The sequence below is a fragment of the Uloborus diversus genome, unplaced genomic scaffold (assembly GCF_026930045.1).
Source record: "Uloborus diversus isolate 005 unplaced genomic scaffold, Udiv.v.3.1 scaffold_12, whole genome shotgun sequence".
NCBI classification, from domain to species: domain Eukaryota; kingdom Metazoa; phylum Arthropoda; class Arachnida; order Araneae; family Uloboridae; genus Uloborus; species Uloborus diversus.
Window position 1 is genome coordinate 524,940 of NW_026557876.1, and position 264,867 is coordinate 789,806.

The 264,867-nt window shown below is 35.0% G+C and overlaps 2 protein-coding genes across 2 annotated transcripts; both read left to right on the forward strand.

The window, feature by feature from the left end:
* The first annotated feature begins 11,317 nt into the window (after positions 1-11,317).
* On the forward strand, positions 11,318-157,004 carry LOC129232409 (serine/threonine-protein phosphatase 6 regulatory ankyrin repeat subunit A-like). The gene is made up of 12 exons (XM_054866554.1): positions 11,318-11,349; positions 14,526-14,570; positions 19,229-19,309; positions 22,292-22,405; positions 87,633-87,677; positions 91,215-91,295; positions 93,080-93,193; positions 105,018-105,097; positions 108,618-109,619; positions 135,931-135,964; positions 148,179-148,258; positions 155,678-157,004. Exons 1-12 carry the CDS (start codon positions 11,341-11,343, stop codon positions 156,708-156,710), a joined length of 2,718 nt encoding a protein of 905 aa, XP_054722529.1. The 5' UTR covers positions 11,318-11,340; the 3' UTR covers positions 156,711-157,004.
* Positions 157,005-170,744: 13,740 nt separating this feature from the next.
* On the forward strand, positions 170,745-200,329 carry LOC129232410 (receptor-interacting serine/threonine-protein kinase 4-like). The gene is made up of 7 exons (XM_054866555.1): positions 170,745-170,758; positions 180,836-180,920; positions 184,556-184,600; positions 186,690-186,758; positions 188,260-188,373; positions 192,551-192,630; positions 198,881-200,329. The coding sequence occupies exons 2-7, from the start codon at positions 180,912-180,914 to the stop codon at positions 199,911-199,913; spliced, it is 1,350 nt and encodes a 449-aa protein (XP_054722530.1). The 5' UTR covers positions 170,745-170,758; positions 180,836-180,911; the 3' UTR covers positions 199,914-200,329.
* Positions 200,330-264,867: the final 64,538 nt, after the last annotated feature.

A 264,867-nucleotide genomic window follows, 5' to 3' on the forward strand; every position in this document is an offset into this window, starting at 1 on the left:
TCCTGATCATTAACGTTTCTAAAGTAAAAATAGGTCACCAAATTTTTATTTTAAAAAATGAAATTTTCAGGAAATATGAACTAACAAAATTCTCACCACCATGTCTTTTTTCAGAAAGAGCTGAACTCATTCAATTATCCCACATTTTCACTTGTTTTTTCCCTTATATAAGAATTTTTATTTATAGAGCTTTACCCATCAAAAATGCAAACAAGAATAATAGAAAAATATCAAAATGTATTTTTCAAACAAAATATTTCTAAACAATATAACGTGCAGCCATACGCGGCTCATACGGGGGAGAAAGGGGCGACTGCCCCGTTACTTTTTTCAACAACAAAGGGCCCTTGCTCCTCCACTTTTAAATTAAAAATTATCGATCGATCAATTAATGCTAGCATTGGTGAATTCACGCGTTGAAATAAAGAATTGCCTTATAAGTACGCGTCAGTGGCGCAGAGCGGAAAGGGGGGGGGGCACCCACCAGTGTTTTGCACGCATGCATTGTTTTGAGTTTTGATCAAAAAAAAAAAAAAAAAAAAAAAAAAAAACAAGAAAGAAATTCTGGCTGCGCTAGTGGTGTGCGTTTTATATTTTTCTCACGGTTATTATTTTCATAAAAATTGCCAACTTCTCCCAATAGAACTTTGAATTGGGAGGAGGAAGTCTACTGTGGCCATCTGTTCGATTTTTGAAAGATCATTTTAGTGAATAATTGCGTTGAAACTGGCCGTCTGTGCATCCAGCATTTGTTTGAATTTAACACCTTGAGTTCAAATTATGTTTTTCGCAATCACGAATTGCGATAGCACCCTACTCGTTGAGTTTCTTTTTTCTACAAATAGAATGAAACGGAAAAAAAAAATTTGCACCCTTCTTCTTATGATTGGTGATTTTCTAGAATAGGGCATACGAGGCATATCCATAAAAAAAGAAATAGTGATTAGGATGCGGGGAAAAAAGATAGAGATTTTATGGCGATATCGACGAGTACACTTATCATAATGATTATTTACAGGGTATATCGTGTGTATTTTTATTTCTTATCAATCATAAATGATGGGAATAAATCATTTGGAAATTTTGTATTTAGATGAAATTTAACTGTTTAAAGTTCATCTAGGTGCTTTTCCCTAAAACGAAAAAACGTAATTTCACACAAAGAATCCTTTTTTTTTAAATGTAAAGTCTGCTTGAGTTAAGCCCCCAAAAAATATGAATAAAATCAAATCGCAGGTGATTTGAATCTCTAGCAACGAAAATTGCGCTCCCTAAATAGATAATAAAAACAACCGGTTTCAAGGTAATCTGAAAAATCAAAGCAACATCAACTTTGGTCAAGTCAGTATAATAAGCAATTTCTGAGTTTTCAAAACAGTTGTGAGTTTTTTTTTTTTTTTTTTGATGTTTTGTTTCAATGGATCTTGAAAATTATATGAAGGGTAAATTTTTCTCCCCAATAAATCTTTGCTGCTCTGGCAGAAATTTGACTCTGCCTTTATAGCCGAGTGAAATCTCAAAGTAAGTAACATCATCGTCAGTTCATTTCATCTCTGTCCCAACATTAAAAGTTTTACATGTTTTTGGAAAGCATAAAGATCCTAAAGTTATATTTGCTCAAATATAGTTAGTGATGTAAATCATATCGATAATGAAATACAATTTTTCGAAATAAACATACGCCTCTGTGTTGAATTTTAGATGTAGATTTTTTGAAACGAAATTGAATCTTTTACATTACATTTAAAATTAAAATAAAATGTAAAAAAAAATGAATAAATAAATAAAATAAAATCTTGAAAGAAAAAAAAGCGTGAAATGAAAGCATGTGTCAAGTTTTTTAGAGATTTTATTCAGAAAGCCCAGGACAAAGCTATGACAATAAATCAGGTGAAAATAAATACTTATAAAAAATAAATGAATAACTGTTGAAACTGATTACTCTGGAGCGTGAGTCCTGAAACTTCGTGCGCCCTCCCGCATCTCGGGTGTTGCGGGGGCGCTATTTACGCCACTGGAGAGTTATAAGTTTTATGCGGGATGAGGAAGGGAAATAAACGACCAAACTGACTAGTGGCCGGGTCCGGACTAGCGACCCTTTATACTGAGAGATGCGACACAGGCGTACTGCGCGCTGATTGGTCACTGGCAAAAACCGTCCAACGATCAAGTTCCCGTCCATAGGATTTGCATTGCGCGCAACACGCGCTCAAAGAAAAAAGGTGGATTCCTTTTAAAATACGGAAAACTATGCAATTTAATTTTTGGTTTTACATTCTTTGATGTGTTGGTTACCTATATCTTGCCTTCACTAAGGAGAAAATTTCCCCAGGAATTTCTGAAAGATTGTTTTGTTTTGCCAGGCTTACGTTCAAGGTTTTGTTTCTTGTATCCTAAGCGATATTTTCGACTTTGATGGCAAACCAAAACATTTAGGATATACTTTAATGTGTTAACTTACTTTCTCTCGAAATTCATAGTGTTTTCTTTCCTGTAATATTAGTTTTAATGCTGGATTTTCCGATTCATGAAAAAAGCATGCTTTGGCGACATTCGGGATTTAAACACGCGCCAATCAGGTTACTGTACTCAATGTTAAAAAGTTTGTATTTACAAACAAACAAAGCTGGATAATTGAAGGATTCTCTTTTACGTGATTTATATAATAAAGTTGTTGCTTTAAAACCATTAGCAAGTGTACGTTTGACCTTTTTTTTTTAATTTTTAAATCTGATAGCGTGAACTTTTGAATCAATTGGCTTCTACATTCTAAAAACATTTTAGTTCTTTTTATTTCCTCCTGTTTTCGCAGGGTTTGCTGCTATATTAGTACATATAAATCCGACGTTTAGTTTAAAATTATCATGATATCTGGTAATTTCGATATTTATTTTTGGAAACACGATGCTTGCAGTATTGTATATGAATATTACTTAGTTCCTCAGTTTAGAAGGCTCTGTAGCATGGTGGATAAGGGACGCGCTTAGAGGTAGGGAGGGCGTCGGTTCGATTCCCGATGGAAGCAAGTCGTTTTCGTCAGCGCATTTTAAACTTTTAGTATTATCACTGCCATAATTAATTTTATCACCAATTAAAATCCTATAATAATTTTTTACTAAATAAAAATTTGTAAAAAAATAAAAAAAAAAGATTTTTTTTTTTAAGTAGATATTTTTTGAAATGACTTGCACAAATAATGCACTCAATTATTCTTTTACAGAATTTAATTTTAATTGAGCGAAGAAACGATTTTCGTTGTAATTCAGTTCTACGGATTTCTTCCTCATACGATATTAAAAGCTAATGTGCTTGAATTCAAAATGCTCCTGTAAAAAAAAAAATAGTTGAAACTTAAGTAGTTGAAACTTAATTCATCACTGAAATTTATTTAAAATATCATATACTAGCAAAAATACCCGGCGTTGCCTGGGTCAGTAATATTTATTAGAAAAAATCGTTACTTGCTTTTGTTTTCTGTTTTAAGTGAAAGAATTTAAAACACATCTTTTTGACGTGATTAAAAATCGAGTTTCTTCCTTACCCATAAAACTAAAATAGCAATAAGTATAAAGAACAAAGTAGTATTGATTTAGAACAGAAAGCACTATATTTAAGCATATACAAATTTAAAAAACATGAAATTAATCTTCTCATGTTTAAAAAGATTAATCTGTTGATACTTTTTTTTTTTTTAACATGGAGTCTAAAACCTTCTCTGTATGGCTAATGAAGTACGAAGTGATTAAAAAAAAGTAGCTGCGCTCGTAATCCCCTTATACTTGCTTTAGTTATTTCGGGAAATTTCAATCATTGTGGCTCTTGGTGCGATTTTACCGAATTTGCGAAAGTCGTTTTGGGGTACCTTCGATGATGCTCCCCCATTCTTTCCTTACTTTGTAAAACGATATGATATTAATTTTCGTTACAGAGATATCGTCGCCAGATGCTGAGATATTTTTGGTCACCATAAAATGGCGCTAAACAGTTTCATCCGAAATATTACCAAAATAAGTAATAAAATTTGATGATTGTTTGAAATGGTGCAAAAAGGAAAATTAATGGAAGTTTTTGTGTTGTTTATGGATTTGCCTAATTTAGTTGCTGGTACAGTAAAAAAAGTCTTTTGAAAATTCTTTGATTGGCGATATTTTGTTTACATGGTGAAAGCTGAGAAACATTATGACGTAGTCTTCGGCTTCAAAAACAGCAACGTTGAAAAAACTGCCAAATGCATCAGCTACGGAAATCTTTCTGCAAAAATTTTGGCGATCTGCTGGTTGTTTGGATAATGAGTAAGTGTTCAATCAGCATAAATAATAAAAAAAACCATTAATTACATTAAAGTTCCGTTTAAATGGAAAATCATCAGCCAAATCATGTATTATTTGCCAATCTTGTGCAAAAATCTTACTTCAAGATTGACTTGAGAAAAGCCTTGAACAATCACGAAAAGCAAAGAAAGTCAACAATACAACAATTGTCGCTATCGACAGGGAGTTGAGATGATACACTAAATACTGTATTGAGTTGAGGAAAGCCTTCGAACATGGATCTAAAAAGCCCATAACTCGTTTTTTATTCTACTTAGAAATTTCGAACAGGTGCCATCTTCAGCAGAAAAATCAGAGCTTTCGATGAACATATAATGTAAATATGTGCAAGTATTTTTTTATCCCAATATTAGAGAATTTATACAAAAATTGTGTTTTATTGCCCCCCTAAGGGGTTTTGCCCCCCATAACAGGACGAAAACTACCCTATGTGTTATTCTGATGGATAAGCTGTATTATTGTAAAGTTTCATCAAAATCCGTTCAGTAGTTTTTGCGTGAAAGAGTAACAAACATCCATCCATACATCCATACAGACAAACTTTCGCATATATAATATTAGTAAGATTGATATTAATGAATTTTTAATATGTTAAATGTGTTTAATACATGTATATAAAGTTCTATGGTTGAGGTAGTAAACATAACCTCGCAACATTGTGAAAGCTACGCAGCGCTGCCGTGTTAGGGTTGCCTCAATATTATTATTAAAATTTTTTATAAACCTTTAACAAGATTTGATTTGCGTAGTGTTTAAAATATATTTCATTCACTAGTCTGTATCAAAGCAAAATGTATGGCAAAAAAAATTCAAAATTCAGTTGTTTTGGATTTAACTACTCTCTTAACTAAATTTATTGAGCAGATTGCTTGTTTATTGTAATTAAATGCCTTAGGTACTGGCTTTTCAAGTACTTTTCAATTTTTTTAAGGAACGAATCATGCAATTTATCGGGAGTCGGGAGTAAGGGGCCCCAACAAAACAAAACGGGAGGGGGGGGGGAGGCTAGGCCATAGCTTGTTTAGCTTATAGGTAAATTCGGTTCCAGCCGAAGATTTATTTCGAAGGACTAAAGAGCAATATTGTGAAATACCACTTGTCCCAAATATATCAATCCTTGAGAAAAAAAAAAAAAAAAAAAAAAAAAAAAAAAAAAAAAAAAAAAAAAAAAAAAAAACACGATATTATACATAAACGGCGCGTGGAATATTCATTCTTGACCGCGTGAAACTGGCTGCTCTGCGCCAAACAAGCGATAACGCGCCAGGCGCGGATGCCCTCGCCAATTCGAGTTGAACGGTTTTTTCGACTCGGAAGTATGCGCAGAAACGCTATTTCAGCCTGTGTCGCATCTCTTAGTATAAAGGGTCGCTAGTCCGGACTCCTAGGCAGAGTTGAAATTGCTCCTCACCCCCTCAAAATAATAAGAGCAAAATTTCCTGGGTTTAAAAAACGCAAAAAAGTCCCCCCCCCCAAAAAAAAAAAAACAGAAAACCTAATTCGGCTATTTTTGTTGACGATTCCGCGAATTTGGAGACAAAATTGTCGCATTAATATTTTTTCTTTTTAAAAATTCTTTGTGTTTAATTTTTTTTTTTTTTTTTTTTTTTTTGTTATGGCTAATTTTCTTTCTCGTTAGATGTTATTGTAAGATATGCACGCACGTTCGTATTTTATCATTTTCTGAAATAGGAACATGATTCGGTAAAATGAGGTTTGGCGAGCGAAGCGAACAAGAGGCGGTGCTTCCTAGTAGTTTCATAACACTTGTTCTCTTTTATCCTTTGAAGTTTAAAACATTCCATTCTTTGACAGCGCAGATGAATTATTGTAAAATGGTTTAAACATGAGTTAGACCTATAAGGGAAAGTATAATTACAGAAAATGGGGGAATAAACATTAATCGAGATTTGTCTAAGCCTGGTTTATTCGAGACAGCATTTTTACTTTCAGAAGAAATTAACTTCCTTTGAGTTGTTTCATTATTCCTTATCTGTTGCTCAAAAAGACATTAAAAAAAAAACAAAAAAAACGAGTACATTCCAAATAATTTTGGAATTTTTTTCAAAATCAGGCATTAGTGCTGTTTTGATTAAAACCTGTGTTTTAAGATCGAATATCTAATCAAGCTATTTTATGCCTATGAAGCTGAATCCAAGCTCTGAACTTCAATAGTTTGTGCGTTCCGGGCCTAATTACCGCATAGGCCAAGTAGGCCTGCTCATCTTCTTACGGGGTCCGAAATTCTTGAAAAAGTAATGCGTAGCATTTAAGAATCATGTATTTTTAAGAAAATAATAAAAAATTAATGATATATTAATTGAAAAAAAAAACTGTTTTGATGCTTTGTTAGTATTTCTCTTAGTTTGTAATTCTGTAAGAGAAAGACTTAAATATGGTTCCTAGTTTTTTTTTTCTTAAAGTAAACTGACTAATTAAGCTCAGAAAATTCTCTCAAAAATCTCTCAAAAAAAAAGAATTATTTGGCAAGTAATCATTTTTTTTAAAAATGTTTGAGTGGGAGTGGGGGGGGGGGGGGGCAATATCCTCTTCGCTACTTAATTGAGTTATAAAAGTTTTAACTTATAAAATGAATAATTAATATAAAAAAAGCAGTGGGCAAACAGTGACTGCACAGGGCCCCGCTAGGGCCAGTTACCGATACTGCGGTAAAGTTAAACAATATTTTGGTTTAACTTAAAGTGATAGTATAGAGACAGAGAGTTTCTCTAAATTATTGTGAGTCTTGGGCCTCACTTTTTGTTAGTCGGACCTAATGTGCGTTTACCATTTTACCATAGCTGTCATCTTTATTTATAATAGCAACATTAACCTGTTATTGAACAATTGCGAATTGTTTTTATCATCACTTGGCCAAAGTTGATGTTGTTCGGATTTTCCAGATTACCATGTTAACTGTTGTTTTTATATTTATTTAGAGAGCGAAATTTTAGTTGTCGTGTTTACAAATCGTCTACGATTTAATTTTATCAATATTTTTTTCGGTGCTTAACTCAACAGACCAAAAATAGAAAAAGGGAAGGGGAAAGGGGTGTAAAATTAGGTTTTTCAAAAAAAAAAAAAAAAAAAACACTATATAGATGAATTTAAAATGCAGAACTTCATATAAACCTAATTATACATTCCCATCATTTAATACTGATAAAGGTACATAACGTTATACGCGGAAAATCAAATCTGCAAAATTATACACATTTCTCCAGGGCCCGACTAAATAAATGTGAGGCCCAAGGCCCACAATGCTTTGGAGACCCCCCTCTCTATTCTGTTACATTAAGTCAATGCAAAATAATGTTTAACGATATTTTAGAGGTATGTTTTCAATAAATAAATCATTAATTTTCATTATTTTCACAAAAATGCATGATTTTTTAATGCTATATAAAAGTTTTTAAAAAATCGGGGCCCCTGAGGAAGCTGGGGCCCCAGGCCCAGGCCTAGTTGGCATGTGCGGTAATCAGGCCCTGCATTTCTCTCATTTAAAACACTTTACATATAATTTTTAAAAATGTCCTTCGATGCTTTTTTTTTTTTTTTTTTGCGCTCGCCGTTGGGTAGGAGAGGGGCATAAAAGTAATACAATGAATCAAATCCACAAAATATTATATAGTTCTTTCATTAAAAATGCTATGGCTAAAAAAAAATTGATACCCTCTCATTTGCACGGGGGGGGGGCGTAACCCCCCGCCCCCCCCAATATAATAACATCATAACGCAACATAATAACATCAAATCCTCAAAAAAAAAAAAAACGCACACACAATTCTGTCATTTAAAATGTTCTGCGCGCATAATTAAAAAAAAAACATCCATATCCTTTTTTTTTTTTTTGCCTTTGAGCGCGCGGCGGCGGGGGGAATTCAAAGCAACAAAATAAAATAAATCCGCAAAACGGTGGGGGGAGAGGGCAGGGGAAAACGTAATTCCATCACAATACGCAAAAAATCAAGTGGTAATTACGAATACGGTGATCGCCGCTTATATGAATCACGTTTCATCTAAACAGTCGGCTAATTCAATAAAGTTGGATTTTATTCTGTTTTTGACGATTTGATTCAATAAAAGGGCTGTGATTTGATTAACCACTGATTCAATTAACTAGCGTATACTGTATCTCAAATTTCATTCATGAGAAGCGAGGAATGAAAAAAAATCCATTGCTTCAAAGCGATTTAATAAATTTACTGGTCATTTTCCGATTATACTCGATTGCAAGCTTTCTTGGCTATGGAGAAATGAGCTGCGGCCAAGTGAAGGAAATAGTTCCTTGCGCTTTGCCAGATAATCGGGGGGAAATTACGCACTTTGCTTTAGAAATCGGATTAGTTAGTTAAACCGACGCAAAAGGGACATTTTTTTGTCATAATTTCTGTGAATCGTTAAATATTTTCAATTTTAAGAGCGGTGCAGCGCGGATCCATACATTCATTTGCAACTGAACGAACCAGCCAATCAGAGCTCACAAACAGTTGGCGATCTCCGGATATTCTGCGTTTGGCGCGATTTTGCTCAAGTGCTCCACTCTCGTTGAAGTATGCCAAAGCGGATTAATTCGCCAAGCAGGCAACAGCCAGTGCGGTGTCTTATCGGAGATCCTCCTTACAAACCTACAGGCGGTCTTTTCACTCAGTGTTTTTCCTCCGCGCTTAATGACGTCACTGACAAGTTAACTTGCAAGCTAGTATAGTAAACTTTGTCATCTGTAAAATAGCACAACTTATTCAATAATGCCTTTAAATAACTTAATACATAATATACGGTCCCCTCATTTTCCTTTTAAACGCTTGATTAGTCACGGGATGAGAAGGAGAATACTTGCGCCGTGCAATGCCACAGCCGCTGTCACAGACTATTCCTGGATGTACTTCCGGTCTTCTGTGGCAATAGCTGTTTTTGTTGTTTAGCGTCACGGGCTTTCCGTGGCAATAGCCAAAGCGCTTTACTCAGGATTTCCCGCTAGGCCGCTAGTTAATTTGAAATTTTGTTCTACTGAGTAATAGAGTCTGACAATTTTCAATTTCCTCGGTACTTGACTCGAAATAGTTCTCCTTCGACTTTACGGAGAAAAGAAAATACTGTGTCAATTACAGCGTACTGCATGAGATATGTTTTTTACGGTTTCCATTCCATGTGAAGCAAAAAGAAAGTTTTGAGGAGAGTTTCATTCTCGCTTTCTGCAACAGAATAGCTATTCATTGAAGCCCACTTGCCTGTCGTCTTAACAAAAGTTTTTTCTGCTTCGCACAAGATGGATATATCATTTGAAAAACATTCCAATATTTTCAACTCAAATCAACAAAATTAAATTTTTTTCGGCTGTTAAAATAATTCGTTAATTCAGGGTTTATTATTCGGCAAATAGGGGTTCTTGCCTTCGTTTTAGTCGGGGAATGAGAAAAATTCGCTAAAACCGGGAATTCGTTAAAAAGGGGTTCGTTAAATCTGCGTCCGACCGTATTCGCTTACTCTGTTACTTATTGCTGGTAAATGTGTGACTTCGAGGTTGTACGATTCATTTTCTGTGCCAGGGATCGGAAGGGGATGGAACTCGACTTTTAAGACATCGAATCATTGAACCCATGAAGCGATTATTTATTCCCCCATTTGCAAGGTGCATTCTTTTTACCCGGGGTCGGCAAAGTTTTGGACACGACGGTTTAACCCCGGTTTTTACCGTCCTGTTCGAAAGTGTCCAAAGCTATATTTTGGAAAAATTGCATTCTGTGAGAAAACATTAAAATCAGAATAAAATGTATGTGAATGTCATGTTTTAAATTGAACATTTATTCAATGAGAACATTCAACTTGTTTATGCAGCTGATTTTAATCTGGTCACACAGACGTTGAATTCTTGATTAAAATTTCAATTGGTATATGCATGAGTTTATTTATTTATTTTTCTGATAATAGTAACTGAACTTCCCTATGTTTATACATGTTTTTAAATGAAAGCATAGTTGGCAAGGTTTTTACCATCTTGTTCAAAACAATAGTGTCCAAAATGGATGAAACTATTTTTTGAGAAACTGGGGTAACAGACCAGGGTCCAGATACAGACATTTTCAATATTACCCGACTTTTCTATAAAATTGTTCATTTCTCATTTTTTAGCAAATGGGATAATGGCACCAGTAAGAGACAAGTGTCCAATAATAACTGACTGTTGTACGTTTGGATTTAAATAATAAGAATTCTCGGCAAAAAAAACTGATGTTGCTGTGGCCGGTGAATAGGGAGGTGTTATGGAGTGAAATTTATGAGCCAGTTGGTGTATTTCCAAGGCAGTGGTGGAAGGTTATGAACATAAATGTTCATTTGAACTTAATAGGGTTTTTGATCTAAAAATAAAGAACTTTTTCAAGAGGAAAAGAAGAACTCTGTCCATGAGTCTTCCTTTCCTCATCCTATCTGGTTTCATCAGAATTGTCGGTGTCTGTTACACAACTCTACCAACGGTTACACGAGGAATTTTTTATGTAATAGTTATTGGCAATTTTTTTAAGTAAAATGTTTTTTAAATGAACATTTGAGAAAAATATTATCAAATACTCATTACTTTAACCTCATTAATATCTATATTTATGCATTATGAGTGTTGCAGTAAATAATCAAGAATTGATAGATTACACCCCTTTAGCTTTAACATAGTTTTGGACAGCTTCAGACACTTTTGACATTAAAAACCACCTGTCCTGAACCAGTTTTGGACAGTCCGAAACCCAACCCTGTTTTGACCTTTCCAGAATCAGGTAGAAAAAGTAATGAAGGCAGGATTGAGGGGGGGGGGGGGAGTTGACGATTGCGTATTTAATTCCTTTCTTTTGATGCTTTTGAAACATACTGAGGAATTAAAATGTTTGAATTGTGTTAAATTAATTTTTTTAATGTCTGTAATGAGGACTATGTTTGAATGTTGTTTTGTATCTTTTGGTTTTAATTGCAGGATTCACTTGAATAGAAAACAGAAGGAAATTAAGAACTTGGCAAGATGAACTCTGTAAGTTCGAGTATTTTTCTTTGACTATTTTTGTTTCAAAGAAAAGCTAAATTCAACACAACCTAATGTTTTGAAATACTGTTTTGCAGGGGTGCCAACATTGGCTATGCCAATGAACTTTGCAGGGGTGTAATTTCATCTTGGGGGAGGGGTATCAATGCTCTCAGCTAGACAGAATAACGTGATAAAGTTTGAAATGAACTCTTCTTAGAATTATTTTCGCTGTGCATCAGCCAAGTGTTACTCAACTTCTGTTCATTGCGCTACACCATTGCGGAAGGAAAATAACATGAATCATCGACTTTCACATTGGGGGATTTCACTCAGGGTTGATCGGGTTGGACCCAATGGGTTTTTTTTTTTTTTTTGAAGAAACCCATTACACAATGGGTCTTTTTTTTTTTTTTTTTTGAAAAAACCCATTATTTAGCCCACTTTTGGGGTTTTTTTTTAAATTTTCTGAGAAGATTTAAAAAAATTATTTCATTCAAATATTTTCACAATTAAACTTCATTTTTATTTGTTCTTCACCACAGACAATGAACATAATAATTGAATTTTTAACTTTAGTAGTATTTCTTAACTCGTAATGGCATTAAAATTTTTTTTAAAGATTTTGAATAAATACATTTTAACTTTTTTCTTTCACTGGTCAATAAATAACTCAAATTATCTTGACTAAGTCCTGTCGCGTCGGATTTTCTCAATATTTGTAGTTTGCACAGAGGAAACTACTCTAGCTAAAAGGCATTCATGTGAATTATTTTCTGCAAACCAACCCGTCACAAATCTCCAATAAACAAGGTATATTTTTTTGAAATTAACAGGTTTCACAAACGGTTGGAAAGAAAACAAAATAGGATGAACAGAATTTTCATTATCTTACGAAAAAGTTTAATATGTCTTACTCTGTATACAGAAATGAAAAAACAGGCAACATAAAATTCAAAGAAATGTCTTGATTAAGCTGGAATCCAGTAAAAAGGGATTTAAACTACTTGAGGTTCTACAGTAGTTTTGCTTAACAAAATGAAATACAATGAAGTAAAATGCAAAAGAAAAAAAAATGTAGCAATTAAAAACAAAAAATAGATTTATCACTCCAGAAGTAACTTTGCCTTAACTGTTGGTAATCATGGAAATTAAAGAATCTGAAACTTCATCATTCTTGGTTTTTGTCGTCATTTATACTTTTCTTCAGAAAATGCCGAATTTTAACTAGTTGTCCAGCTTTCTTTACCCCAAGACAATTTTTGCGCTTTGTCCATATACTTATGCTAGAACATGCTACATGTACACCACATTTTTCCTAAAAAAAAAGACAAAAAAGACCCACGTTTCTTTTTAAAAACTCAGCTTTAGTTGGGTTTTATTTTTAAAAACCTTGGGTCCATCCATAGGCTTTAAAAAAAGAAAAAAAAAAACGGGTTTTTGCTAACCCTGATTTCGTGTGCAGGTTAGCTGACGGGATGGCTTTTCGCAGAGTTCGAATTGAAAATGTAATTTCCATTGCTTTTAAGACATTTTTAAAACTTTAGGAATTGTCTCCAAGAAGAAAAAAAAACTATTTTTCTAACAGATCCAGACACAAATTTGGTTTTGCCTTGCCGACCCTTCATAAAATTCTGTATTGTACAAGCGGCCACTTTTCAATTCTCAAAACTAGACCTTTTACTAAACTTTGCTTGTAAAAACAGTTCTTTCGTCACTTTTGAGCTTAATCGTTGCGGTTGAAAGAAAACTTCCAGCTTTCAAGTCATTCCGAGTGCAAGTCTTTTAGATCGAAGGGATTTCAGATTAGAGTTGTGACAATTAAAATATGCCGTATACGATCCAACAGCATTTTTTTTTTTTTTTTGAAAAATGCCCAAAAATTAGTTGTTTTTTTTTTCACCGAAAGAAAAACGTGCACAAAATTTCCTTATCCCACAAAATGCGAACCAAAAGATAAAAAATTGGGTCAACCCCTGAAAACTTCCTTAGATCGAGAAGCGTCGGGGGAAAATTTCGGTGTCGAAATCTAGGTTCCTTTTGCAGTGGGAAATAAGTTGAGGAGCAATATTGCTCCTCAAATTTATTTGGAATTTAAATAGCATTTTTGTAAAATTGAAGAGCAGTTTTACGACATTTTGTAAATTACATTTTTAACAAGTAAACATTTTTTAACAATGACTTCAGTTGTTATCAGGGTTTGTGATTTTTTAGATTTTTATGAAATAATAGAAAAATTGGGATTTTTTATTTAAATCAGATTTTTTTTTTAAACTGTTCAAATATTTGTAGATATTAATTACTTTACATACATAAACATAATAGATTTCATACAATAGATGAATCCATTCAACTTACTTTTAAAATTAAAGTACGTTCTCTAACTATTCAATACATTTTAAAGATTTACAGATATGTTCTAACGCTTAGATAAGATGTGATTTTGTTCAATGCGTTGCTTAAAGATAAGGTTTCCATTATCGTGTACGTTTTTAGTGTAAAATAATATGTTGAACAATTACTTTTCTGAACTATACTAGTCATGGTGTATAAAATTTTTATTTTGTTCTAAACTGTAATTTTGGAAAGCAATAGAGAGTGAAAATCTGTTACACACACAGAAAGAGGGATCTATGTCGTTTAGCCTGCTGAAATTAATAAATTATAATGCAGTGTCGTTAAATTTAGAGTAGTACATTCTAAAAATGCAAAATTAATCTATAAAAGTAAAATCAAACTGATTTTTCTTAATGATTTTTTTAAAAAATCACTTAATTCAAATCACTTGATTTAAATCAAGCTGATTTAAATCAACGACCCTGGTTATTATCACTTTTCTTTTACAAAATGAAAGAAGTGGTGCAGATGAGTGGTTCTACAAATGCAGGAATATTTAGGATAAATTAAATGTATAGCATTACGAGAATGAAAACGATCTGCTCCCTGTTTAGTAAAAATGATCATCCAAAATCCAGCTCACTGCATCTGTCTCCATCTAGTTTTGTCTTTCTCCTTCCAAAAGTATTCACTTATTTATTCTTTGCATCGCAAAAGTTTCGATGCAATCTACGATATTGCACCGTCTTTCATACGTTTGGAATCGCAAACTGCGATGCGATGCGGCCCATTCGATTCGTTTCTCACTCAAGCCGACCGATGCTAACGGGCTCCATCTTTCTTTTCAGGCTGAAGAAGCTGTCAGTGCTGTGTCAAGACTTGCCCAGGAAAATGTGAGTGAAACTTTTTATCTGCTCGTTTTCCCTTTAGCTGAACATGTGCTCACATATCTGTTCTGCCCGAGTGCTTTGAGAAGGCTTTTGTGCATCATTGCAGGGTCTTAAATTTTTTTTTTTTTTTTGCTGAAAAATATAAAAGATCTTTTTGAAATAAGACATATTCCTCATTATTTACCTTATACTGTATGCATTTTATTTTTTTTATACATGCGATTATGAGAATAATACTAATTTGAATTGCAACCATTATTCTTAGTCAGAAACAGTATTTACGAAAATGTCTGGGGCTGCGTGTCTACTTATACTTGAAATGCAGGAAGTGTACTGGGTTCATCTTCCATTTTTTTTATTGCATTAAGAGACTAGAAAAATATTTAAAAAGGAAAGAAAATGTGGATTGGAATATTTCCCAATCCGGGATGAAAATGGACGCTGGTCGCCTGTATGAGTCGTCAAAGATGTCATTGGACTAACAGAATGTAAACTTTAGTGGCCAGGTGAAGTCTTGCCCCCATTTTCCTTTAGGAAGCCTCATGTAATTTGTAGGAAACTTGCCTTCATTTACAATGCTTAGGTTTTCTTTGTGAAAAGATGGGTGAAAAATTTCCTGCTGCCTTTGTCCTTGCGACCCTACCGAATTCCTCCCGAGCACGGATGAGATTTTGTCGACTCTAAGCAGAAAGACGCCCGTTGTATCCTTCTCTTCTCCGCTCGTGTTTGTTGAAAACCACCAATTGACTTCACTTTTCATCAATTTGCTTTCGTGTGTTTGTCATTTGCTCTTCACTTTTTCACTCTTTGAAACCAGGGCGCGAAAATGAAGGGACCCATCGGGGGTTTTTGTCGAAATCTCGTAGTCGCCCGTCCAAAGGACCAGTTCCTCCTTTTTCTGCGTTTCTGCCCCTGCCGATGGGGTGGACTGGGGCACGACCATGATCTGGACTCTTTCCATTTGTTCAAATGAACATATTCAAAAACATATTCAAAATGTATTTGAATGATTCTTTAAAAATTTAAAAAGAAATCACTAATTTTACTTTTTTTTTTTGCAAAATCATGTTTTTTCTTTTAAGGGTTAACAGTACCTCAAAAATGATCAAACGAGGGGAAACATTTTATTGCTTATTTCAGAACTAAAAACCAGTCCAAACACGGGGGAAAAGTTTCATTGCTTTAGTTCAAATATTTAAAAAGTTATGAGTGGTTTTAGGTCATGCTCACTATGTATTCTTATGCAAAAGAAAAACTTGAAATTGATTTTTCTCGATGATCCTTTTTTTGTGTTTTCATGTCATAAAAACCCCTAAGGCTTTTTTTCTATTCACGATGCAGCTTTAAAGTAATACTTTTTGCAATTAGGACGATATATTTAACAAAACTGTGCATGGGAATAGCATTTTATAAATTACTCAAATGTTTAGAGCATGTTAAACCTTTAAAAACCATTAAAAAAAAAAAAAAAAAAACGATTTTTTACATAATTGTTCACAGAAAATTTTCTAATGAACACAAAAGCAAATGAATGCACAGGTTTTTACAGGGTTCGTACGGGTCATTTAAATCCTGGAAAGTCATGGAAAAAAATTTAGCAAATTTCAGTCCTGGAAAAGTCATGGAAAATTGAAGTTTTCAGTAAAAGTCATGGAAATTCATTTAGAGTCATAGAAAAATGTCCTGGGCAAAGATAAATTAGCAGTTGCTTAAAGAGCATTAGACATTTTGAGTGATTCAACAGTGTTGCACATAAAAACTATTAAAACTGGAAAATTGAACGATCCGGATAAATCTGAATTTCGAAATCTCATTGCATCCATTCTGTAGCAGCCACACTTTTTTTTTTCAATGCGATTTTACTGCTTGGACGTCACCCATTTTGAAGTAATATTATTTTCAACATCTTTTATACTTATATTCTGTAGTAGCGAACTTGCACGTTCTTGATTTTTGACACACGGACTCAAAAAACGCAATTCATTCGCATCCGAGTTCGTTTCCATAACTTGTATGCAATTTATTTTTAAATTTATCTCAATTTGTCGAATGTTTGAAAAAATAAAGACTAGTCAGATGATATGGCTCTCAAAACTGATTCATGTGACCCACTGCTATGTTCAGTGTCAAGAATCAAACACTATATTCCAGAATTTCTGAACCTGTTAATTTTTTTGCATTTGAAATGTGCAAATAAGTAAACAAGTAGATTTGAATCAGGAGATATATTCACTGCTGAATGTGTTTTTTAAATAAATATCTGGTTTGGAAACATGAATTTAGTAAAGAATGTTTCTTTACTTTGAAGAGCCCGAGTACTGTCAAGTTATTCGGATGATTAAATGTACTGTTGACACTAAAAGCCTTTTAAACCAAATTTATTGAAATTTAGTAATAACTCATTCAAGTCCCATTCATTATCATTTTGCCTGTTTATAAAAATAAAAAAAAAATACGTATAAAAAACTACACATTTAAGCATCATTGTATTTGATTCACTGTATTTTTACTTTACTTAAATTTATATGAAGAAGATATATACGAAGTTTAGTTTTTTAGGTGTACACTGATTGTTTTTCAATTATTAAATGCTTGGATGAGATAGTGGCATTAACGTGGAAGTTTTGCTAATGCTCATTTTCAAAAAATGGCAAGTTTGGTATTAAATAGTACTATTCTCTTCATGTAACAAGGTCATGAAAATTTTTATGAAGTCATGAAAAAGTCTTGGAAAAGTCATGGAATTTTTTCATCCAAATAGAATATGAACCCTGTTTTTAGAGATGATGATTGTGATCGTTTAGCAAAAAGTTTTTTTAATATTACTTTAAAAACAAAAAAACCTTAGGAATTTTCAAAAAATGAAATTTTCCTACATTTTTTGAATTTAAAAAAAGTAGGCAATATTTTAAAAATTTGATAGTAAATTATTGATAATGAAACAAGTATGAATGTTATGGTTTCAAAGAAAAATAAAATTTACTTAAATTTTAAAAAAAATGTTTGAAAGGTACTGTGACCCCTCAAAGTGAGTTTATTAGAGGTCGTCGGGAGGGAGAACCGAATCCCTTACCGATTCCGATTTGCGTACAATGTGCCGGTGCATTCGAATGAAATCAATCTCTTAGGCATTTCGTTCCGAATGTGTTTTCCCTGTCTTTTAATTCCATCTTCTTTCTTTCAGGGTTGTTTGGTTTAAACCATGATTTAAACCAATTGTTTTTTTTTAAACCATGCGGTTTTTTAAAAAATTAAAAAAAAAAAAAAAGCCAAAAAAAAAAAATCCATTTTACAGGTTTACATTGATTTCCCCACACATATTGAAAAATGTAAAATTCCATTTATGCTAAGTTCCTAGCTAAGTTGCAGAGATAAATACTAAAATTGCAAAGTTGCTTCCTCAAAATGTATTACAAGCTTTAATCGAAAAAAAATATTAATATATTTTTTATTTCATATATGTGCCATAAAGCAGATTTCAGTCAACTTCCATCATTACGCTCAATTTGCATGGTTAGTTAAGATTTACTGAGGATTGAATCTTTTATTGTAGATTCAATCCATTATATTGCTCACTCCTGTTGCAGGGGTGTGACATTTTTGCCCATTTATTTGCACTTTCCTGGAATTTTAACTTCGACTTGTAAGGTAATCGACAGTCTAACTTAATTGTTTGCACCTAAAAATTAAGATTTGTTCTGCAGAACACAAATAATATTTTTTGAATCAAATTAAAAAAAAAGTTTATATTTCACGTATATAACGTTTTTGGCAAAAAAAATTTCTTGAAATAGAATTTGCTACACATTTATTTGTTCTAAAGAGTTTGCATTTAATATTTTTTAAACTTCAATGCTGGATGCAACATGTATGCCAGTAAATAAGCTGTAATTTAAGCCATGTTACACCAATTTTTGTATTTTTCATTTGGTTCATCTTTGTTTTAGCGATAGTCGATATTTTTTCCGAGTCTTTCCAAAATAAGAACGGAGTCGAATATAGAGCAGCACTTTGTTTTAAAACTTTCTCAGTACAACAGCAATCGATTTTTTGACTGTTCAATCATGTACTGTTGTACATTTTGCTTGACTTTAATATTTGCGACATTGTGTATATAAAAATCAGCATTATGTAAGATTAGAAAGAAAAAATATGAAAATTGTTCTTTCGAAAAGATTATGCTTAAAAATATAACTTTTACCTTTATTCGATAATTATTCATATTATGTTGGTTTTATAAAATTTTTTCTTGGATCTTCATTATATTTTATCTTAACCTGCATCACAACCACTTCTTGAAGTATCATAAAGGGTCTATATATACATGCATACTAATATATTAATCAAGTCAAACATTTCAATCAATATTTCCCCGCAGAAAGCTATTTTAATTATTTAATTTAGTTACAAGATTTTGTTCTTATCTCTTTAATTAATCAAGAAATTAGGTATAATGTGACTATTGAATAACTGTTAATTAAATGAAACCTTAATTACCTTCGAAAATTAATTGTTTTTCTCGCAAATAGTATTTAAACCAAAAAAAAACGGTTTAAATTAAAATAAAACTGTTTTAAACCAAAAAAACCTGGTTTAAACCAAAAAACCCGTTTTTTTTGTGAAAAAAACCGGTTTTTTTTACCAACCCTGCTTTCTTTTAGGCCGAGCTTCGAGAGCAGTTGCGGGAACTCTCCGAAAAGACTGCGCTCGAGATGGAGGAACTGAGAAGGGCTCTCGGCAAGGTAAGGATTCTCCCGATTCCACTCTCTGGCATCGTGGGTATGATGGGGAGGGTCAGGTGTCCTGCACGTGAACAGACTAGACTTCACTGGCGACCACACAACACGTTTGAGGAGTGGCAAAAATGACATTCCTGATCCTTATTGGGGGGGGGGGGGCAAATTGTGCCCAACCCTGAAAAGTCCTCCCTGGTTGATCCCACCTACTGAAACCTGCTGGGTTAATGCGTACAAGGTTCGTACGGGTCATGGAAATCCTGGAAAGTCATGGAAAAAAAAATATTTGAATTTCAGACCTGGAAAAGTCATGAAAAATTGAAATTTCCATTGAAAGTCATGGAATTTTTTTTAAGTCGTTTAAAAATGTCCTGGACAGAGATAAAGTAACAGTAATTAAAAGAGCATTAGAAATCTTGAGTGATTTAACAGTATACAGCACACAAAAGCTATTAAAAGTGGAAAATTGAACGATCCCAAAATCAAATCCGAGTTATTTTGAAAAATCATTGCATCCACTTCTGTCGCAGCCGCTTGCCTGTTTTGTGATGTGATTTTACTGGCTTGGACTTCTCTTATTTTGAATTTACTGTTATTTTCAACGCTTCTTATGTTTTATATTCTCTAGTAGCGAACTTGCACGTTCTTGGTTTTGCCACGCCCACTCAAAAAAAGCAATTCCATTGCATCACAGTTCGATTCCATCACTCGTAAGAACTTTGTGTTTAAATTTATCAGAGTTTATCTTCATTTGTTGAAGTTTTTAAAAAGTAAAGACCTTTACTCAGGCGATAGAATACAGAAAGAGAGGAATTCTAATACTCTAAAACAGTAGTGCCCAACATACAACCCGCAAAACCAATCCATGCGACCCTCTGCAACGTTCAATGTCGGAAATCAAACATGTTCTGGAATTTCTGAATCTGTTCTTTTATATGCATTTGAAAATGTTGCAAATAAGTAAACAAAACAAGTACTTTTGAATCAGAAGATTGATTCTTTACTGAATGGTTTTTTCAAAAGATATCTGATTTAGAAACACAAAGAACTAAACTATGTGGCTTTACTTTAAATAATCAAAATACTGTCAAGTTATGTGGATGATTAAATGCACTGTTGACACTGAAAAGTAACTTTTGAAGCAAATTTATTGAAACTTAGTGATGACTTATTCAACCTTTGTCTCATTCATTATTATTCTGCCTGTTTATAAAAAAAAAATTAGACATTTAAGCATCATACTTTTCGTTTCTCCGCATTTTTACTTTACTTAAATTTAAATGATGAAGACAAATAAGAATAGTTCAGTTTTTTAGTGTACATTCATATTTTTTTCCATTACAAGTAAGTGCTTCAATGAGGCTGTGGCATTCATGTATACTTTTTGCTAAAGCTCATTTCCAAAACTTAGCAAGTTTGAGATTTAATTGTGCTATTCTCTTTGTGAACAAGGTCATGAAAATTTTTATTGAAGTCATGAAAAAGTCTTGGAAAAGTCATAGAATTTTTTCATCCAAACAGAGTATGAACCCTGTGTGTAGCATATATGTTTATTTGAATGGGACTTATATCCAGCAGTTTTCTTATTATCCCGATATTTTAAAGTACTCATAATCCGATTGCAGGAATGAATTTCCATTATGTAAAGAAATTTAAGCTTTGTGAGTAACATTTTTAGTTCAAAATATTGCAACTCATGAAAATGATCACAAACACAAAATAAGGAAACATTTTTTTAATTTAATAAAAGTTTGATTTTTTCTCACAAGTAACTTTTCTTTAAATTGAAAGTCAAAAAATATTTTGTTGTTTGAGAAAAATGGTGACATGACTCAAAAAAGGCAGAAAATAAGATCTTTAATTGATAATACTTTTTAAATAATCTCTTATTTGGAATAGAGGCACACGTCATAGATAGCAAAGTTGCCGGCGGATGGCAACTTTGATTCGAGTCGCACTCCCTCTTATATTTTCCCTTTTACATCAAAACAAATATAAAAATATAATATAATTTCATATAACTTGAACAACGGCGCCCATTGCCGATTTGCATCTGAAAGTGTGAACCAGCACTTGTACAATTGTGCGAATCAGAAAAAAACTTTCTTTAGAAACTCGACATATACTTGTACCCAAAAAACATTTGGGTATCTGACATTGAGTCTAAAACTTAAAATATTTTTCAACTAACTGATTTTTTTCTACATTTTTTTAAATGTAAGGTAAATTTTAAGAAATTCTAGAGCTGAAAAATACAAACAGCCAAAGGTACGTAATTAGCATTAAATAAAAATGTTTGCTCTCCTGCAACATTTAAGCATCCCACATAGTACTCAAAGATATGGATTTATACTAGTTTAAGGTACACTTTTTAAATATACCATCTTTGCGTTATTCATTTCCAAATGTTGATGTGAAAATGTGTTCACTAATAATTTTTGAACCTGATATTTTAATTAAACTTGTAAGCCATTTTTCAAAAGATAAATAGAAAAATACAATTTGTTTTTGAAGAAAATTGTAAATTTTAGACCCCCTGCTGGACATTGAAATAGTTTTTAATTTTTTATAAACACTGCTAATTCCCCGATTTCGAATCAAGGAAGTTTTTCTCCCTTTTCAGTGGGGGGGGGGGGAGCAGATTTAAAATCCATGTCTTGGAGTGGCATAGAGCTAAATTTGGCTCTCGTTTTGAGGCATGAAATTTCCTGAAGATGCTGCTTTTACTGTATAAAATTTTGTGAAGGGGTCGCAAATCGAACCCAATTTGTCTCTGTATCGACCCATAGTGCTGATGTCGTTCATAAATCTTCAAATGTCGCCATTGTTTTAATTCAACCCTGTTCACGAGTTGGATTAAACGTAGCTATTTTATATACTTTCGTAGAATGCAGCTTAAATGTTTAAGTTTAGCAGTGATGGGGGTGCAGCCTAGAATTCTGCTGTGTGTTCCATATTTCGTTCTGATTGTTTGCAAATCTCTTTCAGGCCCAGCGTGACCTTGAAAATTCCAGCACGAGATGCGGGGAATCGGAGGCAAAATTACCATCCCTGGCCACGAATGCAGGCCTCCAAAAAGGGGAGACTGGCAAGGAACTGCAGGTACTGATTGTGATTTGTGAATATCTTTTTGTGGTTCAATGCATTTTGTGATTCATGACAGAAGTCCAGTTTACAAAGGCTTTGTTTGCGAAATGTGAACAGTGATCATGAGGTTCTGGAGGAAGTTTTTTGTCTTTGTGATACCTGCCCTTTATTGGTAAAGAGCTCTTATGCTAACTTGCGCAGTGTCTGCTCCTCTCATTAAGTTTTTTTTTAAAAACTTCACCCCATTTCCTTTCTTCTTCTCTTTCTCCCTTCTCCTCCTCTGTTGGCAGGCCCCCTCGAATTCCTTCCGATTCTCGGATACTGTCGAGACTAATCAACGCCTTCGGGATGGTTCAGTTTTAATACTCTGATTAAGAGCTAAGGGAACCGCTATTTGCAATCCACACGCAGTACAGATTCGAAAGATTCGAAAGGGCTTCTGGTTCTCTTCCGACAACAAACCGTCCATTGTTCTCTTGAGGACACTAACAATCACAGTGCTTCGATTAGTGCTGGCTGGGTGGACAAAAGTCATGTTCGAAAGTTCTGAACTTTGGTATTGGGATGATGCAAATAATAAACCAAAACTTTATACTTAGTTATCTGTTTTTGTCTAGTAATAAGGTTCAAAGGTACGTATCCGTTTGTAATAGAATAAATGAGTTGAGTTCCAGACATCTTTTCATCACACAAAAGTAAAGTGTTCTTAATTTCATATGATTTTATTGTTCAAGATGGATATTATTTATACTTGTAAGTGCTTTTCTTTCCTAATTTAATTAATTTATCTGACAGTTAAACAGTGTTATTTATTTTTTTTTTTAAGATGAACGAAGGATGTTTTGCTTGTTTCAAAACTTTCAAGTGCTGGTAATGACTTGTACCCATTTGTACCCGGGCTAAATTTTCTGTGTATAGTAGCTGCAGCTTTCCCATTATTAATGAGACGTGTTATAGTCAGCACACTCGAGTACAACATATTTTTTTTCACTCAAAGCTTTGGGTGCTTCAATCATTCTTCAAAGAAATCACTACTCGAAAGAAAGTACTCTAGAGAGAAAAAAATGTTGTACTCGAGTGTGCTGACTGTAATACGCCTTATTAATAATGGGAAAAGTGCAGCTATTATGTACAGAAAATTTAGCCCGGGTACAAACGGGTAAAATCATTACCATCACATTAAAGGATTTAATTGAGCAAGAACTCCTTTGTTTATCTTTTAAAAAACTTTAATATTGTTTGATTATCAGATGGAGTCATTGAATTGGAGAAAAAAAGCACTTACCTGTGTAAATAATATCCATCTTGAACAGTTAAATCATGTGAATTTAGGAACACTATAATTTTGTGTGATGAAATGATGAATTCTGAACTTGACTTTTGTCCACCTAGCTCCTATTAATCGAAACACTGTGCAACGCTTCTAAAGCTCAAGTGTTGCCAAATTCCAAGCAATAAAAGTTCTCCATTCCTCCACGGATTCCATTCCACAAGTTTCCATTATCGTGCACGTTTTAGTGTAAAATAATATGTGGAACAATTACTTTTCTGAACTATATTAGTCATGGTGTATGAAATTTTTATTTTGTTCTAAACTGTAATTTTGGAGTAAAAGTAATAGAGAGTGAAAATCTGTTACACACACAGAAAGAGGGATCTATGTAGTTTAGCCTGCTGAAGTTAATAAATTATAATGCAGTGTCGTTAAATTTAGAGCAGTACATTCTAAAAATGCAAAATTAATCTATAAAAGTAAAGTCAAACTGATTTTTATTAATGATTTTGTTACACTTAATTCAAATCAATCGATTTAAATCAATGATTTTAAAAAAAAATCACTTGATTTAAATCAAGCTGATTTAAATCAACGGACCCTGGGTATTATCACTTTTCTTTTACAAAATGAAAGAAGTGGTGCAAATGAGCGATTCTACAATCGTTCGATTCGTTTCTTATTCAAGCTTTCTTTTCAGGCTGAAGAAGCTGTCAGTGCTGTGTCAAGACTTGCCCAGGAAAATGTGAGTGAAACTTTTTATCTGCTCGTTTTCCCTTTAGCTGAACATGTGCTCACATATCTGTTCTGCCCGAGTGCTTTGAGAAGGCTGAGGTGCATCATTGCAGGGTTTTTAAGTTAATTTTTTTTGTCTAAAAAAATGTAAGAGATCTTTTTTTAAAATAAAACATATTCCTAATTATTTACCTTATACTGTATGCATATTTTTTTTTTACACATGCGATTATGTGAATAATTTGAATTGCAAACCATTATTCTTGGTCAGAAACAGTATTTACGAAAATGTTTGGGACTGCGTGTCTACTTATGCTTGAAATACATGCAGTGTACTGGGTTCATCTTCCATTTTCTATTACATCAAGAGACTAGAAAAATATTTGAAAAGAAAAAAAACATCGGTTGGAATATTTCTCAATCCGGGATGAAAATGGACGCTGGTCGCCGGTCTGAGTCATCAAAGATGTCATTGGACTAACAGAATGTAAACTTCAGTGGCCAGGTGAAAACTTGCCCCTATTTTCCTTTAGGAAGCCTCATGTAATTTGTAGGAAACTTGCCTTCATTTACAATGCTTAGGTTTTCTTTGTGAAAAGATGGGTGAAAAATTTCCTGCTGCCTTTGTCCTTGCGACCCTACCGAATTCCTCCCGAGCACGGATGAGATTTTTTCGACTCTAAGCAGAAAGACGCCTGTTGTATCCTTCTCTTCCCCGGTCGTGTGTGTTGAAAACCACCGATCGACTTCACTTTTCATCAATTTGCTCTCATATTTTTTAGGACTCGACCGATGCATCGGCCTGGCCGATGCATCGGCGCCGATGGTTCAACAATTTAGCCATCGGCATCGGCATCGGCGGCCGATGCTAACTTGCAGGAAACATCGGCCCATCGGCCTTAAAAACATCGAAAAGCCGATGGAATTGGCCGATGTTTTTGAAAAAAAAAAAGACCTTTGTTTTACTTTTTAATACAAAGTAAAGGGAGTTGTTGTTTTCAAACAAAATGGTTTACTTAAATTTCAGTATGAATTTATATTTTAGTCACCTCTGAAAGAGTTTTTAATACTGCATTCAGGTACCAAACACGTTAATTATTGCGTTGTTTCTTGCGGCTGGATGCACGTATCTCTCATAAGTCATAACTAAAAAATGGTAAGCTGTAGAAGGCTAAATTTTCGCCTGTGGGAAGTGCGCACGTTCCAGTTGTGACCTTCCCTTTTTGTTTTCGATCGGATGTTCTAAAAAGCTTATTAACTGATTTTTTGTGGCTATTAATTACTTATTTCAATGCAAAACTAATATAGCGTCTGATACTGACGATCATTTGGTGATATACAGGGTGTATCAAAAAGAATCATCTGATTTGGCATGTCTATATTTCGAACAGTAATAAACATATGCAATTACAAATTTTTTTGGATGAAAGGGAAACTGAAAAAGTTTCCATATGTCCTTCCATTTTCAAAGGTGTTCCATATGTCCACCTTTAGATATACGGCATATGTCTAAAGGTATTGAAACTCGTCCCACACTTCAGCGAGCATGTCCTGAGTTACGGATTCCACTGCTGTTGTGATGCGCTTCCTTAGATCATCCATTGTTGTTGGTAGAGGAGGCACATATACAAAGTCCTTGATAAATCCCCACAAGAAAAAATCACATACAGTAAGGTCCGGTGACCTCTTGGAGGCCAGAAATGTAAGGATTTGTTATTTTGTCCAGTGCGGCCGATCCACCGATCACGAATCGTTTCATTTAAAAATTCGCGGACTGCCAGATGCCAGTGTGGCGGTGCCCCATCCTGTTGGTAAATGTAATCATTCGAATCTGTCTCCAGTTGGGGATTCTTTTTCCGGATGATTCTTTTTGGTACACCCTGTATTACCGAATTGGAGACCGTGTAAACAAATTTGAGATGGCGAAACCGGTTTTGTTTCATTTTGATCGATTCCCGTTGAACCGACGGTAATTTTTAATTTTTCGATGTTTGTAATATGAATCACAGTAATGCAGTCTTTTCTGTATCGCTTCGGCGGGCGGAGCTACAAGATTGGGGCCCGTCGAAATATATTTTGGGGCCGTATTTCTCTATCACAGAAGTTGTAAAACATTTATCAAAAGCATTGTTGTAACTCCTGCGGTGCCCCTATGGTTATGGGGCCCTCGCGCAATTGCAACATTTGCTACATTTTAAATCCGCCACTGCAACCTTCAAAACAAACTCGGGTGCAAGTTTTAAAAGGGTTTTTCTGCTCAATGTTTATTATTATTTTGAACTCTATTTTTTGCGACTATTTTTTGTATTTCCGAGAACACTTGCGTGCTCCTCCTCCCACTCCCTCAATTTCTGAAATTAAACTAAAGTTGTACTTCTGAGTTGTTTAAAACTAACACCATTCATAAAATTATAGTTTTTTTTTTTTTTTTTTTTCAATTTTTATCTATTGTTTAGGAAGAGTTTAGAGCATTAATTAGAAATTTATTAAAGACGTTTTGAATTGTGACATAATTCGGAAAACAAAGAGATTTTGAATTTTTCTTCGGAAGTGCTGAAGTAGATTCAGAAACTCTTCCGAGGCATTGGAGATAGCGCTTCTGTACTAAAAAAATTAAGCCGAAGTTGGGGCCGAAGTTTAACATTGTGAGTTACTCCAAAATTAGAGGGTCACCCCCTAATCCGCCCTCGTCGTTTCAAGCATTTCTTAAATATTTAGCGATTATTTATTTTGGTCAAGAAATGTCATTTTGCGTATTTTTTATACTTGTTTCACCTATATTTTGTAATGCGTCACCTTTTTTGCATCATTAATAGCGATCGATTTTTTTTTCTGTTGTAACTATTTTTATGTATTTATATAAAATCAATGAATAAGTTATTTTCGTTTTCATCATATGTTTAATAATATGTTATAGAAAAGTTTCAAGGATTTTCTACTATGCAATTTTTTAAATTTCAGAAAATTATTGTTAAATTGAAAAATTTAATTTGAACGTGTTTGTAGTGCTCCATAAAAGATTAATCAATCAAATTGTTCAATATTACGTGTGCTAACATCAAATCAAGTAGTATGTATATGTATTCAGTTATTAACTAGGGGTAAATATTGAGTTTGTTTATTGTAGCTGCGTTTTAAGAATCTCACTCATTTCGTGGCTATTTCTTTTTTCCGCAAAATTTACGCCACTGTTATACATTTTATGAAAAATGCCAACTTTTCTATTCATAAATTTTAAATAAGTATAAAAGTATTCCTATTATGATTTAATATTGTAATTTATCTGTTACCTTTTTTGTTTAACTTGATGACTAAAAAATGTCTACGTGCAATCTTTCCACTTTAATAGCGTAATTTGTTGACGGTTTCATAGTTTTTTTTTTTTTTTGAATGATTAAACAACATAATTTAATGCTTTTTAACTATGTTTAGTTTACCTAAATCCAAACATTATTAAAATATTACTGAAATCTTAGTTATATGTTCAATTAAAAAAAAAATCAATTAATTATTAAACAGTCTCTTTGTTTTTCCTCCATTTTTTTTTTTTTTTTTTTTTTTTTTTTTTTTGGCTGTTGTTCTTCGTCTTCCATCATACAGCAGTCAAAAAAGGAGAAGCATAACTACACCCTATACAGATTGTACGTAGTACGATCCAAAAGTTCGAGGGATAAGCTGTATAAAACCTTACCCAGAATAGTGCACATTACCGAAGCACATCCACCTACAAAAGGTCATCTTGAGGGACTATGTACTTCTGCCAGTGTTCATATAACTTTAGGAAAAACTCCTGGAAGCCATTTTTCACTACCTTCTGTGATGCAGCTTTATCTTCTCCTGACGGAAGAAAGCGGCGTCCATGCAAATGTTTTTTTTGCTGAAAACAGGTAAAAGTCACACGGAGCTAAGTCCGACGAAACGTGATGTTATTGGTTTGTCATATCAGAGTATTGACCAATCGAACCGTGCATCCTCAACATGAAAGTCGCCTTCTTCCCCACGATGAAGTCAAAGCAGCAGCGAAAGAGCCCTTACAGGAGGTTGCGATAAATGTCTTCCAGGAGTCCTTCTAAAAGCTATACGAACGGTGGCAGAATTGCATAGTCGTTCAAGGTGACTATTTTGTAGATAGATTCACGGTAAATTTTTATACAACTTGTCCTCGAACTTTTAGATTATACTACCTACGTATGAGTTTTCAACTTAGTATTTCATAACGTTTTTGAGTGACGTAAGTTTACGCGCATGAAAACAATACAAGAGAATTTGCGATAATTTTAACTAAGGAGGCTTTCAAAATGGATATTTCGGTCATCAATATGTTCTTAGGTACATATGCATGTACATATGCGCAGAAAAAACTAGTGAAGTTTAAATTGGATGATCGTAAAATAAAAATTAGGTCGAAATCTGATGTTTTTTTGGGGGGGGGGGTGTATTACAATTCTTTATCCGTAAAAAGGAAGTAAAGTGAAATGAATCAATGATCCTTTAAATCCCTGACAATTTTATCAATTTATTTCTGTTAGATTTTTTTTTTTTTTTTTGCCATCGGCCAACAGCATCGGCCATCGGCCATCGGCAATCGGCCATTTGGAGGAAAACAATCGGCCATCGGCCATCGGCCATCTTTGAACAATCGGCCAACAATCGGCATCGGCCCATCGGCCAAAAAATGCCATCGGTCGAGCCCTAATATTTTTGTCATCTGCTCTTCACTTTTTCACTCTTTGAAACCAGGGTGCGAAGATGAAGGGACCCATCGGAGTTTTTGTCGAAATCTCGTAATCGTCTTTCCAAAGGACCAGTTTCTCCTTTTTCTACTTTAGTGCCCCTGCCGATGGGGTGGACTGGGGCACGACCATGATCTGGACTCTTTTCTTTTGTTCATATGAACATATTCTTTGTTAATGAGACCCTAGTGTGACGATGAAGCAACATCTTGCCACCATTCAAGACTCTGATGCCTTCCCGTCTTCATCGGCCTCCGGTTCGGTCATTCCCTGTTCCCGACAGATGAGTTCCGACAAGAACGAGACTGCGGTCTCTGGATGGGATGGCCGTCTCGTATTTTGCACGTAGTTTTTTCTCTCTTAGTGCTGGCTTAAGGGCAGTAGCTTGCTGCCAAACATACTAAAATAGTTCAGTCTAAAATAAGTTTTTAAAGTATGATTATTTTCGTGAAATTAGTTCTAAAATTTGCGGGACAAAAACGCTTCTTTTTTGTATTTTCATTCTTTTTAAATCCAAAAAAAATGTCAAATTTTTACAACCTATTTATTAGATGCTTTCTCACCCAGTGGCGGATCCACAGGGGGGGGGGGCGATTGGGGCGATCGCCCCCCCCCCAACAGACTTCGTGGTTTTTTTTTTTTTTACTATTAGGTTGCATACCAAAATAAATCGTTTTTGTTTGAACACTTTCTGAAGAATAATCTAATTTTTTTTTCAAATTCAAAATTTATACATTAAATTTTTTTCATTTATGCTCAAAATTTAAATGATAAATGTTAAAAATTGAAAGCGTATTTCCTTCTCAGTATTTGTTTTATATCGTTCGAAGGTGTAATCATTCCTGCATATTTATAACTGGTGCCATACATACGTTTTATTTTTGCTCTGGGGGGGGGTGTATTACATATTCCCTTAATTTGCGGTTTTTTAGTTGATTGATATGAAAATACGGTTTTTTTTCTCCTTTATCTATTTGATAAATTTAATTATTTTATATATAAATGTGAGTTGATGAAGTCAGTAGCATTGCTACGGCGGCGCGGATGGGTTTGCCCCAGGTGGCACCCGAAATTGATCTTCAACTTTTTTTGAAAAATTTAAATGCTTCAATTCTAAAAAAAAATCCCCAACATTTCAATTTATATTAAAAATTATTTTGCAGGGCGGGGCTAAGCCGGGTGACACCCCCTAGAGTGTGACACTAAAATGAATATGAGAAATTTCGATGTTTCAATTCTGAATTTTATTTCCAACATGAAAAAAAAAAAAATTTTTTCTATCAAACATATTGGTCTCACTAGAAGGGCATTTGAGGCGGCTGGTACTCATATGGAGTGGGGCGGGGGGGGGGCGGAGACACCCAAAACGCATGTAAGAGTTCCGGAAAAATGTAAATACCAACAGAAATTCGCATATGTTTTATAATCTCTCAAATGCATTGGTATCAATACGAGGGAAACGTTTATTTCGGATGATATCCCCCTCGGGGGGGGGGACACAATTTCGTTTTGTTTATGAATATTGTATGAACTTCGTTTCTTTCACCGAACATTGAATAAGGTTTTTTTTCGCCTTCGGTTGATGGGGAGGGGTGAGGGGTGATAGCCCAGATTACCACCCCGGTTGACATCCAAGTTTGCTACGCCACTGATTAAGTGTAATTTAACAATGCTGTAACAAAATATGGTTTTTTAACAGATCAGTTTTTTTTTTTTTTAATTGTTAAAAGATCTTTTCTGTCTCTTGTATTTCGCATTTCCTAGTAAAATCTTATTCAAACAAAAGTAAACTACACTTAAAACGTTTTATTTTGATCCTAAATTTATTTTAATACTGGTTAAATAGTGGAAAATTATGTTTTGTATAACGAAAATTAACCGCTTTATTTGCTTCTGGTTCTATCATAAAAGCAATTTTTGTTACAAGATTTATTTCGATATATCTTTATTTAAACTTTTGTTTCGCGTTTTTTACTGCCGCTATTTGTAGTTATAGTGAACTTTGGTAGTTGCTTGTTTTCATTTTTTCTGCAATCATTAGACATTATTTTTATTCAAAAATGTATTACCAAGGAGATTCATAGAAATGCCTCATAAATCCATGTCATATCGATCTCTGAAAATCCCACGTTACATTAGAATGGTATTTTTTTTCATTCCATAATAGGATGAGAGAAAATATATAAAAAATGGCGATATAAGGGAATGTATTTCCTTTATTTGTAAGACTCAATTTAAAAGCTCATGAATGATCTTCTCAACGAAATAGCTTTTGTGCGTCCGATACTTTTGAGCGCATGTGAGAACGGATGGGATGGAATCGTAGGCGGCTCGTGGGGGGCAACTGCCCCTCCTTTTCAAAAACAAAGGGGCACTGCCCCTCCGTTTTTCTAACTTCAAAGTTATAGATCGACTGGAAAATGCTGGTGCTGATCGATTCACGTGTTTAAAGAAAGAAGAATTGACTTAATAAGGGTACTTTAAATGTTTGTCACGTTTTTTGATGAAGATTAAATTGGAGCTTTGAATCGAAAGAAGGAAGTCTACTGTTGATATTTGTCTCGAGATTTCAGGTCGTGTCCCTAGGTTTTTTTTTTTTTTTTTTTTTGAGACGATCATTTAACCAACAACAAAAATACCATAGCCCAATTTTATAAAATTTAAAATAAAAAAATAAATAAATAAATAAGGGCGCTGCCCACATCCCCCCTCCCGTGACTTCTCTGACCCCCCCCCCTCCAAATTTTTTGTGGACCAATCGCCCATGGATAAAATCGCCCCCCCCCCCCAAAACAGGCCTCTGGATCCGCCACTGTTCTCACCGCACGAGTGCTACTTTCTTGAGAGTTTCGTGCTACCTTTTTTTTATTGCATTTTTCCTGTGGCAACCCTGCTTTAACTACTTTTGAAATAATAATAAGTTTTGAATTTCTCCCAGCAGTGAGTCTCATGTGCAGTTTGAAATGATTTGAATTAAATGAGAAAAAAAATGTCATACAGTTGCGATTAAAGAATTAGAATTGTTTTGTTGGGTGGGTCGAGGGTCTTTTTTTTTTTTTTTTTTTTTTTTTCATACATTGATGACTGATCTTGAAAAAGCTATTTCCAACCTTTTTATTAACAGCATTCTTTTTTTATTTGTTTATTATTTTTGATTTTTTTGCTTTTTCATAAAGCATTTGTACTCATTTTTCGTTCAACTCATAAATGGATCAATCATTATTGTAAAATTACTTATTGCAGTAAAAAGGGAATTATATGAATATTAAAAATAAATATTATCAAAAGATATTTTTGGTAAGAAAGAGAAATTACTTTTATAACAACAAAATAAAATTCATGATACAATATTATTCTCTACCTAAAAGGTTAGTGAACTTAGGACTGGGTGAAATTACAAAACAAAGTTTTTCTTTTGGAAGATTATTATAACTGAATTTGCATTTATGTAAGCCGAAAGGACCATAAGACCTTTTGGTGAACTTAAAAAAAAAAAAAAAAAAAAAGAAAGCTCTGTAGTAAAAAGCAAGTTGCCCTAGTTCAACTTGCCAAATGTCTTCAGTTGTTAATTCAATAAAAGTGCTCAAGAATTATCACAAGTCAAGGTTTACTCTTAAGGATAGGAGAATAATGCTTTTTTTTTTTTGCAAACGTAAATTGGTAATTTTTCTACCATGCTGTAGCATCAGAAATAGAACTGGTGTTGCTTTGAACTCGTTTTAAGGCATTCACTATAGTTAAGCTTTAACGTTTCTGACATATGTGTCCTTTTAAGCTTAATAGGATTTAACTTTCATCAAAGAATTGATTTTATGTCGGTCCTCCTGCAACTGTTATGACACTCGGCCAGTTCTCGTTATGACTCGGAAGAAAATGACACACTGTGTATGTGTTTTTTTTTTATTTAATTTTTTTTAAATGAAATTTTACGTAACGATGTATCGCACACCTAATACGACACCGCCGCAAGTCAAAAAATGTCGATTTTGAGTTATATACATGTCCTGGTGCATTTTTATTGCCTTGTGCCAAACTTTTAGCCTTATTTTTGAGATGTGTCAGTGTGTTACTATAAGAATTTAAGCTAAGGCTCATCACATTTCAGTTGATTTTTCTTGAAAAGTAGTTTTTGAAAATGGGGCAGTTTTGTAGGTGGTGTGATATGTGCTAGCTGTACAGTTTACGAAATAAAGTATGCAAAAATTTTATTTCAGAGAATGACCACGGAAAAATTAAATTAAAGCTGATAATAATTAAAAAACACTACTGTTTTTTTTTTTTTTTGAATTTTGTCTGCTTGTTATTTCAATTCATTATTGTGCATTGTCCAATGTGTGTGAATGAGTTTCAAAAAAATTAAAATGAAATCACTAATTTTATTTTTTTCGGTAAATCATTCTTTTTTAAAGTGAGTTTTATAGAGGTCGTTGGATGGGAGAAGCAAATTCCTAACTGAATCAAAATTGCGTACAATGTGGCGGTGCATTCGCATAAATTCAATCTTCGGTGTTTCGCTCCGAATGTGTTTTCCCCGTCTTTTAATTCCATCTCCTTTCTCTTAGGCCGAGCTTCGAGAGCAGTTGCGGGAACTCTCCGAGAAGACTGCGCTCGAGATGGAGGAACTGAGAAGGGCTCTCGGCAAGGTAAGGATTCTCCCCATTCCACTCTCTGGCATCGTGGGTATGATGGGGAGGGTCAGGTGTCCTGCACGTGAACAGACTCGAGTTCACTGGCGACCACACAACACGTTTGAGGAGTGGCAAAAATGACATTCCTGATCCTTATTGGGGGGGGGGAGGGGGCAAATTGTGCCCAACCCTGAAAAGTCCTCCCTGGTTGGTCCCACCTACTGAAACCTGCTGGCTTAATGCGTACCGTATTTATTTATTTGAACTGGACTTATATCCAGCAGTTTTCTTATTATCCCCATATTTTAAAGTACTGGTAATCTGATTGCAGAAATGAATTTCCATTATGTAAAGAAATATAAGCATAGTAGCATTTTTAGTTCAAAATGTTGCATCTCATGAAAATGATCACAAACACAAAATATGGAAAGTTTTTAAATTTAATAAACGTTTGGGTTTTTTTCTTGCAAGTAACTTTTCTTTAAATTGAAAGTCAAAAAAATGACATGACTCAAAAAAGAAAGAAAGTAAGATTTGTAATTGAAAATACTTTTTAGCCTACTTTCCCAGTAAAAGTCAGAACAAGAAGAAAAAAGCATGAAAGAAGGCTAATGCATCTTTAAAATATCGTGAAAAACAAAAAAAGTCAAAAATAAATAAAATAAGTAAATAAATATCGAAAAATTAAAAATTGGAAAGTAGGGTATTGAGATCGGAAAAAATGTCTGTCTTTCTGTCCCTCCCTAATAACTTATGAATGAATAGTCCGATTCGAACAAACTTTTTTTGTTCGAAAGGTCTCGGAGAGGACAGCTCATTCCCATATTTCACTTTTTGATTTGAACTATTTTTTGTTCAATTTTGAACAGCTCAAAAAAACTTAACATTAGCGCCTACAGGGAAATTCAAGGCAATTCCGAACTGTGAGGCGAATTTGCTTCAAACAAACTTTGTGAGAAAAAGCTTTTGATGAAAAACTTATATATAAAATATCTTTTTGATTTGAACAATTTTCCGTTCAACTTTGAACACTTCAAATCCCTTAACATTAGCACCTACGGGGAAACTGAAAGTCAATGTAGATTCCTTACTTGAAAGCGAATTTTTTTCAAACAAATTTTGTTGGAAATAGCTCTTGATGCCAGACTCCGACTCCGAGAATTTAGGGGCACCTGACTCCGAATCCGACTCTATTGTTCGACAATTAATCACACTCCGATGCCCCGACTTTGACTCTGACTTCATAGCTTTGGCAAAAATTTATACACGGAGGACAAATGACGGACTCCGATTCTTAAATATTCGACTCTGACTCCGCAGCTATGTTTTTAACTGTGAAATAATTATTGTTGATATGACTTGTTTTTATTTTCAAGCTAAAGTTTTAATTTAGGTTTTCAGTTTTCTGCGGATAAACTCGAAGTCATTTATGTTTCTACATAAAGATATGCGCAGACGATTTTTTTTTTTTTTTTGACAATGAAAAGTATTTCTTTAAGTTTACATTTTATTGTTTTTATTTATTTTGGTAAGTGCATTAATTCATTAAAAAAAATATTTTTGGCAACAGGAGAAAAAGAAACTATTAAAATAAATATGATGTATTTATTTTAATAAGCTTATTAATTTTAATTATTATTTTTTCGTTTTGAAAGCTGTTAAAGAATTTTTTTTATGGAAAAAAAGTGTATTAGCTGCTTTGTTTAAAAAGTGCTGCTATTTTATTCGTTTTTTTTTTTTTTTTTATTCATTTAATTTTTTTAGATGAGTGAGGAATATTTTTTTCCAAGAAATTAGCTAAAAATATTAAAAAAATGTATTTGAAACAATTTTCGATTTTAGCTATTTTTGAGAATATTGATCAGGTACTAGAAAGTAGTATGGGTATACGGGAAAGTAGGCTCGTATAGTTCTAGACGGAACTTCTTGTTAAATAATTGTTCTGTTATTTGGAATAGAGGCACACGTCGTAGATTTCAAAGTTGCCCGTGGATGGCAACTTTGATTCGAGTCGCACTCCCTCTTATATTTTCCCTTTTACGAGGGGTGTTTTTAAAGTAAGTTCCATTTTGAAATAAAAAAAGAATGAGTACAGATAGAGCAAAGAAATTTATTGCACAAAAATCTACCACCCTCACGCTATTTTTCGACATTGCTCCCGTGATTTTCCGAGCATTTGTCATAGCGTGGTACAGGTTTTTGTATACCTATTCGTACAATGTTGCCGCCTGTGTAGTCAACCCTGGGATAACATGTTCTCTGAGTTCATTATTGCTGTTGTGCCACAGACCACCTAAGAAAGACTTCAGATGCCGAAACAAATGAAAAATACTGCGAGATAGGTGGGGGCAGACCAGAGGATGTTCAAAAACGTCCCAGCCAAAGCCCTGTAAGAGTCCTCATGGTCGACTACACGGGCGGCAACTTTGTACGAATAGGTATACAAAAACCTGTACCACGCTATGACAAATGCTCGGAAAATCACGGGAGCAATGTCGAAAAGTAGCGTAAGGGTGGTAGATTTTTGTGCAATAAATTTCTTTACTCTATCTGTACTCGTTCTTTTTTTATTTCAAAACGGAACTTACTTTAAAAACACGCCTCGTACATCAAAACAATTGTGGAAAAATATTTCACATAATTTGAACAACGGCGGCCGTTGCCGATTTGCATCGGAAAGTGTGAACCAGCACTTGTACAATTGTCCGAATCAGAACAAAGCTATCTTTAGGAACTTGAAATGTACTGGTACCCAGAAAACATTTATTTAAATTAAAAACCATTTAGGTATCTGACATTGAGTCTAAAACTTATAATATTCTTTAACTGATTTTTTTCTGCATTTTTTTAAAAATGTAAGGTAAATTTTAAGAAATTCTTGAGCTGAAAAATACAAACAGCCAAAAGTACGTAATTAGAATTAAATAAAAATGTTTGCTCTCCTGCAATATTTAAGCATCCCACATAGTACTCAAAGATATGGATTTATACTAGTTTAAGTTACTTTTTTTTAATGTACCATCTTTGAGGTTATTCATTCCCAAATGTTGATGTGAAAATGTGTTTGCTAATCATTTTTGAACTTGATATTTTAATTAAACTTGTAAGCCAATTTTCAAAAAAAAAAAAAAAAATAGAAAAATACAATTTTTTGAAGAAAATTTTTAAATTTTAGACCCCCTGCTGGACATTGAAATAGTTTTTAATTTTTATAAATACTGCAAACTCTTCGATTTTGAGTCAAGGAAGTTTTTCTCCCTTTTCAGTGGGGGGGGGGATAGATTTAAAATCCATGTCTTGGGGCGGGCATAGAGCTAAATTCAGCTCTGGTTTTGAGGCCTGAAATTTCCTGAAGAGGCCGCTTTTACTGTATAAAATTTTGTGAAGGGGCCGCAAAACGAACTCAATTTGTATCTGTATCGACCCATGGTGTTGATGCCATTTATAAATCTTCAAAGGTTGGTCATTGTTTTAATTCAGCTCATTATGTTTATTCCTGTTCAGAAGTTGGATTAAACGTAGCTATTTTATATACTTTCAAAGAACGCAACTTAAGTGTTTAACTTTCTTTGATTGATAGCAGTGATGGGGGTGCAGCCATGAATTCTGCTGTGTGTTCCATATTTCGTTCCGATTCTTTACAAATCTCTTTCAGGCCCAGCGTGACCTGGAAAATTCCAGCACGAGATGCGGGGAATCGGAGGCAAAATTACCATCCCAGGCCACGAATGCAGGCCTCCAAAAAGGGGAGACTGGCAAGGAACAGCAGGTACTGATTGTTATTTGTGAATATCTTTTTGTCGTCCAATACAACTTGTGATTCATGACAGAAGTCCAGTTTAGAAAGGCTTAGTTTGCGAAATGTGAACAGTGATCATGAGTTTCTGGAGGAAGTTTTTTGTCTTTGTGATACCTGCCCTTTATTGATCAAGAGCTCTTATGCTAACTTGCGCAGTGTCTGCTCCTCTCATTAATATTTTTTTTAAAACTTCACCCCATTTCCTTTCTTCTTCTCTTTCTCCCTTCTCCTCCTCTGTTGGCAGGCCCCCTCGAATTCCTTCCGATTCTCGGATACTGTCGAGACTAATCAACGCGTTTGGGGTGGTTCAGTTTTAATTTTTTGACTCAGAGCTAAGGGAACTACTATTTACAATCCACACGCAGTACAGATTCGAAAGATTCGAAAGGGCTTCTGGTTCTCTTCCAACAACAAACCGTCCATTGTTCTCTTGAGGACGCTAACAACTCACAGTGTTTCGATTAGTGCTAGCTAGGTGGACAAAAGTCATGTTCGAAATTCTAAACTTTGCTATTGGGATGACAATGTTAAAATTTTTTTTTAAAAAATAAAATAATTTTGTGAAAAATGAATTAATTTTGTGAAAAATCAAATAATTTCACAAAAAAATTTTTTTTGTTAAAACGGAATTTTAAAATTGACATATGGCACAAACTGCATCATTTAAATTTCAAGTTGAGTGTTTTCCTCTTCTATGTCGAGAAAATCTTCTGGAGTGTTTTTCTAGTATTTGGCGGGGGGGGGGGGGGCATTGCTCACTCAAGTATCAATATTTATCTACCATTCTACATTATGCTAAATTATACTAGAAATATTTCTGTTCAGTATTTAAAATAATTGTAACAAAAAAAAAAAAAAAAATCAGACAAGGGCATTTAACTTTTTGACCCAAAACACTTAAAAAACACAGAATTTCGTTTAAAACTTATAAATTCCGTGATTTTAACAAAAATAAAAAGAGATTTTATTTGTTTACCTCTTAACAAAGCGTACTAAACATCAAAAATTTGAAAGATTGAATTCCCATAGCAGATGCAAAGAGATCGCAATTCTCAAATTGCAAGCATCAAAAATATAAAAACGGCTTGTAGAAGGAATATTTTTGATAAAATTAATTTAAAATTGCATTTTAGAGTCCTATAATAAACATTTCATTAATTTCTGTAGACACAGCTGAAGCAAAAAGAGAGAAAAAAAAATTTTAACCATCGATTCAGCATTTTAATTTTTGACTCGTAAAATAAAATGGAATTTTGCTTTAAAAACTTGAAATGAGAGTTCTAACGAAAATAAAGAGAATTTTCATTTATTTGCTTCCTAACAAAGCGAAGTTAGCTTGAAAAAAGAACAAAATATGATTCTCAAATCGGATGTTAAAATATTGCATTTTTCAAAATGCAATCTTGAGAATCTTGCATCTAAAGAAAAAAACGGTAATTAAAAGAGTTAATCATCCCCGTTGGCATCGAAAACTCAAACCCATATAATTTTCTCCCCAAATAACAGTTAAACATCGCACTGCACCGTAAAAACGCAAATATTGACAAGCTGGTAAAATCATGAGAATATTTTCTAATCAAGTCATTATAAAGGTTCAACGCCAGACGCTAAGTGGTGATAATTTTGAAGTTGGTAACCCCATCTGAAGTGATCATATTTTTTTCCCCACCCTTACTATCTCTTAGCAGTTCTAAGTTCATTTTGCTGATATATATTATTGTTTATTAAGTCAAGAGCTGGGGGAAAAGTGCTTACCAACGCCTTTTCAGAAAAGTTTACAACAACACCACTGCTAATTAGCTGTGATAAAACATACAAACAAAATAGTATTTAAAACCAAACTTATTTTCAGCTGTTAATTTCTTTCCTAGAAACAAACAACAAGCATTATATTTATTTGGCAGTAGCAATTATTTATCGCTTGCAGGAGCATCGCAAGAGTGCCAAATTTTTTTTTGCAAAATTAGCAGACTGTGTGCAGATTAAACACTGTGCAGCTGTTCTAATGCTCAAGTGTTGCCAAACTCCTACCGCTAAAAGTTCTCCGTTCCTCCACGGAGTTGGAGTTTGGCATGGAGCGATTAATTCTCCGCTGATACTGTCTTTCCACGTCAAGAATTTTCTGCATCATTCAGTCTTGAGCGCAAAGAATGAGCAAACGATAAGGAGCTCTGTGCGTGTCTTGCACCGAAAGTGTCGTTTCTCTGAATTGTGGTGCCGACTTTAAACTCTTTCAATCTGTTTCGTGTTTCTGGTCATTCCCAGCCTTCTGTGTAGAGCTCAATTGTGTTGCACAGTCAGAATTCAAGCTTTAGATTTGCGAATTAAATTACTTGGCCGATCGTTTTTCACTTTAATGGAACTTTAAGTATTGCTACAAGTCCCGTTCTGTTTAAAAATTACATTTAAGTTTAAACATTAGCAACCTTGTGTTTGCAGCGCTTGACAAAACAATTTCGTTTCGATTTATTTGAGGAAACATTTCAAAATCGCGCCATGAGTCACAGTCTGTCAGCGTAAAAAGGACACTTTTCAGATCTTAATAGCGTTATAACTATAAGGGGTGAATTCATAAAATTTAGGATTATTAATCTCAAAGCTCGAAATGGTACACGTAAGGTAAAATACACACTGGTAGATGCTTTGCCTGATTTGCTGTCCATCCTAAGACATGGGCGGATTTATAGGGGGTCAGAGGGGGGCAATGCCCCCCCAGTTTTGGAAGGACTTTATATAGTAACAACACATCTTCCAAAAATTAAAAAAAAAATCATTATTTTTTCGTTTTTGAATAGTTTAGAAGAGAATGGGTGGCTTTATAGGGGGGGGAGGGGACAATCCCCCCAGTTTTGGGAGGAGTTTATAAAGTAACAACTTCTCTTCCAAAATCTTAATAACAAAAAAAAATCATGATTTTTTCTTTTTTGAATAGGAAATTAAAGTTTATTTTTTCTTTTAAACTTAAAACAGCCGTTTCTTACAAAGTTTGAACAATACTGTACAAGTGCATAGTCTACTACTCAAGTGCAAATTATTCATAGGTTCTAAAATCCCAGAAAAGAATTGGCGTAGTATAGCCTACAAGGGCTCTTGAACCAAAAACCCAATCTAACCAACCAAACCTTGAAAATAATTAGACAAGTCTTTGAAACTCCTAAGCAAAATGTGCTTCAATTTTATTTCTTATCAAGTGTATAAATTAAGAATTGTTCAAATTTGTAGTATGTACTCTCTTGATACCTATTCTCTAAATCTGTGCACCATTTCTTTTAAAGTATTAACTTGCATCACAAAGCACTTTTAAAGCGTAAAACTTAAATTATTTGCCTATTTCCAATTAACCTTTATAAGACTTCAAAATGCAGAATTTTATATCCATTTTAGATAATTTCCTCCGGGGGAGTAACCCCCGGGCCCCCTAAAACTGGAGATATTCTATATCCCACTTAAAAGGGAGCACTGTGTTACTCTCTTAATACCAGCCCCCTCTCTTTTAAGGTCAATTTAAAAAGGACAGCATGATTACACACAGTAATGAAAATGACACATAAAGAAGTAAAGAATGGCCTTACGCATCACAGAAAACAGACAAAAACATAGGAGGGGGGGGGGGGCAATTAAAAATGTTGCTCCAAAAAAAAAAAAATCCTGCCCCCCCAGGAACTCAGTCCTAAATCCGCCTATGTCCTAAGAACCCTGTGTTCTCTCTGTTCCAGGGGAGTGGCCAAGGAGCAGATGGGGAGCTGCCATCAACGTCCAAGCGTCAATCCCAAGACGGCGAAGGACAACCTCCCAGGTGAGTTGTCCGTGGACGAAGTGACACTGTGCTGTCGTTCATTCAGAACGGGAAGGGAAGTCTTCCCTATTGTGTCACATTTGGAGATGTAAAAATTATGGTAATTTTAAACTGGTGGGTAAAGCAAAAAAAAATTGGGGGGAAATTTGGGGGAAAATAGAAAAATTGAATTTTTGTCAATTAATATGCCCCATTCTAATGGATTAATTAGTTTAATCATCAGATGGTTTAGAAATTTCGAAGGCTTTCCTCAATCCAACTTGTTATTTAGTGCTTCATCTCCACTCCCTGTCGAAACCAGTCTTGCGTCAATTTCATTTTTGCTTTAAATTTGAATATTTAGGGGTTTTCTTATAAGTCAAATCATAAACTGACATTTTTGCACCCCACGGTGAATATCCAGACTTTTAATATGTTCCCTGTTCAAAATGAATAGTCGCTGAAGTGCTACGTTTTTAAAAGTGAAACACGGAAGCATCATATTTTAAAATACAAAAAAATTGTTTATTAGCCACAGCATCATTATCTATCATCATTATATGCTATCTACCAGAGTTAAGGGTTAATCCACTGGAGTTTGAGTTAAAACTTAAATCTACCAAAATGTCCCCAAACAGGCAATTGCTGCTTTCAAATGTACATGGAAGCAAATTACCACCCCTCATACCATGACGAGCGACTTTCTGGTGAGGTTAAATAATAGAGTTGGGGGATTAATTTATGCTTCGGAGCAACTGTTGACATAGTTTAACGTTATGGAGCACTAGTTTAAGCTTTAAATTCTTTGCACGGGTATCACCGTGAAGGTACAGCTAGTATGTATATATAAGGTGAAAAATTAAGTGCCCGCCGAATCCCCCCGTCCATTTAAAAAAAACCATCGGTTAGCCATGCCACTGGTTAGTTGTGTAACTTCAAATTCTCTGATCCTCAGCAAATATGATTTTGGGCCCCCTGTTAAAAATCGTATTACTGTATATTTGAAGTACAATTTTTCGATTTTGTTGGCCTTCTTTGGGGACCTTCTTTGTAAATGTTGCGAAATTGAAGTTTTAAAAATGCTATTGTAAGCCATTCTTAAATTGCATTTTTGCAACTTCGATTTTTAAGGAAAAGTTCCAAACCCCTTCATCCCTTCCCCTAACTTCATCCAAAGTGGTCCACAAGTGCGTTTAGAGGATTTTATGTAAGATGTTAGGGGAAGTTGTTCAAGGATGAGACTTCCGGAAAACGGTTTTGATATTGAAGTTCCCAAAACGCAATTTTAGATCATCATTGGTAATTCAGAAAGGATTGAGAGTTCGGAGGCTCGCCCCCGGAAATTTTCCGAATTTAAACCAGACCCCGTAGAGTTCCTATTTTTCCTACTTTTTCCTATTTTTTAGAGCACTGTCCTTATTTTCCTACTTTTTCTTTCTTTAGTATAGCACTTCTAATTGTGCATTGATTATTATTTTTACCATGCCGCCCCCATAATTTTCTGCATGTTTCAAATTTGAAAAACAAAAGGAACAAGCGGTTCCTGAACTGACTACATTGGCATTCCTGAACTGACATTGACTGACTACAGTAATTTCTTTAAGGAGCGCCGCGGCGTCTGCGTGTTTAAAAGTTAAATTTTCTCAAGTGACTTTTTTACCATTGCTCCGTTTATGATCGACTTTTCTTTTTATCGCTCCGACTTCAGTTCTACTGTTTTAACGAAACAATAAAGAAGTGGATACCGACACATTCTAATGCAATTATATATTACTTACCCGTTAATTAGAAGCTTTAATTAAAGTAAACGGCCGAGTGTAAAGTGCGGGAAAAGCCGAATTTCCTATTCACCAATTTTTTGTATAGATGATTACAAGGGAAATGGAGCTCTATTTAAACAGAAAGGCAATGTAAAACCTTAAAAGGAACGTAAGGAAGCAAAAATTGAAAAACCTGTACACAGCACATATTTTCTTGATGTTAGTACAAAATAAAAGCGACATATAACAGAAATTCGCAAAAACGGAACACTTCAAAAATAATCGCAGAAACTAACTTTTTTCATACATAAATATGATTATTGTTCATTCTAAATAGGAAACATGATTATAAAATTTATAAAATTTCAGTTTCTTTCTTTGCAAAGAATGTATTTGCAAAAAAAAAAAAACTCGGCAAAACCTAGATGGGCAAAACGTTTCCGATTTTTGGAGAAAAATCGGAAATCAATTTAAATGCAAGATACCGTTTTTATTTATTCACATTTTTTTAAGTTAGGTGGGGGGGGGGATAGAGCCACAAGCAAATATGTACTGTATTTTTTTTTCTTTTTAATATATATTTCTTAATCTGATGTATCATCAATATCCGAGGAGTTGCTCCCCCCTCCCCCCATCACTCAATTTCGTGAACAATTTCCGGATGAATATTTTTGTTGTATGGTGAGAAATGAATTGTTTACCATGCATGATTATCCCGTTTTTTTCCGTGACAAAAATTTTGGAAGAAGGAGGTAAAAAATCATCAAACCAATAAAACAATATTCGTTTTTATTGCGTGATTAAAAATTAAAACTGGCCCGTCATTTTGATTTTTCCACCGGGGATGGCTAGCGAAGTATGTGTTCTGAATGCAAATTTTGTCTGAAAATTATAAAAACCACACAAACTTATAGTTAAGCATTAATTTTCTAAAGCCAGGGAAGGGAGAAATTTTTCTCACTGACCCCCTAAATGACGTTCCTGAAAGAAAAATTTTCTTGTATACTAAAAATATATAACATAATATAAACTCTTTAGTTTACTTATTTTGTTATTTATTTAGTTTAATTATTTTATTATGAATTTTATGTCCCATATTTTTAAGAACAAATTTATTTTAGTTCTGCACTTATAGTCTATTTCCTTTTTTTTGAAACTCAAACATCTGCCCCTGCTTATGCAAAAACGCATGTCAGTTGCTGATTATTTTCAAATAAAACTAATTTAATATTTGCTTTGCTTTTTGTATCATAGTTTATGACAACAGGAACTGAATGTGTTAGTATTTTCAAATGATAAATGGATGCTCTCGGAGGAATCTTTTCGTTTTTGACAAAACAAATCTTTAACAAAAATGATTTTATTGCACCAAAATATGAGTTTTATTATTATTATTATTATTTTTATTTATTATTATTATTATTATTATTTCGATCGCTATATTGCATTTTATTCTTTTCTTCTTGAAATTTTTATTACTGTATTGTTGAAAGGTGTTTCTTTGTTTGGATTTTATTTTCATATTTTTGTATTTAGTACCTTTGTTTCCACTAGTTTATTTTTCATATTGAAAATTGTCAGTTTGTTTCTTTCGTTTTGTTATTTGACTCGGTCTTTCATTAAATCGCTTCAATAATTCAAAAGTACTGTTAGTTTATTTTTGGGACAGTTTTAAATCAAAAATACTGTTAGTTTATTTTACATTAGAAATAAAGTTTACACTAAATCTGTTTATTCTTATCTCCTCACTTTCTTGGTAAAGTCCGTATCTTTCATTTGTTTTGAGGAAAAAAAATGAGAACTTAGTAGGTAATATATTATCAATTGCCCACAAAAAAAAAGTAATCTTAAAACAAAGTAGCTATTCCATTTCTTTTCTTTAAGTTGGGAGGTCAAGAGTTGATTCGATTTTCCCACCTAATGTCAGGGACACTCTTTACTGAATAGGCCAGCTGGGTCGTGACCTAGAACCCCGGCCATTCGGGGGGCCCCCAAATGGCGAAAACTGTTTTAGCAAGTGGCAAAAATTGCCACGTATGGCTATAAGAGGGGCCGGAGAAAGTGTTTGGCCAACGACCTCTGATATCTTACTCGGGGGGGGGGGGGGGGGGCTAGACCAATAGGCTCAGAAGCCCAGAATCAATATAAGCACTTAAAACTGTTTGATTTTTAGAAAAAGTTAATAAAATTGAATGAAAACAAAGCTCAAAAATTTTTTAGACCTCTTCCGATTCGCCCCCTTCCACCCCCCAAAGATAGATCCTACACAAAAACTTCTTTTAACTGGCTTTGGTACGGTCAGGACTGTTTCTTTCCTTTCCTCTTCATTCAGGAAATTTCCCTTCTTTCCGTGGCAGGTGATGGTCTAGTGAGGGCATGTGGTACTCTTTGTACCGAGCCAAGGTTTGGTTTTCGCGCTTGGAAGTTGGACCGTGGGCCCCCTTCTCTCTACTCGGGGCCTATTTACTGAATAGGCCGACTAAACAGTGACCTTGAGCCCCTGCTATTTAGGATCCCGAAATGGCAAAAAATAGTAATATTTTGATACATGAGGGCCCCGAAAATGCGTTTGGCCAAGGACCCCCCGATACCTTAATCGGAGGCCCTAAATCAATAGGTTCTGGGATTCTAGGTGCCTCACTGTGTCCCTAAGGTTCATAAAATTAATGAATTCCATACCTTTTTTTTAACTCTCTTATGTTTAAGCTTTTCAAACCAAGATTGATTCACGGAAAAATTCAATAAAATTGAATGAAAACAAAGCTCAAACATTTTTGGGCCCCTTGCGAATCCGGGGCCCCCGGATTGCGGGGCCTTGCGGTATTTACTCACGCCACTGCCACTCGTACATGTGACGTATTTTCAAACCCCAATAACGTTCCCCCACCTTTTAGTTCTCATAAGCCGTGAAGGATGAATGCAAACTTAAAGGGGGTATCTTTGTATATTAATAGGCAAGCCGTTTTCTTTCGGTACCGATTCCTCTGTTTGTGAACCGATTTCCTTCATTCTTTCTTTGTTCGGTAGCTATTGCCGAGTTTTAGTGTCATCAATAACAAATTTTGAAATCGAACGCTAATTAACTGAGATATTAATAAACAACGCATTTTCGTCCTAAATGGCTCTTTCTACGCGAAGGGATGGTCCAGTATTTTCGAATTTTAATGGTTGGAAAGGTCTTTAAAAATACTCCTAACGAAAAAATTGTCAGGGCGCCCAAGGTCCAACAACCTGAATCCATTAGAAAAAAGTTATAACCGTTTTTTAGTTATCAAAACTCAAAAATTTTAATTTTCTCTTTTCCATTGTTGAAATTCATTGTTGGAAGCGTGAAACATTAAGTTTTAATTCATTTTTTAAACCACTTTTTCTACACGAAAAATGCATTTCAGTGCTTTGAGCTTGGTATGGTTGAAAAGCTCGTGAAAACTACTTCTAAAAACGTTTATCCCCCGTTTACGGCAAAAAAACGAAAACCCGCCAAGATGACTAGAAAATAAACTAGAAGCAATTAAAAGTTAGTGAACATTCATTTTTATTTGATTTTTCACGCGACTTAGCGTGAAGAAATTGCTAGATAATATTATGTGTTGCCATTTCTCGCTTGACCATAAAGAAATGCAATGCTTGCATTTTTTAAAAAAATTATTGAGGCTTTTTGTGTAACTAAGGGCATTAAAAATATTTTCATTTTTATTATGTTTTCGGGATTGAAATATTTAAATAAATCATTTTACGGAGTGAGGGAGGGAGGACTTTCAGTTTCGACGAAATTATCTTCTCAAAATAATACCTGCATTTGCTATCGACAACAACAAATCTCAAGGTGAAACCTTTGATAAAATTGGCTTATTATTACGACGTACAGTGCTTTCTGATGGACAATTCTGTTGCCTTGAGTAGAATTCGTTCATTTGACTGTTGAAAATTTTGTATTTCCAACGGCAACGGCCATGCCTACTTTTACAAAGAATATTGCACATACAGAAGTTTTACATATTAAAGGAGTTTTACGGTTTCATTTCATTCAGGAAGACTTCCATAATCGTGAAATGGGCGAGTTTTATCCATTGGTGTAAAATTTTTGGCACCAAAATGCCAGCTCGAGAAATATTTCTCTTTTTCATACGTAAAAAAAAGAGTAGAGAAATGTCTATTTGCAAGGAACTGACTACGAATAAAGACCCTGTTTAAGGTGGGGTTCATTAAATTTTAACCGTTCGTGACAAGGGGAGGAAATAAATGACAAGAGGGACATACAATGGAGAAAATGTTACATGAAGCCTTTTTTTTTATAAGAAAGTTTATTAAAAACAGTATGACGTGTGGCAAAGTTAACAGGGAGCATGGTGAAGTGTGAAACTTTGTGACAAAGGGGAGAGGGGTCAAAATTTTTTAAAAGTGCATTAGTCAGTTATTTCCTAAACCGTAAACATATCACAAAAGCCATTTTTTTTAAATAAAATTGCACTATTATTATCATGTCCAGTGTTTTTGAATGGACAATTTTTAATGTAGCAAGTATCATTCGTTCAGTTGTCAGTTTGAAATTTTATATTTCTAATGGAAGACGTCAAGGCAACTTACTCAATAGTATTAAACTTTTTAGAAGAAATATTGTTCATGAAGAAGTTTTACGTATAGTCGTGAGTTTTGCAGCATCATTTCATTCGGGGAGATTTTGATAATTGGGAAATGGGCGCTCTTCATTTATTGGCGTCAAATTTTTGGCACCAATTGCAGCGCGAGAAATGTTTTTTCTTTGCATACACAAGCAAAGAGTAGGAATGAAGTCCCGCTTTAAGGTGGGGTTCACGAAATAGTAAAAGTTTGTGACAAGGGAGAGGACAGAAATGACAGGAAGGACATGCAATGGGGAGAATGTGACAACAAGCCTTTTTTTAATGGGAACGTTTATGGAAAACAGCGTGACATGTGACAAAAGGAAGAGGGGTATGGTGAACTGCCAAACTTTGACAAAGATTGCGATAGGGTCGAAAATGTTGAAAAGTGTGACATCAGTTATGCACCGCCCTCAACCATACACAAATCTCAAAGACGACCTTTTTTAAAAATTGTACTGTTATTGCGACGTCCAGTGTTTTCGAATGGACAGTTGCCACGAGTAGAGTTCGTTCATTTGTTACTTGGAAATTTATATTTCTAACGACGAAGAAGCAACTTACTCAGTAATAGTAGACGTTTTATAAGTAATATTGTTCACACAGTTTTTCGTATAAACTGAGTTTCGATGCTTCATTTCATACGGGAATATTTCCAAAATTGTATTATTGACGATTTTTACCCATTGGCGTCCATTTTTTTGTTTCCAATGCGAGCGCAAAATTTTTTTTTCTTTGCATACGTAAACAAAGAGTAAGGAAGAATCTATTTGCATAGGGTTAGCACAAAGCAACATGGTATCCAAAATAAAATGAATCAAGCCAGGAATTGGACGACCACTTCTCAATGGGGCTGTTTTCTTCAGTCAAAAGTACTACTTTTAGTCACTGAAATTGATAGAATAAGTAAAAGAAATAACATGGGACCAGAAAAAAACTTTTGTTTTTTTCGACGGTTATTTTTTATTAATATTTCAAACGTTCGATTTTGGAAATAAAGCGTGATCTTTATGACGTTACAAGTGATGTACTTTGGCGCGCTACTCCATTACCGTGCTAAATGTTTACGCCAGGCTGTGACCATTTGCGCCGTGCGCTAATGGCATCAGTGAATGGCATTTCATCGCTTTTGATGCCATGTGCAGAAGCGTAAAATCTGAATTTCACTCTGAGCACCGACTAAAATAATTGTTAAAAATTATTAAGTTTTAAAAACTTTTTAAAAAATGGTTAAAATCCATGCTTCTAAACTTGCTTTTTCGGAAAAAACACTTTAAAAGTTTCGGAAACGACCCCATTGCCGAAATATCCCCTCTCAACGATAAATTTTGAGATTAACTGACAAAAAGCAAAATTGGAAAGAATTACTTTTCGTTATTGCGTGTACGTATAAAAATTGTCTTTTTCCAGATATGCAGTAAACGAGAGCAAAAGTAGAAATAAAAATGTTGGGAACAGTTAAATTCATACAAGGTTTCTCAAATATTCATTTATGAATAGGGTCGAATTTCGACCACTGGGCGAACATTTGTGGGTAGAAAGAGGTGAAGATCTAATACATTAAAGTGTTCCTATAGTATTTGGAAAACTGTTGATCGATGCAGTTTACTTCGCCTGCGTACTAGGGATGCGCCGGATAGCGATGATACCGGATTCCGGACATCCTGCACTTTGTCTGCCGGATTCGGATATCCGGCTCTACAGTTCTTTTTATTAATATTGCTTCTTTATTCATTTTTACGAAATGCTGTTTCAGAAGAAGGAATCGAGCTTTTTCACAAATCATTTCCTCAAAAACGAATTAAATGCATTTAAATGTAATTTTAAAAACCTTTCTATTACCATGTAGGGTGTGTACGAGTCGTTCTGCGCATTCAATGAAACACTAAAAGAGAGGAGCCCCAGATGGTATCGTAGGGCAGGGCTTCGCAACCGGTGTGCCGCGGCACACTGGTGCGCCGCGACAAGGAACCCGGTGTGCCGCGGTATTTTCGTAGTTATATAAAGAGAAAGAGCCTTGACGTATTTTATTTTAAAGTTACGACCGAATAGCGTTTGTATCGTTCTGTAACTTCTCAATTCACCTGTCGATCATGTGCAATAAGACATACCCAAAAAGGGGAGAGGCAGGATTTGCTGCCCCACCTCTTTTAAACTTCTTGTAATCCTATTATTTTCAGTTTTTGAAAACGGATTTTAATTTCCAGGAAATCAACTAATTATACAAAAAATTTTCTAAATCTTTCGCAAACGGGAGTATTGTCCCAATCCCCTAGGAATTTTAGCCCCAGCTTTAGCTTTTGTTTTCCTCTTTTCCAGTTCCGATACTAATTTCCTTTTATCGTAGTTACTCAAAGCTCGGTTCTGAGACTTAGCAAAACAGAAATTAAAACCATACACTGTTTCCTCCATCGTGAAGCTCTCATGGCAGAACTTACCAGATGAGCTGAAGTCAGCTTTGGCTGAAGTCGTTAGTTTCATAAAATCGAGGCCGCTTGATTCTCGCCTTTTCTCCGTACTTTGTGAAGAACTGAAGTCAGATCACCACTCCCTACTTCTTCATACAGAAATTCGCTGGCTTTCGTGTGGTGAGGTACATTCAAGAATTTTTGAATTGAGGGACGAGGTACGTTTTGATTTTAAAAAACGAAATACAGTACGCCAGTTTCTTGCAAGACAAATATTGGCTGGCAAAACTAACGTACATGGTTGACATTTTTGAAAACCTTAACGAATTGAATCGGAAAATGCAAGGACAAGGGGAGAATTTGGATTACATGTATGGACAAGCCCCAAGCCAAATGGGTTCAAATTATAAATAATTCAGCTGTGAAGAGTAACTAGTTCGTGACTCATTGGACATGTTCAAACGGACCGTCATCATGGTACGTGAAGAAAATGGCATGGAAGAAAAGCTGCTGAATGTGGTGGCAGAACATTTAGTCATACTTCAGGACACGTTTAAGCACTATTTTAAGAATAGTAACATGGAACACTATGACTGGATTCGCGATCCATTCTCTTCATCTGCGGATGCATCAGTTAAAGACCTTTCTTTGAGGCGCGAGAATAATTTATGAACCACAAGAGCGACCGTACTCTTATTACATTTAAGTTGAGTGAAGTGCCTCTGGACCAATTTTGGTTGCTTGTTAAAAATGAGTATCCAACTAACTCGTGTCTTGCTATTGATGTGCTGCTACCATTTTCTACATATCTTTGCAAACTCAGCTTCTCAATCCTCACACTTATAAAAAAAAAACAGCAAGAGATCATCTCTAAAGGGCCTGGATCAAGAACTTCGTGTAGCTCTTTCCAGCATAGAGCCGAACATCAAACGTCTTTGCAAAAACTAGTGTCAAACGAAAAATAGGAGCTTGGTTTTAATTTCTTGCTTGCTTCTTTCTTGAAACATTCTTTGATAAATCGTTTAATTGCAGTGTGCACTTTTATGACATGTTTGACAGAAATGCTTTGAAGCATAATTTTCTGTAAATAGCTATAGTTTTGTTGTTCATAATCAACCTCAATATATTCGAAATATTTCTGCTTTCTAAATAAATTTAAACGTTTCTTATAATCGGTTTATTCATATGAAAAAAGCTCCCCCCCCTGTATTTTTACCAGTGAATGATAAAAAAACATTTCTATATTACCAGTACGAAATTAAGTTCAGTGTGCCCCGTTGATCCAGAAATTTCTTAAGTGTGCCGCAAAGTAAAAAAGGTTGAGAAGCACTGTCGTAGGGGACAAACTTTAAACGAAAAATATTTCTGCATATAAACAACCCTAGTTCAACTTATAAATCATTGTTATTGTCAAAACTGAAAGTAGATAATTTAAATAGAATATTCTCCATGTTTTGTGTTCATGTTTAATGACCAACGTCGTTAAATCATTAATGTTTATGCAAATGAACCTTGTTTCCATTTTTTACCACCATTGCTTTTGGTGTGGCCACAGAGTGTTGTCCAATGTGTAAAGCTGTTGTGGCGGTCAGGGACTTTTGCTTCACTTTCCCACACCAGCACGTGTGAACTGTAACGATGTTTTCAATATGCTCATCTTTACTAATAATAAAGCTGAAAGTCTCTGTCCGAAGGATGTCTGGATGTCTGTAGGATGTCTGTGACGCGCATAGCGCCTAGACCGTTCGGCCGATTTTTATGAAATTTGACACAAAATTAGTTTGCAGCATGGGGGTGTGCACCTCGAAGCGATTTTTCGAAAATTCGATGTGATTATTTACCTATTCCAATTTTAAGAACAAAATTATCTGAAGATGGACGAGTCAATTACGAAATTAGCATAACGTGGAACCGTCACATGGGCACAAGCCAATGGGCGAGATGCGAAATGATCATAACGTGGAACCGTAACACGGGCACGAGCCAATTGGCGAGAAAATTCACCATACATTGTTTGTAAATATACAGGCGAACCAAAGGACCTTTCAATTTTTCTATTACGGGCAAAGCCGTGCGGGTACCACTAGTAATAAATATAGTTTGGTGGAAATCGTGTGCAGTTTCTCAAACTCCAATCCAGTGAAATTCATGATGGAGTAAGAACTTAGGACATTGAATCAAAATGTCCCGTACCTGCATCAAGCTAAATATGTTTAGATTTGACTGCCATCTTTCACTTTGGAGGTTTTCTAGTCCAGAGATCATTCAGGTAAGATTTCATGTGAACAGGAGTGGGAAAGTGATCGAAAACCCTGCCGCTTTCAGTTTGAACGGAACCTGAATCTCTCTCTCTCTTTCTTCCAGGAGACGCCGGCCGGAGGGCGGAGCTGCGTCGGAGACGGACGGGTACGGGCGGACTGCGTTGCATCGTGCAGCAAGGAGCGGAGACACGGAGAGGATCAGGGAGCTGCTGGACGGAGGATGGAACACGAGGGCGAGGGATCTGCATGGAAAGACGCCCCTCCACGCGGCCCTGGTGTGTTGGCAAGAGGCCGCGGCAGAGCTGCTGGCGGACGCCGACTGCCTCACGGATGTCGTGGATGACTACAGGCGCACCCCTCTGCATCGCGCTGCCCAGGAGGGGGTCGTGAATGTAGTCCGTATGCTGCTCGCGGGGGGAGCGGATGTAAATGGGAAAGACGGAGATGAACGGACGCCCCTCCATCTTGCCGTGTACTGGGGGAAAGAGGTTACGGCGGAGGTGCTGCTGGAGGCCGCCCCCGAATGCGACGGGCCGGACCATTGGGGCTGCACCCCCCTCCACCTGGCTGCGAGAAGAGGTCTCCCGCGGATAGTTCAATCTTTGCTGTCGAGGGGTGCGCGTTTGAAGCTTAAAGATAGAGATGGACACTGTCCCCTGTACTGGGCCCTGTGGTATAGAGAAGACGGTGTGGCGAGGGTGCTCCTGGCGACGTACGCCTGGAGGTTCATCGAGATACATTGGGAGGAGATGGGGCTCCCGCAGGATGCGGCGGAGAGCGGCGTCCGGCTGCTCTCCGAGTGCGAGGCCGAGATGAGGGAGGCCCGGGTGGAGGGGTCCCGCCTCTCCCTCCGCGACCTCGCCCGCCGACACCCCTCCCGCCTGGCCCGGCGCCTCTCCGACGAGGCGATCCGGCGGCTCTCGGACCGGGACCTCCTGGCGCGGGACTTCCCGCTCTTCGGCGACCTCCTCCTCGTCCGACTGGGGGAGGTCCGGGAGAGGAGGGCCCTGGAGGACCGCTTCCTGCGCTGCTTCCCCCTCCTCTGCCCTCCCCTGGCCCCCCTCTGCACCGACGTCCTCCTCGCGTGCCTGGCGGACGACGATCTGAGGCACTTCGCCCGGGCCGCGGAGCTCTAGTCGCCGATATTCCGTTCGGGCGCCTCGCGATGGGAAAGGAAGAATAAAGATCACGGGACTTTGCTCGAACTGTATGAACCTCTTGTTTATGAATGTAGAAAGTGCCCGAGATAGTTGATTGAACTTTATCTGCTTTTGTTTCCGTGAACGAACCCGTTTGTCTTGTCAAGTCAATTATTCTGAGACACCTTTCAAATGGCTTTGTCTATCGTGTGCGAAATGCTTTGTGTGTATCAATCACGTAATAGAAGGAATATTCAAGCCATTAATAAAATCTCTTTTATTGTACCCTATTGGCCCGAAAGAAATAAAGAGAGCCGAAAATATTGACCCTGCTAATAAACTGAGAATGACGTTCACATGGCTCGATGCGTCATCGGGGGATATTTCGATAATTGGGGAATCTGACTCGGCCGTCGCATTTTCGGGGTAAATATTTTTATTTTGGTAAAATACCTCTGGCACTGGAGCCAAAAAATGGACGCCAATGCAGAAACATCGCAGATCCCCAAGTGTTGAAATCTTCCCCGACTATGCTTCTGCGTACAATTCACCAAAAAAACTTGAAAATCGCATTTTTTGGACTTACGTCGGTCTTGCTCTTAGGTACAGATTTAAAATTACTACTTTTATATTTTGGGTATTTTTACTTGCAGCTTTTGCAACCGAAGTTTGTTTATTATTGGGCAGTGCCTGAAATGACAAAAAAAAATGAGCTTATAATTTAATGCATTAGTTATCTTACTAATGTATGTAAACAATGTGTTGAAAAGCATGCATCCATTTAGCCGAAAAGGAAACTGTTTCGGAGCTGCGAAGAATCTGTTGAATGCAAAAATGTGGGTAAATGGCTGTGAAGACTTGATGGCACAGAAAGCGTTTGTCGGGTGTCTCTTCGTCCATAGGCTCGCATTTTTATGCATTGGGAAGCATTTTCCTTTCGCCTCCACACAATGCAACGATGTACGTTCATTCACATGTGAGCAGTCATTTACATTTTCCAACATTGTTTTTGTTTATACTTAGCTCAAATGTTTTTATTCGTTTATCTATGTCAATTTGAAGATTCACTGTGACAAGAAACATGACATTTCATGTAAAACCTGTGTCAGTTTTTTTAAGCCCCCATAGAAAAAAAAATTTTTTTATTTGAGTCATATGCTTTTCCTATTAGTTTTGCACTAAAAAATCGGACGGTGCATATAAAAAAGCTCTTTTAACATTACTGTGAAGCACAAAAATGCTAAATAGAAGAGTTAATTTTTTTAAATGAAAATGAATCCACTTTTTTAACTTTGTAGCCTTTGATTTTATTTTACAATCAGAAGTAAAAATAAAATAAGTAAGGTCTTAAATTTTTTTTCTGAACAGTGCTATACCCTATGAATTAAGATGAATCTTTGAGGGCATCATTCATTCGTCTATGAACTCTAATCGGCAAGTCGTTTTATCTGGGGTCCTGGGAAAAAATCATACCTTACGATCTTTTCAAAATTTTGCTCACAAATTGATATTAAAAGCAGTGGTGTTCCCATCTCCATATACGCTGTATACTCTCAAACATTTTTTAGACACGGCGTACACCCTGAAACTTCATAAACTTTCATATTATGACATACTATGTATAGGATCACATACACAAATTGTGCGTAATGGATTACTGGAAGTATACCCTCAGAAAAATTGATGGGAACATCACTGATTAAAAGTCGTTTCCATGGGACGAAATGGTACAATAAGAATAGTTTTGTCAGCAGGTTTTATTCCATAAATACAAATAAAAACAAATAAGGAATGTTCGTTTCAGTATCAAAAGTAAAGATTTATCGCAGGTAAAACACAGAAAATTGAAAATTAATAATTAAAAAAAAGGTTCTTACATTTCTGTGAAGGACTTGCACAAAGTGAAAATTCTTTCCAAGTAATGAAATCTACAAAGTTCAACGAAACTAAATATTTGTGTAGCTACATATCAAGTAATAAATGTGAATGCAAACAGTAAAAAATGACCGGTTTTAGAAACATAGTAAGTTTTGGTGTTACGGCAAGGGACAAGTGCCAAATGAAACAGATAATGGGACTTAGACTTTCAGAAAATACCAAATTTTAAGTACAAAGTTTACTGCATAAGGGGATAAAAGTCATTTTGCCGACATCAAACTATCAACAAACACAGCCCGATCATTCTGATATTAGACGTGGGGCAAATTTCTATTTCAGGACCCCCTCCCCTAAGATTTTTGAAGAAACTAGGCACAAAAATCCTTTTGCACCCCCACCCATTCCCGCTCATTCTATATAAGGAAGCAATAAAATATTTCGATACTAACGTATTAACGCTCCGCAACTAAATTTGGTGGAGCCTCATATCACAATATACAGTCGAATCCAGATAACTCGAATTTTCTATCGGGTTCCAAACTCTTGAGAATGTTGTGGGAACTTCTCATAACTCGAATGTTTAAGCTAATCCATTGGGACTTCGAGTTGTCGAGAGTTGACTGTAGTATATACAATTAAAAAGAAGAGATATTGTATACCATAATTATGTAAGCTGTGGTTAAACCGTAAATAACAGTTTTCGATGATGTAACTTTTTACTGTAAATACAGACTAAACGAGTTGTTTTGAGATTTGCAAAAGAGATCAAATTTTTAAGGGAAAGTTTTATCATCAAATAAAGAGTTTTTTTTTCTTGTTCTTCGCATTTTCAAAAATATCAAAGACAACATTCTACTCATTGAAATCATTATTTAAGCATAATAATGATAAGGATGACAGCTTTCCTTGCTGCAAAAAAGATCGCAAAGGAGATTTCATTGTTTTTAACGATGAAAATGATCGTTCAGCAGTGCAATTGGATATTGGCAATGCTAAAAAAAATGCGTATGATAGTCTCAACATTTGGAAACCCTAAAGAGAGGATTAACTAGTGATTGTTTCAAAATGTCCGTAGCTTCATCTTTCATTTCAATAAAGTTACTGAATTGCAATAATCCATTAGGGAAATCTGGCTCTACATCTTTGGCATAATCGCTCTGAAAAAATTTTGCAGCCTCATATAAACATTTGGGTTATTTTGTAAGTTGGATTTTGGGCCCCCGTGAAATCTAAGAGGAGGGACCTCTGCCCGTGCGGTAATCAGGCTCTGATAATAAAGAGAGTATTTCGTATTAAAAAAAATGATTCGTCCATCATTCTTTACCAACGTTTCTTAGTTAAAAACTTCCAAAAGATCGCATTTTTATACATAGAAAGAAGAGTTTATAAGCCGCATAAAAGCAAGTTATTCAGCCGTTTTGGATCTGAGCGCGTGTTTTAGTGGTTGTCTTTTCTGGCAAGTTATCGCGTTTGGTGATTGTTCATTGCGAGCAATTATGAGCGGCACGTGAATTGTTAATTAAATAAAATAGTATTGTTGGCCAATTTGGCGAAACCCGTAACTCTGCTGTAATGCTTGCTTTGCAACTGAAAAATCCGATCCGAAATGGCTAAACTTAAGCTGATGCGTCGGCCTAAAACCGCTATATACACGGTGTTCTGTTTTAACCTGCAAGACCTTTATTTTCGCAACCGTGTTAGTTCTAGATGTATACTTCCAATTGCAAAAATGTTCAAGATTAGAGATAGGAGTTAAGATATTGAAAGTTTGAAGTGAAAATAAAAATAAGTCGAAAGATACAAAACTTAACTTTTTATACCGTCCCCAGGTCCCCTAACTAATATTTAGGGAAATAATATCCATTGAAAAATAATTCCAACACCAAAAGTTTGAAATTAGTACGACCAGTATTCACCGAGATATGAAGCGCAGCGTTTTGTGACTTACATTACTTTTGAGTTTTGGAAGGAAACAAGTGTTTACAACTATGGTTGCGTTCGACGAGAGCGACCGGTTAGTTAATCACGTGAGAGCTAATGATCACGTGCTCCAATGAAGCGATCAACTGCTTAGAATGGTAACCGCCGTGGTAACCGGTTGATCATAGAACGATTCGGTTAGTAACCTGTTACCACGGAGTAGGAAGAAGGAGAGAAATGTCCTACGGGTTGGCTAGTGTAAAAGTGGCAACGATTGTTCACTTTTTCCAGAGCGCGCTGTCGGCGAACCGCTCCCGTCAATCGCAGCAGATCAATGTAAATGATGCTTAGTTTCTCATTTTTTTAGAGGCAGCTATTAAAGCAAAAACAGAAGCAAACTACTGGAAATTGATTGTAATAAGGGGCTAATATAGAGGACGATGTACGACTTTCGTCCACAGGAAGTTTGCACAGTATTTTGATGGAAAAATTTATTTTATTTTTCATCACCAACTTGCCGAATTCGTCTGCTATTAATATTGCGCTGTGCGATGTTTTATTTATTACGTGTTGGAATTTTTCTATCCCTGTAAATAATTGACAAAATGAGAATGTAGTACAATTATTTACGTAAATACATTTTTTTTTAATTAGTTGTAAATTTCGTGACATGTTTCGAGAACTAATTAAAGCGAAATAATTTTTTGCTTTCACGACCTTTAACAGATAAAAATAAATGTTAATGTTCTATTTACTTCAAGCTGATATTGATAACAAAAGTTTTATTCATGTATTTACTCACTGCTCAGATATAATTATTATCATTGCTTTTTATTATTATTGAATTTTTTTCTACAATCAAATCGAAAAATAAATCGGAAAACCTTTTTCATTTAAAAAATACATGTACAATAAGAGTAAATTTTAATTTTTGAAAACTTGATTAATTTCAACAGAAAATCCCACAAATATCTCAAAAAAGCGTTCCAAGGTGTAATTTTTTTAATGAATAAGGTTTCTCGATTTTTTTTTCCATTTGGTTGTCGAAATAAATGCAATAATAATAAAAAGCAATGATAATAATTATGTCTAAAAAGTGAGTAAATACATGAATAAAATTTTTATAATCAATATCAGCTTGAAGTTAAGTAAATAGAACATTAACATTTATTTTTATCTGTTATAGGTCGTGAAAGCAAAAAATTATTTCGCTTTAATTAGTTCTCGAAACATGTCACGAAATTTACAACTAATTAAAAAAATGTATTTACGTAAATAATTGTACTACATTCTCATTTTGTCAATTATTTACAGGAATAGAAAAATTCCAACTCGTAATAAATAAAACATCGCACAGCGCAATATTAATAGCAGACGAATTCGGCAAGTTGGTGATGAAAAATAAAATAAATTTTTCCATCAAAATACTGTGCAAACTTCCTGTGGACGAAAGCCGTACATTGTCCACTATATTAGCCCCTTATTACAACCGATTTCCAGTAGTATTTTTCCTTTTTTGCTTTAATAACTGCCTCTAAAAATGAGAAACTTAGCATCATTTACATTGATCTGCTGTGATTGACGGGAGCGGTTCGCCGACAGCGCCCTCTAAAAAAGTGAACAATCGTTGCCACTTCTAAATAGGAAAGATTAATCTCCTCCCTTCTACCTCCCTGCCAGTTACTTACCGGTCGACTGGTGAGTTTTGTCGAACGCAACCTATATGTGTGCACAGAGTGTGTTTTTTTCAAATTGATCGAGGTTTCGTCGTGTGTTTTTGCGTATCACGGCATAACATTTGCTTTTATTTTTGAATAGCAAAGAAAATTAATTATACCTTGTTTTTATAGTTCGACGTCCCGACATTCTTCTTAATGGGCGATAAGTTCCAATCTCATCTTCTGTATGGTTCCTTAAATCTTTGAACTGGAATATCTCCTTGAGTTTCGGTCGCACCAATGTCAAGTTTTTTGTGTGAGTAATAGTTTCCAATGAAGATTATTTCTCTAAATATTAGTTAGGGGACCTAGGGCCCGTGTAAAAAGTTAAATTTTGTATTTTTTGACTCATTTTTATTTTTGCTGAAAACTTTCAATATCTTAACTCTGCATCTGATTTTGAACATTTTTGCAATTGGACGTTGGGACTAACGGTTGCGAAAATAAAGTTCTTGCAGGTTAAAACAGAACACCCGGTAGAAAAGAAGTTTAAGGGGTCACAGTACCTCAAAAATGATGAAACGATCAGAAAATTTTTATTGCTTATTTCAAAACTAAAAACTATTCTCAACTCGGGGGGAAAAGTTTCATTGCTTTAGTTCAAATATTTTAAAAGTTATGAGTGGTTTTAGGCCATGCTCGCTCTGTGCTCTTATGCAAAAGAAAAACTTCAAACTGCTTTTTCTCGATGATGATATTTTTGTGTTTTCATGTCATTAGAATCCCTAAGGATTTTGATCTATTAAAGATACGACTTTTAAGTAATACCTTTTGCAATTGGGATAACATATTTGACAAAACTGTGCATTGGATAAGCATTTTATAAGTGACTCAAATGTTTAGAGCATGTCAAACCTTTAAAAACCAATTTTTAAAAAAAACTTTGATTTTTTACATAATTAATCGCAGAAATTGATTAATGTGGATCAGGGTTCGGCTGGTTCGAACACTGATTCGCCTTTTGATGAGGAGATCGATGAACCGGACTTGGATTTAAATGAAATAACAAAAAAAGAAATCAAAAAAGCTATAAAAATGCAAAGGAATGGGAAAGCAAGCGGAAATGATAATTTAACTGCAGAACTTTTTAAAGTGGATCTCGATACAAGTGCAAACACGCTGCACAAATTATTTAATTACATCTGGAGGAATGAAACTTTTCCCGAATCGTGGAAAGAAGCCCAGATTGTGTGTATACCTAGGAAAGGCGATCTTACGAACTGTAGCAATTGGAGAGGAGTTCGCCTCCTATCGGTTCCTTGTAAGATCTTTTCTCGAATCATAATGAACGGGATGAAGGAAAGCATTGAAGACAGGTTAAGAATTGAACAGGCACGCTTTAGAGCCGGTAGAAGTACAATGAATCAATTCTTCATACTTCGAAATAAAATAGAGCAAAGCGTTGAATTCAACTCAACATTATATCTTAACTTTATTGATTTTGCTAAAGCTTTTGACAGCATAAATAGAGAGTGTGTGTGGAAAATTTTGAAGATCTACGGACTGCCGCAAAAAATAATTAATATCATTGAAAACTTATACCAAGGAAGCAAGGGCAATGTTGTAATTAATGGAAATAGTGCGGAAAATTTTGAAATAAAAACTGGAGTAAGACAGGGATGCGTGTTGTCGGGACTGTTATTCAACATAGTAACTGACTGGACAATGAGACGCACCCTGAAACCATGTACAGGGTGTTTTTTTTTTAGAGATATAGAACTTTAAGTTGGCAACGGTATCTGATATGTGTGCCATTTTGATAGCTGTCACTTGTTTTGTGTTCAGCTCGGTTTGCCATTTCATCATGAATAGACAACAAGGCGGTGCAACATGCCACAGAGCGCGTGTCACAAATAGTGCACATTCACTGAAATTAACAATGAGTACTAAATAAAAGACCACAGAATAAGACGAATCCCATTCATTGACTTTTTACATGCTTTTTCTTAAGACTGTGGATCGAGCAAATGACAGGTATGTAAGATTCTACATTTTACACTACAACATGATTTTGATTCACTATTCCCACATTCAAGCGCAGCACAATGTGATCTTTCTCCCAAACCACAAATAGAGCATGAAAGAAACAAAAACATTGTTTTAATTCTGAATTTTAAAGGCGAACTTTTCCAGTACATAGCATTGATATTCAAAATGTAAACTCACGGATCACGTGGTTTCCCCAAACCTCGAACCCAAATCGTGGATACCCCATTAGTCGCAGTCGCTTCAAGTACCTGCGATTATCATCGACCAGTAGCTCCTATAACGACTCGCCACTTGCAATTGTCCTTAATGTTTCAATTGGGGCCGTGGTAGCCCGATCGGTCGGTCTAGGAAGATTGGGCGCCGGGAACTTTGGGCGCCGAGCATATTGGGCGCCGGGAACTTTGGGCGCCGAGCACTTTGGGCGCCGGTGAGCGAATTTTGAAACACTCTCAATTACAGTGCATTGGCGAAATTCGAAAGCTGCCAAAGTGGTTGGTGAGAATTTCGCAGTGCTGCTCTTTGCGGAGCGCAATGCTGCTTATGCTGTGCTCAAGCGCCATTGCTTGCGTTGCAACCTGTGTTTGAAAACAAAGTTCATTGTAATAGTCGCGATTGTCATCAAGTTCTGTATTTTTTAAACTCTAAACGATATTCTTGGTCTAATTGAATACTTATTTGAACACAATATGAATCAAGTTTTTAAATGTTGCAAGTCGTGGATGGATATTACGCTAGTTAAATTTTGTATTGAGACTTATAAATTTTGTTTACAAATGCTCAGCTTGGCTTCATCTTATGGCTTTCAGATTTTAACTCGTATTATACTTAAAATCCATGAAACTTATGTTTTGTCACATGCAATCTTATTTTGTGAAACAACCGCGAATTTTGTTGGCGTTACTAAAAAGTTGTTATATTGTTGACTAATATAATGTAAAAAATATATAAATTTTTTAGGATATATTTCACATTTCTTTTAATTTAGTATTGATTAAATGTATTTTAATTCGTAAATATACTTCAGTTTGATTCTTCTGTGTGTTGAAGTTACGCATAATTCAAATTGCAGACGATATTCTTTTTATATTTTCCGAAAAATATTAAAATGCATTTTACTTATGAGTTAAAAACTAGTTGGGTTGTGGAACAGTCAAAAAATATTAAGAATTTTTCCTACCTTTCCTGTAATCCTACTGGTGATTAAAAAGTTAAAGTTGGAAATAAAGAATGATAACAGAATATCATATCAATTTATTTCAAATAATTATTAAATCTTTGTTGTGTTTCTTTAAAAAAACCCTATGTTGTCCCCTCAAAGCAACAGTAAGATATCTTAGTGTTATTTCTGGGATTAGATATGTTATTGTTGTTCTGAAGCTATGATGGGGGGGGGGGGTATTTCGGTTTTGCATTAAAAAAAAAATCCGAGTTTAGACCAAAATATCTAGGACAGCATCAAGACAAGTAAAAAAAAATCTAAATATTCAGTAGCAGATCTACCATGTTGCAATTGTAAGGGGCTCCCAGGTCCATAAGGCTATAAAGATAATTCAAAATTGCAGCTTTTTTTTTTTACTTAGTTCTATGATAGCAAAGACTTAATAAACTTTTTAGAGACATCAATATTTTGAAATTTACCAAATTAAACAATAAGATGATCTGGTCATCTCTTGAGGATGGAAAATGATAGAGCTGCGTTGACGGTCTTCAATGCCGTCCCTTTTGGACAGCGACCAAGGAGTAGACAAAAAACGAGATGGGTCGACTGTGTGGACACTGATTTTGATTTCACTAAAATCAAAAACTGGAGGTCAACGACAAAGAGGAGGACAGCCTGGCGGGATCTCCCGAAGAAGGCCGAAGCTCGCAGTGGGCTATCCAGCCAATTATGATAATAATTATAGACAAAGGGGTCCCCAAAAATATATTCCAACTTAAGCCCAAAAATCAGCCACTGAAAACTGATCTTCTGGTAACTCTGAAGTAATTTAAAGTGAATATTTACCAAATACTTGAATTACCTATAATCTGTGAAAAGGTAATTGTTCATAAAGACTTGGGCACATCCAGATGGTATCAAGTTTTTACTGACGAGTTTGGCACTAGTAAAATTCAGTGCACCTTTCAACATTTATAGTGCAGTGGACAGGTAAATGGCTGTATCTTTCGAGATATTTGAAGCAACTTGTTTTGTATTCAATACTAGCAATAGGGAAATGTTGGAATAAGATGTTTTTGACAAGCCCCCCAAATACACCCTCAAATAAACAAAATTAATGAATCATAATCCAGGGTGTTCCAAAAAGAAAGATCCGTGAAAAATATTGAACATCAACACTTCATATTAATTTTAAACTATGTAGATAATGAACCACTTTTTTAAAACCAAATTAAAGTAGTTAAAGTGTCCAAGTTTTCGTTTTAAAAAACTAATGAAGCAAAAGCAGGATCCTAAGACGATTTGTATTTTGCCATACTTTTTAATTAGTTTTTGAAAAGTTTTTAATGCACAGATATGTATTCAAAAAGTACTTTATTTCAGTGACTTTAATTACAGCACAACTTTTAAAGACAATTACATTGTTGCAGAAAAACATGTATGGAACTATCATATTCAGCAGTAAGTTATCAGGGCTAAGGTAGACATGCAATATACCGACAGCCTGGTTATGACATCAGAGACTGCAGTTTCGTCATTGTTATGGACTCATCAGTCTGGAACAGTCAATAACTAAGCTGGAGGCAGATGTCATCTCATTGATGCTTAGAGTGCCAACAGACTGGTAGCTAAATTAAAATTAACACACCAGCGAGAGTCCCCAGCAATGGTGCAGTTCAACTCGTCAATTGAAAGCAAAGCATGGGTATAAAGCGGTTTACCACCTTTTAGCCAGGGCTAAGGTAGAACTACAGGCAACATACGGAAATCATCTCATTCAAGCTGAACGAGTCTCGTATCTGCCTCTCAAACTCGGTTCTTGAATATTTCAGACTGATGAGCCCATAACAAGGATGAAACTGCAGTCTCTGGATATCATGACTGGGATGTCAGTATATTGCATGTAGTTCTGCCCTAGCCCAGTCTTAAGGACGGTAACTTTCTGCTTTATACCCATGCATTGCCTTCGATTGTTTAGTTGAAGCACACCACTGCTGTGAACCCTTGTGATTTGCTCAATTAAATTTAGTTACCGGTTTGTTGGCACTCTTAGCTTCAATGAGATGACATCTGCCTTCAGCTTGGTGATTGACCATTCCAGACTGATGAGTCCATAACAAGGATGAAATTGCAGTCTCTGGATGTCATACAGTGCATAACTGACAAATGTGTAAAATATTTTTCTTCAAACCTTACTCATAATCATCATTAACTTTCAAATTGGAAGCAGAAATCAAAGAAAATGTTAAGTTGAATCTTGAAAGATATGCGGGCCTTTCTTGTAGTTTTCTCAATTTTTTTTGATGCCATATCACTTTGAGCTGTTTGATTCTTATTTCACTGCTAATTAGCAATTGCAAAAAGTTTTTATTTCGAAGCAACTATCATTAAATGAAATACACTTACTAGCAACAAGTTTACCAATAAGACAGGTAATTTAATTGATTTAATCTGCCATTACTAATAAGCCAGCTAGTGTCGAGAAAGCAGGTGGTAACCAAGGCTGAGGAATTGGAGGAAAAATGACTCCGACTCTTTGACTTTCAAAAGAATAAGGTTTTGTCAAAATGTCTTCTGTTGAAAGGTTCTTCATTCATAAGGGCGTAAGGATTGGTAGGGGCACCATGGGCTCTCACATCCCTTTGCACTGAATCTTATTCAGCTCCCTATTCTGCACAAAGTATGAAGTTGAGAAGACGATTGAATGTCATGGAGAAGCGTGCCATATCTTGCGCTCACTTAGGCTTCAGATCTGGCCCTTCCCCCAATTTTCCTTCCACTTCCACAGTGCCATGAGTTCAAAATTAATTTTAATGCAAGAATAATTAACTGCAAGCTCCTTCTGCAAACTTATATGGATTGCTTTGAACCTAAAAAAGAAAAACATGGGTGGCTCACAAGTTGTAGGATGCTTACTTTGGCTTAAGAGCCTCCCTCCCCCTTTCCCCCGATCACCAATCACTTCTGAAGTGCTCCAAATTCAGAGTTAGTTACAATACAATATGAATAGCAACCCCTTCTGCAAGTTTTCGGGATTGCTTCACATGCCATGAATGTAAGGGAAAAAAACGGAAACGAACAAGTTCAAAGGGTGCAATAATGCACTAGCCAAGGGCACTCACTTTGGCTCCCCTCCCCCCTCTAACTTAACTATCACAGGTGCTATGAGTTCAAAGTCAATTATACAATATTTGCTGTAAACTCCTTTGATAGGGAACATTTTAATATAATTAAGATTTTGGTGCAATCTGCAAATTGTTATCAATTTTCAGTTCATTCAGGCAAAATTAACAAGGCCAAAAAAAAAATTTTTTTTGAGCTCTGAATATATTATTATCATTAGCATACAAATGAACTCACACCTATTATTAGACTATAATGATTTAGTACAGTTAAGGAGAGACACAAGCTCGGAGCATAAAACAATCGAAATGGGGCAGTTTACAGTTCCTGGGGCCAATGACTACTGATTGCGAGTAGTTGGTGGTAGCCAAACGTGTCATTTCAATTTTTCTAGGAAATGGGAGGGGGGGGGAGTGTGCAAAGGCTGACACAGGTCGCTCAAATTCTCACGAGCCCCACAGAGCATAGGAGCAGTGACTCAACATCTTCCCACCCATCCTTTCCCCTTTTTATTTATTTTTTTTTATAAAACTAAAAACTGAGACAGATGAAGGTGAATTTACAAATTAAATGAAAAGGAGTATATTCTTTCCTGAGATAAAATGTATTTCTTAGGTCATTAAATGGTAGTATTTTTTACAGATTTTTTCACGACATTTTTATTGTTAAAAAACTTTATGAACTAACCAAAATCTTCAACATATTGTTCAGAGAAAACCATTAAATTAAAACATCAACAACATAAGAGAAGCGCACTCAGATTGTATTTCAGTTACTATTCTCAAGAATAAAAAAAAAAAAAATCAACAGTCAAAGAAACTCATTTTGAAACAGCATGTATTATCTACCATGTTAAAATCTGTTCTGCGTCTCTTTCAATGTGAGTTTATTGCGAATGTTTACAACAAGCAGAATTTTCCAAACATAACAACAATACAGACGTAAATTAAGATTCAAAAGAAACCCTACGAAAACAGAAATATTTCACAACACAAAAAACAGTAAATCGTGAAATTAAAACGAACTAAAACTTTAAACAGCAATATTTCGCATTGCAATTTCTACCTCACAATTTAAAGGGGCGGCTCTGTTTACATTTTACTCGGGGTTGCTTTAATGTATCCAGGTTACCATGCTGTTTAATAGAACGCGCTCGTTTTTATTTCTCATTTCGCCAATGTACTGTAATTGGTTTTTTTCGGCGATCCTAACCGGTCGACCACTGAGTAACCGGTTGCTAACCGCTGCGTTCTATCATCAACCGGTTACCGTATTAATTTGAAGCACGTGATCATTAGATGTCACGTGATCGATTAACCGGTAACTACCAGTTGAGCAAGGCGAACGCAAGCATTTCTTGCGTTCGACGAACCTCACCGGTCACTAACCCCAGCGTTCTATTATCAACCGGTTACCATTCTAAGCAGTTGATTGGAGCACGTGATCATTAGCTGTCACGTGGTTATTTAACTGGTAGCTACCGTGACGTAAGTATTGAGAGCGTTTCAAAATTCGATGCCGGGAACATTGGGCGCCGAGCATTTTAGGCCCCGGGAATACTGGGCACAATATGCTCGGCGCCCAAAGTTCCCAGCACCCAAAATGCTCGACGCCAAAAGTTCCCGGCGCCCAAAGTTCCTGGCGCCCAAAATGCTCGGCGCCTTAAGTTCCCGGCGCCCAATATGCGGTGCCCAATAGTCGGCGCCCAATCTTCCTAGACCGTGGTGACATCACTTGTGGATGACTCATTTTACAATAGCATTACTGTGATTTGCTAAACGATTGTTTTTTTAACACAATCACTTAATATAGTACATCTGCTTATGTATTTTTAAATATTTTAATAATAATTAGACAAGCTGACTTTTGCAGCTGAGAGTGGGGTGAAGGGAAAAGCAATAATCATAAAACTTGAAAAAATAGTCGAGCACCGTTTAAGCATAGTTTACTTCATTTATGAAATGTCTTAGTCATCTAACAATAATATTTTAACTCTCAACTTTTATAACTTCAACGATCAATTTGTAAATCATATCCTTATGGAAAACATATACGAAATTATTACATCAAAATCGATTTTTTCGCTCTTGTAACACAGATAAATTGTCAACCGAAGTAGTTCAGGCTACTGTCATAGAGGAAGACTATGTAGTCTTGAACAAGAAAGGAGTTTTGCAGGAGTTCAAACCAAAATGAAGGAGTTTGAAGGACCCTTCAAAAAAATTTCCTCAATGAAGGAGTTTTGAAGGAGCGTAGGAACCCTGGGCATCATTTCGTTTTTTCGGAGGCCAAGACCCTTTGCAGGCCTACAAATGCAAGGGAATTAGATTTTCTGGAAGCCTTACATGTTAACAAAAATTTAAATAATCTTTGGATTGAGTCTTTTGAGGTTCTGCATCTCTCTCCAATCTTCATCGATGGGTTCAAATTTACATATCAGGGTTCATATACTCAATTTGGATAAAAAAAAATTCCCAGTGGCGGATCCAGCCGATTGTTTTGGGAGGGGCCATCCGAAATTTTTGAACAAACTCCCCAGGGTCGAATTTAACTCCATGCCGCCTCTAGGCAAATTTGAAATCTGCTGCCCCCCCCCTAAATGAAGCAAAATATCCTTGACTCCTAATAAAACCTAAAAAAAAAGTTTCCCAAATTCAAACTTATGAAGAAATGATGGCGTTTCACATTCCGAGGCGCCCCGATGAAATGCATACTTACTCTTTCTTCGGCGATTGAGGCCTCTGTTCTATTCTATTCAAGAGTCACAACTGACTTCAACTGTATTTATGTCGAGGACTGCATACTATGTGCCTTGCCTCTATTATTTTATATACCGATAGATGGCAGCACCATCACCGGATCGAACAGTTAGTGAGAATTTTGAACTAGCCCAGGAGCTAATAGCTACCTAGTACTAGCACCCCCAGAGGTATCGTTTCACTTGGAGGACATTGAGACCACGAGCATATTTAACGTCGCCCAGTCCCCATTAATGACGACGGTGGGTCTTCGACCAAGGCCTCTGTTGCATAAACTTTTAAACGCTTTTGTTTCTTCTTCTTCTTCTGGCGCTTAGGCGCGGTGATGTGATGAGGTGTGGACACAGAGTCCCTACTCTCCACTACGCATGATTGCTTTTGTTTCATGCAGGACAGAAACAGAATTCCAGTGCGGAGGTAGAGAGGTTTTTGCAGGGGGCTCTTCCTCTCCAATATGAAGCATTGGCGCTAACTTGATTTTTTTAATTTGCTTTGTTTGAACAATGATTGCAGTTTCTTTTTAGCCTATGGTAAAATTTGATTTCATGCGTTCAGTGCGGACACTGTTGAAAAAAAAAAAAAACACAACCCTGGTTCCATAACTGTTAGAGAGGAGAAGCCAATTGCAAAAATCTCCTTTCTCTCTTTTTCCCGCAACACCTAATATAATATAATTGCGTATCTTGCGTTCTCTGTAGAAAGCCATCAAGTTCGAATTCAAGAGTTCCAAAGGTACGATTTTAATCCGTCTTCTTTCATAGGAGTATAAAATTTATTTTCCTCTTTTGCAAAAGTGACTTGACTCATGATTTCCGTCCCTTCCGTGTCTCGTTTACTTTCAAATTAAATATCAGAACAAGTGACGCCATTTTTATTTCAGTCGGACCCCGATTCAACGAATTCATCGGGACCAAAACTTTTTTACGCAAAATCGGTGTTATTCGTAACATCGGAGTGCGAAATTTTGTTTCGAAATTGCATATATTTTATTTAAAAGCCCCAATGAGCAAGTACACAAAAATATCCATAATTAGAATGTGTACACGTTTTACTTAGGATTCCAGGGGCGGACTGGCCACGTGTGAGATGTGGAAAATTCCACATGGGCCGTCCTTAACTCGGGCCGTTTTCTATACATTCAATGTGTGTATGTACCGTTTTCCACAATTTTATTTCAAAAAAAAAAAAGTTCTTAGCTAGGTCGACCGTTCTTGTGTCGAGGACTGAAGCGAGAACTGGAGGGGGGGGGGGAGAGGAGGACAGCAGCTCCTTTTCCAACGGTCACTCTCAGGAGGTTACTCTGTTCTTGCCTAACTATTACCGTATCTTGTTACGTAGGGAAAACGAAACAATGTCTTTGCTGGGTGGTCTTCGTCCCAAGCGAAGCCTTCAGGGTTCATGGGTATCTCTCGTATGTGTCCGTGATTGATGTTTTCCTAAAGACCCTGGATGTTTCCTGGAATTCTGGTGAGGAGTTGTATTGGGGATGGGGATTTTTTTTTTGTGGCCATCTGAGACGATCTGAGACTGTCTGGGAAAAGATTACATTGAACCTTTTTCTAATGAAATAAAAGGAAGGCGCCATTCTAAGAATAGAATGTATAGGAGCAAAGCGTCTGCTAAAAAGCTCTTTTTTTCCTTTTCATCCTTCGTTTTTTTGTTGTTTCCCAGCACTTTGCAATAGATAGATCCATGACTTTCTCAACCAATTAGATATAATTTTGAGATCTCCTCAATTTCGTCTCCGAGGAAAAAACGAGTCATTTGTTGTACACCGTGTTGACTGCTCAATGGGATTGCAAATTGCATGTGTTTTAAATCCAACGGTGACAAGAATCTTTTTTAGTTAAGTTAAATATTTTTAAACATGTGTTTTTTATTTATTTATTTTTTGTCATCAGCACTTTAAATAATAAGAACTTGAACTATCGGTTATAATTCCAACAAATTGACGGTGTTACACAAAAATGGGTCAACCCACCAAGCAGTACTTTTGAGTAAATTGAGTTTTAAGCTGAACTTCATAGAAGGCATATTAATTCAGAATTTGGCTTAAATCGTCTTTGTATCCCCGTAGTGTATCAGTTTATCTGCCAACCTATGTGAATAACTCACTATTTTTTTGAAAATTTTTTTTGGATAACTCATTTTTGTATAACACCGTCCAATTCATCTATTTTCGTTTAGCAAAAATAAAATTTACAAAAGTACAAACAGTATAAATATTTAAAACAGTGATTTCCAACATTTTTTTATCCGTCGCCCCCCTTACCTTTTTCCTTGAAAAAAGCAAATTTTAGAGCAACGTAAAATCAGTATTAGGTATTTTTTGCATACAGTGAAACCTGTGTAAGTTGACCACTCGCGGTGCAGTACTTTGGTGGTCAACTTAGACCAGTGGTCAACTTATAAAGGGCAGTAATGATTTTTTGAAATATTTTTTGTCATTTCTCGCATTGTGTATTCATTTTTCGAGGAACTCGCCCTTATTACTCTTTCTATTCAACTAACTTTCATTGTTTAACATTACTGAAAGTGAAACCATAATTAAAAATACTATTCAAATAGTCTTGTTTTTTCCTTGTTTTAAACTATATTAGACACCGTAGTTTTAGAAATTCCACATGTGACAGCTAATTTTCTCTGGCTTTCTCCTTTTTCAATTCATTTTAATATTTCATACTTTTTATTAATTTCAAGTTCAACTAACTTTCTTTTTGAAGCCTTTTTATGTAACACTTATGGGTACGTCCACCGTTACTCTTGTGACCATCAGAGAAAATTTGTGTGGTTATTTCCAATTATTATGTCACATTATACATTTAGGTTAAAATTCAGGATTATTTCAGAAAGTCATGTGTGTTTTGCTTAAAAAAACATATTTGAATTATAATTTAAGAAATTTTGCTTCCCTTGGGAGAAGATTAAACATTTGTTACTCTTGTGACCAATGGAAAAGGCAAATTTCAAATTTTAAGTTTGAGCTACAAGTCCTGTGAATTGTACAGGAATAATAGATTGAAATTCAGAGATTTACCAAAGGTATTATTGCTCTTGAAAAGGATAGTAGCAAAAAAGTTATCTGATTACAAGTTAACATATTGCACTTGCTTTTGTAAAAAACAGAGTGTTACTCTTGTGACGTTACTCTTGTGACAATTTGTCCAAAATAGTATTTCTGGACAAATGTAACATTTGATACACTTTTAAGACACTAAATTGATACTTTGATACATTTATTTTCATATAATAGAACTTTTAAACATTTATTACATTTTAAGGCATGGAAAATTTAATAAATAATAAAACAATTATATTCTATAAAATCCTCGAGAGTTGATTAAGGTGGGAGCATCAGCGTTAGCTATAATTTGTTTTTTTTTGAACCAAATACTGTGCTCATCAGGCTCAAACTTGAAAACTCCTTTTATTTTTGTTGGGACCAAACACTTAACCTGGTATTCTTCATTCATAACAGCAGTTATCATGCCATAAAAACATGCACCATCATATGTTAAAGATACCCATTGACCACATTGCAGCTTCTCATTCTTTGCTTCTGAACTAAGTAAAACCTGACTGTCATCATCAGTATTGTCACTTTTTTCATCAATGTTTTCGGTATTAAATCTATATTTTATGAATGAGTGATGTTGCGGATAGGGCTTGTAGTGGATTGCATCGCGCCTTGCTTCAACAAAATGTATTTTTTGCGTGCCTTTCACACTCTTTACTTTTTCCCATTGAGGTGACACACGTTCTTTGGCTGTTTCGATTTCTTCGTTTGAAATGTGGATAACATTGACTTTTGTTTTTCCATCAACGATTTTTGTGAAGTCTGCAGCATTTCTTACAATTCCTTTTTTAGCACGTACTTCACCCCAAACGTATCTTTTAACAACAGCACCAATTCCATCAACAGCTCCTTTTCCATGCGCTGTTGAAAAGAATGTCCAACTAAGTTTGTTCAAATTGTAATCTGATTTAATCAAAGACATGTTAGAAAAATTGTATTTTTGTTTGAATTGTGCTGCACAACCATCAGAAAAAATGCTTACATTTTTTACAGATGCGTTTCCTTTAAGGTGGTTTTCTAAAATTTTGCGAAGAAATGCATTTACAGAAAATCTATCATGTGTTATGTTATCAGAAACAATAGCATACGATTTCACTTGGCCACTTTCACACCATATGACTGCTGTAAAAACAGTAACTTGCGGATTTGACCAGTGTGCAGACTGGATCTCATCTTGATAAAGGCAGGTATAATTTTCTGCAAAATCTACTTGCAACACAATACTTTCAGTATTTGTGTTGCTCTTTGCATACTGAAAATATGCCTGAGTTGAGGATTGAGTGAATAAATGAAGCAGAAAAGGGTGCAATTGCTTCCTCAAATCATGTAAAGCATTAATGATGGTTTCAGTTACTTTTATCTTCTCAAAACGTCCAGCAATGCTTTTCCACTGAAAATAACTAATACGCTGTTCTTCATTTTGGATATCTACTTCTTCAAAAAGTATTTTAATATTATCTTCGCAAATCACACATTCAGAGTTCATACACTCAAATGAAGATGTATCACAACAAATAAAATCTATTAAATCCTTAGGTGATCCTACATTAAAGGTGGGTAATACCTCTGCTATTGCTTTGTAAATTTCTTCGAAATTTTCATGGTATCGACAAATACAGATGTTCTGGGGAATGCCTCTATATGGTTTTACAAAACTAGGTCTCATTGCTGCAAATGATGATTTCCCAATCTTAATGTCAGGAAATGTGTCTTTAAATATTTGGAAAGCTTCCCTTATTGTGAATAATAAATACCGCCTAGGATTTATGGCATTGTTTTGATTCTTCTTACGCTGTACTAATGCAGCTTTAGCTGAAGGATCAACTCTACTTATATCATCTCGAAGATAAAAATCGGTTACTAATTTATGCGCTGTGCTAGTTAAACAAACATTAGCTTTAGGAACTGGGGTGGTTTTTAGAATTACACCAGATTTTTGAGCTAAATTTGTAATGACAGAAAGCTTCTTAGTAGGCGATCTTGGAAGTTTTCTTTCTATGCGCTTCATCATTCTCCCTAAAGCTTGCGGAGTTAAAGATTTCTTTGTTTCATTACCATGTCTGACTTTTGCTAATTCTCTACTTTTTCGTTTCCTAAGCTTCGCCTTTTCTCTTGCCAAAGCCTTTTCAGATTCTGATATCAATCCTTTCACTTTATCATAATATGTTTTGTTTTGCTTCTTTCTCATCTTCAAATATTCTTTTTCATTTTTGTGCCTTTGCCTCCATGATTTCTGACGCTCTGCAGCATTTTTTCTCTTATTTTGAGCTATTTCTCCCATTGCAAACAGACTTCTTGTTGAAACCAAAATGAAATTTTAAGTAATGGTAACACTAAGAAGAAAGCAAACACCATGTGCATATTAAACTAAAAATGAATAAGTTGAGCTGTTTCACTAAACCTGATATTTCATACATTCCAAATAAAACACAATTAGAAAGTATATGAAAATATATACTAATAGCATAATTAAAAGTATAATGTGTTTGAAGAATTGATCCACTGATGAAGTATAATTAAGAATTAATCACCTTGATTAAGTGTCTAATTAAATACTTCAGAATTATTCTGATCAGAAAGATAACTACTCAACTTGAAGGATTGTTGTTTATTTTTATTTTGATCTTATTTATTTGATTTCATTTTTGTATTACTTAGAAGTCAACCTACTGAGAACAAAATGTTACTCTTGTGACAGTAAAATGTTACTCTTGTGACATCACCCCAGAGCTTAATCTATGGATTAAAAAAATGAAATATTTAGTGTAAAATGTGTCTGATATTAACAAATCAGAAAATATGAAGTTTGAAGTGAAAATTTTAAAAAGTTTTTTCAAAATTAAAGCTTTGATATGTTTTTGTTACTCTTGTGACATGCATGTATTGACTACTAATTAAGCACTTGAAATTAGCTATTAATTAATAATAAAAATGTTTTAACTACATACATATGATAAATAAGATTATACTCTATTAAATTAAATGCAAAGTATCTATTTTTTTTTGAAAAAAGGGAGATCCTTAGTCAGTTTTACAAAATCAACATTTTAAGCCTTAGTGGAAATAAAATTGAGTGATCTTAATTCCCATTAAATTTTCATTGTATATTTATCTATGTGGAAATTTAAGTTACATTTTCAGTAACATCAATTTCTGAGGATTAAAATGGTGTATAACACTTGAGGTTTCATGAAAAAAAAAATTTGTGAAAAAAGGTTCAATTGCTGTGGACGTACCCAGGACATTTAATGAAAAAAAAAAAAAAAAAAATGGGGGTAAGGGGAGTGATCAAAAACAAACTTCACTAAAAGCCGATATGAGCAGATGGGGCGGGGTGCTTCTCTTTTCTCCTCTCTCCTTTTTCCTCTCTGTCCATTAAGTTCCATGATTTGTCGAGCAAGCAATTTTTATTTTGTTTGATCTTGATTTGCAAAAGAATGTATAACTTTTAAAAGACTTTGTTTGCCTCTTTTTTTTTTCTTCATATTTTTGTAGTCTCAATTACCATATATAAAGCCTCAAAATACAGATTTTTTTTTCAAAAATTTCTCGGGGGAAAAACCTCCGAACCCCCTGAAATTATGGATGTTCTACATCCGACTTGAAGGGACACTCTCCTGTTATCCTTACCACTACAAAGTGAATAAAAAAATAATAAGAAATTAAAATAACAGTTCAAACAGTGGAATCATTAAAAATCGAGACAAAAAGTCATTTTAACATTTTTATGCGTTTGGTGTGTCTATATATACTATATGTGTGTGTGTGTGTTAAGGCAATGTGCTAATCCGGGCCCCTCCCGAAAAAAATTTCTGGATACGGCCTTGAAAGAAACACCGTCGCTCTTATATATAGATATCAGTTTCAAATGGAAAAATAAGCATTCATTTATTATGATTTCCTACTCAACATTTTCAATTATTTGTAAAGTTTACAGTTGTAAAGAACAACTGCTTAAACTGCAGGGTGATTCTCTAGGTAACGCACGGGACAATTGCAAGTAATTTTGTGAGTTATCCAAGTAACTATTAATTAAATATGGGATTAACTGCTATGCTTTTATAGTATATCAAAGCATATATTATTCCCCATCAGCAATTATTTTTAAAGGCTTTGGTTAGCTGGAAGAAATGAAAACTTAAGGTAACGCACGGGACATCACACGGCATTGAGCAAAATAAAAATTAACTTTAGAGGGTTTTTTCTGTGAAGTATATGTTAATATTTTATTTTTTTTAACTTTAAAGTCTTACAAGGGACTATTAAATACCTATTAAATTAATTAGTTGTATCAAACAACCTCTTATCTTATAACAAAGAAGGATGTTTTACTATAGTGTAGAGTAACGCACGGGACATAACGCACAGGACAAGAAATTATAAAAGCTAATTTGCAGTTAATAAACAATAAATTTATTTAAATCATCATTGTTTTATATTGATATAAAAATCCCAAATATGTTTATTAATTGTTTTGTAATAAAGCAGCACATGAACTAAACTTGTTTAGTTGTTTTGGAATGCAAGTAATGTTCTCAGTTTGTTGAAACTTGCTGTGTTCCTAGTTTGTTTTGTTTCCAATTTTTTTTAACCATACTTTTATAAGTCCTTTATTTGTTACATTTGTTGAGTGAAAGTGAGTGGTCAGACAAAATTCAATGATGGATGGAAATGCACAAAGAAAAGTTAAAATGACTAATGCTGAGAAGATGAAGAAGTAGAGAAAAAAATACATGGACAGCATAAGAGAGAAAAATAAGAATAGGATGCATATAGTTAGAGCAGTATAAAAAGAAAAACTTAAAGAAGATAAAGAATTGCAAGAGGAGTCTCGTAGAAAAAAACGAGAACGCAAACGTAAATACAGAGAAAGAAAAAGAACGAATCAAAACTGAACACTTCTGCAAGTTTCTCTAAAGAGTTAGGATCATACAATACACCACAAACATTTGGTAAGGCAGTTAAAAAAGTTGTTTCATCCTTGCCAAAATCACCAAGAAAAAAACAGGCAGTTGTTGCAAAATTAGCCAAGCAGGTTGGACTTAATATTGATATTCCAAATGAGATGATGGAGTCAAAAAAGGGTAAAACAGCTATACAAACAGCTGTGGAGGAGTTCTTTCAACGACCTGAAATTGTTTATACATGCCCGGGTATAAAGGATGAAATGACCATATGGAAAGAACAGGAAAAAAATTAACTGAGAAAGTATTACTTAACCATGTTCATGAAAGAAGTATTTTGTTTGTTTAAGGAGTTGAATCCTGAAGTGACAGTTGGATTTTCTACTTTTTGTAAATTGCGACCAAAAAATGTTTTGCTTTTACATGAGACACCAGCAGATCAATGTAAGTGTATGAAAATTTTTTCTTAAAACTGTCAGTATTGAAAATTGAATACAGTCCTGATTTTTGGAAAGCTAATCTGTGTGATGATGTTGTAAATTCTAACTCGTGGAATGGAATGTGTGAGGTATGCGAACATGGCCAAAAGATTACATTTCCAGACATTGAGTTGGCCAAAGAAGTTACATGGAAAGAGTGGGAGAAAGCAGAAAACAAAAGATTGATATGTTCAATCAAAAGTGGATCTACCAGAGAAACTCCACATGTGAGAATAATACAACTGGACTTTGCAATGAATTACAACTGCGAGTATCAGAACGAGATTCAAAGTGCACTTTGGTCTCATGGCAGCATAACTTTATTTACAGGTGCTTCAATACATTGTGGTGAATGTAAGACATACCTCATATGCTCAGATACAAAAGAAAAGGAGAAGAACACGGTCAAGACATTTATAGAACATCTGTATGAACACGAATTGAAACCAAATTCACCTGACATGTTTAATGTTGAAGAAGTTATTTGGACTGATGGACCGTCCTCAGAGTTTAAAAACCGATTCATGGCCAAATTATTGACACAATTAAGTGAAAAGTATAGGAAGGCTTTTGTTTGGAAATACACAGCCACATCACATGGCAAAGGTATTGTTGATGGAATTGGTGGGCGATCAAAGTCTCTAGTGAGAACTGCAGTGATGAGCAAGGGCCAATCTGCAGTCATAGTTCAGAATGCCAAAGATTTTGCATGTGTTGTGAGGGAATTAATGCCAAGCACCACTGTCATTTTAATTGAGGATAAAGAAATTCCAAGGAATGACAAGGTGTGGGAAAAAACTGACCCTATTCCTGGCATTAAAAGATGCCATGTTATCAAATCAGTGCCAAATCAACCCCTACGCTTATACCATAATGCTTGTTGCAAAGAAGTCAAATTCATAGAAAATGAATTTCAAAATCCTATCTCTATGATATCACTGTAGGGAATTGGGTGTTAGTGACTTACGACTCCAATCTTTTCCCAGGAGAAATTATTGCCATAAAAAAATGATGAATTTGAAGTAAATGTTATGGTCAAGGCTGGTCCTAACACATGGAAATGCCAAAAAAAGAGGATAGGTTGTGGTATCTACGTGACAATGTAGTCAAAGTAATTAATCCACCAGTAGTTGCTGGAAATAGAGGACAATTCACATTTAGCGAACCATAAGTCGAAGGTAACGCACAGGACAAGTAATGCACGGGACAAAAACTTTTTAGCTCTTGACATGTTTGATTTAATTTATCTATTTCCTAAAACATTATAGTTTTGAAGCATTACATAAATATGTTTTGTACCAAGATGCATTTTGTTTATTTCCTTGCTATTATAAAGTTTTTACACAAACAAAATACTCTTAAAAGTAACGCACGGGACATTTTAGTTAGAGGTAGTTTTTTAACATTATTTCTAATGATACTTTGCTTTTAAATGTTATTTGTTTTTTTGTTTAAGTAGTACATACCATGATCTTACAAATTTGGATAAAAGTCTTGTCCAAATGTGGTAAGGAATTTAAATAATAAACATTCAAATTTGCTCCTAAGTCTGCATTATTTAAAAGTTAAAAGACTTATATTATTATCTAAATCATAGATGATATAAAATTCCCTGTAAAAATTATAAAATATTGTTTTTATATGCTTTGGAATGTCTATTTTTTAAAAAAGTGTGTAAAAAATTTTATTTCATTAAATTAAAAAGTGTCATCAGAGGCTCATTTTTTTGAGAACCGCCCTGCAACGTTTTGTTCCTGTGCAAACACCGATTATGATGCCGAAAAGAAAAAAATGTTCAGCATTTTAAGCAGATATGTCTTTTTTTGTCATATAAAGTTACTAGATTTTTGAATATAAGTGATCACTACATTTGGTACACAATTGGAGAACTCCAGGTTCTGAAAGATACTACCTGGACAATCGGGATAGGATAGAGAATTTTATTCCCACTAATTTAAAGACCTTGGAGGCAGCGAGCAAAGGGATGTTTTCGGCAAAATAATTTTAATGTTTAGAATAATGCTATGATTTAAAAAAAATAACTCATGCAAAATAATTTTTAAACTGTTGATAACGAACATTTAACTATTAATGAAACAAAATGACGCTTCAAATGTGACCTGTGCTTTGCTTTCATTCAGCCGTTGCATCACCAGTATGAATAATTATGGCAGAATTGGGGGGAGGGGGGGGGGTCATGTAAATAAATGATTTAAATCAATTCCCATGTTTTGAAATCTTTTATCTTTTTTAATACTTTGGTATTAAAATGTTTGATTTGCGAAGAATTCATTTTCTTGAGTTGTTGAAAAATGTGTTTGAATTAATGAAGTTTCTTTTGTTTTTAGATTGAGGATACTCTCAAAAAGAGAAAAAAGGAAATCGAGTACTTCCACGAAAGTGAAAGATCAAATTAAAGTCGAGATGAACTCGGTGAGTGAGACTATTTGTGTTTCGCTATTTCTCTCCGAAAATGAAACTAAGTTTAAGGTAACCCAATGTTTTGCAATAGAAGAATAATGGGATGAATTTCAAAATGAACCTTTGTTTCCTCTGCCTGTAAAAACTCGAACACAAACTCTTCGGTATTTCTTTCCCACTTCACGTTTCAAATTTGTATTTGATGCGTTCCCCGAAGCAGAATACTTTGAGGGTCGGTGAGGTAAAATCTTTCGACCGAAACGTTTTTCCGAGATGAATTCATGCCTCATAAACAGGTGGTTCCCGCCCCACCGATCTTCATGGCCCAGTGTTTCGTCCAATGTCACGAATTGGTTTCTGAAAAGCACGCATTTCATAAAACAAGCATTGAGCAACAATAACAACTATCGTTGGTCCGTTGATCCCCCTGTATTGTAAAAACGGAATGTAACTATGCATTTTTCATGTTTTTTTTTTTGTCCCAAGAGGATTGCCCAAAGTCATGAGGGTCGGGTGTAAATAAAGTCCATTCCTGGGTTTGAGAGCCATTTGTGGGAACGAGAAACCCGTACATAATTTACATACTCGTACATAATTTGCATTTATAACATTGCACATTTAAATGCATAAGTAAAGGAAATAGAATGTTTATTTTGTAATGATTGAAATAATTTTTGGAACTGATTTAGTAATTTCGACCTCACTTTCCTTATACAGTTGGCTCTCTGTTGATGTGTCCCGAGGTACAATAGGATGTTGTACTTTGGGACAGCTTGGAACTCTTACTTTAAATAGCTGGCATTATTTTATTTTCAAACTGACTTAATTTTTAAAAAATATATTGTAAAGAAATATGTTGGGGTATTTTAATCTGACTTTTAGATTTTAAATTTGATCAAAAAAATTGGCATTAAAAATTAAAATATGATAAGTGTCCCAAGGTGCAACAGTCTCCCCTATATATGTATTAAATAATGAATATTTAAGAAATATTAGGGTTCTTAGTTTAAAATAGCCCCCCCCCTACTCCTGTTTTCTCTTTAAAACTTATTGTGGGGGGACACATAGACTTCCACGTTAACTGATCAATTATTTATTAGATGCTTATCTACAAATGGTTCTTTAACGATGATGATGATGATATATTTACACGTGAAAATGAATGTCCTATAACTACTGGATACCACGGCATCCGGTCCCAATCTGGCACATGGTACCACGGTACCTTCCAGCACTGGTACTTGAAGCGGTACTCGACCTCAGCCAAGTCTTTCACAGGGCGCGAACCATACAGGTCCCCTCTCTTAACCGCAGTCAATCACGCTATATCCTTTCCCGCGCGATATGGTAATACTCTCGCTGCCACTTAGACGCTGGCAGCGCCACTGCACGATCTCTTGTCATGTAGATGGGTTGGGGCTTGTCAGCTAGTTCCCACAGATCGGCCATCCGACATCCATGTCGCCCCGACATGGGTAAAGCTCCAGTTTCATGTAGCTAAAATAACAGAAAAAAAAATCGACAGCAAAAAAAACAGAACAGAAAAATTATGTACAATTGGGTATGAGTGCTTCCTGGTTCTCCTAAACCGTCACCCATGGTTTCATGTGATCAGCCGCAGTTGATGTCACTTTTGGACCTTCATGAATTCCAATTTTTTCAACATCATACCGGTCATTCATCTTGACTTTTGTAATCTTATATGGTCCAAAAAATTTTGATCGCAGTTTCAGTCCAGGACCTCCTTGGGTTCTTTTGATGGCTACTAGTCCAATTTCATACTTCTTAGCTTTTTTTCTTCTTCGGTTGAATTGGCGCATATTTTCGGCTTGGATTTTCAAAATATTTGCCTTTGCATCAGCGCGTAAGCATTCTCTCTTATCCATAAAGAATTTCATATTCTCTTCTTCAAGGATCTCCTTGATTTTCAGGTCTTCCTTATGTCTCATTTAAACTCCAGTCATCAGTTCAAACGGAGTATGTTTTGTTGCACGGCTGATGGTACTATTTATTAATCTTTGGACTTCCGATACATGTTTGTACCATTTTGTGGGTTCATCCTTTGAAATCTTTGCCAAGACAGGAACAATTATTTCAAAGATTCTCTCAATTTGACCATTCCCTCTTGGGATACCAGTAGTTATGAATGCATGATCTACGTTTTCTGACTTACAATATTCTTTGAATTCTTGTGACGTGAATGCTGGTCCTTTATCACTTACGATTCGCAGTGGACATCCAAAAGTTATTTGTTGAACTTTTAACTTATCTATGGCGTTTTTCGCGGATGTTGACTTAACCGGATAGAACCAGGCAAATTTGGTAAAAGCATCTATCACCGCAAATATATGAACATAATTTTTTGCTGTTGATGGTAGCGGTCCAATAAAATCCACGTGATATGTACTGAATGGAATGTCTTCTTTTGGAATAGGGTTAAGCAGTCCTTCTGCTTTTCCTTTTTTTCTATTCATTAAAATGCAATCTACGCAATTTGCGATAACATGTTCAATTTGTTTTCTCACTTTTGGTATAAAAAATTCTTGTTTTACTAAATCTTCTGTTTTAGATACTCCAAAATGTCCTTTCTTGTGCGCTTCTTTAATTATCTCAAACTGCATTGATTCTGGAATAACAATTAAATTTCTTCCTTCTACGTGTTTGTATAAGATTCCTTGTATAATGGTATGGGTATCATCAGCTCCTTCTTCTATAAGTTTCTTTATGGTTTTTATCTGTTCGTCTGTATCTTGAGCTGCTTTTAATTTCAACGTCATTTCTGTTTGTGATCTAGTGACTACTAGTATGGAGTGACGACTTAGGGCGTCCACATGTTTCATTTGTTTTCCTGACCTGTGGATCAACTCATAGTCAAATTCTTCTAACATCAGAACCCATCTAGCAATTTTTGGAATTATATCTTTTTTGCTCATGGTTTTTTTAAAAGCGTCACAATCAGTTATGATCTTGAATTTCGATCCAAGTAGATAAACTCTGAACTTTTTCAGGGCTTCGACTACAGCAAGTACTTTTAATTCGTATGAGCCATACTTCTCCTGTTGAGCATTTGTCTTCTTGCTCATGTAGTATATTGGGTGCAATACTCCTTCGTGATCCTGTTGCAGTAACACCGCTCCAAAGCCATGACAACTGGCATCGGTGGGTACTTCCAAAGGTGCACCTTGTCTAAAAATGTGCAGGACCGATTCGCCTGTTAAGCAGTTCTGTAAGGAAATAAATGCTTTCTCCTCTTCTTCTTTGAACTGAAATTTTGTATTGTCTCTCAGCAGGTCACTTAATGGTTTGGCTATTGCTGAGTATCGTGGGATAAATTTTCGAAAATATGACGACAGTCCTAGAAATCTCTGCACTTGTTTTACCGTCTTGGGTTGCGGGTAGTTTTTGATGGCGGCTGTTTTCGCTGGAGAAGGTTTGATGGTTCCATCTTCGATGACGTAGCCTAAATACTCGATTTTGCGCTTCAAAAATTGGCACTTCTTGAAATTAATCTCCAACCCAAAGTCGGCTGCTACTTTCATGACTCGTTTCAGCTTCTCTAATCCTTCTTCCTCATTCTGGGAGGGAACAATGATGTCATCTAAGTATATTAAGACAGTTTTATCTTTAATCAAATCTCTAGACACTGTGTTTATGTATCGCATAAATGCGGAAGGAGAGTTACATATGCCAAATGGAACTACCTGGAATTCGTACGTGTTATTTCTGGTTCTAAAAGCAGTAAATTTAGTAGAATCTGCATGCATTTTTACATGGAAGTATCCATTTTTCAGATCAAGGGAAGAAAAAACTTTCGCTTGACCCAGTTCATCCAGTATTTCCTCTATATTTGGCATGGGGAATACATCTCGAACTATTTTTCGATTTAGAGCTCTGTAATCTAAACAAAGTCGATGCCAGCCATCTTTCTTTTTGCACAATACCAATGGTGCAGAATAATCCGAATAACTTTCTCTGATCCAGCCTTTTTCGAGCCATTCCTCAACTATGTTGTCAACAATTGCTTGTTCACTAAAGCCTAACCTTCTATTTTTAACGCATACAGGAATCTCGTCTTTTAAAATTAACTTCATTGTTAAATCGGTTGACCTTGTCTTACACGGTTTGTAACTCGACACTAAATTCATTAAATTTTCTTTTTGTCTCAAATTCAAAAAATGTCCGCTGTCTATTTAACTTAACATTTCCGATCCAATATGAAGTGGCATTTCATTGAGTAAGACACTTATTTCTAGTTCTTGTGTCCCAGCGGTAGCGCCAGGGGCATCTTCACCCACCCAATTTTCAATTTTTCTAATGGTTTCATTTTTCTTTTTGCACGACCCCTCTTGAACAGTCTTTTGTTCGTTTAACAAGGAATCACTCATATCACAATTAATTATGCTAGTACAATTCAAAGATAAACCATCAAATGTTGATCTTACCTGTTTCAACACATCTAACCCAATTAAACAATTGTAATTAAACTTCTTCAAAACATATACATTAGTATTTACAATGCAACTATCAATTTCTACAGAACCCGAAAAATAACCTTCAGGTACCGTTGTCTGTCCTGAAAGACCAGTCAAAACTGCATCAGTTTGGGATAATTTGGGCGATCCCAATCTTTTGTACATATCAAAACTTATTATAGTACAATCAGATCCAGTATCAATACAAGCATTTATATTTTTATTTAAAATAACTACATTTTTCATTATTTTGGGTTTACTCATTGACTGAATTTGGACAGAATTGGTGATATTTTTCTCAGTTTTTGAACATTCATACGACTTATGTCCAAATAGTTTGCAAATTTTACATTTCGGTTCTTTGTGTGGACACTCTGAGATGTGGTGTTTTTCGAAACAATTGCCACAAAACATTTTACTTTTATTTTCTTCTAACCTAGTATTTTTAACTTTAGAATGCGAAACTCTACTGGAATAATTATAATTTTGTTTGTCGGATTCATTGAATTTTGTTTTTGATCCGGCTGCGGGGCGTTTAAAATATGCACGGGCAGCGTCATATTCATCCAAATTAGTAATTAGTTCTTCGACTGTTTTGATTTTGTGTAATTTATCTAGCAAGTGTTCTCGAATTTCTGGGGGGACTTTTCTCTTAACTTGTTCGCAAACAATTAGATCTTTTAATTCCTCAGTGTTTCTTATATCTAAGCAGTCTATCCAATTTTCAAAATAGTGGTTGACTTCAAACGCAAAGCCTCGCCACGAGACGGAATTTTCTTTCTTTTTTGTGTAAAATTTGTGTCGAAATTGTTCACTTGTTAGTTTAAATCGTTGCAATAAAATTTTCTTAACATGCTCGAAATCATTTGCAAGATCAAGTGGTTCACGAGCAATAATTCCTGCGATTTCCAGGGAACCAATCCCAATAATTCAGAAACAAAACAATCTTTCGGAACTTTTAACCGAGTCAGTTGCCTCTCAAAAAGCGTCAAATAAATGCCAATGTCACCCGACATATCAAAATTTGGCAGTATTTTTCTAACATTGAAGCTTTTTGCTTGTGTTTGATTTCCTAATGAATTATGGCTATTTTCATTTTTCGCCTGCATAAGCTTTAGTTCCTTTTCTTCCTCCCTCTCTGACACAATTTCAATTAACATATTTTGAGTTACCTCAACATTAAAATTGTCAGATTCTATAATTAATTTTATCCGGTTAGCAATTTTTGGATTTGTTGGAATTTCCAAATCCAACTCATCTGCAAGACGTATTAAGTCATTTTTTCTGGCTTTAGAAAGAAAATTTGTATCCATTTTTATATTTTCTTTATCAAAACTAACAATATCGGATCCTTTTCGTTTTTGCTGATTTGCGTAAGAGACTCTCTTTTTCCGCGTCATTGATAAGAAAAGAAAAAGGAATAAATTTGACTCACCGCTGACCTTGCATTTTCTTCAGCTGCGGTCGCCCTTTTCTTTCTTTTTTTTTTCAAATGGTTAGTCACAACTGTTTCTTTTGCAGTTCACTATTTCGCTAAATAAAAAATCAGTGAGTTCTTGATTAAGAGTCTATTTTTCTAATTTGCTTTCGGGATACTATTTTTCTTGTTCTTCTTCGAATGCAGTAACAGTCCGAAGTTATTTGAAGCATAACAGTTCTAGTCTTCTTAAAAATAAAAGTCCAGGTGAACAGTTTTTGTTCACGAGTAGCTTACCATTCCATGTTTTTATTTCTGGAATTCTTGAAACACAATATTTTTTTCAAATGCTCGATTCTTCTAGGGTTACTATCGCGGCAGGCTCCCAAGTTGTGGGGGGACACATAGACCTCCACGTTAACTGATCAATTATTTATTAGATGCTTATCTACAAATGGTTCTTTAACGATGATGATGATGATATATTTACACGTGAAAATGAATGTCCTATAGCTACTGGATACCACGGCATCCGGTCCCAATCTGGCACATGGTACCACGGTACCTTCCAGCACTGGTACTTGAAGCGGTACTCGACCTCAGCCAAGTCTTTCACAGGGCGCGAACCATACAGGTCCCCTCTCTTAACCGCAGTCAATCACGCTATATCCTTTCCCGCGCGATATGGTAATACTCTCGCTGCCACTTAGATGCTGGCAGCGCCACTGCACGATCTCTTGTCATGTAGATGGGTTGGGGCTTGTCAGCTAGTTCCCACATTATTATAAACTAATTATTTTTTAGGGGAACAAAATCATCTTCTGTTGGTGTCTAAAAATGCTAATTTTGTTTTTCAAATCTAACAATTGCGACCAACATCAAAATCCGTATTGTTTGTAAATTCCTTCATAATATTCTATTAACCAATCTGTTTTCTTTTACCCAAAATAATTTTTTTTTTCCATTGCATACTTAGAGGTTGGAAAAAATATACATGACAACTCCCAAGAGTGATGTCCCCCTCCCCAAAAATAGACACAAATAATCTTAAAAAAGCTTGCCTTAAAAATTTCACTATTGCAATTTGCACTATCTAACCCCCTCCTCAAGTACATAACTATGTGTATAAATTTTAAAATTTTAGATTACTTCATTTTTCACTGAATTATTCGATTTTCCAAAGTTATTTCATTTTTCACAGCAAAAAAAAAAGGACGTTGTGGACAGGTTCCTGCTTCTGCCGAAATTTTAGATGATCTTTAAGGAGGTTTGGGGGATCAAGGACTCTGATCTGGTGTTTGTGAGGGGGGGGGGCTGCATCCTACCTTCTGGGCTTGCTACAGCAGTTCTGATACAATGAAGTTATGTATTATATCATTTAAAGCTGGGGGAAAAACCTAGCAATCTATCACTGATCAGACTCACGCAACTGCATCTCATCTAACGTTTGGCTGCCCCTGGATCCTCCGAATGAGTCGGCTCTATCTTTATCTTCCCCATTTCGAGAAAAGGTCCGAACCCCAGTAACAGACATCGAAAGATCTGATGGAGATCCACGCACCGATCTGATGATACGCAGCAAAAGGCAGGATGAGAAAAGGATGGGTCATAGACAAAATTCCCTTTCACTCTTCAAGACGGGCAAAAGTTCTTTATTTTCAGAATAGGGAAGTTTTCGATTTTTCAATTTTATTTTTATATGACAGAGTAACATGCATGAACATCATAGGTGAAAAAATTTTTGCGATACGATAAGTAGTTTTTTTTAAATTAATTTTTAAAGTTCAAGCCCTTGTGACGTCAAGTGGCATAGGAAGTGACGTCAAATGGCATAGGAAGTGACGTCATGCGTCTTCCGATAGGAGAGAAACGCTAGCGAACCGGTTCCCATGTCATGGGAGAAACCGAAGAGCGTGCTTTCGACTTTGATGACGAAACGTAAAAGGCTTATCTGCTCGCATTTAACTCCTCGCGTTTCTGGAACATTAAACCTCTCATCCTCTCTTAAATATTCGAATATCATCATTGATATTGCTTGAGGAAGATTATTTAGATTTTGCTTTAACGAATCCGGTCTCCATAGTGTGTTCGAAAGGATGATTGAATTTCTAAAAAATAAAAATGTCAGCGCTCAAAATGTCCCTATCGAAAACAAGGGATCTTCGGCGGAAGGCTGCCCATTCGCGCCCCGTGACGTAGGCTCATGACGTTTCAGAAGAGCGCACTTTTGCGCGTGGATTTTTAAAAATTCATTAAAAATCAACCACGGTGTTTTAAAATTCGGCGATGGTGAATTTTTTAGTTTTGAGGGTCAATTAACAATATCCAATAGCCAAAATATGAACATTTAATAGCTTGCAACTTCCCTATTGGAGTCTAAACAAATTCAAATGAACATGAAACACGGGCAGACCTCTTGGTGGCTCCTCACGTAACCTTCCTCCACTGCCTTGTAAATTCCAACAGCCGCATAAAATTCAGTCTGATTGCACTAGATGGTTCACGGGCCACAGCAACATCCGTTTTACCCGCCCAAAATTCGCATCATTTAAATCCAAACTTGCGACTGTCTGTTGGATTGGCCGGTTAAAAAAACAAACCGACTGTGTCGAAGGCTCGTGGAAACTACCAGAGATAGAGCTCGAGCAGCCAGAGAGAACAATCAATTTAGAGCTTCCTTGCATCGAGAAGTAGTGGAAACAATCTGCAGTTCTGATGTCTTAGTCTGTCGCATCTTTTGATTTGTTCCTTGTCCCAGCCATTTGAGATTAACGATCTCCATCTTTCTTTTCAGGCTGAAGAAGCAGTCAGTGCTGTTTTAAGACTTGCCCAGGAAAATGTGAGTGAAACTTTTTATCTGCTCGTTTCTCCTTTAGCTGAACATGAGCTTACGTATCTGCTCTGCCCGAGTGCTTTGAGAAGGCTTTTGTGCATCATTGCAGGGTTTTTAAGTTAATTTTTTTTTGCTGAAAAATATAAAAGATATTTTTTAAATAAAGCATATTCCTAATTATTTACCTTATACTGTATGTATTTTATTTTTTTACACATGCAATTATGCAAATAATAGTAATTTGAATTGCAAACCATTATTCTAAGTCAGGAACAGTATTTACGGAAATGTCTGGGGCTGCGTGTCTACTTATATTTGAAATACGTCAAGTTTGACTGTGTTGGAGATCCGTACGCGTCAAAAAAGAGTTCCCGATCTCTTTGGATCTATTTAATTTATAAATCTGCCATCCATGAAAAAAACATTGCCACCGTTAACGATGGATCAAATTATGTTTATATTATGTGAAGGAAAACGAGACAATGCCCTCGTGTACTGGATTAATCTTCCAATTTTTATTGCATTAAGAGACTAGAAAAATATTTGGGAAGGAAAAACCGTCGATTGGAATATTTCCCAATCAGAGATGAAAATGAACGCTAGCCGCGGATATGAGTCGTCAAAGACGTCATTGACATGCAGAATGTAAATTTTGGTGGTCAGGTGAAGTCTTGCTCCCATTTTCCTTCCGAAAGCCTCATGATTTTCGGAATTTGCCTTCTTTTACAACGCTTAGGTTTTCTTTGTGAGAAAAAAGATGGGTGAAGAGTTTCCTGCTGCCTTTGTTCTTGCGACCCTACCGAATTCCTCCAGAGCACAGATGAGATTTCGTCGACTCTGAGCAGAAAAAGACGCCCGTTGTATCCTTCTCTTCCCCGGTCGTGTCTGTTGAAAACCAATGATCGACTTCACTTTTCGTCATTTTGCTTTCGTGTTTTTGTCATTTGCTCTTCACTTTTTCACTCTTTGAAGCCAAGGCGCGAAGATGAAGGAACCCATCGGAGTTTTCGTCGAAATCTCGTAATCGCCTGTCCAAAGGACCAGTTTCTCCTTTTTCTACGTTTCTGTCCCTGACGATGGGGTGGACTGGGGCACGACCATGATCTGGACTCTTTTCTTTTGTTCAAATGAACATATTCAAAAACATATTCAAAATGTGTTTGAATAATTCTTTAAAAATGTAATCACTAATTTAACTTTTTTTTTTTTTTGCAAAATCATGTTTTTTTTTTAAGGGGGTTACAGTCCCTCAGAAATGATCAAACAATGAAAGAAAAAAAAATTGCCTATTTAGAAACTAAAAACCAGTCCAAACACGGGGGGAAAAGTTTCATTGCTTTAGTTCAAATATTTTAAAAGTTATGAGTGTTTTTAGGTCATGCTCGCTATGTATTCTTATGCAAAAGAAAAACTTGAAATTGATTTTTCTCAATGATTTTTCTCTCATTTTTTTGTGTTTTCATGTCATAAAAATCCCTAAGGCTTTTTATTTTATTTTTGATGCAACTTTAAAGTAATACTTTTTGCAATTAGGACAATATATTTAACAAAACTGTGGAATTAGCATTTTATAAATGACTCAAATGTTTAGAGCATGTTAAACCTTTAAAAACCATATTTAAAAAAAAAATTACGATTTTTTACATAATTAATCACAGAAAATTTTCTAATAAACACAAAAGCAAATGAATGCACAGGTTTTTAGAGATGATGATTGTGATCGTCTAGCAAAAAGTTTTTTTAACATTAATTAAAAACAAAAAAGCCTTCGGAATTTTAAAAAATTGAAATTTTCCTAAATTTTTTGAATTAAAAAAAGGCAATATTTTAAAGTTTTGATAGTAAATTATTGATAATGAAACAAGTATGAATGTTATGGTTTCAAAGAAAAATAAAATTTACTTAAATTTTAAAAAAAGTGTTTGAAAGGTACTGTGACCCCTTAAAGTGAGTTTATTAGAGGTCGTCGGGAGGGAGAACCGAATCCCTTACCGATTCCGATTTGCGTACAATGTGCCGGTGCATTCGAATGAAATCAATCTCTTAGGCATTTCGTTCCGAATGTGTTTTCCCTGTCTTTTAATTCCATCTTCTTTCTTTCAGGGTTGTTTGGTTTAAACCATGATTTAAACCAATTGTTTTTTTTTTTAAACCATGCGGTTTTTTAAAAAATTAAAAAAAAAAAAAAAAAAAAAAAAGCCAAAAAAAAAAAATCCATTTTACAGGTTTACATTGACTTCCCCACACATATTGAAAAATGTAAAATTACATTTATGCAAAGTTGCTTCTTCAAAATGTATTACAAGCTTTAATCGAAAAAAAATATTAATATATTTTTTATTTTATATATGTGCCATAAAGCAGATTTCAGTCAACTTCCATCATTACGCTCAATTTGCATGATTAGTTGAGATTTACTGAGGATTGAATCTTTTATTGTAGATTCAATCCATTATATTGCTCACTCCTGTTGCAGGGGTGTGACATTTTTGCCCATTTATTTGCACTTTCCTGGAATTTTAACTTCGACTTGTAAGGTAATCGACAGTCTAACTTAATTGTTTGCACCTAAAAATTAAGATTTGTTCTGCAGAACACAAATAATATTTTTTGAATCAAATTTTAAAAAAAAGTTTATACTTCACGTATATAACGTTTTTGGCAAAAAAAATTTCTTAAAATAGAATTTGCTACACATTTATTTGTTCTAAAGAGTTTGCATTTAATATTTTTTAAACTTCAATGCTGGATGCAACATGTATGCCAGTAAATACGCTGTAATTTAAGCCATGTTACACCAATTTTTGTATTTTTGATTCGGTTCTTTGTTTTAGCGATAGTCGATATCTTTTTCCGAGTCTTTCCAAAATAAGAACGGAGTCGAATATAGAGCAGCACTTTGTTTTAAAACTTTCTCAGTACAACAGCAATCGATTTTTTGACTGTTCAATCATGTACTGTTGTACATTTTGCTTGACTTTAATATTTGCGACATTGTGTATATAAAAATCAGCATTATGTAAGATTAGAAAGAAAAAATATGAAAATTGTTCTTTCGAAAAGATTATGCTTAAAAATATAACTTTTACCTTTATTCGATATTTATTCATATTATGTTGGTTTTATAAAGTTTTTTTTTTGGATCTTCATTATATTTTATCTTAACCTGCATCACAACCACTTCTTGAAGTATTTCGTATCATAAAGGGTCTATATATACATGCATACTAATATGTTAATCAAGTCAAACATTTCAATCAATATTTCCCCGTAGAAAGCTATTTTAATTATTTAATTTAGTTACAAGATTTTGTTCTTATCTCTTTAATTAATCAAGAAATTAGGTATAATGTGACTATTGAATAACTGTTAATTAAATGAAACCTTAATTACCTTCAAAAATTAATTGTTTTTCTCGCAAATAGTATTTAAACCAAAAAAAAAGGTTTAAATTAAAATAAAACTGTTTTAAACCAAAGAAACCGTTTTTTTTTTTTTTTTTGAAAAAAAACGGTTTTTTTTACCAACCCTGCTTTCTTTTAGGCCGAGCTTCGAGAGCAGTTGCGGGAACTCTCCGAGAAGACGGCTCTCGAGAATGAGGAACTGAGAAAGGCTCTCGGCAAGGTAAGGATTCTCCCGATTCCACTCTCTGGCATCGTGGGTATGAGGGGGAGGGTCAGGTGTCCTGCACGTGAACAGACTAGACTTCACTGGCGACCACACAGCACGTTTGAGGAGTGGCTATCGTGTAAAAATGACATTCGTGATCCTTATCCGTGGGGGGGGGGGGGGGGGGGGGGGGGGGGAATTGTGCCCATCCCTGAAAAGTCCTCCCTGGTTGGGCCCACCTAACTGAAACCTGCCGGGTTAATGTGTAGCACATATGTTTATTTGACTTATATCCAGCAGTTTTCTTATTATCCCGATATTTTAAAGTACTCATAATCCGATTGCAGAAATGAATTTCCATTATGTAAAGAAATTTAAGCTTTGTGAGTAACATTTTTAGTTCAAAATATTGCAACTCATGAAAATGATCACAGACACAAAATATGGAAACATTTTAATTTAATAAAAGTTAAAGTTAATTTAATAAAAGTTAAAAAAGTTTTAAATTTAATAAAAGTTTGATTTTTTCTTACAAGTAACTTTTCTTTAAATTGAAAGTCAAAAAATATTTTGTTGTTTGAGAAAAATGGTGACATGACTCAAAAAAGGCAGAAAATAAGATCTTTAATGGATAATACTTTTTAAATAAATGGATCTGTTATTTGGAATAGAGGCACACGTCGTAGATAGCAAAGTTGCCGGTGGATGGCAACTTTGATTCTAGTCGCACTCTCTCTTATATTTTCCCTTTTACGTCAAAACAAATAGTATAAAAATATATTTAATTTCATATAATTTGAACAACTGTGGCCATTGCATCTGAAAGTGTGAACCAGCACTTGTACCATTGTCCGAATCAGAACAAAACTTTCTTTAGAAACTCGAAATGTACTTGTACCCAAAAAACATTAATCTAAATTAAAAAACATTTAGGTATCTGACATTGAATCTAAAACTTATAATATTCTTCAACTAACTGATTTTTTAATACATTTTTTTTTAAATGTAAGGTAAATTTTAGGAAATTTTAGAGCTGAAAAATACAAACAGCCAAAAGTACGTAATGAGCATTAAATAAAAATGTTTGCTCTCCTGCAATATTTAAGCATCCAACATAGTACTCAAAGATATGGATTTATACTAGTTTGTTACTTTTCTTAAATGTACTGATTTTTAATATTCCATTTTTGTGTTATTCATTTCCAAATGTTGATGTAAAAATGTGTTTGCTAATAATTTTTGAACTTCATATTTTAATTAAACTTGTAAGCCATTTTTCAAAAAATAAATAGAAAAATGCAATTTTTTTTTTTTTTTTGAAGAAAATTGTAAATTTTAGACCCCCTGCTGGACATTGAAATAGTTTTTAATTTTTATAAACACTGCAAACTCCCTGATTTTGAATCAAGGTTTTTCTCCCTTTTCAGTGGGGGGGGGGGGGGCAGATTTAAAATCCATGTTTTGAGGTGGCATAGAGCTAAATTGGGCTCTGGTTTTGAGACCCCGCTTTTACTATTTCAAATTTTGTGAAGAAGCCTCTTTTAGTATTTAAAATTTTGTGAAGGGGCCGCAAAACGAACCCAATTTGTGTTGATGCCATTTATAAATCTTCAAAGGTTGGTCATTGTTTTAATTCAACCCTGTTCGCGAGTTAGATTAAACGTTGCTATTTTATATACTTTCGTAGAATGCAGCTTAAATGTTTAACTTTCTTTGATTGATAGCAGTGATGGGGGTGCAGCCATGAATTCTGTTGTGTGTTCCATATTTCGTTCTGATTGTTTGCAAAACTCTTTCAGGCCCAGCGTGACCTTGAAATCTCCAACGCAAGGTGCAGGGAATTGGAGGCAAAATTACGACCCCAGGCCACGAATGCAGGCCTCCAAAAAGGGGAGACTGGCAAGGAACTGCAGGTACTGATTGTTATTTGTGAATATCTTTTTGTGGTCCAATACAACTTGTGATTCATAACAGAAGTCCAGTTTAGAAAGGCTTAGATTGCGAAATGTGAAAAGTGATCATCAGTTTCTGGCAGGTTTGGCCGGATTGGACCCAATGGATTTTTTTGAAAAAACCCATTAGTTAGCCCACTTTCGGGTTTTTTTTATAATTTTCTGAGAATTTTTTGAAAATTTAATTTAAATACTTTCAGAATTTAAACTTTTTTATTTGTTCTTCACCACAGACAATGGACATAAAAATGAATTTTGAACTTTAATAGTATTTGTTAACTCTTAACGGCATTAAAAAAATACTTCAAAGATTTTAAATAAATATATTTACCTTTTTTCTTTAACTGGTCAATAAATAACTCAAATTATCTTGATTAAGTCCTGTCACGTCTGATTTTCTCAATATTTTTAGATTCTACAGAGGGAACTACTCTAGCTAAAAGGCTTTCATGTGAATTATTTTCTGCAAACCAACACGTCACAAATCTCGAATAAACAAGGTATATTTTTTAGAAATTAACAGGTTTCACAAATGGTCAGACAGAAAACAGAATAGGATGTACAGTATTTTCATTATCTTTCGAAAAAGTTTAATATTTCTTACTCTGTACACAGAAATAGAAAAACAGGCAACATAAAATTTAAAGAAATGTCTTGATTAAGCTGGAATTCAGTAAAAAGGGATTTAAACCCCTTGATTTTCTACAGTAGTTTTGCTTAACAAAATGAAATACAATAAAGTAAAATTCACAAAAAAAATGTAGTAATTAAAAACGAACGAACGAACAATAGATTTTATCACTCAAGAAGTAACTTTGCCTTAACTGTTGGTAATCATGGAAACTAAACACAAGTGAAGCAAATCACTGTAATAAACAATTAATGTAAATGTAGGCATATCTAATTTTCAATAGCGAAGAGCGACTGCCTTCCATCAAGTGAAAGAACTGTGAAATTAATAATTGTGACATCTGTATCACAAAAATAAAGTTAATTGCTAAAATAATTGCAAAAATTATGAAACCCAAACTTTTTCAGTTATTGCCTTCCACCCCTCCAATCTATTGAATTCACAGCGCTTTTACACTTTGGCCTGTAAAAAAATCATGCATCTTTTAGTTTCACATAATTCTCCTGTTTGTTGCTCATAAAACAAGGGGTGCTCCCCCCCCCCCAAGCACAATGGCACAATCCTCCCCCCCCACCCAATATTTCTGAACGCTTTAGCGCTTTTTTTATTTTTTTTAAACCTATTTATTTATTTTTAAGTATTATTGTTGTTTTGAAAGAAAAGTGTGCTCGCTCCTCCGCAATAAAATACACACACACAGTTGAAAATAATAAAATAAAATAATATGAGTAAATAATTTGAATAAAAATAAAGTAAAATAAATAATTAAAACATCCCCCCCCCCCCAAAAAAAAAACTTTGAATGGCGCAATTGGCGCCATCATCACTCCTGTGGGCACCCTGTCATAAAGTTAAATTTTGAGCAATGATCAGAAACTTCTCTGATGTGCAGATTTTTTTTTTAATCGGATTACTTTTATTTTGAAAGAAAGAAGCGCGCTGAAAGTCATTTAAATGATCACCACCAAAATACTAAAAGATTAGCGATACTTCTGTAAAAAAGAAACTTTCCAAGTTTAAAATTGTCTAATGAACTAAATTTACAGAACAAAATTGTTTAGAAGAATACGATTTTATTAATCAATTTAAAGAAATAATATAAAATATGAAAGAAAAGATTATTGCATCTCATTAAGAACTTCAGTCGCACTCGCAGACAAAACAATGTGCTGTGCATCATAACAACTTCAGAACTGCTGACGTAAACAAGCAGCGTTTAAACAGAGCCCGCTCGAACTAGGAAGAAAAGAACTGTTAGGCATAAATGCCTGTTAATAACAACAGTAAATAATCCTATCTCATCACCTCACAACACCGATAGTAAAATAATGTTTTTCCTTACTTCTAATGTATTACCAATCATTCTGCATGACTGGGGTAAAAGATTCTTATCAGCACTCATTCACATTGGTCGAATCGACCGAATGTTTGTTTCACTTTCGTTCACCTTTGGCGGGAACTCCGTTGTGGATGACGTCATAGATGCTTCTAGAAGGAATCTGATGGCACGTGTGCTTAACGATAGCAGTGATGTGTCCGTTCACGTGACTCGGATATGCTAATGACCCGGGGGGATATTTAAAATGCTCGCGGCTTATGTTCGCTCTCTCTTTGATCAGTGGCGGATTGATTCAAGAAATCGGCCCTGGCATAAGGGATGTCGCGGCCCCATAGCTCCTAATACTAATTTTTACCAAACGATTGGGAAACGATATCCCTTAAATATGAAGAAATCATTCGTAAAAATTAAATACTTAAAAAAAAATAATAACGGAACGGATCCTTTCTGTGTTTAAATGGTGAACAATTGATACAAGATAAGCAAAATCTTGGTTTGTAAAAAAGAAAAAACAGGTGGGGGGGGGGGGAATAATCTATTTAAATATTTTTAAATGATTCCAGCTTCATCGATTATTTCCGTAATAATATCTTCTAACATAACTTTTGTTAGAATAGAAAGGTTATTAGTGAGGCGGGTTGACCCCTTAATTTTGTCAAACACATGCAGCAATACACAAAGAGAAAGAGAGTAGATTTATTTTCTTGCTTAAGGCATTCATTACATTAAATATTAGCAATATAAACCTAATTGTAAGTTCAACATTAGATCAGAAATAACGGGTCCCGGGTTTTCTCCCCGGAAATTTTTTAAAATTGTAGTCTTAAATCGCAATTTTAAATGATCTCTGGTGATGTAGGGAGAGTGGAAGTTCGAAGGCCCTTCTCTGGCAATTTTTTGGAATTGAAACTCCAAAATTGGAATTTTATATTATTCTCAATTATGTTAGGAAGATGGGAGTCCAGGAAATTTTCAAAATCTTAGCTCTGAAAACGCGGTTTTAGAAGATTTTGAGTGATGTTAGTGAAAGGAGAGATTCGAGCAGCATCCACCAAGAATTTGCTTAAAATGAAGCCTTAAAAACGTGTAAGCTTTCTTTGATAAAAACTAGGGTGTAGAAAGTTGTTTAAAAATTAAGTTCAAAAACAAAACTTTAACTGACCTCCTATGATTTTAGGAGGAGGAGTAATGGCGGGCTCTCCCTGGATTTTTTCCAAAACTGAAGCATTAAAACCGATATTTCTGACGCAACTTTACTATGATGACGAGGGGAGGGGAGGAAGGGGGGGGGGGCTTTCTTTCAAATATTTCGATGCTGTAGATTCGGAAACGGTGTTTTAAATATCTTTCGTAATGTTAATAAAAAGAAAAGATCGATGGTAAACTTTCGAAACTAAATCCTATCAACCCAACACTGTAGACGATCTTTGGTGTTGTTATGCATATACATACACCTTAGAGACTCCCGTTACCTGTTACAATTAGAATTTGAATGTTACAAAACACAATAAGAAGTACAATACAATACATTAAAAATGCAGAATGATTATAATTATAAAGCTGAGTGATAAATGGCATAAAAACCAAAAATTGGCACTAAATGAAAATAATTCTGTTAAACCAAACATAGACAATGCGAATCACTATGTTCTCGGGGTGAGGGCGGGGGGAGGACTGAAAACAAAAGTTTATTAAATTTTTAAAACACCAGTAATTTTTTTATTACTTGAGTTCATAACTAAAATTTAAAAACCCTAAAAACGATAACCCCCTTCAGAAAAGAATGAAAAGAGGGTTTGTATAAATTTATTCTCATGAGGATGAAAGAAAGCTGTGCGGAGATTTTCGGAAGGAAAAAGAGAGGGGTTAATATTTAATGTGAAAAGATGAGGTTTATGGAAGATGTAAAGGTCTGGCGTGTACCTGGGAGTTCATGACACCAGACTTGATACAGAATCTGAAAGTGAGAAACGAACTACAGTCGAGTCCCGACTTACGCGAGGGATGCGTTCCAAGACCCCTCGCGTAAGTCGAAATTTCGCGTTGTGGAACAGGGTATGTGTAAAAACTTTTATAAACATACCGAATTGTTTTATACATTTGTAAACACGACTTCAAACTTAAAAACCATTTCTCAACCATACGTTACTGTTTCTTATATAAAAAAACTGAATTTTAAAGATGTTTTAAATTAAAAAAAACCGTTTTATTCAACATAAAATACTGATACGATGCAAAAAGTCAATGATCAATGGGAAAGAAAGACATAAAATAAACCAGTACGGTACGTACAGTATGAAGTAAGAAAAACAAATGCACACTAGTTTTACATTTGTAACTTTAGAAAATGAAGATGTCGATGATTTAAGTTGTGTGATCAAATTGTTAATTTTAATATATTTTTAAATGCAATTGCTTTGCTGGTTCTTTTATAACGTTTTCATCTATGGCAGCACCCCTATCTCTGCTTTCTTAAATTCACAATACAAAAGCAGCTTCCATTTTAATATTTTTTGTGTTTTTATTAGATACTACTCGGTGAACTTTTACGGATTTCTTTTTCTTGACTTTTAACTGTACAAATGGACGATTCACTCATACCTAATTGTCGTGCTAGCTTTGACGCATTTTATAGTTCAACCACATAATCTTTAGCTTTTCTTTAACTGTCAGAAACTTTCTCTTTTTCTTTCGATCTTCACACGAGAAAACTTCACTCTTAAGTGTCATTATATTTCAACAACTTTCATATTTACAATGAAAGAAAAATAGAAAATGAGGAGTAAGTTATTTGTATAAGCGATGTATCAGAGCAGTACGGTGTAAGAACTGCCGCTCTCAGTGATGCTAAAGGTATGAAGGTCCATTCACGATTTTTTTTTGGAAGCCAATAACGAAGCCGATACTTACACACCACGATTCCCTTCCGAAAATTTTCGTGCTGCGGGCGAGAAATTCGTGTTATATCTAAAAAAATTTATTTGAAAAAAAAAATCGCGTTATAGCCATTTCGCGTAAGTCGGATCGCGTTGTAGCGGGAGTCGACTGTACGTAGATAGGGAAATGATTATGGCCAGTTATTAAACTTTTTTGGTGTCTAGATTTAATTTGAGGTTTTAATTTAATTTTAGGGAATAGGTCAAAAACTCTTCTGCCATGATGTTGTTATGGGGAAAACGGAGGTTTGGGGATTATCTTCTTTTTTTTTTGAGATTGAAGCTCAAAAAAGGTAATTTTTGACAATCTTCGATGATGTTACGGGAAAATGTTCAAGGGACTTCCGAAATTTTTTTGACCCTGATTTCTGACGCTCTTCAATGATGGGGAGGGGAAGTTTCAAGGTAGGTTGCACCGGAAACGCTCTCCTTGAAGATTTTCGAAGCTGAAATCCCAATTACGCTGTTGTGGGCCATCTTTTATGACGTTAAACTAAAGGGCGTTTTTCCGAGAATTCCTAAAAAAGCAAAGTTTTAAAAACGCACTTTAAGCTAGCTGTGGTGACTAAAGAGGAAGATATAAGCTTTCGGATCCCATCCCCCATTTTGGCTACGCCCTAATCTTTATTTATCAATTTATTTTAACTACTGATAAAAAAAAAAGAATCACCATCCTACAGTTTTCTCTTTCAAAACCATTTAGGCTTAGATTCCAGCCTCGTATTTTTATTTGCTTGAAATGCAAGCTCATCTGCGGCCGCAGGTGACAAAAAACTTCTTTTGAACTGACCTGATGCTTTAATGACCTTAAAGACCTTAGGCCATTTTTTTCCACTCTACATTTTATTTTAATTTCATAATCTTCTTCACCCCTTCATAAAGTTTAGTTTCACATTCAAACACTTAGAACACTGATGTGACTATTTATTTCAATATTTTCAATCTCTCTCGCTGAATTTTAATTTTTCTCTTTATAAACCATGTTTCGGGGGCCTGTGTATTTTTCTCCACTTTCAGGAACTCTGATTTTCAGGATGAAATTTTTTAATTAAAAAAAAAAAAGGAAAGGTAAATGGTAGAAAAGGTAGGTTTGTCGGCGACCCCTGAGACCCATGTTTTTTAATTTTTATATTAAATCTAATCACTTTCAAATTTAACTGTATTAACTAAGGGTCTTAAACTGTAGATTTGAATCCTTCGAGTGATACTGAGGAAAACTAAATGCTTCATTTTTCGTAAAAAGTGTTAGAAACGCACATTTCGGAGGTCTTTACTTGAATAGTCTTAATAATATAGTATTTTGGATGCTCTAAATTGTGTTTTAAAATTGCATTTTATGTTAAAATTTTATTGAAAAATGTCACTTTTATTGCAATTGTTGTGAAATACAAATCATAACAATTGTTAATTGTCTTTCATAAGTAAAGTAAATGTGAATTGTCATTCGTAACTGAATCTGACAATAGGGCAAAAGTATTTTAACTTCTTAATACTGCCCTTGTTTTCCTGTTTTTTATTGCATTACTAAAATGAAATTGGCGGCCCCATTTCTGAAAAACTGAGGTAGTGTAGCATCCCCTCCCCCTCGGCCTTTTGGTGCCGGCCTTGCCCCCTCCACCCGCGGCACGGGCTTGAGCCTATGCGTTAAGAGGGATTGAAGCTAGAGAATTAACGTATCGGTATTTACATTTTGTTGTTTGTAGGACAGGGCAACTGAGCGGCCCAAACATGACCGGCCCACCGGGCAAATGCCCGGTTGCCTGCCGGCTGTATCCGCCACTGTCTTTGATCATCTCTCGTCGTGGTAGGCGGTCGCTCGATCGGCATTCGAACTTGCTTGTTCGTGCCGTTCGCCCATTTATTAGAAATGATGAGCTGGAATTGGCTTATTTCCCAATGGGTTTACTTCATCGAAGTTTTTAGTCAATAGTCATGCAGTTTGCATTGCAGTGTTAGTTATCTCATGCAAAAGTAGCATGTGGAGAGATTATGTTGTTAGTATTTATTTTTATCATTTACAGCGTGTTTTTAACTATTTACATTATTGTTTAAATAAACTTCATGAAAGTTAGAAATAGTTTGTCAAGTTCTTATTTCCGAACTCACTCTGCTAGTATCAAAGAAACATTGGGGAGATATTATTAGATTAGAAATTCTCCCCAACAAGAACCTTCTGCGCATGTCCGCCGCCGACTGCTATGGCGCACGCGCCAATGGCAGAGAGTTGACAAAAAGAACTGCAGGGGGAAGAAGAAAGGGGGAATGACAAAAGGACGAATGGGAATGGCGGCGGCGAAAAAAATAAGGCTGAAAGTTTTTTTTTTTTTTTTTGACGTCATAGACCGCGGGCCGCGCTAAGAACGATCGGAAATATGCAATTTTTCATTTTCCCTCACATTTCCCTGATTTTCGGCCATTTTCATTTTCCCTGACAATTCCAGGTTTTCCCGGTTTTCCGGTGCGTGGCAACCCTGTATATGAAATACGCGAATTTTAACTCATTATATTATTTTTATAATTGTAATTCTATATACTACATGGGGAAGTTCCGAACATGTTCTATCAGGCACAAAAAAAACTTGATTTTGGTACTAAATTTTTAAATATGTTTTCAATGGAAAAATGGGGAAAAACCCCTTTGCACGTTTTTAATCAACATCTACGTTAATTGGTGTCATCCGAAGACGTAACCTAGCTGAGGACACTCAATCGACTCTCCTTTCGAACAGTTTTTTTTTTTTTTTTCAAACTCTGTCCATCTGTTAAGGCGCTACAGTGCCACAGATAGGTCAAACTAACAGGTCATAAAAATGAAAAAAGGAGCCAAGATCAGTCAAAGTGAGGTTCTGGGTAGAGGGGGTCACCGATAAAAGAATTAAGGGGTACCGAGTTCCACAGCAGTTCTTCCAGAATGCCGGATTGTTCTATTTTCGTTGAGTCATTTTGGAAACAATTTTTAACTTTCTTTGATACCGGATCGTAAACTTCCTGCGAGTTTTAGTCGTGAATAAACTATTTTCAAAATCTTTGAGTATTCCAACTATAGAGCCATTCCATTTCAGATCAGGCAGGGTCTGTCACATGACCATCACCGATTTTTTTGAAAAAATTACAGTAGTTACAACTAAGGGACATATGAAATATCCCAAAAGGATTTTGCAAGAAAAAAATTTTTTCTTCAGTTACAGCCTATTAAAATTCTGCACAAAATCCGCCATTTTGGAAAAAACCGGCAAAACACTCCATTTGAAATGGACACTATTTCAAAAGTATTTAACCTATTCGAATAATTCTTTTTTCTGAAAATAAATAAGGACCCATATATCCTCTAGACATCATTTTTGAAAGTTTAGTTAGATTTTTTGATAAAGAAAAAAATTCATTTTTGCCGCGAAAAAACTGCATTTTCACCGATTTCATGATTTTTTTTCTCCATGAAAAAAAGTTTTTTTTACTAAACGGAGATGGCAGTCTAAAGCCCTTATATGATAGTTTCATAATATATTTTATTAGAATTCTTGGATGCATACAGCCTCGGAAATAAAATTTGAAATTTTGAAAATTTTCAAAAATTAGCGATTTTTGAAGTGATTTTACTCAAAAAACCCATTTTTTAAAAATCTGAAAATTGGCTCATTTGAACCCCATATAATGCTTAACAAGTGGATAGACACCGCATCCAGTATTTTTTCCCATAAAATGTTTTATGATTTTTTGAAAGTGACCTTATCGCCCATGGCATGCATGTAAAATAAAAATTTCTAATAATTTCAGTCACTGAAAATCTGATCATATTAATGGATTAATGCCTAATAGCTACAATGATGGCGCACTTTATCAGCAACAAATAAAATTTTACTGACTTTTAATAATATAGCAATATCAAACCGCTTTTGATGACCCAGTCAATTCGTCTTTTTGTAAGACTCTGTGAGTAGCCTTTAGATAGAAGAGCCTTTGGTGATTATATTAATGACTAATTCAGTGGCTCCCAAAAGCGTTCGTACACCTTGAAATTTTGTAATAAAACCAAAATAACGCAAAACTGAATTCGAATATGAAGTCCAATTTTTTTTTCACATCATTCCTATGCCATTCTGAATAAAACCAAGCAGTTTTTTTCAAAATATCTGATGACCCAGTCAATTCGCCTTTTTGTATTTCGTTATATAAATATATTTTTCTGTTGATCAGCGCCTAATTGTTATGGGAGCTGAGCTCCCATACTTCCTTATTTGTTTTACTCGAATTTTTGTATTTTTGACCGAATTCAGGCCACTTAAGCATTAAAACAAGTTCTGAAGACTAAAGGGATCCTGCACTTCTTTTGTTAGAAATTGGATCCCTGGCTATAATAGTCACCTTTAGTGAGATCTGTTTGGTTACCTCAACTTACAACTTCAATTGATTACTTCTCTCATAAAACAGGTGGGCTTTTTAAATTCTTAAAATACAAGTGAGTTTTGCGGTTTGAATTTATTATAATTATTCTTACGTATAAATGTAATCGTACGAGGTAGGATCCAAAAATTATGCGACAACATTCGCCAATGACAACCAAAGCACGAAATTAAAATTAATCGTTTTAAATGCATTGTATTGTTCTTCCCTTTGATGATTTCCCCTGTCGTGTAATTGAGTTGAAGAGAATGACTATTGAAAGAGAAAAAATATGATTTGTTGCTGCATATGAAAGTAACGGTGAATGCATAGCTTTGGAGACGAAATAAACTAATATTTATTTTAAAAAAAAAGGAAAGATTTTAACTGTTACTGATAAAGTACATCATTATCATAGCTAGTCATTAATATAATCACCAAAGGCTCTTCTACCTATAAACTACACACAGAGTCTTACAAAAAGACGAATTGACTGGATCATCAAAAGCAGTTTGTTACTGATATATTATTAAAAGTCAGTAAGATTTTAGTTGTTCCTGATAAAGTGCACCGTTTTTGTAGCTATTAGGCATTAATATAATCAGATTTTCAGTGACTGAAATTATTAGACATTTTTATTTTACATGCATGCCATGGGCGATAAGGTGACTTTCAAAAAATCATAAAACATTTTATGGGAAAAAATACCGGATGCGGTGTCTATCCACTAGTTAAGCATTATATGGGGTACAAATGAGCCAATTTTTAGATTTTTAAAAAATGGGTTTTTTGAGTAAAATCACTTCAAAAATCGCTAATTTTTGAAAATTTTCAAAATTTCAAATTTTATTTACGAGGCTGTATGCACTCAAGGGTTCTAATAAAATATGTTATGAAACTATCATATAAGGGCTTTAGACTGCCATCTCCGTTTAGTAAAAAAAACCCTTTTTTTTTCATGGAGAAAAAAAATCATAAAATTGGTAAAAATGCAGTTTTTTGGGGGCAAAAATGAATTTTTTTCTTTATCAAAAAACCTAACTAAACTTTCAAAAACGATGTCTAGAGGATATATGGGTCCTTATTTATTTTTAGAAAAAAGAATTATTCGAATAGGTTAAATACTTTTGAAATAGTGCCCATTTCAAATGGAGTGTTTTGCCGTTTTTTTCCAAAATGGCGGATTTTGTGCAGATTTTTAATAGGCTGTAACTGAAGAAAAAAAATTTTCTTGCAAAATCCTTTTGGGATAGTTCATATGTACCTTAGTTGTAACTACTGTATTTTTTTCAAAAAATCGGTGATGGTCATATGACACTTTTCATACCTGCCTGCCTGATTTGAAATGGAATGACTCTATAAAGCAATTTGCCACGTCTTTAATCCATTATGAAGGAAAGTAAAAAATTGTTCACATGTCTGTTTTGTTGGGATCATTTGTTTTTTGAAAGCTAATCAAAAGCTATAGTCTTTATTTTGACTTAACGGTCTTTATTTTTTTTATTTATTTTTTTACTTTTTTTTTAATTTTTTTTTTGTTTTTTATTTATTTTTTTATTTTTTTGCAGTTTACAAATTTAGGGACAATTGAAAAAATAGTTAACTCAATGTTTTAACTACTAGTCTTATAATCATCTCAAGGTGCCGAATTCAAGCTTTAGATTTGCGAATTAAATTACTGGACAGATAATTTTTCACTTTAATTTAACTTTGAGTATTGCTACAAGTCCCATTCTGATTAAAAATTACACATTTAAGTTTAAACATTAGCAACCTTGTGTTTGCAACGTTTGCCAAACAATTTAATTTCGATTTATTTGAGGGAACATTTCAAAATCGCGCCAGGAGTCACAGTCAGTCAGCATAAAAAGGACACTTTTCAGATCTTAATAGCGTTATAACTATACGGGGTGAATTCATAAAATTTAGGATTATTGATTTTAAAGCTCAAAGTGGTCCACTCAAGGTAAAATACACACTGGCAGACCCGTTGCCCGATTTCCGAACTCGGTTCACACACTGCCGTGTGTCTAAATTTTGTCATGATTCCGTCCATAAAACGTAGGCTAAAATACATCGACACTCGACCTTTGTCCTTCATTTCTTGAATCAAGAAAATAGTGGTAAAGGGGATACTTGCAAAGAATCACAATGGAAATCTTTTGAAAATCCTCCTCGATTCTCTTCCATCCTCGATTCCTCCCTCTGGAGCCACCACTGAGACAGAGAGAAAGTCTATATCATGGTCTCTAAGGGAGTCATTACTTGAGAAGCGATTTAGTATCATCATAAAGTAAACATCCATCGAAATAAGCGCATTTCAATTTAAACCTCCCAGAAAAAAAAAAAAAAAACTGAGCCTTCGACTTTTTTTTTTGTAAAATCGTTGCAGGAAAAAGAACCCTTCTTTTTCCAGTGTCTTTTGGACTGTTGTTTTCTCTGTCAGCGAGTCGCGATTCCGCTGTCCATCCTAAGAGCCCTGTGTTCTCTCTGTTCCAGGGGAGTGGCCGAGGAGCAGATGGGGAGCTGCCATCGACGTCCAAGCGTCAATCCCGAGACGGCGAAGGAGAACCTCCCAGGTGAGTTGACCGTGGATGAAGTGACATTGTGCTGTCGTTCATTCAGAACGGGAAGGGAAGTCTTCCCTATTGTGTCACATTTGGAGATGTAAAAATTATGGAAATTTTAAAGTGTTGGAAAGGAAAAAAAAATCGGGGGAAATTTGGGGGGAAATAGAAAAATAGAATTTTTTGTCAAATAATGTGTCACATTCTAACGGATTAATAAGTTTAATCATCAGATGATTTTGAAATTTCCAAGGCTCTCCTCAATCCAACTTGTTATTTAGTGCTTCATCTCCGCTCCCTGTCGATGCCATTCTTGCGTCAATTTCATTTTTGCTTTCCATTTGAATATTTAAGGGTTTTCTTATAAGTCAAATAATAAACTGACATTTTTGCACCCCTCGGTGAATATCCAGGCTTTTAATCTGTTCCTTGTTCAAAACGAATAATCGCTGAAGTGCTACGTGTTTTAAAGTGAAACACGGAAACATAATTTTGTAAATTTAAAAAAAAAATCGTTTATTAGCCACTGCATTATCATCTATCCTCAGTATCTGCTATCTACTAGAGTTAAGGGTTAATCCACTGGAGTTTGGGTTAAAACTTAAAAGTACCAAAATATCCCCAAACAGGCAATTGCTGCTTTCAAATGTACATGGAAGCAAATTACCACCCCTCATACCATGACGGGCGACTTTCTAGTGAGGTTAAATAATAGAGTTGGGGGATTAATTTATGCTTCGGAGCAACTGTTGACATAGTTTAACGTTATGGAGCAATAGTTTTAGCTTTAAATTCTTTGCACGGGTATCGCCGTGAAGGTACAGCTAGTATGTATATGAAGTGAAAAATTAAATGCCCGCCGAATCCCCCCCCCCCCCAATTAAAAAAATTTATGGAAAACAGCGTGACATGTGACAAAAGGAAGATGGGGTATGGTGAACTGCGAAACTTTGACAAAGAGGGCGATAGGGTCGAAAATGCTGAAAAGTGACATCAGTTATGCACCGCCCTCGACCATAAACAAATCTCAAAGAAGACCTTTTTTAAAAATTGTACTATTATAGCGACGTCCAGTGTTTTCGAATGGACAGTTGCCACGAGTAGAGTTCGTTCATTTGATACTTGGAAATTTATATTTCTAACGACGAAGAAGCAACTTTCTCAATAATAGTAGACGTTTTATAAGTAATATTGTTCACACAGAAGTTTTTCGTATAAACTGAGTTTTGATGCTTCATTTCATACGGGAATATTTCCAAAATTGTATCATTGAGGATTTTTACCCATTGGCGTCCATTTTTTTGTTTCTAATGCCAGCGCGAAAATATTTTTTCCTTTGCATACGTAAACAAAGAGTAAGGAAGAATCTATTTGCATAGGGTTAGCACAAAGCAACCCGGTATCCAAAATAAAATGAATCAAGCCAAGAATTGGACGACCACTTCTCAATGGGGCTGTTTTCTTCAGTCAAAAGTACTACTTTTAGTCACTGAAATTGATAGAATAAGTAAGAGGAATAACATGGGGCCAGAAAAAACTTTTGTTTTCTCGACGGTTATTTTTTATTAATATTTCAAATGTTCGATTTTGGAAATAAAGCGTGATCTTTATGACGTTACAAGTGATGTACTTTGGCGCCCTACTCCATTGCCGTGCTAAATGTTTACGCTCTGCTGTCCACGGGCTTTCCACGCTGTGATCATTTGCGCCGTGCTCTAATGGCATCAGTGAATGGCATTTCATCGCTTTTGATGCCATGTGCAGAAGCGTAAAATCTGAATTTCAATCTACGCACCGACTAAAATAATTGTTAAAAATTATTAAATTTTTCAAAACTTTTTTAAAAATGCTTAAAATCCATGTTTCTAAACTTGCTTTTTCGGAAAAAACACTTTAAGAGTTTCGGAAATGACAACATTACCGAAATATCCCCTCTCATCGATATATTTTGAGATTGACGGACAAAAAGCAAAATTGGAAAAAAATTACCTTTCGTCATTGCGTGTACGTATAAAAATTGTCTGTTTCCGGATATGCAGTAAAGGAGAGTAAAAGAAGAAACAAAAATGTTGGGAATAGTTGAATTCATACGAGGTTTCTCAAATATTCATTTATGAATAGGGTCGAATTTCGACCACTGGGCGAACACTAGTGGGTAGAAAGAGGTGAAGATCTCATACATTAAAGTGTTCTTGTAATGTTTGGAAAACTGTTCATCGATGCAGTTTTCTTCGCATGCGTACTAGGGATGCACCGGATAGAGATGATTCCGGACATCCTGCGCTTTGTTTTCCGAATTCGGATATCCGGCTCTACATTTCTTTTTATTAACATTGCATCTTTATTCATTTTTACGAAATGCTGTTTCAGAATAATGAATGGAGCTTTTTCACAACTCATTTCCTCGAAAACAAATTAAATGCATTTAAAAATAATTTTTAAAACCTTTTTATTTTCATGTAGGGTGTGTACGAGTCGTTCTGCACATTCAATGAAACACTAAAAGAGAGGAGCCCCAAATCACATCTTAGGGCACAAACTTTAAACGTAAAATATTTCTGCGTATAAACAACCCTAGTTTCAACTTATAAATCATTGTTGTTGTCGAAACTGAAAGTAGATAATTTAAATCGAATATTCTCCATGTTTTGTGTTCATGTTTAATGACCAACGTCGTTAAATCGTTAATGTTTATGCAAATGAACCTTGTTTCCATTTTTTACTTCCTTTGCTCTTGGTGTGGCAACAGAGTGTTGTCCAATGTGTAAAGCTGTTGTGGCGGTCAGAGACTTTTGCTTCACTTTCCCACACGAGCACGTGTAAACTGTAACGATGTTTTCAATATGTTCATCTTTACTAATAATAAAGCTGAAAGTCTTTCTGTATGGATGTTTGGATCCCTGTGTTAGCATAGCGCCTAGACCGTTAAGCCGATTTTCATGAAATTTGACACAAAATTAGTTTGCAGCATGGGGGTGTGCACCTCGAAGCGATTTTTCGAAAATGCGATGTGATTCTTTTCCTATTCCAATTTTAAGAACAAAATTATCAGAAGATCGACGCGAAATTAGCATAACGTGGAACCGTCACATGGGCACAAGCCAATGGGCGAGATGCGAAATGATCATAACGTGGAACCGTAACACGGGCACGAGCCAATTGGCAAGAAAATTCAGCATACATTGTTTGTAAATATACAGGCGAACCAAAGGACCTTTCAATTTTTCTATTACGGGCAAAGCCGTGCGGGTACCACTAGAAATAAATCTAGTTTGGTGGAAATCGTGTGCTGTTTCTCAAACTGCAATCCAGTAAAATTCATGATGGAGTAAGAACTTAGGACATTGAATCCAAATGTCCCGTACCTGCATCAAGCTAAATATGCTTAGATGTAAGTCATCTTTTAGTTTAGAGGTTTTCTAGTCCAGACTTCATTCAGATAAGATTCCACGTGAACAGGAGCGGGAAAGTGATCGAGTACCCTTCCGCTTTCAATTTGAACAAAACGTGAATCTCTCTCTCTCTCTTCCAGGAGACGCCGGCCGGAGGACGGAGGTGCGTCGGAGACGGACGAGTACGGGCGGACCGCGTTGCATCATGCAGCAATGAGCGGAGACACGGAGGAGATCAGGGCGCTGCTAGACAGAGGATTGGACACGAGGACGAGGGATGTGTATGGAGAGACGCCCCTCCACCTGGCCCTGTTCCACGAAAAGGATGCCGCGGCGGAGGTGCTGACGGACGTGGACTCCATCACGGATGTTGTGAATGACGACGGGCTCACCCCTCTGCATCACGCTGCAGGAAGTGGGTTCGTGAATGTCGTCCGTATGCTGCTCGCGGGAGGGGCGGACGCAAGTGCGAAAGACGGATATGGACGGACGCCCCTCCATCACGCCGTGAGCTCGGGGAAGGAGGCCGCGGCGGAGGTGCTGCTGGGGGCCGCCCCCGAATGCGACGGGCCGGACATGGAAGGCCGCACCCCCCTGCACTACGCTGTGAGAGGTCTCCCGCGGATTGTTCAATCTTTGCTGTCGAGGGGTGCGCGTTTGAAGTTTAAAGACGAAGATGGACACTGTCCCCTGGACCATGCCCTGCGGTGTAAACAAGACGGTGTGGCGAGGGTGCTCCTGGCGACCTACGCGTGGAATGACATCGTGATACATTGGGAGGAGATGGAACTCCCGCAGGATGACGAGGAGCGCGGCGTCCGGCTGCTCTCCGAATGCGAGGCCGAGATGAGGAAGGCCCGGGTGGAGGGGTCCCGCCTCTCCCTCCGCGACCTCGCCCGCCGACCCCCCTCCCGCCTCGCCCGGCGCCTCTCCGACGAGGCGATCCGGCGGCTCTCGGACCGGGACCTCCTGGCGCGGGACTTCCCGCTCTTCGGCGACCTCCTCCTCGTCCGGCTGGGGGAGGTCCGGGAGAGGAGGGCCCTGGAGGATCGCTTCCTGCGCTGCTTCCCCCTCCTCTGCCCGCCCCTGCCCACCACCTGCACCGACGTCCTCCTCGCGTGCCTGGCTGACGACGACCTGAGGCACTTCGCCCGAGCGGCGGAGCTCTAGTCCCCGGCGAAAAAGAAAATAAAGATCAGGACTTGAACTGTATGAATCTTTTGTTTTTGAATGTGCCCGAGATAGTTGACTGAACTTTATGTGCTGTTGTTTCCGTAAACGAACCCGTTTGTCTTGTCAAGAATTATTCTGAGACACCTTTCAAATGGCTTTGTCTATCGTGTGCAAAATGCTTTGTGTGTATCAATCACGTAATAAAAGGAATATTCAAGCCATTGATAAAATCTCTTTTATTGAGAAAAGAAGTAGAGTGAGCCGAAAATATTGACCCTGCTAAAAAACTGAGAATGACGTTCACATGGCTCGATGCGTCATCGGGGAATATTTCGATAATTGGGAATCTGTCTCGGCCGTCTCATTTTTGGGGTAAATATTTTTATTTTGGTAAAATACCTCTGGCACTGGAGCCAAAAAATGGACGCCAATGCAGAAAGATCGCCAGATCCCCAAGTGTTGAAATCTTCCCCGGAGTATGCTTGTGCGTGCAATTCACCAAAAAAAATTGAAAACCGCATTTTTTGGACTTGCGTCGGTCTTGCTCTGAGGTACAGATTTAAAATTACTACTTTTATATTTTGGGTATTTGTACTTGCAGCTTTTGCAACCGAAGTCTGTTTATTATTGGGCAGTGCCTGAAATGACAAAAAAAAAAAAAAAAAAAGCTTATAATTTAATGCATTAGTTATCTTACTAATGTATGTAAACAATGATGTTGAAAAGCATGCGTCCATTTAGCCGAATAGGAAACTGTTTCGGAGCTGCGAAGAATCTGTTCAATGCAAAAATGTGGGTAAATGGCTGTGAAGACTTGACGGCACAGAAGAGAGCGTTTGTCGGGTGTCTCTTCGTCCATAGGCTCGCATTTTTATGCATGGGGAAGCGGTTTCCTTTCGCCTCCACACAATGCAACGATGTACGTTCATTCACATATGAGCAGTCATTTACATTTTCCAACATTGTTTATGTTTATACTTAGCTCAAATGTTCTGATTCTTTTATCTATGTCAGTTTGACGATTCACTGTGACAAAAAACATGACATTTCATGTAAAACCTGTCAGTTTTTTTAAGCCCCCATAGAAAAAAATTTTTTTTTCTTTGAGTCATATACTTTTCCTTTTAGTTTTATACTAAAAAAATCGGACAGTGCATATAAAAAAGAGCTTTTTTAACATTACTGTGAAGCACAAAAATGCTAAATAGAAGACTTGATTTTTTTAAATGAAAAGAATCCACTTTTTTAACTTTGTAGCCTTTGATTTTATTTTACAATCAGAAGTAAAAATAAAATAAGTAAGGTCTTAAATTTATTCTGAACAGTGCTATACCCTATGAATTAAGATGAATCTTTGAGGGCATCATTCATTCGTCTATGAACTCTGATCGGCAAGTCGTTTTATCTGGGGTCCTGGGAAAAAGTCATACCTTACGATCTTTTCAAAATTTTGCTCACAAATTGATATTAAGAGCAGTGGCGCTATATACTCTCATTTTTTTAGACACGGCGTACACCCTGAAACTTCATAAACTTTCATATTATGACATACTATGTATATGATCACATACACAAATTGTGTGTAATGGATTACTGGCAGTATACCCTCAGAAAAATTGGTGGGAATATCACTGATTAAAAGTCCTTTCCGTGGGACGAAATGGTACATTCAGAATAGTTTTGTCAGCATGTTTTATTCCACAAAAACAAATAAACAATGTTCGTTTCAGTATCAAAAGTAAAGATTTATCGTAGATAAAGCACAGAAAATTGAAAATTAATTAAAAAAAGGTTCTTACATTTCCGTGAAGGACTTGCACAAAATGAAAATTCTTTCCAAGTAATGGAAACTAAAAAGGTCAACGAAACTAAATAATTGTGTAGCTACATATCAAGTAATAAATGTGAATGCAAACAGTAAAAAATGACCGGTTTCAGAAACATAGTAAGTTTTCGTTTTACGGCAATGGACAAGTGCCAAATGACACAGATAATGGGACTTGGACTTTCAGAAAATACCAAATTTTAAGTACAAAGTTTACTGCATAAGGGCATAAAAGTCATTTTGCCGACATCAAACTATCAACAAACACAGCCCGATCATTCTGATATTGGACGTGACGGCAAATTTCTATTTCAGGACCCCCTCCCCTAGAGCCCGACTAAGATTTTTGAAGAAACGGGGCACAAAAATCCTTTTGCACCCCCACCCACTCCCGCTCATTCTATATAAGGAAGCAATAAAATATGTCGATACTAACGTATTAACAGAGTCGTGCTAAATTTGGTGGGGCCTCATATCACAATATACAGTCGAAGCTAGATAAACTCGAAGTTTCTATCGGGTTCCAAACTCTTGAGAACGTTGTGGGAACTTCTCATAACTCGAATGTTTTAGCCGGTCCCTTGGGACTTCGAGTTGTCGAGAGTTGACTGTAGTATATACATTTAGTATACGATAATTATAATAGCTGTGGTTAAACCGTAAATATCAAAATTTTCGATGATGTAACTTTTTATTGTAAATACAGACTAAACGAGTTGTTTTGGGATTTGCAAAAGAGATCAAATTTTTAAGGGAAAGTTTTATCATCAAATAAAGAGTTTTTTTTTTCTTGGTCTGAGCATTTTCAAAAATATCAAAGACAACATTCTACTCATTGAAATTATTATTTAAGCATAATAATGATAAGGATGACAGCTTTCCTTGCTGCAAAAAAGATCGCAAAGGAGATTTCATTCTTTTAACAAGAAAATGATCGTTCAGCAGTGCAATTGGATATTGGCAATGCTAAAGAAAATGCGTATAATAGTCTCAACATTTGGAAACCCTAAAGAGAGGATTAACTAGTAATTGTTTTAAAATGTCCGTAGCTTCATCTTTCATTTCAATCAAGTTACTGAATTGCAATAAACCATTAGGGAAATCTGGCTCTACATCTTTGGCATAATCGCTTTTAAAAAATTTTGCAGCCTCATATAAACATTTGGGTTATTTTGTATTTTGGGCCCCCGTGAAATCTAAGAGGAGGGACCTGTGCCCGTGCGGTAATCAGGCTCTGATAATAAAGAGAGTATTTCGTATTAAAAAAAATGATTCGTCCATCATTCTTTACCAACGTTTCTTAGTTAAAAACTTCCAAAAGATCGCATTTTTATACATAGAAAGAAGAGTTTATAAGCCGCATAAAAGCCAGTTGTTCAGCCATTTTCGATCGGAGCGCGTGTTTTAGTGGTTGTCTTTTCTCGCAAGTTATCGCGTTTGGTGATTGTTCATTGCGAGCAATTATGAGCGGCACGTGAATTGTTAATTAAATAAAATATTGTTGACCAATTTCGCGAAACCCGTAACTTTGCTGTAATGCTTGCTTTGCAATAATGAAAAATCCGATCCGAAATGGTTAAACTTAAGCTGATGCGACGGCCTAGAGCCTCTATATAGAGAGTGTTCCGTTTTAACTTGCAAGACCTTTATTTTCGCAACCGTTCTAGATGTATACTTCCAATTGCAAAAATATTCAAGATTAGATGTGGAGCTACGATATTGAAAGTTTGAAGTAAAAATAAAAATAAGTCAAAAAATACGAAATTCAACTTTTTATACGGGCCCCAGTAGGTCCCCTCATGGGCGGATTTATGGGGGGCAGAGGGGGGCAATGCTCCTCCAGTTTTGGGATTACTTTATGTAGTAACAACACATCTTCCAAACATTAAAAAAAATATATATTATTAATTTTTCTTTTTTGAATAGTTCAGAAGGGCATGGGTGGATTTAGAGGGGGCATAGGGGCAATGGCCTCCACTTTTGGGAGGACTTTATATAGTAACAACACATCTTCCAAAATCTTGAAACAAAAAAATCATGACTTTTTCTTTTTTGAATAGTTCAATGAAAATGAAGAGAAAAGCGAATGTCCTTTTCTGGTGAGAGAAAAGAGAGGGGGGGGGGAACGAAAATTAAATAAAAATAGTACAGCTGTCACTGGGGTGTTGAAAATGTGTCAAAATTCACTATTTTGGACTGAAAAACCTTTTGGGCAAGTATATGAATGAAAATATAGGCTAAACGAGCTATACATTAAGCTGCAACACTTACAATAATTGACGATTATTTTAACAAATTAGAACCTAAAGCAAAGGGGGGGGAACTCCCCCCCCCTCATTAGCGCTAACAGAACGATATACTCGTTATGATTTGTGTCCACATTTCAAGTATATTTATGCATACTATTTATGTTTTTAGTAGATTAATTGGCCTTTTGAGAAATTCTAAAAAACAAAAAACATAGTTTTTTTTCTCTCTCTCTCTTTTTAAGAGAGAGAGAGAGAAAATAAATACTACCGCAAACTGAATAAATTTCAGTTATCCGAGTGTTCTGATCAAATGAATCTTTTTACTTAGAGGGAGAGTACAATTTTACTGAGTAAAATTTTACCTACTTTATAAATACTGTTTAAAAAGTAAGGTAAGTCATAATCATCTAAGTCTATTTGAGTCAGACCTTGTCATTATTGAAATCTAAATAATTGAGTCATCCAAAGTTTTGGAAAAATTTGCTGAAATTTTATAAAAGTCTATACCTAACAAAGATTGGTAAAATCGTAAAAATCCTTTAACCGTAAAAACTGACGAATTTTCGTAAAAATTACAAACAAATCAAGCAAAAATTTGCAGGTAGGAGTGAATTACAAACAGGGCCGAATTTGCCTATAAGGTAAACAAGCTATTTCCTTAGGGCCCCTGCTTTGAAGTGGGTCCCTAATTCCGCCCAAAAAAATTCTTGATTCGTTCCATAAAAAATAAAAATTGCTTGAAAAAACTAATTTCATTTTTAAGTGCTTGAAAACCTTGAATATTTGGAAAAGTGTGGCTACAAACCTTAAATTTCAAAATTTCGAACAAATGGTAGAGGGGTAGGAATGCCAAAATGTGTCAAATTCAGCTCCTTGCCACATCCTGTATCAAAAAGGTAAAAATCATGGTTCTCACGCTTGTAACATATTATTTGAAGTAAATTTTTGTGACTCACATGTTTCATATCTTGCTATTTATTTAATCCCAAATGCAAAATTTTGGAAATTCTTTTGGTGTTGCTTGCTTTTATCTTACTTCTGCATATTGTCAATCTGTTTAGCCCAAAAATAAAATTACACTTTACTTCTATTCCTCTTTGTTTTCTGTCCCACTTGCAACTGAATAGAAGTTGTTGTAATGAGAAATCTATAGTTTTTTTTTCTTTTAAATTTAAAATAGCTATTTCTCACTAAGTTAGAACAGGACTGTAAAACTTTACATTCAAGTATTAAAATATCAGAGACTGGAAATTACAAATGAAGTGCGTTAAATAATTTTATTTATTCTAGAGTCCTTGAAAATAATTAGATAAGTCTTTGAAAATCCTAAGCAAAGTGGGCTCAATTAATTCTACTGCATATTGTTAATCTGTTTAGCCAAGAAAAAAAAATACACTACCTCTATTCCTTTTCGTTTTCTGCACTACTTATAATTAAAAAAAAGTTGCTGTAATGAGAAATCTATAGTTTATTTTTTCTTTCAAACTTAAAATGGCTGTTTCTTACAAAATTTGAACAATACTGTATAACTGAATAATCTGGTTATCAATTTCTATGTCTATACAATTAATCTTTATAAGGCTTCAAAATGCAGAATTTTATATCCATTTTACAAAATTTCCTCCGGGGGAGAAACTCCCGGCCCCCTAAAATTGGAGCCCTGCGTCACTCTCTTGATACCACTTCCCTCTCTTTAGGTCAATTCAAAAAGGACAGCATGAAAACACGCATTAATGAAAACGACACACAAAAAAGTAAAGCATGGACTTATGCATCACAGGAAACAAACAAAAACATGAGAGTGGGGGGGGGGGAATAAAAATGTTGCTTAAAAATAAAAAAAAGATCCTGCCCCCCCCCCCCAGGAACAGTCCTAAATCCGCCTATGGGTCCCCTAACTTATGTTTTACGGCAATAATCTCCATTGGAAAATAATTCCAACACAAAAAGTTTGAAATTATTACGACCAATATTCACCGAGATATGAAACGCAGCGTTTTGTGAATTACATCATTTTTGACTCGACGTTTTGAGGGGAAATATAGCGTGGGGGGGGGGGCGGAACAAGTGTTTACAATTATATGTGGTGCATAGAGTGTGGATTTTTCAAATTGATCGAGGTTTCGTCGTGTGTTTTTGCATTTGCTGTTTTATCAACCAGTTCTCTACGAATTTAAGAGTATTTCGGCACATGTGATCACGTTGATGTTACATTACTTGTGCGATTTTGGGACGATTTGTGCTGTTTGGGAAGAAAGAAAGTGAGAAGAGCGCATGTGCGATTTTTCGTCCTACAAAACAACTACGTCATTTTCCGTCACACAAAAAGGTAGCGGATCGGAATTTCAAAGCCTTCGCATAAAAAGCTTCACTTCAAATTCAAAACTGAATTAATGGAAAGAGTAAATTTGTTAAAACAACAAAATAAACAAGCATATTTTTAGTAAATTGGGCTAATTTTTTATTCCTGGAGTCAAATATGAGGATATATCTAGCTAGCTCCGATATTTCGGTTTGGTGACCACATGTGTTGAAAATCTGGATTCGCATCTATTAGCTATCTCTAATTGAATAATACGCAGCTTTTCCAACGAGCGGTTGGTATTTTTTAGATCTTCCAATATTCGTTGTGATACCGTTGAACTGGTGCAAAACTCATGACATATCATAAACGGATATCGACGCAATGTAGATTTCCTCACATAGTTGGTCTTTTCCAAATATGGTTGGCACCCCGTTTACACTGGCCGAGTAATACTAGTTTACAGGCCCGTGCTGGCCCATCGGAACGAATCCCGGTGCGCCCTCCTCTTATGGCGCCCCTTCCTTCATTTTTTTTTCTTTTTGTCAGTAAATGTAAAATTTTGCAGAAATCGCCACAAATGGATTTTTTTTAAATAACTGTGACGTCTAAAACCAACCTCAAGCGCCCCACAGTTTGGGTGAACTGGTGAATGAACCAAATAACTTTTCCTTTTTTTTGTGCCCAATTCCGAAGATTTCCCTCTAAATTTAGAGAGAAAATTTATAAGCTGCGAATATTGCACTCCCTAGAGGGGCGCTGAAGCTCTCCACTTCCTACCTTAGGTTAAGACCCGGTGGCATATAAGCTACCTTTACTCCTGTTCGGGCATAGGAATATTTCAGGCCCTCTCATTGGCTTATTCGAGTGTCAATCAAAGTTTCAAAGCTGTGACGTACTGCAATGTTGCTAGTCGTCTCTCGCAGTGTTTCCTGTTTGTAATCTGCTAAAAACGAATAAGCATTTGCAAATGAGATCTTTAATTGAATGTTGCTGACAAAAACAGCATTATTATTTCCAATGAATTTCATCCTTTGCAAAACAAATGAAAGCTGCCTTTGAGAAGCTATGCTTGGAAATAAAAATAGGTTTCGCCATCTTTAAGCAAAAATTGCATGTTTTACGGCATCATTTTAATTTAAATTGAAGTTATTTTTAAAATAATTCTCACGGTAAATTATTTTGTTGATGGAAAAGCGAATGCCACTATTTTTTATATTCTTAATGATATTTACTGCAATTTAAACAGCTCTTCTTATAAAGAAATGATTACCATTTAAGTTAATAATAAATACTTCTAGTATATAATTTAATACATAATAATTTCTAATATAATTTTCTCTTGTGCCAGTTTATTTCTAGCTTATTTCTATTGAATATGAGTTTGCATCCGAGAATAAGAATTCCAATTGAATATTGAGTGAGTCTGGCGAACATATCCTTCTTGTCTCATACTTATTTCATACCTCATAAAATAATGCTCTGCTTAAAAAAAAAAAAAAAAACATGTAAAATACATAATTAAGCGAATAAATAGCATTATCTTTAAGCAAAAAATGTCGCTTTTGAAGAAGGTACTATTGGAGTTTAATTAAGCTCATTTGTCAACTAATTCTCAATGTAATTTTTTAAAATTAAACAGCGAATTCTTTATCTTTTAATATTCTTCATAATAGTTAAAGTTATGTAAAAAGGAATAGGTAATTTAAATTCTTGAATGAAATAATTGAAAATAATATTAAAAAGCAATGTTTCTAAATGTAAAATTATATATATGTTATTTCAAGTCAAATCACTTTCAAGTCAAACTTTCAGAAATCGCACCCTTTGACACCTTAAATTCATTTATTAGTTTGAAAAAAAAAATTATCACACACAGTTGATGAGGCAAATCAAGAGAAATTCATGCAGTTTCATTAACTATCCAACTGAAATACATTTGGGGGAAAAAAAATTTCACAAAATTCTAAGACTTGAAAGTTTGAAATCAATATATGAATGTTTTGTAATAAATACAACTAAATATTTTAGACTGGGCCCATGAAGAGATCAGCAGCTGCTAAATATTTTCAGCAAAATAGTTTTCCTTTTTTTTCTTTTTGCTGTACTGTTGATAAGACCTTCGTGGTTTCATGAATAGATCGCAAACCATTTGAATGTAATCATCCAAATGCATTAAATATCATACATTCATTGAAAAAATTTAAAGTATTTTAAAAAATTTTGAATTTAAAATCTTGTGTAAATATTTTTTTCTTTGAAAAGTGTCAGACTTAAGTTGTCTTTGAAACACGCTGTTTTACAACTCAGTGTTTCTCGTAGAGCTTGAGAAGTTGAAAATTAGGGTGAGCACACTTTCATAATTTGCATTTTTTTCCTTTATATACATATTTAATTAATAAAAGTGTTTGTGTGTGTATATGTGTATGTGTAAGTGTTACAAAACTTCTTTGGTTCTGAATCGTTTTGCAACTGTGAATGCATGAAAATGTAATTTCTTTTCATATGATGTGGAAGAATTATTATTTTAATAATACTATGGCTTTCTAGTCCAGTCACGTGTACTTGAAAACCAACAGGAAATTAATCATGATTTATTCATATTGAACTCACATAAAAATAAAGTAAATATTGTAAAACAGATGTACATAATATATCAGCCAGATACAGTGTGAAAAAATAGATATAGCAACGAGAAAGAAAAATTATACGATAAAGAATTTATTTACTGGCACAAGAGCAAATTACATTAGAAATTAGCATGTATAAAATTATTCAGAATAAATATTTGTTATTAGCTTAAATGGTAATCATTTCTTTATAGAACAGCTGTTTAAATTGCATTAAATATCATTAAGAATATGAAAAACTGCGGAATTCGCTTTTTAATTAACAAAATAATTTACCGTAGGAATTATTTAAAAAATTATTTCAATTTCAATGGCAGCTGACATTTGTTTTGACAAGGATGAAATTTATTGGAAATAAGAATGCTGTTTTTGTCAGCAACATTCAATTAAAGATCTCGTTTGCAAATGCTTATTCGTATTTAGCAGATTACAAACAAGAAACACACCACGAAAGACGACTAGCAACATTACAGTAGCGTCACAACTTTGAAGCTTTGATTGATACTCGAATAAGTCAATGAGAGGGCCTGAAATTTTCCTATGCCCGACCAGGAGTAAAGGTAGCTTATATGCGACCCGGTGAAGGAGACAAATGAATTTTTTAAGTATCTTTCTTTCTGTTGCACTTAAGATAGAAATAAATATTGTTGTTATTATAATTAAGTGTTCAAATATTTTAAAACTAGTAAAACGACAAACCAAATAACAAAATGATTGGAATGTTCTCCGTTCTGTTCATGTGATTTCCGGTGTTTTTTTTTTTTGTTATCTCTCTCTCATCAGTCAGATGGCATTTCAAAGAAAATATGTCAAAATGGATCGTTATTGAAACATTTGTCGACAGTATGAAGTTGAAAAAAAAAAACTAAATCCCCATCACGGAACAAAATTGTAATATCTCTTTATCAAATCAGCAATGTTAGATTTTAACACTAGCGCAAGTAATAGTATTAAGTAGTGCAACTATTAGTGTGATGAGTTAGAACTTCAAATAACGGCTATTTTGTTTTTCGTTTGCATCGTTCTACACGAAATAATTTATTGAACCCTAGTTTCGTTTTCAATATTTTTCACCGTATATTATAACTACAAGTAAAAGTGTCAAAGTTATCAAAATAGTACAAAAATCAAAATTTAAGTAAGAAGTTAAGTAAATCAATAAGCAATATATCTTCACGACACCAGAAAGTAAAGATTCGCTGTACCAACAGATTTTGTATTCCATTGAAAATGCATGTATTATATACGTATGTATTTTTTTTTTAATTTAAGGCAAATTGAAGGAACTATAAATTTAAAACTATAATATCGTATGAAATTCATCGCTGACATTTTATCGAGCTGTTCGGCTAACACCAAATAGATGCATGATTTTGGCATTGATTATCAAAGTATATTTGTAAGATATATTTTAAAAAAACTTATTTTTTACTGATAGCACCTATGTAACTAATTTGAAACTTTTATTATGTTGCTGCGACATTTTCTTTAACAAAATACAGACGAGAAAGCAAAGATCAACAAAGTCCAACAATGGCGTTTGTAAACAATATGTAAAGATTGAAGCCACTCTGTGATTGGTTCACATTTCCAGTATCGTAACTGGGTAACCTCAAACATAGACGCCTCAAAAGTACCGCGTCGGGAATTCTGGTGCGTTCGTAGTAAGCTCACGGTTTGCACTCGGAATATTGGTTCGGAAACACGATGCTTCGATACCGGAGCGCTACCGACTCGGAAAAAATTACGTATAAATGAAAGTAAAGGTCTGAACGAATTGATCCAGCTAGTGAAAAATTTCCTTGCATTTCTGATCCATCTTTTTTCGGCGCTTCTCATCCGTAGAGAATCATAAAAAGCTTATTAAGCTCACTGTAATGTTTGCAATCAGGTACGAAAAAAATCACCATCGTAAAGAAAATAATAAAAACAGGGAACAAATAAAAAAACTCACATCGATGTAATTAAACAAGAAAACTGTCCTGATCAACACAATAAAAAACTATTAAATTTATAATTAAATAAAACAATTCAATTAAGGAGTTTTTTGCATCTAATCTCAGTGCTCATACCTAAGTAACGTTCAAAAATCAGTAGAGGAGTTACACAGAGATTACAGAGTGGTAATACCTGAACATTAAACAGGACCGAAGCTATAACGATATTGCTTACATTTTTATACTAAATGCCGCATTTTTGAAACCCTACAGGGGCGAAATATTTCCAAGATTGTCCCGGAATTACGTTCTTTTTCAATAGAACATGCATTAAGTACATATCCTTTGCCTTCTTTGGGAATTGTCATAACTATACAAACGTTCAAGAACACTAAATTTTTATAAAGAACATAAATTTAACAAAGAACAATATTAGTTTTAATACAAATAAAGTTTTAATAAAGAACATTTAAACATAAGTCCAAGAGGAAGTTTTTGACAACATGGGTCTGTAGAGTTGGAGGGGTAATGAAAGAATCCGCTAATTTTAGAGCTTTCGACTCTGACTCCTTTACCCCAAAATCAGTCCGGATCCGCAGCTCTGGTCAAAATTTATTGCTTAAGAAACACTATGAAAAACTCAATAGCAGCAGAAAATGACATCTACACTGCATAGCAAAAGAAATTGTATAGAAGGCAACGAATGTCCAATAAACATTTCTCAAAAACGAAAGAAGGGGGGGGGGGAGAGTTCATAAAATTTGTGAAATACTGTTTACTCTGTGACTTTGACTTATCCATGGTGAACGTGATGAGTTTTACTGAGAGAAAAAAGTAGAACGAAATTTGTTTAGCACGAAATTTAATAGCAACACAACGCGGAGCAAGGTGGTTCAGTGATTGTAAACAACATTTTAGAATCTAAACATTGCATATAATGGTTTAACGTAACACAAAAAGTATTGACAAAATTTATGGCAAAGGTAAAGAAGTAATATGATGAAGGGATGAAAAAAAAAAAAAAAAAAGAAAACAGCAGAAAGAATACCCACACTACAGGCAAGTCGCAACTCCAACGAACTATAGGGGGCGCTGCAGTCACTGTCTAATGGCGGACGAAAAAACTAAAACAAACCAAACGCATGTGGTAACGAAGAAAATGCTAATAAGTCTAGTAAATTGTTTTTTCTTTTGCAGGATTTTTTTGCTTTATTCTTTTTAAATTAATTTTCAAAGTCTTGTTGATATTCTGGCCCACGTAGAAAGAAATGAGAATTCAAGAAGCATTACTAAACGTTAGAAATTATTGCAAAATACGCAGTTCGTAGTTCTAACCAGCCATTTCCACGATGTTGAATTCGATATTTATCAATTCTTGATAAAACTAACTAATAATTGTGGCCTGACAAGAATAGCAATTAATGCTAGAAAATTTAATTATATGACATTACGAATTATTGTCAAAAGAAGATGATACTTCTTTGCCTTGCTTGGCTAGCGCTAATTGTTTTGCATTTGTAGCTGAGTTATTTTTCTCAAAATGCCGAATCGGTTCATTTTAAATTTTTCTGTTTGGTATGTTTCTAATTTCTGAGTTGTGATTTAATTATGTCATGCTATACAAATCATCAACAAAATTCTCACGTATATATGGTGGTAGTTTTCTTTTCAATTGATCTACCATTATTTCTTTTTACTTATCGAATTCTGTAATTTTCTTACCATTTTATTCCACTCATGATAAAAAAATAAAAATGGTTTAACTAAAAACGCGAAATCTCGACAAGGATACTTAGCTCGCACAATACTAAAACTATAACCCTAAACAAATTTGGCGATCTTCCATTTCGTTCTACGATAATATATTTAAGAAAAAGTTTTGCATACTGTCTATTCCAACTAAATGCTGCTGTAAAATATGGTTTGTTAAATTAATTTAAGATTTAAAAAAAACCCCATATTCTTACAAATTCACACAAAACAATAAAAATTTTTACCTGGTATAACGTTATCCAAGTTTGCTAATCCAGAGTTTTCTGGTGTTAACGCGCTTTCACCATTTCTCAATCAAATCACTTTTTAGAGGGAAATAATGAAAACTAACATTATTTTGAGGAGTTCGAACACTTTCTGTTGCTGAAAGCAATCCAAGACACATCGAATGCGTTAATAAATACTCAGAACAAACTGCCTATGTTTAAGTCAACAGACATACGTGGAACGCAATGTTTTAGTTTTTTCGGCAGTTTTGTAAATCACCGCAAGGTAGCGTATTCGAGCGCTGGAGTTGCGAAGCGAAGTTGTGACTGGGACTCATCGAGAATGCAAATAAATTTGATGGAAGGCAAACTTGACAACAATATTTACAGCATAATGAAAACATTGTGGTTGGGTGAGTGAAGAAAACGAAACCTTATTCTCACGCTCAAAAAAAAAAATCTGTACATAAAATTAACAAAATACTGGTTGTATTTGTCACTTCAACTTATCTAGTATTAAAATAAATGCTCTTCAATGCCGAGAAATTTGTAGAGCAGTGCCTAATTCAACAAAAATTAGATCACACGCAGCATTACGATTGAAAAACATGGAAGCGAAAGAGATGCTTTGACAGCCGAGTAAACCAGTATGTTTAGTTTTCAGCAGCGCTTAGAGTCGGGGCCTTCGTTATTCTGACGGGCCTGCTTCCTTGTTGCCATCCCAAAGTATGAGTCATGCATTGAGTCCTTCACGACCATGTTCGCTAAGCGTTGGTGCAGCTGGATTGCTCATGTATGGTTTATAATTTGTGATTGTTACTACTATATTTACGCGATTTTCATTAAATAATGAAGTATCGTTCATCTTACCTCGGATAAATTCATGTGACAACGTTAAACGTAAGTTCCTTTAGTTGTTTTGAGTTGAAAACTGATTTATTATTGAGTGCATGTGCATCTAATAACATAGCTTCATCGTTTAAAAAAAACAAAGAAAGAACACACTCGCCGTGTTCAATAGTAAAATTTAAACACCAATGACGATTTTTTTTGTAGGTTTGTATTGAATATTGATTTCAGCTATCGGCATCAACTCAAATCGCTATTTGTTTTTATTTGCATCGTTCTTATCAGGGTCTTGAGTAAGAATTTCGTTATTACAAATAAAATGAATATTCAATTACTTGAACCTTGTTTCAAGTTTCATCTATAAAAAGTGACACATAGCACCCTATTTTGTTGATGTTGCAAGGAGAAGTTAAATTTTAAAGCGATATCAAAGAAGCACTTGTTCGATTTGACTACGTATTATCAGGCAACTGAAAGGTTTACAATTGCATTTTTTTTTTTTTTTTGAGCAAAAGAGCTAGCTTTCAATCCAGTGATATAGTTTTGAAGTAGTCAGCTTTAAATTCGCATTTGTTTTTGATTAATTTTGTTCTGTAACTAATTGTTCTTTACAGAGCTGTAAAATATAGATCAAAAACGATTTATTAATAAATTGTCTTTCAATACATTTCGAACCGTCACCAGTGTTATGTCTTTCAACTTGATGAGCGGCTTTTATTTAGAGGATGAAACATATATTTAATTTTACATCAGTGAAACAACTTGTTTCTTTTTTAAGAATAACTCATTGTTAACAGTGAAATGTGCTGTTGTTGGTGAAATTTGATGGATAACTGCACGTAATATTGACATGATTTTACTTTTTTACTCATGTTTAGTGCTACTTTTAAAATATAATTTTCTCAATATAGGGAGAGAAGATATGATTTTCTCTTACCCGTTTCATGTAATGACAAAATATCTGTTGAGCTAAAATTATTTTTGCTATGAAACTGTCAACTACAGACTCTCGATATCTCAACTTCGCTTAACTCGAATTTCCGCTTATTTCGAAGCATTTCTATGGTTCCAAACTTGTGTTAATGTTCTATAATGGATTTTTTTCCTCTAATTCGAAGTCCACTCCGCTTATCTCAAAGCTTCATTCAGAAATCTCTTACCATTTGTGGTCTTGATTTTCGCCAGTTTGGTTTTTGGTAGCAAAACCAAACAACCATTTGATCCTAAAGTGTATGAGAATTTTTCTCCTGCCATTTTTACCACCTGCTCCTTTAGTTAGGATTTCGAAAACGGGGGCTTGACTGACAAGTCACCACCTCTTTTGACAAAAGAAAGAGCGGAAAAGAAATGCACTCCTAGCTAAACTTTTTCTTATGTCCTTATTGAAAGATAAATCCTTTTCAGTGACTGTTAGAAATAGATGTTGATAAGGGATTAACAAAACAAAATGTTCCTGGCACTGTTATACTTACATTGTCTAGCACATGAAAATTTACCAAAATGTCAAGAAAAGGAGCATTGTGTACTACCCAATGGTTGTTATATTTTTTGGTATCTCGAACTTCGCTTATGTCGAACATTTTTCATGGTCCCTCGAACTTCGAGATATCAAGAGTCGACTGTATTACAATTTGCAATAACTTTCAAGCAACTCGCGATTTAAGGCTACTGTATGATTGTTGTGCATTCTGGTTTATTTATGACCAAAGTATTTGCTTCTTGTATTTTCCAATGTGTTGCTTTTCTGATTATCGTGTAATGAATGGTAATTTTTTCAAAATCATATTCGAAATTAAATGAGTTTTAAATTTTAAAACGATTTTGTTCTTTTTCCTATGTGAAATATTACAAAGCTGAGTCATATTTGTATGTTTGTCAAACTGCAAAAATGAAGAACTAATTGATTTATAAAATCAAAAGTGAGTATACTTGTCAAAACTTTTCAGGATCATAAATTAGGAAATCAAAAATTGAAAAAAAAAAAAAAAAAAAAAAATTAAAAGTAAAAAATTATAATTTTTTTTAACAAAATGGTCTAGAGATTATTAGTATTGCTCTATATTACCTCGACTCTTATCCCTTCTATTACAATTAAGTACTTATAATTGTTAACGTGTGATGAATTAATGTAATGTGTGATCAATTCATGTTAATTATTTTAAAATATATTATAATTGGTTGATGGGTGTATATGATAGCGTGTAACAAGGTGCAAAAAGGTGCCCCACCCTCTAACTGCAAAAGATATGTTTCCTATGTTACTCATAGTGCCCCCCCCCCCCCGCCACCGGGTTGAGGGGAGCACTATGTACACCACTGCAAGTGAAAATACTTCCAGGCATGTCCACAGATTTTTATAATGTGGCTTCTTATGAAGTTTTTTACAGGTAAATTTTGTAAATGACGTAGCATCTTTTACGAGTTTTACTCAACTTATAAGTTTTGTAACAGAAGTTGAAATATCTTGAAAGCAACATAATAAAATATTTTGCAGCGTCATTCAACAAATGTTACACATTTCTTCCGAAATAATGCCTTTTAAAATATGCCATTTTGCAAAATTAATTATGTTTTTTTTCCTAGATGCCTAGGAAGTGTTTTGTGCCAGGTTGCACTTCAAATTACAATAACCAGGCAACATATACACCTGCATTTTCATTTCCAAAGGATGAATCAAAAAGAAAGAAATGGATAGCTGCCATCAATAGAGAAAATTTCATCCCTGGTCCTTCTGCTGTGGTATGCATAAATCATTTTGACGAACGCTTTGTAGTGAAAGAAGATAAGTTTCCCCAAAAAGATGGATCCGTTCTTACAATTCCGAGAAAAAAAATTGCCCTGACTGATGATGCTTATCCTACAAATTTTCCCAATCAGCCACACTATTTATCAACATGTCTCCCAAAAAAAAGAAAACCACCATCAGAACGTCAAGAAGCAATGCATCTTAGGGATGAGGAACAATTTACTCAGTGGTGTGAAAACGATTTGATAAAAAATTTTGCTGATCTTAAATTAAATATAAAAGAGAAGATTTCGAATCCTTGGTTGGTAAAAGTTGAAGATCACCTTTTGTTTATTTACAAAATAGATGTGTTTGCATGTCCGGAAGTTTCAACGACATTGAAAATTTCAGAAGATTTGACTGTTGAATTCTTCTACAGAAAAGAACCCATAGAATCAAAAACTGTTCTTGGATTCCTGTTAGGGAAAGAAAATAGATTAAGTCGATGGACGATATTGGAAAGTGCTCTAAACTTCTTAAATGGATTCAAGCTTGAAGATCTGACAGTAGATCAAAAAACTGCATGTGTGATCCGGATTTTAAATGAATTGTTGGATGAAGATGATGTTCCTACTTTAAAAATTAAATTTTTAATGGATCAACTTTCATCTTCTTTCTTGAAAAAAAAAAAAAAAAAGATACAGTGCTGATGTTCTTCTGTGGTCCATGCGACTATATTTTAGCTACCCAGCTGCATACCTGATGATAAGAAAAAGTGGATTTTTAACTTTGCCTCACCAATCATATTTGCGAAATTTGGCATCATCAATGAATTTCCAGTCTAAAGAATCGGCAAGCACCAGTAAACATATTGATTATTTGAAGCGCAAAGCAGCCACTTTAGATGCACATGAAAAAATTGTTAATGTCCTTCTAGATGAAATATATATTAATCCTCTGATTGATTACAAAGGAGGGGATGTTGTCGGAATTGCGGACAACTCAGAAGAGACAATTGCTGCAAGTACAGTACAGACCTTCATGGTTTCCTCACTATTTTCAAAAATAAAGATGTTGCATGTTTGATTCCGGTAAAAAACATAACTTGTGACCAGCTACTTGAATACACCTTTGAAGTAATCCATGTCCTTCATAGTTGTGGTTACGAAATTTTAACACTCATTGCCGACAATAATCGGGTTAATCGCAATATGTTTACAGCATTGTGTGATATTGACCTAAAGACCTGTTTCGAACATCCATATGAGCCAGGCAAATCAATTTTTATTTTGTTTGACACTCCTCACCTGATTAAATCGGTAAGGAATAATTGGCTGAACCAAAAACTGACGAACCAAACATTTTTTTATCCCGACCCTACGGATTATGAAAAAATTAATGTAGCCAGCATGATTCATCTAAAACAAATATATGATGCTGAAAAAAATAATACAGCAAAAATTGCTCCAAAATTGTCGAAAAAAGTTTTATTTCCATCTTCAATCGAGAGACAAAATGTTAAATATGCATTGTCTATTTTTCATGAAACAAATATTGTTGCCTTAGAGCAAAAAAGCAAAGACTATGGGTTAGATTTTTCGGAAACAAAATCCTTTATTGAGCATATGCAAAGATGGTGGAAAATTGTTAATTGCAAGCATCCCTACAAAGGGAAACATTCAAGGGATGAATATTCTGATCCAATTACAAGCCCAAATCACCACAACATTGTTTTTCTGCAAAACTTCTCTGAATGGCTTTCAAAATGGAAAGAACTTTCAAATTTACCTGCGTCAGAAAAAGAGAAAATGTCCATTCCGGTGAAAGGAGGTATGCTTACTAGTGAAACCGAATTTGCTCTGTTGCACACAACAAAAGCATTGATTGATGTGGCAAAATATGTTCTTGAACATTACAAGTCGAAATATGTGCTGCTAGGTAAACTGCAAACTGATTGCTTAGAGGCTAGATTTGGAAAATATCGGCAGATGTGTGGTGGGAATTATCACGTGTCTTATCGTCAAGTAATTGAATCAGATAAGAAGTTGAGAATTTTAAGTTTGATAACTATGGTATCTAATCACGCTGGAGAATTTAGCTTAAAACTACTTGACTGCACTGATGTTGAATCCAGTGAAACTATTGAAAAAGAACAAATTCAGGAATTTTCGGAAATTATTTACTTATCGGACGAGTTTAAAATTTCCAAATCTACTCAGTCCATATTGACATTTATTTCAGGATATGTTGCTCACAAAGTATGCAATAGATTAGTATGCGAGGAATGCATGATGATGTTGTCATTGGATAAAATTCTTACTTGGGAAGCTACTGATGAAATTCAGGATTACTTAAAATTAATTGACCGAGGGGGACTTAAATGGCCTACCAATTTCACTCATACCATTATAGTGACAGCTTTTTCTATATTTGAGCTACTTATATCCAAGGATTATGAAGGTAAGTTCTTAAAAGCAGCTAATATGAAGGGCATCATAATGAAACTGGCTATGGAAAAAATAATCATCACAAATAGAATTTGCTTAAACATGTGTCCATGTGGGACATCTTCTGATGTATTGATTAAAAAATGTCTTTCTGTCATTGCAAATGTATTGCTAAATAATTATTGTAAGAAAAAAAATGATAACATTCAAAGGGATAAAAGTAAGAAAAGGAAACTATCCACTTTAACATCTGCTAGTAAATGAAAATAAAATTAAGTTAATTTAGCATCGTGTCTGTAAATACTCTTGTTATTTTAAATGTTAAATGTTAACTTATCTAACGAAACAGGGTCTCATTAGAAGCTGCTAAGGATAAATTGCAGATTCTGATGTTGGAATTGTGTAACAATGTCGTACTTTTACAATTAACAAAATTCGATTAAATGTCAAGTTGTACATATGTTTTATTTGTAAAATATTTAACATTGTATCTATTTTCCAAAAGTGATTTATTTACACATCCCAATTTTCACAGCAGCATATAAACCTAAAATTAAAATTTCCATAAATATCACTAGAACTCATTTATTATTTACTGCGTTAATGACTGGAAAACCCAAAAATTTAATGTTGTACATAATGTTAAATAATATCATTACATGCATGTGTTTTGCATAACAGTTTTGATACATAGCTTACATGTTATTTAGTTGAATAAGGCTTTGGAAATTTCTCATGAATCTTTCTAGTGTACAGAAAAAAGATATATTCATAAAGTGAATTTTTATTATATGTAATACATGATGTATTGTCTTTTAACAATAATATAAAAATTAAATTTATCTGCTCAATTGTTTCAAAAAGCTATTCGATTACTGTTCATATCATACTTGTAAATATTTAAAAGCACTGTTCATAATGTATAATGATATTTTCACAAATAGCATCAAATCAATTTCTTTAAATAGTGACAATGACAGGCAGAAAATCCTATAATTTACCACACAAATTAAGATTCTTTCCCAATGAGTCTAAGCGGTCGGACGAATTATGTATGGCAGACCACACAAATTAAGATACTTTCCCAATGACCATGCTGAGCGGTCGGACGAAATATGTATGGCCGACCACACAAATTAAGATTCTTTCCCAATGACATTCTAAGCGGTCGGACGAGTAATATATGGCCGACTACGCAAATTAAGATAATACGCCGAGCGAAATGATAGTTCTGAAATTAATATAGATATTAAAACGGCATACACGATCTGTAATTATGCTTTAATCATAATTCAATTATTCGATGCGATACATTGACCATCTCCGACCCATGCCCTCGAGTGCCGCTGCTTTGGGTCGGACATGATTCAAATAGACCTTATGAAATTCTATGGAGGTCGGATGTATAATATGAGACTTAATATGAATTTCCAGTGAAATACTATATTTAGCAATAATTTAATAAGAATTAAGGTAGATTTACGGCGACTAACCGATGTGTGTCACCGCCGGTCGTATAATACGGCAGGAATTCTTTTCCGAAGTCTAACTCATGCCCTCGAGCGCGAAATTCTAGGGAGGAAATCCGTAGAGCTATTCATTTTGAACTCTTTTAAATAGTTTTCGAGTATTCAATGTACGCTTTGAAACTCACACCGCGTTCCATGATGCTAGCCATTTTTACACGAACCAAGCACGCACGCACATGGTCGGAAGTAGTTGGAACTAGTGACGTCGCTAGTTGGAACCGCCGCGCCACGCGAAGCGAAGGAGGCGTGTCAATCCGTTGAAAGTGTCAGATTTGCGCATGCACAAGTTTCTAGGTCGGATGCCGAATCCAGCTCCGACGGTCGGTGCCGCAACCACTGCGTTAAAAAAAAGTCATGTTTGATGTTTCAAAGAAATATTGTTAAATTAAGTTTTGATTAGTCTTACTTAAGTAAATAAGATTAATATATTTTTTAACAAGAATTCAAATATAATTTCTTAGTTTAAATGTTCTGAAAGGCAATTTGTTCATAACTTTTGAATCGCTGAACTTCCTGTTTATAACCTACGATGCAATAATTAAAAATTGCAAAAATTCATTTGTTTATTACAAATAGGAGGATGATAGCAGAGTACTTTATCATATTAGATGTGTTTAACAATGCATGTTAAAATAAATCTTTATTTGTATTATATGAAATCTCTGCTGAGCAATATATATATATATATATATATATATATATATATATATATATATATATTATCTTTTGATGCTTTATATTTTGCTCAAATGTTAAAAAAGAATGAATTTTTAAAGATGGCATTTTTAATGCGCTACTTAGATTTAGTATTGGTTTTCCATAAATTTACATCAAATCCTTTGTTAAATGCAAGCTAATAGTAACTAGCACAAAATATTACAATTGAGTATAGTTGTTATTTTTTATGTTGTACAAAATTTTTTATTTGATTAAATTTTGATTTATATGTACATAAATGTTGGTAAATAAAATGTAACTTATTTTCTTTAATATTATTCAATTATAATTTAGGTTAAGTGTTTCAAAAAGTGATTTTCATTTCTTGTAAATTTTCAAATTACTGTTTATATCATAATATAAGACTTGTTTCTCTAAATTGCTTTAAACCATTTGTTTGTTGTGAACTGTTACTTACAATAGTAGCAAATCCTGTGTTTTAATTTTTTACATTAGTATTGTGCTCTGATTAATTTCTTACAAAATTTACTATATTCTTATAAACATTGATTTGTATAAGTGGAAACCCTTGGTAAGCAATACATATCTTAACAGTGGTAATAGAATATAAGTGTTCAAATATTTCAAAACAGTTTGTATGTAGTTGTACATATTGAATTGATCAAAGTTTCAATACGCTATTTATTGCCATGACATTTCTATAAATTGCATGAAATCAATGGTTCATTCTAAGCAGATAATGAGGATAGCAGATAATCTCATATTTTAATGCCATACTATCGTAAATTATGTTATCAAAATGTTTTGCAAAATAAACTTTTGAATTGTATCTATAACAAGTTTTAGCAAATCTCTCAGCATATAATATATTCTTGCAGTTACATTAAAATTTTACTGCTTAATATCCTTTTGGGATTTATCTGTATAAAGGCTTCAAAAACCAATACTGATGCGAATTTATCTATACTTCTATGAACTTATTAATACTTCTATGATACAATTTTATGTGTAGAGTGTAGTAATGTTTTTATATTGTTAATGATGGTAAATTTATAGATTCATTTGTATATAATTAGGCGGCAATAGTGTAAAATATTTTTCATATAATATCTTAAGTTTTTGAAGAGGAAAAAAGAATTTGGATTCATAGTGTTATATCAGTGACAAAGGAGTCTATTAATAATATTTTAAAGCATTAATGAAATCCTTAAGTACTTAATTATATACCAAGAAAAGTGTCTGTAATTTTTGCTGTTTGTGAAACAAAAATCTATTAAATTCAGTTGGTTCACCATTAATCCTATCAGCAATTGTTTTTTTATATAGTATTTGTATTAGTGCATATGTACAATATATTTGATGCAAATATTTGTGATATAATTTGTTGTGCTTGATTCAAAAAAGATGATGCTTAAAATACTTATGATTTGAAATGATGTAAATAAAAGTTTGCAAACTGCTTTGTTTCATTTATTGTATTTTAGATATGCATAATTCTCCATCTGAATTTATCAAACATAAATAATTCTTTTTTATAAATCATTTGAAGCAATATCTTAGGTCTTATACTAGAAATAATGAATAGTTAATTTCCCAACGCTTATGTTTATATGAGTTCAAACAGCGATTTAATGCGTAAGTGATGGGAGAAACAGCGAAGAAGGAAGGACTCAATGCATGACTCATCATTTCCTCCGCGCAGGCCCGTTAGAATAACGAAGGCCCCGTTAGAGTTTGTCCACCAGTATGACGTCACTTAATACCCTATCTTTGCCGACTACCATGTGTCGTAATTATTGAAGAGGAAAAGCACTCTGTGCAAAAGTCCTCTCTCTTCTCTTTGACTGCCCCGCCTAATGTAATATAATGTAGTTTGCTTGTGCGGGCGTCCATTTTTTCTGTTTAAAAGTGTCTTGTCTCTCGAAAGAAAGAACGAATTCAGAGCTCCAAAGTAAGTGTTTCAATCCATTCTTTTTTCAAAGAAGTGGAAAATTTATTTTCTGATTCGTTCGTATCCCATGAAGTTAGAATTGTTTCTACAGTTCACGAAAGTTGACTTTTATTTTGTCCGCCCCGTTCACTCGGGAGAATCAAAACAAGCGGCGCTCTTTTCATTGTTAACTTTCTCTTTTTTATTGCTGGTAAATGTGTGACTTTAAGGTTGTATCATTAGTTTTTTTTGTGCTTTGGATCGGAAAAAAAATATAAATGGCTCGACTGTATCCAGACTGGATATAACTCAAACAACATTAAACGCATGAAGCGGTTATTGATTTTCTTATTAAATGAGTAAAAAAACGAAAAGCGAAAAACATTCTTCCAACCTCTGCGGAACCAGATGTAAGAATTTTTGATGCAACAAATATTCGGCGCTGTCAGAATACCTAGAGTGCAAAAAATACATTTATTTCCATGCATTGAAACGTGCTTGATTAATGTTTTAGTACATTGACATTTTTAAGGGTTTTCTTTAATGATTGGCTACAAAAAATGTCTACTGCAAATCTTGACCATTCATTGACTCACACAATAAATTTATACAAAATTTTCGTACGAGTCCGAAAAAAATTTACTTTGTACATATTTGGAGGTAAAGACTTATTTTATTTTTTGAAGCTAATTTTTAATACAAAAACAAAAGGAATCATAAGTAGATAAAACACAAGCATAAATTATACATGGAACAAAGTTTTTTTTTTCTCTCAGCACATAATGAGTATAAAAATTGAATAGTATGACAAAAATGGGGTGTGGGGATGGGGAGTTACCAATCTTTTCATTTTCTTGTTGAATTTAATTACTTAGAATCGAAAAAAAAAAATCATTAAAATAGTATGATTTCCTACATAGTTTTCAACAATATGTAAAGTTTACAGTTTGTGAAGATCATGCTGCAAATTTTTAGTTCTGTTCAAACGCCGATGATGATGCAGAAAAGAAAAAAAATATTCAGAATTTTTAGCAGATAGGCCTTTTTTTTTTCATCACATAAAGTCTCCAGATTTTTGAAAATAAGTCATCAGTACATTTGGTACACAATTAGAGAGCTCCAGGTTCTGAAAAACACTTTGTGGTCAATCGAGATAGGATGTGACATTTTGTTCGCATCCATTAAAAGACAACTGGAGGCGGGCAGAAGCAAAGGGGTGTAAATGACGAAACAACAAATGGGGGGGGGGGGGATCCTCTCCTCTGTCTTTGGGCAAGAGACAGTACTAATAGCCCTGTAGGCGCTGCCGTACAGTATGATTTAGAAATTTCTTTTGATGGAAGCCCACCGAGGACCTGAACTTTAAACAGTCCACTCGCATCCCTCTGCTGCCTTACGTTGCTCTTTGAAGTGCGTAACGCTTTTGAGCCGAGGTTTCTGCAGAGGCTTCACTTTGTAAGATAAATAAATACCTTGGTGCTGAAAAGTAAAGTAAGAAATAATGACGTCAAAAGACCACAAATTGCAGGTTGCTGCAGACACACAGGGGGGGGGGGGGCGCAAGTTGCGCCATCTAAATTGTTGGGGGGGGGATTTTTTTTATTGTTTTATTTATTTATATTGATTTATTTTTTGTTTAAATTGATTTATTTCCAATTTAAATTTATTTTATTTTATTTCAGTTCATTTTGTTTGTATTTTATTTTATTTCAGTTTATTCTGTTTGTATTTAATTTTCTTTGTTTATTCAGTTTGTGTGTGTGTGTGTGTGTGTCATTGGTGTAGCACAGAACTTTTTGAATAAAATATCAATAATAACAATAATTTAAAATAAATAAATAATATTTGAAAATAAAAAATATTAAAAAAAAAGAGAGCTGAAAATAAAAAATAAAAGGGGGGGGGAGATTTTTATGGGGGGATTTGCGGCATTGAACTCGGGGGGGGGGGGGGGATGGGCACCTTTGCAGACACGTGTTTCGGTGTTACGAGGACTGCCCTTTTCAATGCAAAAAGTGGCTGTCTTTTTGCATTGAAATATAAGCTCAAATATCATCCATAAGCTCATTACTTTTTGCATTGAAAGAGGCGTCCCTCGTAACGACGAAACACGTGTCTGCAGTAATTTGCAATTTGACGTTGTTATTTCTTACTTTGCTTCACTTTGTGTTTGACTTGCAACTTTGTGAATTTATTTCTACGGAGAATTTTACGTTTCAAACAACGTACCAATCACGCTGGAAATAACGTTTTCAGACTCTTCTGCCAGTTTGGTGTCACTATTTTTAACGGGGTTATTAATTTTTATTTTAGTTCTGTGTTGACGAAGACTCGAACTTCTTTGAAGGAAACTATTTAAACCTATTCGAAACTGTTGCGGTGCAATATAGTGTTCGTGGTCTAGAACTGATAAACATCGCTTCTCAAAATTTTGTTCGCGAGTACCTTTCGTGGTAATTATTCAAATAATATGGGTTTAATGGGTTATCCCAATAAATTGGGTTTTTCTAGGTATAAATCATATTCTTTCTATTGGAATAGCAGTAGAAATTTAATTTGCTTATTGAGAAATTTGTTTGTTACTGTTTATTTCGATACACATGTATAGGGTAGAAATTTCTGTGATGTAGTATCGTGCTGAATCACTTCCGTTTAATTCATCTTCTTTTCTTATTTATTTCAGTAGCTTCATGAAAAAATGCCTCTTAAGAGAAGAGAGATTCCTTTTTTTTTTGAAGAAATATGATTTTTTAGAACTGTTGTTGAGCAAATACAATGTACCCGATAAAAAAAACGTAAAATTTGAAGAAAATACAGGCTTGGGGGATGTAAAATTAGAAATTGATTGCATATTCTGGATTTCAGTAGTTTTTTGGCCAAATACTTTTAATGTTCAAAACATGCTGAAAATCATTTTTCAAACTTTTTATTATGTACATTGAACTATTAATAAAATAAATTTTTAGACAAAAACAAGGAAACCATTTGGAAAGTATCGTGGCCCAATGTTTGGTGTTCTGTATTCGGCCAAAACACTAGTCGCATCACTAGCGAGAACAAATAATTGAGGCAGGGCTGGGGGGGGGGGGATTTTTTGGTGTTCATGTTAATAAATGATTTAAATCCCTTGTTTTTCAGTCTTAAGTCTTCAATCGAAAAATATGTTAAATTTATAATGTTTCATTTGTTTTTATTTTCAGGATATATCCTCAAAAGGAAAAAGAAAGAAATCCAGTATTTTCACGTAACTCAAAAAAAGAAAAACTGAAGTCGAAATGAACTCGGTAAGTGAGACTGTATGTTTTGTTATTACTCTCCCAAAATGGAACTAAATTCAATGAATGTTTTGCGACTGTGTTGTGTACTTAAAGCTTTGCAACCGGACTTCCTCGGAGCAGAACGAATAAGGTGATGAATTTTTAAACGCACTTTTGTTTTCATTGCTGAGTTTTGTTGTGTGCGTCGAAATGACTCGCACTCAAAACTGAATTTCAGTTTGTCGTACTTTCTTTAATGACATCCTTCCTCACAGTTTGGGTTTGAATGCAAACACTTCGGATTCCCATTCCTTTCCCACTTCACGTCCCAAATTTGTGTTTGTATTCGATCCGTTCCTCGAAGCGCTATACTTCGACGACCTACGCCGTAAAATCTTCGACCGAAATGTTTCTGGGAAATAAGTTCAAACGCTGTAAATGGGTGGTGCCAGATCCTCGTGACACAATGTTTCGTTCGCTGTCACGAATCAAAAAGCACGTTGAGTGTCACCAACATGGGGACGACCATTCATGAAATGGTGACTGAAAGCATGCATTCATAAAATAAGCTTAGAGCAATGATAACAACTACTGTCGGTCTATCGACGCCCCCTGAATTGTAAAGACTGAATAGAACCAGGGTTTGTGCTGCCTCCATGGAAAAAAAAATAAGCAAATGCCAGACGTGGAAAAGTCATGGAAATTTATTCAAAGTCATGGAAAAATGTCCTGGGCTTGGAGAAAGTAACAGTAGCTAAAAAAGCCTTAGAAATCTTGAGTGATTTAACAGTTTTGCACATAAAAGCCGTTAAAACTTGGAAATATAACGATCCCAAAAAGAAATCTGAATTTTGAAATCTGATTGCATCCACTTCTGTATCAGCCGCACCTATTTTGTTTGCAATGTGATTTTACTGCTTGGGCATCGCTCATTTTGAGTTTACCATTATTTTCAACACTTCACATAATTGATGTTCTATAGAAGAGATCTTCCACGGTCTTGATTTTGTCCCGCCCGCTCAAAAAAATGAAACAATCAATTAATTCCATGCGAGTTTGTTTCCATCACCCATAAAACCTTCATTGCTGAACTCATCCGAGTTTGTCTTAATTTGTCGAAAGTTTTAGAAAATTTAGATCTTAATTCAGGCGATAAAACACAGGAATAGAGGGATTTCAATGATCAAAAAATAAAGAATAGTGTCCAGCATACAGCCCTCAAGACTAATCCATTTGTCTGCTACGTTCAATGTCAGGAATCAAACTCTGTGTTCTGGAATTTCTGAACTTATTAATTTACATGCATTTGAAAATGTGCAAATAAACTAACAAGTGCATTTGACTCAGAAGATTTATTCATCACTAATTTTTTTTAAAAATAAATATCTGGTTTAGAAACAAGAATTTACCAAAAAATGTAGCTTTACTTTAAGTAATCAAAATTCTGGCAAGTTATGGTTAAACACACTGTTGGTACTAAACTGCGACTTTGGAAGCAAATTTATCGAAACTTAGTAATGACGCATTAAACCTTTGTCCCAATCATTATCATTTGGACTGTTTGACAAATGTGAATAGTTTAGTTTTTAATATTTTCTCAATGACTGGGGGGGGGGGGGATGAGTGCTTCGATGGAGTAGTGGCACTCACATAAAAGTTTTGCCAATGCCCATTTCCACAAATTGACAAGTTTGATGTCAAAGAGTAATTCTCTTCATGTAACAAGGTCATGAACATTTTTATGAAGGCGTGAAAAATTCTTTGAAAGATCTTGGAATTTTTTTATGATCCAAATAGAGTATTAACAGTGAAAAGCAAAGCAAAGAGCGAAAATTGAAAGTTGTTTTAAAAACCTTGTTTTTATCAATTATAAATATATTTTATTTCTTAAAATACAAGATAGCAACAGTTAAAATTTTCAAAATCACGCAGATTTTCCGGTCATTTTCCAACAATGAAAATCACACGAATATATGGAGATGACAGTCTGTTATGATTTATCTTTCATATTGCTGCATTATAGTGATGTGGATCGGGTAAATACCCAGTGGGTAGGTAAATATTTTTTGGGTATTTACCCAAGACCTCTGTAAATACCCAAAAACTGGGTATTTTACAAAAAAATGCAAAAAGTGAATGGGATTTTTTTTTTAGATCTAAATATGAAATAATTGGTAAAACTGAAACATACATATGTATTACACAGTTTATGATATTTTTTATTGAAAGACTTGATGAAATTATGAAAGAAACATATCGTGAACCAAAGAATCTTTCTTTTCAATGTCATAATTGGAGAAGTATAAGCAATTCAGTGATTAAATTCAGGATTTCAAAATCTCGATCTAGGTTAGTCATATCCAAAATGAAAAAAAAAAAAAAAGGAAGCAGGAGGGATGTTTTCAAGAATAAACTGAGAAGTTATTAAGACTATGATACTATTTATTTATTTTATTGCTGTTTAGGTGATAATGGGCAAATATAGAAACAGTTTTCACATTAATAAGCAAAAACAAATCAAAATATTGTTTTTTGGTGCCTTGCTCATTTGCACTTGCTCCCCAGTACTTCATGATTCCAACTATTTTTAATACACGCAATGAGTGATGTAGAGTGGGAAGGTAAATATTTTTTTGGGTATTTATCCGAAGGCAGGGTAAATAAATCCCTTAGTAATTGCGCATTTTTCAAAAAAAAAAAAAGTGGTATCAAAAGGTGATGAATTTCTTTTTAAAACATAAACCATAAAATGGAAGATTAAAAATATAAAAATTTATGTATTATAATTTTTTTAATTAAAGGCTTAGTGAAATCCTATCGAAAAAAAAATGTCATAATTTAAAATGAACTTTTCTAAAACTTAAATAGGATGACAGGAAAATTTAAAAGAGAATTTTGATATAGTTTGCCTGAATTTGTCTTTGCCCGTGGTAAATGACTATTTCCACACCAGGCATTTGTATACACATTCATTACATTCTCTCCCCATTTTTTATCTCCTCAAAATTTGGCTGCCGCTTCAAAGTATGCATTTTTTGAATTTGTAATGCATTTGCCTAACTATCCATTTGTGTTGCTTTGTAGTCCTGGTACGAAAAAAACTTTGAGGTTTCCAATGCTGATGAGTTCAACCTCAAAGCAGCTTTTCTTTGTCTTTGGCTTTGTTTATAATTTTTTTTATTCCTCCCCCCTTTTCAAATGTTTAATTCCTTTTCTGTTACTTGCCATTATATATTCAGAATACGCCTGAACACTTGAACTAGGTTTGGAGGAATTTCTGCAAAAGGTATAGGAAAATAAGCATACGCCTGAACACTTGAACTAGGTTTGGAGGAAATTTCTGCTAAAGATATAGGAAAATAAGCAGTAATAATAAATTGAGCGACATTTTGTTACATTTTGATGTCATGCAGGGACATATTATTGGGTTATAAAAGACAAGGACCTTAAAAAACTGATGTTTGCTTTTTTTGTAACCAGTTAAGCTTTTTACTTTTTGTAGAATGGCTTTTTATATCTGAAATTTGGCTATCGACATTGATTAGGCATCATCTAATGTGGATATCATATTAGATTGCTAAAGTGTTTCACACAATTGTTCTTTAAATATGTGATCAAAATACAACTTTTGAGCAAATATTTATTGTTTTGTATATGGTTGTTCATATATATACATAGTGGAATACATACAGAAAAGTATTTTAATTGAATATAAATTTTTGAAATAAATACCCAGGTAAATACCCATTTTGGGTATTTACCTGGGTATTTACACCTAAAAATAAATACCCGGGTATTTTACATCACTATGCATTAATAAAACTTTTTTTGTTCACAAAAAAAAAAAAAAAAAAAACACAGCCTTGAGGTGATTGGCGCCAAATTTAACCACACCTGGTGTACATAGGGTCAGTGGGGTAAAATAGGTGGTGGGGTAAAATGGTTAGTCTAAATATATAGTTTTAAAAACAAATTATTTTAAGTTTAATTTGCATTTTTTTTTTTTTTTTTTTTTGAGTTGGCATTATACTTGGCTTTTCTGGCTTAGTGAGAGGTAACACTTTAAATTGAAGTAGATAAATTCAAACCGCATGTTTGTCTGCTTAAACTTCTATCTCCAGCTCATGATTTTTGAGACATTTTTATTATTGTGTCATAATATCTTTAGTTAGACATTTTTGTTGCTGCTTCAATTTACAGGGAAGAAAAAAAAGTTTTTTTTCTATTTTTAATCTCATATTTTGAAAATGGGTATATGGTTAGGCTTATCATTCCAGCAAGTTGTTTTAAATGATACAGCATATTTTCCTTTTAATGAATATTAATTCATTTGTGGTTAATTTAAAATGATTTAAACATAAAACTATGCAATGCCATGACTTTATAAAATAAACTTCGCTCCATCATAATAAATAATAAGAAGCCCACGGTATACTTATTCTGGAGTTTGTGTGCACTTGCGCACAAAATCACAATTTCCTCAGAATGTGCAGGGCTCAGCCTGTTGCTGGTCGTCACATTTGTATTTGATTGCAATCAGATGCTACCAATTTCGCTAATGCACCTTTAAATTCTCAGAACTCATCCTTGTTTCAATCCAAAAAATATAAGTCACAAAGTACGATTTCGTCACCTTATAAAGATTTGAAAAGTGCAATAGTGTCTGCAATTTCAACAAGAGCTTCAGATTTGACAATTACCTGCATGAGTTATTTAAAACAACTTAAATGTATGCTGCTAAATACAGGAAATATTGACAAAGATGTTTTAGAAAGGCTAAGAGTTGAAAGTGAAAAAAATAATGAATTAAAAAACAAGAAAATAAAAAATAGTGGAAAAAGAGTTTCCATTCAGAGGAAGTATCTGGAATAAAAACTGCTAAAAATATGCTTATGAAGCAAAGTTTAACCACATGTGCCTGGGTATAAATATTATGCTTAAAGGAAACAAGCAAGAAATAATTTATTGGCAAATATATGGCTGTTGAGGGAAATATTATGAGATGAAATATTTTTAAAAAATCTGAGATTTTTTTATTTTTCCTGATGTAGACGATATGGATTTCATTGAAAAACATCAAATAATAAAAAAAATTAATGAGCCACAATTTAACAATAGAGGCCATTACTTTTTTAAAAGAAATACAAGTATGGATATCATGCATTGAAAGAACCCTTAACCCCCCCCCCCCCCCACCTCCGTCAATTTCGTCAAATTGACTGTTTGCACTATTTTTTTTAAATTAAATAGTTAAATTTTGTTAACTGACTCTTAAGTCTATATTATCACACTGCATTGAACAAATAGTATGCTTTTTATCACTTCTTAGACTTCAATACCAGTTTACCCCACAGGCTACCCATTTTTACCTGCTTGGGGTAAAATGGGTATAGAAAACATATAGTCATAAACACTCCTCTCAAAAATAAATTTGTGTCAAATTATGTGTGAAAATCATTTAATTCTACTCTCAACATATGTAATGTATACATAAAACTAAAAAAAAATTAGAAACAAAATATTTTGACAAAAATATTTGAGTCAAAATCCAAAAGTAGGCTATTTCGTACCCATTTTACCCCACCTGACCCTATATGTTCACATTCATTGCAAATTTCATCCAGAACGTAGCATTACTTCTGGTGATATGGCACTCTCAATGAAAAAGAAAGAACGTTTGATTGCACCGCCCTTCATTATTTCTTGAGATATAGCAGCCACAAGTGACGACAAAAACCATTCTATAGCTCAGCCTCCGTTTGAGCTATCGACACCAAAATTGAATCAGCGCCTGCACTTGTTAGGGGCAACATATGAACTAAATTTTATGTGATTCCGCCTGTTACTTCCTGGGCAATAGCAGACGCCAGGGTTGGGTCGTTAATGAACGAACGGGTCAAAAAGAACGAATCCTCAAGATGAACCGAGCCGTTCATTCACTTAAAATAAACAACTCTTCTTTTTAGCGGTGAGTAGTTTGGAACATTGTGTTGATGCACTTGTGATGAAATCTCAGCTTTTTTTCGGTAATTGCTGGATTGCTTTCCTACATCACAAAGAACATCCTTTTCAGTGCGCAAAATGTAAGCTAATGAATGTCAAGAAATCCGACTTTTGTCGAATGTGTTTAAATCCACAAGCTCACGTTTTGTGCATTGAAAAAGCATTCCTTGTAATGCCAAAACAGGTGTCTGCAGTGTTCCTGCACATTTGTGCGCTTAACGTCATTTTATTTTTTAAGAAGAAGTATTTTTATGCTTCAAAAAACCATTTAATAATATAAAAAAGCATAACAAACTTCATCATTCTCATTTGCAGTTTTCCAATGCATCTATCAGTAAAGTTTTATGAAACTTGTTTGGGCTACGAGCAAAATATTTGGACATTGGTTTATAGTTCACATGAAAGCCTTTAAGCTAGAGTAGTTTCCTCTGTACAATCTACGAATATTGAGAAAATCAGACGTGACAGGACTTAGTCATGATAATTTGAGTTATTTATTGACCAGTTAAAGAAAAAAGTTAAATATATTTCTTGAAATCTTTGAAGTATTTTTTAATGCCGTTAAGAGTTAAGAAATGCTATTCAAGTTCAAAATTCATTTTTTTATGTCCATTGTCTATGGTGAAGAACAAATGAAAAAGAAGTTTAAATTGTAAAACAGGGTTGGGTTTTGGATTGTCTAAAACTGGTTCAGGAGAGGACAGGTGTTTTTTACCGTCCAAAACTGTCTAAAACTGTCCAAAACTATGATAAAGTTAAAGGGATGTAATCTAATCAAGTCGTATTGACTGCAATTTTCGTAATGCACAAATATAGACATAACCGAGGTTTAATTAATGAGTTTTTTCTAATATTTTTTTCTAAAATGTTATTTAAAAAAATATTTTACTTAAAAAATTGGCAATAACTACTACGTGAAAACTTCTTTATGTAACAGTTGGTAGAGTTATGAGAGGAAATTTACAACACTACCACTACCAAGACAACTATAATTCCAATTCCGTTTGTGATTGAAAGGAATATTATTACATGTGCAATATTTAGGTGAAAAAAAAAGCCTAATTTTTTAAATGATTTTTGCAAATAAGTTTTACATCATGTTTTAACGAAAATTATTTTTTAAATCATAGATTAAAGAACAAGAAATTGATGATTAAACACTAATATTGTAAAACTTGTGTTATTCTTTTTTTAGTTCATATTTTTTAATACATTCTGAAACAACAAAAAATTGTAACTTACTGCATTTAAGTCAATTATTGCACTGTATTTTGAACACTTTTGTTTGCACACATGCATAAATGTCGAAAAATTTGGTTTGTGGAGGAAAAAAAAACTCCTGCATACAAATTGAAATTTTTAATGAAGAGTTTAACTTCTACATAACTAGATTAAAATCAGCTGCATAAATAAACTACATATATATTTATACTTGAATGTTCACATTGAATGAATCTATTAAATAGTCAAAAAAATAATTTTTACACATTTTGTTCTGTTTTTGATATTTTCTCACAAAATATAGTTTCTCAAGAAATAGTTTTAGACGCTTTCGGACACAAGGGCTTTGAACAGGATGATAAAAACTTGCCAACCCTGCTTTCATTTGCACACATGCATAAACATAGGGAAATTCGGTTGCTATTATCAAAAGAAAAAAAAAACCTAGTGGGAAGAAATTTAAATTTTGATCAAGAATTCAACTTCAGTGACTCTAGATTCAAATTAGCTGCATAAATAAGTTGAATGTTCTCCATTGAATAAATGTTCAATATAAAAAATTACTTTGATTCATTTTATTCTGTTTTTTGATGCTTTCTCACAGAATGCAATTTTTCTAAAAATACAGTTTTGGACACAAGGGTTTTGGGCAGGAACCAAAACCCTTGTCCAAAACCTTGCCAACCCTGTTGTAAAAGTAAAAAAGTTTCAAAAAAACCCGTTGGGTACAACCCAATTGGGTCCAATCCGGCCAACCCTGGTGCGCATGGTTTTTTTTCCCCAATAAAACAGTAATCAAATTTATCGACATTTTTATGCATGTGAAAATGAAAATGTTCAAAATATAATGCAATAAATGACTAAAATGCAATAAGTGACAATTTGGAACTGAAGGGAGGAAAAATACAAATATATTTGAAAGTCTTGGCACAGCTTTGTGAAGTTTTTCTTCTCTTGGCTATCTTGCCATTTCAGGATCTAAAACTGAATTACCGCCTAACTACTTTAGGAAAATGCCAATAATTTGTTTCAAAAAATTGTGAAGCTACTATAGTTTTTTAATATGTAGTTACAGAATGTATTATATTGAAAATATGAACAAAAAAAAGAATTCTTAAAATTTTTGTGCATTTATTTAACCATCAATTTATTGTTCTCTAATTTACAAAGATTTAAAAAAGGATTTTCGTTAAAACATCATGTAAAACTTACATGCAGAAACCATCAAAAAAACTAAGCTTTTTTCTTTCTCGGCGCCTAAATATTGCACATTTTATGACATTCCTTTGAGTTATGTATGGAACTGAAATGAGTTAGTTGTCTAGGTAGTGTTTGGAATTCCCTTTCATTACTATACCAACTGTTACAAAAGGAAGTTTTTATGTAATCGAGTTATTGGCAATTTTTTTTAAGCAGAATGTTTTTAATGAACATTTCAAAGAAAAATATTATCAAAATCTCATTAATTACAAGTTATTTATATTTATGCATTACAAATACTATCAAATACTGATTGATTAAATTACTCCTCTTTAGCTTTAGTATACTTTTGACAGTTTAAAACACTTTCGGACAGTTTCGGACAGTAAAAACCACCTGTCCTGTCCAAAACCAAAACCCGCCGGCTGAGCTACCGGTATATTTGTTGTTACTTTTTTCGTTGCATGGTCTCTTTATTGATAACACTGTAATCATATGTGCAGTGCTGTAGCTGGAAATGTTTAATATTTTAATTTTTTGACATGCTGAAATGGAATCTGTGATTTCTGGAATGGAAAACAAATCTTACCGTTCAGCAACTGAGAAGTGTCTGACAAAATCAACTGTAATTGCTTTTTGCATCAAAACCTGAATAAAGCTTCCTTTTATTCATTTTTCACAGCCATTATTTCTTACATTCAGATAAATTTAGTTATTTTTTCTTCAAAGAATATTACTAATCCAATGAAACATTTCAACTGTATGTGAGTATGTCGTGCAGAGAAATCACCTGCCAGTTTTTTAAATGAACGAAGTCGTTCAAATGAGCGGATCAAAAGAATGAACGATCTCTGATGAACAAATCATTAAAAGGAACGACATTCTAGCAGGAACGCACTACTCAAAAAACATTCTGAGTTGATCGACCCCCTTGGATTAATTCGTGCCAAAAACGAATGGACACAAGTTTACATAGGGGCATCAAATTTGGTTGAATTTTATGCGGTTGTTTTTGCTGTAGAACGGCCAAAACACCGACCACACACCTACAGACACACGAACACACTCACAAAGAGACAGACATATTTTGGGAAATGGTCGAAATGGACTCAGCACACCTCAAAACGTTCGAATCTGTCATAGTTTGAAAATTTGCACAAACCAATACCTTTTTTTTTCTATATATTAGATAAAGTGGGAAGTTTGCTTTCACTACGGATTGTATCCACTTTTGGAAAAAAAAGTTTTTTTTTTCCGTTTTCAGAACTACTAACTTCTTTCTTCTCGAAGTGGTTTGTATCTACTGTTGTAATAGGCGGTAATTGTTTTTATCACCTAAACGGAGTATATCCATCCCCTTATTTCTCGCCAGGTCTTCTACAGCAAAGTGGAACCTATCCCTTATTTGCCAGTACCCACTCCATTCACTTTCATATCAAAAGGGCACATATCCAAATTTAAATTTGCCGCTTCCAATTCAAATGTAGTTCACAAATAAAATAGCGGAGCGAAGCACCGACTGAGCATTTCCAATCAAGCGTGATGTTAAGAGATCGCAGTACCTTGCGCCTTGTGCAAGTCTCTTATATTGTTACCAGTCCAGCCACTTCAAGAAATTCTTAAATGACAACACAGTGCTTGAGAAAAACACAAGAGATTTATTTACAATTATGTACAGGAAATGTAGTTAACAACTGCTAAATTATTCTCAGCAATTAGGCAAATGTCAACTAACACCATAAAGCCAGCGGTAACACACGTATTCACATCGAAATATGCAAGAAACACAGCACTACACACTCTCCATCGCACAGCTCAGTCAAGACTTTCTTTGAACACTTCGCCATGGCTATTTATAAATTCCTGGAGAGTTTCGAATATTCCATTGAGAAATTTCGATTGCGTTCTACCAATATTTTCTTTTTATTCCCTTCAGAAATCAGATCAGGGGACCATATACGTCATTCGAATGTAAGGGGGTTGTGTACTCATTACAAGAAACAATTTACCGGTTAAGTTACTACGATAATTTCAGATGAAAGTTGATGGAACAACAGCCAAAATTAGCCAGACTGCATCAAATTAATCATAGAAACAATTACTATTTACAAGATTTGTAACAAGATGTTAGGCAAGTACGACCTTAAATGATGATTACTGCATTAATATTACGTAATGAATATTACTATTGGTATAAGTTTTGATAAAAATTGTGATTAGTTGTGATAAAAGTTGTGATCTCTATTAATACCTACAACGTTTTTATTTGAATCGGCTTGGGTGGTTTTATTGGTCATACTTAATTGGATTGAAGGTCCTTTTTTTTTTTTTGAATGTTCAGTCAAAAGAATAAAGTAGGAAGGAGTAAAGTAGAGTAATTTGTATATATATATATATATATATATATATATATATATATATATATATATATATATATATATGTATTAAAAAATGTTGAACATTTTGTTTCAGTTTTAAAGTTATTTCTGAACAAAATGCGTGTTTTTTTTTTTTTTTTTTTTGCAAAAGAGATGATATCTACTGTTTTATACTAGGAGAATATATTCAAACCCCTAATGCAGAATAATATAAAATTTGTGACATGCCTCGCAGAACAGATGCCTGAGCTGCAGAACAATTCTGTTCAAATGTGTGAGGAAAACTTAGACAAATTTTCTGTGAAATTTCTGCTGACATCCGCAGTTTCTGCAGAAATATCATATTATTCTAAATCTGAGAAGATCCTGATTTTTCTAGCGTTTTTGGTTCCCCTTTTCCTTATTTTTCCCAATCGATCTTCATCCACTGCAATTTCCTCCATCGAAGTATGTTTTGGAAACATGCCAACATTGAAGCACGTCCATTGCCGAAAATTGCGTGTCTTGTTTGAGATTTTAACCTTCATACATCCTGAAAATATTTCAAATTATTAAAAAGTTTTAAAGTGTTTTTTTATGTGCTGCCCTAATTTGACTCAATTTATTCATTATTTTAGTTATTTTGTTCATTTATTAACGTTATTTTAATTGCTCCTTCATGCTATGTAAAATAAACCAAAAAAAAAAAAAAAAAACCGCGGTTCGACACCTAAGTTGGGATTTTTGTATCTTTGCTCTTTCTGTGCGTTTTAGAAGGCATATAAAATATTTTAATAGAGTCTCAATCGGTTAAGGTTCCACAGAAATGCGTAGCAACAGTAGAGTTTTAAAAACTGAGAAATAAAAGAAAGGAAATCTCCTGCATTAAACGATTTTGATTTAGGGCACCCGATTTGTGGAAAAGGTCAGGTTGGTTTCTTGTGTATACAACGCTTGAAGTACTTGCAGAACAATTTTGGTTAAATGATTTTACGTCGCAGAACATCACCAAGTATTCTGATTTGTAGTCCAAAACAAAATTGGTAATTTAGGTCTGATAAAATGAAGGAAAAATTCCTAGACCTATGCCAATAGTCACTTGTTGCGAATTGCCACTACCAAAACATTGTGGGAAATTCGAAATTCAAACAGTTAGTGTTTCTGCGTAAAACGTGTTTTTTCTTTTTTCAAAAAAAAAAAAATTATAAAACTGGATATAATCCGTTTGGAAAGTAAACTCTTTAAGTAAAAAGGACTGCTAACTCTCTTCGATTTTTTTTTTTTTTTTTGTAAAATCCTCACTGGAAAGGGAACCATCCTTTTCGGCTGTCTTTTGGACTACTGTTTGATGTGTTAGCGAGTCACGATTCCGCTGTCCATCCTAAGAACCCTGTGTTTGCTCTGTTTCAGGGGGGTGGCCGTGGAGCAGATGGGGAGCTGCCATCGATGTCCAAGCGTCAATCCCAAGATGGCGAAGGACAACCTCCCAGGTAAGTTGTCCGTGGATGAAGTGATATTGTGCTGTCGTTCATTCAGAACGGGAAGGGAAGTCTTCCCTATTGTGTCACATTTGGAGATGTAACAATTATGGAAATTTTAAAGTGGTGGTTACAGCAAAAAAAAAAAGGAAGTTTGAGGAAAAATTGAATTTTTTGTCAATTAATAAGTCACATTCTAAGGGATTAATTACTTTAATATCATCAGGTGGTTTAGAAATTCCGAAGGCTTTCCTCAATCCAAATTGTTATTCAGTGTTTCATCTCCACTCCCTGTCGAAGCCAGTCTTGCGTCAATTTCATATTTGCTTTCCATTTGATTATTTAGGGTTTTCTTATAAGTCAAATCATAAACTGACATTTTTGCACCCCACGGTGAATATCCAGGCTTTTAATATGTTCCTTGTTCAAAACGAATAGTCGCTGAAGTGCTACGTTTTTTAAAGTGAAACACGGAAACATCATTTTGTAAAAAAAAAAAAAACTGTTTATTAGCCACTGCATCACCATCTATCATCATTATCTGCTATCTACCAGAGATATGGGTCAATCCACTGGTTATTGGGTTAAAACTTAAAACTACCAAAATATCCCCAAGCAGGCAATCGCTGCTTTCAAATGTACATGGAAGCAAATTACCACCCCTCATACCATGACGGGCGACTTTCTACTGAGGTTAAATAATACAATTGGGGGATTATTTTATGCTTCAGCGGAACTGTTGACATAGTTTAATGTTATGGGGCATTAGTTTAAGCTTTAAATTCTTTGCACGGGTATCGCCGTGAAGGTACAGCTATTATGTATATATAAGGTGAAAAATTAAATGCCCGCCGAATCCCCCCGCCCAATTGAAAAAAACCATCGGTTAGCCATGCCACTGGTTAGTTGTGTAACTTCAAATTCTCTGAACCCCAGCAAATCTGATTTTGGACCCTCTACTAAAAATCGTATTCATGTAAATTTGAAGCACAATTTTTCGATTTTGTTGGCCTTCTTTGTAAATTTTGTGAAATTGAAGTTTTAAAAATGCGATTGTTAGCCATTCTTAAATTTCCTTTTTGCAACTTCGATTTATAAGGAATTGGCCCCGGAATTTTTGAGATTAGAAGTTCCAAAAAGAGTAGTTTTAAGTTGCCTGCAAAAAACGTTTAATCTTAAAACAAAGTAGCTACTCCATTTCTTTTCTTTAAGTTGGGAGGTCAAGAGTTGATTCGAATTTCCCACCTAATGTCAGGGACCCTCTTTACTGAATAGGCCAGCTAGGCCATGACCTAGAACCCCGGCCATTCGGGGGGCCCCCAAATGGCGAAAACTATTTTAGCAAGTGGCAAAATATGCATCGTATGGCTATAAGAGAGCCCGGAGAAAGTGTTTGGCCAACGACCTCTGATATCTTGCTCGGGGGCCCTAGACCAATAGGTTCAGGGGCCCAGAATCAATATAAGCATTTAAAACTAAGTTTGATTTTCGGAAAAAGTTAATAAAATTGAACGTAAACAAAGCTCAAAAAATTTTCAGACCTCTTCCCATTCGCCCCCTTCCACCCCCCAAAGATAGATCCTACACAAAAACTTCTTTTAACTGGCTTTGGTACGGTCAGGACTGTTTCTTTCCTTTCCTCTTCATTCAGGAAATTTCCCTTCTTTCCGTGGCCAGTGATGGTCTAGTGAGGGCATGGGGTACTCTGTACCGAGCCAAGGTTTGGCTTTCGCTCAAGGAAGTTGGATCGTGGGTTCCCCTTCTCTCTACTTGGGGCCTATTTAATGAATAGGCCGACTAAACAGTGACCTTGAGCCCCTGCTATTTAGGATCCCGAAATGGCAAAAATTGTAATATTTTGCTACATGAGGGCCCCGAAAATGCGTTTGGCCAAGGGCCCCCGATATCTTAATCGGAGGCCCTAAATTAATAGGTTCTGGGATTCTAGGTGCCTCACTGTGTCCCTAAGGTTCATAAATTTAATGAATTCCTCAACTTTTTTTTAACGCTCTTATGTTTAAGCTTTTCAAGCCAAGTTTGATTCACGGAAAAATTTAATAAAATGGAATGAAAACAAAGCTCAAACACATTTTTTGGCCCCTTGCGACTCCGGGGCCCCCGGATTGCGGGGCCTTGCGGTATGTACTCACGCCACTGCCACTCGTACATGTGACGTATTTTCCAACCCCAATAACGTTCCCCCACCTTTTAGTTCTCATAAGCCGTGAAGGACGAATGCAAACTTAAAGGGGGTATCTTTGTATATTAATAGGCAAGCTATTTTCTTTCGGTACCGATTCCTCCTCTGTTCGTCAACCGATTTCCTTCATTCTTTCTTTGTTCGGTAGCTATTGCCGAGTTTTAGTGTCATCAATAACAAATTTTGAAATCGAACGCTAATTAACTGAGGTATTAATAAACAATGCATTTTCGTCCTAAATGGCTCTTTCTACGCGAATGGATGGTCCAGTATTTTCGAATTTTAATGGTTGGAAAGGTCTTTAAAAAATACTCCTAACGAAAAAATTGTCCGGGCGCCCAAGGTCCAACAACCGAAATCCATTAGAAAAAAGTTATAACCGTTTTTTAGTTATCGAAACTCAAAAATTTTAATTTTATCTATTTTCCATTGTTGAAATTCATTGTTGGAAGCGTGAAACATTAAGTTTTAATTCATATTTTACACCACTTTTTCTACATGAAAAATGCATTTTAGTGCTTTAAGCTTGTTATGGTTAAAAAGCTCGTGAAAACTACTTCTAAAAACGTTTATCCCCCGTTTACGGCAAAAAACGAAAACCCGCCAAGATGACTAGAAAATAAACTAGAAGCAATTAAAAGATAGTGAATATTCATTTTTATTTGATTTTTCATGCGACTTAGCGTGAAGAAATTGCTAGATAATATTATGTGTTGCTATTTCTCGCTTGACCATAAAGAAATGCAATTCTTGCATTTTTTAAAAAAATTATTGAGGTTTTTTGTGTAACTATGGGCATTAAAAATATTTTCATTTTGATTATGTTTTCGGGATTTAAATATTTAATTAAATCATTTTACGGAGTGAGGGAGGGAGGACTTTCAGTTTCGACGAAATTATCTTCTCAAAATAATACCTGCATTTGATATCGCCAGCAACAAATCTCAAGGTGAAACTTTTGATGAAATTGGCGTATTATTACGACGTTGAATGCTTTCGCATGGACAATTCTGTTACCTTGAGTAGAATTCGTTTATTTGACTGTTGAAAATTTTATATTTCTAACGGCAACGGCCATGCCTACTTTTACAAAGAATATTGCTTATACAGAAGTTTTACGTATAAAAGGAGTTTTACGGTTTCATTTCATTCAGGAAGACTTCCATAATCGTGAAATGGGCGAACTTTATCCATTAGTGTAAAACTTTTGGCCCCAAAATGCCAGCTCGAGAAATATTTCTCTTTTTCATTCGTAAAAAAAAGAGTAGAGAAATGTCTATTTGCAAGGAACTGACTACGAATAAAGACCCTGTTTAAGGTGGGGTTCATTAAATTAACCATTCGTGACAAGGGGGAGGAAATAAATGACCAGACATGTGATTTTTCAGTAATTTTACTGAAATCAGTATTTTTTGAGACAGCAAAATACTGGACGTATAATAAAGGAAGGAGCAGTCGAAGTTAAATTCAACATGTTCCAGTTAATTGCATGCATCGAATTAAAATAGTCTACTCTGCTGACACAAAAATACATGGGAGAGCTTTCAGTTGTAGTAAAATATACTAACAGTGTTGTGTTAGTTCGCACAGCCAAGCAATTTCAGTATTTTTCATGCTGTTTGGGTCACACGTCTGAATGACATGAGGGACATACAATGGAGAAAATGTGACATCAAGCCTTTTTTTTTTTTGATAAGAAAGTTTATTAAAACTTATTAATTTAAAGTTCATTGAAACTTAGTCACGAAATGGAGAGGGGTCAAAAATTTTCAAAAGTGCATTAGTCAGAAATTTCCTAAACCGTAAACATATCACAAAAACGATTTTTTTTAAATAAAATTGCACTATTATTATCATGTCCAGTGTTTTTCAATGGACAAGTTTTAATGTAGCAAGTACCATTCGTTCATTTGTCTGTTTGAAATTTTATATTTCTAATGGAAGAGGTCAAGGCAACTTACTCAATAGTATTAAACTTTTTAGAAGAAATATTGTTCATGAAGAAGTTTTACGTATAGTCTGAGTTTTGCAGCATCATTTCATTCGGGAAGATTTTGATAATTGGGAAATGGGAGCTCTTCATTTATCGGCGTCAAATTTTTGGCACCGATTGCAGCGCGAGAAATGTTTTTTCTTTGCATACGTAAACAAAGAGTAGGGAAATATATATTTGCATGCGGTTACCACAAAACAGGGGCTGTCCAAGAATGTAGTCCCACTTTAAGGTGGGGTTCACGAAATAGTAAAAGTTTGTGACAAGGGAGAGGACAGAAATGACAAGAGGGACATACAATGGAGAAAATGTGACATTAAGCTTTTTTTTTTTTGATAAGAAAGTTTATGACATGTGGCAAAGGAAACAGGGAGCATGGTGAAGTGTGAAACTTTGTGACAAAGGGGAGAGAGGTCAAAAATTTCTAAAAGTGCATTAGTCAGTTATTTCCTAAACCGTAAACATATCACAAAAGCCATTTTTTTTAATAAAATTGCACTATTATTATCATGTCCAGTGTTTTTGAATGAACAGTTGCCACGAGTAGAGTTCGTTCATTTGTTACTTGGAAATTTATATTTCTAACGACAAAGAAGCAACTTACTCAGTAATAGTAGACGTTTTATAAGTAATATTGTTCACACAGAAGTTTTTCGTATAAACTGAGTTTTGATGCTTCATTTCATACGGGAAAATTTCCAAAATTGTATTATTAACGATTTTTACCCATTGACGGCCATTTTTTTGTTTCCAATGCCAGCGCAAAATTTTTTTTTCCTTTGCATACGTAAACAAAGAGTCAGGAAGAATCTATTTGCATAGGGTTAGCACAAAGCAACACGGTATCCAAAATAAAATGAATCAAGCCAGGAATTGGACGACCACTTCTCAATGGGGCTGTTTTCTTCAGTCAAAAGTACTACTTTTAGTCACTGAAATTGATAGAATAAGTAAAAGAAATAACATGGGGCCAGAAAAAACTTTTGTTTTCTCGACGGTTATTTTTTATTAATATTTCAAACGTTCAATTTTGGAAATAAAGCGTGATCTTTATGACGTTACAAGGGATGTACTTTGGCACGCTACTCCATTGCCGTGCTTAATGTTTACGCTCTGCTGTCGACCGCCTTTCCACGCTGTGACCATTTGCGCCGTGCGCTAATGGCATCAGCGAATGGCATTTCATCACTTTTGATGCCATGTGCAGAAGCGTAAAAACTGAATTTCAATCTGCGCACCAACTAAAATAATTGCTAAAAAATATTAATTTTTTTAAAATTATTTAAAAAATGGCTAAAATCCATGTTTCTAAACTTGCTTTTTCAGAAAAAACACTTTAAAAGTTTCGAAAACGACACCATTACCGAAATAACCCCTCTCATTGATATATTTTGAGATTGACGGACAAAAAGCAAAATTGGAAAAAATTACCTTTCGTCATTGCGTGTACGTATAAAAATTGTCTGTTTTCGGATATGCAGTAAACGAAAGTAAAAGTAGAAATAAAAATGTTGGGAATAGTTAAATTCATACAAGGTTTCTCAAATATTCATTCGTGAACAGGGTGGAATTTCGACCACTGGGCGAACACTAGTGGGTAGAAAGAGGTGAAGATCTCATACATTAAAGTGTTCTTATAATGTTTGGAAAACAGTTCATCGATGCAGTTTTCTTCGCATGCGTACTAGGGATGCGCCGGATAGCGATGATACCGGACATCCTGCTCTTTGTCTGCCGGATTCGGATATCCGGCTCTACAGTTGTTTTTAGTAAAACATTGCATCTTTATTCATTTTTACGAAATGCTGTTTCAGAATAAGGAATCGAGCTTTTTCACAAATCATTTCCTCAAAAACAAATTAAATGCATTTAAAAATAATTTTTAAAACCTTTTTATTTTCATGTAGGGTGTGTACGAGTCGTTCTGCACATTCAATGAAACACTAAAAGAGCAGAGCCCCAGATCGTATAGTAGGGCACAAACTTTAAACGAAAAATATATCTGCGTATAAACAACCCTAGTTTCAACTTATGTTGTTGTTGAAACTGAAGGTAGATAATTTAAATAGAATATTCTCCATGTTTTGTGTTCATGTTTAGTGACCGACGTCGTTAAATCATTAATGTTTATGCAAATGAACCTTGTTTCCAGTTTTTACCACCATTGCTCTTGGTGTGGCCACAGAGTGTTGTTCAATGTGTAAAGCTGCCGGTGTTGTGGCGGTCAGAGACTTTTGCTTCACTTTCCCACACGAGCACGTGTAAACTGTAACGATGTTTTCAATATGCTCATCTTTACTAATAATAAAGCTGAAAGTCTCTCTGTCCGGAGGATGTCTGGATGTCTGTAGGATGTCTGTGACGCGCATAGTGCCTAGACCGTTCGGCCGATTTTCATGAAATTTGGCACAAAGTTAGTATGTAGCATGGGGGTGTGCACCTCGAAGCGATGTTTCGAAAATTCGATTTTGTTCTTTTTCTATTCTAATTTTAAGCCCATTTTTCACAGAAATTTAATCAAATGGGAAAGGATTTGTTCTGAAAATTATCTTTCTTCTTTTCTTTACTTCTTTATCTTTCTTCTTTTCTTTTCTTCTTTACTAATAATAAAGCTGAAAGTCTTTCTGTATGGATATTTGGATCTCTGTGACTCGCATACCGCCTAGACCGTTAAGCCGATTTTCATGAAATTTGACACAAAATTAGTTTGCAGCATGGGGGTGTGCACCTCGAAGCGATGTTTCGAAAATTCGATGTGGTTCTTTTCCTATTCCAATTTTAAGAACGAAATTATCAGAAGATGGACGAGTCAATGACGAAATTATCATAACGTGGAACCGTCACATGGGCACGAGCCAATTGGCGAGAAAATTCACCATACATTGTTTGTAAATATACAGGCGAACCAAAGGACCTTTCAATTTTTCTATTACGGGCAAAGCCCTGCGGGTACCACTAGTAATAAATATAGTTTGGTCGAAATCGTGTGCTGTCTAGCAACCTTCAATCCAGTAAAATTCATGATGAAGTAGGAATTTAGGACATTGAATTCAAATGTCCCGTACCTGCAACAAGTTAAATATGTTTAGATTTAATAATTATCTTTCATTTATTTTGGAGGTTTTCTAGTTCAGACATCATTGAGATAAGATTTCATGGGATCAGAAGTGGGAAAGTGATCGAAATTTCTCCCGCTTTCAGTTTGAACAGAACGTGAATCTCTCTTTCTCTCTTCCAGGAGACGCCGGCCGGAGGACGAAGGTGCGTCGGAGACGGACAAGTACGGGCGGACCGCGTTGCATCGTGCAGCAATGGACGAAGACACGGAGAGGATCAGGGAGCTGCTGGAAGGAGGATGGAACACGAGGGCGAGGGATCTGAATGGAATGACGCCCCTCCACCTGGCCCTGTTGTATGAGAAGGAGGCCGCGGCGGAGTTGCTGGCGGACGCGGACTGCATCACGGATGTGGTGGATTTCTACAAGCGCACCCCTCTGCATCTCGCTGCCGAGTGTGGGTTCGTGAATGTCGTCCGTATCCTGCTCGCGGGAGGGGCGAATGCAAGTGCGAAAGACAGAAGTGAAAGCACGCCCCTCCATTTTGCCGTGATCTCTAGGATGGAGGCCGCGGCGGAGGTGCTGCTGGAGGCCGCCGCCGAATGCGACGGGCCGGACATGGAAGGCCGCACCCCCCTGCACTACGCTGTGAGAGAAGGTCTCCCGCGGATAGTTCAATCTTTGCTGTCGAGGGGTGCGCGTTTCAAGCTTAAAGACGAAGATGGACTCTGTCCCCTGTACAGGGCCCTGATGCGTGGACACGACGGAGCGGCGAGAGTGCTCCTGGCGACGTACGCCTGGATGAATATCGAGGTACATTGGGAAGAGATGCAGCTCTCGAAGGATGACGAGGAGCGCGGCGTCCGGCTGCTCTCCGAGTGCGAGGCCGACATGAGGGTGGCCCTGACGGAGGGGTCCCGCCTCTCCCTCCGCGACCTCGCCCGCCGTCACCCCTCCCGCCTGGCCCGGCGCCTCTCCGACGAGGCGATCCGGCGGCTCTCCGACCGGGACCTCCTGGCGCGGGACTTCCCGCTCTTCGGCGACCTCCTCCTCGTCCGGCTGGGGGAGGTCCGGGAGAGGAGGGCCCTGGAGGACCGCTTCCTGCGCTGCTTCCCCCTCCTCTGCCGGCCCCTGCCCCCCACCTGCACCGACGTCCTCCTCGCGTGCCTGGCGGACGACGACCTGAGGCACTTCGCCCGAGCGGCGGAGCTCTAGTCCCCGGCGAAAAAGAAAATAAAGATCAGGACTTGAACTGTATGAATCTTTTGTTTTTGAATGTGCCCGAGATAGTTGACTGAACTTTATCTGCTGTTTTCGTAAACAAACCCATTTGTCTTGTCAAGATGATTATTCTGAGACACCTTTCAAATAGCTTTGTACATCATGTGCGAAATGCTTTGTGTGTATGAATCACGTAATAAAAGGAATATTCAAGCCATTGATAAATTCTCTTTGTACCCTATTGGCACGAAAGAAATAGAGTGAGCCGAAAATTTTAACCCAGCTTAAAAACTCAGAAAGACATCAAAATGGCTCGATGCGTAATCGGGGGATATTCCGATAATTGGGGATCTGGTGCGGTGGTCTCATTTTCGGGGTGAATATTTTTTTTTTTTTTTTTTGTAAGATGCCTCTCGCGCTGGCAGTGGAACTGAGAATGGACGCCAATGAAGAAAGACCGCCAGATTCCCAATGATCGAAATCTTCCCCGGAATATTATTCTGCGTACAATTCGCCCCCCCCCCCCAAAAAAAAAAATTGAAAATCGCATTTTTTGGACTTACGTCGCTATTGCTCTGAGGTACAGATTTAAAAATACAATTTTTTTTATTTTGGGTTTGTACTTGCAGCTTTGGCAACTGAAGTCTATTTATTACTGGGAAATGACAAAAATGAACTTATAATTTAATGCATAATGTATGTAAACAATGATGTTAAGAAGCATGCATCCATTTAGCCAAAAAGAAAACTAGGAGCTGCGAAGAATCACTTTCAATGCAAAAAATGTTGATAAATGGCTGACCACACAGAAGAGAGCGTTTGTCCGGTGTCTCATCGTCCATAAGCTCGCATTTTTATGCATTGGAAAGCAGTTTCCTTTCACCTCCATACATGCAACAATGTACGTACATTCATATGAGTGCAATCATTTACATTTTCCAACATTGCTTATGTTTATACTTTGATTGAGAAATAAAAAACATTTGAGCTCTGTTCCTTTCAGTTTTGTACTCGAAATCGAAGGGTGCTTATAGAAAAGAGCTCGTTTAACATCTACTGTGAAACACAAAAATGCTAAATAGAAGAGGTTATTTTTTTTACTGAAAATGAATACTTTTTTAACTTTGTAGCTTTTAGTTATATTTTACAATCAGAAATAAAAATAAAATAGAAAAAGTAAGGTCTTAAATTTATTCTGATCAGTGCTATACCCCATGAATTAAGATGAATCTTTGAGGGCACCATTCATTCCTCTATGAACTCATTTAGATCAGCAAGTCGTTTTATCTGGGGTTCCTGGGAAAAAATCATACCTTACAATCTTTTCAACATTTTGCTCACAAATTGATATTGAAAACAGTGGTGTTCCCATAGGTTTTCTCCATATACGCTGTATACCCTCAAACATTTTTTAGACACATAGCGTATACCCTCAAGCTTCATAAATTTTCATATTATAACATACTATGTATATGATCACATACACAAATTTAGCGTAATGGATTTCTGGAAGTATACCCTCAGAAAAATCGATGGGAATATCACTGATTAAAAGTCCTTTCCATGGTACGAGACGGTACATAAAGAATAGTTTTGTCAGCAGGTTTTATTCCACAAATACAATTAAAACAAATAAGCAATGTTCGTTTCAGTATCAAAAGTAAAGATTTATCGTAGGTATATAAAACAGAAAATTAATATTACTAGTGTAGAAAAAAAACTTTTTTTTTGTTATACGGACCTGATTTTTACGTAAAATGATGCGCTGAATTCAAATATGCAAACAGTTTTTCGCCATCACCCACAGATTTTGTGTAACACTGGGCAGAAGTTTGAAAGAAATGCGCAAATTCAATGCAAAGAAATGCGCAAGATGATTATTCTGAGACACCTTTCAAATGACTTTGTCTATCGTGTGCAAAATGCTTTGTGTGTATCAATCACGTAATAAAAAAGAATATTCTAGCCATTGATAAATTCTCTTTTATTGTACCCTATTGGCACGAAAGAAGTAGAGTGAGCCGAAAATATTGACCCTGCTAAAAAACAGAATGACGTTCACATGGCTCGATGCGTCATCGGGGAATATTTCGATAATTGGGAATCTGTCTCGGCCGTCTCATTTTTTGGGGTAAATATTTTTATTTCGGTAAGATACTTCTGGCACTGGAGCCAAAAAATGGACGCCAATGCAGAAAGATCGCCAGATCCCCAACTGTTGAAATCTTCCCCGGAATATGCTTCTGCGTGCAATTCACCAAAAAAATTGAAAATCGCATTTTTTGGACTTACGTCGGTCTTGCTCTGAGGTACAGATTTAAAATTACTACTTTTATATCTTGGGTATTTGTACTTGCAGCTTTTTCAACCGAAGTCTGTTTATTATTGGGCAGTGCCTGAAATGACAAAAAAAAAAAGCTTATAATTTAATGCATTAGTTATCTTACTAATGTATGTAAACAATGATGTTGAAAAGCATGCATCCATTTAGCCGAAAAGAAAACTGTTTCGGAGCTGCTAAGAATCTGTTGAATGCAAAAATGTGGGTAAATGGCTGTGAAGACTTGACGGCACAGAAGAGAGCGTTTGTCGGGTGTCTCTTCGTCCATAGGCTCGCATTTTTATGCATTGGAAAGCGGTTTCCTTTCGCCTCCACACAATGCAATGATGTACGTTCATTCACATGTGAGCAGTCATTTACATTTTCCAACATTGTTTATGTTTATACTTAGCTCAAATGTTTTTATTCGTTTATCTATGTCAATTTGAAGATTCACTGTGACAAGAAACATGACATTTCATGTAAAACCTGTGTCAGTTTTTTTAAGCCCCCATAGAAAAAAAATTTTTTTTTCTTTGAGTCATATACTTTTCCTTTTAGTTTTGCACTAAAAAATCGGACGGTGAATATAAAAAAGAACATTACTGTGAAGCACAAAAATGCTAAATAGAAGAGTTGATTTTTTTAAATGAAAATGAATCCACTTTTTTAACTTTGTAGCCTTTGATTTTATTTTACAATCAGAAGTAAAAATAAAATAAGTAAGGTCTTAAATTTATTCTGAACAGTGCTATACCCTATGAATCAAGATGAATATTTGATTGCATCATTCATTCGTCTATGAACTCTGATCGGCAAGTCGTTTTATTTGGGGTCCTGGGAAAAAGTCATACCTTACGATCTTTTCAAAATTTTGCTCACAAATTGATATTAAAAGCAGTGGTATTCCCATCTCCATATACGCTGTATACTCTCAAACATTTTTTAGACACGGCGTACACCCTGAAACTTCATAAACTTTCATATTATGACATACTATGTATATGATCACATACACAAATTGTGCGTAATGGATTACTGGAAGTATACCCTCAGAAAAATTGGTGGGAATATCACTGATTAAAAGTCCTTTCCGTGGGAAGAAACGTTACATTCAGAATAGTTTTGTCAGCAGGTTTTATTCCACAAATACAAATAAGGAATGTTCGTTTCAGTATCAAAAGTAAAGATTTATCGTAGGTTAAACACAGAAAATTGAAAATTAATAATTTAAAAAAAAAGTCCTTACATTTCCGTGAAGGACTTGCACAAAGTGAAAATTCTTTCCAAGTAATGAAATCTACAAAGTTCAACGAAACTAAATAATTGGTTAGCTACATATCAAGTAATAAATGTGAATGCAAACAGTAAAAAATGACCGGTTTTAGAAACATAGTAAGTTTTGGTGTTACGGCAAGGGACAAGTGCCAAATGACACAGATAATGGGACTTGGACTTTCAGAAAATACCAAATTTTAAGTACAAAGTTTACTGCATAAGGGCATAAAAGTATCAACAAACACAGCCCGATCATTCTGATATTGGACGTAGGGCAAATTTCTATTTCAGGACCCCCTCCCCTAGAGCCCGACTAAGATTTTTGAAGAAACGGGGCACAAAAATCCTTTTGCACCCCCACCCATTCCCGCTCATTCTATATAAGGAAGCAATAAAATATGTCGATACTAACGTATTAACAGAGTCGTGCTAAATTTGGTGGAGCCTCATATCACAATATACAGTCGAAGCTAGATAACTCAAAGTTTCTATCGGGTTCCAAACTCTTGAGAACGTTGTGGGAACTTCTCCTAACTCGAATGTTTTAGCCGGTCCCTTGGGACTTCGAGTTGTCGAGAGTTGACTGTAGTATATACATTTAGTATACGATAATTATAATAGCTGTGGTTAAACCGTAAATATCAAAGTTTTCGATGATGTAACTTTTTATTGTAAATACAGACTAAACGAGTTGTTTTGGGATTTGCAAAAGAGATCAAATTTTTAAGGGAAATTTTTATCATCAAATAAAGTTTTTTTTTTCTTGGCCTTAGCATTTTCAAAAATATCAAAGACAACATTCTACTCATTGAAATCATTATTTAAGCATAATAATGGTAAGGATGACAGCTTTCCTTGCTGCAAAAAAGATCGCAAAGGAGATTTCATTCTTTTTAACGATGAAAATGATCGTTCAGCAGTGCAATTGGATATTGGCAATGCTAAAGAAAATGCGTATAATCGTCTCAACATTTGGAAACCCTAAAGAGAGGATTAACTAGTAATTGTTTCAAAATGTCCGTAGTACAGTGGCTAGAAGGGATAGTGTGCCGTTCGCCATTGTTCTGCGACGTTTTTTCTGTACCCGAAACCAAGCCTACCACTCGATGGCGCTCCATCCAACAGCGAGGTAAACTTCAATGGTTTTAACAGTGGCTAGAAGGGATAGTGTGCCGTTCGCTATTGTTCTTTGGTGCTTTTTTTTTTTTTTTTTTTGGTACTCGAAACCAAGCCTATCTAGTTTTATGATATTATGATGTTAACCTATTAGGTGATAGAAATGTCAAGGAATTATCGACAAAGGCAGTAACATACCAAGGGATTGACATGGTTGGCTCTCGCCAGGGGCATAGCAGACCGAAGGGGGGGGGGGCATTTCGACTAATATTTAAAAAAGAAAAAAAAAAGATTTTCTTTTTTTTTTTTTTTTGAAATTTAAAAAAATTGATTATACAAGTAGAAAAATACTTTTACAAAAAAAAAAAAAAAACCTTGCAAGAAAAGATCTAGAGGGAAAAATGAAACAATCCTTAATACTAATAAAATAATAATAATAATAAGAGAATTTTACCCCTGTCGTGAAATTCTATTCCAATTCATTATGCATACAATTTGTCTGGAAGCGGTGGTGGAGGGAGTTCTATGCGGAATGATTCCCTTTTTTTTTTCGGGGAAGGGCGATATTTGGCGCTACTTTTATTTAGTCTGTATTTGAATGGTCGTGTTTTTTAGTCAATTTCAGAGTAGCCATGCTTTTTTTTTGCTTTAATAACTATAAAAGCATTTTAAAAATGCTTTGATTATTATTTTTTTTAATTAATGTTTTTTCTTTTCTTTAGTAAATGTGTAAATTATGTTTATTGTACATTCTCCTAGTGGTTTGAAGCAAACTCTATTAAAAGTTAAAGGTGTTTAGAAAATAATAATAGATACATTGCTGTAAACCGAACGAACAATGTTTATTCGCATTTGGCTCAAGAATGTACATTACTTATATTTATTAACGCGTTGAAAATGTTATTAGTTTTATTAAATTTATGTGAAACGATGTGGGGAGAACTAAAATTTTTTTCCGAATGCAATCCCAAGTATATCCTGACTGTTCTATCATCAAATTATCAGACTTTTGAACTGAAATAAAATTCAGGAATAATGATCACTGTAAGGTGCCGCCCTCAAACTCGCCCTCTGTTGAAATTAGAGAGATATTCAAAAATTGAGAGATTTTTTAAAAAACCTTTTTATTCAATTTAACAGGGGTGAAAAAATCGCGAGAAAGTCCCGCATCGAAATATTTTTTGAGTGAGATTTCCTATAAAATTGCGCGATTCTTACGCGCTATCCAGGGCAAACTAAGCCCTGGCCTAAGGCCCACCAAATGGTTGAAGTTGTTTCAACCGATGGCTAAATTAGTAAGGTTTGCAAACATGAGGATTCCAAAAAAAAAAAAAGCTGCGGCCTAGCCCCTCCCCCCCCCCCATAATCGGGCCTTGGCTCTATCCGGAACCCTGCATCTTAACGACAGCAATCTATTTATTGCTCCAAATTTTTCTATAGAAAAGATGACCGAATGATAAAAAAAAAAAATTAAATACGAATATTTTCTGCATCTCCTTCTTTTAGTGCTGAAAAAAATCAAAAAATGCGAAAAATAAGGGAGTAAATGAATCTTTACTTTCGCTCCGATATACTCACAGCTACCTCGCTATCGATATTAGCGCCACCTCTTGGATGGCTTAGTTTCGTATTCAGTTTTTTCGCGCCGAAAGGCACACTAGGTATTCTAGTCACTGTAGTCCGTAGCAGTGGCGGCTCGTGCCTTAATTTAGTGGGTGGGCCAGCAGTTATGTTTATGAGTCATTCTTCAAAAAGTAACTTTTCTGTCACAGGGCTTTTACAGTAAAAACTTTAGGGAACAATTCATTTAACAATGGTTTTTAATTTCATCAAAAATATATCTCTTTAAATCTGCTAACAATTTTTTAATAATATTTTTTATTTTAGAAAATTTTTGGTTCACAACATGTGAATTCTCACCTCCATGGCATGTCACACAACTTGTTTGACTGTTTTTGTTGCTTAATAACGTGTTTAATTAAAAGTATATACTTATTTATTTATTGTTCCTTTCACAAGTTTCTCAAATACTGATTGTTTAAGCATATTTAATTTTTTAATATTGATTTTTAGTTTGTTTTAGTAGGACAAGGGGTCATAGTAAATTCTCACCTCTGTTACTTAAACACAAAATGCCATCCCTCATTAACACGTGGCAGTAATGACATCAAATTTTATTTTCCATGATACAAGGGAGTCCCCTTGCTTATTTTAGCCATAGTTGAAGTTGTGAGATTTTTGTCGAAAAACAAAAAGATAGATTTTGCTTCAAAAACTTGGTATGGTTATTCTGACTTCTCACCTCCGTGAACTTGAATTTCAGGGATGTAAATTTATGTAAAAAAAAAAAAGTGAACTTGTTTTCATATGCTTAACATGGGCAGACTGTAGCAACAAAGAAAAAATTATTTCCCATGAAAAATGTATCAATTAGGTTTATATTAATGGAAAGATCCCCACCTCCGTGACAGACCATATCAATGTCATTATTTCTGAGGTGAAAATAACTGATGGGGGGGGGAATACATCAATAATAGGCATTCTACCAAAATTATAAATTTCCAGTATATCCTCAAATCTACTAAATACTATTTTTTAACATACATTTGAAACTACTAATTAAGCCGTACTTTAATTAAGAGAGCTTAATATTACATTCCCACTAATCATTAAAACAGCTGATTATTTGCACAACTAACAAAATTATTACTTTGATATTAAATTGACCTCAATTTTTAAATATTAAAAGTTTTTTTCTTTTTTATTTCTTGAACAAGGCATTTTTTTTTTTTACTTATGAGTAAAATAATTGAAACTTAGCTGGGCCATTGTTTCTGGTTACTTCTAGAAGATAACACTTTCATGTAAGAATGGAAAAAAAAAAAGAAAACAAAAGGCTTCGAAATTGAAAAATATTTGCGTTTCTTACCACTAAAAACACCCCCGCAAAAAATGGAATTGCTAGGTGAATTAAATTATTTTCAGGACAGGCATAAAAAGGTATGCAACAATATTTACAAAAATACTTTAATTACAGTACAAGCATCTGGACTTAACAATTCAAGCAACCTTAAAACTAAAACATGGATAACTAACAAATCGCGTCTAAACGGTCTGTCTGAACAACAACAAAAATCTATATATATAATTCTCTTACGTGCCGGCAAATGAAGGGGTGAATTTCTAAACCTCTGTTGGCAACACTTCGCCGATAAATCATGTAAACAAACTTCTACGTTGTTTTGAAATCTTGAATCACAGAATACTCAACGAACTTTTTTTTTTTTTTTGAGATGAGTTTGAGTCTTTCTTTGAGCTTTTCTTTGCTGATTAAGGTTGAAATGGGCCACAGCCCGACTCAAACTCATCTCAAAAAAAAAAAAAGTTCGTTGAGTATTCTGTGATTCAAGATTTCAAAACAACGTAGAAGTTTGTTTACATGATTTATCGGCGAAGTGTTGCCAACAGAGGTTTAGAAATTCACCCCTTCATTTGCCGGCACGTAAGAGAGAGCAAGATCTTTTGAAGCAGTGTCAGTTGTGGCTCCCAAACGGGACATTTTTAATTGTGTATATGAGGAAGTTTTCTCAGATTAGAATATATAAGAGTGTAAATATGTAAATATATAAGAGTGTAAATAATGTAAATACATCCCTCGGGGGAGCCTGTAACCCCTAGAGGGCGCGTCCCCAGGTGGCGGATAGGGGAATGCCTTCATTGGTTTTCCAATGGGTGGTAGAAGGGAAATAAAATACCTTCCGCGGACCAACAGGTAGAAGTGCAATCTCTCCAAAGCAATGACAGACACTTTTGTATCTATAATGGTAAAGTTGTGCACATTGCCAAGGCAGTCATCTTACATACAGCAAAGTTAAACTGTCGAAAATCTGGCTAAAGCAGACAAATTAACATTATGAACGTAATTTTCATATTGGTTAAATGGATGGTGACCTAAATGCAATTACCAACTTTAATTTTTACGGAAAATTTTAGCTAGGCTAATGTATTGGCATACAGCGAGCGAGCGAAGCGAGCATGGATCGCGAAGCGATCCACAGGGAACTGCGTAAGCAGTTCCGGGGGTTGGCGAGCGATAGCCCCCTAGTAATATAAAAGAAATGAACAGAATATTTCTGTTGCTGCATTTTTTACTTATCGACTTCCAAATTTAACTTTTGTTTTATCATCATCATTAAATAATTTTGAGTAAGAGTGGCTGAAAAATTAATTACGGTCACACATGTACCCTTAACAAAATATTTAATCGACTAGTTATGGGCACAATAGTTTGAAAGGATCTTAAATATTTTAATTAATGACAAAATTATACCTATATGATAGAAAAAAAGTTAAGGTACACGTACCAATAGAACTAGTAAAAAAATTTACGGACGGCTGAAGTCCCCCCCCCCTCCTTTTTAAAAAGTAATAATAATAATAAATGAATAAGTAAATACATAAATAAAACTTTATTAAATAACTGTTATACAAATAATTTAAATGTTAAGACAAGAAGTAACTATGGTAAAAAAATGGACATAAGTAAAAAAAAAAGTTGCTGAGAAATCATAGAAAATTATGAAAATTAATCTCAAAACTGACGTAAAAGATTTAGTGTTCAATAATATTATCATTAGGTATTTTAAAGTTTTCTTTTTTTTTTTATTTTATTATTTTTTTCGTGGGCGACCAAAAAATCTGAGGACCAGTCATTTTTTTTTTTTTTTGGGCGGTGCGGTCAGACTACCGGACTGCTCTACTATTCGAAAGTCCTTACACAGAAATTGAGAATAAGCATCTCCAACCCCAAAAACAAATAGTTATGTATCCGTTGTAACACAAATGCACTGAATCTCATGAAACCGGCAATTTCCATGCCATATATATATAGTAATAGCTGTTGAAGAGGAAAAAAATTAAGACTAAAAAAAAAACAGAAGCGGAACGGTATGATAAAAGGTTTTCCCTGAAACATGGGCAGGGGGCAGCTGATTCTCTGCCCTTTTACGAAGTTGCTACTCTTCCCCTCTAACCTCTACTCTTCCCTCCAAACCGCTATAGACAACTACGATTTCGTTCGGGCTCGGCGAATTTTGCCCACCCTTGAGTTGCAATGAATTCCTTCGGGTGTTGTCACCCGCCGTTTTCCGCTTTCTGATTCAGTCCTTGCGATAGGCTAAGGGCAGAGGCGTGGCTCTTAGTTTCGGGGGCAGCTTCGAGCGAGCCCACAGTTTTCAAAGCTGTGCGCAGCGCTAAAATTAATGGGATTTAAAAACTTTCTGGTTATGTTTAGAGATATGCGGGGAGGGGGGCGGGCTAGATGTTGGAAATCTCTTGTTCGCCATACTTTTTGCTTTTTTAAACTGGAACACAAAAACATATTTTTGTTAATAATGTATTTTATTAATTACAATTTTTTTTGGGTGGGCCGGGCCCACCCTGCCCATAACGACGAGCCGCCCCTGGTCCGTAGCTTCATCTTTCATTTCAATAAAGTTACTGAATTGTAATAATCCATTAGGGAAATCTGGCTCTACATCTTTGACATAATCGCTTTGAAAAAATTTTGCAGCATCATATAAACATTTGGGTTATTTTGTAAGTTGGATTTTGGGCCCCCCTGAAATCTAAGAGGAGGGACCTGTGCCCGTGCGGTAATCAGGCTCTGATAATAAAGAGAGTATTTCGTATTAAAAAAAATGATTCGTCCATCATTCTTTACCAACGTTTCTTAGTTAAAAACTTCCAAAAGATCGCATTTTTATGCATAGAAAGAAGAGTTTATAAGCCGCATAAAAGCAAATTATTCAGCCATGTTGGATCGGAGCGTGTGTTTTAGTGGTTGTCTTTTCTGGCAAGTTATCGCGTTTGGTGATTGTTCATTGCGAGCAATTATGAGCGGCACGTGAATTGTTAATTAAATAAAATAGTATTGTTGGCCAATTTGGCGAAACCCGTAACTTTGCTGTAATGAAAAATCCGATCCGAAATGGTTAAACTTAAGCTGATGCGTCGGCCTAGAGCCGCTATATACACGGTGTTCTGTTTTAACCTGCAAGACCTTTATTTTCGCAACCGTTAGTTGTAGATGTATACTTCCAATTGCAAAAATGTTCAAGATTAGAGGTAGGAGTTAAGATATTGAAAGTTTGAAGTGAAAATACAAATAAGTCGAAAGTTACAAAATTTAACTTTTTATACGGGCCCCAGGTCCCCTAACTCATGCTTAGGGAAATAATCTCCATTGAAAAATAATTCCAACATAAAAAGTTTGAAATTAGTACGACCAATATTCACCGAGATATGAAGCGCAGCGTTTTGTGAATTACATTACTTTTGACTTTTGGAAGGAAACAAGTGTTTACAGTTCTTTCAAGAATGACTAAAATAGATAAATTCATATTGAAATTTAAATAAATAATTTTATATGAAAACAAAAACTCCCTTTACTTTGTATTAAAAAGTAAAACAGCAAAGGTCCTTTTTTTTTCAAAAACATCGGCCAATTCCATCGGCTTTTCGACATATTTTAAGGCCGATGGGCCGATGTTTCCAGCAAGTTAGCATCGGCCGCCGATGCCGATGGCTAAATTGTTCAACCATCGGCGCCGATGCATCGGTCGAGTCCTAAACGTTTCAACTGTTTCTGCGGCAGTCATCTTCAGTGTTTAAGTGGTCGAAGCTTCCAGAAAAGGGACTTTTAATTCCTTCTTCCTTTTCGTTGAAATTGTTGAAGGATCCTAACAATTTCAGTCCTGATTAAACTGTAATAGCTAGCTACACTGCTGGCCACACGAAATGCAGCAACGCCAAGAAGGGTTGCGGTCAGAGTGAAATGAAATTTTAAACACGTGATGGCAACATTGTTATCAGAAAGCGATTACAAAATGAAAGCAAAGTGATCATTTATTACTGGAAAAATCCCAAATGAATGGAGGCTTAAGTCTCCTGTCGAGCTACCTATTGCGTGAAGGTAATACAGTCAAACATTGAATCATATCAGTCTTGTAGGATATCCTCTACAACACAGGTACTAGAAATGTGCCACTAATCCCATCAAGCTCATAACCTACGCAATTTACCATCTCAAGTGATCAATTTGTGACAAAGCAAGGTTTTGCACTGGCCATGGAAGCCCCCTCACACCTTTGCTGTCTGTGACCAAACAGTGTCTTAACGTTATTAAAACATGGCTCCTGGGAGCCCCGTCATGAGTGCCAACACATGTGATTGAAGAATAATATTAATGCACTGTTTTGCTGTCATGTGGACCTCAGGGTGACGTGTCACGTTGCTGTGGATCAATATAGAGCCGCTATATAGACAGGCCGACGCATCAGCTTAAGTTTAGCCTTTTTGGATCGGATTTTTCATTGTTGCACTGCCAGGGTTACCATAACAAAGTTTCGGATTTCGCCAAATTTGCCGAAAATAATACTTTATTTAATAAACAATTCACGTGCCGCTAATAATCGCTCGCAGTGAACAATCACCAAACGCGATTACTCGCCAGAAAAGACAACCACTCAAACACGCGCTCCGATCCAAAAAGGCTGATCTTAAGCTGATGCGTCGGCTCGTATATATAGGGGCCTTTTAGATCAATATTAGAAGTGACTATGTTTTGTATATGATTGCAGCTTATAACGGCATCCCAGCTGTGAATGGGGTATGACGCTGAAAAGCAAAAGCATTATTTGGGAGTTCACAACGTGTTCTCCATAACCTTACAAAAATGTTATTATTGCTAAATTCGATCTGGATTCATCACTGAGATCAATCTGGATCCATTCGGTTGCAAACAAATCGCTTCGAACTTGAACCTACTCCAAGTGTATGCGACAGTGTGAATGCCCTGATAAAGCCTGCTTTTCAGGAGCACACCTCATCGACAGCCGGAGTGATGTTGTGGGGTGCTGTTGTGTGTGGGACAGGATCACCTCTAATATTGATTCGCAGCACTATGACAACTTAACGGCACATTTTTGTCAAGCCTCAGTCACATGTGTTGGCACTCATTCGGGGGCTCGTTTTCAACAGGGCAATGTTCCGTCACACACAGCAAGGGGGGTAGGGGCTTTCACTTCCGCATTATCACCTTTTCTGACCTGCGTGATGTCCTGGTTTGTCACAAATTGAGCATATCTGGAATGACTTGAGACGGTAAATTGGACGAGCTATGAGTTTGATTGAACTAGCTGTGCTTTACATTGACTGATAGGAATTGACCTAGGACATCATGTGAGACTGCTATACCTCAATGTTCGACTGTATCATGTTGTACATTTATGATAGAGTTGGCTCAACAGGGTACTTAAACCTCCATTCATTTGAGATTTTTCCAGTATTAAATGTTTATTTTATTTTCATTTTGTAATCAATGTTGCCACCAAGTGTAAAATTTTGTTTCATTCTGACTGTACCTTCTTGTTGTCGCATTTTATGTAGCCCACAGTGTATATAATAATACCAATAATGGAAGCCACTATTTAGCCAATATTGGCTTAAGATCGGCTTGCAATAATGGCTCAAGAATGTGATAACAATATTGGTCAATATTTTCAAAATGCATCTCCTACGAGCTTCAGCCAATATTGGGTGCAAATCGTACTCCAACATAAAGCCAACCAAGTACAATATTGCGCCAAGATTCAATGCTACTTGGGTTTAAGGAGCCTTTATCCAGTAACCAAACTCATTGCTTGAGAGCTGCACGTCATCAGTGGCTGTCAATCATCCCCTTTCACCCATTTGAGAAACAAGTAAATGCGCTTCCGAATGCACCCGTTCCCCTATATAGGTATAGTGCCTAGAATTTCGATTCCGAGTCACAACCGACTACAACTGCATTGAAGTCGAGGACTGCATATTAAGTGCCTTGCCTCCATTATTTTTTTTATACCGATAGATGGCATCACCATCACAGGATCGAACAGTTAATGAGAATTTAGAACCATACCAGGAACTAATAGCTACCTGGTGCTAGCACCCCCAGAGGTATCGTTAAAGTGCCTAGAAAGAGGCACTTTCTCTTTCTAGGCACTATAATATAGGGGCTAGGTAAAGAAAAAAAGGTTTCCGTTTCAGGCGATGATCCCAGTTCGTTTTTTTTTTTTCTGCTACGGTGAAAAAAACATTTTTGGCTTTCAAAAGCTTTTTTTTTTGTTTTTGTTAAAAAAATACCTCTGTGCAAATATCCTCTCTTCTTCTCTTTGACTGCCCCGCCTAATGTAATATAATGTAGTTTGCTTGTGCGGGCAACCATTTTGTTCTGTTTGGAAGTATCTTGTTTCTCGAACGGAATTGACTACGAATTCAGAGCTCCAAAGTAAGTGTTTCAACCATTCTTTTTTTAAAGAAGTGGAAAATTTATTTTCTGATTCGTTCGTATCCCATGAAGTTAGAATTGTTTCTACTGTTCACGAAAGTTGACTTTTATTATTTCCGTCCCGTTCACTTGGGAGGATCAAAACAAGCGGCGCTCTTCTCATTATTAACTTTCTCTTTTTTATTGCTGGTAAATGTGTGACTTTAAGGTTGTATCATTAGTCTTTTTTTTGCGCTGTGGATCGGAAAAGGATATAAAATAGCTCGACTGTATAGACTGCGAATAACTCAAACAACATTAAAAGCATGAATAAGCGATTTTTAATTTTCCTATTAAGTGAGTGCAAAAACGAAAAGCCAAAAGCATTTTTTCAACCTCTGCACAATCAGATTTAAGACCTTGTGATGCGAGGCCCTCTGAATGCCTCGATAACGACTCGGCCTCGTCCGAGTACCTACAGTGCGAACAATACATTTGTTTTCATGCATCGAAAGTTTTATGCATTTTTATTTATGTTTATCATGCTTGATGGGTATTTTAGAACGTTGACCTTTTTAAGGGTTTTCTCTAATAATTGGCTACAATAAATGTCTGTAAATCTTGACCATTCATTAACTCATACGATGCTGCAAATCTTGACCATTCATTAACTCATACGATAAATGTATACAAAATTACTGGATGAAACCGCAAAAACAAAATACTTTGTACATGTTAAGAAGGTTGAGACTTACTTTATTTTTCGAAGCAAATTATAATTTTAAATAAAATAGAAAGGAATCTAAAGTAGATAAAATACAAGCATAAAACATACTTCAGGGCATTAAACTGGTCAGTAAAAGTCAGTATTCTCCAACTTGGTCAGTATTTGTCAGTTTTTTCAAAATTTAGTCAGTAGGGTAAAGACCCCAGTAATTGGCACTTTAAGAGTTTGTCCTTAAACTTACCTCTGTTTTCAATACTTAGAAAAAAAATACTCTCTTGCAAATATTTTTGTCTCAAAGAGTGCACATCTGTGCATCTATTTGGTTCACTAAAATCAAAAATATTTGAATCGATACTTTTATAAAAGTACGTATATAAAAAGATACCAAAATCCCCAGTAAGACCTTTTAATTCAGAAAGTATCTCTGTCCGGATGTCTCATAGCGCCTAGACCGTTTGGCCGATTTTCATGAAATTTGGCACAAAGTTAGTTTGTAGCACGGGGGTGTGCACCTCGAAGCGATGTTTCGAAAATTCGATGTAGTTCATTTCCTAGTCCAATTTTAAGAAAAAAATGATCATAAGATGGACGAGTCAATTATGAAATTATCAAAACGTGAACCGTAACATGGGTACAAGCCAATTGGAGAGAAAATTTGCCACACAGGCGAACCAAAAGACCTTTTAATTTTTCTATTACGGGCAAAGCCGTGCGGGTACCACTAGTTTTATATAAATTAATGTTAAATCACTCTTCTTCATGTTGGAAAAGTATTTTAGAGAAATAAAATGGAAAAGATATTGAAATTAATGCTGTTTCATCCTTCGGTTCACAGTTTTGATTTTACGAATGCTACCAAGTTAGGTTTGCCCCGAGTATAGTTAACAACTCATATAGCATACTTTTTTGCATAAGTTTTCCTCTTTTTCATTTATCAAATGCAACAAGTCGGTTTTCTTTCTCTTGAAAAACCACCAGCTGCGGGCGGCATTGAGATACCGTAGGTATCGAACGGGGGTTAGCGAGCGAATCGAGCAGGGGACGGAGCCCCCGGTATAAAATTAATTACCGACTAACTTTCATTTGGATTTTTTCTGCTGAAAATAACTCCAATTGACAAAAAGCCGCAACTTCAAAAATTGATGATTTTGATGCTTTTTTTTTTTGACAATTACTGTACAAAAGCTATCGATTTCAATTTCCGCTTTATCATATTCGTAATGTACGAAAAAAACTGAAGATAATGACACCTCACTCAGCTTTATCGCGGAAATGACGCTGTTTCCCCAGTACTTGGCACCAGGGTTGGCCGAATTGGACCCAATGGGTTTTTTTGAAAAAACCCATTTAAAAAAACCCATTATTTAACCCACTTTTGGGGTTTTTTAAATTTTCTGAGAAATTTTTTAAAAAATTAATTAATTTAAATACTTTTACAATTTAAACTTCTTTTTTATTTGTTCTTCACCACAGGCAATGAACATAAAAAATGAATTTTGAACTTGAATAGTACTTCTTAACTCTTAACGGCATTAAAAAAATACTTCAGATTTTAAATAAATGTCTTTTAACTTTTTTCCTTAACTGGTCAATAAATAACTCAAATTATATTGACCAAGTCCTGTCAGTCTGATTTTCTCAATTTTTGTAGATTGTATAGAGGAAACTAATCTAGTTAAAAGGCTTTCATGTGAATTATTTTCTGCTAACCAACACGTCACAAATCTCGAATGAACACAAGGTATATTTTTTAGAAATAAACAGATTTTTCAAACGGTCGACAGAAAACAGAACAGGTACAGTATTTTCATTATCTTAAGAAAAAGTTTAATATTTCTTACTCTGTACACAGAAATAGAAAAACATGCAACATTAAGTTCAAAGAAATATCTTGATTAAGCTGGAATTCAGTAAAAAGGGATTTAAACTACTTGAGGTTCTACAGTAGTTTTACATAACGAAATAAAATACATTTAAGTAAAATGCAAAAAAAAATATAATAATTAAAAACGTACAATAGATTTTATCACTCGAGAAGTAACTTTACCTTAACTGTTGGTAATAATGAAAATTAAAAAATCTGAAACGTCACCATTCTTGGGTTTTTTCGTGTTTTATATTTTTTTCCAGAAAACGCTGAATTTCAACTAGTTTTCCAACTTTTTTTACACGAAGACAATTTTTGCACTTTGTCCATATACTTACGCTCCAATATTCTACAAGTACCCCCACATTTTCCCTAAAAAAAGACAAAAAAAAACCCACATTTCTTATAAAAAACCCAACTTTAGTTGGGTTTTTTTGGGTTTTATTTAAAAAAACCCTGGGTCCATGGGCTTTTTAAAAAAAACCCGGGTTTTTGCCAACCCTGCTTGGCACACATGCCAATTACTGGGGACTAGCCAAAATTGAAGCACCAGTGAATGGCACCCATCATTATTTTAAAATTCCAAATAGGGACGAAAATATACTTCTACACAATTAAAGTAACACCTTTCAACTAAACAAAACTTTTGACAACGAAAATTTAAAATATATTTTAAGTTAGATTTTAATGGATTGATGTGCATGCTTCCCTTAAGTCAGAGAAGAAGCTTTTGCAACAAAAATGGCTGATTTGACACAAGCCACAATTGTTTCTCTTTCCTACGAACTGCTGTCATTTAGTAACATGAATTGAAGTTATAATCTTTTACGTAAATGTACATTCAGTCGGTATATGGCCTACTTTAAAAGAAAAATTGGATACGAGTCTTCTTTTAGGACATTTTTGTTAGAAGTGCCAATTACTGGTGCCGTGCCAATTACTGGGGATGTTACCCTAAAGTCGGTATTGTTTTACAAATTTGCCCCTGAATTCATTTTAAGAAAAATATTGGCTGTGATATTTTATGTTTTTCTTATTAACTTTAAAAAATGCCAAAAAAGTGAGACCTTGCCAATACTGCAACCTAATTTTACCAACCTGGTAAAGCTTGCATTATTTGTTGTTTTGAATAATTTGCTGTTAGCTTCTTTTTTAGTCTACTTTTCACAAATATTTTAAACAAAAAACAAATATATGCGTTAAAAAAAAATCTTTGAAAGAAATAATTGTCAAATAAATAACTAACTTAATGAATACTGCAAAATAAAAATTTCGGACGTAAGGTATTGAGATGGAAAAATGTGTGTCAAATGGTCTGTCTGATTGCCCCCCCCCCCTTCCCATTTAAAAAAACCTTGTTCAAAAAATGTTGGAGAGTGTGCATCATTCCCTTTTTTTCCCCAGTGGTTCAAAAAAAGGAAAAAATAAATAAAAACATAAGTAACTATGCGAAAATTGAAAGAAAGATATAAATCATGAACTAACAGGAGGATTTGTTCTGAACAAACTTATTGATGTATGAAACATATTTCTCAAATTTGGCTGTTTTAAGGGTTTTTTTTTTTTTTTTTTTTTTTTTTTTGAGAAATTTAAAACATTTTAACAGTAATATTAATGTTGATTTGAAACCTTTATATAAGAATTTAACCATGCTAAAAGTTATTTTTTGTGCAAATATTAAGAGTAGGCGTATGTTTAATGTTTTTTCCTAAATTTAATTTTTTGAAAGTTTTGAGAAAAGCGTTATAAAAAGCTTTATATTCTTCAATTGAAATGGTTTCTTGTACATTTAACAGCATTGACAAAAGTTGATGATTGGTTGATAGAATAAAAATGAAGGGAATTCAAAGCATGAGAAAGCTGTAAATGATTTCTTTTTTCGTTTTGTTTTAATGATTGATATGTATCTTTATTTCCACACTAAATGTTGAAATTGCTACGATATTCATTTTTGTTTCTGCAATTGATTAAAAAGGATAATCAGGAATCCTGTTGGAAAATATTTAATAAATTTTCAAGAAAAAAAGAATTTTTTTTAAATTTACTTATTTATTATTATTTTTTTAAGACTCCCCCTTCTCCCACTATACTTTAAAGTTCATAGTGGAATAAATATGTTACACATCATGTAGTACTTTCCTCTATTAAAATAATAAATTATCTCTGCATAAGACCATGGTGTGTATATTTTACTTTGAAATGTGTACAAAACCATTAATCGTGCAGTGCGTGGTAAATAAGGGGTGATTTCTTAAAAAATCGATTCATCAAGTTGATTCCCCCCCCCCCCCACTATTTGTGTCCCAAATGTAACAAAGAAAGAAGTGAAGAACAGCATTTTTTGTGTGTTATTCTCAAGAATGCTTCTTTTAAATATCTTGAAACTTTAATTGTGTTTTAATACATTTATCGTGACAAGGGAATTCAGTTCCTACCCAATACTTCTTCCTTACAATTGAAAGTCTTCTGAGCATGAGATGTTCTGGGTTTTACTTAAGAGGCTTTCTTTTTAGGCCCCTGTTTAGTTTCTCTCTCTCTCTTCATCATCATCTTTTTCAAACAGATGCTTGAAGCTTTTTGAAACATGTACAATTATTTTCACGCTAATATACTGCTTTTTTTAATTAGAAAATGAATGTTCAATTTATGGATACTTTACCTTCTGTCTCTTGTTCTTGATTTCGGATTTTTTAAAAGTAATTTTACTGTGGTTTTATAAGAAAAAGTATAAGATTAATGATGAGAAAAACTTTTCTCGATGATTTAATAAACTTTTGAACATTTGAACGATCTTTTAAATTGATGAATTTTCTGGTTGCAGTAAAAATTCATCATTCTTGTGGTCAGGATCTGATAAATTCCGGGTGCCCCGGGCTGCCCAGGCGACTATAAACATTCCCCAACAACCAGTTTTTTTTCAGAAGCCATGTTGCACTTAATATTCTTTTGACTGAATAAGAATTTAACATCTAAAAAAATTTCCCTGACTCTTAAATTTTAAAAGTTTTTTGTTGATCATCATTATATAGAAATTATGTAAACTAAACTTACAGCTGTTGGTCAAAATTTTGTTTTTGATTTACATTACAAATTAGGCATTGCCATACATTACAAGTAAAATAAGCATCCATTTTACAATGCATAGCATTGCTGATTATTATATTATTCTAAAGTTAGTCAGTCGGTATTTTTAAAATTTTGTTAGTACAGTTAGACCCTTGTTTTACGTGGGCTTGTTTTATGTGGTTTCAATTATACGCGGTTTAAGATTTGATATCTATATTTTATTTTACGCGGCTGAGTTTCGGTTTTACGCGGATGAGCAAGGCAAACAGATAAAATTTTCCCCTCTTTCAAAATCAAAACTCATAAAGATTTCAGATTGCGCATAATAAACTGCATTTTGGGGTGCTAATCATCGAACTCGGGCCACTGGAGACATTTTATGCGACGGGTTCCAGAGCTCTTTCCAGAGGTAAAGTCATTAAACTCACAGAGTTCAGAACTCACTGGAAGAAGAGCTTTTAGGAGTGACAGAGGAGGCCAAAACCAACGAGGATACCGCACAACCAAAAACGTTAACACTGAAAATTTTGAGCCATTCCTAGACAATAGAAATGATCTTTCTGATTTGTTCATGAAGAAGATTCTATCATAGAACAGGGGCGAAACCGGGGAGGGGGGGACCTACAGAGCCCGTGCCCCCCCCCCCAGAATGCTAATTTGAACAATTTTCAAAAATACTCTTTTTTTATTCGAACGAAGATGAACGCGCTTTGAGAAAACAAAGTGGTGACAAAGTAAGCAGGGACCACGAGAGGTCATTTAAAACTTCCCCCTCTCAGCTTTTCGGCATTTATTTTTTCTGTAGTTGGGAACTCATTTTAAACGTCGGTGATTACAAGATCGTATCTTCTTTCTTGTGACAGTTGATGGATAAGCAGTAAATCTGAGGAGAAAAACTTCGGAAAACAAATTCACCGCCACTTTCGTTTTTCTCGGAAATACTCCCGATTGACGACGGGTGAAAATGTTGTCGGACAAACCTTGTTTTGCAGACAATAAGACAATTTTATAAGTGTACATATGCAATGTGGATATTTAGTACTCATCAAGTGTAAGTGATTTTATTGATTATTTTGTTGTATTTTTAAGTGATTTCATGCCATTTTAACGTGTTCCTTTTTTATTCTTTCCTTGAATGATCTTAAAAATATGAATAATTTAGAGCTTTTGGTGATAAAAATGTGTGTGCATTTTGACTTGTTTCATTAATATAGTAAACGCAGTAATAACAAGTATTGATTTCCATTTATTAATTTGAAAATCTTACCGCCATACTGTTGTTTCAAGTACTTTAAAGTTTGTTCTTAACGTGATTTCAATTCTGGCATAAGAACAATTAATGTTTTTGCGACAGTTTTTGAATAAATTGCAAAACTTGTACAATTTTAAGGAATTTTACTAAATGATATTCTTAATAATAATAAATATATATTGATGTAAAGAGAGAGAGAGAGAGAAAACGCTGATAGAGTGTTGTGAAAGAAAAATTGTGCCCCCCCCCCCCTAAAAATATTTTCTGGTTGCGGCCCTGTCATGGAAATGGCACAAGTGGTCACGGATGCGTTAATGCTCTGCAAAGAGTTACAGAGAAAAATTCTTAATGACTGCCAAAAGACTGTCACAGCCAGCTCATCTGTATTAACAGAACACAAAATAAATTTGTTTTCTTTATGCATGTTATGCATAAAAATCTATATATATAAGTACTCATTCAAGTTATTATACAATTATTCATCACTAGAATGAAGTATTTTTTTTTAATCAGCGGAACCAAACCCCTATTTTAACATTACTATTAGGTCTTAATTTAACGTGGCATTTCCGTAGAACGTAACCTCTGCGTAAAACGAGGGTCTACTGTATTTAATCGGCGTTTAATAAATTTTGGTCACTAAAGTCAGTATGTTTGACTTTCCGAGCAGTATTTACCCCCGATACTTTCTTTTTAATTAGGTACGTAAATGAAAGAGTAATCTTTGGAAACAATGAAATAAAGCATCATAGAAAAATTACTGTATTTTTTATACACTACAGTCCCATTGCTCACATTACACTAACCTCTGTGTTGATAAACTATTTCACTTTATTTGCAGATTTACTAGACTGTATATATGATCTGTTCTCACTGCATATGAGCATTGTCTGGATCTTTATCTTCAAATTTTTAAAACCATTAATCATGCTTAACATTATTATAATTCTCTGCATTTTATCATCATTGAAAAAATCTCTTGGAAATTTTTTTTCATTTTTATCCAAAGTGTAAGGTAAAATGAAGATACTATCAGAGCAATAAGGTGTACATGACAACTACATTGTGTAAAATTTTAAGATGAGAAAAAAAAAAAAAATATGTTTAAAATATTGCTGCCTTTAACTTTCATCATAAGTTCTTGCAGTATAAGTGAACCTAGTTTCTGTACATGCAAAAATAGTTCCTGATTAGTAATCAAAACAATCTTCTAATTGTGCTCTGGGTTTTTCTAAAATATTTTTTCAACTCAAAATTGACAGGGTTAAGTGTGCAATTTATAGATTTTTTTTTTCACTTGGTATTTCCTGATATCAGCAATTTTCTTGAAATTGTCTTCCAGTGAGTTTTCAAAGGAAAAAAAAATTGTGAATGAAGAACTGGTCTTAATCATTCAATATTCTGACCAGTTGTAAGATCTTTTAATTTATTTTCCTAGTTTCAAAAAAGTTTTATCCATTATTCACTGAATATATAAATTAAATTCACATGTTTCAGTCAAAATTTGTACCAAATAAGATTTACATTATGTTGTTGCACATGACAAATAAAGCTGGCATCTATTTCACTAAGCATGATATTTTTTTTTGTTACGCCATAGCTTGTTAAGTTTTTGAATTTTAGTCAGTATTTGGTCAGTATTTTATAAATTTTGATCAGTAAAGTCAGTATTTTTGACCCTACAAACAGTTTTACCCCCTGTACTTGAGGCAAAGGATTGCTATTTTTCCTCTCTTAACCAAATTTGTATAAAAATTGAACAGTATGACATAAATGAGGGGTGGGGTGCAGAAGTCCCAACCTTTACATTTGCTTATTAAATACTAGCATTACCCGCACAGCGATGGCTGTGCTAAAAATTTAACGAAAATCCCTTGAGTTAAAGAAAACCAAATTACATTTGCAGTAGCTTTCAAATGTAAAAAAAAAAAAAACCTCCATAATTCATCGCCAAATTCACCAGGCGTAATTAAAAAGAAAATCAATTAACATACGCACAAAGAATTTAAAATAAAGTAATAATAGTAAAATATTCATAAGCAACAAAGGCAACTTCCTCCAAAATGTTTAAAAAGAAAGTAATTGAAAAATGGACCTAGTGTTATAGTTGAAAATTGTCTGGAAAATGGACCTAGTGTTATAGCAATTTCTCAAAAGAGAAGCCTTGAAAATTGGCTCAATTAGAATCGCTTACGTCTCCTGTTCTAATTGAGAAAAATGGAACAAACATCATCTTGTTTGGGAAGGAAAACCCTTTCCAGTGATACATAATGCTTGGGGGTGGGGGGGTTTTTTACCCCCTAATTAGCCGAAATTTAGCCTAATATTAGGAAAAAAACTGATTCGAAATTTAGAATTCGGGCTTCGAGGTGCGGACACCCGGGGTATTTTCGAATTTTGTGCCAAGTTTCAGAGCTATGGGGGCTTCTGGCCATCAGGTACAAACAAAGAAACACCGTCGCTCTTATATATATAGATATCAGTTTCAAATGGAAAAATAATCATTCATTTATTATGATTTCCTACTCAACATTTTCAATTATTTGTAAAGTTTACAGTTGTAAAGAACGACTGCTTAAACTGCAACGTTTTGTTGCTGTGCAAACACTGATTATGATGCCGAAAAGAAAAAAATGTTCAGCATTTTAAGCAGATATGTCTTTTTTTGTCGTATAAAGTTACTAGATTTTTGAACATAAGTGATCACTACATTTGGTACACAATTGGAGAACTCCAAGTTCTGAAAGATACTACCTGGACAATCGGGATAGGATAGAGAATTTTATTCCCACTAATTTAAAGACCTTGGAGGCAGCGAGCAAAGGGATGTTTTCGGCAAAATAATTTTAATGTTGAGAATTATGTTATGATTAAAAAAAAATAACTCATGCGAAATAATTTTTAAACTGTTGATAACGAACATTTAACTATTAATGAAACAAAATGACGCTTCAAATGTGACCTGTGCTTTGCTTTCATTCAGCCGTTGCATCACCAGTATGAATAATTATGGCAGAATTGGGGGGGGGGGTCATGTAAATAAATGATTTAAATCAATTCCCATGTTTTGAAATCTTTTATCTTTTTTAATACTTTGTTGTATTAAAATGTTTGATTTGCGAAGAATTCATTTTCTTGAGTTGTTGAAAAATGTGTTTGAATTAATGAAGTTTCTTTCGTTTTTAGATTCAGGATACTCTCAAAAAGAGAAAAAAGGAACTCGAGTACTTCCACGAAAGTGAAAGATCAAATTAAAGTCGAGATGAACTCGGTGAGTGAGACTATTTGTGTTTCGCTATTTCTCTCCGAAAATGAAACTAAGTTTAAGGTAACCCAATGTTTTGGAATAGAAGAATAATGGGATGAATTTTAAAATGAACCTTTGTTTCCCCTGCGTGTAAAAACTCGAACGCAAACTCTTCGGTATTTCTTTCCCACTTCACGTTTCAAATTTGTATTTGATGCGTTCCCCGAAGCAGCATACTTTGAGGGTCGGTGAGGTAAAATCTTTCGACCGAAAAGTTTTTCCGAGATGAATTCATGCCTCATAAACAGGTGGTTCCCGACCCACCGATCTTCATGGCCCAGTGTTTCGTCCAATGTCACGAATTGGTTTCTGAAAAGCACGCATTTCATAAAACAAGCATTGAGCAACAATAACAACTATTGTTGGTCCGTTGATCCCCCTGTATTGTAGAAACGGAATGTAACTATGCATTTTTCACGTTTTTTTTTGTCCGAAGAGGATTGCCCAAAGTCATGAGGGTCGGGTGTAAATAAAGTCCATTCCTGGGTTTGAGAGCCATTTGTGGGAACGAGAAACCCGACAAGTGGGGTGCAGAGTTGTAGATTTGGGGGGACGAAACAATTTTGGCAATGCCCTGGCCGAAACTGGATTTTGCCGGCAAAGAACTGACCGAAGCGGTACTGCACGAAAGCACACATACGTATCGTACATAATTTGAATTTATAACATTGCACATTCCAATGCATAAGTAAAGGAAATAGAATGTTTATTTTGTAATGATTGAAATAATTTTTGGAACTGATTTAGTAATTTCGACCTCACTTTCCTTATACAGTTGGCTCTCTGTTGATGTGTCCCGAGGTACAATTGGATGTTGTACTTTGGGACAGCTTGGAACTCTTACTTTAAATAGCTGGCATTATTTTATTTTCAAACTGACTTAATTTTTAAAAAATATATAGTAAAGAAATATTTTGGGGTATTTTAATCTGACTTTTAGATTTTAAATTTGATCAAAAAAATTGGCATTAAAAATTAAAATATGATAAGTGTCCCAAGGTGCAACAGTCTCCCCTATATATGTATTAAATTATGAATATTTAAGAAATATTAGGGTTCTTAGTTTAAAATAGTCCCCCTACCCTACTCCTGTTTTCTCTTTAAAACTTATTATAAACTAATTAGTTTTTAGGGGAACAAAATCATCTTCTGTTGGTGTCTAAAAATGCTAATTTTGTTTAACAAATCTGTTTTCTTTTACCCAAAATAATTTTTTTTTTCCATTGCATACTTAAAGGTTGGAAAAAATATACATGACAACTCCCAAGAGTGATGTCCCCCTCCCCAAAAATAGACACAAATAATCTTTAAAAGCTTGCCTTAAAAATTTCACTATCGCAATTTGCACTATCTAACCCCCTCCTCAAGTACATAACTATGTGTATAAATTTTAAAATTTTAGATTATTTCATTTTTCACTGAATTATTCGATTTTCCAAAGTTATTTCATTTTTCACAGCAAAAAAAAAGGACGTGGACAGGTTCCTGCTTCTGCCGAAATTTTAGATGATCTTTAAGGAGGTTTGGGGGATCAAGGACTCTGATCTGGTGTTTGTGAGGGGGGGGGGGGTGCTGCATCCTACCTTCTGGGTTTGCTACAGCAGTTCTGATACAATGAAGTTATGTATTATATCATTTAAAGCTGGGGAAAAAACCTAGCAATCTATCACTGATCAGACTCACGCAACTGCATCTCATCTAACGTTTGGCTGCCCATGGATCCTCCGAATGAGTCGGCTCTATCTTTATCTTCCCCATTTCGAGAAAAGGTCCGAACCCCAGTAACAGATATCGAAAGATCTGATGGAGATCCACACACCGATCTGATGATACGCAGCAAAAGGCAGGATGAGGAAAGGATGAGTCATAGACAAAATTCCCTTTCACTCTTCAAGACGGGCAAAAGTTCTTTATTTTTAGAATTGGAGTCTTAACAAATTCAAATGAACATGAAACATCGGCAGACCTCTTGGTGGCTCCTCACGTAACCTTCCTCAGGGATGAGATTTTTCCGGCTTTTGCCGGAATTCCGGCTTTTTCTGTTGACTTATAGAATCTTTCCTCCTTTTCCTCCTTTTTTTGCCTCTTTCAGACCTTATTTTTCTCAAAAATCGGAAAAAAAAATACGATTTTTTCAAATTTTCGGTCCCCGATTTCTTGTTTTTTCTATTTTCCTCCTTCGAATCTTCATCCTCCGCGATATCTGCCAAAAGCGTATGTTTTGGAATCATGCTAACGATGTCAAACACGTGCTGCGCCGAAATTTGCATGCTTCGTTTGAGATTTCAATCTTTTTGCATCCTGCAAGTATTTCAATTATTTTTAATGTTGGGTAGTTTTTCATTATATGCTACCTTATATCTGCTTATTTTATTCATCATTTCAATAATAGTTTTATTTCTTTAATTTATTTTGGAAAAAATGCAAAAGTCAAGTAAAAAATGTGGCATAGCACCCACAGTCTCGAATTTTATTGAAACTTAGCATGGTTACTTTTTTTGTGTATTTAAGAAAGTTAAAAATATTTATGGTGAATCTCAAGCCGTTTACGCTTCACAGCCTGTTAAAAGTTTTGAGATTTCATGATTAAATGAGGCTGCTGCGAGTTGTTCTTTTGATTCCGAAATCGTATGAGGAAGGTTTTAAAGACAAATTTTGGGTTCCAATGCAAGGAAAAGATAACCAATCATTTATATACATATAAATTTATTTATTTTCAATTCTTACTATGAAAAGTATGTTCTAGTTCTACCACATAGAGAAATTTTAGATTTGTTTCTCCGTTGTAAATTTTTACTTTACAAACAGACCTAATTTTAAAATTTATGTTCTCACTTGTTTAACACTATAAACTCAAATGTTTTTAATGAAAAAAATGTATTTTTCTCTAAAAAATATGAAAAATTGACACTATTGTGTGTTGCAGCCAAGATTGACCTCTGACTCCCCCAACCCTTTGTTCAGTAACTCAGGGGTTAGAAATTGTTGCTTTTTTTTAAATTTATATTTATTTATTAATAAACACTCTTACAAGAAATGGTACAATGTAGCAAACTGTTCAAAATTATTACTTACACTTAATTAAATACGTATTACCTTTAAAACTGGTAAATTAGCCATTTTGTATTGAATTTTTGAATATCATGGCGTCTAAGTTCTATTTTGATGCAGTTTTGGATATCATCCCTTTTGCGAAATTTTTTTGGATTTCCTCCTTTTTGCTCTCTGACCACTCTCATCCCTGCTTCCTCCACTGCCTTGTAAATTCCAACAGCCGCATAAAATTCAGTCTGATAGCACTAGATGGTTCACGGGCCACAGCAACATCCGTTTTACCCGCCCAAAATTCGCATCATTTAAATCCAAACTTGCGACTGTCTGTTGGATTGGCCAGTTAAAAAAACAAACCGTCTGTGTCGACGGCTAGCGGCAACTACCGGAGATAGAGCTCGAGCCAGAGAGAACAATCAATTTAAAGCTTCCTTGCATCGAGAAGTAGTGGAAACAATCTGCAGTTCTGATGTCTTAGTCTCTGGCATCCTTTGATTTGTTCCTTGTCCCAGCCATTTGAGATGAACGATCTCCATCTTTCTTTTCAGGCTGAAGAAGCAGTCAGTGCTGTTTTAAGACTTGCCCAGGAAAATGTGAGTGAAACTTTTTATCTGCTCGTTTCTCCTTTAGCTGAACATGTGCTCACGTATGTGCTCTGCCCGAGTGCTTTGAGAAGGCTTTTGTGCATCATTGCAGGGTTTTTAAGTTAATTTTTTTTGCTGAAAAATATAAAAGATATTTTTTAAATAAAGCATATTCCTAATTATTTACCTTATACTGTATGAAAATTATTTTTTTACACATGCAATTATGCAAGTAATAGTAATTTGAATTGCAAACCATTATTCTTAGTCAGGAACAGTATTTACGGAAATGTCTGGGGCTGCGTGTCTACTTCTATTTGAAATACGTAAAGTTTGACTGTGTTGGAGATCGGTACGCGTCAAAAAAGAGTTCCCGATCTCTTTGGATCTATTTAATTTATAAATCTGCCATCCATGAAAAAAACATTGCCACAGTTAACGATGGATCAAATTATGTTTATTGTATGTGAAGGAAAACGAGACAATGCCCTCGTGTACTGGATTAATCTTCCAATTTTTATTGCATTAAGAGACTAGAAAAATATTTAGGAAGGAAAAAACGTTGATTGGAATATTTCCAATCAGAGATGAAAATGAACGCTAGCCGCTGATATGAGTCGTCAAAGACGTCATTGACATGCAGAATGTAAATTTTAGTGGTCAGGTGAAGTCTTGCTCCCATTTTCCTTCCGAAAGCCTCATGATTTTCGGAATTTGTCTTCATTTACAACACTTAGGTTTTCTTTGTAAGAAAAGATGGGTGAAAAATTTCCTGCTGCCTTTGTCCTTGCGACCCTACCGAATTCCTCCCGAGCACAGATGAGATTTCGTCGACTCTGAGCAGAAAAAGACGCCCGTTGTATCCTTCTCTTCCCCGGTCGTGTCTGTTGAAAACCACCGATTGACTTCACTTTTCATCATTTTGCTTTCGTGTTTTTGTCATTTGCTCTTCACTTTTTCACTCTTTGAAGCCAAGGCGCGAAGATGAAGGAACCCATCGGAGTTTTCGTCGAAATCTCGTAATCGCCTTTCCAAAGGACCAGTTTCTCCTTTTTCTACGTTTCTGCCAATGGGGTGGACTGGGGCACGACCATGATCTGGACTCTTTTCTTTTGTTCAAATGAACATATTCAAAAACATATTCAAAATGTGTTTGAATGATTCTTTAAAAATGTAATCACTAATTTTACTTTTTTTTTTTTCCAAAATCATGTTTTTTTTTATGGGGGTTACAGTCCCTCAGAAATGATCAAACAATGAAAAAAAATTATTGCTTATTTCAAAACTAAAAACCAGTCCAAACACAGGGGAAAAAGTTTCATTGCTTTAGTTCAAATATTTTAAAAGTTATGAGTGTTTTTAGGTCATGCTCGCTATGTATTCTTATGCAAAAGAAAAACTTGAAATTGATTTTTCTCAATGATTTTTCTCTCTCATTTTTTTGTGTTTTCATGTCATAAAAATCCCTAAGGCTTTTTATTTTTTATTTTTGATGCAACTTGAAAGTAATACTTTTTGCAATTAGGACAATATATTTAACAAAACTGTGCATGGAATTAGCATTTTATAAATTACTCAAATGTTTAGAGCATGTTAAACCTTTAAAAGCCATATTTTTTAAAAAAAATTACGATTTTTTACATAATTAATCACAGAAAATTTTCTAATAAACACAAAAGCAAATGAATGCACAGGTTTTTAGAGATGATGATTGTGATCGTCTAGCAAAAAGTTTTTTTAACATTAATTAAAAACAAAAAAGCCTTCAGAATTTTAAAAAATTGAAATTTTCCTCAATTTTTTGAATAAAAAAAAGGCAATATTTTAAAGTTTTGATAGTAAATTATTGATTCTGAAACTAGTATGCATGTTATGGTTTCAAAGAAAATAAAATCTATTTAAATTAAAAAAAAATGTTTGAAAGGTACTGTTACCCCTTAAAGTGAGTTTTTTAGAGGTCGTTGGAAGGGAGAACCACATTCCTTACGGAATCCAAATTGCGTATACTGTGCCGGTGCATTCGAATGAAATCAATCTCTTCGGTGTTTCGTTCCGAGTGTGTTTTCCCCGTCTTTTAATTCCATCTCCTTTCTTTTAGGCCGAGCTTCGAGCACTCTCCGAGAAGACGGCTCTCGAGAATGAGGAACTGAGAAGGGCTCTCGGCAAGGTAAGGATTCTCCCGATTCCACTCTCTGGCATCGTGGGTATGATGGGGAGGGTCAGGTGTCCTGCTCGTGAACAGACTCGACTTCACTAACTTCAGAAATGAATGTCCATTATGTAAAGAAATATAAGCATAGTAACATTTTTAGTTCAAAATGTTGCAAATCATGAAAATGAACACAAACACACAATATGGAAACATTTTTTTAATTTAATAAACGTTTGGTTTTTTGTTACAAGTAACTTTTCTTTAAATTGAAAGTCAAAAATATATTTTTTTGTTTCAGAAAAATAGTGACATGACTCAAAAAAGGCAGAAAATAAGATCTTTAATGGATAATACAGTTTAAATAAATGGATCTGTTATTTGGAATAGAGGCACACGTCGTAGATAGCAAAGTTGCCGGTGCATGGCAACTTTGATTCGAGTCGCACTCCCTCTTATATTTTCCCTTTTACGTCAAAACAAATAGTATAAAAAAATATATAATTTCATATCATTTGAACAACTGTGGCCATTGCATCTGAAAGTGTGAACCAGCACTTGTACAATTGTCCGAATCGGAACAAAACTATCTTCAGAAACTCGACATGTGCTTGTACCCAAAAAACATTTATTTAAATTAAAAAACATTTAGGTATCTGACATTGAATCTAAAACTTATAATATTCTTCAACTAGCTGATTTTTTTTTCTGCATTTTTTTTTAATGTATGGTAAATTTTAAGAAATTTTAGAACTGAAAAATACAAACAGCCAAAAGTACGTAATTAGAATTAAATAAAAATTTTTGCTCTCCTGCAATATTTAAGCATCCCACATAGTACTCAAAGATATGGATTTATACTAGTTTGTTACTTTTCTTAAATGTACTGATTTTTAATATTCCATTTTTGTGTTATTCATTTCCAAATGTGTTGATGTAAAAATGTGTTTGCTAATAATTTTTGAACTTGATATTTTAATTAAACTTGTAAGCCATTTTTCAAAAAATAAATAGAAAAATGCAATTTTTTTTTTTTTTTTTTTTGAAGAAAATTGTAAATTTTAGACCCCCTGCTGGACATTGAAATAGTTTTTAATTTTTATAAACACTGCAAACTCCCTGATTTTGAATCAAGGTTTTTGTCCCTTTTCAGTGGGGGGGGGGGCAGATTTAAAATCCATGTCTTGAGGTGGCATAGAGCTAAATTGGGCTCTGGTTTTGAGACCGCTTTTACTATTTCAAATTTTGTGAAGAAGCTCTTTTAGTATTTAAAATTTTGTGAAGGGGCCGCAAAATGAACCCAATTTGTATTGATGCCATTTATAAATCTTCAAAGGTTGGTCATTGTTTTAATTCAACCCTGTTCACGAGTTAGATTAAACGTTGCTATTTTATATACTTTCGTAGAATGCAGCTTAAATGTTTAACTTTCTTTGATTGATAGCAGTGATGGGGGTGCAGCCATGAATTCTGTTGTGTGTTCCATATTTCGTTCTGATTGTTTGCAAAACTCTTTCAGGCCCAGCTTGACCTTGAAATCTCCAACACAAGGTGCAGGGAATTGGAGGCAAAATTACGATCCCAGGCCACGAATGCAGGCCTCCAAAAAGGGGAGACTGGCAAGGAACAGCAGGTACTGATTGTGATTTGTGAATATCTGTTTGTGGTCCAATACAACTTGTGATTCATGACAGAAGTCCAGTTTAGAAAGGCTTAGATTGCAAAATGTGAACAGTGATCATCAGTTTCTGGCAGGTTTGGCCGGATTGGACACAATGGATTTTTTCGAAAAAACCCATTAGTTAGCCCTTTTTCGGGTTCTTTTATAATTTTCTGAGAATTTTTTGAAAATTTAATTTAAATACTTTCAGAATTTAAACTTTTTTATTTGTTCTTCACCACAGACAATGGACATAAAAATGAATTTTGAACTTTAATAGTATTTGTTAACTCTTAACGGCATTAAAAAAATACTTCAAAGATTTTAAATAAATATATTTACCTTTTTTCTTTAACTGGTCAATAAATAACTCAAATTATCTTGATTAAGTCCTGTCACGTCAGATTTTCTCAATATTTGTAGATTGTACAGAGGAAACTACTCTAGCTAAAAGGCTTTCATGTGAATTATTTTCTGCAAACCAACACGTCACAAATCTCGAATAAACAAGGTATATTTTTTAGAAATTAACAGGTTTCACAAATGGTCGGACAGAAAACAGAATAGAATGTACAGTATTTTCATTATCTTACGAAAAAAGTTTAATATTTCTTACTCTGTACACAGAAATAGAAAAACAGGCAACATAAAATTCAAAGAAATGTCTTGATTAAGCTTGAATTCAGTAAAAAGGGATTTAAACTACTTGATTTTCTACAGTAGTTTTGCTTAACAAAATGAAATACAATAAAGTAAAATGCACAAAAAAAATGTAGTAATTAAAAACGAATGAACGAACAATAGATTTTATATTCAAGAAGTAACTTTGCCTTAACTGTTGGTAATCATGGAAACTAAAAAATCTGAAACTTCACCATTCTTGGGTTTTTTTGTCTTTTATACTTTTCTTCAGAAAACGCTGAATTTTCCAGCTTTTTTTACCCCAAGACAATTTTTGTGCATTGTCCATATACTTACGCTACAATATGCTGCACCTCACATTTTCCCTAAAAAAAGACAAAAAAAACCTACATTTCTTTTAAAAAACCCAGCTTTAGTTGGGTTTTATTTAAAAAAACCCTGGGTCCATGGGCTTTTTTAAAAAAAAAACCCGGGTTTTTGCCAACCCTGGTGTCTGGAAGAAGTTTTTTATTTTCGTGATACATGCCCTTTATTGGTAAACAGCTCTTATTGCTAACTTGTGCATTGTCTGCTTTTCTCATGTTTTTAAAAAACTTCACCCCATTTTCTTTCTTCTCTTTTCTTCCTTCTCCTCCTCTGTTGGCAGGCCCCCTCGAATTTGTTCCGATTCTCAGATTCTGTGGAGACTAATTAATGAGTTGGACGTGGTTCAGTTTTAATGCTCTGACTAAGAGCTAAGGGAACTGCTATTTACAATCCACACGCAGTACAGATTCCAAAGATTCGAAAGGGCTTCTGGTTCTCTTCCGACAACAAACCGTCCATTGTTCTCTCGAGGACACTAACAATCACAGTGCTTCGATTAGTGCTGGCTGGGTGGACAAAAGTCATGTTCGAAGTTCTCTACTTTCGTATTGGAATGATGCAAACAGTAAACCAAAACATGATGCTTAGTCATTTATTTTTGTCTAGTAATAAGTTTAAAGGTACATCTCCGTTTGTAGTAGAATATATCAGTTGAGTTCCAGACATCATTTCATCACACAAAATTAAAGTGTTCTTGATTTCATATGATTTTATTGTTTCAGATGGATATTATTTATACGAGTAAGTGTTTTTCTTTCCTAATTTAATTAATCTATCTGACAGTTAAACAATGTTAAATTTTTTTTAAAAGATGAACGAAGGATGTTTTGCCTGTTTCAAAACTTTCAAGTGATCGTAATGACTTGTACCCATTTGTACCCGGGCTAAATTTTCCGTATATAGTAGCTGCAGCTTTCCCATTATTAATGAGACGTATTACAGTCAGCACACTCCAGTACAACATTTTTTTTTCACTCAAAGCTTTGGGTGCTTCAATCATTCTTCAAAGAAATCCCTACTCGAAAGAAAGTACTCTAGAGAAAAAAAAATATGTTGTACTCGAGTGTGCTGACTATAATACACCTTATTAATAATTGTAAAAATGCATCTATTATCTACAGAAAATTTAGGCCGGGTACATACGGGTAAAATCATTTTCATCACATTAAAGGATGTTATTGAGCAAGAACTCCTTGGTTTATCTTTTAAAAAACTTTAATATTGTTTGATTATCTGATGGAGTCATTGAATTGGAGAAAAAAAGCACTTACCAGTGTAAATAATATCCATCTTGAACAGTGAAATCATGCGAATTTAGGAACACTTTAATTTTGTGTGATGAAGTGATGAATTCTGAACTTGGCTTTTGTCCACCTAGCTTCTATTAATCGAAACGCTGTGCAACGCTTCTAAAGCTCAAGTGTTGCCAAATTCCAAGCGATAAAAGTTCTCCGTTCCTCCACGGAGTTGGAGTTTGGCATGGAGCGATTAATTCTCCACAGAAACTCTTTCCACGTCAAGAATTTCCTGCATCATTCGGTCTCGAGCGCAAAGAATGAGCAGACGATAAGGAGCTCTGTGCGTTTCTTGCACCGAAAGTGTCGTTTCTCCGAATTGTGGTGCCGACTTCAAACTCTTTCAATCTGTTTCGTGTTTGGGGACTTTCCCAGCCTTCTGTGTAGACCTCAATTGTATTGCATGTTTCTGTGTGGCTGCCAATAAACTCGTTCGAGTACTCCGAACTCCTACGACGGCAGAATGGAAGCTCTGTTGTCCGAAGATGCTTTTAAATCCTTTTTCAACTTGTAAATAGTAGTCCCATCAAAAACACAAAATGTACAAAAATGCTTCCACCGTAAAAAGTAGTGAAAGTTCAAGTCGGTTGTTTTAGTTAATATTTTAGGAAGTGCCTATTTAATAACCTATATGAAATACGCGAATTTTAACTCATTATATTATTTTTATAATTGTAATTCTATATACTACATGGAAGTTCCGAACATGTTCTATCAGGCGCAAAAAAAAACTTTATTTTGGTACTAAATTTTTAAATGTTTTCAATGCAAAAATGGGGAAAAACCCCTTTGCACGTTTTTAATCAACATCTTCGTTAATTGATGTCATCCGAAGACGTAACCTAACTAAGGACACTCAATCGACTCTCCTTTCGAACATTTTTTTTTTCAAACTCTGTCCATCTGTTAAGGCGCTACAGTGCCACAGACAGGTCAAACTAACAGGTCATAAAAATGAAAAAAGGAGCCAAGATCAGTCAAAGTGAGGTTCTGGGTAGACGGGGTTGCCGATAAAAGAGTTAAGGGGTACCGAGTTCCACGGCAGTTCTTCCAGAATGCCGGATTGTTCTATTTTCGTTTCGTCATTTTGAAAATAATTTTTAACTTTCTTTGATACCGGGTCGTAAACTTCCTGCGAGTTTTAGTCATGAATAAACTATTTTCAAAATCTTTGAGTACTCCAACTATAAAGCAATTTTGCCAAGTCTTTAATCCGTTATGAAGGAAAGTAAAAAATTGTTCACATGTCTGTTTTGTTGGGATCATTTGTTTTTTGAAAGCTAATCAAAAGCTATAGTCTTTATTTTGACTTAACGGTCTTTATTTTTTTTATTTATTTATTTATTTATTTATTTATTTTTTTTTTTTTTGCAGTTTACAAATTTAGGGACAATTGAAAAAATAGTTAACTCAATGTTTTAACTATTAGTCTTATAATCATCTCAAGGTGCTGAATTCAAGCTTTAGATTTGCGAATTAAATTACTGGACAGATAATTTTTCACTTTAATTTAACTTTTAGTATTGCTACAAGTCCCGTTCTGTTTGAAAATTACGCATTTGAGTTTAAACATGAGCAACCTTGTGTTTGCAACGTTTGGCAAACAGTTTAGTTTCGATTTATTTGAGGGAACATTTCAAAATCGCGCCATGACTCACAGTCAGTCAGCGTAAGAAAAGACACTTTTCAGATCTTAATAGCGTTATAACTATAAGGGGTGAATTCATAACATTTAGGATTATTGATCTCAAAGCTCGAAATGGTCCACGTAAGGTAAAATATACACTGGTAGATGCTTTGCCTGATTTGCTGTCCATCCTAAGAACCCTGTGTTCTCTCTGTTCCAGGGGAGTGGCCGAGGAGCAGATGGGGAGCTGCCATCGACGTCCAAGCGTCAATCCCCAGATGGCGAAGGACAACCTCCCAAGTAAGTTGTCCGTGGATGAAGTGACATTGTGCTGTCGTTCTTTCAGAACGGGAAGGAAAGTCTTCCCTATTGTGTCACATTTGGAGATGTAAAAATTATGGAAATTTTAAAGTGGTGGGTAAAGCAAAAAAAATTGGAAGTTTGGGGAAAAATTGAATTTTTTGTCAAATAATATGTCACATTCTAATAAATTAATTAGTTTAATCATCAGATGGTTTAGAAATTTCAAAGGCTTTCCTCAATCCAAATTGTCATTTAGTGCTTCATCTCCACTCCCTGTCGAAGCCAGTCTTGCGTCAATTTCATTTTTGCTTTCCATTTGAATACTTAAGGGTTTTCTTATAAGTCAAATCATAAACTGACATTTTTGCACCCCACGGTGAATATCCAGGCTTTTAATATGTTCCTTGTTCAAAACGAATAGTCGCTGAAGTGCTACATTTTTTAAAGGAAAACACGGAAACATCATTTTGTAAAACAAAAAAAAAATTGTTTATTAGCCACTACATCATCATCTATCCTCATTATCTGCTATTTGCCAGAGTTAAGGGTTAATCCACTGGAGTTTGGGTTAAAACTTAAAAGTACCAAAATATCCCCAAACAGGCAGTCGCTGCTTTAAAATGTACATGGAAGCAAATTACAACCCCCCATACCATGACGGGCGACTTTCTAGTGAAGTTAAATAACACAATTGGGGGATTATTTTATGCTTCGGAGCAACTGTTGACATAGTTTAATGTTATGGAGCATTAGTTTAAGCTTTAAATTCTTTGCACGGGTATCGTCGTGAAGGTACAGCTAGTACGTATATAAAGTGAAAAATTAAATGCCCGCCCAATTTAAAAAAACCATCGGTTAGCCATGCCACTGGTCAGTTGTGTACCTTCAAATTTTCTGATCCCCAGCAAATCTGATTTTGGGCCCCATACTAAAAATCGTGTTACTGTATATTTAAGGCACAATTTTTCGATTTTGTTGGCCTTCTTTGTAAATTTTGTGAAATTGAAGTTTTAAAAATGCGATTGTTAGCCATTCTTAAATTTCCTTTTTGCAACTTCGATTTATAAGGAAAAGTTCCAAACCCCCTCATCCCTTCCCCTAACTTCATCCAAAGTGGTCCACAAATGCGTTTATAGGATTTTATGTAAGATGTAAGGGGAAGTTGTTCAAAGATGAGACTTCAGGAAAACTGTTTCGATATAGAAGTTCCCAAAACGCAATTTTAGATGATCTTCGGTAATTCAAAAAAGATTGGATGGTTCGGAGGCTCTCCCCCGGAAATTTTCCGAATTTAAACTCCTGAAACACAGTTGTAGGCCACCTTTGATGACATGACGATAAGAGATAAGGCTCCGGGACTGCTCCAGTTTTTTTTGAAAATCAAAGTTTTAAAATTACAAATTTTTGGGAAGGTTTCGGAATTTTTCAAAATCGAAGTTCCAAAAAAGTAATTTTAAGCAATTTTTGAATATTGGGAAGAAAGAGGTTTTCTGGACTCTCTTCAGGAATGTTTCCAAAATATAAGTTTAAAAACACAATAGGCTGTTTTTGGTGAATTAAAGGCAATTATTTAGAGGATCTCTTCCTTCTCACTTTCTTGGTAAAGTCCCTATCTTTTATTTGTTTTGAGGAAAAAAAATGAGAAAACTTAGTAGGTAATATAATAACAATTGCCTGCAAAAAAAAAGTAATCTTAAAACGAAGATGCTATTCCATTTCTTTTCTGTAAGTTGGGAGGTCAAGAGTTGGTTCGATTTCCCCACCTAATGTCAGGGACCCTCTTTACTGAATAGGCCAGCTAGGTCATGACATAGAGCCCCGGGCCATTCGGGGGGCCCCCAAATGGCGAAAACTGTTTTAGCAAGTGGCAAAAATTGCAACGTATGGCTATAAGAGGGCCCGGAGAAAGTGTTTGGCCAACGACCTCTGATATCTTACTCGGGGGGGGGGGGGGCTAGACCAATAGGCTCAGGGGCCCAGAATCAATATAAGCATTTAAAACTGTTTGATTTTTAGAAAAAGTTAATAAAATTGAATGAAAACAAAGCTCAAAAAAATATCCGACCTCTTCCGATTCGCCCCCTTCCACCCCCCAAAGATAGATCCTACACAAAAACTTCTTTTAACTGGCTTTGGTACGGTCAGGACTGTTTCCTTCCTTTCCTCTTCATTCAGGAATTTTCCCTTCTTTCCGTGGCCAGTGATGGTCTAGGGAGGGCATGTGGTACTCTTTGTACCGAGCCAAGGTTTGGTTTTCGCGCTTGGAAGTTGGACCGTGGGCCCCCTTCTCTCTACTCGGGGCCTACTTACTGAATTGGCCGAATAAACAGTGACCTTGAGCCCCTGCTACTTAGGGGCCCAAAGTGGCAAAAATTTGTAACATTTGGCTACATGAGGGCCCCGAAAGTGCGTTTGGCCAAGGGCCCCCGATATCTTAATCGGAGGTCCTAAATCAATAGGTTCTGGGATACTAGGGGCCTCACTGTGTCCCTAAGGTTCATAAAATTAATGAATTCCATACCTTTTTTTTAACGCTCTTATGTTTAAGCTTTTCAAACCAGGTTTGATTCACGGAAAAATTAAACGAAAACAAAGCTCAAACATTTTTGGGCCCCTTGCGAATCCGGGGCCCCCGGATTGCGGGGCCTTGCGGTATGTACTCACGCCACTGCCACTCGTACATGTGACGTAAAGGCTATTACTTTAGGTAGCTTAATCAAGAAAACCTGTCTCGTGGAAGTTAAAAAAACTATACTGTCACTGTTAAGATGAGGTTTTTTTCAACCCCCTCTGAACAATGAAATGCACGAAGGCTGTTAATGCAGCCTTCTTCCTAACAAATTTTGAAAACTAGCTGAAGCTACCAGCCATAATAGCATGCCTCCTGCTCCGTAGAGACATGAACGCGAATTTAATCAAGCGTATTCCCTGCACTTGCTCACAGGTCTAAATAGACATTAATTTTATCAAACATAACCAAATTCCTATTAACTTATTAATTCCTAATAACTAAACCCATTAGAAAAAAGTTATAAGCGTTTTTTAGTTATGGAAACTCAAAAATATTAATTTTATCTCTTTTCCATTGTTGAAATTCATTGTCGGAAGCGTGAAACATTAAGTTTTAATTCATTTTTTAAAACGCTTTTTTTACACGAAAAAATAATTTTACTGCTTTGAGCTTGGTATGGTTGAAAAGCTCGTGAAAACTACTTCTAAAAACGTTTATCCCCCCGTTTACGGCAAAAAAACGAAAACCCGCCAAGGTGACTAGAAAAGGATCTAGAAGCATTTATAAGTTAGCAAAAATTCATTTTTATTTGATTTTTCACGCAACTTAGTTAGCGTGATGAAATTACTAGATAATATTATGTGTTGCCATTTCTCGCTTGACCATAAAGAAATGCAATTCTTGCATTTTTTAAAAAAATTATTGAGGCTTTTTGTGTAACTATGGGCATTAAAAATATTTTCATTTTTGTTATGTTTTCGGGATTTAAATATTTAAAGAAATCATTTTACGGAGTGAGGGAGGGAGGACTTTCAGTTTCGAGGAAATGATCTTCTCAAAATAATAACTGCATTTGCAATCGCCAGCAACAAATCTCGAGGTGAAACTTTTGATGAAATTGGCGTATTATTACGACGTCCAATGCTTTCGCATGGACAATTCTGTTGCCTTGAGTAGAATTCGTTCATTTGACTGTTGAAAATTTTGTATTTCTGCCTACTTTTACAAAGAATATTGCTTATACAGAAGTTTTATGTATTAAAGGAGTTTTACGATATCATTTCATTCAGGAAGACTTCCATAATCGTGAAATGGGCGAACTTTATCCATTGGTGTAAAATTTTTGGCACCAAAATGCCAGCTCGAGAAATATTTTTCTTTTTCATACGTAAAAAAAAAGAGTAGAGAAATGTCTATTTGCAAGGAACTGACTACGAATAAAGTCCCTTTTTAAGGTGGGGTTCATTAAATTTTAACCGTTCGTGACAAGGGGGAGGAAATAAATGACAAGAGGGACATACAATGGAGAAAATGTGACATCAAGCCTTTTTTTTTTGATAAGAAAGTTAATTAAAAACAGTATGACCTGTGGCAAAGGAAATAGGGAGCATGGTGAAGTGTGAAACTTTGTGACAAAGGGGAGAGGGGTCAAAATTTTTAAAAGTGCATTAGTCAGTTATTTCCTAAACCGTAAACATATCACAAAAGCGATTTTTTTTTTATAAAATTGCACTATTAATCTCATGTCCAGTGTTATTGAATGGACAGTTGCCACGAGTAGAGTTCGTTCATTTGTTACTTGGAAATTTATATTTCTAACGACAAAGAAGCTACTTTCTCAATAATAGTAGACGTTTTATAAGTAATATTGTTCACACAGAAGTTTTTCGTATAAACTGAGTTTTGATGCTTCATTTCATACGGGAATATTTCCAAAATTGTATCATTGACGATTTTTACCCATTGGCGTCCATTTTTTTGTTTCTAATGCCAGCGAAATTTTTTTTTCTTTGCATACGTAAACAAAGAGTCGGGAAGAATCTATTTGCATAGGGTTAGCACAAAGCAACATGGTATCCAAAATAAAATGAATCAAGCCAGGAATTGGACGACCACTTCTCAATGGGGCTGTTTTCTTCAGTCAAAAGTACTACTTTTAGTCACTGAAATTGATAGAATAAGTAAAAGAAATAACATGGGGCCAGAAAAAAACTTCTTTTCTCGACGGTTATTTTTTATTCATATTTCAAACGTTCGATTTTGGATATAAAGCGTGATCTTTATGACGTTACAATTGATGTACTTTGGCGCGCTACTCCATTACTGTACTAAATGTTTACGCTCTGCTGTCGACCGCCTTTCCACGCTATGATCATTTGCGCCGTGCGCTAATGGCATCAGTGAATGGCATTTCATCGCCTTTGATGCCATGTGCAGAAGCATAAAATCTGAATTTTAATCTGCGCACCGACTAAAATAATTGTTAAAAAATATTAAATTTTTAAAAACTTTTTAAAAAATGGTTAAAATCCATGTTTCTAAACTTGCTTTTTGAGAAAAAAACACTTTAAAAGTTTCGGAAACGACAACATTACCGAAATATCCCCTCTCATCGATATATTTTGAGATTGACGGACAAAAAGCAAAATTGGAAAAAAATTACCTTTTGTTATTGCGTGTACAAATAAAAATTGTCTGTTTCCGGATATGCAGTAAACGAGAGTAAAAGTAGAAATAAAAATGTTGGGAATAGTTGAATTCCATACAAGGTTTCTCAAATATTCATTTGTGAATAGGGTCGAATTTCGACCACTGGGCGAACACTAGTGGGTAGAAAGACACAAACTTAGTTTGTAGCATGGGGGTGTGCACCTCGAAGCGATGTTTCGAAAATTCGATTTTGTTCTTTTTCTATTCTAATTTTAAGCCCATTTTTCACAGAAATTTAATAAAATGGGAAAGAATTTGTTCTGAAAATTATCTTTCTCTTCTTTACTTCTTTATCTTTCTTCTCTTCTTTACCTCTTTCTCTTTCTTCTTTTCGTTTCTTCTTTACTAATAATAAAGCTGAAAGTCTTTTTGTATGGATGTTTGGATCCCTGTGACTTGCATACCGCCTAGACCGTTAAGCCGATTTTCATGAAATTTGACACAAAATTAGTTTGCAGCATGGGGGTGTGCACCTCGAAGCGATTTTTCGAAAATTCGATGTGATTCTTTTCCTATTCCAATTGTAAGAACAAAATTATCAGAAGATGGATGAGTCATTTACGAAATTATCATAACGTGGAACCGTCACATGGGCACGAGCCAATGGGCGAGATGCGAAATGATCATAACGTGGAACCGTAACACGGGCACGAGCCAATTGGCGAGAAAATTCACCATACATTGTTTGTAAATATACAGGCGAACCAAAGGACCTTCCAATTTTTCTATTACGGGCAAAGCCGTGCGGGTACCACTAGTAATAAATATAGTTTGATGGAAATCGTGTGCTGTTTCTCAAACTCCAATCCAGTAAAATTCATGATGGAGTAAGAATTTCGGACATTGAATCAAAATGTCCCGTACCTGCATCAAGTTAAATATGTTTAGATTTGACAGTTATCTTTCACTTTGGAGGTTTTCTAGTCCAGACATCATTCAGATAAGATTTCATGTGAACAGGAGTGGGAAAGTGATCGAGAATTTTCCACTTTCAGTTTGAACGGAACCTGAATCTCTCTCTTCCAGGAGACGCCGGCCGGAGGACGGAGGTGCGTCGGAGACGAACCGGAGAGAGTGGACCGCGTTGCATCGTGCAGCAATGGACGGAGACACGGAGAGGATCAGGGCGCTGCTGGACGGAGGATGGAACACGAGGGCGAGGGATCCATGGGGAAGGACGCCCCTCCACCTGGCCCTGTGGAATGGGAAGGAGGCCGCGGCAGAGCTGCTGGTGAATGCGGACTGCATCACGGATCTCGTGGATAACTACAGTCGCACACCTCTGCATCGCGCTGCCGGGAGTGGGTGTGTGAATATCGTCCGTATGCTGCTCGTAGGGGGAGCAGACGGAAGTGCGAAAGACAGAGATGGATGGACGCCCCTCCATGTTGCCTTGTCCTGGGGGAAGGAGGCCGCGGCGGAGGTGCTGCTGGAGGCCGCCCCCGAATGCGACGGGCCGGACCGTTGTGGCCGCACCCCCCTCCACCTAGCTGCGGCAGAAGGTCTCCCGCGGATAGTTCAATCTTTGCTGTCGAGGGGTGCGCGCTTGAAGGCTAAAGCTAGAGATGGACACTGTCCCCTGCGCCATGCCCTGATGCGTGGACAGGGCGGTGTGGCGAGAGTGCTCCTGGCGACGTACGCCTGGAATAATATCGAGGTACATTGGGAAGAGATGCGGCTCTCGAAGGATAAGGAGGAGCGCGGCGTCCGGCTGCTCTCCGAGTGCGAGGCCGAGATGAGGGATGCCCGGGTGGAGGGTTCCCGCCTCTCCCTCCGCGACCTCGCCCGCCGACACCCCTCCCGCCTGGCCCGGCGCCTCTCCGACGAGGCGATCCGGCGGCTCTCGGACCGGGACCTCCTGGCGCGGGACTTCCCGCTTTTCGGCGACCTCCTCCTCGTCCGGCTGGGGGAGGTCCGGGAGAGGAGGGCCCTGGAGGACCGCTTCCTGCGCTGCTTCCCCCTCCTCTGCCGGCCCCTGCCCCCCACCTGCACCGACGTCCTCCTCGCGTGCCTGGCGGACGACGACCTGAGGCACTTCGCCCGAGCGGCGGAGCTCTAGTCCCCGGCGAAAAAGAAAATAAAGATCAGGACTTGAACTGTATGAATCTTTTGTTTTTGAATGTGCCCGAGATAGTTGACTGAACTTTATCTGCTGTTTTCGTAAACAAACCCATTTGTCTTGTCAAGATGATTATTCTGAGACACCTTTCAAATAGCTTTGTACATCATGTGCGAAATGCTTTGTGTGTATGAATCACGTAATAAAAGGAATATTCAAGCCATTGATAAATTCTCTTTGTACCCTATTGGCACGAAAGAAATAGAGTGAGCCGAAAATTTTAACCCAGCTTAAAAACTCAGAAAGACATCCAAATGGCTCGATGCGTAATCGGGGGATATTCCGATAATTGGGGATCTGGTGCGGTGGTCTCATTTTCGGGGTGAATATTTTTTTTTTTTTTTTTGTAAGATGCCTCTCGCGCTGGCAGTGGAACTGAGAATGGACGCCAATGAAGAAAGACCGCCAGATTCCCAATGATCGAAATCTTCCCCGGAATATTATTCTGCGTACAATTCGCCCCCCCCCCAAAAAAAAAATTGAAAATCGCATTTTTTGGACTTACGGCGCTATTGCTCTGAGGTACAGATTTAAAAATACAATTTTTTTTATTTTGGGTTTGTACTTGCAGCTTTGGCAACTGAAGTCTATTTATTACTGGGAAATGACAAAAATGAGCTTATAATTTAATGCATAATGTATGTAAACAATGATGTTAAGAAGCATGCATCCATTTAGCCAAAAAGAAAACTAGGAGCTGCGAAGAATCACTTTCAATGCAAAAAATGTTGATAAATGGCTGACCACACAGAAGAGAGCGTTTGTCCGGTGTCTCATCGTCCATAAGCTCGCATTTTTATGCATTGGAAAGCAGTTTCCTTTCACCTCCATACATGCAACAATGTACGTACATTCATATGAGTGCAATCATTTACATTTTCCAACATTGCTTATGTTTATACTTTGATTGAGAAATAAAAAACATTTGAGCTCTGTTCCTTTCAGTTTTGTACTCGAAATCGAAGGGTGCATATAGAAAAGAGCTCGTTTAACATCTACTGTGAAACACAAAAATGCTAAATAGAAGAGGTTATTTTTTTTACTGAAAATGAATACTTTTTTAACTTTGTAGCTTTTAGTTATATTTTACAATCAGAAATAAAAATAAAATAGAAAAAGTAAGGTCTTAAATTTATTCTGATCAGTGCTATACCCCATGAATTAAGATGAATCTTTGAGGGCACCATTCATTCCTCTATGAACTCATTTAGATCAGCAAGTCGTTTTATCTGGGGTTCCTGGGAAAAAATCATACCTTACAATCTTTTCAACATTTTGCTCACAAATTGATATTGAAAACAGTGGTGTTCCCATAGGTTTTCTCCATATACGCTGTATACCCTCAAACATTTTTTAGACACATAGCGTATACCCTCAAGCTTCATAAATTTTCATATTATAACATACTATGTATATGATCACATACACAAATTTAGCGTAATGGATTTCTGGAAGTATACCCTCAGAAAAATCGATGGGAATATCACTGATTAAAAGTCCTTTCCATGGTACGAGACGGTACATAAAGAATAGTTTTGTCAGCAGGTTTTATTCCACAAATACAATTAAAACAAATAAGCAATGTTCGTTTCAGTATCAAAAGTAAAGATTTATCGTAGGTATATAAAACAGAAAATTAATATTACTAGTGTAGAAAAAAAACTTTTTTTTTGTTATACGGACCTGATTTTTACGTAAAATGATGCGCTGAATTCAAATATGCAAACAGTTTTTCGCCATCACCCACAGATTTTGTGTAACACTGGGCAGAAGTTTGAAAGAAATGCGCAAATTCAATGCAAAGAAATGCGCAAGATGATTATTCTGAGACACCTTTCAAATGGCTTTGTCTATCGTGTGCAAAATGCTTTGTGTGTATCAATCACGTAATAAAAAAGAATATTCTAGCCATTGATAAATTCTCTTTTATTGTACCCTATTGGCACGAAAGAAGTAGAGTGAGCCGAAAATATTGACCCTGCTAAAAAACAGAATGACGTTCACATGGCTCGATGCGTCATCGGGGAATATTTCGATAATTGGGAATCTGTCTCGGCCGTCTCATTTTTTGGGGTAAATATTTTTATTTCGGTAAGATACTTCTGGCACTGGAGCCAAAAAATGGACGCCAATGCAGAAAGATCGCCAGATCCCCAACTGTTGAAATCTTCCCCGGAATATGCTTCTGCGTGCAATTCACCAAAAAAATTGAAAATCGCATTTTTTGGACTTACGTCGGTCTTGCTCTGAGGTACAGATTAAAAATTACTACTTTTATATCTTGGGTATTTGTACTTGCAGCTTTTTCAACCGAAGTCTGTTTATTATTGGGCAGTGCCTGAAATGACAAAAAAAAAAAGCTTATAATTTAATGCATTAGTTATCTTACTAATGTATGTAAACAATGATGTTGAAAAGCATGCATCCATTTAGCCGAAAAGAAAACTGTTTCGGAGCTGCTAAGAATCTGTTGAATGCAAAAATGTGGGTAAATGGCTGTGAAGACTTGACGGCACAGAAGAGAGCGTTTGTCGGGTGTCTCTTCGTCCATAGGCTCGCATTTTTATGCATTGGGAAGCGGTTTCCTTTCGCCTCCACACAATGCAATGATGTACGTTCATTCACATGTGAGCAGTCATTTACATTTTCCAACATTGTTTATGTTTATACTTAGCTCAAATGTTTTTATTCGTTTATCTATGTCAATTTGAAGATTCACTGTGACAAGAAACATGACATTTCATGTAAAACCTGTGTCAGTTTTTTTAAGCCCCCATAGAAAAAAAATTTTTTTTTTCTTTGAGTCATATACTTTTCCTTTTAGTTTTGCACTAAAAAATCGGACGGTGAATATAAAAAAGAACATTACTGTGAAGCACAAAAATGCTAAATAGAAGAGTTGATTTTTTTAAATGAAAATGAATCCACTTTTTTAACTTTGTAGCCTTTGATTTTATTTTACAATCAGAAGTAAAAATAAAATAAGTAAGGTCTTAAATTTATTCTGAACAGTGCTATACCCTATGCATCAAGATGAATATTTGATTGCATCATTCATTCGTCTATGAACTCTGATCGGCAAGTCGTTTTATCTGGGGTCCTGGGAAAAAGTCATACCTTACGATCTTTTCAAAATTTTGCTCACAAATTGATATTGAAAGCAGTGGTATTCCCATCTCCGTATACGCTGTAGACTCTCAAATATTTTTTAGACACGGCGTACACCCTGAAACTTCATATACTTTCATATCATGACATACTATGTATATGATCACATACACAAATTGTGCGTAATGGATTACTGGAAGTATACCCTCAGAAAAATTGGTGGGAATATCACTGTTTAAAAGTCCTTTCCGTGGGAAGAAACGTTACATTCAGAATAGTTTTGTCAGCTGGTTTTATTCCACAAATACAAATAAAACAAATAAGCAATGTTCGTTTCAGTATCAAAAGTAAAGATTTATCGTAGGTAAAACACAGAAAATTGAAAATTAATTAAAAAAGGTTCTTACATTTCCGTGAAGGACTTGCACAAAATGAAAATTCTTTCCAAGTAATGGAAACTAAAAAGGTCAACGAAACTAAATAATTGTGTAGCTACATATCAAGTAATAAATGTGAATGCAAACAGTAAAAAATGACCGGTTTCAGAAACATAGTAAGTTTTGGTGTTACGGCAAGGGACAAGTGCCAAATGGCACAGATAATGGGACTTGGACTTTGAGAAAATACCAAATTTTAAGTACAAAGTTTACTGCATAAGGGCATAAAAGTATCAACAAACACAGCCCGATCATTCTGATATTGGACGTAGGGCAAATTTCTATTTCAGGACCCCCTCCCCTAGAGCCCAAGATTTTTGAAGAATCGGAGCACAAAAATCCTTTTGCACACCCACCCATTCCCGCTCATTCTATATAAGGAAGCAATAAAATATTTCGATACTTTCGTATTCACACAGCGTGCTAAATTTGGTGGAGCCTCATATCACAATATACAGTCGAAGCTAGATAACTCAAAGTTTCCATCGGGTCCCAAACTCTTGAGAATGTTGTGGGAACTTCTCAAGCACAAGGAACTTTTAGCAGGTCCCTTGGGACTTTGAGTTGTCGAGGGTTGACTGTAGTATATACATTTAAAAAAAAAGAGATATAGTATACTATAATTATATAAGCTGTGATTTTAAACCGTAAGTATTAAAGTTTTCGATGATGTAACTTTTTACTGTAAATACAGACTAAACGAGTTGTTTTGGGATTTGCAAAAGAGATCAAATTTCTAAGGGGAAGTTTTATCATCAAATAAAGAGTTATTTTTTCTTGGTCTTTTCATTTGCAAAAATATCAATGACAACATTCTACTTATTGAAATCATTATTTAAGCATAATAATGATAAGGATGACAGCATGGTTGCCACACTTCCGTCCAAGGGACGGAATTCCGTCTTTTCAAAAATTTCGGACATCGGATTTTTTTTTTCCATGTTTAAAATCATTTTTATAGATGAAACAAATCTTTACTTTTGAATCTCTCACTCTCAAAAAAGGTCTTATTCTTCTGAGGACAAAAAACTGGCCCATGTGCTAAAGTTAAAAAGATAAGCTGTTTTTTTTTTTTTTTTCCAAAAAATAATTAAATAAGTCACTCAATCTGTTGATTCCAACCATTCTTATCTTAATCTGGAAAATTTTATTAAAGTTTTTATCACAATGCATCTTATAGCCAAGAACCTGAATACCTCATACCTGAATTTTTTTTAATTACTACTTTTTTGTATGAAATATGAACTATAAAATCTGAAACTTTTTTTCTGCTGTAGCAAATAGTAAGTTTTTTAGTGTATTTTATTATTAAGTTCTTTTTCTGCTTTTACCTCCAAAAAATCTTGGACAATGATATGTTATTTTTTTTTATTTTAGGTTTTAATTTTTACTTAATCTTCCAATTTGGTTTTCCTATGTAGTTACAGCATCAAAAATTAGCATTATATATGTCTAAAACATCAAACAAACTAAGCGCTAACGTTTTGGTGTCGCGAAATGGAGCCACGCGCTTTTCAGTCCTGGCCAATTTTTAGAGTGGCACCCATGGATGACAGCTTTCCTTGCTGCAAAAAAGCTCGCAAAGGAGATTTCATTCTTTTTAACAATGAAAATCATCGTTCAGCAGTGCAATTGGATATTGGCAATACTAAAAAAAAAAACGTATGATAGTCTCAACATTTGGAAACCCTAAAGAGAGGATTAACTAGTGATTGTTTCAAAATGTCCGTAGCTTCATCTTTCATTTCAGTGAAGTTACTGAAATCCATTAGGGAAATCTGGCTCTACATCTTTGGCATAATCGCTCTGAAAAAATATTGCAGCCTCATATAAACATTTGGGTTATTTTGTGTTTTGGGCCCCCGTGAAATCTAAGAGGAGGGACCTGTGCCCGTGCGGTAATCAGGCTCTGATAATAAAGAGAGTATTTCGTATTAAAAAAAATGATTCGTCCATCATTCTTTACCAACGTTTCTTAGTTAAAAACTTCCAAAAGATCGCATTTTTATACATAGAAAGAAGAATTTATAAGCCGCATAAAAGCAAGTTATTCAGCCATTTTGGATCGGAGCGCGTGTTTTAGTGGTTGTCTTTTCTGGCAAGTTATCGCGTTTGGTGATTGTTCATTGCGAGCAATTATGAGCGGCACGTGAATTGTTAATTAAATAAAATAGTATTGTTGGCCAATTTGGCGAAACCCGTAACTTTGCTGTAATGCTTGCTTTGCAACTGAAAAATCCGATCCGAAATGGCTAAACTTAAGCTGATGCGTCGGCCTAGAGCCGCTATATACACGGTGTTCTGTTTTGACCTGCAAGACCTTTATTTTCGCAACCGTGTTAGTTCTAGATGTATACTTCCAATTGCAAAAATGTTCAAGATTAGAGATAGGAGTTAAGATATTGAAAGTTTGAAGTGAAAATAAAAATAAGTCGAAAGATACAAAATTTAACTTTTTATACCGTCCCCTGGTCCCCTAACTAATATTTAGGGAAATAATATCCATTGAAAAATAATTCCAACACCAAAAGTTTGAAATGAGTACGACCAGTATTCACCGAGATATGAAGCGCAGCGTTTTGTGTCTTACATTACTTTTGAGTTTTGGAAGGAAACAAGTGTTTACAACTATGGTTGCGTTCGACGAGAGCGACCGGTTAGTTAATCACGTGACAGCTAATGATCACGTGCTTCAATCAACCAATCAACTGCTTAGAATGGTAACCGCCGTGGTAACCGGTTGATCATAGAACGATTCGGTTAGTAACCAGTTACTTGGTCGACCGGTGAGTTTCGTCGAACGCAACCTATATGTGTGCACAGAGTGTGTTTTTTTCAAATTGATCGAGGTTTCGTCGTGTGTTTTTGCGTATCACGGCATAACATTTGCTTTTATTTTTGAATAGCAAAGAAAATTAATTATACCTTGTTTTTATTACTTCGACTTCCTTACATTCTTCTTAATGGGCGATAAGTTCCAATCTCATCTTCTGTATGGTTCCTTAAATCTTTGAACTGGAATATCTCCTTGAGTTTCGGTCGCATCAATGTCAAGTTTTTTGTGTCAGTAATAGTTTCCAATGGAGATTATTTCTCTAAATATTAGTTAGGGGACCTAGGGCCCGTGTAAAAAGTTAAATTTTGTATTTTTTGACTTATTTTTATTTTTGCTGAAAACTTTCAATATCTTAACCCTGCATCTGATTTTGAACATTTTTGCAATTGGACGTTGGGACTAACGGTTGCGAAAATAAAGGTCTTGCAGGTTAAAACGGAACACCCGGTAGAAAAGAAGTGTAAGGGGTCACAGTGCCTCAAAAATGATGACACGATCAGAAAATTTTTATTGCTTATTTCAAAACTAAAAACTATTCTCAACTCGGGGGGAAAAGTTTCATTGCTTTAGTTCAAATATTTTAAAAGTTATGAGTGGTTTTAGGCCATGCTCGCTCTGTGCTCTTATGCAAAAGAAAAACTTCAAACTGCTTTTTCTCGATGATGATATTTTTGTGTTTTCATGTCGTTAGAATCCCTAAGGATTTTTTTCTATTAAATATACGACTTTTAAGTAATACCTTTTGCAATTGGGATAACATATTTGACAAAACTGTGCATTGGATAAGCATTTCATAAATGACTCAAATGTTTAGAGCATGTCAAACCTTTAAAAACCAATTTTTAAAAAAAACTTTGATTTTTTACATAATTAATCGGAGAAATTGATTAATGTGGATCAGGGTTCGGCTGGTTTGAACACTGATTCGCCTTTTGATGAGGAGATCGATGAACCGGACTTGGATTTAAATGAAATAACAAAAGAAGAAATCAAAAAAGCTATAAAAATGCAAAGGAATGGGAAAGCAAGCGGAAATGATAATTTAACTGCAGAACTTTTTAAAGTGGATCTCGATACAAGTGCAAACACGCTGCACAAATTATTTAATTACATCTGGAGGAATGAAACCTTTCCCGAATCGTGGAAAGAAGCCCAGATTGTGTGTATACCTAGGAAAGGCGATCTTACGAACTGTAGCAATTGGAGAGGAGTTCGCCGCCTATCGGTTCCTTGTAAGATCTTTTCTCGAATTATAATGAACGGGATGAAGGAAAGCATTGAAGACAGGTTAAGAATTGAACAGGCACGCTTTAGAGCCGGTAGAAGTACAATGAATCAATTCTTCATACTTCGAAATAAAATAGAGCAAAGCGTTGAATTCAACTCAGCATTATATCTTAACTTTATTGATTTTGCTAAAGCTTTTGACAGCATAAATAGAGAGTGTGTGTGGAAAATTTTGAAGATCTACGGACTGCCGCAAAAAATAATTAATATCATTGAAAACTTATACCAAGGAAGAAAGGGCAGTGTTTTAATTAATGGAAATAGTGCGGAAAATTTTGAAATAAAAACTGGAGTAAGACAGGGATGCGTGTTGTCGGGACTGTTATTCAACATAGTAACTGACTGGACAATGAGACACACCCTGAAACCATGTACAGGGTGTTTTTTTAGAGGTGTAGAACTTTAAGTTGGCAAAACACTGTCTGACATGTGTGCCATTTTGATAGCTGTCACTTGTTTTGTGTTCAGCTCGGTTTGCCATTTCATCATGAATAGACAACAAGGCGGTGCAACATGCCACAGAGCGCGTGTCACAAATAGTGCACATTCACTCAAATTAACAATGAGAACTAAATAAAAGACCATAGAATAAGACGAATCCCATTGACTTTTTACATGCTTTTTCTTAAGACTGTCCCCAGCAGCACAGCAGTATCGGCCAATGTCATAACCACGGTGTTTGGTAGATTGGCCAATCTCGGGTAAAGTTGGGTCGGCCAGCGTAAAACGGCTAACTTTTTTACAATATTGGGCAATACTCGTTGCCAGTATTGGCCAATACTGGCAAATCAAAATTGGCTAATGTTGGCCGGTAATTTTTCCCCAGTATTGGCAGATACTCGGAGCGAGTTTTGGCCAATATCGGTTAACGTTGGGTTGGCCAGCGTCGAACGGTTGACTTTTTAACAATATTGGGCAATACTTGATGCGAGCATTGGCCAGTACCGGCAGAACTAAATTGGCCAATACCGGGTAGCAATCTCTTTTGCAGCATTGGCCGATACTCGAGCCAGTACTGGCCAATGGGGCCAGGTGACACTGGCCGATTATATGTGTAGCTATTAGCCAGTGTTGGGTAATACTGCTAAAACAGAATTCAGTCTTTAAAAAAAAATCGGCATTCAGACTTCCATCCTTCAGTTTTAGGGTTTTGTTTTACCTCTTTTAATTGAAGGATGGAAATCTGTGTGACGATTTTTTTTTTTTTTTTTTTTTTCAAAAAACGGAATTCGTCTTTACTGAGAAGTGGCACCCATAGCTATGAAGCTTTGACACTGCACTAGAGGTATAAAACCCAAAACTGTGCGTTTGTGTTTTATTCCTAGCGCACTGGTCAAGTTCCTCGACCTTTCTGTCTTAAAACGATATAATTTACGGCTACAATTACTAGATTAGAGGAAAATTGACGGTTTATCATTTATTTTATAATTAGATTACTGACAGTAATCTTTCATTTTTTATGATTTTTAATGAGCAGCAAATTACTTTTTTTACGCCAAATGTTAAGATTGTGGGAAATTAAGATTCATTATTCTTAAGAGTAAGGATCAGATTTAAGCATGATAGTTCTTCCCGACATCATAAATGTTTTAGTTCGTTCATTCGTTCATATAAATGATATAATCAAAATCCTTATTTTTTTCTTAAATTAATATTTTGGAACAATTTATATATTTACAAGTTCATTGGGAAAAAAATTTTTATTCATTTTTTTTTACATATTATCAGCTAGGTAATATGTAAAAAACATACATATTATTTATAACATAAATATGTTTCATTAAAACATACATATATATATATATATATTGAGCTTATATATTATCAGCTTTTTTGTCTTCGTTTTGACCATTCAGTGTCCTTTATTTGATACTGTGAGACCGATGATCCCAGTCTACAGCTCCAGCAAGTATCTGCCGATTCTGCGGCTGATAGCATTTGTATTCGCAGCATCCCACTTAATTTTTACACTTGCTAAAGAGAGAGAGAGAGAAAAAGCAGTCACTTAAAATATAATTACACTTTTTTTTAAACTCTGCAATGTGCAAAGCAAACACATAGTAAGGATTACTACTTATAACCAACATGTAAATTGTAAACTACATACAATGGACTCTCGTTTTTTGCAGGGGGTTACGTTCCACAGAAACGCCGTGTAAATGAAGACTTAACAGTAATGTTAAAATAGGTAAGGTTATGTTCCATTGATAAAAAATATGTACTATTTCCAATACAAATACACAACGGAATGAAAAAAATATGAGTTAACTTAGGGAATATGAATAAGAGCTGTTTATGATATTCCTTTGGCAGGCATTTTTCTATGCAGGGCTTTTCCTTTGTGGGGCATGAGCACATCCATGGTCACATGCATCATTTCCATGATGGGATCTTCCTTTATAAACAAATCAGAAAGATCCACTGTCAAAATATGGCTCAAAATTTAAATGTGGAAGCTTTCGGTCGAGTATCATCAATGTTGGTATTGTTGTTGGTTTTGCTCTTATTTGTCACTTCTAAAAGCTTTTTTTCAAGTGAGCTATGAATTGTGTGAGTTTAATAACATTACTTCTGAAAAGAGCTCTAAAAATGTCTCCAATGGCTCAAGCTCCCTTATAAGCATGCCAAAATGCAGTTTTCATTTGTTATCAATTACAACAATCTTAGAAGTTTGAAATATGAAATTTTAAAAAACTTTATGCATTTTAATGCTGCATCTGCATAAAACAAAACTCATCCATATATAATGAAATAACGGTGTCAAATCTTAAACTGTGTGAAATGAAATCCGTGTAAAATGACGATACTGCTAATTAATTGGTAGTTAATCTGACATAAGTAGTGGTGCAACAAGAATGGTTTGAAGGTCAAACTCTCCCCAGAGTTCTTAGCTTCAACATATACTGCTAATTCTATTACTGTAGAAACGGTAGAGTTAGCAATTTGATACCAATTAGATAAAATTAAACACATCAAGACTATAGACCTCCCCTCCCATTCAGGTAAAAATTCTTGCTGCTCCAGTGGAGATGATTAAAGACTATAAAATTATTTCACTGCTGATTATAACAGTAACGAAACATTTTCCAAATCTTGTTTTACTCTTTGATAAGACTCTTTACTTTGGCAAATTTATATTTTCAAAAAATTTTTCGCAGATTCCTACATTTTTTTTTCTTTCTTTTTGGCTTGGGGGGGGGGGGGGGGAGTTCTCAACTTGTACCTTTTCCCCAAACCAATAAATGACACCACATACAATGGAGATATTTTTTTTACAACAATTATGTGTGATGAAATCTTATGATTCCAAAAGTTTTCTTTGATAAATTTAATTTCAGCTACAAAAATGATGCTGTTCACCATCAACTAAAATGTTTGCAGTTCACATGAAGATTGCTCGTGGACCACTGTGGGCTTTTAGTGGTAGCCCCTATTTACCCTTGCAATTATTAGACACTGTAAAATAACTTATATACAAATACATTATCCCTCATATTATTTTAGCAAGTATTTTTAAATTACAAAATGAAAAAATTATGCATAACTTGATTTGCGAATATAAATGATTTTCTTCGAATGGTTGTGTACTTCTGTTGTTGTAAACAGAAAGAGAAGACTTATAGGTTCAATATCAAACAAATTTATGTAGTACAATCCTAAGCTAGTTAATTACAGCAGAAAATTTACAAGTGATAGAAATTCAATACAGATTAAATGTATAAGAAAATCACTTTGAAGAAATTTTTATTTTAGATTTAGCTTACCACCATTAAATTTAGATTGAATTAAATAGAAAAAATCTATTTTATCATTAAGTAGTTTATTCTGCATAAATTGTTAATTTTATTACTTTCAAAAATGATCTATCAAACTACTGTTCAGAGTATGGATTTTTGAGGATCAATACATTTCTTAAATTAAGATCAGATTCCATAAAACTTCTCATTTTTGCTCACAATTCTAATTGTTGTATTTTGCAAGCAAAAAGGAAAAGAAATTCTAGAGGCTTTAGATGCTAATTCTTCTAATTTTCAAAAATAATTGTATTATTATTTTATAGAAATATTTTTTTATATTCTAAATAATATTTAGAATATAAAGACATATTTCTAGGCTTGAATAAGTTCAAAATACAATGAGTATTAAAGTAAGTCACTATTTTCTTTGTCATTCAAATAAAGATACTTTACAAACAAAAGTTCTAAATCATGCACTTTTGTTGAATTTACTAAGACAATCTGGTACTAGTTTTACTATAAACACTATTTTTCATGAAAACAAAATCTCCACAGGGCTACTACTGACTTCAGCTATTAAAATAATTGCTTCTAGTAGTCTATGATATAAAAGCCTTCAAAATAGTTGCCAGATGCAGAAATAAATAGATGCGGAAAATAATTTCTGAAAAAGTAATCAGATGTAGAAAATAATTTCGAAATAGAAAACAAATTTAAATGTTCAATAATCGATAAAGAAACATTCTTTTTTAAATACATTGAAAGTTATAATTTGTACACAGTACAAAATTAATTCAGACTGTCAAAGTAATTTCAATGTAAAGGAAAATATTCAGATGTTAAATTTAAAACTTGTTGTTTTTAATTCATAATTCTTGTGACCATATGCATCAGCCTTACAATTACAAACTCGTTTAAAATTGACAATAACCAGGTAAAAAAAATTAATATGAACTAGAAATGAATATATATATATATGCCACTTCATTACTAATTAACATTAAATATAAAATATGCAGATTTGAAAAAAGGAAAATACTTGGCACTCTGAAACAAAGAGAGGGCAAATTTACTAAAAATCTCATTGTTGTAGGTTAAGCAGGTCTTTAAGAAAGTAACATTAAGGTAAAAACCTGTTTCTTATTTTAAACACTATACCCTTCTTAAAATTAAAAAAAAAAAAAAAAAAAAAAAACTAGTGCTCTTTTTCATTAAAAATATTTTCCAAGTACCAAAACTGAACTTATATAATGATAACTCCAAAAGAGATAAAAATTCTTACAACAGAAATCTAAATAGAATTTAAAAGAAGAAAAATGTGCCTTTTAATCCTCCTTAGTTTTGTTTATCTATCTGTGATAAAATTTGGTTGTAACCAAAGAAACATTTACAATTTCTTAACTTAATTATATTAAACAGACATATTTTTCATATAATTTAAAATACTGCATATTCTTTCAACCTAAATATGTTTTTTCTTTTAAAATTAACTACATAGCAAACTTAGAAACAATTAAGTCCCCTATGTTACTTTGTTGTCTCCTGTGTTACCAAGATCAAGGTAACACAGAGGACAAAATGGTATTAAAAATTCCCCTTGTATTAATGGAAACAATGTAAAATTATATGTTTTTTTTCCTTTAAACTCAACCTGAAAGTTTTAACATGGGTTAAACAATAAAATAATTAAACCTTTCTATAATTTAATAATAACACAGGGGACAAATAAAAAAGACACCTATGTCTAAAGTTTTTTTCCTCACCTGGAACTCTTAAAAATAGCACATGCGAAAAAAATGGCTACTTTACATTAATAACTTGTAGAAGTACATAGCTATCATTGACAATATTTAAGTAACACATTCTTATTATAATAATTAAAGAAGTAAGGAGGCAGTACCACAGGAGACAAATATCAGGAGACAAAAGATTTTCTTGCATAAAATAAAAATAAATTTGAAATTTTATTTTAAAAACATGTCAGTATAATATGTTAATAATGAGTTGAAAAGAAAAAGAAACATATTTTAAAAAATTAATAACATGAAAAAAAAAGGAAAGAAAAAGGTTTAAAAATAAATAAAGTGTTGTTGGGACATGGTTGTTTTATAGGACACAATTTCAATAACCCCATTCAAAAAGTAAAAAATGTACTTAATTTTAGTAATGTATCAATGAAAAATATGTCAGACCTATCATTTTTAATGTTTACATTTAACTTTGGAGTAAAATTTGGGAAAAGGTTATAGGGCAGTTCTCAAAAGGTGGGAGCAAGCACAGACCTCGACTTTGAAGCTTAAACACAAAATAATTAATTGACTCAAAAATGTTTTGAGTTAAATAATAATACTGTTTAGAGGCAAGAATTATGGAAAAATAAAATTATGGAATATTAATGATAAATGGAAATAATTGTTAAATATATTAAAAATTATGGAAAAAATGCTCCTCAAATACCCTTAAAAATATATTTTCTTTGCTAAAGGGCACAATTTTGGACTTTCAAAACGTTAACTGGGCAAATGTACCATCAAAAAAAAATTTTTTTTTAAATTATTTCCAACCATTTCAAAACAAAATTAAGAAGGGTATGAATCTCAAACTGAATATTTTTTTGATAATATTTCTACAAATTAAAAAATTAAGGACAGATTATTTATTGTGTAAAAAATTTTTAAAAAAGAAGGAAGTTGGAAGTTTCATGTATGTCTAAAAGTTACTATCTTGACAATGCTATTATTTGAGTACTAAATATATGATTTATATGTTTTAAAGGTATTTTTCGATCCTCAAAATCAATTGTTAATCATTTTAAAGTTTTTTCATATGTTTTTATGCAGTTCTTTGAAGCAAAATCACTTTTCTTAAACATATATGTGAGATGTCCAAATTGCGTTACGATCTAGACGCCGATAATTCTGTCCATTTATTCAATATTATAATATGCTCTTCTATCTTGTAACCTTACTAACTAAAGGCTATTATAATGTTAATTTCTTTAATCCATTGCTATTTTGCACAATTAATACGTTATGCATTAAACATTACATAAATAACAGAAACTCAAGTTATGATGTAACGAATAGTCAACAAAGACGGCAAAAATCGCCAAGCAAACCCCGATTGGCGACAACTATACGTCCGATACGATATGCAAAGGGTTACCAGAGAGGAATTCAGGTTTTCGCCAACAGCGTCGGTTTTGGCGACTTGATCACCTGCACTGGCAAAATGGATGTTTTTTTTTTCTTTTCGGATTCTACAAAACCATAACAAAATTTTATTATTTTAAGACCAGTATATAAGGTCACTCATGTACTTCATAAATCCTCTATTTTTCATTGCAGAATTTAAAAATAGATAAAATTTTCACTGGAAAAGTTCAAAAACTGAAACTTTCATTATGATGATGTCCAAAATCTGTTACCTACCGGACAACTGTTTGTCCAAAATCTGTTACCTACAGACCTATCATTAAATTTGCTATTTATTGATTTGCATAAATACCTGCTGTCTTTTTATGTTTGTGCATGATGTTCTAGGTATACATGCTATGCAATAAAAGCAAAATTGATTTCAAATTCCAAAATTTTAAAAATGGCTCAAAAGCAACGTTTTTGTTCCCACCTTTTGAGAACTACCCTACAACTTAAAGTCTTGGACATTAAATGTTGTATTAACTTTAGAATGACCCAAATCATGTATCTGGAAAGAAATTATCAATTTAGATGTGTTGTTTCAACTTAATAATTTTTATAAACATAGATAAATTTACTATGTCACATGGAAATGCTTTAACATTTCCAAAAACAGATAAATGTTTTCTATTTTAAAAAATTAAAAAGCTGTTTTAATTTATTATTGCCAACCAAGAAGTAAATTTGCAAAAAAATGTCAGCACAGGTTCTGCTATAAGTGAAATTGTATCCAAAAACCGAAAAAAAAAAAAGTAAAGACTACGCATTTTTCGCAATATTGGACAAGAGTATTTTTTAACAATATGTGTACATTTTAGCCATTGCTCTAATTTTATGTTTTTCCAATTGGAAGGTTTTTATCACTGGTCCGAAAGAAAATTTAAAAAATCACGGTACAAAAACTTTTTAGGTATAATTGCCTTTATTATTGAGCAAACTTACCAAATCATAGATCAGTGAAGTGGGCTAAAGGGTTGCGGGTTCAAAGCCAGACGGTCGAAGATGCTCTGTTGTGTGGACAAACAGGTATCATTCATCTCTAGAGCCTGAGAGAGGATTCCCTGCTGAAATGATCAAGAGGTTATACAAGCGGCACAACTTGAACCTAAGGCAGGGAAAATTACATAGATATTAAAAAAGGCAGTAATTAAACAAACTTAAATAATAAACATTACTATTATGTTTCAAGTATGCATTTTATTTTTACCAAATTACAGTGCATTCTATCCTAGTTCCAAAAATAAATTTGAAAAATATCATATATAGATATATCTATATCAGCGAACCACGGCAACATACAACTGAAAGTCTTGTACAACTATTTAAACTTAAGTTCCTAACCTTGAACTATAATTTTTGAGACAAAATTAAAAATTATGTAATCGAAAAAGTCAATTTTTTTAACAGATGCAAACAAATCAAACTGAAAGATATTAATGAGAAGTTTACATTAAACTCATATTTGCCATAATATCAAAATACTCTTTATAATTATAAATTATCTTTTTCACATTTAGATATAAAATAGCAAATGTTAAAACATTTCAAATTTTGTTTTTGAAAATAAGAAAATATAATAACATACACTATAATATGCTATTATTGGGATTTCGTTAGTTGAAGAGATTTCTTTTTTTCCTCAAATCTATGTACTTAGTTGAACATTTTTCTATGCATCAAAATCTTGAAGGCATATATGCTTTTTATTTAAAATACTAACAAGCAATTACTACTCCAGCAAGTAGGATGATATAATAAGTAACCTTTTAGATTATGTAATCTTTTGTGGTTATGATAATTTTTACAGATACAGTTTTAAGCAATTATTATAGAATTAAGTATCTTTTCACTTTCAGCCATTATATTGCAATTATCTCAAATAACTTGGATAAGCACAAAACACAAATATATCTAATTGCAAATAAATATTTAATATTACATACAACTTTGAACAATTTCGTATACAACCGCTGGAATCGCAATACAGAGAAAATACACAGCACAACAGAGATAAAGATACTATTTATGCTTACTTTAATAACTCAATACCTTTACTTTCTTAAACTGATGTCAAGTGCCAACTACTGTTAAGTGCACCAGAAAAAAAAAAAAAACAGCGTCAGAGAGCAAACTTATACTACAACCCTCTTTTGCTACGGTACCTATCCATTTCCTGAGTTTGGATTTTCCTGAAAAGTAATATGTTATATGCACTTGAAATATTGAAAATATTTGTGAATTCATGAAATTATTTTCATCAAAACATCACTGTTAAAAAAAAAAAAAAAAAAAAAATTGTAAAGAATCAAAGTTTCCATCTTTTTTCCTCGAAGCCTCAAAATGTTCAGAAATTGTACATATCTGATTCAAAACTGAATTGTTAAATATATTAACTGGTTGTTGACATAAATTAAATATTTATATTCCCGCCTCACAAATAAGCGTTATACTTGACAGTAAATGACAATTATTCTAACTATATTCTAACTTATTTTTTCAAGAGCACGGGAAGAATTTTCAAGGGAAAAAAAAGAATATTTTATATGTTTTTATCTTGCTCGATGCCTGAAAACAGCTAAAATGCTATTTCCCTGTACTATACGAAATCTCTGCAAGATAAGAAAATATAAAACAAAGCAAAATAGCTGTAACATATAGAACTAAACAGTTCGGCGTCTTTTTTTTTTGTAAGTGTTAGCGATAACGTTAATATAGCTCGATTCTCAAAACGTGAAAAGGAACGATTTATAATAAAGGATAGCACATGCTAAAAAGTTTTAATTGAAATGACACTATGTGTATTGAACAAAGAGTGAATGCAAAAAGTATAACACATTTCAAATTCTTGTTTAAAAAAATTTGCAATTCTATTCAATATACAAAACGATTTCAAACTTACCCACAGAACACAGAACAAGTTAATGAAGCTAATAACAACAGCAATGGCTTCCTTCGACGGAGCGGAGCGAGAGAACTCCCGGCTCTGCGCATGCGTCATCAGAGAGCGCTGGATGTACAGCGAGCACAATATCGAATGGAATTGGCTAATGTCGGCAAAAGCGAAACTCCATACATTTCTTTATCGGAGGACAATAGATTCCTAAATTATTTCAGAATATTTTTTCTCAATTTTATCCACTTATTAGAAGCAGCAAACATCCAATAGGAAAACTATTTTGTAGGTAATTCTCTAATTCAGAATACCAATACAGCACAGTATCAGATGCGATCGGCTAATGTCGGCAGAAGATAAAAACGCCGTACATTTCAGCATCGTGTAAAATTATTGTAAAATGACTTTTTTTTAATCGTACCTACGTATTAAAATTCAAAATGTCTTGCAAAAAGTCTGTTTTAAAAGTAATTTTCTAATTCAGAATGTCAATACAGCATAGTATTAGATGCGATCGGCCAATGTCGACAGAAGTGGAACGCCGTACATTGTATCATGGATTATATAAGTCGATAAATTATTGTAAAATGACTTTTTTTGATTGAACCGACACATTAAAATTCAAAATGCTTTTCAACGAATATGTTTTAAAAGTAATTTTCTAATTCAGACTGTCAATACAGCACAGTATCGGATGCGATCGGCTAATGTCGGCAGAAGATAAACGCTGTACATTTCGGTATCGTGTATTATAGATCGATTAATTATTGTAAAATGACTTTTTTTTCATTGTACCTACGTATAAAAATTTATAATGTCTTGCAAAAAATCTGTTTTAAAAGTAATTTTCTAATTCAGAATGCCAATACAGCGCAGCATCGGATGCGATCGGCCAATGTCGGCAGAACCGAACCTCCATACGTTTCGTTTTTGTGGATAATAGATTCCTAAATTATTTCAGTCTAATTTTTCCCAGTATTATCAACACATTACAGAACAAAATATTCACTAAAAAAACTATTTTAAAAGTAATATTTTAATTCAGAATGCCAATACTGCATAGAATCGGATAAGATCGGCAAATGTTGGATGAAGCGAAAACCGTAGATTACTTTATCGTGGATGATAGGTTCCGAAGTTATTGGAAAATAACTTCTCCCAATTGTACCCACGCATTAAATTTCAAAATGCTTTGCAAGAAAACTGTTTTGAATGCACTTTAATAATTGAGATGGCCAATGTTGCTGAGTATCGGACAGCATTGGACATTAGACAGGAAGCGTAAATTTCCAAATATATTTTTGCAGTGCTAAATTTCGTCAAAATGTCTGTTATTCATGTTATTCTTTTGGGAGGAAATTGCGAAATGTTCTGAAAAGTAACCGTTGATTAAGTTTTTCTGATTTGACCAGTATCAGTTGGCCAAGCCTATACAGTATTGAACTAGATCGGCCAATAGCGAGGTCTGTCAGTTTCTTTAATCAGGAGTTTCAAATACCAAATCTACTGGAAAAAGTCTTAGAACAGTTCTACCTTTATGTTAAACACAAAGTTTCTTTTTAAAAAACGTTTTATAAAGCCTTTTCACTTTTTCAGTATCGGGATGCCAATACTGCCCAGTATTGGCCAAAATCGGGTAAAATCGTCCGACATACGACGACGCACGCCAGGTTTGGCCAATACTCGACCGATATTGGCCAAAATTGTTGTGCTACTGGGGGTGGATCGAGCAAATGACAGGTATGGAAGATTCCACATTTTACACTACAACATGATCTTGATTCACTTTTCCCACATTCAAGCGCAGCACAATGTGATATTTCTCCCAAACCACAAATAGAGCATGAAAGCAACAAAAACATTGTTTTAATTCCGAATTTTAAAGGCGAACTTTTCCAGTACTTAGCATTGATATTCAAAAGGTAAACTCACGGATCACGTGGTTTCCCCTAACCTCGAACCCAAATCGTGGATAGACCCCATTAGTCGCAGTCGCTCCAAGTACCTGCGATTATCATCGACCAGTAGCTACTATCCCGACTCGCCACTTGCAATTGTCCTTAACCCTTACAGGCGCGGGTCATTAAAATTTCAGAAATATAATAAAAAAACACAATGGATGGGATAAATTGGTTATCTGGACATAGATTTTACAGTCAAAAATTCTTTTAATTCACCCCCTCCATCTTGGGGTGGTGTCCCCGTTTGTGACCACCGCCCGCCTAGAGCAGAAATTGTTTTCTGAAGTGGTTATGCTTACCACGTATGACAATTGCAGTAATTTCAAATATTTTAAGCTCTTAAGCATTTTTACTAATTATTTCAATAATTTATGCCATTAAGAATATTTAGAACACAAAAATCAATATTTTTACTATAAAAATTCCAAGATAAAGATGAAGTAATATTCAAGAAAGTTCATATAGATTATATAAAATTATCTGAATAAGCAATTTTAAATGTTAAAAATATTTTTGGCACATTGTTCTTGCTTTATGTGCCTTCCTTTTGTGCTATAAAATATTAAATGAAAAAATACGACTGTATAATACCATTTACAGAAAAAATAATATCAAAGCTGATAATAAAAAAAGTATACAACTGTCTGATAGGAAAAGCAGATCTCAAATGTGTGCAGGCATGGACCTTCAAATTCACCTGTTCTGGGTCAAGAACCCAAAATAAATAAACAAAAGTCCATTGTAGACTATTCTTTTGGTCCCCCTTTTCTGAAATGTATCAAATTACATCTTTCACCCACAACAGTGAGATCAATGCTCTAGACGGGCGGTGTCCACATTTGGGGACACCTAGAAAGCAACTTTGTTTATGCATTTAAAAATGAATTCGAATCTTTTACAAAATTTTGATTGATTAGCTCAGGATTCCTGAGGGAAAATGGTTGACTAATTTAGTTTATGGTGTAAATTTTAAAATCTTGAAAGAAATATTGTATCATTAATTGTGCTTTACTTCAAATTCAGAATTTATGCGATTATTAGACAAGGTGACAAGGTAAATTTACATTTTCCTATGTTCTGAAGAAGAGATTGGCATTGCAGAGCTATCAAGCAGATCACACCATTAAAAACTAACCAGGTTACGTTTGCCCCATTCATAGCAGAAAAATGATTTTTGTTTATTTCAAAAATTCATTGTATAATGTAAAAAAAAAATCAACTTGCAATTAAAGAGTTTAACTATTGTTTTTTTAAAAAATGTGTAAAGCATAGGCTTGTCAAGACTCCCTCCCTCAATGTGTACAGCATAAAAATAGATGTTACATTTTACTATCTTTAAAACTCGCAACTAAGTATTCAGAAATAAGTGCATAGTAATACATTTCGCCCTGCACTCTCTTTACATATGGAGCTTTCTTACCCTTTGTATTTCATAGTGTCATATTTTATGACTCAAGCAGCAGTAAAGGATTGTATGTAGTGGCGTAGCCAGAATTTTATTTCGGAGGGGGTCCAATCAATGGCGTAGCGAGATTTTCATTTCCGGGGGGGAGGGTCAAAGGAAATTTGACAAATTAATATGCAGATCTTCTAAAAATAGAATTTAGAGATGAAAAATTTATTTAATTGTAATTAGTGTCAAGTAATAATTTTAAATGCATTTGAATTTAAAATAGGCAGCAAAATTTAATGCTAGATTCCCCACTTCCCCAGGAAGCCCACGCAGGGGCTATATTCCAAGAAATTTAGAGGAACTAAACAAAGAAGTGCCTTTTGTTAGATTCAAAACAGGTATATGTTCTCAGAATTTTTATCTACGAGTACTTCAAAAGACACAAAGGTTCTACGCCTTACGTTGCGTCGCCCCCTCATTTCGTGCCCCGCTCCCCATTTAGTTGTCATAAGATGAAACATATCCAAAATAAGGAGATTCGCATTTGAGAAACAATTTCTCCCAACATTGAACATTATCGTCCATTTTTGACACATTCATTGTGACAGCCCTATTTCCCGCTCGCGTAGGGATACTTCTCTGGTGGAAAGCTCGTTACGTCACTTCCTTCGATCCTTCAGCCGAAGGTGATGTATCGTCCACCGTTTCAATTGGGTCCGTGGTAGCCCGATCGGTAGAGTGTCGGATTCGGGGCCGGAGGGTCCCGAGTTCGAACCTCGATGGTCGAAGACCCACCGTCGTCATTAAAGGGGACTGGGCGACGTTAAATGTGCTCGTGGTCTCAATGTCCTCCGAGTGAAACGATACCTCTGGGGGTGCTAGCACCAGGTAGCTATTAGCTCCTGGACTAGTTCTAAATTCTCATTAACTGTTCGATCCGGTGATGGTGCTGCCATATATCGGTAGATAAAATAATGGAGGCAAGGCACTTAGTATGCAATTAAATACAGTTGTAGTCAGTTGTGACTCTGAATAGGAATAGGTTTCACTGGACAGTATTCACCTGACGTCACTGCGGGTAAAAACCCTCACCGCATTGTAAGAACTGTAGCAGACGAAAATCCGGCACCACAGCGTATAATAACACTTGCTTTTGTGTGACTTATAAACTCTTCTTTCTGTTTAAAAATGGGAGATTTTTTTTACGTTTTTAACTAAGAAACGCTGTAAAAGAATGATGAACGATTCATTTGATACGAAATACTTTCGTTATTATCGTATTTTCATGGGTTTAAGCCTCTTTGGTTCCTTATCACGAACATGGTGAAAAACTCGAATTCTCTTTTTATTTTCTCCGTTTCTCGGCATTTTCCATGCATTCGTAAGTCTTTTTAAGCCCTTAACATGTTCATTATGCGCATCAAGCCCAGTAATCCTTAAATAAAACGAGTTTTTTTAGCACTGCTGACACTGCGTGATTGGTCAAAATACCCGCTGACGGACAGCTAATGGGACCGTTGCCAAACCGTGAATAAGGTCCCTTGAACTCGACATCCAACAGCGATTGCAAATCCGGTGGATTGCGATTGTCTTTTTTGCGATTGTGTAGTGTTTCACTTGAAAACTTGTGTTTTTCTCCACGCTCGACTCCTCTCCTCTTCCTTTCCTGTTCATGAACGGCAGCAGCGTCTCCCTAGTTACGTCATCTGCATCGAGCATTTGTTTTTCTTTCTCCATTCGTGCCAAAATGTCTGCACCGCTGGAAGGGAACCCGCACGTGTTTCTCGATGTCAGGATTGGCGAAGAGCGAGGTCAGTCCCACCCTTTACAATATGTGTCTCTCCGATCTACCACATAATAATCATTTTAGATCAGCTTAACTGGTCAGCTGTCGCCCGAAAGGTTGGGAAGTTGCCGGTACTTTCCGTTTTAAATACAGTCGAACCTGTTTATCTCGAACCTGCCTATCTCGAAAACCTCTCCATGTCGAAGTTTTTCATTTTCCCTGCACATAAAGTATTATCTCAATGTTTCCCCCCATGTTTGTCTCGAATCAAATTTTCTGGAAACCTGTATATCTCGAACCTGCCTATCTCAAAAACCTCTCCATGTCGAAGTTTTTCATTTTCCCTGCACATAAAGTATTATCTCAATGTTTTCCCCCATGTTTGTCTCGAATCAAATTTTCTGGAAACCTGTATATCTCGAACCTGCCTATCTCAAAAACCTCTCCATGTCGAAGTTTTTCATTTTCCCTGCACATAAAGTATTATCTCAATGTTTTCCCCCATGTTTGTCTCGAATCAAATTTTCTGGAAACCTGTATATCTCGAACCTGCCTATCTCAAAAACCTCTCTATGTCGAAGTTTTTCATTTTCCCTGCACATAAAGTATTATCTCAATGTTTTCCCCCATGTTTGTCTCGAATCAAATTTTCTGGAAACCTGTATATCTCGAACCTGCCTATCTCAAAAACCTCTCTATGTCGAAGTTTTTCATTTTCCCTGCACATAAAGTATTATCTCAATGTTTTCCCCCATGTTTGTCTCGAATCAAATTTTCTGGAAACCTGTATATCTCGAACCTGCCTATCTCAAAAACCTCTCTATGTCGAAGTTTTTCATTTTCCCTGCACATAAAGTATTATCTCAATGTTTTCCCCCATGTTTGTCTCGAATCAAATTTTCTGGAAACCTGTATATCTCGAACCTGCCTATCTCAAAAACCTCTCTATGTCGAAGTTTTTCATTTTCCCTGCACATAAAGTATTATCTCAATGTTTTCCCCCATGTTTATCTCGAATCAAATTTTCCGAAAACCTGTATATCTCGAATCAAATTTTCTGGAAACCTGTATATCTCGAACCTGCCTATCTCAAAAACCTCTCCATGTCGAAGTTTTTCATTTTCCCTGCACATAAAGTATTATCTCAATGTTTTCCCCCATGTTTGTCTCGAATCAAATTTTCTGGAAACCTGTATATCTCGAACCTGCCTATCTCAAAAACCTCTCTATGTCGAAGTTTTTCATTTTCCCTGCACATAAAGTATTATCTCAATGTTTTCCCCCATGTTTGTCTCGAATCAAATTTTCTGGAAACCTGTTTAACTCGAACCTGCCTATCTCAAAAACCTCTCCATGTCGAAGTTTTTCATTTTCCCTGCACATAAAGTATTATCTCAATGTTTTCCCCCATGTTTGTCTCGAATCAAATTTTCTGGAAACCTGTATATCTCGAACCTGCCTATCTCAAAAACCTCTCTATGTCGAAGTTTTTCATTTTCCCTGCACATAAAGTATTATCTCAATGTTTTCCCCCATGTTTGTCTCGAATCAAATTTTCTGGAAACCTGTATATCTCGAACCTGCCTATCTCAAAAACCTCTCCATGTCGAAGTTTTTCATTTTCCCTGCACATAAAGTATTATCTCAATGTTTTCCCCCATGTTTGTCTCGAATCAAATTTTCTGGAAACCTGTATATCTCGAACCTGCCTATCTCAAAAACCTCTCTATGTCGAAGTTTTTCATTTTCCCTGCACATAAAGTATTATCTCAATGTTTTCCCCCATGTTTGTCTCGAATCAAATTTTCTGGAAACCTGTATATCTCGAACCTGCCTATCTCAAAAACCTCTCTATGTCGAAGTTTTTCATTTTCCCTGCACATAAAGTATTATCTCAATGTTTTCCCCCATGTTTGTCTCGAATCAAATTTTCTGGAAACCTGTATATCTCGAACCTGCCTATCTCAAAAACCTCTCTATGTCGAAGTTTTTCATTTTCCCTGCACATAAAGTATTATCTCAATGTTTTCCCCCATGTTTGTCTCGAATCAAATTTTCTGGAAACCTGTTTAACTCGAACCTGCCTATCTCAAAAACCTCTCCATGTCGAAGTTTTTCATTTTCCCTGCACATAAAGTATTATCTCAATGTTTTCCCCCATGTTTGTCTCGAATCAAATTTTCTGGAAACCTGTATATCTCGAACCTGCCTATCTCAAAAACCTCTCTATGTCGAAGTTTTTCATTTTCCCTGCACATAAAGTATTATCTCAATGTTTTCCCCCATGTTTGTCTCGAATCAAATTTTCTGGAAACCTGTATATCTCGAACCTGCCTATCTCAAAAACCTCTCTATGTCGAAGTTTTTCATTTTCCCTGCACATAAAGTATTATCTCAATGTTTTCCCCCATGTTTGTCTCGAATCAAATTTTCTGGAAACCTGTATATCTCGAACCTGCCTATCTCAAAAACCTCTCTATGTCGAAGTTTTTCATTTTCCCTGCACATAAAGTATTATCTCAATGTTTTCCCCCATGTTTATCTCGAATCAAATTTTCCGAAAACCTGTATATCTCGAATCAAATTTTCTGGAAACCTGTATATCTCGAACCTGCCTATCTCAAAAACCTCTCCATGTCGAAGTTTTTCATTTTCCCTGCACATAAAGTATTATCTCAATGTTTTCCCCCATGTTTGTCTCGAATCAAATTTTCTGGAAACCTGTATATCTCGAACCTGCCTATCTCAAAAACCTCTCTATGTCGAAGTTTTTCATTTTCCCTGCACATAAAGTATTATCTCAATGTTTTCCCCCATGTTTGTCTCGAATCAAATTTTCTGGAAACCTGTTTAACTCGAACCTGCCTATCTCAAAAACCTCTCCATGTCGAAGTTTTTCATTTTCCCTGCACATAAAGTATTATCTCAATGTTTTCCCCCATGTTTGTCTCGAATCAAATTTTCTGGAAACCTGTATATCTCGAACCTGCCTATCTCAAAAACCTCTCTATGTCGAAGTTTTTCATTTTCCCTGCACATAAAGTGTTATCTCAATGTTTTCCCCCATGTTTGTCTCGAATAAAATTTTCTGGAAACCTGTATATCTCGAACCTGCCTATCTCAAAAACCTCTCTATGTCGAAGTTTTTCATTTTCCCTGCACATAAAGTATTATCTCAATGTTTTCCCCCATGTTTATCTCGAATCAAATTTTCTGGAAACCTGTATATCTCGAACCTGCCTATCTCAAAAACCTCTCTATGTCGAAGTTTTTCATTTTCCCTGCACATAAAGTATTATCTCAATGTTTTCCCCCATGTTTGTCTCGAATCAAATTTTCTGGAAACCTGTATATCTCGAACCTGCCTATCTCAAAAACCTCTCTATGTCGAAGTTTTTCATTTTCCCTGCACATAAAGTATTATCTCAATGTTTTCCCCCATGTTTGTCTCGAATCAAATTTTCTGGAAACCTGTATATCTCGAACCTGCCTATCTCAAAAACCTCTCCATGTCGAAGTTTTTCATTTTCCCTGCACATAAAGTATTATCTCAATGTTTTCCCCCATGTTTGTCTCGAATCAAATTTTCTGGAAACCTGTATATCTCGAACCTGCCTATCTCAAAAACCTCTCTATGTCGAAGTTTTTCATTTTCCCTGCACATAAAGTATTATCTCAATGTTTTCCCCCATGTTTGTCTCGAATCAAATTTTCTGGAAACCTGTATATCTCGAACCTGCCTATCTCAAAAACCTCTCTATGTCGAAGTTTTTCATTTTCCCTGCACATAAAGTATTATCTCAATGTTTTCCCCCATGTTTGTCTCGAATCAAATTTTCTGGAAACCTGTATATCTCGAACCTGCCTATCTCAAAAACCTCTCTATGTCGAAGTTTTTCATTTTCCCTGCACATAAAGTATTATCTCAATGTTTTCCCCCATGTTTGTCTCGAATCAAATTTTCTGGAAACCTGTATATCTCGAACCTGCCTATCTCAAAAACCTCTCCATGTCGAAGTTTTTCATTTTCCCTGCACATAAAGTATTATCTCAATGTTTTCCCCCATGTTTGTCTCGAATCAAATTTTCTGGAAACCTGTATATCTCGAACCTGCCTATCTCAAAAACCTCTCTATGTCGAAGTTTTTCATTTTCCCTGCACATAAAGTATTATCTCAATGTTTTCCCCCATGTTTGTCTCGAATCAAATTTTCTGGAAACCTGTATATCTCGAACCTGCCTATCTCAAAAACCTCTCTATGTCGAAGTTTTTCATTTTCCCTGCACATAAAGTATTATCTCAATGTTTTCCCCCATGTTTATCTCGAATCAAATTTTCCGAAAACCTGTATATCTCGAATCAAATTTTCTGGAAACCTGTATATCTCGAACCTGCCTATCTCAAAAACCTCTCCATGTCGAAGTTTTTCATTTTCCCTGCACATAAAGTATTATCTCAATGTTTTCCCCCATGTTTGTCTCGAATCAAATTTTCTGGAAACCTGTATATCTCGAACCTGCCTATCTCAAAAACCTCTCTATGTCGAAGTTTTTCATTTTCCCTGCACATAAAGTATTATCTCAATGTTTTCCCCCATGTTTATCTCGAATCAAATTTTCCGAAAACCTGTATATCTCGAATCAAATTTTCTGGAAACCTGTATATCTCGAACCTGCCTATCTCAAAAACCTCTCCATGTCGAAGTTTTTCATTTTCCCTGCACATAAAGTATTATCTCAATGTTTTCCCCCATGTTTGTCTCGAATCAAATTTTCTGGAAACCTGTATATCTCGAACCTGCCTATCTCAAAAACCTCTCTATGTCGAAGTTTTTCATTTTCCCTGCACATAAAGTATTATCTCAATGTTTTCCCCCATGTTTGTCTCGAATCAAATTTTCTGGAAACCTGTTTAACTCGAACCTGCCTATCTCAAAAACCTCTCCATGTCGAAGTTTTTCATTTTCCCTGCACATAAAGTATTATCTCAATGTTTTCCCCCATGTTTGTCTCGAATCAAATTTTCTGGAAACCTGTATATCTCGAACCTGCCTATCTCAAAAACCTCTCTATGTCGAAGTTTTTCATTTTCCCTGCACATAAAGTGTTATCTCAATGTTTTCCCCCATGTTTGTCTCGAATAAAATTTTCTGGAAACCTGTATATCTCGAACCTGCCTATCTCAAAAACCTCTCTATGTCGAAGTTTTTCATTTTCCCTGCACATAAAGTATTATCTCAATGTTTTCCCCCATGTTTATCTCGAATCAAATTTTCTGGAAACCTGTATATCTCGAACCTGCCTATCTCAAAAACCTCTCTATGTCGAAGTTTTTCATTTTCCCTGCACATAAAGTATTATCTCAATGTTTTCCCCCATGTTTGTCTCGAATCAAATTTTCTGGAAACCTGTATATCTCGAACCTGCCTATCTCAAAAACCTCTCTATGTCGAAGTTTTTCATTTTCCCTGCACATAAAGTATTATCTCAATGTTTTCCCCCATGTTTGTCTCGAATCAAATTTTCTGGAAACCTGTATATCTCGAACCTGCCTATCTCAAAAACCTCTCCATGTCGAAGTTTTTCATTTTCCCTGCACATAAAGTATTATCTCAATGTTTTCCCCCATGTTTATCTCGAATCAAATTTTCCGAAAACCTGTATATCTCGAATCAAATTTTCTGGAAACCTGTATATCTCGAACCTGCCTATCTCAAAAACCTCTCCATGTCGAAGTTTTTCATTTTCCCTGCACATAAAGTATTATCTCAATGTTTTCCCCCATGTTTGTCTCGAATCAAATTTTCTGGAAACCTGTATATCTCGAACCTGCCTATCTCAAAAACCTCTCTATGTCGAAGTTTTTCATTTTCCCTGCACATAAAGTATTATCTCAATGTTTTCCCCCATGTTTGTCTCGAATCAAATTTTCTGGAAACCTGTATATCTCGAACCTGCCTATCTCAAAAACCTCTCTATGTCGAAGTTTTTCATTTTCCCTGCACATAAAGTATTATTTCAATGTTTTCCCCCATGTTTATCTCGAATCAAATTTTCCGAAAACCTGTATATCTCGAATCAAATTTTCTGGAAACCTGTTTAACTCGAACCTGCCTATCTCAAAAACCTCTCCATGTCGAAGTTTTTCATTTTCCCTGCACATAAAGTATTATCTCAATGTTTTCCCCCATGTTTGTCTCGAATCAAATTTTCTGGAAACCTGTATATCTCGAACCTGCCTATCTCAAAAACCTCTCTATGTCGAAGTTTTTCATTTTCCCTGCACATAAAGTGTTATCTCAATGTTTTCCCCCATGTTTGTCTCGAATAAAATTTTCTGGAAACCTGTATATCTCGAACCTGCCTATCTCAAAAACCTCTCTATGTCGAAGTTTTTCATTTTCCCTGCACATAAAGTATTATCTCAATGTTTTCCCCCATGTTTATCTCGAATCAAATTTTCTGGAAACCTGTATATCTCGAACCTGCCTATCTCAAAAACCTCTCTATGTCGAAGTTTTTCATTTTCCCTGCACATAAAGTATTATCTCAATGTTTTCCCCCATGTTTATCTCGAATCAAATTTTCCGAAAACCTGTATATCTCGAATCAAATTTTCTGGAAACCTGTATATCTCGAACCTGCCTATCTCAAAAACCTCTCCATGTCGAAGTTTTTCATTTTCCCTGCACATAAAGTATTATCTCAATGTTTTCCCCCATGTTTGTCTCGAATCAAATTTTCTGGAAACCTGTATATCTCGAACCTGCCTATCTCAAAAACCTCTCCATGTCGAAGTTTTTCATTTTCCCTGCACATAAAGTATTATCTCAATGTTTTCCCCCATGTTTGTCAGGAATCAAATTTTCTGGAAACCTGTATATCTCGAACCTGCCTATCTCAAAAACCTCTCCATGTCGAAGTTTTTCATTTTCCCTGCACATAAAGTATTATCTCAATGTTTTCCCCCATGTTTGTCTCGAATCAAATTTTCTGAAAACCTGTATGTCTCGAACCTGCCTATCTCAAAAACCTCTCTATGTCGAAGTTTTTCATTTTCCCTGCACATAAAGTATTATCTCAATGTTTTCTCCCATGTTTATCTCGAATCAAATTTTCCGAAAACCTGTATATCTCGAATCAAATTTTCTGGAAACCTGTATATCTCGAACCTGCCTATCTCAAAAACCTCTCCATGTCGAAGTTTTTCATTTTCCCTGCACATAAAGTATTATCTCAATGTTTTCCCCCATGTTTGTCTCGAATCAAATTTTCTGGAAACCTGTATATCTCGAACCTGCCTATCTCAAAAACCTCACTATGTCGAAGTTTTTCATTTTCCCTGCACATAAAGTATTATCTCAATGTTTTCCCCCATGTTTGTCTCGAATCAAATTTTCTGGAAACCTGTATATCTCGAACCTGCCTATCTCAAAAACCTCTCTATGTCGAAGTTTTTCATTTTCCCTGCACATAAAGTGTTATCTCAATGTTTTCCCCCATGTTTGTCTCGAATCAAATTTTCTGGAAACCTGTATATCTCGAACCTGCCTATCTCAAAAACCTCTCTATGTCGAAGTTTTTCATTTTCCCTGCACATAAAGTGTTATCTCAATGTTTTCCCCCATGTTTGTCTCGAATCAAATTTTCTGGAAACCTGTATATCTCGAACCTGCCTATCTCAAAAACCTCTCTATGTCGAAGTTTTTCATTTTCCCTGCACATAAAGTATTATCTCAATGTTTTCCCCCATGTTTATCTCGAATCAAATTTTCCGAAAACCTGTATATCTCGAATCAAATTTTCTGGAAACCTGTATATCTCGAACCTGCCTATCTCAAAAACCTCTCCATGTCGAAGTTTTTCATTTTCCCTGCACATAAAGTATTATCTCAATGTTTTCCCCCATGTTTGTCTCGAATCAAATTTTCTGGAAACCTGTATATCTCGAACCTGCCTATCTCAAAAACCTCTCTATGTCGAAGTTTTTCATTTTCCCTGCACATAAAGTGTTATCTCAATGTTTTCCCCCATGTTTGTCTCGAATCAAATTTTCTGGAAACCTGTATATCTCGAACCTGCCTATCTCAAAAACCTCTCCATGTCGAAGTTTTTCATTTTCCCTGCACATAAAGTATTATCTCAATGTTTTCCCCCATGTTTGTCTCGAATCAAATTTTCTGGAAACCTGTATATCTCGAACCTGCCTATCTCAAAAACCTCTCTATGTCGAAGTTTTTCATTTTCCCTGCACATAAAGTGTTATCTCAATGTTTTCCCCCATGTTTGTCTCGAATCAAATTTTCTGGAAACCTGTATATCTCGAACCTGCCTATCTCAAAAACCTCTCTATGTCGAAGTTTTTCATTTTCCCTGCACATAAAGTATTATCTCAATGTTTTCCCCCATGTTTATCTCGAATCAAATTTTCCGAAAACCTGTATATCTCGAATCAAATTTTCTGGAAACCTGTATATCTCGAACCTGCCTATCTCAAAAACCTCTCCATGTCGAAGTTTTTCATTTTCCCTGCACATAAAGTATTATCTCAATGTTTTCCCCCATGTTTGTCTCGAATCAAATTTTCTGGAAACCTGTATATCTCGAACCTGCCTATCTCAAAAACCTCTCTATGTCGAAGTTTTTCATTTTCCCTGCACATAAAGTGTTATCTCAATGTTTTCCCCCATGTTTGTCTCGAATCAAATTTTCTGGAAACCTGTATATCTCGAACCTGCCTATCTCAAAAACCTCTCTATGTCGAAGTTTTTCATTTTCCCTGCACATAAAGTATTATCTCAATGTTTTCCCCCATGTTTATCTCGAATCAAATTTTCCGAAAACCTGTATATCTCGAATCAAATTTTCTGGAAACCTGTATATCTCGAACCTGCCTATCTCAAAAACCTCTCCATGTCGAAGTTTTTCATTTTCCCTGCACATAAAGTATTATCTCAATGTTTTCCCCCATGTTTGTCTCGAATCAAATTTTCTGGAAACCTGTATATCTCGAACCTGCCTATCTCAAAAACCTCTCTATGTCGTTTTTCATTTTCCCTGCACATAAAGTATTATCTCAATGTTTTCCCCCATGTTTATCTCGAATCAAATTTTCCGAAAACCTGTATATCTCGAATTTCGACTAAAGTGTCTTTCTTGAATTCGATCCCCGACGGTCTTTATTAACTGGAATTTGGAGACGAAAAGCATTTTTCTTAATATTAGCCGTCACATAATGCTCCAGAATTAAAACTTTATGTACAAGAAGCAAGTTTTCCAGCAATTATATCCATTCGGAAACTGAGAGGAAGGGGACATTGTTGATGAGTAAAATTGCTTCCAAAGTTTTACTTTCGAGTCATTGCTCCGATTACTTATTTTTAAAACTTTTTCAAAACCTCTCTATCTCGAAACCTCCATATCTCGATTTTTTCATAAAATTCCAGGTAGACAGGTTCGACTGTATTCCGTTTCCGTTTGGAATTGTCCTAAGGAGTCGGTGCCGTGTGTGTCATCCATTCGAAAGAGATGTATCAGCAGTCATTGTTTTCTCGCAGTATTTAGCAGTGCGGCATGAATGGTGCTGTTTACGACCTCTGTCTCTTAGGAGTGCTTCATTGACATTTCGCGCAGTGGAGCAGCCATGGGAGGGGTTTTGGGGTTAAAACCCCTCCCAGAACACAAGCACATTCATTTCCTCCATTAAGATCAAGGGAAAAGCAGAGTATTTGAGCTTTTCCGAGCGGAATAGGCAGACTTAGATAAAATAAAAAGTTTTCTGCGAACACAAATCCAAACTGGAAAATTTTCTGCAAATAATTATTTTGCCTAACTCACCCTTGAATAAAACATTAAATTTATATTCAAATATGAAAGAGACAAAAAAAAGTGCTTTAAATCATTTAATTTTTTTTTACAATAACATATAGTTTGCTTATTTTTCACCAACTGAAGAAAACTGCCAAAACCATTATTCTTTTTACACATGTGCTTTAAAAGGATTTTGGAGAAAGGCTTTAACAGACAAGGGTTCAGCATTTAACTTTTTGACCCAAGACACTCTTAAAAAGCACAGAATTTCGTTTAAAACTTATAAATTCCGTCATTTTAACAAAAATAAAAAGAGATTTTATTTGTTTACCATTTAACAAAGCGTACTAAACATCAAAAATTCAAAAAATTGGATTCCCATAGCAGATGCAAAGAGATCGCTATTCTCAAAGTAAAGGCATCAAAAGTATAAAAACGGCTTGTAAAAGAAATATTTTTGGTAAAATTATTTTAAAATTGCATTTTAGAGTGCTATGATAATAACAAGGATCTACAATAAATAAATATTAAATATGAAATAAAATCCAATCTCTGTGGGTAACGAAGTTGCAGGGCCAAAGAGATGCCTTGTCTGGTCTGCATAGTTAAAAACTAGGAGCTCGGCTCTGAAACATAGTTATTTTGGAGGGAGAAGGGAGGAGGAGGCAGTGTCAGATCTAGAAGGAGCAAGTCGGGATCTTGTCTCACGTAAGGAAAATAAAAGATCAGGGGGGGAGGGGGGCACGTGACCAAATGTTGATAAAGCAAAAAATATGCAAGAAGCAAAGCATCCATTTGATTTCAAGGATTGATCAAGCGCACTTCAACTGCAAAACAATAAAGCCTTGCAAGTAGTTATTTTCTTAGTAATTGGTATTGATCATTTTAAATTGAAAACTTGCAGATCAAAACACAAAATGTATTATTAAAATTAGTTATGGCAGAAAAAAACAGCAAATATTTTAAAAAATAATTGAATGCTTTTATTTAAAAAGAAAAAAAATTGATACTCAATTAATTGTTCATGTCATTTCAAAAAAAAAAAAGAAAATCACCAATGACTATTTTGGTTATGTTGATGAAAATTATCTAGAATAAAAGGAGGTGGGGAGACGACCAAAAAAATAAAGAAATGTGTCCCAAAGTTAAAAAGAGCATGTGTGCCCATGGGAGAGTGTCTGAGCCCCCCCCCCCCTCTAGACTTAGGTAAAGGTTTTTTTTTTTTTTTTTTTTTTAAGTTTGAACATAAATATCATTAATTTCAACAAAAACCAGCAATAAATCCGAACAAGGTTTCTTCTTTTTTTTTTTTTTTTTTTTCAGAAATCGCAATTACTTCAATTTCCTTAAATTTTATAGCATTATTGTTAGCACAAAATTAGAAACTTATTAAAAAAGCTGACATTAAAAACAATTTCTTGATTGATAATCATAGACATACCAACTCAATTTTAGAGTAAGCATAAAATGAAATGAAATTTTTAGCATAAAATAAATTAACCTTACCTTGTCCTGTTACGATGTATGTTTGTCAACCACCATCTCTTCTTCTTCCACTTCTTTTTTGCCTTCTTGGTGTGGTAAATGTGCAGATAGTTGTAATAAGAATACACACACATCGCAAAAGCTGCAGCCACTTCGTGGTCCATTTTGTCAACAACAAGCAGATTGACAGTTGAAATGCGCGCGAATTCTCGTGACGTCATCGGCTTCTGCGTGCGCAACACCTCGCCCGAGAGTGTGAACGGCTCTCTCGTTCAACGTAAGGCCCCTATAGAGGAGGAGCCGACGCATCCGCCATTTTGGAGCAAACTTGATCCAGGGCTTCGTAGCGATAGCATTGCTGCTGATGTTTACCTTTCTTTAGCATGTGTTAAATTGAGTCAAATGGGCGGTTGTTCGGCTCTTAATGGTGTAAAGAGCTCCAAAAAAGGATTTCAGCTCTTCAGATTTCCAGCTGTTGCAGAAAGAAAAAAGATATGGATAAATAATAGCCCGCGAAGTGACTGGCAGCCTGGAAACGACGCCAACTGTTTCCAAAATTTCGCCAATGTTCACCTTCGCTCTTCGACTCTTTCGTTCCCTGTTTGGCGAATGATTGCCAATAAAGGTAGCTTTCCCTGTTGTACACTTGCTACAAAATGGCGGATGCGTCGGCCTCTCCAGTTATAGGGGCTCTAGTTCAACGCTTCCCTCGCCATGACGTCACAGATCGCTCAGCAAAAAAAACCTCTCGTACTTTTCAGGGAGAGTGTGGAGTCGGCATAAGAATTCTTAACCTGAGCTTATCAGCTCTTCCATGTTTCTACTCTTCATTTTGACATTTCGCCTTTACTCAGCTATTCTACACCCCTTGGATCAGGTTTGGGGCTTGGGGGAGGGAGGAGGTGAGGCTAAACCTTTGACATTTTATGCAGGTTTTGCAAACGAATGTTGTTTTAGGTATCAGCGTTCTATAACGTCCCGTTCTCTCATTTCGAAGAGTAAAAATGTCTAAAACTATCTTAAGCGTGCACAAAAAAATTCTAATTTGTGAGTTTAAGGAAAAAAATCAAGCCGCAAGCCAGCAATCTATTGCCAATCATTTCTCCGATATGCTGGGAAAAAAATTAGCCGAAGAACCGTTGGAGATATTCTGCAGGAGAAACAAAAGTGGTTAGGATTAGAGAAATCATTACATACAGTCAAGAAGATAAAAACTGGGAAGCACGAAAATTTGGAAAATGCTCTACTCATGTGGATAACCCAAGTGAACGAAAATCACGGTGCTGTGACTGATGAAGTTATAAAGGAACAAGCAAAAATTTTTGGCAAAGAACTGAACGTTGAAAACTTTTCGTAAAGTAACGGTTGGCTCGACCGATTTTTGCCACCGAACACCACAGGAATTCTGCAACCAATGGATGCTGGCATTATCAAATCGGTTAAGGCCCATTACAGACGGTTTTTGGTAAAGAAAACCGTGGAGGATATAAATGAAAATCGTAAATGTGATGTTACGTTGCAATTTACTTTGCAAAAAAAGCCTGGGATTGTGTAAGTGAGGACACAATCAAAAACTGTTAGAAACATACCGAATTGATAAGAGCCGATGCAAATGTTGACGAACAGATTTTTCAAGACCCTGCAATCACAGCTTTTAAGGAAACATTTCAAGAAGCGAATAAGGTGCTTAGCCTTGAAATGAACGCGGATGAATTTTTAAACATTGACCATGACGAGCCAATATTTGAAGTGTTGACAGATGAAGAAATAGTTAATTTTTTTAAAGCTCCTGAAGTATCAGACCACAGCGAATCGGATTGTGACGAAGAGGAATCAGAACCAAAAATCACCGGGAAAGAAGCACAGGATTACGTCAAAAAACTTACTCTACTTCGAACAAAACGAAAAAACTGACAGAGAAATGATTAACAATGTACTCCGTCTTGAAAAAAATGTGGATGAGTTATGTACCCGACAAAAAAAAAAAAGGCACTTTAGATAGTTATTTTTCTAAACATTAAACTGGTTCATGCCGGTAAGTTTATCTTTTAAATATTTGTTTGTTTTATTTATTGTCTTAGTATCCTTTTTCTATTATGATTCAAAGATCAATTGGGTAGGAAAATACATATTTTTAACTATATTTTCTTAAAACCATGCATTTATGAATGATAGGGGAAACCTCGTTAAACCGCCACCCTCGAATTTCGCCAACTTTTGGCCCGTTACTAAGGTTGGCGGTTTAACGAGGTTCGACTGTAGTATACTATAATTATATAAGCTGTGATTCTAAACCGTAAGTATTAAAGTTTTCGATGATGTAACTTTTTACTGTAAATACAGACTAAACGAGTTGTTTTGGGATTTGCAAAAGAGATCAAATTTCTAAGGGGAAGTTTTATCATCAAATAAAGAGTTATTTTTTCTTGGTCTTTTCATTTGCAAAAATATCAATGACAACATTCTACTTATTGAAATCATTATTTAAGCATAATAATGATAAGGATGACACGCATGGCTGCCACACTTCCGTCCAAGGGACGGAATTCCGTCTTTTCAAAAATTTCGGACATCGAATTTTTTTTCCCCATGTTCAAAATCATTTTTATAGATGAAACAAATCTTTACTTTTGAATCTCTCACTCTCAAAAAAAGGTCTTATTCTTCTGAGGACAAAAAACTGGCCCATGTGCTAAAGTTAAAAAGATAAGCTGTTTTTTTTTTCCAAAAAATAATTAAATAAGTCACTCAATCCGTTGATTCCAACCATTCTTATCTCAATCTGGAAAATTTTATTAAAGTTTTTATCACAATGCATCTTATAGCCAAGAATCTCATACCTGAATTTTTTTTAACTACTATTTTTTTGTATGAAATATGAACTATAAAGTCTGAAACTTTTTTTCTGCTGTAGCAAATAGTAAGTTTTTTAGTGTATTTTATTATTAAGTTCTTTTTCTGCTTTTACCTCCAAAAAATCTTGGACAATGATATGTTATTTTTTTTTATTTTAGGTTTTAATTTTTACTTAATCTTCCAATTTGGTTTTCCTATGTAGTTACAGCATCAGAAATTAGCATTATATATTTCTAAAACATCAAACAAACTAAGCTCTAACGTTTTGGTGTCGCGAAATGGAGCCACGCGCTTTTCAGTCCTGGCCAATTTTTAGAGTGGCACCCATGGATGACAGCTTTCCTTGCTGCAAAAAAGCTCGCAAAGGAGATTTCATTCTTTTTAACAATGAAAATCATCGTTCAGCAGTGCAATTGGATATTGGCAATACTAAAAAAAATGCGTATGATAGTCTCAACATTTGGAAACCCTAAAGAGAGGATTAACTAGTGATTGTTTCAAAATGTCCGTAGCTTCATCTTTCATTTCAATGAAGTTACTGAAATCCATTAGGGAAATCTGGCTCTACATCTTTGGCATAATCGCTCTGAAAAAATTTTGCAGCCTCATATAAACATTTGGGTTATTTTGTAAGTTGGATTTTGGGCCCCCGTGAAATCTAAGAGGAGGGACCTGTGCCCGTGCGGTAATCAGGCTCTGATAATAAAGAGAGTATTTCGTATTAAAAAAAATGATTCTTCCATCATTCTTTACCAACGTTTCTTAGTTAAAAACTTACAAAAGATCGCATTTTTATACATAGAAAGAAGAGTTTATAAGCCGTATAAAAGGAAGTTATTCAGCCATGTTGGATCGGAGCGCGTGTTTTAGTGATTGTCTTTTCTTGCAAATTATCGCGTTTGGTGATTGTTCATTTCGAGCAATTATGAGCGGCACGTGAATTGTTAATTAAATAAAATAGTATTGTTGGCCAATTTGGCGAAACCCGTAACTTTCTATTCTATTCTATTCAAGAGTCACAACTGACTACAACTGTATTTATGTCGAGAACTGCATACTAAGTGCCTTGCCTCCATTATTTTATATACCGATAGATGGCAGCACCATCACCGGATCGAACAGTTAATGAGAATTTAGAACTAGTCCAAGAGCTAATAGCTACCTGGTACTAGCTCCCCCAGAGGTATCGTTTCACTTGGAGGACATTGAGACCACGAGCATATTTAACGTCGCCCAGTCCCCTTTAATGACGACGGTGGGTCTTCGACCAGCGGGGATCGAACCCGAGCCCCTCCGGCCCCGAGTCCAATGCCCTACCGATCAGGCTACCACGGCCCTCCCGTAACTTTGCTGTAATGCTTGCTTTGCAACTGAAAAATCCGATCCGAAATGGCTAAACTTAAGTTGATGCGTCGGCCTAAAGCCGCTATATACACGGTGTTCTGTTTTGACCTGCAAGACCTTTATTTTCGCAACCGTGTTAGTTCTAGATGTATACTTTCAATTGCAAAAGTGTTCAAGATTAGAGATAGGAGTTACGATATTGAAAGTTTGAAGTGAAAATAAAAATAAGTCGAAAGATACAAAATTTAACTTTTTATACCGTCCCCAGGTCCCCTAACTAATATTTAGGGAAATAATATCCATTGAAAAATAATTCCAACACCAAAAGTTTGAAATGAGTACGACCAGTATTCACCGAGATATGAAGCGCAGCGTTTTGTGTCTTACATTACTTTTGAGTTTTGGAAGGAAACAAGTGTTTACAACTATGGTTGCGTTCGACGAGAGCGACCGGTTAGTTAATCACGTGACAGCTAATGATCACGTGCTTCAATCAACCAATCAACTGCTTAGAATGGTAACCGCCGTGGTAACCGGTTGATCATAGAACGATTCGGTTTGTAACCAGTTACTTGGTCGACCGGTGAGTTTCGTCGAACGCAACCTATATGTGTGCACAGAGTGTGTTTTTTTCAAATTGATCGAGGTTTCGTCGTCTGTTTTTGCGTATCACGGCATAACATTTGCTTTTATTTTTGAATAGCAAAGAAAATTAATTATACCTTGTTTTTATTACTTCGACTTCCTTACATTCTTCTTAATGGGCGATAAGTTCCAATCTCATCTTTTGTATGGTTCCTTAAATCTTTGAACTGGAATATCTCCTTGAGTTTCGGTCGCACCAATGTCAAGTTTTTTGTGTCAGTAATAGTTTCCAATGGAGATTATTTCTCCAAATATTAGTTAGGGGACCTAGGGCCCGTGTAAAAAGTTAAATTTTGTATTTTTTGACTTATTTTTATTTTTGCTGAAAACTTCCATTATCTTAACCCTGCATCTGATTTTGAACATTTTTGCAATTGGACGTTGGGACTAACGGTTGCGAAAATAAAGTTCTTGCAGGTTAAAACGGAACACCCGGTAGAAAAGAAGTGTAAGGGGTCACAGTGCCTCAAAAATGATGAAACGATCAGAAAATTTTTATTGCTTATTTCAAAACTAAAAACTATTCTCAACTCGGGGGAAATAGTTTCATTGCTTTAGTTCAAATATTTTAAAAGTTATGAGTGGTTTTAGGCCATGCTCGCTCTGTGCTCTTATGCAAAAGAAAAACTTCAAACTGCTTTTTCTCGATGATAATATTTTTGTGTTTTCATGTCGTTAGAATCCCTAAGGATTTTTTTCTATTAAAGATACGGCTTTTAAGTAATACCTTTTGCAATTGGGATAACATATTTGACAAAACTGCGCATTGGATAAGCATTTTATAAATGACTCACATGTTTAGAGCATGTTAAACCTTTAAAAACCAATTAAAAAAAAAAACTTTGATTTTTTACAAAATTAATCGCAGAAATTGATTAATGTGGATCAGGGTTTTGCTGGTTCGAACACTGATTCGCCTTTTGATGAGGAGATCGATGAACCGGACTTGGATTTAAATGAAATAACAAAAGAAGAAATCAAAAAAGCTATAAAAATGCAAAGGAATGGGAAAGCAAGCGGAAATGATAATTTAACTGCAGAACTTTTTAAAGTGGATCTCGATACAAGTGCAAACACGCTGCACAAATTATTTAATTACATCTGGAGGAATGAAACTTTTCCCGAATCGTGGAAAGAAGCCCAGATTGTGTGTATACCTAGGAAAGGCGATCTTACGAACTGTAGCAATTGGAGAGGAGTTCGCCGCCTATCGGTTCCTTGTAAGATCTTTTCTCGAATTATAATGAACGGGATGAAGGAAAGCATTGAAGACAGGTTAAGAATTGAACAGGCACGCTTTAGAGCCGGTAGAAGTACAATGAATCAATTCTTCATACTTCGAAATAAAATAGAGCAAAGCGTTGAATTCAACTCAACATTATATCTTAACTTTATTGATTTTGCTAAAGCTTTTGACAGCATAAATAGAGAGTGTGTGTGGAAAATTTTGAAGATGTACGGACTGCCGCAAAAAATAATTATTATCATTGAAAACTTATACCAAGGAAGCAAGGGCAGTGTTGTAATTAATGGAAATAGTGCGGAAAACTTTGAAATAAAAACTGGAGTAAGACAGGGATGCGTGTTGTCGGGACTGTTATTCAACATAGTAACTGACTGGACAATGAGACACACCCTGAAACCATGTACAGGGTGTTTTTTTAGAGGTGTAGAACGTTAAGTTGGTAAAACACTGTCTGACATGTGTGCCATTTTGATAGCTGTCACTTGTTTTGTGTTCAGCTCGGTTTGCTATTTCATCATGAATAGACAACAAGGCGGTGCAACATGCCACAGAGCGCGTGTCACAAATAGTGCACATTCACTGAAATTAACAATGAGAACTAAATAAAAGACCACAGAATAAGACGAATCCCATTCATTGACTTTTTACATGCTTTTTCTTAAGACTGTGTATCGAGCAAATGACAGGTATGGAAGGTTCTACATTTTACACTACAACATGATCTTGATTCACTTTTCCCACATTCAAGCGCAGCACAATGTGATCTTTCTCCCAAACCACAAATAGAGCATGAAAGCAACAAAAACATTGTTTTAATTCTGAATTTTAAAGGCGAACTTTTCCAGTACTTAGCATTGATATTCAAAATGTAAACTCACGGATCACGTGGTTTCCCCTAACCTCGAACCCAAATCGTGGATAGACCCCATTAGTAGCAGTCGCTCCAAGTACCTGCGATTATCATCGACCAGTAGCTCCTATCCCGACTCGCCACTTGCAATTGTCCTTAATGTTTCAATTGGGGCCGTGGTAGCCCGATCGGTCGGTCTAGGAAGATTGGGCGCCGAGCATATTGGGCGCCGGGAACTTTGGGCGCCGAGCACTTTGGGCGCCGGTGAGCGAATTTTGAAACCCTCTCAATTACAGTGCATTGGCGAAATTCGAAAGCTGCCAAAGTGGTTGGCGAGAATTTCGCAGTGCTGCACTTTGCGGAGCGCAATGCTGCTTATGCTGTGCTCAAGCGCCATTGCTTGCGTTGCAACCTGTGTTTGAAAACAAAGTTCATTGTAATAGTCGCGATTGTCATCAAGTTCTGTATTTTTTAAACTCTAAACGATATTCTTGGTCTAATTGAACACTTATTTGAACACAATATGAATCAAGTTTTTAAATGTTGCAAGTCGTGGATGGATATTACGCTAGTTAAATTTTGTATTGAGACTTATAAATTTTGTTTACAAATGCTCAGCTTGGCTTCATCTTATGGCTTTCAGATTTTAACTCGTATTATATTTAAAATCCTTGAAACTTATGTTTTGTCACATGCAATCTTATTTTGTGAAACAACCACGAATTTTGTTGGCGTTACTAAAAAGTTGTTATATTGTTGACTAATATGATGTAAAAAATATATAAATTTTTTAGGATATATTTGACATTTCTTTTAATTTAGTATTGATTAAATGTATTTTAATTCGTAAATATACTTCAGTTTGATTCTTCTGTGTGTTGAAGTTACGCATAATTCAAATTGCAGACGATATTCTTTTTATATTTTCCGAAAAATATTAAAATGCATTTTACTTATGAGTTAAAAACTAGTTGGGTTGTGGAACAGTCAAAAAATATTAAGAATTTTTCCTGCCTTTCCTGTAATCCTACTGGTGATTAAAAAGTTAAAGTTAGAAATAAAGAATGATAACAGAATATCATATCAATTTATTTCAAATAATTATTAAATCTTTGTTGTGTTTCTTTAAAAAACCCTATGTTGTCCCCTCAAAGCAACAGTAAGATATCTTAGTGTTATATCTGGGATTAGATATGTTATTGTTGTTCTGAAGCTATGATGGGGGGGGGGGTATTTCGGTTTTGCATTAAAAAAAAATCCGAGTTTAGACCAAAATATCTAGGACAGCATCAAGACAAGTAAAAAAAAAATTCTAAATATTCAGTGGCAGATCTACCATGTTGCAATTGTAAGGGGCTCCCAGGTCCATAAGGCTATAAAGATAATTCAAAATTGCAGCTTTTTTTTTAACTTAGTTCTATGATAGCAAAGACTTAATAAACTTTTTAGAGACATCAATATTTTGAAATTTACCAAATTAAACAATGAGATGATCTGGTCATCTCTTGAGGATGGAAAATGATAGAGCTGCGTTGACGGTCTTCAATGCCGTCCCTTTTGGACAGCGACCAAGGAGTAGACAAAAAACGAGATGGGTCGACTGTGTGGACACTGATTTTGATTTCATTAAAATGAAAAACTGGAGGTCGACGACAAAGAGGAGGACAGCCTGGCGGGATCTCCCGAAGAAGGCCGAAGCTCGCAGTGGGCTATCCAGCCAATTATGATAATAATTATAGACAAAGGGGTCCCCAAAAATATATTCCAACTTAAGCCCAAAAATCAGCCACTGAAAACTGATCTTCTGGTAACTCTGAAGTAATTTAAAGTGAATATTTACCAAATACTTGAATTACCTATAATCTGTGAAAACGTAATTGTTTCTCATTCACAGTAATTATTACAACTGGCTAAAATCACATTGGTTTGCTCAAGACATGAATAAGTACAGAAATTCCTAATTTCTTAGAATTTCTGAACTGCTAACACTTCGTATAAGCAGGCTTGTCATTTCGAATTTTTCCAGGGTTTGAGGGGTGGGGGAGGGTGTTTACTCAATACAAATTTTATTGCAAAAACTACAACACCTTATATGTAACATTAATTTCTCAAAGCTAGGGGTGTAGCAATTGACTCTCCTAAATGACAGGCCTGCTTATAGGAAGTTTAAATTTCGACGGGGTCAACAAGAGGCCATGTCTGCCTGGGGTAAACCTAACCGGCAGCTTTGTAATGCTGTGATTAGGATTTGCATAGCCTTCACAATATTCCCAGGTTAGGTTTGCCCCAACTTAAGTGGGCCATGCTTGGAATCTAAGTGATATATTTATGGAGGGCTGGCAACCCCTAGCTGACAAGGGGTCTACAGTGACTCCCAAAGGTCCGTGAATTTAAACAGTAAAAATTAATGCCATTTAAATTAAAATGTTTTTTATTTCATAATTTTAAAAATTTTATTTCATTGGCAAAGTAATTATAATTGAATCAAATTTATTAATTTTGAGAAACGGCGTAATGAGTTGTCAAAATTTTCAACTTCAGTTCATTACTTCATAAAAAAGGGTAAAAAACAATGTGCACTATAATTTATTTAAACTTACAAGAGGTTTAAAAAGTTGAATTCTCTGCAGACAATGAAAAAAAGATTTAGATAAGATAAGATAAGTTTTATTAACAAAACAAAATACACATACATAACAGTAAGCAAAATTAAAAAAGTAAAGTTAAAAAACTTACAAATTATAAAACATAAATTACAAACGTCATAACAAAACATTAAGAAAATCTTGACTATAGTTCAACATGAGTTAGTAGTAAGTTCAACACTAAAGAGCGCCAAAGGCACTGTCCGCAGTGTCTTTTAATTGGTTTAGTATGGAGTACAAACACAAATATGTATTAACAGTAATATTTACAAATTAATTTTACACAAGTAGTAAAAATTTTACACAGAACAATTATACAGAACAAAGATTTAAAATATTGTTACAAATCCTGTAAATAGTAATTATTGTAGTAACGTAACCTGTAAATAGTTTCCCGTAATGAATATACAACCCCTTTTCATATGGCTAAAGTATACGATCCCCCTATTTCCTTTTTGTTCATTGATAAAATTTGATAACGGTCTACTATGTTCCAGAAGCGTGTGGAATATTTGAGAGATTTCTTTTCGCTGTGTATATAAACCGTTAGCGATGGATAAACAGGGAGTTTTCGATTGAGAATTTGTACTGAGAGTGTGTATTAGCTCTGTTTATAGCGAAGCATTTCGCTGTGTTGTTTTCGTATTTGGAAGTAAATACGTGTGTAACCGTTGAGTTTACGGTGTTGAGTGATATTTGCTTAATTGCTGATGATTATTTTAGCAGTTGTTAACGATTTCTCCTGTACATAGTGTAAATAAAGCTCCTGTGTTTTTATCAAGAACTGTGTCTTCATTTCAAGAAAGTGGAAGTCGCACCGAATCCGTTACAATATACACTTTTTGTATAAGACATAGGAAAATAAGAATATTTTTGTACAAAAAAGACTCTTGGGCTCACAAAGGCCTGTCGAGTCAATTAAGTTTCAATGCCATCAGAATATAAACACGCAAGATCTATATAAATTTAATAAATAAAATTAGATTGGTTTTTGACTAATTAAAGCTTTTGTAATCAAGGATAGTAGTGAGGTGATGGTGTTTCTAATGTTATCCTTATGCATAAAATTTAGTCCTCTTTTCAGAATTTTGCTACATAATACTAAATATCGTGCATAAAGACTTGGGCACATCCAGATGGTATCAAGTTTTTACTGACGAGTTTGGCACTAGTAAAATTCAGTGCACCTTTCAACATTTATAGTGCAGTGGACAGGTAAATGGCTGTATCTGTAGAAAGTAGTTTTCGAGATATTTGAAGCAACTTGTTTTGTATTCAATACTAGCAATAGGGAAATGTTGGAATAAGATGTTTTTGACAAGCCCCCCAAATACACCCTCAAATAAACAAAATTAATGAATCATAATCCAGGGTGTTCCAAAAGGAAAGATCCGTGAAAAATATTGAACATCAACACTTCATATTAATTTTAAACTATGTAGATAATGAACCACTTTTTTAAAACCAAATTAAAGTAGTTAAAGTGTCCACGTTTTCGTTTTAAAAAACTAATGAAGCAAAAGCAGGATCCTAAGACGATTTGTATTTTGCCATACTTTTTCATTAGTTTTTGAAAAGTTTTTAATGCACAGATATGTATTCAAAAAGTACTTTATTTCAGTGACTTTAATTACAGCACAACTTTTAAAGACAATTACATTGTTGCAGAAAAACATGTATGGAACTATCATATTCAGCAGTAAGTTATCAGGGCTAAGGTAGACATGCAATATACCGACAGCCTGGTTATGACATCAGAGACTGCAGTTTTGTCATTGTTATGGACTCATCAGTCTGGAACAGTCAATAACTAAGCTGGAGGCAGATGTCATCTCATTGATGCTTAGAGTGCCAACAGACTGGTAGCTAAATTAAAATTAACACACCAGCGAGAGTCCCCAGCAATGGTGCAGTTCAACTCGTCAATTGAAAGCAAAGCATGGGTACAAAGCAGTTTACCACCTTTTAGCCAGGGCTAAGGTAGAACTACAGGCAACATACGGAAATCATCTCATTCAAGCTGAACGAGTCTCGTATCTGCCTCTCAAGCTCGGTTCTTGAATATTTCAGACTGATGAGCCCATAACAAGGATGAAACTACAGTCTCTGGATATCATGACTGGGATGTCAGTATATTGCATGTAGTTCTGCCCTAGCCCAGTCTTAAGGACGGTAACTTTCTGCTTTATACCCATGCATTGCCTTCGATTGTTTAGTTGAAGCACACCACTGCTGTGAACCCTTGTGATTTGCTCAATTAAATTTAGTTACCGGTTTGTTGGCACTCTTAGCTTCAATGAGATGACATCTGCCTTCAGCTTGGTGATTGACCATTCCAGACTGATGAGTCCATAACAAGGATGAAATTGCAGTCTCTGGATGTCATACAGTGCATAACTGACAAATGTGTAAAATATTTTTCTTCAAACCTTACTCATAATCATCATTAACTTTCAAATTGGAAGCAGAAATCAAAGAAAATGTTAAGTTGAATCTTGAAAGATATGCGGGCCTTTCTTGTAGTTTTCTCAATTTTTTTTGATGCCATATCACTTTGAGCTGTTTGATTCTTATTTCACTGCTAATTAGCAATTACAAAAAGTTTTTATTTCGAAGCAACAATCATTAAATGAAATACACTTACTAGCAGCAAGTTTACCAATAAGACAGGTAATTTAATTGATTTAATCTGCCATTACTAATAAGCCAGCTAGTGTCGAGAAAGCAGGTGGTAACAAGGGCTGAGGAATTGGAGGGAAAATGACTCCGACTCTTTGACTTTGAAAAGAATAAAGTTTTGTCAAAATGTCTTCTGTTGAAAGGTTGTTCATTCATAAGGGCGTAAGGATTGGTAGGCGCACCATGGGCTCTCACAGCCCTTTGCTCTGAATCTTATTCAGCTCCCTATTCTGCACAAAGTATGAAGTTGAGAAGACGATTGAATGTCATGGAGAAGCGTGCCATATCTTGCGCTCACTTAGGCCCTTCCCCCAATTTTCATTCCACTTCCACAGTGCCATGAATTCAAAATTAATTATAATGCAAGAATAATTAACTGCAAGCTCCTTCTGCAAACTTATACGGATTGCTTTGAACCTAAAAAAGAAAAACATGGGTGGCTCAGATGTTGTATTGTGCTTACTTTGGCTCAAGAGCCTCCCCCCCTTTCCCCCGACTACCAATCACTTCTGAAGTGCTCCAAATACAGAGTTAATTACAATACAATATGAATAGCAACCCCTTCTGCGAGTTTTCCGGATTGCTTCACATGCCATGAATGTAAGGGAAAAAAACGGAAACGATCAAGTTCAAAGGGTGCAAAAATGCACTAGCCAACGGCACTCACTTTGGCTCCCCTCCCCCCTCTAACTTAACTATCACAAGTGCAATGAATTCAAAGTCAATTATACAATATTTGCTGTAAACTCCTTTGATAGGGAACATTTTAATATAATTAAGATTTTGGTGCAATCTGCAAATTGTTATCAATTTTCAGTTCATTCAGGCAAAATTAACAAGGCCAAAAAAAAATTTTCTTTTGAGCTCTGAATATATTATTATCATTAGCATACAAATGAACTCACACCTATTATTAGACTATAATGATTTAGTACAGTTAAGGAGCGACACAAGCTCCGAGCATGAAACAATCGAAATGGAACAGCTTACAGTTCCCTGGGTCAATGACTACTGATTGCGAGTAGTTGGTGGTAGCCAAACGTGTCATTTCAATTTTTTCTAGGAAGGTATTTCAGCTACTATTCTCAAGAATATATAAAAAAAAAATCAACAGTCAAAGAAACTCATTTTGAAACAGTATGTATTATCTACCATGTTAAAATCTGTTCTGCGTCTCTTTCAATGTGAGTTTATTGCGAATGTTTACAGCAAGCAGAATTTTCCAAACATAACAACAATACAGACGTAAATTAAGTTCAGAAGAAACCCTACGAAAACGGAAATATTTCACAACACAAAAACGGTAAATCGTGAAATTAAAACGAGCTAAAACTTTAAACAGCAATATTTCGCATTGCAATTTCTACCTCACAATTTAAAGGGGCGGCTCTGTTTACATTTTACTCGGGGTTGCTTTAAGGTATCCAGGTTACCATGCTGTTTAATAGAACGCGCTCGTTTTTATTCGGAACTCCAGCGCTCGAATACGCTACCTTGCGGTGATTTACAAAACTGCAAATGAAACTAAAACATTGCCACGTTGCGTTCCACGTGTGTCTGTTGACGTAAACACAGACAGTTTGTTCTGAGTATTTATTAACGCAATCGATGTGTCTTAGTTTGCTTTCAGCTACAGAATTTAATTCGTCCCTTAGTAGTATTCTCGAGCTTCTGAAAATAATGTTAGTTTTCATTATTTCCTTAATAATTGGTGAAAGCGAAAATTCTGGATTAACAAACTTGGATAACGTTATACAAGGTAAAAAATTTTATTGTTTTGTATGAATTTGTAAAAATATGGGGTTTTTTTAATCTTAAATTAATTAAACTTACCATATGTTACAGCAGCATTTAGTTGGAATGGACAGTATGCAAAATATTTTCTTGAATATATTATCGTAGAACAAAATGAATAACCGAGAAAGAATTTACTTTATTCCTTTTATTCTCAGCTGAAAGGTTTCGCCAAATTTGTTTAGGGTTATAGTTTTAGTATAATGCGAGCAAAGTAGCCTTGGCGAGATTTCGCGTTTTTAGTTAAACCATTTTTAATTTTTATCATGAGTGGAATAAAATGGTAGTAAGATTACAGAATTCGATAAGTGAAAAGAAATAATGGTCATTCAACTGAAAAGAAAACTACCACCATATATCCGTGAGAATTTTGTTGATGATTTGCATAACATGACACAATTAAATCGTAACTCAGAAATTAGAAAAATCGAAACAGAAAATTTTTAAATTAACCGATTCGGGAATTCGAGAGAAATAACTCAGCTACAAGTGGAAAACAATAATCGCTAGGCAAGCAAGGCAAAAAAGTATCTTCTTTCGATAACAATCTGTAATGTCATATTGAATTTTCTACCATTAATTGTTATTCTTGTCAGGCCACAATTATTATTTAGTTTTATCAAGAATTGATAAATATCGAAATCAACATCGTGGAAATAGCTGCTTAGAACTACGAACTACGTAGTTTGCATTAATCTTTGACGTTTAGTAATGCTTCTTGAATTCTCATTTCTTTCTACGTGGGCCAGAATATCCACAAGACTTTGAAAATTAATTTAAAAAGAATAAAGCGAAAAAACCATACGTACGAACAAAAATCACAACACTTTTAGCATTTTCTTCGTTACCATGTGCGTTTGTTTTAGTTTTTAAGTCCGCCATTAGACAGTGACTTCAGTGCCCCCTATAGTTCGTTGGAGTTGCGAATTTCTCATTTCGCCAATGTACTGTAATCGGTAGCTACCAGTTGAGCTAGTCGAACGCAAGCATTCCTTGGGTTCGACGAACCTCACCGGTCGACCGGTTACTAACCGCAGGTCTCTATGATCAATCGGTTACCATTCTAAGCAGTTGATTAGAGCACGTGATCATTAGCTGTCACGTGATTAACTAACCGGTAGCTACCGTAACGTAAGCATTGAGAGCGTTTCAAAATGGACAGTATTCACCTAGAGTCCCTATATGAAAACGTAGTTTTCAGAGTTGCGACAACGCGGTATCATTTTCCTATTGGTCGAAGACCGCCTGAGGCAGTGTTTCTTCTTCTCCCGTAGGATTAACATGGAGCGTATGACAGTGCTGTGGAAAAACCCAGAATCTGGAAAATTAAAGGTGAGTCCAAGATTTTAATGCTCATATTACTGTTCTACAATGTTCAAATTATAAGTGTGTAGCTTTACTTGAGTGAGTCCATTCCTATTTCTTTAACTATCGCGTAATTATATCAAGAACATGTGTTCCGGTGTGCTAAAATTCCCTTCTGACACTTTATTTGGGTCTTTTATAGTTAGTTTTCCTGTTAAATCATTTAATCGAATCACAACATTATTGAAAAACAACACTTTAAGACAAGGCAAAAGTTTAAATTGTGTAAATTAAATTTTTTTAACGATAGATCTCTGTATTCGGTTTGGCGCGATCAATTTCGTGCTTGGCGACGAGTGAAAGTAAACAAAACATACACTTGTGATATACGTGAGGATGTCTTAACTTGTGATTTGTATCATAAATGCTGTATGTTGCAGAATTTTTTTTTTTTTTTTAAATAAATGTGACTTGATATTAAAACCCATTTTAACTTATGTTTTAATTTTAGGGTTTTTATTTTTCCTGATCATTGACAAAAATTTTGTATCGTTTTTAATATTCCTTCAAGCTATAAAACTCCAAGTTAAATCTTCTCTTTATGCAACGTAAGTATTTACAGTGTCAAATTTTTGTTTTTTGAAAGGAGATGCAGAGGAAATAAAATGCTTATAAATTATAGAACTTTCAATGCTTGCTGGCAGTATCTTTTAATAACGTTTAGATTTAAGGAAAAACGATTTGTTATGATTTTCTGCCAAATATTTATTAGTTAAAAATTGTAAAAAAAAATGTCAATTTGATTATAAAATTAATGTCACCACATGAATTTGCCAAAGCGTTTGAAGTGGATATGAAGTAGAACACTTGCTTGACACACGGCAGTTTTTATCGATTTTTTGATTTTTTAGGTTGAGCGAACCAATTTAAAATGTACTATTTTATTAAAAATTTAATGAATTGTAGGCAGTTTTGGTTATTTTGGTAATTTAATCTTTTTTATTCAACAAGCATGTCACTCGCTGTGTGTTCCATCATAAACAGAAAACTGAGATGTTCTAAGTTCGTTTCAAGTGGTGTGTTGGTACTTTTTATTATGCTCTAATTAGGGTTTACTAATTTTCAGGTTGCCTAGTTATTTCCTTTACATGCTACTCTTTCTTTATCACCTGAAGAATAAAGTACATGCTATCACCCCGCTTCAGGTTAGTAAAAATTTCTATTTTTATTGAGAAAATGATTTTTAAATAATTATGGCCATGATTGATACATAATTAAGTTTTAACAAGTGTTGAATTACCTTTGAGATCAGGACCGTTATCATGGGTTTTTGAGATTGTAAAAGTCCTCCCAGCAACAGCTCTTGTTTGTCAGAAATTGGGTACATTTAAAATTTTGCGGGTTGAAATATCAATACTTTTATTATAAAATGCTGAATCAAAGATTTTTTAAGTGAAACTTTTTACGCGAGGGCTTTGAAGTTATGATCCTTCCTTTTTGTGTGACGAAATGTGGTAGGGATAAGCAATGTCGGTTAGAAGGAAAGCAGTGGCTTGCTTGCCTTCAGGTATTGGAGAAAAGTGAGACATTACACTCTTCTCGCTTCCTTTCTCATTTTGTATGGTTGCATGTACTGCGTTCAGGCAGCGCAGAGATCAATATGTACATTTGTTATTACTTACTTTAGTTATCGTAAACAGATCATTTCTCTTCTTAAGAAGGAAGAAGATGATCATTATCAGTGGACACATTTATATAATTTTATGTAAAAATATGAATAAGAAACACAATCTGTTCAAAAGTGTTTGATGAATAGTTAAAATGTTTCACGTCTATCGTGTGTCATTATGACACAACCTGTTTCTTGGAATCAAACTTTAGAAGAATTCTACTCTTCTAGATCAGCAGAAAAATAAAGTACATGAAGCTTTCACCCCACATCAAGTTCGTAAAAATTTCGATATTGGTGGGAAAATGATTTTTAAATAATCCTATCTCAATTAATGTGGAGTTAAATTTTAACTAGTATGGAATTGCATTTTAAAATAAAGGCTGTCATCGTGGGGTTTTGAGATTATCTGTAAAAATCAGGGTTCAAAAATATCCGATATTTTGATATACAGTTGAGTCCAGACTTACGCGAGGGATGCGTTCCAAGACCCCTCGCATAAGTCGAAATTTCACATTGTGGAAAAAGGTATGTGTAAAAACTTTTATAAACATAACCAATCATTTTAGACACGTGTAAATACAACCTTAAACAGTTAAAAACCTTTTCTTAACCATACCTTACTGTTTCTTACATAAAGAACTGAATTTTTATTTGTATTTTAAAAAAAAAAGCCGTTTTATTCAACATAATATACTGCTATGATGCTCAAAAACAATGATCAACGGGAAAGAAAGACATAAAATAAACCAGTACTGTATGTACGGCATGTAGTAAGGAGAACAAATGCCCTATAGTTGTACTGTACCGTTGATTCAATAATGATATTTGTAACTTAAAAAAAGTGAAAATGATTATTTATGCTGCAGTTATTCTAATATATTTTTAAATACAGTTGCTTCATTGGTTGTTTTATGAAGTTTCCATCTATGGCATTACCCCTCTTCCTGGTTTCTTTAATTTACAATAAAAAAAACAGCTTCCATTTTCATAATTTTTGCATTTTGCTTGGATACTATTACTCGGTGAACTTTTATGGATTTCCTTTTCTTGACTTTTAATTGTACGTATGGAATATTCACTCATACCGTCATACCTAATTGTTGTGCTACCTTTCGAAGTTCGTTTTTGGTTCAGCTTCAGCTTTTTTAAGAAGCTTTATCTTTTCTTTAATTGTCAGAAACGTTCTCTTTTTCTTTCTATCTTCACCAACTTTAGATAAAGCAGCGCTCCTAGGTGTCCTTATATTTCGTTAACTTTCGCATTTAGAATGAAAAAAAAATAATGGAAAATGAAAAGTAGTTATTTATATAAGCGATAAAAGACTAGTACAGTGTGGGTACTTCTGCTCTCTGATTCTAAAGGGATGAAGGTCCGTTCACAAAAACAACTTACTCACCACGGTTCCTTTCCGAAAATTTTCATGATGCGGGCGAGGAATTCGCGCTAGCTCAAAAATTCTTTACTGTTGAAAAAATCACGTTATAGCCATTTCGCGTAAGTCGGATCGCTTTGTAGCGAGAGTCGACTGTATATTGGATATTTTGATATTTATCCGATGTTTTCAACCAATACAAAATAAAGTGTTTAGTAACTGCTTTCTTAAATCAGAGTTATTTATTTTCTTATATTATTACTATAATGCATCAACTTTAAAAGTAATTTTTCTTTCATTATTTATATTTATTTATTACATGTTCATGATTTTGCCTCACCCGCTCAAAAAGTAATTCAATTGCATCCGAGTTCATTTCAACCACTCATAAAAATAAATAAATATTCAATTTATCAGAGCTTATCTTAATTTGTTGAAGTCTTCAGAAAATCAATACTTTTGTCAGGAAATAGAACATTAAAATAAAGGGGAATTCAAATGCTCTAAAACAGTGGTGCCCAACATACGGCTTTCAAAACTGATTCATGTGGCCAGCTGAAATATCAGGTATAGATAAATGAATTTACTAAAAAATGTGGTTTTATTTTAAAGAATTTAAATTCAAGCATCAGTATATTGCATTCTCTATATTTTTACTTCACTTAAATTTATATATTAAAAACAAACAGTTTATAATTAATTTCGTTAGTATGCACTCACATTTTTTCAATCAATCACAAGTAAGTGCTTTGATGAGGTAGTAGCATTCACGTAAAAGTTTAAAACAGGAGTTCAATTTTTTTTTTTCCGCAATCTTGACTAAAACCATTAAAAAAGTTAATTCATAGTTTTCTGAAAAGTACTCAGGACTGCTGAAATAACACTTTCTGGAATAAAATTTTTTCAATATAACTGTACCATGTGATTTCATTATAGGATTTGTAGGACCATAGGAGCTATTTGTTGGTCAAAAAATAAAATAAAAAATATTAATATTATTCAAATAATTGGAACCCGTACAACATGCCCCACTGACCAACGTGCCCCACCTCCCCCTACAATTTTGTTGTGGATATTCCTAAGTGAGGTGCAGAAAAAACAAGCAAGTTTTCTCACGGTTCTTAAAAAATTTAGAATCACGAACGTTCATTGCTTATTTTAGTCGTCATAAACTAATGATTTCTCTTCTTAAGAGCAAAGATGATGCACAGTAACAAATATGTACATAATTAAATGAAAAACAATCTATGCTAGTCAAAAGAGATTGATGAATTAGGTAAAATATTCCCCTGTAATATGTGTTTTACTTTTTCAAGTGTTTTGAAAATACACCCTGTTATTTGAAATTAAATTTTACAACACACTTAATGCAAAGTAGTTGAAATACAGCTCTATTTCAATTAAAGTGTTTATTTATTTTCCATTTATAATTTTATGAACTAGTTTAAAAAAACATTCCTGCCAATTATGTTCAGCCGTATTGATGATTTAGCACATTTGAAGAGTTTTACTTCTGCTTTTAAATTTATTTGCCCTTAATGTTTTTTAAGTTTCTTCCAGATATTCTGCAACTTGAAGAAAGCTCAACTACTAGCTGAATCATAGCCCTGATGCAGATGTTCTAGAAAACTCACGATAGTATTGTACTGCTCGCTTAAAGAATTGTATAATAGAATGATCTCCAATATTTAGTTTACAAGGATGTCCAGAAATCATTTTCCAAGTTTTCTTAACTTGACAGCTTTATCAAAACTAATGAAGTTGTTTAAAAATAATAATAAACTTCCATACATAATATGCCATTCATGTTTGTTATGCTTCTTATTATGCTGATGACTTCAGGAAATTTGTTGCCGAAATGGTCTTTGGATTTTCAACAATGACATACAAACCAAGAAAAATTTTGTGTTTAAATGCTAAATAGTGTAATTAAATGAAATTTTGATCTTCTTCATACAAACACTGCTGTATTTCTGATTTGTCACGCTTATTATCATATTTATTATCATTCATTTGTATAATAATATTGAAATGTAAAACAAACAATAATTTTGCAACAGAAATTGAGAAATAGCTGGAATTATGTTTTGATTCTCTAAATTTAGAGTTTTTAATTTATTTTGTAAAACAAATGCTTTAAGGTTTATGCTTGTTTGTCATGTAAAAATATTGTTTTCAATTTAGATTTTTAATAAATTTTTCGGTATTCAATGTAAGGCTAAAAAATTTAGGTATACATAAAATTATGAAAGATATATTTAGGTTTGTTTATTTCAGCATTAAATGAACAGTTCATTGATGCTTATTCTCTTTGTGTAGTTATCAAGAAATCCCCCCCCCCACTCTCAAGAAGAGATTTTTCTCCTCACTTAAACTACAGGACAGGATTTGAATAACTGCAAATAACTCCAATTTTGAAAGGGATAGATAGGTAGCAACTGTTATCTTAGTCCACTTCCGACTGTCAATGCACCTTCTTTGTTTCTGACTAAATTCTGGAAGCATTTTTCAAGATGTTGGAATATAGGTCATGTTCATCCATCCATGATACAGGGTAATGAATGGAACTGCAATCTATATGAAAAAATCTGAACAAAAAATTCAATTTATTTCAATCAAGGTTGTTTTTTTTCCCCCCACAAACATTCACTTCACAAATGGTATAAAAGAAAACAAATTACAAGCATCAATATATTTTGCCCTGTCTAATCGAAACTCCCTAATTGAGTAGATGGGAATAAAGCCTATAACAAAATTTATTTTCTTTATGCTTATAAGTGACTGAAATTTTTGATTAAATTTGTGTTTTGTTTTAGGAAATGATACTTTGGTGTAAAGAATTTTTAAAAATTTGATAATAATAACCACATTTTGAACATGTGAATATGTTAAAGTTACTTTACATTTCAGAAAACACAAAGATTAATCTTTGCTCATTTTGTTACTTAAGCAGTTATTGACAATAATAGTTTGCCCCAAAATCTATAAAAACTACGAATTCTGTTTTGGTACCCTGAATTTGATTTTATTTGCCTCATTGAGAAAAATGTCTTTGTTTTCTCTTTTTTTTTTTTTTTTTTTTTTGTGTGTGTAAAAATGTTAGAAATTCTATGTTTGAAATAAAGTTTACAGATGTAACAACACCAAAAAATAAATTGAACATTAGAGACTTTTGTTGTAATCTTTATGTGGTAATGACCTGAACTGTTAGTATGGAATGAATGAGTTTTCTTCATGCTAAGTTGTATTTAAAATCTCTGTCAAAATTAAATGTAAACATTGCTTTTCCACGAACATTGAAAATAAGTACATGTCCTCTACTGGTGCTGGGAATGATTTATTTCTTTGTTTCATTAAAGAAGTGTCTACTTTCTTTTCTTTATAATATTGTTACAAATCCTGTAAATAGTAATTATTGTAGTAACGTAACCTGTAAATAGTTTCCCGTAATGAATATACAACCCCTTAACATATGGCTAAAGTATACAACCCCTATTCATTTTTTCTTTTCATTGATAACGGTCTACGCATTTCGGGAAGCCGAAGGAAACGTGTAGAATGTTGTGGAAAATTCTTTTCGGTGTATTTAAGCCGTTAGCGATGGATAAACAGTCAGTTTCGTTTGAGGATTTCGAACTGAGCGAGAGCATTTTGCTCTGTTTATAGCGAGGCATTTCGCTGTGTTGTTTTCGTATTTGGAAGTAAATACGTGTGTAAACGTTGAGTTTACGGTGTTGTGTGATAATTGCTTAATTGCTGATGAATAACTTAGCAGTTGTTGAAGATCTTTCCTGTACATAGTGTAAATAAATTTCCTGTGTTTTTATCAAGAACTGTGTCTTCATTTCAAGAAAGTGGAAGTCGCACCGAATCCGTTACAATTTGGCGCCCAACGTGGGGCTTCTTCTGGACTTTCTTGGAGTAAGTGACTTTGGACATTTTTTCATAAAGACTTTTTTTGAATTAGGACTTTATTTTTATGGTGATTACTCGCGCAATGGATGAACAATTAAAACAACTTCTTGACGCAATCACCTCTGTGAAGAGTGATATGGCGGCTAATCAAGAACAATTAAAAAATGATATGGCGGCTAATCAAGAACAATTAAAAAATGATATGGCGGCTAATCAAGAACAATTAAAAAATGATCTGACTGCAAGTATGTTGGCAAATCAAGACCAGTTAAAAAGCGATTTAACGGTGCTGAAAAAGGACTTAACGTCTAACCAAGAAGAAATTAAAAACGACCTTATTTCGGTAAAGACTGTGATGGAAAATAAATTTAATGACATAGAGCATCGAGTTGATGCTATTGAAGAAAAATTTAATACCGTTGAAAGCCGATTCAATGCTGTAGAAAATAAATTTGAAGATGAAGATAGAAGATTTCATCTACTAAAAGAAGAGATCTTTAAGGACGTGGAAAGGAGATTGGCGACCGCGGAAAGCAGCTCTGTACAGTTTGGCGCTCCCACATCGGTTGCTCGACCGTCCATTAAACTTGCCACCTTTGATGGGAAAACTTCGTGGCAGGTTTACAAAACTCAGTTCATGATAGTGGCGGAAGCGAACGGATGGGACTCTGCTACCAAGGCCTGCCATCTTGCAGCATCCCTGAGAGGTGACGCAGCGGACATTCTTCAGACCCTTCCGGACGGCCAGCGCCTGAATTTCGCCGCCCTCACATCTGCGTTGGAGCTTCGCTTCGGTGAGAAGTGCCAGAAAGATTTCAGCCGACTCCAGTTGAAGTCCCGTTTCCAGAAAACCGGGGAAACCCTGCAAGAGCTTGCGGCGGACATCGAGAGACTGTCTCATCTTGCTTTTTACGACTGCCCTGCGGATGTTCGAGACAACCTGGCACTCAACTACTACATCGACGGGGTTCGAGATCCGGAAATCCAGAAAGCTCTACGGATGGCGGATGTCAAAGACCTGAATTCTGCCGTTGTGTATGCGATGAGATACGAGGCCGCCCAAGAAGCAACCCGTGTGGATCGCCATCGAATCCGGACTCAGGAAGCTGATGAATCTGATTCCAGGTCGTCCCACCTCGCTGAACTTGAGAGACAACTCGGTGACTTGACAAGACATTTGAGCAGCATAACAGCCCAAAAGAAACAAGAGCAGAAGTGCTGGAAATGCGGTAGTGAAGGACACCTGCGAAGGAGTTGTCCGGCTCGCCAAGCTACGCGAGGGAAGGAAATCACCACCACTAAAGCTCTGCAGATTTCCTCTTCTAGTAGTGGCAGTGATGGACTTTTCATTTACGCACATGTAAATGGGAACCCCTGCAGACTGATTGTTGACACTGGAGCCAATGTGACAATCATTAGGACAGATGTGGCTCGTGAATTTGGATTGAAACTGCTGTGGACCTCGCCACGCGTAAGTCTCCAGACTGTGACAGGTGACAAAATTGAGATTGACGGTAAAGTGGACTTGGAAATAGTGTTTGGGAATGCCACCTACCATCATACGGCATTCGTTGCTAATATCACGGACCCCTTCATTCTCGGATTGGACTTTTTGAAGAAGTATGACTTCAACCTCGACTTCAAGACTAACGAGCTGCACTCGACGAGAGAAGACATAGCAGTCTTTCCTGCAGAAAGTGATGTAAAATCCGCTCATCAAATAATTGCCCAAACAGATTTATCAATTCCCTCAAGGTCAGAATCATTAATACCCGGCTCCATTGAAGAAAGCAATAGTTTTAGATTTGGACTCATTGAATACCCCAACTTAAGCAATAACCCAAAAGGAGTGCTGGTGGCATCTACGCTTGTGGACCTTTCCAAGGATGTAATTCCTGTGAGAGTCGCCAACGTGAGTGAAAGGCCAAGGAATATCCGGAAAGGCGAAGTGTTAGCAACTTGTACTCCCGTAAACTGCATCATTAGAAGAATCAATTCCCCCGAGACTGTGTCTTCTGAGTCCTTGACATCGAAGTTAATTGGGAGTGCACCCTTGTCGAAGGATCAAAGAACTGCTGCGGAACAATTGGTGGACGACTTCAAGCATCTGTTTTCATCTACATCGGAGGATGTGGGCCGGACGAATTTAACGCAGCATAGGATCTACACTGGAGAACACCCCCCTATTAAACAGCATCCAAGACGACTACCGTTCGCCAAGAAGGAAGAGGTTGAGACCCTCCTGAAAGAGATGAAGGAGAATGATGTAATCGAACCGTCATCCAGTCCTTGGGCCTCTCCCATCGTCTTGGTCCGAAAGAAAGATGGCTCCACCAGATTTTGTGTCGATTACCGACGACTGAATGAAATCACCAAGAAAGACAGTTACCCTCTTCCACGGATAGACGATACCTTGGACACTCTTTCCGGACACAAGTGGTTTTCGACGCTGGACTTGAAGAGCGGTTACTGGCAGGTTGAGATACACCCTGAGGATCGAGAGAAGACAGCGTTTACAACTGGACAAGGCTTATGGCAGTTTAAAGTGATGCCCTTCGGCCTCTGCAATGCACCAGCTACGTTCGAGCGTCTTATGGAGACAGTGTTAAGAGGACTTTCCTACGAATCCTGTCTGGTCTACTTAGACGATATCATCATCGTGGGACGCAGTTTCGAAGAACATCTGGCAAATCTTAGGAAGGTGCTGCAAAAGCTTAAGGAAGCCAATTTGAAGTTAAGCCCGTCCAAATGTAATTTGTTCCGCCGGGAAGTGAACTACCTTGGTCACATCATCTCTTCTGAAGGTGTACAAACCGATCCAGAAAAGGTATCTGCGGTCAGGAGTTGGAGTCGTCCCGAAAACATCCATCAGCTGCGAAGTTTCCTGGGGCTCTGCACGTACTATAGGAAGTTTGTGAAGGGTTTTTCCAACATTGCACGACCTTTGCATAAGCTGACGGAGAGCAAGCAAAAGTTTGAATGGTCCAAAGAATGCGAAGATGCATTTCTACGACTGAAGGAGGCTTTAACATCAACGCCTATCCTCGCCTATCCTCAGCCTGAAAAACCCTTCATCCTGGACACTGATGCGAGCAACGAGAGCATCGGAGCTGTTTTATCCCAAGAAATTGACGGAAATGAACATGTCATCGCTTACTGGAGCAAATGCTTATCAAAGTCGGAGCGAAATTACTGCGTCACCAGAAAGGAGTTACTGGCCATAGTGAAAGCTGTAGAACACTTCCATCATTACCTCTACGGCCGAAAATTTCTGCTTCGGACAGATCATGCCTCGTTAACTTGGCTTTTGAACTTCAAGAATCCAGAAGGCCAGATAGCCAGGTGGATACAGCGGCTCCAGGAATATGACATGGAGATCAAGCATCGAAAAGGGTTATCTCACGGTAATGCTGACGCTTTATCAAGGAGACCTTGTCCTGAGAACTGCCACTATTGTTCCCGAATCGAGAAACAGTATGGAACGACTAGCCCTACTGCCTATCAGGTGACAGTGACTTCAACATCATCAGAACCTGATCCATGGAGTGACGACCAAGTTCGAAAGGATCAGCTTGGAGACCCCGACATAAAACCAATTTTGGAGTTCATGGAAAGTGACAGTCGGCGACCTAGCTGGCAGGACGTTTCCATCTTTAGTCCTGCAACAAAAAGATACTGGGCTTTATGGAATTCACTCCATTTACGGAACGGCGTACTATACCGAAAATGGGAATCTGACGACGGCAAGACATCTAGGTGGCAGTTACTACTTCCTCGATCCAGGATTTCAGATGTTCTGAAAGAAATACATAGTAGTGCGACTGGAGGACATTTTGGTGTCTTGAAAACTCTCAATAAAGTTCGGGAGCGCTTCTTCTGGAGCAAGGCGAAGGATGACGTGGAGAAGTGGTGCCATTCTTGTGACGCCTGTGCTGCTCGTAAAGGACCGAAGAAGAGAAGCAGAGGGAAGCTACATCTGTACAACGTTGGAGCTCCTTTCGAACGAATTGGGATCGACATCCTGGGTCCTCTACCAAGAACTGCTGATGGGAACAAATACATTCTTGTTTCCATCGACTACTTCACCAAATGGCCGGAAGCATATCCCATTCCAGATCAAGAGGCTACCACCGTAGCAGAGACTCTAGTCCAACATTGGATCTCGAGATATGGAACACCTTTGCAGATTCATTCCGATCAAGGGAGGAATTTCATCTCTGCTGTGTTTAAGGGCCTCTGTCAAATTCTCGGAATTGAGAAAACTAGGACAACACCACTACACCCACAATCGGACGGCATGGTGGAGAGATTTAACCGCACCATCCTAAATAATCTCTCGCTTATGGTATCCAGAAATCAACAGGATTGGGACAAGAAGCTACCTTTGTTCCTGCTGGCCTACCGCAGTGCTGTCCACGAGACTACCGGATATGCCCCATCTCAGATGCTCTTCGGACGAGAGCTTCGGCTACCTTGTGATCTCGTCTTCGGTCGTCCTCCGGATGCGCCTTCATCGCCTGAGGAGTACATCCAGGATCTCCAGGCCCGGTTGGAAGACGTTCATAACTTCGCACGAGAGCGAATCAACATCGCGGCGGAGAAGATGAAGACCCGATACGACACAAGGTCTACTGAACATGAATTCAACGAAGGCGACAAGGTTTGGTTATGGAATCCCATCCGACGGAAAGGTCTTTCACCCAAATTGCAGTCGCATTGGGATGGACCCTACAAAGTCGTTAACCGACTAAATGACGTCGTAGTGAGGATCCAAAAATCACCTAATGCAAAACCTAGGATTGTACATTATGATCGGTTAGCCCCATACTATGGCCATAGTTCATGAGTATTACGTAAACAACCATGGTTGATAACATAAAAGTGTAGATAATTTTTCCTTTTAATGTTTAGTAATATTTCTTGTTATTATTGTGTTTCCTATGTATCTGTTAGTTATTAATTAATGTGAATATTTGTAAACTTGTGATAGAAGTTCGACACCCTTTCTGGGGATTGTACTGCCCGGGACGTGCAGTCCTTAGGAAGGGGGCAATGTTACAAATCCTGTAAATAGTAATTATTGTAGTAACGTAACCTGTAAATAGTTTCCCGTAATGAATATACAACCCCTTAACATATGGCTAAAGTATACAACCCCTATTCATTTTTTCTTTTCATTGATAACGGTCTACGCATTTCGGGAAGCCGAAGGAAACGTGTAGAATGTTGTGGAAAATTCTTTTCGGTGTATTTAAGCCGTTAGCGATGGATAAACAGTCAGTTTCGTTTGAGGATTTCGAACTGAGCGAGAGCATTTTGCTCTGTTTATAGCGAGGCATTTCGCTGTGTTGTTTTCGTATTTGGAAGTAAATACGTGTGTAAACGTTGAGTTTACGGTGTTGTGTGATAATTGCTTAATTGCTGATGAATAACTTAGCAGTTGTTGAAGATCTTTCCTGTACATAGTGTAAATAAATTTCCTGTGTTTTTATCAAGAACTGTGTCTTCATTTCAAGAAAGTGGAAGTCGCACCGAATCCGTTACAATATTGTTTTGATTTGAAAATATTGTTGAAAATGTAAGTAATAGATGCATGATGTGATGCAGAGAAATAAATAAATAACAATAGATACATTTGTCTCTTATTCATATGAGTTGAAAATAAGTAATGTTTCAAATTACACCCCCTTAACTCCTCAATTTATTTCTGAATATTTCTATCTACATCAAATTAAAGTAATAATTTTCAACTTTATTCAAATTAATATTTTAACCAAGAGTGCCTACTGAACCACTAAAATATTTAGAGGTTCTTGGTATTCTTTCTTTCTTTTTTTTTTGGGGGGGGGGAGGGGTTACCTCGTTTTGACCATCTACCTATTTCTAGTATTGAACTTTCAAAATTTCCTTTGTATATTTATCTTTCAAAATTTTTAATTTACTGTTTAACTTAATCACATTTAAATCAGAAAATTGTACAGGGTAAGCTTAAACATGTAATTTTAATTAGCATTTTTCTTTAATAGCAAAACATTTTAATTAGTGATATTGCTTTTTAGATGGTTACAGGAAATATTTTTAGATTTAAAACTCTTTACAACGTTTGCCTTTCCGAAAAAAAACCAAGCAATTTCTAATGTGCATTATCTGTCCTTCATTTATTTATTTTCATTTTCTTACCTTTTTTATCTCTTTATTTATTTTGACTCAATTAAATTCTAACACATGGAGGTGAGAATTCACATGCTGCGAACCAAAAAAAAAAAGAAAGAAAGAAAGAAAGAAAAATTATTACAAAAAAAAAAAAAACTGTCAGCAGATGTAAATGGATATATTTTTGCTGAAATTAAAAAATAATAAATTATTCCTTAGTTTTAACTGTAAAAGGCATGTGACAGCAAAGTTGCACTTTTTTAAGATTATCCCATTAGTGACTGAAGTTTTTAATTAAACTAATGTTTTCTTTTTCGGATGAAAATGCTGAAAATTTTGTGTTTTAAATATAGTTTATAGATACAATAACACCAAAAAGTAAATTGAACAACAGAGATCTATGTTGTTTACAACAACAACAACAAGATTACAACAATAAGATCATGCTATTGATCTGAAAACTTAGCATGAAATAAATGAGTTTTCCTCATGCTAAATTGTTTTCAATTTTTAGTTTTTGCTTTGTCATAAAAATTCAAAATAAGTCCTTTTTTGGTGCTCTGAATTGTTTTAATTTTGTTTCATTAAAAAAATGTCTACTATCTAACTACCTTTCATTCTAGTATTGTTTTGGTATAAAAATGTTGTTGAAAATTTTAAATAACAGATAGTGTACTTTCAAGAAATAAATATAAAATAATGGAGACATCTGTTTCTTATGCATATAAGTATGTTGAAAAAATATAATGTGTCAAAATACACCCCTCCCCCCCTCCTTAACTTCCCAATTTATTTCTGAATATTTCTATCTGCATCTAGTTTCAAATAAAAATGACCTCTGATTACTATGATTTCAGTTTTCAACTTTATACAAATTAATCTTTACTAGGTGTGCCTACTAAACCATTAAAATATTCAGAGGTTCTTAATCTCTCTTTTTTTTTTGAGTGGGTTGGGGCGAGATTGGATCCCCGCAGTGTGGGGTGCCCCACGTCTTAAGGGGTCCAACGGCCTCTGAAAATAAAGAAAAAAAAATTGAAAAAACCCAGCACTAAGACTTATTTAACGTTACAAATATACACTGATGACCTCTGAGGAGGGGCTATACAGATTTTGTTGCAGGGAGGCCTAAAATGTATAGATCCTGGCCTGGATAGGATACCTTGTTTTAAGTTTCTACATATTTCTAGTATTACTCTTTCAAACTTTCCTTTGCATATACATGGGTGCCCCCCCCCCCCCCGTAGGTGGGCATCCCAGGCATATATTTCATTTCGGAATTTTTAAGCTAATGCTAAACTTTGTTCCATTTAAATCAGAAAATTTTATATTTTTCCTTTTATAGAAAAAAAATGAATAAGTAATGCTTTTGATATAAATATAAGAAATATTTCTATGTTCAAAAATCTTTATAAAGCTTAATTTAATGTAGCAAAAACAAGCAATTTTTTATGTTCGTTATTTGTTGCTTATTTATTTATTTTCATTTTCTTAATCAGTCTTTATTCTTTCATTCATTTTGAATCAATTAAAATTATAATATAATTTTCGCTGTCTCGGAATCTTTTGATTAATTTAAAATTGATCGTATTAAAGAAAATAAGGTTTAAAAAAAAAATCTGCTTTTAATTCTGCTAACACAGGGCCATTTTGTCTTTTTTTTAATGTTTGAATCAAAATCGAGCGTTTCACTTATTGAACAGCATGCATTTTCGAATCCGCGTGCTTACATCCTTCAGAACCCGTTTCAGCCACTCTTTCCGCTCCCGTTTGTGACTATTTTTTTAAAATGAAACTCGAAAGCGAACAAGGAGCCAATCTTGCAGCTTGGCGGCAACCCTATCTTCCCCCTGTAACCGGTTGCGTTTTCCGAGCGTAGCTGTTGTCGCAACTCTGAAAACTACGTTTTCATATAGGGACTCCAAGTAAACCAGCACGTTTAGTTGTCAGCAGCACTTGGAGTTTGTTTGTCCACCAGTATGACGTTACTTAATACCCTATCTGTGCCGACTACCATGTGTCTTAATTATTGAAGAGGAAAAGCACTCTGTGCAAATATCCTATCTCTTCTCTTTGACTGCCCCGCCTAATGTAATATAATGTAGTTTGCTTAAGCGGGCATCCATTTTTCGAAGTGACTCCGCTGCCGGCTGCCCGGACTCGAAAAATATAAACATTTCTTATGCTGCCGGCCGGTGATGTCATCTTATTCCTATACCCCCTATTTGCCGCTCAAGAATGGGATCGTCCAGCGTCCAACGTGCAACGTGGGTAATGGTCAGGTATGTTCTTTTGTTTTAACGCATTAATTGCTTATCTTTATATGCCTTTTTTTATTTCAGAATAAAAAGCTTCAACAATTTCTTTGCTGACTTGATTTGGGTGAGAAATCAATTTCTGAAATTTGTATTGTTAAAATATTCTTTATTTCCAGGTTACCCTCATCCCGATGTAACGAATACTGTGAAGTAAGAATTGCAATTCAAAA

Coding starts and splice junctions, on each gene's coding strand:
- LOC129232409 (XM_054866554.1), top strand. Junction 14,571..19,228: donor CAAGACTTGCCCAGGAAAAT/GTGAGTGAAACT, acceptor GCTTTCTTTTAG/GCCGAGCTTCGAGAGCAGTT. Junction 22,406..87,632: donor AGACTGGCAAGGAACTGCAG/GTACTGATTGTG, acceptor CTTTCTTTTCAG/GCTGAAGAAGCAGTCAGTGC.
- LOC129232410 (XM_054866555.1), top strand. Junction 186,759..188,259: donor TGAGAAGGGCTCTCGGCAAG/GTAAGGATTCTC, acceptor AAACTCTTTCAG/GCCCAGCTTGACCTTGAAAT. Junction 188,374..192,550: donor AGACTGGCAAGGAACAGCAG/GTACTGATTGTG, acceptor TCTCTGTTCCAG/GGGAGTGGCCGAGGAGCAGA.